This window comes from Lithobates pipiens, unplaced genomic scaffold (genome assembly GCF_037356315.1).
Source record: "Lithobates pipiens isolate NorthernLeopardFrog02 unplaced genomic scaffold, aLitPip1_a1.2 Scaffold_30, whole genome shotgun sequence".
Taxonomy (NCBI): domain Eukaryota; kingdom Metazoa; phylum Chordata; class Amphibia; order Anura; family Ranidae; genus Lithobates; species Lithobates pipiens.
Genome location: NW_027507791.1, coordinates 54,782,701 through 55,066,639, shown reverse-complemented (window position 1 = coordinate 55,066,639; position 283,939 = coordinate 54,782,701). Strand labels below are relative to the sequence as shown.

Here is a 283,939-nt window from a genome sequence, read left to right as displayed (position 1 = left end):
CCGTAAAAGGTCAAAGTAAGGATTGACTCTCAGTTCACACGTTGAAACGCGTTGGTTTTCACCTGTCTGGTTGGCAGTTGGTTTGGGCTTCTTCCATATTTTTATGCTGTAACTTCATGTGTTTTTCAATGTCACTATGTGTTTTCGCTTCCCTTTTGATATGATCTTAACCACTTCCCGACCGGCGCACACAGATGTACGTCGGCAGAATGGCACGGACAGGCAAATGGGCGTACAGGTACGTCCCTTTATATTTTCCGCCGCGCCATCGCCTGCATTCTGCCTAGCAACAGTGTCACTGATCTCTGCTCCCTATGATTGGAGCACAGATCAGTGACCTACCTACGCCCCCCACAGTTAGCAACACGCCCCTAGGACACACTTAACCCCTACACTGCCACCTAGTGGTTAACCCCTAAACTGCCAGTGTCATTTACACAGGAATCAGTGCATTTGTATAGCACTGATTGCTGTATAAATGACAATGGTCCCAAAAATGTGTCAAAATGTCCGATGTGTCCGCCATAATGTCGCAGTCACAATAAAAATGACCGCCATTACTAGTAAAAAAAAAAAAAAATATTTATTATAGCAAAAAGTAAACAATAATGCGTTTAGTTTTTTTCAAAATTGTCGCATTTTTTTGTTTATAGCGCAAAAAATAAAAACCGCAGAGGTGATCAAGTACCACCAAAAGAAAGCTCTATTTGTGGGAAAAAAAGGGACGTCAATTTTGTTTGGGAGCCACGGTGCACGACTGCGCAATTGTCAGTTAAAGCGACGCAGTGCTGAATCGCAAAAAGTGCTCTGGTCTTTGGCCAGCAAAATGGTCCGGTCTGAAAGTGGTTAATGAATAAAAACTTTATTTTTTACTACACTTTTTTTTTTCTGAGTGTTCAAAGTCCCGTTTTTCATTCCCAGGTGCAATCCATAAAGGCGATATATAGCATTCCAATAAGAAAGCAGGTGCGCTCCATAAGACTTGCCCCAATAGGAAGGTTTATTATGCTCAGTGTTTTGTTAGAGCATAACTATCTTTTTGCAAGACTGTTTGTCTTAAGGGCCAGTTCACGCCATATTCGCACAGGTACACAGTCTGCAGTCCTGTGAGATACCTGTGCTTTCCCCTGCAGTGCGATTTTTGCATCCCATTCATTTGAATGGGCTGCAAAACGCACAAAGCAAAGTGCTGCATCAAATCGCATGACACTGTGATACCAATATGATCTGATGCTGGAAATACATTGCATGGGGTGCTGTTAACAATGTGTTGACACCCGCAGCAGGTCGCAGAGACAGTGCGTTTTCAATGCAGTGTGGGAAACGCACACGGGACGTGCCTCTACCGCTCTGCGTTCTGGTGTGAATTGGTCCTAAGAAAGATGGGCGGCACCCACAGAGTCTTTTGCGCATTTGTGAGTTGCAGTGCCATTAGTAACCCCAATGCACTTTGCTAATGAACATGTACTGCAGTGCACCACAAGGCACACTAAGACCCCTTTCACACTGAGACGCTTTAGCGCTAAAAATAGCGCCTGAAAAGTGCCTCCCAAGCCACCCCAGCGTGAAAGCCCGAGTGCTTTCACACTAGGGCGGTGTACTTGCAGGACAGGGGGAAAAAAAGTCCTGCGAGAAGCATCTTTGGGGCAGTGCAGTAGCGGTGTATACACTGCTCCTCCACCACCCCGCCCATTGAAATGAATGGCCAGCGCTGCTGAAGTGCCTGCAAAGCGTTTCAGCTGTGCCGCAACACGGGTGCTATTAACCCCTTCTTCGGCCGCTAGCGGGTCGCTTTTAGCGGGGGTTAAAAGCGTCCCGCTAGCGGCCGAAAAGCGCCGCTATAACAGCAGTAAAGCGCCGCTAAAACTAGCATTGCTTTACCGCTAACGCCTGCACCGCTCCAGTTTGAAAGGGGTCTTACACACACTACCATGCGTTGTGGTGCTGCATTACAAAAAATAGTACATGCATTTTTAAAAAAACATTTTTTTTGTGTGTAATTTTGGTATATTAGGCAGTTCCTTAAAGTTGTTAAGCTAGCAAAGGGCAATGCACATGCATTATTGCAGTGCACAGATCTCAACTACGACTCTGCAGTCTCCTCTTCTCTAAAGTCATTCGAAATCCAGAATTTGGAAAGCTTGTCTGAGCTGTCAGAAAACAGGGTGAAGAGCTGAAGTTACATTCGGCAGAGCTCAATGAGGAGAGCCCTGAGAGCTGATTGGAGAGAAGAGACACCACTCCTCCCCCCCCCCTACACATTACAGCAGCAGAAACAGAGCTGATTGGAGGGAAGAGACCCCCCTCTACATAGCACAGCAGCAGGAACAGAGCTGAGGCTGTCAATCACAGACTGTGCTAGAGGTCCCTCCCCTGTCACCTTTTTTTCTCTTGGTGTTAGGAAAACTTGTCAGAATTGACTCATTCTGATAGTAGAGGAATGATGCAGCAGACAGAAATGACACTTAGTGCACTGGATTGAGACAAGTACACGCTTTAGAGGGATATGCTTTGTTCATATTTCATGTCTGAGTTTTACAACCATTTTAAAATGCGTTGCTGTAAAGCTCTTAATTTTATTTTGTTTCCAGCAGTGGCACCGAGGACAGAGAAAGGAACCAACACACAGTCGGGGACACCGCCAGAGCTGAAGAGTCTCATGGAGGCCGCAGAGCTGGAAGGAGGGGAGGTAAAGAAATGCGCTGGAGGACAGGAGAGTATAAAATGTCTTCTATTGCTGGGAATTAAGAGATTTTAACCTTTCAACACCTGACAAGGTCTCTTTAAGCAATTATTCAGATCGCAGCGTCAATTCTGATTGGCTGCTCTGGGCACCTCACCCACATTCTTACAGTGCTCTTTGTTGACATATATACACAATAACCGACTAGTTTTATGGAAACCTTTCGCTGCAAAGTTCAAACCGCATCAACATTTAATTTCTTAAAATGCGATCAGATAGCGGCCTCTAAGAGTCATAAATGACACCTTCGCTCCGTTTCCTGTTGTGGTAGCCGGCAGCATTTTCATGACTCAACACCAAACCGTCTTTATCGCAATATTCAGTGTTCATTCAAAGAGCTTCTGTATTACCCTCTGCAGGTGGATCTGTGGCCTTAAAACTTAAAAATTGCAAGCAGGAAGGGTTATTTTTTTATTTTTATTTTTTTTACGGGCTATATCTGAAAAAAAAAGGCTTCTCTAGATGTAAACTTGCTGTGACTGACTGTCAGGGAAGAGATCACTCCGGCATAGTTGCAGTACTGGGGTATGGAGTGCAAAAATGTTCCAGCACTCGGCACAGGAAACTGCAGAGGAATCGTTCAAGCTTAATAGATGATCCCAAAACGTTGGGTGATTCCTGAGTTTTTACCATGTCTGTGTGAATGAGACTTGTAATGTGTATGCTGCACACCCAGCAGTTTTGTCAAAAAGTGGTTGTAAACCTCAGACATGAAATATGAACAAAGCATATCCCTCTATAGCGTGTACTTGTCTCTATCCAGAGCACTAAGTATCATTTCTGTCCGTTGCCTCCTTCCTCTGCAATCAGTGTGAATCACTTCTGACAAGTTTTCCTGACACCAAGGGAAAAAAAGGTGACAGGGGAGGGACCTAATTGACAGCCTCAGCTCTGTTCCTGTGTGCTATGTGAAGAGGGGTGTGTCCCTTCCCTCCAATCTGTGTTCATTTTGGCAACGAATTTCGATTTAGTTTAAGGCTGGGTTCACACTGCTGCGATGCGGGAACGCTGCAAATCCACTGCGGGTTCCCGCATCGCATGTCTCCCGGCGGCAGTTCACACTGCCCTATGAGAACTGCTGGGAGTGTCAATTAAAAGTTAATGACACCTCCAAATCAGTTCGCATATCGCAGTGCGATCTGCAAACTCGGGCAGGAATCGGATCGCATGGTGTGAACACCCATGCGATTTGATGCTGCTGCGGACCAAAAAAAGGTCCTGTACGAGTTTGTACCTAATGCGATGCGAATTCAGCCATACTATCTGTATGGCTGAAATCGCATCGCACAGAGATCGGATGTGATTTGCGGTGCCAATCACATCCAATCTCGGACATCGCAGCAGTGTGAACCGAGCCTCAGTCTTATGCCTTCTACACACGGTCGGACATCCCGACAACAAAATCCGTCTGATTTTTTTCCGACGGATTTCGTCCTAAACTGGTGTTGCATACACACGGTCGGACAAAGTTGTTGGAAAAATCCGATTGTTCGGAACGTGATGACATTCATTCATTATGACTAGGTTGAGGCTAGTAGCCAATAGCTTTGGTCTCGTAATTTGATCTGAGCATGCGTGTCCGATCGGAATTCTCTACAAACGATCGGAAAAAGTCTGATCAGTTTTTTTTTGTCTGAAAATTTGAGATCCTGCTCTCAATTTTTCTTCCATCGGAATTTCCGACGGAAAAGGTCCGATAGAGCCCACACACGATCGGATTTTCCGACAATATAATCCGATCGGACCTTTTCCGTCGGAATTTCCGATTGTGTGTACAGGGCATTTGACCCTATACACACTATCAGATTTTCTGCAGATTTTTGTCTTCAGATTTACCAAAACCATGTAGTGGAAGGGCCTGCCTGATTGCAAACAAATTGAAACTTCTAAGATTTGACCTCATATTATATGGTTTTGGTAAAGCTGAAGACAAAAAATCTGCAGACAATCCAATAGTGTGTATGGGGCTTTTTAGTCTTAGGAGTAAAATGGCATTTTATGCCATTTTAGTCTTCTGCAATTGTGCTAGTTTTAGTTGTATTTAGTCGACTAAAATCTTCAGTACATTTTAGTCGTCTAAAATCGAATGAGTGTAATTAAAGCGGAGGTCCACCCTAAAGTGGACCTTCCGCTCATCGGAACCCTCCTCCCCCCCTCCGGCGCCACAATTGGCACCTTTCAGGGGGGAGGGGGGTGCAGGTACCTGTACAGTACAGGTATCTGCACCCACTTCTGGGATAGCTCTCTGCGGAAAGGGGCGTAGATTACGCCCCTTTCCGAAAGTCCCCCGCTGCCTGCTGGGAAACACACAGATCCCAGAGGCAGCGGGTCCATCCTTATTGCGCAGCACGACTCGCGCATGCGCAATAGGGAACCGGGAAATGAAGCCGAAAGGCTCCACTTCCTGATTCCCATACCCAAGATGGCGGCGGCAGCACCTGAGAGACGATCGAGAGATCGGCTTCGGGTGCCGACATCGCGGGCGCGCTGGACAGGTAAGTGTCACTATTTTAAAAGTCAGCAGCTGCAGTATTTGTATCTGCTGGCTTTTTAAAAAAACGCGGAGTCCCGGCGGACTCCCGCTTTAAATTGTAATGCATTAGTTAACATTTCTCTACAATTTTCAACCTCATTATATACTGCTGGAGTGAAAAATCTCATATGTTATTATTTAAAGCAGAGGTCCACCCTAAAAAAAAAATGACCTAAAAATGTTCCTAAAAAAAAAAAATGTACTTACCAGAAAAGGCTCCACTGCCTGTTTCCCTTAGTTGGAATGGTGGCACCGGGACCCAATCCAATGGACGGATCGGCCTCGGGCGGCCGACGTTTCGAGCACCCTGGACAGGTAAGTGTGCTTATTAAAAGTCAGCAGCTACAGTGTTTGTAGCTGCTGACTTTAAAAAATAAAATAAAAAAATGTCTGCTGGAGCTCTGCTTTAATGCATTGAGGTATGAACATGCACTACAGACCAGTGTTAATTTTGAAGTCAAATTTCAATTTAGTTTTAGTCTAATGCCGCGTACACACGATCGGAATGTCCGACAGAAAAAGTCAGACGGAAGCTTTTCATCGGATATTCCGATCGTGTTTGGGCCTTTATCTCACTTTTTTTTTTTCTTCTCGAAAATTCTGACGGACCTAGAAATAGAACATGTTTTAAATCTTTCCGATGGAACCAATTCCTATTGGGAAATACTCTCGTCTTTATGCTGATCCGACAGACCAAAAAGGTCCAAGTACGAGATGGAAGCTATTGGCTACTGGCTATTGAGCTTCCTTTTTCTAGTCCCGTCGTACGTGTTGTACGTCAACAATCGTACGCACGACAGTTTCAGCGGAACTCTGTCGGAACTCCGTCGGGGAAAAACCTTGGGTGCTTATGGCGATGGGAAAACCGGTCGTGTGTACGTGCCATTAGTCTTTTGATTAAAATGCCATTTTAGTTTTAGTCGTATTTTAGTCATATCAGTTGTTTTTTTAGTCATCTCAATTGTTTTAGTCATATTTTAGTTGACTAAAATAGTATTCATTTAGACGATTTTAAAATGTTTTAGTCGACAACACTCCAATCAGCTCTCAGAGCTCCCCTCACTGATGTAACTTCAGCTCTCCGCCTCCTCCCCTGCTTTTCAGGGCTGAGAGATCCTGTGTACATTCTGCACTTTGAATGTAGGGGGAAGACGGTTGCAGGTAAACAGGTACAACTTCTGTCGGAGGATTCGTTTTAATCTCTGTGTATCACCTGAAGCCAGACACTTCACTGAGTCACTGAGTACATGGAAAGGGTTTACATCCGCTTTAAGGGCTTGGTCACATCACGTATGAGCACACACTGCATCAGTACCCTTGGCCATACATTATCAGAAGCTCTGTGATTTTTGGATGACCCCCCCCCCCCCAAATAGAAAAACTCAGTTCAGATATTTAAGAAGAGATATGAGAAGATTTGGATTGCAGCAGGAAGTTGATATTTCTACAGAATGCGGAGGTTGAGTCGGGGTGCGGGTTAATCTAATTATCTGAACGTTTACTGCAGGGCTTCCTGTCTGTACTCACCCGGCAGGCAGTTGAGGGTGACGCTCTGCGCTGTGCGGTCACTTATTTTTGGAGACTTTGAGCTTCTGACCTGCAAGATAAACACGGCACGGGTTACCAATCGCTGATAACGGATATAAATAGCACCGGCTCCAGATGTTCTACAGAGCAGTGCTTCTAGGCATTGTGAACGCCAGGCCAGGAAATTAGGGCAAATCTTGCTAACAGGGACATAGGCAAACACATATAAATATAGGGGGGGGGGTTTAGAGGCAAAAAAAAAAAAAAAAAAAAAACCTTATCGCCTATGTGCTCAGGAGAGAAGCTTGCATTAGAGATTCTGAAAAGCGCCTAGATGTGCATTGTGTGAATGGAGAAATCTGGTAGATTTATTTTGTTCAGTCCTGCAGGCTTAAGCCCGCACACACAATCAGAAAATCGTATGAAAAATACGGAGCGATCGTACTAGGGCTGAAACAACTAATCAATTCATTGATTATGAAATGAATCGATTACTATTTTCATAATCGATTAATCGGCCAGTGACATAATGGGGTTAAAAAAAAAAAAATTAGCCCTTAAAGGGATTGTAAAGTGAATTTTTTTTTTTCTTTTTTAATAACAAACATGTTATACTTACCTCCACTGTGCGGCTCGTTTTGCACAGAGTGGCCTCGAACCTGCTCTTCTGGGGTCCCTCGGCAGCTGTCTCGGCCTTCTCCCTCAGGTGCTTCTCACGTTCATGCAAGCTCCCTCGCATGGTGAGAAGCATCTGCGGGCGCGCTCCCGTGATACAGCCGGTGGCTATAGCCGCTCGCTGTATCACGCGGCCCCCCGGCGCTCCGCGTCAGTGGATGTGATTGACAGCAGCGCGAGCCAATGGCTGCGCTGCTTTCCATCCATCCACTCCAGCCAATCAGCGGCCAGGCTGAACGGTGGAAAGGACATCGGGGGACGAGCGCGGGACTTTCGAGGGGTGAGGTTAGTAAAACGGGGGGGCTGAGGGCGCAGGCACTGTCAGATGTTTTTTCACCTTAATGCATAGAATGCATTAAGGTGAAAAAACATTTACCTTTACAACCCCTTTACAGCACAAAAATAGCAAATAATCGCTACTGTAAATATGACTTTCACAATTCAACAGTAAAAAAAAAATGAACCTCTTACAATAGTGATTATCTGCTTTTTTTTTTTTTTTTGTACTATAAAGGGCTAATTATTTATATATTATTTATAACCCTATTATGTTAGGTGTGAACCAGGCCTAAGACATTTACCGTATATACTCGAGTATAGGCCGACCCGAATATAAGCCGAGGCCCCCAATTTACCCCCAAAAGAACTGGCAAACTTATTGACTCGTGTATAAGCCGAGGGTGAGACATGCCTGTCCATCCCTGTGTGTGTGTCCGTCCATCCCTGTGTGTCCGTCCATCCCTGTGTGTCCGTCCATCCCTGTGTGTCCGTCCATCCCTGTGTGTCCGTCCATCCATCCCTGTGTGTGTGTGTGTCCATCCATCCATCCATCCCTGTGTGTGTGTGTCTCCATCCATCCATCCATCCATCCCTGTGTGTGTGTGTGTCTCCATCCATCCATCCCTGTGTGTGTCTCCATCCGTGTGTGTGTGTGTGTGTGTGTGTGTCCAGCCTACCTTTGTCCCGAGCCTCCGTCCCGTGCCTTGCCTCCTTGCCTCCGTCCCGTGCCGTGACTTGCCTCCTTGCATCCGTCCCGTGTCGTGCCGTGCCTTGCCGCCCCCGTCCCGTCCCGTGCCGTGCCTTCCCTTGCCTCCGTCCCGTGCCCTCTTCGTCGGCGGCCATTGTAAAGTTCAAAAGCTGCGCCGCCGCCTTCGCCTGTGATAGGCGGAACACTGAATTTCCCAGCAGCCTGTGTTCCGCCTATCACAGACGTCGTATCATCCTCGTCCGTAGTACGAGGATGATACGATGTCCGTGATAGGCGGAACACAGGCTGCTGGGAAATTCAGTGTTCCGCCTATCACAGGCGAAGGCGGAGCCGGAGGCGCGGCTTTTGAATAGAATGGCCGCTGTCTGTCTGCTCGACACGCTGATCGAGCGGGCAGACAGCGATGACTCGAGTATAAGCCGAGGGGGGCACTTTCAGCCTCAAAAAAGAGGCTGAAAATCTCGGCTTATACTCGAGTATATACGGTACTAACATAATGGGGTTAAAAGAAAACTAAAATTAGCCTTTTATAGTACAAAAAAAAGCAAATAATCACTACTGTAAGGGGTTCATTTTTTTTTTACCGTAGAACCGGGAAAGTCATATTTACAGTAGTGATTATTTGATTTGTTTGTACTATAAAGGGCTCATTTTATTTTTTTGTTTTTTAACCTCATTACTAAATGTTTAAGCCCTTGTACACACGGTCAGACATTCCGACGGAAAATGTCCGATCGGACCGTGTTGTCGGATAATCTGACCGTGTGTGGGCTCTATCGGACTGTTTCCGTCGGTATATCCGACGGATCAAGTTTTCCAGCTTGGCTATAAAATTTTCCGACAACATGATTCCGATCGGACTTTGTCCGATTGTGTGTAGAGAATTCCGATTGGATAGAGTGCCACGCATGCTCAGATCAAATTCCTACACCAAAGCTATTGGCTACTAGCCTGAACGTAGTCCCTTCGTAATGAAATAACGTCATCACGTTCTGAACGATGGGATTTTCCGACAACTTTGTCCGACCGCGTGCATGCAACAGTTTCGGACAAAATCCGACGGATTTGGCTGTCGGAATGTCCGACCGTGTGTACAAGGGCTTAGGCCCCATTCACACCTGAGCGTTTTTGTAGCTTGAAGCCTGAAGCTACAAAACGCTGGAGGGGAAAAAAAAAATCTATTATTCTCAATGGAGATGGTTCACATCTCCACTCCATGTCTCCTGAAGCTTAGCGCCTGAAGCTCAAACAAGTTCTGGCCCCTTTTTTGTCGCTCTAATCGGACAGATTTGGGCGTTTTTCTTCTTTTACGTTGGTGACCTTTTGCCCTGCACAAAATCACGGCAAAAAGTGGTAAAAAAAACGCTGCAAAATCGCGGTACAACCGCCGTAAAATCGTGCGTTTTTTATTATTTTTTTTTTTCTTTTTCTGCCTGAAAACGCTACGTTCAGGTGTGAATGTTGCCTAAGGCTGGATTCACATCTATGCATTTTTAGTGCCTCTTTCATTTTGCAGATTTTCACTACAGTCCATTTATCATGGTTTCCTATGGAACAGTTTCTGTAGAGCAAATCTGCAAAATGCAAAAAGCACTAAAAATGCCATAGGTGTGAATCCAGCCTTAAAGGGCATAGGTGTGAATCCAGTCTTAGGCCAGGTTCACACCTAACATAATGGGTTTAAAAAAAGAAAAACTAAAATTAGCCCTTTAGGCTGGATTCACACCTATGCATTTTTAGTGTTTTTTGCATTTTGCAGATTTGGACTACAGTCCACTTATCATGGTTTCCTATGGAACATGATCTGTGGTGCAAATCTGCAAAATGCAAAAAGCGCCAAAAATGCCATAGGTGTGAATCCAGCCTTATAGTAGTAGGGCTTTTGCAGAAACACTCTACAGTTCATTTACATGGTTTCCTATGGGACACGTTTACATCTCTGCTTTTTTTTTTTTTCATCCGCTGCGTATTTGGAAAAGGATCAGGGACCTTTTTTTTAGCACAAAATGGTGCTCTTTTTGGTTCAATATATTTCAATGGAGAAGCTGCAGAAAAGCATGTAGTGCGTTTTTGCAGCAATTTGTGTTTTTAATCTGCCCAACAACAAATTGGGCAAAAAAAAGCAAAAAAAAAAGAAGCAAATTGCAGCAAAAATCACATGTGCAAAAATCAAAACGCACAGCAAAAAGCACTGCTGAAACAGATCACACGCAAACTGCATAGGTGTGTACTGAGCCTTATGCCGGCCACACAGATCAATTTTCAGATGAGAATATTCAGACGAAAAATCTTTGTACATTCGCTGAATGAAAGAATGTTTGACATTTTCTCTTGTTTTTAATATTCTGTTTTTAAAATGAATGTAATTTCTGAAAAGAAAACCACATCCACTGTCTGAGAATTCCTTTCACCAAAAAGTTTTCTATTATTTCCAAATGTTTCCATCACTGTGGTTGGAAATGAACGTTGATTTGACCCCACTAACCATTAGAAAATTGAATGAACGTTCTTGAAATTACATTTTTTTGAAGAAAGACATTGTGTTTTTTTTTTTTTTTTTTTTTTTCAATAAGAACATTTGATCTCTGAGTCTGATGATCTGATGATATTTACCATATTCACCCTTTAATAGTTTATACAGTATATCTCTCCTCTAATAGCATATACAGTATATATCACCTCTTATAGTATATACAGTATATCTCTCCTCTTATAGTATATACAGTATATCTCTCCTCTTATAGTATATACAGTATATCTCTCCTCTAATAGTATATACAGTATATCTCCTCTTATAGTATATACAGTATATCTCTCCTCTTATAGTATATACAGTATATCTCTCCTCTTATAGTATATACAGTATATCTCCTCTTATAGTATATACAGTATATCTCTCCTCTTATAGTATATACAGTATATCTCTCCTCTAATAGTATATACAGTATATCTCCTCTTATAGTATATACAGTATATCTCTCCTCTTATAGTGTATATATAGTATATCTCTTCTAAGAGCCCTTTCAACCTGCGTCACCTATATTTAGCGCCGCTTTACCGTCGTTTTAGCGCCACTATTCAGCCACTAGCGGGGTGGTTTTAACCCCCCCCCCCCAGTGGCCGAAAGGGGGTTAAATCCACCTGCGGTATCGCAGCGCTGCCTCATTGATTTCAATGGGGAGCAGCAGTGAGTTCACCGCTCCAAAGAAACTGCTGGCAGAACTTTTTCTGACGCCCTGCCAGCGTAACGCACCAGTGTGAAAGCCCTCGGGGAGTGCATTGAGCAGCTGTTTTAGGGCGTTTTGCAGGCGCTATTTTTAACGCTATAGCACCTGCAAAACGCCCTCGGTGTGAAAGTGGTCTAATAGTATATACAGTATATCTCCTCTAATATTATATACAATATATCTCCTCTAATAGTATGTACAGCATATCTCCTCTCATAGTATATACAATATATCTCTTCTAATAGTATATACAGTATATCTCTTCTAATAGTATATTCAGTATATCTCTCCTCTAATAGTATATACAGTATATCTCTCCTCTAATAGTATATACGGTATATCTCTCCTCTAATAGTATATTTCTTCTAATAGTATATATCTCCTCTAATAGTATAAACAGTATATCTTGCTTCTAATAGTATATACAGTATATCTTGCCTCTAATAGTATATAAAGTATATCTCCTCTAATAGTATATCTCGTCTAATAGTATATACAGTATATCTCGTCTAATAGTATATACCAGGCATGTCCAAAGTCCGGCCCCCAGGCCAATCGCGGCCCGCGGCCCGGTTTTGAACGGCCCGCCTGGTTATTTAAATATATACATCTTTTGTGGCCCCCGGCGATCTCCCTGCACCGGGGTCACAAGTGATATACAGTCCGGCTGCCTCGGAGGGAGGAGGTGGGACGGGTGCCGTGCGTGCACACAGGAGGAGAATTCCTGTTTACACGGCAGCTGTAATAGGAAGTCCCATCTCTGCCATTGGACGAATGTTCTGTCCATCAGAGGAGGCGGGACTTTCTCTTAAAGGGGCCATTGTGTAAACAGGAAATTCTCCTGTAGGATGTCTTTGGCGCTCGTCCTGCCCTCCATGGCTGCACTGATGGTAATGGTGGCTGCATTCCTGGCAATTGCAATTGTGGGGCTGCATTCCTGGCAATGGTGAGTGAATTCCTGACAATGGTGGCTGCATTCCTAGCAATGGTGGCTGCATTCCTGGAAATGGTGGGGCTGCGTTCCTGGCAATGGTGGGGCTGCGTTCCTGGCAATGGTGGGGCTGCATTCCTGGCAATGGTGGGGCTGCATTCCTGGCAATGGTGAGTACATTCCTAGCAATGGTGGCTGCTGCGTTCCTGGCAATTGTGGGTCTGCAGATGGGCACTGACCCTTATTTTGCTTCACAGTTCTTTATTTAAATTTCTTTTTTTCTTTTCCTGAAGCTTCCCTCTTAAAGTGAAGGTGTGTGTTATACGCCAAATAATACACTTGAGTTCATCTCTTCACCACACACAGCCACCAAGGCAAGAGAATTCTTGTTGGGTAGTGTATTAGTGCTCGGACAAACACACTTAGACCGAATTTTAATGGTTCAAAGAATGTCAAGCAAAATGGTCGGCCCTCACGCATGTTCAGTTCATCAAATCTGGCCCTCTTTGAAAAAAGTTTGGACATCCCTGATATATACAGTATATCTCTCCTCTAATAGTATATACAGTATATCTCTCCTCTAATAGTATATACAGTATATCTCTCCTCTAATAGTATATACAGTATATCTCCTCTGTTATTCTCAGAGTGGATTAGATATTTTACTCCCTAACCATGTTGTTGGTTATTTATATTTACCACTGCATAAAGAGATTTAGGAATAAATTGCCTTTTTTTAAAACGATATTATTCCATATTAACTAAATTTATATACCACACTTATTTTTAAACGTTATTAACCGATTAATCAAAACAATAATCGGCCAACTAATCGATTATAATCGTTGCAGCCCTAGATCGTACAATAATCTCATGGTTGGTACAGAGTTTTCGAAAGCCGATCAGGACAATTCATCCAATATTATTTCGATCAGGCATACACAATATATATATATATATATATATATATATATATATATATATATATATATATATATATATATATATATATATATATATATATATATATATATATATATATATATATATATATATATATAATATATATTTTTTTTTTTTTTTTTTTTTTTTTTTTTTATTGTACGATGCCAGATGGTACAATTTTTGTTTAATCCATACAATTGTCATTAAAAAATGCAATACAAATACACTACAACACATGACATTACTTCCGAATTTTTTATTCTATCGTACGAGAATTTTTGTGACTTTTAGTAAACTCTTCAGGATCAATTTGAAATTAGCATGCAAAAAAATAAAAATAAAAAAACAGATGATTGTTCGTCCGAAAATCTCCCAGTTTTACTCCTCCATATGACAAGTCACATGACTCGTCTCAGGCCCAGACATTGGCCAGACCTCCACACATCAATCAGTCTAAGCAGTTGTACTCATTAAAATGTCAGCGCAGTGTAAATAAACTTCCTATTATCCTGTCCTGTATATTCATTGCTGAGCCTCTTCTATAAAGCAGACAGAGATAAATAAATGCACATGGAGGATCTGGGGGATGGGGATCAGTGGAGGGAATCCGGAAACTCTGGCTTTGCTCACTCAGCTGCATAAGCAAAATTTGCTATTTTTTTTTAAAAGAGGAACTTCACCCGGCCTTAGCTGAAATCGAAATCCCTAATAATTATTTATAAATATATAAAAAAAGGTAGAAGCAGCCAATCCGGTATTTTGCATTGCAATGAGCATTCCGATAAGAGGAGAGAGAGCAGAGAGAAATGAGCTCCTGGGTGTGCTGCTTCTCCTTTCACTGTCCAGTCACAGGATGGGGTGGGGAGAAAAACCTGTACGTTTTACAGAAAGCAAAGAAAAATCCGCCCTCCTGACCTGCCAGACAGGGCTTTGCTGTGTAAAACTCAGGACTGGATGGACACTTTTTTTTTTTTTACCAGGTAAAACAAATCTCTTGTATGTGTTCCACCTCTGTGTTCAGCTGGAGTTCAGCTTTTTTAGGCCCTTGTTCACACCTGGGCGTCTGCAATTGCGGGCAGAATCACCACGATTCTGCCCAGGATTCCCAGAGCGCTCTGCAAAAGTGATAGAATTCGCATTATGCTTGTGAAGGTGCCGTTCATTTTCAATGGCACCTAAACGCGGGTGCGGTTCTGCCACGATTGTCGCACGATAAAAGCTCCTGCTCCGTTTTGAACATCGAGCTTAGCGAGATGCGGTTTCGCTCCATTGCAGTGCAATTTATCGTGCGACAATTGCAGCAGAACCGCACCCACGTTTAGGGGCCATAAAAAAAATGAATGGTACCTGAACCAGCTTGGTGCGAGTTGGCAGTTTTCTAGAGCATTTTGGGATTGCGGGAAGAATCGTTGGTGATTCTGCCTGGATCACAATTGCCTGAGAAAAAAAAATAGGCACGCTAAGGGAAAAAACACACTAACACACGCACGTACACGCGAACGGAATTTCCGACAGAAAAAGTCAGACGGGAGCTTTTCATTGTATATTCCGACCATTTCGGTTGTTGGCCCCATCTGACTTTTTACGTCAAATTCTGATGGACCTGGAAGTAGAACATGTTCTAAATATTTCCAACAGAACCAATCCCTATTGGGAAAACTGCTCATCTGTATGCTGTTCCGACATGCCAGAAACGACGCATGCTCTGAAGCAAGTACAAGACGGCAGCTATTGGCTACTGGCTATTGAACTTCCTTTTTCTAGTCCCGTTGTACGTCACCGCGTTCTAGACGGTCGGACTTTGGTGTGATCGCGTGTACGCATGACAGCTTCAGCGGAATTCAGTCGGAAAAACCTTCAGAGTTTATTCCGACGGGGAACCGATCGTGTGTACAGGGCATTAGGAAAAAAAAAACACGCTAATGAAAAAAGCACGCTAAGGAAAAAAACATGCTAAGAAAAATCATGCTAAGGGGAAAAAAATGCTAAAAACATGCTAAGGAAAAGCACACTAATGGGAATAAACACGCTAAGAAAGAAAAAACACGCTATGGAAAAAAAACATGCTGAGGTAGAAAAAGCTGAAAAAAACACGCTAAAAACCTGCTAAGGAAAAACATGCTATATGCACGCTAAGGAAAAAATGCAAAAAAAACGCTAAGGGGCTAAAAACACACTAATGGGAAAAAAGCACTAATGCCCCGTACACGCGAGCGGAATTTCCATCCGAAAAATCTTGGTTTTTCCCAACGGAATTCCACTCAAGCTTGGCTTGCATACACACGGTCACACAAAAGTTCTCGGAACTTTCGACCAGCAGGAGCGCGGTGACGTACAACAGTACGTCGAGCAGAGAAATTAAGTTCAGTGTTTCCGAGCATGCGTCAAATTCTTTCCGAGCATGCGTAGGAATTTTGAGTGTCGGAATTTGTACAGACTATCGGAATTTCCGATCTGAACTTTTTCTGATCGAAAGTAGAGAACCTGCTCTCAATCTTTTGCTGGCCGAAATTCCGCCAGCAAAAGTCTGATGGAGCGTACACACGGTCGAATTTTCCAACCAAAAGCTCACATCCAACTTTTGCTGGCCGAATTTCTGATCGTGTGTACGGGGCATAAGGAAAAAAACACGCTAAGAGAGAGAGCACACTAAGAAAGGGAAAAAACGCACTAAGGGGCTAAAAACACGTGACCGAAAAAAACACAGCTGATCATGGAAATAAACACAAGCCAGTTATTCTTTCCTCGCACTGACAGCATGGGGAGAGAAGAAGAAAGCTGATAACCGGCTTGTGTTAAAGGGACATTGGCACTAATTAACAGTGCAGCCCCAACAGTGACCACCAGCACTGCCAATCAATGCCTCCTCATCAGCACATCCTCATCAGTGCCCGTCAGTATAGCCTCATCAGTACATCCTCATCAGTGTTGCCTCAGCAGTGCTGCCTCATCAGTACATCCTCATCAGTGCTGCCTCATCAGTACATCCTCATCAGTGCCCGTCAGTATAGCCTTATCAGTGCCGCCTATCAGTGCTCATCAGTGGTCTCCATGGCTGCACTCTGCGTTGGTTTGAATCTTACCCATCTCATCACACCTTCAGTGTCACTTACAACTCCACTTCCTCTTCTCCAACTCCCCTTTCCGTTGGGGTCCCCCAAGGTTCTGTCCTTGGACCTTTACTATTCTCAATCTACACGTCCTCCCTGGGTCAGCTGATAGCCTCCCGTGGCTTTCACTACCATTTATATGCTGATGACACCCAAATCTATCTCTCTGCCCCTCAGCTCACCCCATCAATCTCCTCACGCATCACTGATCTACTAACAGACATATCAGCCTGGATGTCACACCACTTCCTCAAACTTAATCTATCTAAAACTGAGCTCTTAATATTTCCTCCCCCACGTACCCCTTCCCCTGACTTCTCTGTGAAGATCAATGGCACATCTATCAGTCTGTCCCCACATGCCAGGGTGCTAGGGGTAACCTTAGACTCCGAACTGTCCTTTCAGGCCCACATACAATCCCTGTACAAATCATGCCGCCTTAGCCTCCTCAACATTTCCAGAATACGCCCCTTTTTAACTAATGACACCACCAAGCTTCTAATTCACTCCCTGGTCATCTCTCGCCTCGACTACTGCAACTCCCTCCTCATTGGACTTACCTTTACATAGACTATCCCCCCTCCAGTCCATAATGAATGCCGCTGCCAGACTCATCCACCTTACCAACCATTCAGTGTCCTCCACCCCTCTCTGCCAATCCCTCCACTGGCTTCCACTCACCCAACAAATAAAATTCAAAGTACTAACAATAATTTACAAAACTTTCCATAACTCTGCCCCCAGCTACATCATAACCTAGTCCCAACATACCAACCAAGCCACTCTAGTCGGTCTTCCCAAGACCTCCTGCTCTCTAGCTCCATTGTCACCTCCTCCCATGCTCACCTCCAGGATTTCTCCAGAGCTTCTCCCATCCTTTAGAACTCCCTACCCCAATCTGTCCGACTGTCCCCTAATCTATCCATCTTCAGACGATCCCTGAAAACCCTTCTCTTCAAAGCAGCCTATCCTGCTTCTAACTAACACTGTTCTACTTCCTCCATCAGTTCATCTCCCCACAGCTATTACCTTTTGTATCAATTGCCCCTTCCTTTTTAGATTGTAAGCTCTAACGAGCAGGGCCCTCTGATTCCTCTTGTACCAAATTGTAATGTAACTGTAATGTCTGCCCTCATGTTGTAAAGCGCTGAGCAAACTTTTGGCGCTATATAAAACCTGTATAATAATAATAATCCTCATCAGTGCCGCCTCATCAGTACATCCTCATTAGTGCTGCCTCAGTGCCAACTCATCAGTGCCTCCTCCTCAGTACAGCCTCATTGCACATCAGTAAAGGAGAAAAATTACCTGTTTGCAAAATTTCATAACAAACTATGAAAAATCTTGTTTTTTTTTTCAAAACGTTTGGTCTTTTTTTTCCATTTGTTTAGCAACAAATAAAAACCCAGCAGTAATTAAATACCACTAAAAGAAAACTCTATTTATGTAAAAAAAAAAAGATAAATATTTCATATGGGTACAGTGCTGCATGACCGCGCAATCGTCATTCAAAGTGTGACAGCGCCGAGAGCTGGCCTAGGCAGGAAGGGGGTAAAAGTGCCTAGTAAGCAAACGGTTAAAGAAAGCTGTAGATTTTATAAAAACTGACCTTTGAAATGACATTAACACTTTCCCTGTAAATCTGACAAGCCGGCTGTCGGCGCCCCCTCCCCCCCCGTGCTTCCTAGGATCCACCTTCCAACCCAAGGGCCCCGGTACTCACCGTTGGTAGGTACTGCTGGGTAGAAGGGAGGGAGACCAGAGATATCTTGGGGCAGGATTTCTTATGATAACAACAGTGTTAAAATAGCAACCTGCAGCCTCCATCAGAAACCCCTGTGACAGTGTGACTACACAGCAACATAACTGGTAGCTAGGGACAGAGCGTTGTCACCCCAGAACATGAAGTGACCTTCATTGCAGCATCGTCTGGTCCTCCTTTTAAGGCTCCATTTACATTTATATGACTCCAAAGTCCTGCGGGGTTTGGAGTGCAACTTTGATGCAACTTTTGGATGTGACTTGTTGTCCCTCTACAAAGTAGGACCCACTGTTGCATGGAAAACATTCACAACTTTTTGAGGGACCCCATTCACACTTGTGGGACTTGTCATGCGACTTTGGACTCAAGGCAAATTGTAGCCCCCATGTTTTTCAGTGATGACCATTCATATATCTGCGACTTAAAGTCACAGCTACAGTCAAAGCAGTTGATGCACTACTTTGGTCTGACTTTTCATGCAGCCAGAGGACCATAGACTTCTGTGTTAACCTTCAAAAGTTGCATGAGCCCCCCGTTCACACTGCCACGGCTTTGAAATCACTCTACTGCAGAGCAACTTCAAAGCCGCACATCAGTGCAATTTGCACTGCCAATTTCATTGCAGACAACAGAAGTTGCAATGAAATCTGCAAAAAAAAAAAAGTAGTGCAGAACCTTTTTCAAGGTCGCTGCGACGTGAGTCGTGGCAGTTTGAACGGTTCCATTGCCGACAATGGGGCGCGACTTGTCATGCGATTTGGAACTGTCAAATCGCACCGGTGTGAACGGGGGGGCTTAAAGTCTTTGCAGAGGGACAACAAATCACCTGCAAGTTGCATCAGCGTTGTACTCTAAAGTCGCTCTGACAAGTGTGAACGGAGCAACAAAAGCTGCAGATTGAATGCTTTTGAAACATGTTATAAAATCCGTAGACAATGGTGGTGTTTGGGTTATGTCTGCTTTCATTTCCCATCACTCCAGATTTCTCATCTGGTAAGACGATCGAATGGACGGACGTCCAAGCGTTGGCTGAACATGGGCCGGACAGTCTGTGTACGAGTTCTTTCCAGAAGTACGCGGCGCGTGACTCACAGCGGCCTCCCATTCTGAGCGTTGTTTTTACAGAGGTGTGACTGTAGAGACAGGGGAGAGCTGCCAACCTTTCCTCTGTTACTGCCAGACTTCCCACCTGACACCGTGTTGTGTACAGCTGTGCGTGCCAACGGTAGCGGAATTCTCTGCCACCTCAGCTGCCACCGTGCCAGTACATGGGATAAACTATAATGAACTCTACAGCTGAGCTCTGATCCTCCCTTGTATGGGCTCATTTTCTGGGCTGCTTACTCTCATTTCCCTGCATACTGTGGGCTTCCCACAGTGTGCATTAGAAGCTGCTGCAAGTTAGAGCCCACCACATTTCCTGGCTGGAGGACATCCAGCATCTCCTAGCCCTTTCCTCCCTAGTTTGCCTCTGATCCGCCCCTTTCATTCATTGGATTTCAGTTCTTACAATCATGGAGGATCAGCGTCTCATGTACGTGTTACCTATGCAAAAGCCGCCTGCCTAGGAACGCCCACTCCTCCAGACTGATACACGCCCATCAAGGCATTTTGATAATTGCATAACTCCTCCCTCCGATTACATCAGAGCTGAGGGATCTTAAGAAAATTGACAATGATTTGCATAACCCCTCCCACTGAATGCATCACAGCTGAGGGCTCTTGAGAACATTGACACACGTCCATCAAGACATTTTTATATTTGCATAACTCCTCCCATTGATTACATCACAGCCGAGGGCTCTTAAGAAGATTAACGCACGCCCATCGACATTTTGATATTTCCATAATTCCTCCCACTGTTTTTTATTTTTTTGAAAAATTCTGTTTATTGGTTTCAAGGTCAAACATACAAACATTGGGTGTGTCAGCTGGACACATCCATTGGCCACACGGCCGAATCCTATCTAACAAAAACAACCTAACTAGTGCAACGCCGCCCCCTCATCCCCCCCCCCCCATCCATCCCAGATTCCTCCCACTGTTTACAACATAGCAGAGGGCTCTTAAGAAGATTGACACACGCCCATCAGGACATTTTGATATTTGCATAACTCCTACTAATTACATCGCAGCTGAGGGCTCTTAAAAAGATTGCCGTACACCCATCATAACATTTTAATATTTGCATAACCCTGCCCACCGATTATATCAGAGCTGAGGGCTCCTGGGAAGATTGACACCCAGCCATCAAAGCATTTTTACATTTACAAAACTCCTCCCACCGATTACATCAGAGCAGAGGGCACTTGAGAAGATTGACACACACCTATCAAAACAATGTGATATTTGAATAACTCCTCCCACCGATTACATCACCGCTGAGGGTTCTTGAGAACATTGACACAATCTCATCAGGACATTTGATATTTGCATAACTCCTCCCACTGATTACATCACAGCGGAGGGCTCTTAAGATTAACACACGTCCATCAAGACATTTTGATATTTGTATAACTCCTCCCACCGTCTACATCAGCTGCGAGGGCTTCTGGGAAGATTGACACCCACCCATCAAAGCATTTTGACATTTACATAACTACTCCCACCGATTACATCACAGCTGAGGGTTCTTGAGAACATCGACACGCCCTCCAGGACATTTTGATATTTGCATAACTCCTCCCGCTTATTACAGCACAGCTGAGGGCTCTTAAAGAGGAAGTAAACCCTGATGAGTTTACTTCCTCTTTCATTCCCTGCAAAGGCAAAGCATAATGGACTACTATACATCGCATACTACCCCATTATGTGTCACTTACCTGACACAGGAGCCAGCAAAGTCACCGCTGTCCCCTGTAGTCCGCCGCATCCATCTTGTTGGTGGGGTCTCGCAGCTCCGCCGCTGTCATTCGGCGAAGCCACGATGACGTCACTCCCGCGCATGCGCACGGGAGCCGTCGCTGAGAATTTTTTATTTTTTTTTTAAAAGCCCATGGCGTGCAAAACACACCCAAAAAAATTCCACCAGGTGCATAAAAAAAGTGCACACACATAAAAAGTGAAACACTAAAAAGTGCAGACGGGTGTCTGATGTCCTCCACAAGGAAGGACCATACCCTGATCCCCCGGGCGTTAGGCTCCAGACAGGGACTGAGGTACCAGACTCATCAGTGGTCGTCTAGCCGAAGCCAGACAACCTCCTTTCCCCGGGAGGACTGCCGAAACAGAACCTCCTAGGTACTTGGTACTATGGGGGCTTCCCCGAAGGTAGGCCCCCCAATGGAGGTTGGACCAAGCCAAAAGGCCTATGTCCGCCCTCCCAAAGACTTTCAGGATTGGTCCGAGGACCGACACCCTACTCATCACACGTGCAGTGACAAAACACACACAAATAAAATAAATAAAAAGAGGAAAGGGATAGTGAAGAGGAGAGTGAAAAAGGTGACCATTGTGCAATACAATGGCCAGGCTACGTCGCTGAGAATGCCGCGCTCAGTGCGCCAGCGGTGCCTGTTTTCGGGCAAATATCTCCTAAACCATATAGGTTTAGGAGATATTGCTTGGACCTACAGGTAAGCCTTAATCTAGGCTTACCTGTAGGTCAAAGTGGTTTGTAAGGGTTTACAACCACTTTAAGAAGATTAACACACGCCCACCAGGACATTTTGATATTTGCATAACTCCTCCCACTGATTACATCACAGCTGAGGGCTCTTAAAGCGGAGGTCCACCCTAAAATGGACCTCCGCTCATCGGAATCCCCCCCCCCTCCGGCGCCACAATCGGCACCTTTCAGGGGGGAGGGGGGTGCAGTTACCTGGATAATCCAGGTAACTGCACCCACTTCCGGGCTAGCTCTCTGCGGAACGGGCGTACGTTACGCCCCCGTTCCGCAAGCGCCCGCCCCCTTCAGCAAGTGCCCCGCTGCCTGCTGGGAAACACACAGCTCCCAGAGGCAGCGGGGACCGTCCGGATTGCGCCGCGCGGCTCGCGCATGCGCAGTAGGGAACCGGGAAATGAAGCCGAAAGGCTCCATTTCCTGATTCCCATACCCAAGATGGCGGCGGGACCCGGCAGCCGAGCGAGCGATCGGCTTCGGGTGCCGACATCGCGGGCGCGCTGGACAGGTAAGTGTCACTATTTAAAAGTCAGCAGCTGCAGTATTTGTAGCTGCTGGCTTTTAAAAAAAAAAAAAAACGCGGAGTCCCGGTGGACTCCCGCTTTAAAGTGGTTGTATACCCACATTTTTAACTTTTACCTACAGGAAAGCCTATAATAAGGCTTACCTGTAGGTAAAAAAAATATCTCCTAAACCTGTACGGTTTAGGAGATATTCCCCTCGGTATGCACCGCTGACTGCAGCGGCGCATGCGCACAAGGGGTTTCTCGCCGTCAAAATCCGGCAGCAGCCGAGCGGCCGGACTGACTGACTAACTGACTGGCGCGGGAGTGACGATATCACGGCTCCGGCCACTCACAGCGCCGGAGCCGCGATACCCGGAAGAAACACCGAGGGAGCATGTCAGCTCCCTCGGCGTGGATCGGGCCGGATGTCGGGGCCTCGTTCTAAGGTAAGTATTTTATAATGAGCTAGTATGCGGTGCATACTAGCTCATTATGCCTTTTGCTTTGCAGGTTTAAAAAATAAATAAAAAATGTGCGGGTTTACTACCGCTTTAAGAAGATTAACACACGCCCATCGGGACATTTTGATTACATCACAGCTGAGGGCTCTTAAGATTGACACACACCTATCAAAACATTTTGATATTTGCATAACTCCTCCCGCCGGTTACATCACAGCTTGACAGATTTGAGAGCACTGAGGCAGGGTGCTTTGATGTTTTCAGGAAGCTAGGTATAGAACCTCCCACCAGCCATGATCTGCTTGCATTGCATAGAGAAGCACAGGGACCAAGTGATGACATCACTGGGTCTAAAATAAGACATGTAAGTAAAACGCATTTTGTTTAAAAATGTCATTAGCATGTTGATGAGGTGAGAGGGAGGAGCCATGGATAACATATAAGCAAATTAAAGTGATAGTAAAGATTTGTTTTTTTTAAAATAACAAACATGTCATACTTACCTCCTCCGTGTGCAAGAGTTTTGCCTAGAACAGCCCCGATCCTCCTCTTCTGGGGTCCCCCAACGGCGCTCCTGGCTCCTTCTCTTCTCGAGTGCCCCCACGGAGAGCCATTTTCCCTGGGCGCACTCGTGTGGGTGCGCTCTTGAGTCCTGCTGCTGCATCCATTGACACAGACAGAAGAACTCAGCCCCGCTCTCCCCCAGCTCCCGTGTCACTGGATTTGATTGACAGCAGCGGGAGTCAATGGTTCCCGCTGCTATCAGTCTATCCAATGAGGACCCGAGACAGCGGCTGCTGTGCTCGTTCCCGTCACTGGAAAGACCGAATTCAGGTAAGTAAAAGGGGGGCTCTGGGGGGGGGGGGGATTGCTGTACCATAGAATGCATTCAGGTGAAAAACACTGCAGCTTTACAACCCCTGTAAAGTTTTGCTTCCCAAACTAGAATCTCCTTAAAGTGGAACTTTCATCAGATATGTTTTTTATTTTCAGTGTATGCCTGCTAATAACGTGTCAGTGTCACTTCCAGATATTTATTACCCTTCACCCACCCTGGCAATGCCTTTCATCTGCCTTATGCTCCAGAATGATGGAGCCATCTTTGTGCGGGTATCATTCAGGGTCACCACCTACTTCCTGCACTGAGATGTCAGCTCAGGGGCGACACAGTCATGGAAATCCTGGTGCATCTGCAATTCTTGGGTGACACAGATCAGCCCCTGACCTTCTGACTTGCTTCAAAGGTACAGTATCCAGTATGAGTGATCCATTGGGGGGGGAACGACGACGACTGAGGAAATGTTTTTTCCTGCCTGCAGCAGACTGGTGACTTCTCAGAATAGGCAAAGGCATTGATTAGAATTCAAGGATTGCTTTTTAGTGGTAAAAGGTGGAGCTTCTCTGAAAAAAGTAGTATACTGTGACTTCATGTGAGGAATTTATTCATGCAGTTATAGCCGAGTCCACTTTAAGCTTTTCTTTTCTTTTTATAAGACATACCCATAAAAAGAATCAGCTTAAAGCAAATAATCTTATCAATGTGTGTTACTAATTTATGGCTTAGTCCACCCAAAACTGATATTTCAGGTTTTACAGTTTTACTGGATGCTGGAGAGTTCCCACCATCCCTGTGTTGAGTTCCCGGGTCTGTACACCTCCTGTGCCCATTATGAGGAGTTCCCATCATCCCTATGCTGAGTTCCCAGGTCTGTACACCCACTGTGCCCATTATGAGGGGTTTCCACTATCCCTCTGCTGAGTTCCCAGGTCTGTACACCTGCTGTGGCCATTATGAGGAGAGCCCACATGCCCACCATCCCTGTGCTGAGTTCCCAGGTCGGTACACCTGCGGTGCCCATTATGAGGGGTTCCCACCATCCCTGTGCTGAGTTCCCAGGTCTGTACACCAGCTGTGCCCATTATGAAGAGCGCCCACATGCCCACCATCCCTGTGCTGAGTTCCCAGGTCTGTACACCTGCGGTGCCCATTATGAGGAGTTCCCACCATCCCTGTGTTGAGTTCCCAGGTCTGTACACCTGCTGTGCCCATTATGAGGAGCACCCACCATCCCTGTGCTGAGTTCCCAGGTCTGTACACCCGCTGTGCCCATTATGAGGAGCGCCCACATGCCCACCATCCCTGTGTTGAGTTCCCAGGTCTGTACACCTGCTGTGCCCATTATGAGGAGCACCCACATGCCCACCATCCCTGTGCTGAGTTCCCAGGTCTGTACACCTGCGGTGCCCATTATGAGGGGTTCCCACCATCCCTGTGCTGAGTTCCCAGGTCTGTACACCCGCTGTGCCCATTATGAGGAGCGCCCACACGCCCACCATCCCTGTGCTGAGTTCCCAGGTCTGTACACCTGCAGTGCCCATTATGAGGGGTTCCCACCATCCATGTGCTTAGTTCTCAGGTCTGTACACCTGCTGTGCCCACTATGAGGGGTTCCCACCATCCCTGTGCTGAGTTCTCAGGTCTGTACACCCGCTGTGCCCATTATGAGGGACAACTGGAATCTCGCTAGGTGCTGAAGAGGACCTATCTTGTTGATCAAAGACTTTCAGTGTTTTAGTAGAAGCAATACACAGCACCACAGAGAAAACCTGCTGACATGGGTGCCCCCTCTGTTATCAACTGCCAACCTGCAGCAGTTACAGAATGGAAAGGAAAACGGGGTTTCTCGTAAACTGTGACTCCACATAAACACAGAGCCACCTCCTAGTGCCAAGCCCTTCCTAGAATGAGCCATTCAAGTCTTCAACTGTCACAGATCTGACATTGATATTGAGGGTCACATGAACATGAAAGAATCGCGGTCTGACTTTGGGGAGGCGGGGGAAGGGTTGTTTTCTCATTTTTGGAAACAACTCTTTTTTTTTTTTTTTTGAGCCACGCCAAAACAAGAACCGAGAAAGTGAACAACATCATAAGAAAGAGGAAGCGGTATTGTTCTGGAGTTCGCAGTACATATGAAAGCAGACAGAAGGGATGATTGTGGTTGAGGGTTTTGAAAGCTGAAGTTTAATCGGCTTATATTTGGTCTTCCCTTGTTCCTCTTTTTTTTTTCCCTTCAAATAAAATTTTTCAACAATCCTTTCCCATTTTCATTGCATACTCTATTTTAGAACTAGGCCCCGTACACACGATTGGAATTTTCGTCGGAAAAAGCTCTGATGGTTTTCCCGACAGAATTCGGCTCAAGCTGTCTTGCCTACACACGGTCACATCAAATTCCGATCGTTTATAACGCGGTGACGTACAACACGTACGACGGGACTAGAAAAAGGAAGGCCAGTAGCCAATAGCTTCCGTCTCCTAGTTGAATCTGAGCATGCGTGATTTTTGGCGTGTCGGAATTGTATACACACGATCGGAATTTCCGGAGTTTTTCCGTCGGGAAAATTGAGAACACGCTATAAAATTTTGGCTGGCGGAAATTCGGACAGCTAAATTCCGATGGAGCATTTTCAGATGAAAAGCTCTCATCGGTCTTTTTCTGGCCAGAATTCCGATCGTGTGTACGCGGCATTAGAGGAGTCACTGCTGGGCCTCTATGCTTCTCTATACCAGTGTTTCTCAACTCCAGTCCTCAAGGCGCCCCAACAGGTCAGGTTTTCAAGATTTCCCTTAGATGAAACGGCTGTGGTAATTACTGAGGAAGTGAAGCTGATCAAATCACCTGTGCAAACTAATGGAAATCCTGAAAACCTGGCCTGTTGGGGGCGCCTTGAGGACTGGAGTTGAGAAACAATGCTCTATGCAATGCAGACAGAACGCGTCTGGTGGGAGGAGCCGGCGGGGGGCTGTACAGAGCTTCCTGATAACATCACAGCACCCTTTCTCCATGATCTTCCCAAGAGCCCAAATGCAAGCAGTGGGAGGAGTTATGCAAATATCAAAACATGTTGATGATGGGATGTCATTTATGATCATTGTTTAAAGTGAACCTGTCGCCCTGCACAGTCCGACTTCTCCTGATAAGACCCCCTTCCCCTCACTCATACCTTCCCCACCATGTGGCCATATTAGGTCACTGACATCATCAGCATCCCTGCCTATGTGTAGTTTGGGGGGCGGGAAATGTCCTGGCCATGGCTGATTGGCTCAGAATTGACAGCTGGCGAACCTAAGCTCCTTGCTGCTGCTGACTATTTTCTGACTTTCCTGACCTGCACACTCTCACAGGTCAGTGATGGGAAAGTACAGGCACCAGGAAGTCAGCACAAAAGCCAGGCAATCTGTATTTTCCAAACGCAAAGGCACCCGCCATGTTTTGCTCTAGTTGAAAGGTGCATTACGGATGAGTGACAGTTCAGGAGAGGTGGCTCGGTGGCAATGTACAGTTTATAGATCTGAAGGTGTGTTCAATGGGTGTGTGTGTGTGTGCTGGTTGCATACCTGAAAGGCAAGGAGGCGTGCGCCCGTGTTTACACTTCGAGCACATGATTACTTTCTCTGTGTCCTCTGTAGAAGTCACATTGTTGTCACAGAGATGACAGGTAGCATGAAGTGATCTCTACCGTAAAGTCAGCATTCAGAGTGTGTCCCCTTTAATTGTTAAGGCGCTACACTAAAGGGCAAAAGCCGCCCTGATGGGTGATGTCATATGTGGGTGTGGTCTGGGAATAAAAGGAAAGGACGAGTATTAGGAAACCTTTCTATAGTCGGGTGGCCATTAATGGCCAAAACCTTTCCTGTCTCAATGAATAGAGGGAAGGAGGTTTTAGGCTATAAGAACACGAGCATGCTGAGCTTTACTTTAGCAGCAAGATCCTGCATTTAAGTTGTCCAGATGATGTAACGTGTATATGCCTACAAGCATACTTCGACAAAGCAGCCTTTTGGTTGCCGCCCAGCGTCTTTGGTTGCTAGGATGCAGGCAGATCTTGCTGCCTAGAGTCCTATGTTGTTAGGGCATAGATGGCTCCTGCTGCCTAGCATTTTTCATTGCTAGGATGTAAGTGACCATGGCCACCTAGCGTGCATCATTTCTCAGACGCAGGTGACTATTGGATGGAGCCCACACACAATCGGATTTACTGACAAGATCCGATCGCACAGTCTGACCGTGTGTACAGGGCATAAGGCCACTTACACACGATCGGACACTCCGACAACAAAATCCTGAGATTTATTTCTGACAGGTGTTGGCTCAAACTTGTCTTGCATACACACGGTCGCACAAATTTTTTGTCGCAAATTTCGATCGTCAAGAACGCCCTGGCGTACAACACGTACGACGAGCTGAGCAAAAATTAAGTTCAATAGCCAGTGCGGCTCTTCTGCTTGATTAAGAGCATGCGTGGAATTTTGTGCGTTGGAATTGCGTACACACGATCGGAATTTCCGACATCAGATTTTGTTGTCTGAAAATTTGACAACCAGCTCTCAAATTTCTGTCGTCGGAAATTCCAACAAAAAATGTCCGATTGAGCTTACACACGGTCGGAATTTCCGACAACAAGCTCCCATTGAACATTTGTTGTTGGAATGTCCGATCGAATGTATGCGGCATTAGTGTCTTTAGTTAAAATGCAGGTAGATCCTGCAGCCTCGTGTTCTTTGTTGCTAGGAAGCAGGCAGATCCTGTCACCTAGCATCCTCTTCACGGCTGTTGCCACCCAGTGTCTTTTGTTGCTGAGACGCAAGCAGATGTTGCAGTCTAGCGTCCTTCGTTGCTAGGACATGCACGACTATTGCGGCGCAGCATCCTTAGTGTCTTTTGTTAAGATACAGGCAGATTTTGCTGCCTAGCATCCTTCGTTGCTAGGGAACAAGCGGATTTTGCCACCTACCATCTTTTATTGCTGGGAAGCAGGAGACTATTGCCATCCAGTGTCCTTTGTTGCTAGAACGCAAGCGGCTATTGAAAACCCAGCGTCCTTTATTGATGGTATGCAGGTGGATGTTGCCGCCTAGCATCCTTAATTGCTAGGACACAGGTGACAATCGCCACCCAGCATCCTTAGTTGCTAGGATGCAGATAGATCTCGCTGCCTAGAATCCATCATTGCTAGGGTGCAGGTAGATCTCGCTGCCTAGAATCCATCATTGCTAGGATGCAGATAGATCTCGCCGCCTAGAATCCATCATTGCTAGGATGCAGGTAGATCTCGCTGCCAAAATCCATCATTGCTAGGATGCAGATAGATCTCGCTGCCTAGAATCCATCATTGCTAGGATGCAGGTAGATCTCGCTGCCTAGAATCGATCATTGCTAGGATGCAGGTGGCTCCTGCTGTCCAGCATCTTCCGTTGATAGAGGTCAAGTAGCTATTGCCGTCTGGCATCTCTCAATGCTAAGATGCAGGTAGCTCCTTCGACATAATCATAGAGTTACAGATAAACCAGTATGCTGGGAGGTCACACACTTTACACACAAGCTACTTTAGCTTCTGTCTTGGTGAAATGAAAATTGCTCCCTCCTAATCCCGCAATCTGCGCTCTACACTTAACCCCTTCTCCACCAGCCCAGCCCAGCCGCACCATTACAAGCCAAAAGGAAGGGCAAAGTAAAGGGTTAATCAGGAGCCCCTGTAGACATTCCCCGCTGAGGATTACAAGGGGGGGATTCCGGCCCCAAATGGCGTCTGCAACAAACCATTTCTTAATGAGGGATTACACAAAAACATATCATCTAATGACCCCTCCCTGCAACACCCGCCCCATCCGCTGGGAACTCGGCTCATACACAACTAGGGTTGTCACACTTTTTTCCATCGCGTTGATTTTTTGTATCATCAAAAAAATATTTTAAAAGCATCCACTACCAAAACATTTTTTTTGTTGTTTTAGATACATTGGCGATGAGTAAGAAACTCTGTCGGGCTTCTATAGCTGTCACCCTCTCTATTTTTAGTTTACACAATAGTGTTGCAAAACACTCTTATGCCCTGTACACATGGTCGGACTTTCCGACTACAAAATCCGTCTGGATTTTTTCAGACGGATTTTGGCCCAAACTTGTCTTGCATACACACGGTCGCACAAAGTTGTCGGAAAATCCGATTGCTCCGAATGCGGTGACGTAGAACACGTACGACGGGACTATAAACGGGCCAGTAGCCAATAGCTTTCATCTTGTAATCTTATTCTGAGCATGCGTGGCACTTTGTCCGTTGCAATTGTCTACACACGATCGGATTTTGTTGTCGGAAAATTTTAGATCCAGCTCTCAATCTTTGTGTGTCGGAAATTCCGCCGGAAAAAGTCTGATGGAGCCCACACGCGATCGGATTTTCCGACAACGCGATCCGATCGCACATTTTCCGGCGGAAAGTCCGACCCTGTGTACAGGGCAATACTGTTTTGTATCCAAATATCCAAGTAGCTCAATAATCTTGTTATGAGCGATACAGTATATCAACAGCAAAATAAAGTGGTAACAATGTATCAAACCTCTGATCCGTGCATTATTGCTATCCCCAGGCTTGTAACCGACCCTCCAGCCTCTAGCCCACCAGGCAGTATTAAGGCTTATGAATACGTGCTTATGATTTCACGTCGGATCTTGCTGACAGCTCCTGCCACCTATCATCCTCTGCTGTTAGGATGCAGGTGGCCCTTGCTGCCTAGCGTCCTTTGTTGGTAGGATGCAGGCAGCTTCTGGTGCCCAGTGTCCTTTGTTGCTGGGAAGCAGGTGCCTCTTGTTGCCTAGTATCCTTCATTTTTAGGAAGTAGGTGATTTCTTCCACCATGCATCCTGTATTGCTAACATGCAGGCAACTCCTGCCACCTATTTTCCTTTGTTGCTAGGATGCAGGCGGCCTCTAGTGCCTAGCGTCCTTTGTTGCTAAGAAGCAGGTGACTCTTGTTGCCTAGCGTCCTTCATTTTTAGGAAGTAGGTGGTTACTTGCACCCAGAATCATGTATTGCTAAGACGCAGACAAATTCTGCCACCTACTTACCTTTTTTGCTAGTATTTAGGGGGCTCTGGGTGCCTAGCGTCCTTTGTTGCTAGGAAGCAGGTGGCTCTTGTTGCCTAGCGTCCTTAATTTTTAGGAAGTAGGTGGTTACTTCCAGGAACACTGCAAATGGAAACAGAGGTGCCACTCTAAGTGCAGTATTAAAAGAGTGCTTTAATAAAAGCTTATAATTTCGTACCCATAAAAGTACACTAACAATAGGCGTGTAAACAAGAAACTGCCAAACATCCATGGAGTGGATTCATTCTGTGAACTGGAGGACGGTGGTATTCAGTAGAGCAAACTGGAACATACACTGCTGATACTTCCAGTTGGTGGATCGCACGCCGACAACCAGGGGAATGAGGTCACTTCTGGGTGCTGGAGCGGATGGACGAATAGGCGACGCGTTTGCAGGTGGCCTCAGGGCCTAGCATCCTTTGTTGCTAAGAAGCAGGTGACTCTTGTTGCCTAGCGTCCTTAATTTTTAGGAAGCAGGTGGCTCTTGTTGCTTAGCGTCCTTCATTTTTAGGAAGTAGGGAATTACTTCCACCCAGCATCCTGTATTGCTAAGACGCAGGCAATTCCTGCCACCTATTTACCTTTTTTGCTAGGATGCAGGCGGCTTCTGGTGCCTAGCGTCCTTTGTTGCTAAGAAGTAGGTGACTCTTGTTGCCTAGCGTCTTTCATTTTTAGGAAGTAGGTGGATACTTCCACCCAGCATCCTGTGTTGCTAAGACGCAGGCAACTCCTGCCACCTATTTTCCTTTGTTGCTAGGATGCAGGCGGCCTCTGGTGCCTAGCATCCTTTTGTTGCTAAGGAGCAGATGACTCTTGTTGCCTAGCATCCTTTATTTTTAGGAAGCAGGTGACTCTTGTTACCTAGCGTCCTTTATTTTTAGGAAGCAGGTGGCTCTTGTTGCCTAGCGTCCTTCATTTTTAGGAAGTAAGGCATTACTTTCACCCAGCATCCTGTATTGCTAAGACGCAGGCAATTTCTGACACCTATTTTCCTTTGTTACTAGGATGCAGGCGGCTTCTGGTACTCCTTTGTTGCTAATAAGCAGGTGACTCTTGTTGCCTAGCGTCCTTTATTTTTAGGAAGCAGGTAGCTCTTGTTTCCTAGCATCCTTCATTTGTAGGAAGTAGGTGGTTACTTCCACACAGCATCCTGTGTTGCTAAGACGCAGGCAACTCTTTCCACCTATTTTCCTTTGTTGCTAGGATGCAGGCGGCCTCTGGTGCCTAGCATTCTTTGTTGCTAAGAAGCAGGTGGCTTTTGTTGCCTAGTGTCCTTCGTTTTTAGAAAGTAGGTGGTTACTTCCACTCAGAATCCTGTGTTTCTAAGACACAGGTGCCTCTTGCCGCCTATTCTCCTTTTTCTGTTGCCTGTTGCCCTTTGCTGTGAGGAAGCAGGCAGCATATGAGCAATTTAGCTTATTTTTGTTAAGGTCCTACGGTAATTGTTATCCTGCTGCATCAATTTTGTAATGCCCCATGTGTGTCTTTGCTACCTAACAGCCGTCCAAGTTCTCAGAAAGAGTGTGGAGTGTTAAATCCATGCAGATGAAAAACGTGTTGCCTATAGTTCAGTTCTACTTTAAGTCTCGGTCCGAGCAAATAGCACAGCACAACGCGCGGTAAAAACTGCGTAAAGCTTGTCGTCCGGAAAGGAGCAGGAGTTACTTCAGGGTGGCAAACGCACATAGGGCAGCCCATTCACTTCAATAGGCTACCCTATGTGGGACACGTATTTCTGTATGTATATTGCGCTCTAAAAATCACGAGGTTTGAACAGGACCAGATGGGCCATACGGGCCCACACATACTGCAGCTTAAAAAACGCCTGCTTTACAGGTGTTGGAACTTTCTTTTTCTGCCTCTAAATGCCCCTCTGTGTTAGCCTAGGTGTCCATACACACATAGACCTTTACAGGAGTTTAGAGGCAGAAAAAGAAGACCCACCAAAGTCGTGTTCAGGAGAAGAGCTTTTGAGCATAAAAAGAAACACACATAAACGTGCTTTAGCGCTGGCACGTTTATACGCGTTCATGCTAATGGCCAGAATAAATTAACATTCTGTCCAATAGAATTTATTAACACCGAACGCTTGAACGTGCATAAATGACCGTGCATGGAAAAACGGGGCTTTTTAATGCATTTTTTTCTGCTGCTAAACTCTTGTAGAAGAAAAGGCGCTGGAGAGAATACAACGGGGCTATTTACTAAAGGAAAATCCACTTTGCACTGAAAGTGCACTTGGAAGTAAAGTCGCTGTAGATCCGAGGGGGACATGCAAGGAAAATAAAGAACAGCATTTTAGCTTGCACATGATTGGATTATAAAATCAGCAGAGCTTCCCCTCATTTCCGATCTACCCCTCAGATTGAGAGCGACTGCACTTCCAAGTGTACTTGCAGTGCAACATGGATTTGCCTTTCGTAAATAACCCCCATTGAGTTATTTGTATGTGTTCATAAAGTCCTCTTCATTTTGACACACTCAGCCAAACCAAAATTAAGAGGGCGACTTCACAGAGGGGATTGTGGAAGTCATATTATTCCATAGCCAATGTGATGAATGTAGACGAATCACATGAAACTCAGCAAGTCCAGCCAAAGAAAACATTTCCCCCAAATCACTGCATTACATAATACAAGTTATATAACATTCTATATATATACATATTAATATACAGCTCTCTCTATGCCTGCTGTTCCAAGTGTGTGTCTCTTTCTCTCTCTCTTCCTCTCTCCCCTCTCTTCCACTCCCTCCCTCTCTCTCATTTGTTATTTCTTACCCCCCCATCTGTCTCTCTTCCTCTTCCCCCCCTCTCTGTCCTCTCTATCGCCCCCCCCCCCCCTTCTACCTCTCTCCTCCTCTCTCTACCTTCTCTCTTCCTATTTCTCTCTCCCCCTCTCTCTTCCTTTCTATCCCCCCTCTTCTCGCTCTCTCTCTTCCTATCTATCCCCCTTCTTCTCGCTCTCTTCCTATCTATCCCCCCTCTTCTCGCTCTCTTCCTATCTATCCCCCCTCTTCTCGCTCTCTCTCTTCCTATCTATCCCCCCTCTTCTCGCTCTCTTCCTATCTCTCCCCCTCTTCTCGCTCTCTCTCTTCCTATCTATCCCCCCTCTTCTTGAGCTCTCTCTCTCTCTCTATCTATATATCTCCCCTCTCTTCCTATCTCTATCTCTTTCTCCCCCCTCTCTTTCTCTCTTCCTCTCACCCCCTATTCCTCTCTCTCTCCCTCTTTCCCCCTCTTCCTTTCTCTCCATCTCTCTTGCTCTTTCTTTCTCTCCCCCCTCCGTTTCTCTCTCTCTTCCTCTCTTGCCCATTCCTCCTAACCCCTCTCTCCCCCCTTTCTCCCCCCCTTCCCTCTCTCTTCCCCTCTCTCTCCTCTCTTCCTAACCCTCTCTTTCTCCTCTCTGCTTAACCCTCTCTTTTTCTCTCTTCCTCTCTCTCCCCCTCCTCCTCTCTTTCTCTCCCTCTCTCTCTTTTCCTCTGTTCTCCTCTTACTTTCTCTCCATCTCTTTCGCTCTCGCGCTCTCTCTCTTCCTCTTCCTCTCTCTCTCTCTCTTCCTCTCTCTCTCTTCCTCCCCCTCTCTCTTCCTCCCTCTCTCTCTCTCTCTCTCTCTATTGCTCCCTTTCTCTCTCTCTCTCTATTGCTCCCTCTCTCTCTCTTCCTCCCCCTCTCTCTCTTCCTCCCCCTCTCTCTCTCTTCCTCCCCCCTCTCTCTTCCTCCCTCCCTCTCTCTCTCTCTCTCTCTCTCTCTCTCTCTCTCTCTCTCTCTCTCTCTCTCCCCCTCCCTCTCTCTCCCTCTCTCTCTTCTTCCTCCTCTCTCTCTCCCTCTCTCTCTTCTTCCTCCTCTCTCTCTCCCTCTCTCTCTTCTTCCTCCTCCCTCTCTCTCTTCTTCCTCCTCTCTCTCTCTCTCCCGCTCTCTCTTCCTCCTCTCTCTCTCTCTCCCTCTCTCTCTTCCTCCTCTCTCTCTTCCTCCTCTCTCTCTCTCTCTCTTCCTCCTCTCTCTCTCTCTCTTCCTCCTCTCTCTCTCTCTCTTCCTCCTCTCTCTCTCTCTCTCTCTCTCTTCCTCCTCTCTCTCCCCCTCTGTCCCCCTCTTACTTTCTCTGCATCTCTTTTGCTCTTCTCTCTCTCTCTCTCTCGTCTCTTCTCCTCTCTCTATCTCTCTTCTCTCCTCTCATCTTTTCTTCTCTCCTTCTCTCTCCTCTTATCCTTCTCTTTTCTCTCTCTCTCTCTCTCTACACGTTTTCTTCTCACTGAAACTTTTTATATCACATCCCACCAAAACTCCCCTATGTGATACAATTTTGTTGTGACAGGTTCTCTTTATTAAAACATCAGGGGGTCTATGAGACCCCTGATGTCTCACCTGCCCTCCATAGAAGGTGTAGAAGTGCACAGCCAACCCGGAAGTGATGTAATACATGTTGTTTCTGGGTTCTTACTGGTTAGGAGAGATCAGCAAATGGAAATTCACTGATCTCCCTCCTGTCTTCCCAGCATCACTGAGGTATAACAAAGGATGAGAAAAAGCAAAATGTATTTTTAATAATGCATTCGTTTAGGATTTGCAGACAACAAGATCTTCTCCTAAAGATTCTTTAGGGAATAATTACAAAAAAAAAAAGGCTTATTTAATCATCAGCCAAAAGTTGGTAAAACATTATACAACTTGATTACTGAGGATATCATGGATATTGTAAACGAGTTATCAATTACTACATAAGACGTTTTAGATTACTCCCTACAAATAGGATTGATGAAGGTGTCAGGCCACATTCACACGGCTGTAAGAATGTTACTAATGTTAATACATGTGTTTTCTAGGAGAAAAGTTCCGTGCGTGATGATCAGTAAAATACTTGCATATAGATGTGTTAAAACGCGTAAAGACGCGTATGCTTACATAAATTTATATGCTTAAGCATGTAAAGCGCATGTTCTTAGATGGAGATTTTTGGATTCTGTGTTACACGCAAACCTTTTTTATTTTAGATATAGACAGAGTAGGGGAGGAATAGAACCCCTGTCAGGATTTTACTGCTATCAAAGGATGTATATTTGACCAAGGCCTCATTCACACATTCGCTTATACAGGTGTTTTTCAATTACGGATCTGGATGCAGCTGCATTGTTTTCATTGGAGCCAATTGCACAGGTGCGTAAACATGAGCTGCTTTCAGGCCAGTAACACGGAATGCAAAAATCTGCGTCTAAGAACATGTGCTGTACACTTTACGCACAAGTTTGTAAGCGCATATATTAAGTCACAACAAAGGGGAAAAGTAAAGTATCAAAAAAATCTAATTATGTAAAGTACACAGGGCTGCCATCGGGGGGGGGGGGGGGGGGGCAGCCCATACACAAGTAGGGGGGCCCGGGCATCCCAAGGGGCCCGGCTTCCAACCAGCAGTTGTTGCTGGGTCCAAACCCCCCCCCCCTTTCGTGCGCTGTGCCCAAAAACCCAGTCAGTGCCCCCTGATGCCACAGCCGTGCCGGTCAGCAGCAGCACAGGCTGTGCAACAATCAGCTGTCCCTGAATGTACGGCGACTGACAGCATCCACTGCCGCCGCCCGCTGTTTCTCCTCCAAGCCTATCTGGTTCAAGTGCCCAGCCTTTCAGCTTCCACCTGTTCTGTAGTCGAGTGCTGCAATGAGAAGCAACAGATTCTGCTGTAAGCTGGGGTCTTCACAATACTCCCTTCTCCCCTTCCACTACCCCAACTATTCTCTTAAACCTCTCCACTGTCCTTAACCCACTCTGCTCTTCCCTTCTAACACTGGGAAAGGAACTATTGAAAGGTAATGGACTATAGGGACTCTTTTATATAAGGTTTTTTTTTTTGGAGACCCTGATGTAAGGTTGCTTTAGGGACTCTAATGTAAGTGGGCTTTAGGGACTCTAATTTAAGGGGACCTTTAGGATCCTAATGTAAAGGGAGACTTTGAGGACCCTAATGAAAGTGGGGTCTCTGATGTAAGGGCGAACTCTGGGGACCCCGATCTAAGGAGAGGGAACTCTGGGGACCTTGATCTAGGGAGAGGGGATTCTGGGGACCCTGATCTAAGGAGAGGGACTTCTGGGGACTCTGATCTAAGGAGAGGGAACTCTGGGGACCCTGATCTAAGGAGAGGGAACTCTGGGGACCCCAATCTAAGGAGAGGGAACTCTGGGGATCCCAATCTAAGGAGAGGGAACTCTGGGGACCCCAATCTAAGGAGAGGGAACTCTGGGGACCCCAATCTAAGGAGAGGGAATTCTGGGGACTCTGATCTAAGGAGAGGGAATTCTGGGGACTCTGATCTAAGGAGAGGGAACTCTGGGGACACCAATCTAAGGAGAGGGAACTCTGGGGACACCAATCTATGGGGAGGGAACTCTGGGGAGCCCAATCTAAGGAGAGGGAACTCGGTGGATCCTGATCTAAGGAGAGGGAATTCTGGGGACTCTGATCTAAGGAGAGGGAACTCTGGGGACACCAATCTAAGGAGAGGGAACTCTGGGGACACCAATCTAAGGAGAGGGAACTCTGGGGACACCAATCTAAGGAGAGGGAACTCTGGGGAGCCCAATCTAAGGAGAGGGAACTCTGTGGATCCTGATCTAAGGAGAGGGAATTCTGGGGACACTGATCTAAGGAGAGGGAACTCTGGGGACCCTGATCTAAGAAGAGGGAACTCTGGGGACCCCGATCTAAGGAGAGGGAACTCTGGGGACCCCGATCTAAGGAGAGGGAATTCTGGGGACTCTGATCTAAGGAGAGGGAACTCTGGGGACCCCTATCTAAGGAGAGGGAATTCTGGGGACCCTGATCTAAGAGGAGGGAATTCTGGGGACCCCGATCTAAGGAGAGGGAAATCTGGGGACATTAATGAAAGGAGGGGGGAACCTGGGGACCGTGATGTAAGGGGGAGAAACTTTTGAAACCCTAATGAAAGGGGTAAACTCTGATGTAAGGGGGTCAGGCCCAGGGGCCCAGGCCTAAAGCTGTGTAAGGGGCCCCAACATTTCTGGTGACTGCCTGTATGTACATAAATGCATCTTTACACGTTTAAATGCATCTAGTATGTTACTGATCAATTTGCCGGAGCTTTTCTCATAGAAAACACATGTAATAACATCAGTAACATGTTTACAGCCACGTGATTAGGGCCTAAAGCTGGCCATAGATGGTTTTGCAAATCGCTTAAAGCGGTAGTAAACCCGCTAATTTTTATTTTTTATTTTTTTTACCACCTGCAAAGCAAAAGGCATAATGAGCTAGTATGCACCGCATACTAGCTCATTATGAAATACTTACCTTAGAACGAAGCCCCGATATCTGGCCCGATCCACGCCGAGGGAGCTGACATGTTCCCTCTGCGTTTCTTCCGGGTATCGCGTCTCCGGCGTTGTGAGTGGCCGGAGCCGCGATATCGTCACTCCCGTGCATGCGCGCGGTAGATTTCATCCCGGGCCGGCCGGCCACTGCCGGATTTTCAGCCGAGAATCCCCTTGTGCACATGCGCCGCTGCAGTCAGCGGCGCATACCGAGGGGATTATCTCCTAAATCGTACAGGTTTAGGAGATATTTTTTTTACCTACAGGTAAGCCTTATTATAGGCTTTCCTGTAGGTAAAAGTAAAAAAAATCAGTATACAACCACTTTAATTCCCCTCTATAAAAACACTCCCCTGCCGAGAGAATACAATGATTATTGCTGACTATAACTGCTGGCAATAATTGCATGGAAAATCTGACAGGCTGGTTGCACCCAAGTCGTTTTATAGATCAACTTGGGTGCATTCACCCTGACCATACACGGTTCAAATTTAGGCCAGTCCCTGCTGAACCGTCCGAGAATTAAACCAACTCTGACTGGTTTTAGTCTCCACTGTTGTTTGCTAAAATGATAATATACTGATAGATCTTTATCCCGTATATATGGAGTCATATATGTACATACTTTAAATGCAGTAAAATCCTGACAGGGGTTCTAGTCCTTCCCCACTCTATCCATATCTAAAATATAAAAAGGTTTGGATATTTAGATATATTTTATACACACTAGTATGTCCAAAGGCATGTTGTTGGGGGTTTAAAACATGTTTTTAGCTCCCCCAACTGCCCCCTTCATTCTTACGCTGCAATGGCAGCGAATGGAGGTGTTCATATGCCAACATGTTGCGGGTGGTGAAACCAATTCAAGTAAATCTGGAAGTGCAGCCAACACTCTGCAGTGCATATGGTTGCGCCACAATTGTATGCCAAAAAGGACTTTAAAACAGGGGGGGGGGTCATATCACCTCCTCACCACCTGTCAATCACCTCAGAAAAACTGCTGACCGCCCATCACAACCCAGCTCAAACATTTGACCAATCCCTATGGGAAATGGTATTTAAGGCTCACCATATACGGTACTATCTAACAGTACGATCTCTGTACAATCTCCTTAAGGCTGGGTTCACACTGCTGCGGGGGGAGATCCGGATGTGATTCGCACCGCAAATCACATCCGATCTCCGTAGCGATGCGAGTACAGCCATACAGATAGTATGGCTGAATTCGCATCGGTCCCGCAGCAAACTCGCACGGGACCCTTTTTTTGGTCCGCAACAGAATCGGATCGCATGGGGGTTCACACCATGCGATCCGATTCCTGTGCGAGTCGGCAGATCGCACTGCGATATGCGGACGGATCTGGGGGTGTCATTAACATATCATTGACACTCCCAGCCGTCTGCATAGGGCAGTGTGAACTGCCGGCGGGAGTAATGCGATGCGGGAAAACGCCGCGGATTCGCGGCGTTCCCGCATCGCAGCGGTGTGAACCCGGCCTAAGGGTCCATTTACATCTAAGCATTCCATGAACACACGCGAAAACACTTGTTGCACTTATTGCAATTTATTGTTAACGGCGCCCTAGTTTTGTGCTACTCTTTTTAGAACTTTTTTTTTAAATGTCACAAGTGGCATCTCATTCAGTTCTTTTGGTCACAGCGCCGTGTGAGGTGGTGGATTGCGTCGCAGCACACTTGTTCTGCATGCTATGCTTTTTTTCATGATCACACCACTACAACTTGGTGGAATGAACTGGGCTCATGGCGAACAAGGCTTCCTGCCATGTCTTGTGTTGGAATTGCGATGGTTGCCTTTTCTTATGTTGGGGCTGTGCTGGGGGGGGGGACCTTGTCTTACTTTGGCATGCACCGGGCATCTTGTCTGAAGTTGAGACTGCACGGGGCACCTTGCTGTACATTAGGACTGCACTGAGCACCTTGTTCTATGTTAGGAGTGCTTTGCGCACCCTATCTTACGTTGGGACTGTGATGGGCACCTTGTCTTATGTTGGAACTGCAGTGGCACCTTGTTCTACAATGGGACTGCAATTGTCTTACATTAGGACTTTGCTGGGAGCTTTGTCTTATGTCGGGACTGCGCTTGGGCACCTTGTCTTGCATTGGGTGCCATGTCTTATGTCAGGATTGAACTGGGAACCTTATGTTAGGATTGCGCTGGTCACCTTGTCTTTTACATTGGGATTGCACTGGGCACCTCATCTTATACTGGGATTGCGCTGGGCGCCTTGTCTCCCACTGAGACTGAGCTGGTGCGCTTTGTCCTACACTGGAACTGGGTTTACGCCCCTTATATATTGGGACTATGTTGGGCACCTTGTCTTGTGTTGAGATGGCACTGTGCGCCTTATCTCATATTGGGATTGTGCTAGGCACCTTGTCCTAAGCTGGGACTACTCTGGGCACCTTGTCTATGCCTTGTTCTACATTGGGACTACACTGGGCACCTTGTCTTACATTAGGATTGTGCTGGGCACCTTTTTTTTACCCTGGGACTGCGCTGGGCATCTTGTCCTACACTGGGACTGCACTGGGCACCTTGTGTTTGCCTTACCTTTACATTGGGACTACACTGGGTGACTTATCTTACATCGGCATTGTGCTGGGCACCTTGTCCTATGCTGGGACTGCTCTGGGCACCTTGTCTATGCCTTGTTCTACATTGGGACTACACTGGGCACCTTGTCTTACGTTAGGACTGCGCCGAGCACCTTTTCTTACCCTGGGACTGCGCTGGGCATCTTGTCCTACACTGGGACTGCACTGGGCACCTTGTGTTTGCCTTACCTTGCTTTACATTGGGGCTGCACTGGGCGACTTATCTTACATCGGCATTGTGCTGGGCACCTTGTCCTATGCTGGCACTGCTCTGGGCACCTTGTTTATGCCTTGTTCTACATTGGGACTGCTCTGGGCACCTTTTGTTTGCCTTGTCTTACGATTGGACTACATCGGGCACCTTGTCGTACGTTAGGACTGTGCTGGGCACCTTGTCCTTGCCTCGTCTTGTGTTAAGACTGTGCCAAGTGCCTTGTCTTACATTGGGACTGCTCTGGACACCTTAACTTTTGCCTTGTCTTATGACTGATCTAGGCACCTTGTCTTGTTTTGGGACTGCTCTAACCACCTTGTCCTGCGTCGGGACCGCCCTGGGCAATACCAATGCAAGTGGTGTGAAGGAGCCCCCAAAATTTGCAGACAAGCAACACAATCTTTTACTAGACGGACTTGAACTTAGAGCTAAGAATAACATAGGCGTACAGTGAGCAGTAGATTTTGTTAGGCGTCTGTACACATCGGACCCGAAAGGGGGGCAGCTGCTATGGTAGAGAAGGAGGGGGGGGGGGTTGCCTCCAATTTATTTCGGAATGTGATCAGCAGCTCTTTTACATAATAGAGCTTCTCTTTCGGCCTCGGTGAGCCCTTACGCAAACTGTCCCAGATCACAAACCAAGGAAGAGAGATATATAAGAAAGGGACTTACCATGATCTCTCGGGGGTCCTGCTTGAGGGTGAAGGTGGTCTTGGGTCTGGGCAGCATGGTGCCAGCTTTGGAGCTCTGTAGGCAGGAGAGAGCTGTATAAACAGGCAGAGTCAGCCTCTTTCTGCTGTTGCAGCTTCCATGGTGACAGTATAAAGAGGACTTTGTTCTGCTGCTGTGCGGAGGAGAATAGTCCTGGGAAGGGGCCGGGGACAGTTAGTCACCCCAAACAGCACTGAGAAGCCTACAGCAGGCAGTGCCGAGTGTTGTGTTGCTGGGATTCCCGTTGATAGAAAAGGGGGGGGGGGGGAGGTTACAGCCTCCCTCCCCTGCGTCTGCTTTTCAGTCTCATTGCCATAGTGAAACTGACACTGTAACTATGCGCTCCAAACTCTTAAAGGGGAACTTTCTGTGCTTTCCGTTGCTTAAAATGGAACTTAGCCCTAAGCTAAAAAAACGGAAAAAAAAAACTTGCGAACAGGAAGGATTTTTATTGCAAAAGAGATGTATTATGTATTGTTTGCAATAAAGGCTTATTACAAGACGCTTCAAGCTGGCCGTACGTGGTTTCGATTTTAATTCCAACGTTCGTAAGGAAATGTAAAAAAAACTTTTTTCGTCCAAACTATTGTCGAGTTAACTAATTCAGTTCAAAATCCCTTAACATTTCTGCCAGACCTGCCGTTTGAATAAAATCCTAGGCGTAGTACACATAGTTTATTGCAATAGGTGCGACTCTTTCCGAACGAAAACCACATTCACAGTTAGGGCTCATTCACATGGGTAGCCTGGGGGCGGTCAGAAGTAGGTGGTTGAGACCTGGTTTTACCCCCCCAGCTACTTCTGATCCGGGCCAATTCTGACATTCCTCTCCTATATGTAAACAACGTAACTTTTTTTTTTGCTAGAAAACAACTTATGCCGCATACACACGACTGGACTTTTTGACAGCAAAGATCCGATGGAACGAGTCCGTCGGACAATTTGATCATGTGTGGGCTCCAAAAATCCGGTGCACTTTAGAAATAGAACATGTTTAAAATTTTCCCATTGGACCGAGAAATCCGTTCGTGTGCATGCTAATCGGACGGACAAAAAACGACACTAGGGCAGCTATTGGCTACTGGCTATGAACTTCCTTATTCTAGTCCGGTCGTACGTTATCGCATTCAAATCCGTCGGACTTTGGAGTGATTGTGTGTGGCCAAGTCCGTCGAAAGTCCATCGGGAAGACTGTCGGACCCAGTCCCTCAAAGTCCGGTCGTGTGTACACGGCATTAAAATCCACAAACCTTATACTTTTTTTTTCTTTAACAGGGGCCCTACAGAATAAAATGGTGGGTGCTACTTATTTTTATGTTACACGATATTTGCGCAGCGTTTTTTCGAATGTAAATTTTTTTGGAACAAATACATTTGAGTTTGAAAGCGGTAGTAAACCGCATAAAAAAAAATGTGTGGTTTAGGTCATAATGTGCTAGTATGCATCGCATGCTAGCATTTTATGGCAGACTTACCTGAAAACAAAGCCCTGAAGCAGCGGACAGTCACCGCTGAAGGCGCTGCCATCTTCACCCGATCTTCCTTCTGGGTTTGTGGGCTTTGGCGATATTTATGACTGACTATCGCTGTTTATGACAAAGCTCTAAAGGAATGGGATGGGTATGTCGTTCCTTCAGTGCGTAAATATTTCCTAAATGGGGCACATTTAGGGGATATTTACTATACTTATAGGTAAGCCTAGGCTAGGCAGCTTATAGGTTTACCTATAGGTGAAAATCATACAAGGGCGTTTACTCCCACTTTAATGGAAAAAACACAATATATAACCTAATTTTTGGATAAAATATAAAAGATGAAGTTATGTTGAGCAAATAGATACCAAACATGTCGCTCTTTAAATTGCGTATGGCCGTGGAAAGGGCAAAAAAAACGACGGTACCTAAAAATCTCCATAGGCGACGCTTTCAAAGCCTTTACAGGAGTGATACAGGACACAGGAGGTCTGCAGCTAGAATTGTTGCTCTCTCTGTGACATTCCAGGCGATACCTCACATGTGTGGTGCAATTGCTATTTACATATGTGTGCAAGACTAACGCACGCATTCGCATTTGCGCACAAGCACGGGGGGGGGGGGGGGATGGAGGTACTTTCATAATTTTTTTACAAAAATGTATTATTGATTCTATTTACGTTTTTTTTTATGCTGTCTCTTTAATTTTTTTTAATCACTTTTATGGCCATCCCAAGGAATGAGCAACATCCCCTGCAATAGCATGGGCTGTGACAGGTCCTCTTTTATGGAGCGTTCTGGGGTCTATTAGACCCCCAGATCTCTCATCTGCTCTCGAAAACATCTGATCAAACTGATGGTTTAACCGCTTCAGCCCCAGGAGATTTTACCCCCTTCCTGACCAGAGCACTTTTTTGAGATTTGGCACTGCGACGATTTAACTGACAATTACGCAGTCAGGCAACACTGCACCCAAACAAAATTGACGTCCTTTTTTTCCCCACAAATAGAGCTTGATTTTGGTGGTATTGGATCACCTCTGCGGTTTTTGTTTTTTGTGCTATAAACAAAGAAAGAACGACAATTTAGAAAAAAAAAAAAGCAACATTTTTTACTTTTTGCTATAATAAATATCCCCCAAAAACATATAAAAAAAACATTTTTTTTCCTCAGTTTAGGCCGATGTGTATCCTTCTACATATTTTTGGTAAAAAAAAACCTGCAATAAGCGTATATTGATTGGCTTGCCCAAAAGTTATAGCATCTACAAAATAGGGGATAGTTTTATGGCATTTTTATTATTCATTTTTTTTTATTAGTAAGGGGGGCAATCTGCGATTTTTATTGTGACCGCAACATTATGACGGACAAATCAGACACGTTTGACACTATTTTGGGACCATTGTCATTTATACAGTGATCAGTGCTATAAAAATGCACTGATTACTGTGTAAATGACACTGGCAGGGAAGGGGTTAAACACTAGGGGGCGATCGGGGGTTAAGCATGTCCAGGGAGTGATTCTAACTGTGGGGGGGGGTGGGCTTCCACTCACATGACAGCGATCACCACTCCCGATGACAGGGAGCAGTGATCTCTGTCATGTCACTAGGCAGAACAGGGAAATGCTTTGTTTACATAGGCATATCCCCGTTCTGCAGCTCCGTGACACGATCACCGGGACACCGGCGGACATTGAGTCCATAGGTCCTGCGGGCACGGTCACACTGTACGCGTGTACTATATGTAAACAAGAAACCCAAACTGGAAGTGGGTGAATCCTAGGCGCTTCCAGTTTCTGACATCACACCGTGGGAGGAACAACATTAGTTCCCCTCGCTGTGTCCCAGGAACCATATGCCGCTGGTCGCATCCTTGCCAATCACTCAAGAGAGCCTGATAAAGGTGGCGGTAGGAGGGGTGTGGGACCCACTTCCACCACCTGTTAAAGTAATCCAGTGGCTGTATAGCTGCTAGGATTACTTATACAGTGAAGGGAATCTAAATTTAAATAGTCCCCAAAATGTATCCAGGTGAATTATACCTTGCTAGGACCTTAGGCCTTCCTGTGGGGGTAAATGTTAGTGGATATCTTTTGTCTTTGTTTCTTAAAGCATGCGCCGTAGACAGCGGTGCCCATTTTCGGGCAAATATCTCCTAAACCATATAGGTTTAGGAGATATTGCTTGGACCTACAGGTAAGCCTTAATCTAGGCTTACCTATAGGTCCAAGTTGTTTGGAAGGGTTTACTTCCTCTTTAAAGGAAAATCACCCAAATTATAATCTTTTTTTAAACCTCTGAAAATTTTAGCTATCCATTTCTATCCATTGCTCAGCACCAAAAAACAAAAACAAAATACATTTTCCTGATGTATATGTGGATACCAACTATGTGTGTTGCATCCATGTTGGGGCCCAGAAACAGTGGTGCACATTTTGCCTTCAGAGAGGTCAATCAATCTTGTGATCACTGTGATTGATTGTCGCAGTGATGATATGATTGGGTGCCCATCCTACTGCCTCCCGATCGCCACTCTGATCCGTGGCAATTAGTGACAGTGCGGTCACTGTGCTGGCGGCATGTTCCCAACACAAACAGCGACGCATTTATGTGGCAGCACAGAATAAAGCTTACCTCTATGCTGCCACATATATGCTGATGGCTAATGGGAACTGGTTTAATATGCCATTCAATTTTGGTCTTCAGGTCGCAAAAAGGAAACTGGAACTGGATAGAGCATAGAGAAGGACAACTAAATGAATAAGGGTTATGGAGGACCTCAGATATGAGGACAGAATAAAGGCTTGTTCCCATTATAACGTGACCTATTACTCGTGTTATGCCTTGTACACACGGCCGGACTTTTTGACAGCAAAGGTCAGAGGGAACGAATCCCGCGGACAATTCGATCGTGTGTGGGCTTCATCGGACCTTTGCTGTTGAAAAATCAGATGGACTTGAGATTTAGAACACGTTTCCACTTTTTCCGACAGACTCGAGTCCAGTCGAAAAATCCGTTCGTCTGTATGCTAGTCCGACGGACGAAAACCGATGCTAGGGCAGCTATTGGCTACTGGCTATGAACCTCCTTATTCTAGTCCGGTCGTACGTCATCACGGTCGAATCCGTCAGACTTTGGTGTGCTTGTGTGTGGCCCAAGTCCTTTCGTTCGAAAAGTCAGTCAGGAAGACTGTCGGACCTAGTCTGTCGAAAATGTCCGCTCGCATTAGAACGTGTGTTAATCCAATGCACAGTAGCTCACTGTAGATGAGTAGTTTTTGTTGTTGCAATGCAAAATTAATTGCAACCCAATGCACGTCCAGATAGATATGCTCTGTGCGTTTTGTTACCCCGGACTAAAAAAAAGTCATGAAGAGCCTATTTTTCCATGAGCCTTTTAGTTTGAGTGGGCTGAAGTTCAGGTTTCTCAGAATGCAAGAGCCTTTATTTTTTTATTTTTTTTATTAATTAGTTTTGTTTTTTTGGCGGAACTCAAAGAACATGTGTATTCTTTCAACTCAACTAATCGCGTAACTATGCAAGATTAGTGTTGTGATATTTAAAGTCCTTTTCATGTGGTCGGCACATTTTTTTTTCTTTCATATGTTGCCTGTTTAATGACCATGTTTTGGAGATTTGTAGACTGTCCCGGTCTAGTGGCTATCTGTAGACCAGGGAAAGTGATTGGCTTCCTGGTTAAAGGACTGGCGGAGGTGAGAACAATGAGGCACATAAAGAGGCCTTTGTTTTCACTCTGTCTGAGCAGATGAATTAGATGGGCATTTAGAGGAAGGTCGAAGGACTGTGCAAGATGTGGATCTCTGAAGATGCCTTTCGGTCAAGTTTTGTGTTTACGCATAAGTTCTCAGATGAGATGAGTATTTAGATGCTGAGGAATGAGGAGAAAGAATGTCCATGGGGACATCTAGGTACATCTAGATTCTTCTTGCCACTCTTCCATAAAGGCCAGATTTGTGCAGTGTACGACTGATTGTTGTCCTATGGACAGACTCTCCCACCTCAGCTGTAGTTCTCTGCAGTTCATCCAGAGTGATCATGGGCCTCTTGGCTGCATCTCTGATCAGTCTTCTCCTTGTCTGAACTGAAAGTATAGAGGGACGGCCAGGTCTTGGTAGATTTGCAGTGGTCTGCTACTCCTTCCATTTCAAAATGATCGCTTGCACAGTGCTCCTTGGGTTGCTGCTAGGTGAAAGTGCTAACCACTACACTACTATGCTACTCTGAAATGAAGATAAAGGAGGTCAATGGTGACACCTCGGTCTATGCTGTGGAATGAAGAGAAAGGAAATAAATGGGGACATCTAGCGCTGGTGATTGGATAATTGGATTGGATAAGGGTTTCCAACCTGTCCAGTTGCGTTTGCAAATGCTAACAGATCAATATCTTGGACAACCAGCTGGATTTGGTGATGATCACCTGTAGACTTGCTCTCTAAAAAAAAAACTTACAGTAGATTGGAGTGCAGAAATGACATGGGCAACAAACTGCTCTATATTCTCAGGGAAAGGACCAGGCTTTTATAAGATATCCCTGGACATGTTTGTCTCTTCCCCCTGGTCTGATAACCCATGTGGTCACTTTTCCTGCATGTGAGAGTGACTATATATGGTGTGATCTGGTGTTCCTGACTGGACAATCAGGTAGCGTAGGGTTTACCTACGAGGCGATACTGACCCACTTCCAAATAGCTGGAAGCTGGCCCTTCTCTTTTCTTTGAAGGAAAGAAAACAAGTATAGGTGGCTTTTGGTGAAGTGAGCTAGCCTCTGGCTTCTAAGCCCTTGTACACACGGTCGGAGAATCTGTCGGAATGAGTCTTATCGGACCGTGTCGTCAGATAATCCGACTGTGTGTGGTATGCATCGGACTGATTCCGTCCGAATCTCCGTCCGACCCAATTTTCCAACATGTTGGAAATATTTCCCGACCAACTGGGCTGGACGGACCTAATCCGATCATGTGTAGAGCATTTTGATCGGACCAAGTGCCACGCATGCTCAGATCAAATTCCTACATCAAAGCTATTGGCTACTAGCCTGAATGTAGTCCCATCGTAACGAAATTACGTCATCACGTTCTGAAAGATCTGATTTTTCGACAACTTGGCCCGACCGTGTGTATGCAACAGTTTCGGACACAATCCGTCGGACTAAATCCGAAGGGCAAAATCCGACGGATTTGGTTGGCAAAATCTCCGACCGTGTGTACGTGGGCTTATACTGGATGTCTCGGATGCTCCAACCATGAGATCTCCTGGCCATAATTCCTGACTCAGCTCCTGGCCACCTGGGAGTTTTGGACGTCCTTGCATTACTTTAAATGTGTTCCAGCTCCTTCTGTTACATTCTCCATTGTGTGGAATAAAAACAAGATCCATAAGGGATGATTTGAGCCTCTCATAATGGAGGCAACAGATGCGTTGAGCTGGAAACTCTGAGATCTCCCCAGAAGTTATAAGAGACTGCAAGGGAGGTAACTCCAGTAGGGAATGGGCTTGGGTTTGGCCCAAACCCAGAGGTTAGCTGTCATTGTTGGGCCAATGAGCTGAACACAGGGTCTTATTAGATCAGTGATATTGATCCAATGTGTGTCCAAATAAGGTTGATGTTGTGTACGTCAGCTGCAGGACATGGAACCTCTCGCCCACAGCTGATTGGCCCAGCAATGACAGATAACTTTTGGGTTTGGAGAATGCCCAAGTTCATCCCTACTATACGGCACCCACTAAACATTGAAATATGGGTTTTAGGTGGACTGACCTTTTTAGTGGTTAATGCTCTTGCAGCACTGGGACTTGGGTTCAAATCCTACCAGAGACCACCTTTGTGTAGAGCTTGTGTAGAGCACGGTATAGATGCGTACATGCAGTAACATGTGTTTTTTATTGCAGAAAATCAGCTAGGTGTGACAAGCCCTCTAGTTAATAGGAAATCGGCAGAATGCTGAGTTTGCTCTCTGACATTAGTGTGAGCTGGTCATTACAAGAACTTTGAGTTCCCGACTCTTCACAATATTTCCAGAACAAGCAGCCAATCCAATCTGATGTAAATTCCAGCTTGAGAAGTCCAGTTTGCCTCTTGAGTCATGGCATGGGCAGAACTGAAGCCCCTTATTTAGAGATCTTGAAGATTTAGATAAATTATAAATCAGTTCACATTTATTCCATCTGATTTTTTTTTTTTTTTTTTTTAATAAGACCCACTGAGGTCATCTTCCAGGCAAGGACACCTTTACAACAATATAATTATTTTAGATAAAGCACAACCTATTGTCATTAAAGTGGACCTTTCCCCAATACACTAAAAATCCCAGTGTGCATGCACCTCTACAACACTGGTGACATAGCGGGGGGGCCTCACAGATGCCCCCCCCTGGGAAGGCTACACCACCAGTGCCCTACAGGGACAGTTCAGCTGTATATTGCAAGATCTCAAGGGAAAGGGCTTTTTCCTTTTTTGTCAGATCAATGTCTGCAACCGGGGTTTACGCTTGTGCATGCAAGTTTATGCAAATACGGCCATCTGCTTGCATACAGCCGTACATGCTTTTTTTATGGGCAGTTCTATGCAGCAACAGATGCTTTTCTGCAGGTTCTGTACACTCTTGCACCCTGTACAGCCACCATGGGGCTATGTGCAGGAGCCCTTTCAGTTCTCAGTTTACACACTGTGGGGAAGTGATTCCTAATAATGGACTATTATCCTTCCTCAAGCATAGAAGGAAATTATATTGAGAGACTGCATTACTGGTCAATATCCAGTAAGTTCCCAGCTATGAATTTTCCAAAGTGAGTTAAATCCCCTCTTAGCCCCTGTACACACGGTCGGAGATTTCCACAACCAAATTCGTCGGATTTTGTCCGTCGGATCTTGTCCGAAACTGTTGCATACACACGGTCGGACAAAGTTGGCGAAAAATCCGATCTTTCAGAACGTGATGACGTAATTTCGTTACGATGGGACTACATTCAGGCTAGTAGCCAATAGCTTTGATGTAGGAATTTGAATGTGAGCATGCGTGGCACTTTGTCTGATCAAAATTCTCTACACATGATCGGAGTATGTCCGACCGGCCCAGTTGGTCGGGAAATATTTCCAACATGTTGGAAAATTGGGTCCGACGGATATTCAGACGGAATCAGTCCAATGCATACCACACACCGTCGGATTATCCGACAACACGGTCCGATAGGACACATTCCGGCGGATTCTCCGACCGTGTGTACAAGGGCTTAGACAGCTGTCATTGGAACAAGTGGTGTCCCCACTGGAAGGTTTACCCTCTATTCCTGTTCTGGCGGCATTGGATTTACCCTGTGACATTAGTGATCTAGAACTGGGGTCTCCAAACTTTTTAAATAAAAGGCCAGTTTTTTGACCTTCAGACTTTAAGGGGGTGGGGGTGGCTGGGCTGTGGCCAGTGGGAGTAGAAAATGACCTGGCATCAGTGGGAGAAGACAATACAGTATATCGGGTTTGGTGGTCAGTGTGAGTAAATGTCATACAGCCTGGGGTTAGTAGTAATAGGAATAGTGCTCCATGAACTGTATTAATTGGAGGAATAGTGCCCCATCGTTGGTATTAGTGGGAGGAATAGTGCCCAATCATTGGTGTCAGTTTGAGGGATAGTGTCCCATTATCAGTGTCAGTGGGAGGAATAGTGCCCCATTATTGGTGTCAGTGGGAGGAATAGTGCCCCGTCATTGGTGTCAGTGGGAGGAATAGTGCCCCGTCATTGGTGTCAGTGGGAGGAATAGTCCCCCATCATTGGTGTCAGTGGGAGGAATAGTGCCCCATCATTGGTGTCAGTGGGAGGAATAGTGCCCCGTCACTGGTGTCAGTGGGAGGAATAGTGCCTGTCATTGGTGTCAGTGGGAGGAATAGTGCCCTATCATTCATGTCAGTGGGAGGAATAGTGCCCCATCATTGTTGTCAGTGGGAGGAATAGTGCCCCATCATTGGTGTCTGTGGGAGGAATAGGGCCCCATTATTGATCTCAGTCAGAGGAATAGTGCCCCATCATTGGGAGGAACAGTGCCCCATCATTGGTGTAATGGAAGGGATAGTACCTCATCGTTTCTTTCAGTGAAAAGAATAGAAGCCCTATCTTTGGTGTCAGTGGGAAAAATAGTGTTTAATCCTTTATATTCACGGGGGGAATTATGCCCTATAATTGGTGTCAGTGGGAGGAATAGTGCCCCACCATTGGTGTTAGTGTAAGAAATAGGGCCCCATCATTGGTGTCAGTGGGAGGAATAGTGCCCCATCATTGGTGTTCGTGTAAGAAATAGGGCCCCATCATTGGTGTCAGTGGGAGGAATAGTGCCCCATCATTGGTGTTAGTGTAAGAAATAGGGCCCCATCATTGGTGTCAGTGGAAGAAACGGTGCCCCATTGTTGGTTTCAGTAAAAAGAATAGAAGCCCCATCTTTGGTGTCAGTGGGAAGAATAGTGGTCAGTCCTTTATATCGATGGGAGGAATGGTGCCCCATCTTTGGTGTCATTGGGATGAACTATTGACCTGGCAATAGTGCCCCATCATTGGTGTCTGTGGGAGGAATAGTACCCCATCATTGGTATCAGTGGGAAGAATAGTGCCCCATCATTGGTGTCTGTGGGAGGAATAGTGCCCCATTATTGATCTCAGTGGGGGGAATAGTGCCCCATAATTGGTGTAATGGAAGGCATAGTGCCTTGTCGTTGGTTTCAGTGAAAAGAATAGAAGCCCTATCTGTGGTGTCAGTGGGAAGAATAGTGTTCAATCCTTTATATTCATGGGGGGAATTATGCCCCATTATTGGTGTGAGTGGGAGGAATAGTGCCCCATCATTGGTGTGAGTGGGAGGAATAGTGCCCCATCATTGGTGTGAGTGGGAGAAATAGTGCCCCATCATTGGTGTCATGGGAGAAATAGTGCCCCATCATTGGTGTGAGTGGGAGGAATAATGCCCCATCATTGGTGTCAGTGGAAGAAATAGTGCCCCATTGTTGGTTTTAGTAAAAATAATAGAAGCCCCATCTTTGGTGTCAGTGGGAAGAATAGTGCTCAATCCTTTATATCGATGGGAGGAATGGTGCCCCATCTTTGGTGTCATTGGGAGGAACTATTCCCCATCATTAGTGTCAGCAGTAATAATATTGCCCCATTGTTGGTATCATTAGGAGGAATTATGCCCCATATTTGGTGTCAGCAGGAGGACAAGTGCTTGATTATTGGGGTCAGTGGAAGGAATAGTGCCCCATTATTGGTTTCACGGGAGAAATATTGCCCCATCATTGGTGTCATTGGAAGGAATCGTGCCCCATGGTGTTTGTCAATAGGATAAATACTGCAGTTGGAGGAATGATATTCTATCTTTGGTGTCAGTGGGAGGAATAGTGCCCCATCATTGGTGTCTGAAGGGGGAAGGGGTACAATTAAAGCCAAGCACCTTCATTATTGACTCTAGTGCATGTTTCCAAATGGGCACACGTTTGCTGAGTTCTGCCGACCTTCACTTAAATCGAGTCAGTTCTGCTGATTCCTAGTAAACATGAATGACCAGCCTTGCCTGGGCATCTGTGTTTGGGAGCGCAGCGCACATTCGGAGTGCCTGAGCGCAGTTTGGAACATATACGCCAGCCGGATGCCCCATGTAGACGAATCAGTGATTAAAAATACATTTATTTCCAGCTATTACAGACCTCAAAAGGAAGTCTATTTTCAGAATCGGATGTCTTTAAAATGGTAATAAAGTTGCGCTGCTTTAGAAAAAAAATGCAGTCTTGTGCCAGTTCATGAATATTTAGAGGAGCTGTAAATAGTCAATGGAGGATTTTTATCAAGGAGGAAAACAGAGTTGTGTGTGTGAGCTGACAGCACCGCGATTATATAACAAAGGAAAGAATGTAACAAAGGAAAGAATTTGGATGTGTTTCATGTGCCAAGTATAAGCCGATCGAGTGACCGAACCTTAAACTGGCGCTGACACACCCTGAATAGACAGGTGTCCGGAACCCGACACTGCGAGACACCCCGGATCCCATTACTCTATGGATCGCCGCAATAAACAAATCCTTATTCATTATTAAAGAGCAGTGACAACCCCGCCGGGTCATCGCCTATTATGTGACCTGAAAGGGAACTCGGAAAAAAAAAATCAACTTTTTTAGAATTCCGATTTTTTTTTTGTTACAGTTAAAGTACACATCAGTCAAGAACGATTTCAATTTAAAGGGCCAGTACAGACAAAATTGGGTATTTTAGCTGCAGGTGGGGCCTGGCGGGCGTAGTCGGTCTTTGGATACACCACTAGTTGCCATATTTCCTGACTAAGTCCCTGCCTACCTCAGAGTTTTGGGTTTCCCAGTGCCGGGACAGGTTGGCCCAGCGCTGAGGGTAATGAAGCAGAACTGCATCCTTATGCCATGACCTAAATGGGCTTACTACCCTGTGTACTCCAAAAAAACAATTCTCCCCCTCCCCTGCTCCGGCTAGCCATAGTTGGTGAGGAGGGTGCACTGCACATGTGTGGCCATTTGCTTGCTTTCTAGCAGTTGGGGGTAGGTGGGAAGTTGGGGACGCGTGGTGTTTTTCACGTCAGCTTTGAGCAGAATGTGGAGTAGTCGTCGGAGCACACAGACATTTTCTGCCCTGTAGAAGGGAGGCTGTGATCCCGTAAAGGGCAGGCTGTGGTCCAGTTGTAAGGAGGACTTACGATTTGGCTAGCTTTTGGCACCAAGGGTAAAAGTCCCTGCCCTGCTCCTCTCCTTCTAGAACAGTGGCCCTCCTGCCGAAGCACTAACCCTCTGCCGTCAATACCAGAGGCCTCCTCCCGACATTCCCAACTATTAACCTTTATATCCCCAAAGGGAGGAATGTCCACACTCAAATAGGGTTGCTGCACTACTGCTAGTATTTGGAAGATGGTGCAAACAAGCAGTCAGCTCACATCGACATACCATCGGGGGTCACTTGACAGCATATTGTCAATCACATTTAGTGGACGGGCCGCAGTAGTCACATGTGAAAGCATTATGCAACACTGTCAGTAGGCCATCTTCCCTTAGTCTCTCCCCACCTGGGGTCATTAGTACTCACTGAGATGGGATCTCCTCCATGGGTACACCTCTTCCGGGACCCTCCAGGCAAATAGCCTCTCTCCAGGGAAGGCTTGGCCTGGCCTAAAAGGCCTTATGCAACCCACCCTAGCCCCCACCTCCATAGAGGTTAGGAACTCTACAGGGCACAAGGTGCAGGTCTACCTCTCCCCGGTGTCCAGCCTTGTCTAGGGCCTCCATTGCTGGCTACATCTGCTTAATGAAGGGGTCTCTGGCTCCCATGCCCCAGCTGCACTAGGGCTTCTCCCAACCTAGCTTCCAAGGCCTCCACTTGCTGGCTACATCTACCTGATGGTGGGGTCTCTGGCTCCCATGGCCCGACTACCCTAGGGCTCCTCCCAACCTGGCTTCTAACTGGGCCCTGACTCACCCAATACATCACTACAGGAGGGCTATAACTAAAAGAGGCCAAACACCCGATGACACATCTCTCAGTAACCATATGCTATTCTGGAACAGAGCCTCCTAGTGGCAGATTAGCTAACTGCACCTGCTTATACGTTAGTTGCCCACCACCATTCTGGAGTGTGCATTCGGCACGGCGCATCAGACCCTTCACATGAATACATTAGACCCCCCCGTCTCAGCAAAGAAGCCTGCAATTATGTATATGTTTCTGTTTGTAGGTTGTCATTAATGTTGGGCTTATTCCTATCTGTGCCAGCCCTCTACCGGGGATTGCTTTTTAGAGATGCTTGACAGGCAGTAAGGAGGCAATATGTCGCCTCCTGACCGCCTTTTTCTACTCTGTAAATGTCGACCCACGCCACTGCAACCAGGTGAATTACACATGGGTGCAGAATGGTGTTGGCTTGGCCCCATTCAATTGAATAGGTTGCATTCTGTGGTGGCATCACTTGCTGAATGTGAAATGCCTTTTCTCTTTTACCGTGGCCTGTAAAGCAAAGGTCACTCTCAGCACATACAAATCGGCCACCCAGCGACACACATGTGCAGCATGCAGGCATTAAAGCCCACCCTTTGCCGCTGCAAATATGTGTTGAGTGGTCGGAAAGGGGTCAAGTGGTTAGCTCTCTTGCCTTGCCGTACTGATTACCTGCAGTCCTCAAATCCTTAGCTGCAGAGGGCTCTAAAACCGAGCCGCCTGTAGTACTATCCGTACTATCCGTTTGCGTTAAATTCCCATCATCATTCGTTACACAGCAGCTGAAATTTCACATCTCAAGTGATAGTAGCTGTATCTTCAAGTCGATAAATAAAAATCATTTTTGTAGAGAGAAAAAACGCTGCCGGTAAGATTTAAAATACACAATGTTTTGTGCTTTTACCTGCATTATTTGAATCCAGTGACGGGGTCTCTTTAAATATAAAGATTTATCAATCAGCCACTAGAGGGAGCTCTCGGTGGCTCAGTCCCATTACCCTGTCAGCTGCTGAAACTTGATATCAGCCACACTGGAAGTGCATTTTTTATAATGGATCAGCTGACTAATTTTTTTATTATATAAAGTGCTGTGTAAATTGACAGCGCTATACAAGTACCTGTGTAGCACCCTGATGTTTAGGAAGGGTTTCTAGTAAATTTATTTGCCGAGTGATAGTTGCCCAATTGTTAGGAGATCAATTGATTTTGCCCTAATTCTGGAATTGCTGCACTTCTCTCTTCTGTCACTAGATTGCCGGGTATCTGGTGGCAACAGATAAGACAAGTGCATTGCAAGGACAGATTAGGAATGAGTGGGGTGGCTCAGCCAATGGGCAGGGATTTTCTTGGGTCCCTTGGCCTACTGGGAGAACCTATTTGGGTGGAATCGGGTGATCGGGGGTTCTGTGCCACCTGGATGATTGTCTGGGTAGACGTGTGTTGTGCTGCTCCGGGCTGCTAGGCTGAAAGCCTGAGGCCTATCCCGGGCACATGCTTGGCTGTCTGATGGCCCATCCAGAAGCAAGAGAGAGCAGTGTAGGGTTGGGACTGTGGCTTGCAGTCCAACCAGTAATGACGGTTCTGCCGGCTGGAGAACCAGTTGTGGTCGGAGGTGGAGGGAAAGCTGTCACCACTAAGGGTCCAGCCATCTTGTTACCGGGGACCACAGTGAATAGCTGAGGCAAGTACCGGAGCAGTATTCTCACCACCCGGGGACAGTGAAGAATTGGGAAACTTCAGCAAGTGCCAAGCCAGGGACCCAGTCAGTGGAGGTGACGCTTGCAGAGCATTATTGTGTGCCAAGCCAGGGACCCAGCAAGCCAGCGGGGTAATGCTTGATGAGTATCTGTGAGTGCCAAGCCAGGGACCCAGCAGGGACGCGAGGGTGAAGCTTGAGGAAGATAGTGGGTGAGAAGATTGGAAGAGCTCAGGAGATCCAGTGGCGAGTGGATCTGTTAGTCTAGTGAAAGACTGGGAGCCCAGCTGAGTGACGTTCTACAATAGGAGGTTGTAGAAGAAGTGAAGGAGTTCATCGCAACCTTTGTTAGAAACTGATTGTTGCCTTAGGAGACAGCAGTCCTACTCATGCAGATGTGGTGTCGAGCTGGGTGCCTTTCCCTGCGTGGCTGTCTGCCTATCGAAGTCTTGTAATCTGCCAATTTACATTGCAACTACTAAAGGGTGTCCTGGCCCTAACCCTCTCTCCCGCAGTTCTATTCAAGAGACAATAAATCTCTTTGCATTCAAGAAGTGTCTGGCACCCATCAGTCCACCTTGCATTACGCCCACCATGCCTTGTAACCCAGCTGTCAGCTGTCCCTAACTCTGGAGGTCACCATTTGGCCTCTGGAGGCCCGGGACCTTGCTACACCCATAACATAATATATATATATATATATATATATATATATATATATATATATATATATATATATATATATATATATACAGTTCCATTTTATATATAAAATGTATGTACATACACACATATATATATATATATATATGTATGTGTATATGTATGTGTGTTTATATATATATATATATATATATATAAACGGTTCCATTTTATATATAACATTTATAAAAAAAAATTGTGGATTTGAAAATATTTTTGGAATTTAATTCAACTGGAAAAATGTTTGAATCCTAGGAGAAAGTTGAGTGAGAAAACTTCATAAATAGTCTCCCCCCCAGGCTTTACCTTGTGAGAAGGAACAGTAAAGCACAACCTTGGTGTAACGCTGCAAACCAGGAAGCAGATTCTGTGTAATGAGCCAAAATGCTTCAAGCCAGGAGCAAATATGGCTGCCCCCCCCCCCCCCCCCCATACACATAAATCATGATAAATGATACATGGAAAGAAGGATTTGTAAACATTAAAAGACATTAATAGGATTTATTGAGGTGGGATAACTTTTTTTTTTTTTAAATGTGGTTTTGGAAATATAAAAATGTGAGGACAATCCCTTTAAGGAAGCGCCATGACAATATTGCGGTCACCTCAGAGCTGGAATAGCTGTGAGAGGGCTCAGTACGGGGAGGGGGGGAGGGGGGGGGGCACGGGCCTGTCTGTACAGAAGTCCATCTGGAAGAAATCAGCACACAGGCCTCACTCTCCTTCTCGCCTAAAAACCGTTCATTTCTTCCACATCATGTAATCCTCGCAGACAAATTTAGCCTGGAAACGTGCGCCGGAGCCCCTTGATGTGTGACGGCATCACGTGGACTCCTCTGGCTGTACCCGCAGAAAGAACTGGCCTGAGTTCAGTCACGGCTCGCCACTATGTAATCCCGTGTCCTGGCAGCCATTTTTGTCCTGCTGGGGGAAACACGGAAACCAAGGGCCCATAGGGCCCGATTACAACTGCAGCGCTATAAACGGCTCCGTTTTAGCCCGCGGGCTGGTGTCTGTTTTGCCAAGTGGTGTTTTATTTAAAAAAGAAAAAAAAAAAAAAAAACTTTATTTAACCGCTTCAGCTTTCACCCCCTTCCTGACCAGAGCACTTTTTGCGATTTGGCACTGTGTCGATTTAACTGACAATTGCGCGGTCGTGCGACGTTGCACCCAAACAAAATTGACATCCTTTTTGTCCCACAAATAGAGCTTTCTTTTGGTGGTATTTGATCACCTCTGCGGTTTTTATTTTTTGCTCTATAAACATAAAAAGAGCGACAATTTTGAAAAAAAAAAACACATTATTTTTTTAACTTTTTGCTATAATAAATATCCCCCAAAAATATATAAAAAAAATATTTTTTTCCTCAGTTTAGGTCGATATGTATTCTTCTACATATGTTTGGTAAAAAAACAAAAAAAAAATCGCAATAAGCGTATATTGATTGGTTTGAGCAAAAGTTATAGCTTCTACAAAATAGGGGATAGATTTATTTAGATTTATAATTTTTGTTATTATTATTATTTTTTTTAGTAATGGCGGCGATCTGCGTTTTTTATCGTGTCTGCGACATTATGGCGGACACATCTGACACTTTTGACACTAATTTGGGACCATTGACATTTATACAGCAATCAGTGCTATAAAAACGCACTGATTACCGTGTAAATGACACTGACAGAGAAGGAGTTAAACACTAGGGGGCGGTGAAGGGGATAAGTGTGTCCTAGGGAGTGATTCTAACTGCGAGGGGGAGGGGCTTCCACTCACATGCCAACGATCACTACTCCCGATGACAGAGTCATCTCACATGCGCGGGAGTGACGCTATCGCTGCTCCGGCAAATCACAGCGCCAGAGCAGCGAGACCCACGGAGACCCACCAAGAAAATGGACGCTCGGAACTACAGGGGACAGCGGTGACTTCGCTGGCTCCTGTGTCAGGTAAGTGACACATAATGGACTACTATGCGATGCCTTTTTTAACAGCACAATCGGCCGATGCCGATTAATTAAAAAACGCCAAATATCGGCCGATATATCGGTCGACCTCTAGACTCTTCAGGAGAAGGCTATGCACAAGGTTGGCTTCTCTGAAGGAGTCTGGAGGCTCAGTTGAAGGACACTTCATGGATCCACACTCATACGGTATCGCCGGACCGGCTGAGAGATACTGGTACCGTATGATAGCTCTATAAATGTGTCTATGTCCCTCAGTTACACTCAAGTCTGTGGCAGAGACATTACTTTACTTAACACCCTACAGGGCTGCTAAGCCTAGTGAGAGGAGGTCTATCCGGGGGCTGTGAAAATCCAGCTGTGAAACGGTTATTCTCTGGATTCCTTCTATAAAGACTTTCCATTTTTGACAGTACAAAGTGCCTGAACTTCCTCCTAACCCTCTACCCTAAACTGAGAGATCTTGTTTTTATTTCAAGGTTTCTGCTTTTCTTTGGGCCACCTACCATGGGATACCCTAGACAGAGACAAGGTCAAGAAGGTAACGGTAAGCCCAATAAAACCAGCAGCTCCTTCGGGGGTCGGTCACACATAAATATAGATACATAGAAAGAAGGACCTATAAACATTAAAACACATCAATAAAATTTATTGTGGTGGGATGACCTTTTTTTAAGTGGTTTTTGAAATATAAAATCAAGTGGACAATCCCTTAAAGTAAGAAGCACCATGACATCACGTCAGTGTTGTAGTTTAAACTGAGGACATAAGTAGCGGTACCCCCATAGGGGCTTCTAAGTGATGTGGCCCACCTGTCACCCTGCCCAGCCTGGCATTCACCTCTTATGCCACGTACACACGATCGGAATTTCAGCCAGCAAATGACCGATGAGAGCTTTTCATTGGAAAATGTGACCGTGTGCATGCTCCATCGGAGTTTAACTGTCCGAATTTCCGCCAGCCAAAAATTGATAGCATGTTCTCAATTTTCCCGACGGAAAAACTTTCTATCGGAAATTCCGATCATGTGTATGCAGTTCCGACACGCAAAAACTCACGCATGCTCAAATTCAACTACGAGACAGAAGCTATTGGCTACTGGGTATTGAACTTCCTTTTTGTATTTCCGTCGTTCGTGTTGTACGTCACCGTGTTCTTGACGGTCGGAATTTGGTGTGACCGTGTGTAGGCAAGACAGTTTGAGCGAAATCCCATCGGGAAAACCATCAGAGCTTTTTTCGACCAAAATTCAGATCGTGTGTACACAGCATCAGACACACCAAGGCAATGACCAGTCCATCCACTTTGTTTTTGTATTTTATTGAGGGGAGTGAACTTGGATGGGGTTTAGGAAGTATGGGACGCCTAGTGAAATTAGCAGAAATACTTGGGACAATTTATATACACTCCAGTATATACACTTCTCCCTTCCTCAAGCACAACTCTTGCTGCAGACTATCACTCCACAACTCCTCCAGCACAACTCTTGCTTGCGCTTCCAGGCACAGCTCGCAATGCGTGGTTAGGCCTAACACTGACTCAGCTAGACCCTAGCAGCGGCCTCTTACACTTAGTGTAGCAAAAGTTCTTGGTGCTAGCTGCCCTATCTTCGGCTACTGAGCCCAGTATCCCATCTTCAGGTCCTGCCAGCCCTCCTGGCTGCAGCTGCCTTCCTCCACTGCCCATGATACCACAGTCCACTTTGCTGGCTCTGCACCCATCCCAGACTGCCTGCTCCCAGTCCTCTCAGGTGTGCCTCCCCAGCCCTCCTGACTGTGCTTGTCACTCACCAGCCCTCCTGGCTACCACCAGTTGTTCCTCTCTCTCTGGAGCAGTGGCGGCTGGTGCCCAAAATTGTTGGGAGGGTGCAAACGAACTGAAAAATTCTGAAAAATACTGAAACAAAAACATCAATTGCAGCCTCACTGTGCCATCAGTTGCAGCCACTGCGCCCATCATATGCAGCCACTGCACCCATCATATGCAGACCCTGTGCCCAGCAAATGTAGCCAACTGTGCCCATCATATGCAGCCACCTGTGCCCATCCTATGCAGTTTCTGAGCCTACCCTATGCAGTTTCTGAGCCCATCATATGCAGCCACTTGTGCCCATCATATGCAGCCACTTGTGCCCATCATATGCAGCCACCTGTGCCCATCATATGCAGGCAACTGTGACCATCATATGCAGACTCTGTGCAAATCATATGCAGACTCTTTTTCCATCATATGCAGCCAACTGTGCCCATAATATGGAGCCTCTGTGCTCATCATATGCAGCCAACTGTGCCCATCATATGCAGGCTTTGTGCCCCCCTTTCTGCCTGCCTGCTGTCTGCCGGGCACTTACCCCATCGTGATGGTGGGTCAAGCAGTGGGACAGGGGGCGAGCTGTGGGATGGTAGCACGGCGATGGCTCCTGTGTGTCCTCTGACTCCTCTGTGCATGTCTTCTTCCTGTATACCTTGCCGCCAATGGGAGCGCCTGTGCCTTCAGCCAATCGGGTGCCCAGTATTACATCCGGGACTCCTGATTGGCTGTGAGGTGGTTCTGGGTTAACAAACCAAATATTCATTTGCTTTGCTAACACACCTGGGTGCACTGCGAGCGCAATGGATTGGTTTGCAGGTCACCTTTTTTGATGCCTATTAGAGCCTATGGCTTTAATCAGGTGCTTCAAAAACACCCCATCAGGTGCTTCAAAAAAGGGGCCAGACTCATGAATAGGGGGTGCATGAATCTATCCATAGTACACAGTCAATGCTCTCTCCTGCTGTACTCTCTTGCTCCTCCTGTGCCTCCTGTCCAGGACACCTCTATGATTTATTGAAGGGCTCCATCGACACCTGAGCCCAGGCCCAAGGTCACCCCACCGAATGGGAAGCTCCTTTAAAGGCCCCCCGACAGCCTAGCATTCCATCCCCAAAGCTCTGAACAACTCCTACCTCTCCCCAGCTGGGTTGACCCTGGGTATTATAGGAGGCCTGCCCCCTGCCAATCCAAGTTGAGGATTGGCCAGGGCTCCTCAGAATACCCCAGGCAGCTCCACCTCTCTCCTCCTTTCTTCCTAGAACATTCTAGGTAGAAGAGGGAGGTCTCAGTGATGTTGCTTGTGAGTCACCAGCTGCTAACCTGAGCCACTACCAGCCCAAATTAGATCAAAACAAACAGGCTTGACTGCCTAAATTTACCTAACCTACACACAAATCCTACCTCTAGCACCTACTATAGGGTGCTACACATAGAAAACAATTGCCAGCAGCCATTTTGTCCTGTTGAGGTAAGCACAGAACCTAAGGGCCCTCAAGGCCCATTCACTGGTGTCTGTTTGACTGAGCGGTGAGGGAGCGGTGAAATGCTCTGGTCCTGTGCATCACGCTGTTTACATTTATATTCTAACTTTATTGAGACGGTACAAGATTGCAGGTCAGGTCTTCACAATGCAGCCCATGTTATGGTGACCTGTTATGGTGACCTGTGGTGCCATCTGATGCGCATTTGCATCTGCATTTTTGACACAGCAACAGGACACTAGAGCGTGCCAGCATGAATCCCCTGGAGGGAGAACGACTCTCCAACGGTGCACTCGAGAAGAGTGGGAGCCAAGAACGCTGCTGAGGGACCCCAGAAGAGGAGGATCAAGGCCATTCTGTGCAAAACCAACTGCACAGAGGACGTATGACATGTTTGTTTTAAAAAATAAAATAAAACAAAGCTTTAGATATCCTTTTAATAGACTCAAGATGGCCATCAAAATCACATGGGACACCGGCTTCCACTCGGGTGCTGGCTCTCTCCGTGACATAGATCATAGAGGAACTAGTTTCCTCTCGACTTCTTCCTCCACCTACATTGGCACTGTGGATGAGCGCCACCTGTAGTGAAGAAAAGAGACTGCACCTCCCTACTCCCCGATAACATCAATCTTCTGCCTGATAACACTGGTCTTCTCGGGCAGGGAGAGAAGAAAGTAGAGTAACAAACTCTCCCTATAATTACTGTGATTGGCTCGTTCTGTAAGCCCCTCCCCTTGGCCTGCACACATGGCTGCTCTAGTCTCTGGGTCACATGTAAACAAGGCAGTTTTGCTAGAACAGCGACCGGTTTAAGGATAAGCCAATGGTCTCAGTGAGACTTCAACCTAGGGTGGAGCATACTTGGCCTGAGAGCAGCAATTTTATTGGGTAGGGAGAGAAGAAAGTAGAGTAATAAAGTAACAAACTCTCCCAAGATCACCATGATTGGCTCATTTCCATCTTGCTCTGTAAGCCCCAAAGTCGCTTATAAACAAGAAAGTCCTCTTACAGAAGAGTCCAGTTTAAGGTTGTCAATGGCCTAAATAAGACTTTAACCTGCTTTTTCCGAAAATTAAGGTGGCCCATACATTCCATGATGGCTCCAATCTTCTCAGGCAAGGAGAAAATAAAGAAAAGTAAGTAGAAAAAGTACAAATTCTCCTCATTGGCTTACTTCTGACTTGTTCTATACACCCCCCCCCCCCATTGCCTGCACACGTGGCTCTAGCCCCTGAGTCACATATAAACAAGGCAGCCCAGGTCTCCAGGACACAAGCGGTTAAGGTGCTGATGAAACGGAATCCCCTGCATGGATATAACAGGAGGATTACGCAATGTCACATCTGGCCGGCTTTACCGTGTTTGTGTCTGGCGTTCAAATTCTTCACCAGAGGATCCGGGATTAATTACCGCACAGTCCGCTTTTTGCACAGCATGCTTATATACAGTACAAGCAAATTAAAGGTCCAGCTAACTGAGAAAATATAGAGTTCCAGGATAATGAAAAACTCTTTTTAGGCCCTATACACCGATCAGCCATAATATTATGACCGCCCACCGTGACCCATCGAGGTATGGGCTCCAGTAGACCTCTGAAGGTATGCTGTAATATCTAGCAGCAAGCTGTCAGTAGCAGATCCTTTAAAACGGTTGTAAACCCGCTGATGTGTTTTTTTTGTTTGTTTTTTACTCACCTGCAAAGGAAAAGGCATAATGAGCTAGTATGCACCGCATACTAGCTCATTATGAAATACTTACCTTAGAACGAGGCCCCGACATCTGGCCCGTTCCACGCCGAGGGAGATGACATGTTTCCTCTGCGTTTCTTCCGGGTATCGCGGCTCTGGCGCTGGGAGTGGCCGGAGCCGTGAAAGATTTCTTCCCGGAAGGGTCCGGCGTCTGCCGGGCTTTCAGCCGAGAATCCCCTGTGCACATGCGCCACTGCAGTCAGCGGCGCATTGCGAGGGGGACATTGCATACAGGTTTAGGAGATATTTTTTTTTTACCTACAGGTAAGCCTTATTATAGACTTTCCTGTAGGTAAAAGTCCCAAAAATGACTATACAACCACTTTAAGTCCTGCAAGTTAACACCTCAAGCTTGTTATTGTGTTCCTCAAACCATTCTTGAATTCACCAGACCGGGCCACCTTCTTCCATTGCTCTGTAGTCCAGTTCTGCTCATGTGCCCATTGTAGGTGCGTTTGACTGTGGACTCGGGTTAGCATGAGAAGCCTGACCGGTCTGCGGCTACACCACCCCATGCACTGTGTGCTGTACATCCTTTTCAGCAAACAATGCAATGAAAAACAGAGATTTTTAGTTCACACATGTTGCAATACATGTTTAAACTGTTAACATAATCCCTCTTATGGCCTGTCCTGCTCTACCACTGCAAATGCTATGGTGGACATAGGCTGCAGACATACTACAGGAGGTGGACAAAGGCTGTAGACATACTACAGGAGGTGGACAGAGGCTGCGGGCATACTGCAGGAGGTGGACAGAGGCTGCGGGCATACTGCAGGAGGTGGACAGAGGCTGCGGGCATACTGCAGGAGGTGGACAGAGGCTGCGGGCATACTGCAGGAGGTGGACAGAGGCTGCGGGCATACTGCAGGAGGTGGACAGAGACTGCGGGCATGACACAGGAGGTGGACAGAGGCTGCGGGCATGACATGGGAGGATTGCCTTGCCTGTCCTCTCCTCTTCCTTGGCTGTGGCTGTGTGTGTGACGACTGGCACTGGTCATAATGTTATGGCTCCCCATAGGAAGGTACAAGTGCTGTCCATCCTGTACTCATCACTCCCACCCTCTGCAGCAGGCATGCCCTGTGATAAATAAACAAAGTATCATTACCAGGAGCTCACAATCCATGCCGTGTGTAAGCCGCCTGCCCCATCCTGATGCTCTATACACTCTGAGACACCCCAATGTCTAGAACGCATGCCGCAGCATCATTGCGTTACTGCGCATGCACCGCCCGGTCGAGTGTGTACGAGCTTTCCCAAGCCCGCCCGGCTTCGGAGCGGCGCATGCGCCGTTGAAGGGTCGGCTTGCGGCCATCTTTTTTACGGGCACCGTTGCCCGTAACGGACATTTACGGGCACCCCAAAAATGGACTTTAATTTACGGGCTGTCTGTAAATCTACGAGCAGTTGGCAACACTGAACGAGATAATCCAGTATTACTCACGTTACCCATCAGTGGACATAATGTTATGGCTGATTGGTGTATATTAACCACATCCTGCCCGGCCTATAGTAAAATGACAGCCGGGCGGTGGCTTTCCCGTCCTGACTGGATGCCATGATGTCCGTCACAACAATGCCGTTCGTGCACGCCCCAGGGGGAGCACAGCGCAGCGATTGGTGGTGTGTGTCGCTCGGACATAGACTCTTTAGTATGTGATCAGCTGTGTCCAATCACAGCTGATCACAGTGTAACCAGAAAGTGCCGGTTATCGGCATTCCTCTGCTCACGCTAACAGCATGTGAGTAGAGGAGAGCCGATGAGCGGCTTTCCTGACAGGGGGGTCTGCAGCCACATCAGCAATGTCCACCAGTGCCCATCAGTGCTGCCTTTCAGTGCCTCCTCATTGGTGATGCCTATCAGTGCCCATCAGTACTGCATATCAGTGCCGCCTCATCAGTTCCCATCAGTTAATTACTGCTCTGACCAAGAAGATAAGGGAAAAGAAGAAGAAATTAAATGTAATAAAGCCCTTATTAACCCCTAAAAATGTGTTGACAGGTCCATAAAACCATAAATTGTAACAATATTTTTACCTCTAAGGTTCGATTCACACTAGTGCGACTCCCAAGTTGTGCGATTTCCAGTGTTACTTTCATTAAACTTACAGTAATACTCTCTATGGCACAAAAGTCGCATCAAAGTAGTGCAGGAACCTTTTTTTAAAGATGATGTGACTTTAGTTGCATAGATTGGAATGGGTGCCATTGAAATAAATGGGTATCTGCTTGTCTTTATGTTTATCGCAAGTCGCACTAGTGTGAACTGAGCCTTAAAGCCAAACTAAAGGCCCCTTTCACACGGCAAGCCCGCTCGGATCCACCTGTCCGTTTTCCAGGCGAATCCGAGCGGGCCATCCATTGACTCCTATGGGGAGACAGTCGCACAGCTGACATGAATAACTACCCCGTAATGTGTCTAATACAGGAATCTTCAAACTACGGCCCTCCAGCTGTTGTGGAACTACACATCCCATGAGGCATTGTAAAACTGACATTCACAGACATGACTAGGCATGATGGGAATTGTAGTTCGTGAACACGTCCACACATACCTGTGCGTGCTAATACGCACGTGCGTGCGCGATGGGTTGTGTGCACGTGCGGACGTCCGCACACCTGTGCACGCTTATGCGCACGTGCATGCGCAACGGGTTGCGTGCACGAGCGGGGGTGCGCCCATGGCGCAAATTAGCGCCGGAAGGCCTATTTAAAGGAGTGCTCTGACCCCAGATGGTTGCTGACTGATCTTCAACTGTTCCTGTTACCCTGCACCCGCTATTCTTCTACATGATGCCTCCTGATGTACCCGGCTTGCTTTGACCCTGCTTCTGGATCCTGTTCTGGCTCTGACTTCCGTCTCCTGACCCTGGCTATTCTTGTGACCTCGCCTCTGCCTGCTGACCTGTACCACGTTGCCCGCCTGCTGCCGGACCTGGCTTCCTACAAGACCCTGCTTCCGCTGCTGCTTGTCCTGCCGGTGCCTGCTACCTTGATCCAGCGATCTTCTGCGGTAAGCCTATCAATGGACCTAACCACACCGCACGTTTCAGTTCCACTGTTCCTGCAGAGTTCCCCTTTAAGTCTGGCTGATCCTGGGTACCAGACGATCCATCCAGCCCTGACGGCTCACCTGCCTATCCAAGTTTGCTTCCTCTGCTGCAAAGCTCCGGGTCCACAGTTGTAGGCATTTGTGTTCCTTCTGTACCACTTCCAGTGGGGCCTGGGCGGAAGATACAAGAGAGGCCGACCTTGTCAATTCAGTCTCCTCCAAGGTACGTGGCAGGTATTTTTCTGAAATACCTCAAACAGGACATTCCTGCATTATGACCACTAGATGGAGCTGATGATCACGGGAAATAAACATATTAGACACTTTATCCAGACAGCTAGGCAAACAGTGTGAGCTTCATACAGCATATAAAAATAAAAAATAGACCCTATAATGTCCACAGGATGCTTTACTGTTCCTCACTTTTCACGCAAGTCTACCAGTCACATCTGAACTGACTGAAAACAAAGGACTGAGGTTTTATCTCAGCAGAAAGGATGCGGATTGCTCATCTGACATGCACAGTAAGGGCCGGTTCACACTGCGACGCGAGGCGAGGCGACACGGCTCGCCTCGCCTCGCTCCCGCAAGTCGCCCCCATTCAGTGCTATGGAACCGTTCTGAGAGGAGCGACTCGAGTCGCTCCGACTCAGAAAAAAGGTTCCTGTACTACTTCGGGGCGACTTCGGGGGCGACTTGCATTGACTTCTATGCAGAAGTCCTCTGCAAGTCGCCGCTGACCCCCCCTGCAAGTCGCGGCGAGGAAGTCGGAGACGCCTCGCTGCGGCTCGCAGTGTGAACCGGCCCTTAAGGGGAGATAAACAGATCTCCAGATGAAACACAATCAGTAAAGATTTGGCACACCCTGGGTGTGAAAATTGTGAGTCACGAAATATAGAAGACACTATTTCTTCTGTGGAACTGTCTGTAGATTTGGTGTGAGGACTGATCACAGGATTTATTATATATATTTATTATATCTGATCTGCCTGTAGCTCTATCCCGGGAGAAGGTTCCTTATCCAGTTAACCTCTTACTTACTGGGCACCTAAACCCCCCTTCTGCCCAAATCAATTTTCTGCTTTTAGCGCTGTCACTCTTTGAACGACAATTGCGTGGTCATACAACACTGTACCCAGATGAGATTTTTATCATTTTTTTCCCACAAATAGAGCTTTCTTTTGGTGGTATTTGATCACCTTTGTGTTTTTTTCTTTTTTGTTAAAAGTTTTTAAAAAAGACCGAAAATTAAAAAAAAAATACAAAACCGTTTTATATTTTGTTAATAAATTTTGCAAACAGGTAATATTTCTCCTTCATTGATGTTCGTTGATGAGGCTGCACTGATGGCCACCGATGGGCTGCATTGATGGGCACTGATATGGCGGCTCTGATAGGTGGCACTGGTGAGCACTGAGAGGTGGCACAGATGGGCGGCACTGAAGGGCATTGATAGGGGGGCACTGAATGGCACTAATAGGTGGCACTGATAGCTGGCACCGATGGGCACTGATTGGTGGCAGTGATGGGCACTGATCGGCACTGGCTGGTAGGTGACACTGATAGGCAGCATTGCTAGGTGGCACTGGTGGGCACTGAGAGGTGGCACAGATGGGCAGCATTGAAGGGCATTGATAGGGGGCACTGAAGGGCACCGATGGGCACTGATCGGCACTGGTAGGTGATACTGATAGGCAGCACTGCTAGTTGGCACCGATGAGGCACTGATTGGCACCACTGGTGGGCATTGATAGGTGGCACTGACTGCTGGCACTTATGCACTAATTCGTAGCACTGTGGACACTGGCAGGCAGTACTGGTGGGCACAGATGAGGCGGCTTCACCTCTTCCTCTTCGGGACCGATGTCACTTGCAGAGAAGCCGGCGATCAGCTTTTTTTTCTTCTCACGCCGTAAACGCAAGGAAGAAAAGAAAAAAACGATTACCGATCACCTGTTTACATCACGTGATCTGCTGTCATTGGCTGACAGCTGATCACGTAGTAAGGGGCCCGGGATCGACTCCTTACTCCGATTCGACTCAGTGATCACAGCGAGCGCCCTGCAGGGGGTGTGCGGAGAGCGTGCAAAGGGGATGGCTTCCCGGCAATAGCCATCATTCGGCTATAGCGCGGCTGTGAAGGAGTTAAATAATTACTGGCATGTCAGTGTGATCAGCACTGACTTGGAACAATCGTTATCCCGCACTTCCTGTCTGCAGCCACTAAAGTAGAATATTCCACCCTGACTATAATCCTTCCATCCCCCGCCGTCCATTGTATAGTATACTCATTAGAGGAGAAATCTAAAAAGATATTAATACTTTAAATCCTTTATAATATCTATCTATCCCTAAATTATCTATCTATCTACAGTGAGGGGAAAAAGTATTTGATCCCCTGCTGATTTTGTACATTTGCCCACCGACAAAGAAATGATCAGTCTATAATTTTAGTGGTCAGTTTATTTTAACAGTGAGAGACAGAATAACAACAAAAATATCCAGAAAACCGCATTTAAAGCGGAGGTTCACCCTAAAGTGGAGCTTCCGCTTATTGGAACCCTCCCCCCCTCCGGCGCCACAATTGGCACCTTTCAGGGGGGAGGGGGGTGCAGGTACCTGTACAGTACAGGTATCTGCACCCACTTCTGGCATAGATTCTGCAGAAGCTACGCCCCTTTCCGAAGGTCCCCCGCTGCCTGCTGGGAAACACACGGATCCCAGAGACAGCGGGGACCATCCTTATTGCGCAGCGCGACTCGCGCATGCGCAGTAGGGAACCGGGAAATGAAGCCGCAAGGCGCCACTTCCTGATTCCCATACCCAAGATGGCGGCGGCAGCACCCAAGAGACGATCGAGAGATCGGCTTCGGGTGCCGACATCGCGGGCGCGCTGGGCGGGTAAGTGTCATTATTTTAAAAGTCAGCAGCTGCAGTATTTGTAGCTGCTGGCTTTAAAAGGAAGCTTTACAACCCATTTAAGGTTTTGAGGCTGACATTTGGTAACTCAAACCTTAAGCTCCCACCACATATTTTCTATAGGATTAAGGTCTGGAGACTTGATAGGCCACTCCGGGATCTTATTGTGCTTTTTCTTGAGCCACTCCTTTTGTTGCCTTGGCCATGTGTTTTGGGTCACTGTCATGCTGGAATACCCATCCACCACCCATTTTCAATGCCCTGGCTGAGTGAAGGAGGTTCTCACCCAAGATTTGAGGGTGCATGGCCCCATCCATCGTCCCCTTTGATGCAGTGAATTTTTCCTCTCCCCTTAGCAGAAAAACACCCCCCAAGCATAATGTTTCCACCCCCACGTTTAATGGTGGGGATGGTGTACTTGGGGTCATAGGTAGCATTCCTCCTCCAAACACGGGGAGTTGAGTTGATGCCAAGGAGCTTGATTTTGGTCTCATCTGACCACAAAAACTTTCACCCAGTTCTCCTCTGAATCATTCAGATGTTCATTAGCAAAATTCAGATGGACCTGTACATGTGATTTCTTGAGCAGGGGGACATTGCGGGTGCTGCAGGATTTCACTCCTTTATGGTGTAGTGTGTTAGTAATTGTCTCCTAAACGGTGCACATTTAGGAGATATTCATTTTACCTACAGGTAAACCTGATTATAAGGAAGTACAGAAAGCTGCGCCAACATACAAAAATTGTTAATACACCCACTACCCAAAATATAAAAAAAAAATAAAAAATTATAATGAAATTATAAATAATTAATATATTTCAAAACTTATGAAAAATAATAACAGTCAATATGAATCCATATTCAATGAGTTCATGAAAAAAAAGGTCCATAGATAATCAACACTTGCGATCCTATGTAAGAACACCACGGTGGTTACACACACTTGAAAATGTGCACACGTGCCCGTCACCTTATAGTGAGTGCGCTTACCAGATTAAGGCTTAATGGGAGCGTTGTAAATATGTCCTTAATGGCCTCAGGATACTCCTCCTCTTAATGGATCAGTACACGGTAATTAAGAGCAGTATTCGCATGCACACATCTTAATCCATGATCCCACAAATTGTTATCAATGGCTCAAAGGAAGAAGAGGGAACCAACATAGTGTAATACTGATTGGAAGTTTAATAAAGACAAAAAAAGGTAGCACACTTACAAGAATATCGAGTCAGTACAGCATGTACGATAGAACATGCATTCGGGAGCCCGTCCTCCCCTTCTGCAACGTGATGGCGTCACTGCGTGCCTTCCCAGACGCGTTTCTTATGACGAAACGCATCTGGGAAGGCACGCAGTGACGCCATCACGTTGCAGAAGGGGAGGACGGGCTCCCGAATGCCGGCCGGCTTTTTTATGTTCTATTGTACATGCTGTACTGACTCGATATTCTTGTAAGTGTGCTACCTTTTTTTGTCTTTATTAAACTTCCAATCAGTATTACACTATGTTGGTTCCCTCTTCTTCCTTTGAGCCATTGATAACAATTTGTGGGATCATGGATTAAGATGTGTGCATGCGAATACTGCTCTTAATTACCGTGTACTGATCCATTAAGAGGAGGAGTATCCTGAGGCCATTAAGGACATATTTACAACGCTCCCATTAAGCCTTAATCTGGTAAGCGCACTCACTATAAGGTGACGGGCACGTGTGCGCATTTTCAAGTGTGTGTAACCACCGTGGTGTTCTTACATAGGATCGCAAGTGTTGATTATCTATGGACCTTTTTTTTCATGAACTCATTGAATATGGATTCATATTGACTGTTATTATTTTTCATAAGTTTTGAAATATATTAATTATTTATAATTTCATTATAATTTTTTATTTTATATTTTGGGTAGTGGGTGTATTAACAATTTTTGTATGTTGGCGCAGCTTTCTGTACTTCCTTATTGCTGTTAGGTGTGTGTATCCCACTTATTGCTGCTGCCTTCTTTATAGATTAATTTTATTTTATTTTTTATGTTTTTTGTTTTTTGTCTAGCGCAATTTATTTTCCTTTAAACCTGATTATAGACTTACCTGTAGGTAAAAATCACAAAGTGAGGCATACAACTACTTTAAGACCCCTTTCACACCAGGGCGTTTTGCAGGGGCTATAGCGTTAGAAATAGAGCCTGCAATCCGCCCTAAAGAAGCTGCACCATTGTGTGTAGTGTGAAAGCCCCGAGGGCTTTCACACTACAGCGGTGCGCTGGCAGGACGTCAGGGGAAAGTCCTGCCAGCAGCTTCTTTAGAGCGGTGTGTTTACCGCTCCTCCACTGCTGCTCCCCATTGAAATCAATGGGGCAGCGCTGTAATGCCGCCAGCAAAACGCCGCTATTGCGGCATATTGCCGGCGGTTTTAACCCTTTCGCGGCCGTTAGCGGGGGGTAAAAGTGCCCCGCTAGTGGCCGAAATGCGCCGCAAATCCGGCGGTAAAACGCCGCTAAAAATAGCGGCGTTTTACCGCCGACGCTATCAGCGGTGTGGTGTGAAAGGGGTCTAAGAGAGTGCTCCCAATCTCAGCTTGTTACCTGTAGAGAAGACACCTGGGATTCAGAAATCTTGATGATTGATAGGAGATCACATACTTATTTCACTCATTAATGCAAATCAATCTATAACTTTTTTGAAATGTGTTTTTTCTGGATATTTTTGTTGTTATTTTGTCTCTCACTGTTAAAATGAACCGACCATTAAAATTATAGACTGATCATTTCTTTGTCAGTGGGCAAACGTACAAAATCAGGAGGGGATCAAATACTTTTTTTCCCTCACTGTATCTATCTAACATCCATCCATACATTAGTCTATCTATCTATTTATCTATCGTGCATCCAGAAAGTTTTTTTTATCGTACAGCCTTATTTCCAAAATGGATTAACCACTTAAGCCCCAGACCATTTTGCGGGCCAAAGACCAGAGCACTTTTTGCTATTCGAACTGCGTCGCTTTCACTGACAATTGCGTAGTCGTACGACTTGGCTCCCAAACAAAATTTACATCTTTTTTTTCCCCCACAAATAGAGATTTCTTTTGGTGGTATTTGATCACCTCTGCGGTTTTTATTTTTTGCGCTATAAACAAAAAAAGAGCGACAATTTTGTAAAAAAAAGCTATATTTTGTTTGCTATAATAAATATCCCCCAAAAAAATATTTTTTTCCTCAGTTTAGGCCAATATGTATTCTTCTACCATGTTTCCCCTAAAATAAGACCTAGCGTGATTGTCGACGATGGCTGCAATATAAGCCCTACCCCCCAAATAAGCCCTAGTTAAAGTCCTTCTATGTCTTATTCTCAGGGTAGGGCTTATTTTTGGGGAAAGAGGATGGGGTTTATTTGGGGGGTAGGGCTTATATTGCAGCCATCACCGACACTCATGCTAGGTCTTATTTTAGGGGAAACAGGGTACATATTTTTGGTTAAAAAAAAAATCGCAATAAGCGCTTATTGATCGGTTTGTGCAAAAGTTGTAGCGTCTACAAAATAGGGGATAGTTTTATGGCATTTTATTATTATTATTTTTTCTACTAGTAATGGCAGCGATCAGCGATTTTTTTATTGCGACTGCAACATTATGGCGGACACGTCGGACAATTTTGGCGCGATTTTGGAACCATTCACATTTATACAGCGATCAGTGCGATTAAAATTGCATTGATTACTGTGTAAATGTGACTGGCAGTGAAGGGGTTAACACTAGGTGGCGCTGTAGGGGTTAAGTGTGTCCTAGGGATATGCCCGCGATGGCACAGCGGCAAATTCAAAGGTACGCCCATTTGCGCAGCCGTGCCATTCTGCCGATGTACATCGGCGTGCGCCGGTCGGGAACCGGTTAAATGATTTTCCTCAGAATTCTACAAACAATATCACATAGTGACAACATGAAAGAAGCTTTTTGAAATCTTTGTAAATGTATTAAAAATAAAAATGAAAAAAATCCAATGTACAGAAGTACTCACAGCCTTTGCTCAATATATAATATATAGTATGATACTATACTAGTATTGAGCAAAGGCTGTTAAAAAATTTAGAAAGATTTCAAACAAAATTCTTTAACGTTGTCATTATGGGGGATTGTTTGTAGAATTTTGAGGAAAAAAATTAATTGAATCCATTTTGGAATAAGGCTGTAACATAACAAAATGTGGAAGAAGTGAAGCACTGTGAATACTTTCTGGATGCACATCTATCTCTCTATCTATCTATCTATCTATCTATCTATCTATCTATCTATCTATCTATCTATCTATCTATCTATCTACCCATCTATTGCAAGGTATTGGGCTACAGCAATATGGAGAAGGAGACAATTGGGGGTTATTTACGAAAAGCAAATCCACTTTGCACTGCAAGTGCACTTGGAAGTGCAGTCGCTCTAAATCTAAGGGGTAGATCTGAAATGAGGGGAAGCTCTGCTGATTTTATCATCCAATCATGTGCAAGCTAAAATGCTGTTTTTTATTTTCCTTGCATGTCCCCCTTGGATCTACAGCGACTTTACTTCCAAGTGTACTTTCAGTGCAAAGTGGATTTTCCTTTAGTAAATAACCCCCAATGCCTCTCTCCCTCTACTGAGATACTTCCTCAGTCTCCTGTGGCCAGCAGGGAGAAGGCTAAAGCCAAGCAAAGGCCATAGACTTCTATGCAGAGCACTGAGAATCCTGGGAGTTGTAGTTTAAAACAGCAGCCATATAATGGGACAAATAGACTTTGCAGTAGGAGTGGAGAGATGATTTTTAAAAAACTGGGAAAGTTCTTCCTCTTGGCACGGAGGGAGTCAGAGAGAGCGCCTCTGTCTTAATATATTCCTGCCAGCTTGAGACCATACCAGTGGAGATCCGAGCCTGAGACTGGGAGTGCGGAAACTCGGGGGCCATCACAGTGCAGGACCATCCACATCACAGCACCTGCAACGCTGCAGCAGGGAGACCGGAGCATCCACTTTACACTCTGCTTCTGTCAGGGCTGGCTTAGCCCTTCCTCCTCTGGGCTGGCCGCTCTGCTGTCGGCTAATTGCCAGCTCTCTTCTCTTTCCACAGTTACCAGCTTTTCCCGATGATGCTCGTCTGACCTGCCTATTTAAAGCCTTCCTGCTCACTTTTTAATTTGCCTTTGTGTTGGTCACATCACAGGGAACCATCTCCTGCTGTTTGTTTCAAGACTGGTTTGCTGACATCCCTCCTGGCTTTTTATGCCGCTTGCGGTAGCTCTCCTTGGATCCCTGACTTCCGGCCTGGCTGATTACCCAATCTGGTTAATGAACTTTGGACTGGCTGACTACCCCATTTGGCTACTGGACTCTGGCTATGGTTGACTACGCTTTTTTCTATTTACCTTTTTATTTTTATTAATAAACAAGTGTGATTTGATTGTACTTCTGTCTCAGTCTGTTTCATGGTTTCTGACTTTTCCACTGCTGACCACTGGAGGCCTTTGGGGACAGACCCTCCGAAGCATCCCGGGGACTGGTGAGAAGGCTATTCATGTATTGCTGATACTGCTAGCAGGGACTGAGCCCCTGAGAACAGGACACCAAGTGTACCCAATCCATTGCACCGCACCTATTCCAAACCTAGACTGTCCCAATACCAACCTTATACAGCATTATGTCGAACCTTTATTGCATCTGAACCACATCTACTTTGCACCTGTGCTGAGACTATAATGAACCTATTCTGTATCTATACTGCATGCAGGTTAACTGGGACTGTTGCTAAGTGCACCCATGCTCTTAAAGGGCCACGACGATAGCCGACAGATGAACATCTCGAAGGACTGTCCCTCCCGTAATAATTCTGTAAGCCTTCTTTGTTCCCCTGCCCCCTCCGCTACTATCCTCCTTTTCTTTTGGACATTGCATACCCATTCGGTCTAGGACTAGGATCGCCGTAGTATAGTTCCAGCACTCGGTAGATTAAACTTTACTACTGCTCACTGCTGCATTTGAGCTTCGCCTTGCTACTGTTTATACTGATCCGGATGCCAAATGTCATTTTATGCCTAGTCCTTACTGGTAATCCCTTTGTTTGCTAAATTGTGTTATTACCATTGTTAATCCATTTTATGCTTGCCTTGTTACCAACCAAATTGGATGAAAATATATAAGGTTTACCTTTACTACCTTGGTTGTTGGCTGTTTTCTTTGATATAGCGCTACTATTGGGTACGATCACTTTCAGTGATTTTCTGTGATATTATATGTTTGTACACTCAACCTGGTGTGTCAGAGGGGCTGAGGTTCTGGAGAAGGTTGGGGCAAAGAACAGAGGGCCCATCCTATCCGGTGGCCCCTATGAGGGTAGCGCTACATCTATCTATCACTTTTCCTGGATGAAATTAGCAGCTTTTGACTTGTTGGGAATTTGAGAACTTTCCTTCAGATTGATATTGGTGAGAGGCGAGGAAAAAGTTCTTTCTAATTAGTTGTTCAAAGATTGAATCTGAGTGTATTGAAGTGCCTGTCACAACACTTACCTGACGTCTCGGTTCACTTGCAGTTCACATCAACACTAAGAAAGCGTTGTGACAAGCGAGAATTGTTCTGCCGAAAGCCCAAACTCTGAGAGCCAATTAAATCTGAGATGGTGGCATCGGGGAGGTTAGTTTTGTATAGAGAGAAATCTGCTTTATTCAAAGAGGAAAGTATTACATCTGAACACCAGGCAGGAAGAAAGAAACCATTTATACATCATTCAATGTATTGTATAGAGGCTAGCAGCGTAAGTACTGATTTTTTATTTTTTTTGTTTGCTTTATCTCTGAATATTTTGGATAAGAGCTCATGCACACAGTGGCAGCAAAAGAGGGGGCTGGCCACCCCTGCCTCTTAGAGTCATTGGATGCTAAGCCGTAGGTGGCTCCTGCTGCCTAGGGTACTCATTTGCTAGGATGTAGGCGACTAAATCTGCCCAGCATCCTTAGTTGCTAGGATGCAGGCACAGTGGCAGTTGCTAGGATGCAGTTGGCTCCTGGCACCCAGGGTCCTAGTTTGCTAGGGCACAGGTGGCTTGGTCGCCTGGATGTAGTTGGCTCCTGCTACCTAGTGTCCTCTGTTGCTAGGGTGCAGGTGGCTCCTGCCGCCTATTGTCCTCAGTTGCAAGGTCACAGATGGCTCCTGCCGCATAGTGTCCTTGGTTTCTAAGATGTAGGTGGCTTCTGCCACCTAATCTCTAGGACACAGGCGGTGTGGTTGTCTAGCTGTAGGTGTCTCCTGCTACCTAGTAACCTCTGTTGCTAGCACACAGGTGGCTCCGGCCGCCTAGCGTCCTCAGTTTCTAAGATGTAAGTGGCATCTGCGACCTAATTGCTATGATACAGGTGGCATGGTTGCCTAGATGTAGGTGGTTCCTGCTACCTAGTGTCCTCTGTTGCTAGGATGCAGGTGGCTCCTGCTACCTAGCATTCTTGGTTGCTAGCACACAGGTGGCTCCTGCCGCCTAGCGTTCTTGGTTGCTAGGTTGCAGGCAGTTCCTGCTGCCTAACATCCTTGGTTTCTAAAACACATGCAGCTTCTACCAATTAGTATATAGGGCCAATAGTGTACATTTAATGCTATATGCATGTAGCTAATAGCACAAAGGTTTTCATGAGTACAGTGTTAAATAGGGTCCATACACAGGACCGCAGATTTTCCAAGTTTTTTCCTATGCAGCTGAATGAAGCACAGGATGAAGCAGCTATGCACAGTGGTGTGAGCGGGCCTATAGTTTAACGTATCCATAAAAAATGACTGCCAAACCCAAGCTCATGGGTACGGGCCGTATGGGCACAGCCCTTCCTACAATACGGAGCCTGAGTGACCTATCACCAGACTCAATATGGGAAGAAAACAAACTCAATGCTGATGGTCAGGAATCCTGGGGGGGGCATTAAGGGGAACCTCCACTGAAATATACATTTGGACTGACTTTGGAACGAGGAGCAGCCGGTGAATTGATTGTGAAGTTATAACTCCTGCCCCGCACTGAACTGAAGCCAGAGGTATGGTATGGAAGCCGGGCAGCTAACATTTCTAGAAGCAGGAGGGAAATATTAAAGTCTGACCACATTATTTGCAGCACAGATAATAATAAGGAAAACCAGGCGCAAAAATTCCAGGGGCACCTGTTCCTTTAGGAAGGGAAGTGTTTTTGGCCTTATAAGGGAGATTTTACAGTACACCAGAATTAATGTGAAATCTCTGGTGCCTTCTCCATCCAGGTGACAACCACATCCCCCATTTCTTCTAGACTAGCTACAGACCTTGAAGGATGGTTCGGCATGCTGACAGAACTCAACCATCTGAGGATGTCTTTAGCTCAAGCTTCAGGCATTAACCTAATCACTTAGATTAGGTGAACCTCCACATTTATCCACAAAGCAACGTATTCACTCCTTGATTATTTCCCACCTTGACTACTGCAACTCTCTCCTTAATGGCCTACCCTTAAGCAGGCTATACCCCCTTCAGTCTAATATGAATTCTGCTGCTAGACTCATACACCTCACTAACCAATCCGTGACTTCCGCTCCTCTCTGTCAATGGCTTCCCCTACCCCACCGTATAAAATTCAAAATACTAATCACAACATACAAGGCCATCCACACCATCGCCCCCAGCTACATCACCAACCTCATCTGCAGATATCACCCAAATCATCCCCTCCGCTCCTCCCAGGACCTCCTGCTCTCTAGCTCCCTTGGTACCTCCTCCCATGCTCGCCTTCAGGACTTCTCCAGAGCCTCTCCCATCCTCTGGAACTCCCTGGCCCCGTATATACGATCAGCCCCTAACCTGTCCACCTTTTAGGAGATCCCTGAAAACTCACTTATTCAGGGAAGCCTATCCCACACCCACCTAACAACTGTCCCTGTGCCACCCCCATGCAATCATTCCCCTGCATCTATTACCTTTTGTACCACCCCCTCCCTTTAGAATGTAAGTTCTACGATCAGGGCCCTTCTGTATTGAACTTTACTGTAATTGTGCTGTCCCCCCCCCCCCCCCTACATTGTAAAGCTCCAGTTGGTGCTATATAAATTATGTATAATAATAATAATAATCTATCCTCTGGCATGGGGAGGATGTAACTGCACAAAGGTACCTCCTAACTTTCTTCTTTTTTTGGATAGAATTGAGTCTTTAAAAACCTTGGATTTTTATTTGTCGGCCCGCACATTGATGAAATTTCCTTTTGCATCCTGTACTGGTGACCATACAGGAAATAAGGAGAAATCTTCCCGAAAGGGACACAACAATAAAAATGGCACAAGATCTAAACCGTTATCGTTTTAAAACTGTACTGGCTGGAGAATCACTTTAAACCCTGTGGTTTGGGATTACTGTGCGATCAGGAATTTCTGGCTGCGGAGAACCGGCTGTGGAAGCCACTTGAATATCTAAGCAGCATAAAAAGGGGGGTGTTTTCCACGTAAAGGAGAAGCAGCTGGAACATGGCAGGGTGAGGTCATCGTCATCCCCGTTAAAATATTTAGGCCACTCAAGATCTAAAGAAGACCAGCCAAATCTGGAAATACTGCACGGAGATAAAGTCTGCAGACTGTGAGGAATCTCTCACTAATGACGCGTCCCTGGCAGCGACAGAACTGGAGGAGAATGGAACCGACCCTTAGACTTGACAAGCTGGCAGTCCTTCTGCTGCAATTACTGTATATACGAGCTAATGTCGCTTCTTGGCCTTTTGGCTAAGATCAAGTGTAGTATCTGTTCTTATCAGTTACCAGGAGGTGGCGCTTGCTTCCGTCCCTGTTCTACGGCGAGGTGGAGCAGGGGTGGCGGTTGCTATGCAAAACCTGCTAGTGTGAAGGTAACCCGGAGCGGTTCGTACACGAAAGGGAAGCCTTCTGATGATGGAGAACCACTGGTCGGCACCAGGGGAGGGGACCCTGGCCTTCTGGCCTGGATTGGGGCAGCTTTAGCTCCGGTCAGTTTTTTCGGGAGGGAACGTTGGTTCCCCTTTCTCCCACCGGGGGAACGGCCTGTACTTCCCGAATGTAATTAGGTAGGAGTGATGGGAGCGAGGGTGAGGCCTGATGGCAAAGGGCTCTCACTAAGCTCCTGGATCTACATGCCTTTATGGTTGGGGTGAGGGCTGCTGTGGTCTGGGCTGGGGGTTCGGGGATGCTTTTATTGAAAAGCCTATGGTGATGTGCCCCTGAAGTGGCAGTTCAGGGGTGCCTTACTTTCACTGTGCTTTGTCACACTGATGTTTGGCACCTTGGTCACGTCAATGTAAACATGCTTTTTCACACCTGCCTCTAGGGCTGGCCTTTTGGCAAGGACCAGAGGAGTTTTGGATTCCTGGCTGGAGGGCCTGGTCATTGTATTCACAATGGCCACTTTTTCACTCTCCCTCTTCACTATCCCTTCCCCACTTTATTTATATATTTAATTTTTTGTGTGTGTTTGTCGCGTTTTGTGTCGTCACTTGCACGTTTGACGAGTAGGGTGTCGGTCCTCGGGCCAACCCTGAAAGTTGTGTGGGAGGGTGGACATAGGCCTTCTGGCTTGGTTTGCCCTCTCTTTGGGGGGTCTCCCTTCGGGGGAGCCCCTACTCTAGTATCTGGTGGGTCTGTTTCGGCAGACCTTCCGGAGAAAGGCGGTCGTCTGGCTTCGGCTAGATGGGCCATGTATTGGTACCTCAGTCCCAGTCTGGATCCTAACGCCCCGGGGGATCAGGGTAAGGTCCTTCCTTGTGGAGGATAGCAGACACCCGTGGCACGTTTTTGTGTTTCACTCTTGATGTGTGTGCACTTTTTTTGGCACCGGGTGGAAGTTTTTGGGTGTGTTTTGCACGCCATAGGCTTAAAAAATATACGAGCAAATGTCCTAATTACTGTCTATTCCAGGGTTCCTCCAGAGGTTGGTAGGAGGTTCCTTGAGCAATGAACAATGTCTGCCTCTCAGATAAGTTCCCACTGACACCATTGATCTTTTTAGCTATCTGTAAGGGGGTATTCTCAAAGACCACAAATGTAACCAGCATTCTTGTGACCATCACACTAATATATCATGAGTTATAGATATAGTAATGCCTGGGGTTCCCAGAGCCTGGAAAGGTTTTTCAAGGGTTCCTTTGTGTTGAAAAGGTTTGAGAAAGGCTGGTCTATTCTAAGGATGGTTGGATCCACCATTGAGTTCAGTGACCGCAGATGAGTACAAAATCCCAGTTCAAGGCTCATAGTATTGAGGTAAATCCTAAGGCCGCGTACACACGGGCGGACTGTCTGTCCAACTTAGTCCGCTGAAACACATTTCAGCGGACAGTCCGCTCGTGTGTGGGCTTCAGCTGACTTTTTCAGCGTGCAGTCTGGCGGACTAAGTCTTTCGGAATTTCCGTAATATTGTCCGTCCAACTTTGGTTTCAGCGGACAGTCCGCTCGTGAGTAGGCAAGTTGGACGGACTAAGTATGGCGCATGCTCAGAAAGGATTTACACGACCGAAGGTTGCATTGCAGTGTATTGGACGTCGTATTTCTAGTCCCGTCGTACGTGCTGTACACGTCATCGCGCAAGCTTTCAACGGACTGTCTGTTCATCGTGTGTGGTCAAGTCCGTTCATTCAAAAGTATGACGGACTGTCTGTCGGATTGTTTGACTGACTTAGTTGGCCAGACAGTCCGCCCGTGTGTACGCGGCTTAAGACCCTTCAAAGGTTAGATCCATCAAAAGCTGGCATCTCATGTATGGTTGCTGTTATGGACAAAGGATTGTGGACACCAGACCATCATGCCTATCTATATGGCCAATCGTAGGTGGAGGCTGCTCTAAATGATGGTGTCTCCAGTAAGGTACTGGAATTGCTACAACAAAGGCATTTTAAACAATTTTGCGCATTCAACATTTTGGAAACAGTTTGATGAAGGCCCTTTTCTGTTCCGGCATAACTGTGTCCCTGTGCACAAAGCCAGCAACCTTTGGCCATATAGTGTGATGTGTGTGAAAAAGTTTCCCAAACCGTGTGGTTTTTCTTATGACATTAGCACAGTTATAGAGATATCGGTGGAAAACTGCCGTTTTTCTTCATTGTTGACCAGAGTAGAGTTTCTTCTTAAGTAGAAATAGACTTTAGAGGCAAGTGTTGGGCAGATGTGCTGCTGATAGCCCCCTAATATGACCTACAGTGTCCCCAGCACTGCTCGTACGATGCAGGAATGTCCCCCCTCCCCCCCCCACCACATGCTACAGGAACGTCCCCCACACCCCCATCACATGACACCAAAACGTCCCCACGCCCCTCGTCTGACACTGAAACATCCCCAGCACCCCCTGTATGACACAGGAATGTCCCCAGCGCCCCTTGTACGACACAGTAACTTCCCCAACACCCCTGTACAACACAGGAACGTCCCCAGCACCCCCTGTACGACACAGGAACGTCCCCAGCACCCCCTGTATGACACAGAAACTTCCCCAGCACCCCCTGTACGACACAGGAACATCCCCAGCACCCCCTGTACGACACAGGAACATCCCCAGCACCCCCTGTACGACACAGGAACTTCCCCAGCACCCCCTGTACGACACAGGAAGGTCCCCAGCACCCCCTGTACAACACAGGAACGTCCCCAGCACCCCCTGTACGACACAGGAAGGTCCCCAGCACCCCCTGTACGACACAGGAAGGTCCCCAGCACCCCCTGTACGACACAGGAACGTCCCCAGCACCCCCTGTATGACACAGGAACTTCCCCAGCACCCCCTGTACGACACAGGAACATCCCCAGCACCCCCTGTACGACACAGGAACTTCCCCAGCACCCCCTGTACGACACAGGAACATCCCCAGCACCCCCTGTACAACACAGGAACGTCCCCAGCACCCTTTGTACAACGCAGGAACGTCCCCAGCGCCCCTTGTGTGACACAGGAACTTCCCCAACACCCCTGTACGACACAGGAACGTCCCCAGCACCCCTTGTACGACACAGGAATGTCCCCAGCACCCCTTGTACGACACAGGAATGTCCCCAGCACCCCTTGTACGACACAGGAACTTCCCCAGCACCCCTTGTGTGGCGCAGGAACGTCCCCAGCACCCTTTGTACGACACAGGAACGTCCCCAGCGCCCCTTGTGTGACACAGGAATGTCCCCAGCGCCCCTTGTGTGACACAGGAACATCCCCAGCAACCCTTGTACGAAACAGGAACGTCCCCAACACCCCTTGTGTGGCGCAGGAACGTCCCCAGCACCCTTTGTACGACACAGGAACGTCGCCAGCGCCCCTTGTGTGACACAGGAACGTCCCCAGCACCCCTTGTGTGACACAGGAACGTCCCCAGCAACCCTTGTACGAAACAGGAACGTCCCCAACACCCCTTGTGTGGCGCAGGAACGTCCCCAGCACCCTTTGTACGACACAGAAACGTCCCCAGCGCCCTTGTGTGACACAGGAACGTCCCCAGCACCCCTTGTGTGACACAGGAACGTCCCCAGCACCCCTTGTGTGACACAGGAATGTCCCCAGCACCCCTTGTACGACACAGGAACGTCCCCAGCACCCCTTGTACGATACAGGAACGTCCCCAGCACCCCTTGTGTGGCGCAGGAAGGTCCCCAGCAACCCTTGTACGACACAAGAACGTCGCCAGCTTCCCCTCGCATGACACAGGAACGTCCCCAGCCCTTCTCATATGGCACAGGAATGTCCTCAGGCCCCCTCATCTGACAGCATGAATGACACAGGAACATCTTGAAAAGCGACATGTGGCACAAAGATGTGAAGAACTTGTGGAATTCCATGACAAGTGTCCACATTCATGGAGATGAATTTTATATCTGTCGAGAATTTCAGAGGATTTTTTTATTTTATTTTCCATCTGCGGAGGTTTTCCCTCAATGTTGACCAGAGTAAAGTTTCTTTTTAAGCAGAAATACACTTTAGAATCAAATGTTGGGCAGATGTGGTGCTGAGGATAGCGCCCCCCCCCCCCCATATGACACAAAGATGTCCCCAACACTCCTTGTATGATGCAGGAACGTACCCAAGCCCCCCCCCCCCCCTCTTTGTACGATACAAGAATGACCCCAGACCCCCCCCCCCCTCGCATGGTACCAGAACACCCCCAGGCCCCCTTGTATGACAAAGGAACATCTCCAGCTCACCTTGTCTGACAGAGGAAGGTCCCCAGACCCACTGGAATGATACAGGAATGTCCTGAACACTGACATGTGCCACAAAGATGTGGAGAGCTTGTGGAATTCCTTGTCAAGTGTCCACATTCACGGCCAAGCATTTTATTTCTGTTAATTGTGAAGAATTTTTTATTCTCAGTCTGTGGCCATGAGGAATCTCACCATAAGTATCCTGTAGATAGATAGATAGATAGATCCATCACACACACTATATTGCCAAAAGTATTGGAACACCTGCCTTTACTCACATAAACTTTAATGGCACCCCAGTCTGTAGGGTTCAATATTGAGTTGGCCCACCCTTTTCAGCTATAACAGCTTCAACTCTTCTGGGAAGGCCGTCCACAAGGTTTAGGAGTGTGTCTATTGGAATGTTTGATCATTCTTCCAGAAGAGCATTTGTGAGGTCAGGCACTGATGTCGGATGAGAAGGCCTGGCTCGCAGTCTCTGCTCTAATTCATCCCAAAGGTGTTCTGTCAGGTTGAGGTCAGGACACTGCACAGGCTAAGCAAGTTCCTCCACCCCAAACTTGCTCATCCATGTCTTTATGGACCTTGCTTTGTGCACTGGTCCAAATCATTTGGTGGAGGGGGGATTATGGTGTGGGGGTTGTTTTTCAGGGGTTGGGCTTGGCCCCTTAGTTCCAGTGAAGGGAACTCTTAAGACTTCAGCATAAAAATACATTTTGGACAATTTCATGCTCCCAACTTTGTGGGAATGGTTTGGGGATGGCCCCTTCCTGTTCCAACAAGACTGCACACCAGTGCACAAAGCAAGGACCATAAAGACATGGATGAGCGAGTTTGGGATGGAGGACCGTGTCTGGCATGCACAGAGTCCTGACCTCAACCCAATAGAACACCTTTGGAATGAATTATAGCAGACTGCGAGCCAGGCCTTCTCGTCCACATATGTGCCTGACCTCACAAATGCACTTCTGGAAGAATGGCCAAACATTCCCATAGACACACTCCTAAACCTTGTGGACAACCTTCCCAGAAGAGTTGCAGCTGTTATAGAGCTGTAAAGGGTGGGCCAACTCAATATTGAACCCTACGGACTAAGACTGGGATGCCATTAAAGTTCATATGCATGTGAAGGCAGGCGTCCCAATACTACTGGATAGTGTGTGATAGGGTTGGAACCCCTGTCTGTTTTTTGCTGAAGTCCATGTCCCGCAGGGAAGATTTACTCCTCCATTTGTCAATGAGGCAGAAAAAGACAGGCATACGCACAAACTAAATCTGGAAGCAGGAAGGGACACATGCGTAAGGTCGTTTTGCCTGCACAGGCTGTCTGTCTGCAGTACATTGACAGGTAAAACTGCTCCCATATATGGTTAGCACCCCCCTTGTACGTGTGTGTGTATATATATATGTATATATATATATATATATATATATATAATTGGGATTAGTTAGGCAAATTTAGTTGGACTTCACTTTACCTGGGATCAAGTAAAGTTCAGTGTAGGTAGTAGGCAGGCTCTACATGGGCCGAGACTGTGTCACCTCCCCCTGGCTTCTGGAAGCTTCTAGTAAGTTCCAGAACTTATTGGTTGGGAGTATGGAGATGAGAGCCCGAATAATCAAGAAATATCTGCCAATCCCTTGGTCAGGACAACCCAGAAGGTGGGGAGATGGCCCTTAAATATTGTGGAGTCTGGCCATGTGGGAGACAATCTAGGACCCAGAGGTATGGAGGGGACCCCTACAATTCTAAAACAAGGGTAAAAGCTCAGGCTCCCTTCACTTTGATCAGGACACACGGACCTGGCTGTTGACATGGCTCCAAAACAAAAAAAATATCTTGCCAATTGTTTTTTTTTTGTTTTTCATTTCTAAAAGGAAAATATCGCATCGCATTTTGAATAAAAATTCAGATGTTTTAGCTGTAACCCTGTCCACTTTAATTAGTGTATGCTGGGAGTTGTAGTTGTAGTTCCAGCTCTCCTGCCTCCCGTAGTAATGCTCTCTATATGTACACCAGGCTTCCCATCTGTTGGCCAGCTTCTCTCGGCTTTCCTGTTCTTAGAATGTTCTTGCTTTTCTAGGTATTTTCAGAAACCCCCCCCCCCCCCCCCATCAGCTGCGAAGCAATATAAAGCAGAAATATACCAAATGTGCATGGCGGTAGCTAGTGACGCCCCCTGGTGTTGATACTGTGAACTGACCTCCAATTACATTACATACACACACACACACACACACACACTAAATAAAAAAAATAAAAAAAAAAAAAAATAATATATATATATATATATATATACATATATATATACATATATATATATATACATACACACATACATACATACATACATATACACACACCACACCCTATACAGTGCCTTGAAAAAGTATTCGTACCCCTTGAAACTTTCCACATTTTGTTATGTTACAACCAAAAACGTAAATGTATTTTATTGGGATTTTATGTGATAGATCAACACAAAGTGGCACATAATTGTGAAGTGTAAGGAAAATGATAAATATTTGTAAAAAAAAAAAAAAAAAAAACTTAAAAATGTAAAACCATCTAAAAAGAGTGTGGTGTGCATTTGTATTCAGCCCCCTTTACTCCGATACCCCTAACTAAAATCTAGTGGAAGCAATTGCCTTCAGAAGTCAGCTAATTAGTAAATAGCAACTGTGTTTAATTTAATCTCAGTATAAATACAGCTGTTGTGTGAAGCCCTCAGAGGTTTGTTGGACAACCTTAGTGAACAAACAGCATCATGAAGGCCAAGGGACACACCAGACAGGTCAGGGATAAAGTTGTGGAGAAGTTTAAAGCAGGGTTAGGTTATAAAACAAAATCTCAAGCTTTGAACATCTCACTGAGCTCTGTTCAATGCATCATCTGGAAATGGAAAGAGTATGGCACAAATGCAAACTTACCAAGAGACATGGCTGTCCACCTAAACTGACTGGCCGGGCAAGGAGAGCATTCATCAGAGAAGCAGCCAAGAGGCCCATGGTAACTCTGGAGCAAACATGTGGAAGAAGGTGCTCTGGTCAGATGAGACCAAAATTGAACTTTTTGGCCTAAAGGCAAAACGCTATGTGTGGCAAAAAACTAACACTGCACATCACCCTGAACACACCATCCCCACCGTGAAACATGGTGGTGGCAGCATCATGTTCCAAGAAAGCTTTTCTTTAGCAGGGACAGGGAAGCTGGTCAGAGTTGATGGAAAGATGGATGTAGACAAATACAGGGCAATCTTAGAAGAAAACCTGTTCGAGTCTGCAAAAGGCTTGAGACTGGGGTGGAGGTTCACCTTCCAGCAGGACAACGACCCTAAACATACAGCCAGAGCTACAATGGAATGAATGAGATCAAAGCATATTCATGTATTAGAATAGCCCAAAGTCCAGACCTAAATCCAATTGAGAATCTGTGGAAAGACTTGACAATTGCTGTTCACAGACGCTCTCCATCCAATCTGACAGAGCTTGAGCTATTTTGCAAAGAATGGGCAAAAATGTCACTCTCTAGATGTGCAAAGCTGGTAGAGACATCCCCAAAAACACTTGCAGCAGTAATTGCAGTGAAAGGGGGTTCTACAAAGTATTGACTCGGGGGGGGGGGGGGGGGCGCCATACAAATGTACCCCACAGTTTTCACATATTTATTGTAAAACATTTTTAAAACCATTTATAATTTTCCTTCCACTTCACAATTCTGTGCCACTGTGTTGGTCTATCACATAAAATCCCAATAAAATACATTTACGTTTTTTGGTTGCAACATGACAAAATGTGGGAAATTTCAAGGGGTATGAATACTTTTTCAAGGCACTGTCAATTATAAAATAAGTATGCCTATGCTCTATCTAGGCATTTGTCAATTATTGATTTATTTCTGCAGTCAAAGAAAAAAAGTAATAAGGCAGGCTCTCTCACGCAGAGGCTGCTGGGGATTTCTTGAGCAATGGGCATTTTCTGGCTCTGATTATTTTTATTAAGTTCTCTGTAAAGGGGGACATTCTTCCCACTGGCCACCAACGTAAGGGACATTCTTCCTCCCACTGAGCAACGTAAGGAGCATTCTTCCTCCCATTGACCACCAACATAAGGGACATTCTTCCCACTGACCACCAACATAAGGGACATTCTTCCCACTGATCACCAACATAAGTGACATTCTTCCCACTGACCACCAACATAAGTGACATTCTTCCCACTGACCAACGTAAGGAGCATTCTTCCTCCCATTGACCACCAACATAAGGGACATTCTTCCCACTGACCACCAACATAAGGGACATTCTTCCCACTGACCACCAACATAAGTGACATTCTTCCCACTGACCAACGTAAAAGACATTCTTCCCACTGACCACCAACATAAGTGACATTCTTCCCACTGACCAACGTAAGGGACATTCTTCCTCCCATTGACCACTAACGTAAGGGACATTCTTCCCACTGACCAACGTAAGGGACATTCTTCCTCCCACTGAGCAACGTAAGGAGCATTCTTCCTCCCATTGACCACCAACATAAGGGACATTCTTCCCACTGACCACCAACATAAGTGACATTCTTCCCACTGACCAACGTAAGGGACATTCTTCCTCCCATTGACCACTAACGTAAGGGACATTCTTCCTCCCATTGACCACTAACGTAAGGGACATTCTTCCTCCCATTGGCCACTAACGTAAGGGACATTCTTCCCACTGACCAACGTAAGGAGCATTCTTCCTCCCATTGACCACCAACGTAAGGGACATTCTTCCCACTGACCAATGTAAGGCGCATTCTTCCTCCCATTGACCACCAACGTAAGGGACATTCTTCCCACTGACCAATGTAAGGCGCATTCTTCCTCCCATTGACCACCAACGTAAGGGACATTCTTCCCACTGACCAATGTAAGGCGCATTCTTCCTCCCATTGACCACCAACGTAAGGAGCATTCTTCCTCCCATTGACCACCAACGTAAGGGACATTCTTCCTCCCACTGACCACCAACATAAGGGACATTCTTTCCACTGATCAATGTGCTGTATAGAGCTGTCCCGGGTCCCGAATGCACTAAATTATTTTTATTTCCCTATATCTCACCTTACTTTGCACACCAACATACTGTAAGCTGTAGTACAATAATATGTAGAGATTCCCTAGAACCTGAACGTTATTTCAAGGATTCCTCCATGTTAAAATGGCCAAGAAAGGCTACTTTAAAAAGGGAAATGATTAAAGAAATAGGAATCCACACGCAAACACATAAAACTATTTTTATTGAAAGAAAAAAAAAATCCATCCCATAATTTACGGTAAAATTAACTCTTTACTTTTCTACGATGCAAAATATTTTATACACTTTTTTTTTTTAATTCAAGGCACTTAGAACCAACTTACAGACAATTCCATTTGATCCCTTGCCGCTGGGTCAGCATATAAAACAAAAACACGTGAAACCAATAAAAATCTAAAATGTTGCTAATACATTTTTTTTTTGAATTATTGTTTTTATTGCAATCCATTTTAAGTGGCACTGCTGCTTGAAACACAAAAGAGTTTGTTATTAAAGCTTTTGTTGAAAAAGGAAGAAAAAAAAAAAAAAGAAAGAAAAAAAAAAAACAAGTTGAAAACACACTTGTTACAGTACACCACACACACACCCACCCATCCTCCGCCTTAATGATCAAAGTGTCTGGAGGTTGCCAATAGCATTCCCTAAGGCTGGTCACACACGTGACACTATCTGATTGTACAATCGGTTAGGTTTCAGTTCAACAGCACAAATGTAAAAACTTTAGAAATAAAATTGAAGGTAATTAAAAAACAAGTGTGTATATTATAATATATATATATGATTATACATATATTTTATATATATATATATATATATATATATATATATATATATATATATATATATGATTATACATATATTTTATATATATATATATATATATATATATATATATATATATATATATAAAAATTATATATAATATCTATATATGAATTAATCTCTGTTGCAGATTTTTCCAGGACCACAATTTTTTCTTATATACATTTTTCTCTGTGTGTAATATAAATATATTACACACACACACAGAGAAAAATGTATTTATATAAGAAAATAAATATATATCTGTATAGAGAGATATACAAAAAAAAAATATTATAATATATATATATATATATAAAAAAAATATTTTTTAATTCATATTACACACCCACACATACTTATTTAATGGGTCCCTGTTGTAGATCTCCCTTCATTTCTTGACTCGGCCAATTACGTCACCAGGACTGGAAATTAGGAAAATCTCCAATGGGGACACAGAGCAATAATAAAACACTGACGTGGGTTCTATCATTACCCTAATACGCTAAAGAAAAAAAAAATGATTTTATATAAACCTGGACTGGTAATTAATAAACTCTCCAATAGGGTGCAAAAAAAAAAGCTGAAGGGTTCTAGCATTCCCCTAAATTGCTTAAGATAGTATAATACATATTATATATACACAAATGTACATATATTGTTTATGGTGTCCCTTTTGTGGATTTCCCCCATTACTTCCTGTCCTGGTGTCAACAGAACAGGAAGTGAGGGAAACTTCAGTGGAGAGAGCAGAAAAAAAAAAAAGTGGCTCTACCCCTTTCCTGCTTTATCCAAAAACAATAAAAAAAAATAATAAAAGTTTTCTGTAAATACGCAGATCGACTTAATTAGGATTCAGTTGAAAATTTTCAGTTGCCTTTGGGGTAATTTTCATGATGCACCCCCTCCCCCTCCTCTTCTATACACACATAATTCAGGCCAAATCACAATTATATAATTTCCATTTTTTGCATGCTTTAAAAATAAAATGTCACACATGCTAAAATCTCAAAGCAACTGAAATGTTTCTCACCGTCCAGTTTTTTTTTTTTTTTTATTGGAAGAAAAATATTGACAATTATTTTTTCATTGATCGGTTTGTTGGTGCCGTACAGGAGAATAACAGAACATTTCTGGTTTGCTATGGCAACTGGATCTCCTTCTAAACACTTTGATCATTAAGGACCAATTGTGCTCTACAGTTCAGAGATATGTGCAAATACTGCGGAAAGTTCACCTCGGACACGGGCGACTCTGCGCATGACGCGGTCAGTTCGGGGGAAGGGGGGGGGGGGGGGAACCTAGAGATTTTCATAGACACACAAGCTTTACATTAGCGGAAATACAGTTTTCGTCAAAAACGTGCAAATGGCCGCATTTGCATATTACAAGTTACAAAATGCAGTACGAGATGCGCGATTAATGCGGTTAATCAAGATTACATCCCGTCACTGAAGGCGGAGCATTATGGAACCCAACCATGAAGAAATGAAAATGGTCACAAATTGAAGAAGTGGACCTGTCACATTGACACAGTGGTGGGAGCGGATTCGTGGACAGAAAGACGATGTGGCGTTGGCTAAAAAGGGATAGAAATTTTACTAGTTCTTGGTGAATTATGAAAAAAAAAAAAAAAGGTTGCTCTCTTGGGCAGAAAACGCCTGGCCCCGTTAGGGAACAATTTAGAGGTCAAAATAGAGATAGTAAATTTACTTGGGGATCTACTGGTGGCATCGCTGGCAGCAGCATCACTAGCGCCCTCTTGTGTGACAAAATGGTAACACATTTGCCGACACCAGTGCAAGTGGAGCTGCGTTGATCTTCACAGAATGCACGCTCGACACCGCGGCACGCAGAATATACAATTGTTTTCTATGTGCCCCGTTCACACCACAACGCTGCCTTTGAGGTGGGTTGGAGAAAAACGCAAACTGTTTTTCTGCAACGCACTGGAGATCGCCTGAAGTCGAAATGAATGTCATGTCATTATGACATTTCAATAAAGTTTAAAAAGAAAAAAAAAAGGTAAAACAGTGCTTTGCGTTGTAACAGCACAAGGTCACCACCTGCCCTCACCATCTGGACTCCGGCTTGCACACTAATAGGGATCGGATTAGCGTTCGGGCTGTTGTGAATATGAGCTAAAATAACATTATGGCAACATGTTAGTGCTCATGCTGGCACAAAAAAAATCCAGTTAAAGTTTCCATGCTCAGTATGGATTATAAAATTTGTACTAATGTTAACAGACCTCCATAGACCCTACGGGCTCTTGCTGCTGCTCAGGGCTGTTGTGTAAATACTGATAATGTGTAGGCAGTGGCAGAGCCGCTGATTACACACCATCGATTTTTTCATTAATAAGTCACAACAGCCAAACACTAAAACAATCCAATTTAATGTCCAATGTGTATGGGCGGCAAGGAGAGGGCGTGGCCTGTGCTGTTACAACTCAAGGCATTGTTTACTTTTTTTTTTACTTTATTGAAATGTCAAAATGGCATACAATACTCCCAGTACATTGTCCCATAACATCCATAACACATGGGCCCATAGCAGTGAGATCACAAAGTATCTCTGCGATGTCAGCTGGCAGTAGAAGTGACTCTATGCATCTTCATACATTGCTGCATACAGATCTGAACAGAAAAGTATTGTATCCTATGGGCTCACGCAAATGGAATCTAAAAGGTGCGTTAAAGGGAAGGGGTCAGGAGAGACACACCCAGGCTGTGTACTTTCTTCTGAAAATACTAGTTGCCTGGCTGCTATGCTATATATGCAGATTAGAGATAAAGCTGAGCTCCGGGTGTAATCATTCCAATAGCCTTCGCGTCCCGTCCTGCCCCCCGACACCAAATCCTACTTTGAAATTGTGCAAATTTACTTGAAATTGCGCAATTTCAAACCTGCAGGTCAGTGCGACTTCAGGTGCAATTTCATGCACAGATGTCTATGAAATCACACCTGAAATCAGCAGTGCGGCCCCCGATTTGAACAGTTCCATGGCTAACAATAGCGTGGACTTGTCAGTTGCATGACAAGTTGCACCAATGTGAATGGGGGCTTAGATGGATTGAAATTCGATTTGTTTTCCTGCCATCTATGGGCAGGCTGATTGCAGTACAACCAGCACGCAATCACTGCCGGCGGTTATAGCCGCCAGCAGTGATCATTGCATTCTGACAGGGGCGGAATCTCCCACCTGTCAGAATACAATAGCACAGAGGGAGGGAAGGAGAGAGGGAGCGAGACAGGGGGGAAGAGAGAGGGAGAGGATCCCCCCACCCCCTATCAACACTGACTGTGTTAATGGGGAAAATCAAGCAATTTTCTTTCCTTAAACCATAACCTATGTGGCTTGCTTTAGTGGATTTAGTAGCAGTTTACCTCTGTCATGTAGTAATGTGGTGTTAGGCTTAAAAGACGGCTTTTATCTGCACTGAATATTTATAGCTGCCCTCTTCTGGCATCAGTGCTACAGGCCTGAGACATCAGAGATAGTGCCGTCTCTCCTTCCCCCCACCCGTGTACACGCGGTTTACACAGTGCAGCCCGAGAAATCGCTTGGGCAGCGTGCTTTGTGAATGGCCACTGTAATCAGATCAGGTGGCGAGGCGCCAGCACTGGTGGCCATACCAGCAGCACCGATATCGGCTGGGGGAGGGGCAGCTCCCACTGTGATGACACTGTGGCAGTGCATTTTGTGAATGGCCAATCAAAACCAGGGGTGGACAGATGGCCCCAGTGCTGGTGTCAATCATATATGGCCATCAAGGGGGAAGGTGAAGGAAGTACAGCAGGAGTGGTCAGTGCAACCAAAAGCCCACTTTTTGGGTAATACGGCACGACCAAACCACTACTAACCCCCATAAATGTGCCCAATGTTCTGCTTCAAAGTGGTTGTAAACCTCAGACATGAACGAAGCATATCCCTCTATAGTGTGTGCTTGGCTTCATCCAGAACACTCAGGCTGGGGTCCCACATGCTGCGGCTGCGGTTCACAGCATGGGGTCCGGTGCGTCCCTGTTCACCAATTCAGGTGTGAATCAAGTCCGATTTTTTTGCCTGAATTTGCATCTGAATCGGAACCAAAGAAGCACAGGACCCTTTTTTAAATGCAGGCTGTGGCTGCCCATGAGATGTGTAAACCGGCTCCATAACGAGGCAGTCACACTATCCTATCATGTAAATTGGATGTGGTAAAATCCACATCCAATTCTGAATAGCGTGAACCCAGCCTAAGTGTAATTTCTGTCTGCTGTCTCCTTCCTTTGCTATGAGCGTGATCCCCTTCAGATGAGTTTTCCTGACACCAAGAGAAAAATGGTGACAGGGGAGGGAGCTCCAGCACACATCCTGTGATTGACAGCCTCAGCTCTGTTCCTGTGTGCTGAGTGGGGGGGCGGGTATCCCCCCCTTCCCTCCAATCACCTCTCCTCACAGAGCTCTGCAGAGTTTAATTTAATCTCTCTGATGAGTAACATTTCGGTCTGCTGCCCCATTCATCTGCTATCAGTATGAGTCACTTCTGACAAGTTTTCCTGACACCAAGAAAACAAAAAAAGGTGACGGGAGGGAGCTCCAGCTGACTGACAGCCTCAGCCCTGTGAAGGGGTTGTATCCCTTCCCTCCAATAAGCTCTCAGAGCTCTCCTCACTGAGCTCTGCAGTGTAACTTCAGCTCCCTGCCCCCTGTTTTCTGACAGCTCAGACAAACTTTATAAATTATGGACTTTGAATGATGTAGAGAACAGAAGACTGCAGATAAACAGGTAAACTTATGTAGGAGGATTTGTTTAGTCTCTATGTATGACCTAAAGCAAGCCACTGCACTGGGTATATGGAAGGGTTTACAACTACTTTAAAGCTGAACCCTGGGAACAAAAACTTTAATCAGGATATAATCCTCATAAGCCACAAAAACCAATTTGTGTGCACTTTGCAAACCCAGATATTACCATATAAACATTGCAGTGACATCCCTGTGTGGGAATAGCCTGTTCAGAGTAGAGATGTGGGAGGGGCCCCCAGCAGGCTCCACCCACTACATGCAGTTTGCAGAAACCTGCAGGAGGGGGCGGAAACCAGACTAGTCACCCTGCACAAGGAGAGAGCGCTGAGCTGTGGGAGGGGCCCAGCAGGCTCCACCCACTACATGCTATTTGCAGAAACCTGCAGGAGGGGGCGGAGACCAGACCAGTCACCCTGCACAAGGAGAGAGCGCTGGGCTGTGGGAGGGGCCCAGCAGGCTCCACCCACTACATGCCATTTGCAGAAACCTGCAGGAGGGGGCGGAGACAAGACCAGTCACCCTGCACAAGGAGAGAGCGCTGAGCTGTGGGAGGGGACCAGCAGGCCCCACCCACTACATGCCATTTGCAGAAACCTGCAGGAGGGGGCGGAGACAAGACCAGTCACCCTGCACAAGGAGAGAGAGTGACCAGTGGCACTGGATTACTGCACAGATCTGGAAGTAACATGTAGACAATATTGGATTATCCCGGAGTTCAGCTTTAAGACCTAATGGCTGCGTGCTTATTATAGGTCATGTGACCTAATACCAGCCTGAAGCATAGCAGCCAGGTTAATTGGAATGGCAGCCGCCATGCTTTGGGTGCCTATAACAGACATCGGTGTCCAATATTGACATTTCCACCACCACAGTGCTCATTGTGACAAACACTTCAAACAGAACATTGACAGTTACACAACAGAAAAAAACAAAAAAAAAGTGCCTAAAAAGATTAATACCCTTACATTTAATTAATTCAGGCAAGAGTAAACAATTCAACTTTTTTGAAAAAAAAAAAAAAAGAATGACAAAACTGTTAACAATCATGATAGTGTTATCGAGGGCTAAACCCACAAACAGAAGTCTTAAAATGGACAAAATGAGTCGGAAAATAGACGGCAGTTGATAAAATCCTGAGATGACACTACTATCCATGAGATGAAAAATGTTGAAACGCGTAAATTAGAAATGAAAGCTATTTTAGTGGATTCTCATATATAATTTTTTTTTTTTTTTTTTACATTTTGTATCCCTCTTCCCCCTCCCCCACCCCCATATCAAAAAATAGCATTCTCCCGCTCTCCCCCAAGGTCAGATACAGAATTGTAAGCTCTCCAAAACAGAGCCAAAGACTATAATTATATATATAATATTTTATATATATATTGTAATAAAAAAATTTTACATTTTCGGCCAGAAAAGAGGTAGTGTGGAAAATAAAAATGCAGGCTGAAAGCTGGAATAGCAGCATTGCAACGATAACCAGAGAATGCGGCTTATCTTTTTTTTTTCCTGGCAGCGGGATGCTGGTTAGGTTTAGCGGTGTCTACGACAGTTAAAAGACATATTTTAAAAAATGGTTAGCGGGATAAACGGGTTATTGCTGTGTGATGTGGGTTTCTATGAGGGGTTATGAAGACAAAAATCTAAAAAGAAGATCAGGCAATTGATGGGGGTCAAGGGAACCAGAGATGGGCGTTTCACTCATCAGAGCCCCCCCCCCCACCCTTTTTTTTTGCGCGGCTCTCCATAGCCTAAAATATGAGTGCTCAACCTGTGGCCCTCCAGCTGTTGCGGAACTACAATTCCCATCATGCCTCAGCCTTTGGGAGTCATGCTTGTAACTGTCAGCCTTGCAATGCCTAATGGGGTTTGTAGTTCTGCAACTCCTGGAGAGGCGCGGGTTGAGCACTCATGAACCCCCACCCACTAATACTCCGTCTCCAGTTCCACAACGCCACCCCCCCTCCGTACACCTGTGGAACCCCCTTTAAGTAGTAGCCAGTGCTTCCAGGTATGGGGGGAGCATGCGACCTCCTCTTCCACCCAGGATGTGCTGCTCAGGTTTGGGCAGCCAATGGGGGGGGGGTCACAAACCCTCCATTGCTGAGCTCACATATGTTTGGACTCCCAGAAGAAAGGCGCGCGGGGAAAGAAAGCGATCAGGGTTTGATCACTTGTTCTTCTAAGACAGTGATGGCGAACCTTGGCACCCCAGGGGTTTTGGAACTACATTTCCCACAATGCTCCACTTCACTGCAGTGTCGTGGAGCATCATGGGAAATGTAGTTTCGAAAACATCTGGGTTGAAAAAGTTGGCCATCACTGCTCTAAGAGAACCTGTCACTTTGCCCATCGATATCCTTTACGCAGTTGACTGCAGTAAAGGAAGAAGTTTGTCAGGTAGTAGGTGGCAGCGATCTGCTGGAGACCAAATTACATGCAGGCTTGTTCATTTTGAGTTTGTCTCTCTTACCCCGTTTCCCCTAAAATAAGACCTAGTGTGATTGTCGGTGATGGCTGCAATAAAAGCCCTACCCCCCAAATAAGCTCTAGTTAAAGTCCTTGTAGGTCTTCTTTTCAGGGTAGGGCTTATTTTTGAGGAAACAGAGTAGGGCTTATTTGGGGGGTAGGGCTTATATTGCAGCCATCACCGACAATCACGCTAGGTCTTATTTTAGGGGAAACAGGGTAGTACAATTCATCTACAATATAAAAAAAAAAAGCATGTTAAGTCCTATTTTTGGCAGAGGTCCCAGACGAGTCTTGTTTTCTCTCCGCAGAATACAGACATCACTGTCAGATCAAATACTTTTAAAAAAAACGATGCGGCCTATATCAACCAGAGGGGCATGACCCGATGGGCTGGGATCTGAAGCCTGGCTTTCATTTACCTTACATTGGAGCTGAATACGGTGTGTGGCGGGACCCGCATGCCATATTACATACTGGAGCGAGGTGTGCCCCATTTCTGTCAGCACCTGAATACAGAGTGTGGGCCCGGGAAACTTGGAACGGCTCAGATTCTATATGGCAGTGACGGCGAACCTTGGCGCCCCAGACGTTTTGGAACTACATTTCCCATGATGCTTCACCTACAGAATACATGAGCATCATGGGAAATGTAGTTCCAAAACATCTGGGGCGCCAAGGGTCAGCATCACTGCCTTATGGTATGAGAAAGAACAGGGAGTGGCATGCTCCTCTATACCTGAAGTACTGGCTATTTTCTTTGCTCCCAAGGGCTGAATGGAGTGGAGGAGGTATGTGATGCTGAGGGGGGGGAGGGGGAGGGGTTGACTCTGCAGGAGACCATCTCTAATCATCTCTATAACAGGAGGAGGATTACGGAACAATAGACGTGTTCCTTTCTAGACTTAAAAGATGTCACATTTGAAATAGTGAATGCGGTTTGAAATTATGAAATGGAAGACAAGTTGTGAAATGTTCTTATAATACTTTATTTGCCTTTCCTGACCCCGACTTTACCTAGAAACGTTGGCTAGACTCTTGGCTGAGGATTCACATTGGCCATTCTCTTCGGCATTCCAACCTCCCCCATTCCTTCTACCAAAGCCACCTTCTCCGTTCTAAGAACTTAAGCGCCCAATAAGTCAGCGCTTCTCAGCCCCGTCCTCAAGTACCCCCAACAGGCCATGTTTGCAGGTTTTCCTTTATCTTGCACAGGTGCTCTAAATCAATGTAATCAATCTAAGTCAATGGCTTTATATTTTGGACAGCTATTTTATCTAAGAGAAATTCCCAAAACATGGCCTGTTGGGGGTACTTGAGGACAGGGTTGAGAACCACTGCTGTAGATCATGCAATTTTCTTTCCTTCCAATACAGGTGTTGATGGGGGAATCCCTCTTGCAGAGCTTTTGTGTTTTGCTGGCAGAGAGCCTTCCCTGCCAGCAGAACACAATCATTTAGCCGCCAGCAGCGATCCCATGGGGAAAAAAAAAAAAAAAACAGACAGGCAGGTTTAATGATCGACGTCAGTACAACCAGCCCACCCATAGATGGATCAACGACATCAGCCGGTCCCTGCTGAACTGGCAGCAATTCCATCCATCGATGGCCAGCCATGTGTTTCAAGGGGGATTGGAGAAGATGTCTATGGAAGAGGAGATGAGAGAGGATGGAGCGAAGGTAAAAGGGAGGTCATTCTTAAAAAAGCCCCCCCCCCCCATGCTAAATCCTCAGCAAAGTGTCAGGCCAATAGTGTCTAGAAAGCTCAGAATATGGCTATTTGTAAAAAAAGATCAAGAACCTTTCATAACTCATTCATGAGAGGGGTACTGCTATTCTCCTTAGAAGCTGATGGAAAGAGGAAAAAAAACTGCGGAGAGAGACTGAGAAAAGAACATAGGAGACAAATGAGGGAAAAACATTCTCCAGCAGTTCTCTGTAGACCAGTCCCAGTCATTAGCTTTGCTAAAGCCGGCCATAGATGGATCACATTTTTGCTGGTTCAGCAGGGGTCAGCTGAAATTCCATCAATCTATAAGCAGACCCATGGTTGCAGGAAAGAAAGTTACCCCATCTACGGCCTTCCTAATCCTGATGACCTACAACAGTGGTCCTCAAACTGCAGCCCTTTGCTTAGCTTTATTCAGCCCTTGAGACATCATTCCTCCCGCTGACACCAACAATGGGTCACTACTCCTCCCGCTGACACCAACAATGGGTCACTACTCCTCCCGCTGACACCAACAATGGGTCACTACTCCTCCCGCTGACACCAACAATGGGTCACTACTCCTCCCGCTGACACCAACAATGGGTCACTACTCCTCCCGCTGACACCAACAATGGGTCACTACTCCTCCCGCTGACACCAACAATGGGTCACTACTCCTCCCGCTGATACCAACAATGGGTCACTACTCCTCCCGCTGACACCAACAATGGGTCACTACTCCTCCCGCTGACACCAACAATGGGTCACTACTCCTCCCACTGACAACAATGGGTCACTATCCCAGACACTGACACCAACAATGGGTCACTATTCCAGCCACTGAAACCAATGGGTCACTATGCCTCCCACTGACAACAATGGGTCACTATTCCTCCCACTGACACCAACAATGGGTCACTATTCCTCCAACTGACAACAATGGGTCACTATCCCAGACACTGACACCAACAATGGGTCACTATTCCAGCCACTGAAACCAACGGGTCACTATGCCTCCCACTGACACCAACAATGGGTCACTATTCCTCCCACTGACACCAACAATGGGTCACTATTCCTCCAACTGACAACAATGGGTCACTATTCCAGCCACTGAAACCAATGGGTCACTATGCCTCCCACTGACACCAACAATGGGTCACTATTCCTCCCATTGACGTCAACCATTTCTTCCCCTATAACCAAAGTTCAGGCTTCCAGGCTGGCCCTCCTAAAGTCTGAAGACCGTAAACTGGCCCTTTCTTTAGAAAGTTTGGAGGCCCCTGATCTACAAGAAGAAACTGGAGGAAGAAAGGGTTTGTTGAAGGTTAGTCTTCTGCTCTGTCCAGCTTATTAAACAGCAGCGCCATTCAGCCCCAGAACCTGCATGCACCCTAGCCCATGGCAAAGTATACAAGTGGGATAGGATGTTAAAGAGCTTCTCCAGAAAATAATTCAACTTCGTACACCTTTCACAAATGCAGCTATCCAGTGGTTTATATTTCTCAGCTCAGAGGGAACCTGTAGTGTAGCAAATATCGGCTGTTCTCTCATAGCGCTAGAATCAAAGATCACTGCTCTTATACATGTATGCAGAAAAGGACTCGGAATTACATCTTTCCATCTGAGGACCTACAGATTTATTTTTTTATTTTGCTTTTACCTTCTATGAAAAATAAAGGCTGTGTGAAATCTGAATCCTCATCGGAAAGCAAACATGACATGACTGGTTGGGAGGCCGCCATAAATAGCATAAGGAGTATAAATATGGCAGCACATCCCAGTGTAACCCGTCCATCTCAGCAAGATTTCAGATAAAGAATACAGACTATAGTAGAACTATAGGCAATTTTTTTTTTTCTTTTCATTTTGGATAGAGTAACACGGAGGGTTATATCTAGTGATGAAGTTTCGGCCGCCGACAACTATTGGCCAAAAATAGTAGGTCATGCGACTCGACTCGAAAAAACGCATCAAAAATACTAGATGAGTGCATATTTTTTTATGCATTCTTGCTGCATTTTCAATGCATTTCAATGGGGAGATGCTGACCAAATATGCACCAAGCAGGATCGTTAACATCGCTTCAAAAAAGGTGCCGATAATGGCCTACAATAAATTCATATTCATTTAAATTCATGATATGAATCAAAAAGTTGAATTTAATTATTTATAAAAAAATATATATATATATATATATATATATATATATATATATATATATATTTAAAAAAAAAAAAAAAACGTAAATTTTCGGCTTCGTTTTTGGCCAAGCGCATCCTAAATTTTTCGATTTTGGAAATTTGATTTCAGTGCACCACTAGTTCTAACCTCCGTCGATTTTTTTTTTTGCCATCTATGTCCCATTAGGGAGATTTACCTTCACTTCCTGTCCCACAGCCAAAAACAGGAAGTGAGAGGAAATCCCTGCAAATTAAGGGAATATCTTGGGCTCACCAGAACTAGTGTCCCCATTGTTACTTTTTATTTTATTACTTTTCTGGGGACAACCCGAATATTGTGATGTTCTTTTACTTTCATTTTCACTGATAATAAGCAGGACAAACAGAGAGGGTGAATCTCCTTAACGGGGACACAGACAGCAATAAAAATCCTGACAGGGGTTCTAATCCCTCTCCACTCTATCGAAAACAAAAATAATAATAATAATAAAGTTTTGCCTATAGTTATACTTAAACAACAGATTCCCCCGGCTTTCTAACGGAAATAAGTGAGCCGAGTATTGCGAAGCACCGAACAGTCTCCACTTCTGGGGTGAGAAGAGCTCCTTTCCTGAAGATCCTCAAACAGACCAAATCCTCCTAAAGGGCAAACTACAACATGGGGAGTGTGGTTCACATTCCAGCAATAGGATTGGTCAGACTGATCACTGGATTTATTTTGTATGTAGAAAGTAGCCAAATTCGGAATTACGCCCTTTTTTTGGGGGGGGGAGGGGGGAGGAATAGGATAAACTTTTAAAACCAGATTAAGCATGACAGCTGTGGTTTTAAATAAAACAAAAAAAAAAAAACAAATGTCAGTATATTTATACTTTTACCTAAAGTGCTAAAAGACAATCAAAAATTAGGTTGTCACATAAAAATATCAAATTGCATTTTTTTTTTTAAGTCCTGATTTTTTTTTTTCTCTCTATTTTGCTCCTGGGAACCAAATCGGTGCTCGTCCCGGAACGCCCTCCAAAAGTTTCATCGGCTGGTTTGAACGTACTCTAGACGGAGATCTAAGCACCCAGGCAACACATGAAGGAGAAGTCCGATCAACACTATTGCATCCTCCCCTTTGCTGCCCCCTGCTGGAACACTTTGTGGAATACAAGTCAAAACACACTACATATGTTAGCTCGTCAGAACCTGTGAATTAAAGCCTCTTTCTCCCTCTCTTTCCGCCTTATTTCCTCCTTGTAACAGCACGAGCAGTAGTTCCCCGTTTCGGGACGTCCATAAAAAGTGCAATGGACTTGCTTACACTTGGTCTGCTGGACATTATAGTGTGTCCGGGTTTTGCTGCTGTCAGAGTTCACGGATCTGGACAGGGGGGTGGGCTCTGTGTATTCTCTGTACCCGTTGCTGTGCGTGATGCAGACCGTCTGGTCAGTGACTTCGGGGTAAACCGGAGGAAGCTCAGTCTCTGAGGGAGAAATGCCGCCCGCTTGTAGCGGGCTGGGCTGGTAGGCGTTAAGCCGACCCTGTACAGGTTGCCGGGGGAGAGTGACGTAAGAGGGCATGCTGTTACAAGGCCCACCTGCGACTTGCCTTCTACTGTCCTGGTAGCTATGGGCACCATCCGCGTTCACTATGGAAGGTCTCGGGATGGTAAACCCTCCGGAGTAGCTGGAAGGTAGTGCTCCTTTCACACCCACACCATAGTCCATGCCCGCCATGCCATAGTTACCAGTCGCCTGGGCATAGGTGGGCAAAGGAAGCATATCGTCTCCTTTAGTTTGCAACATGTCCTGCTCCAACCGCTTGGCTGTGCCGCAGTTTATCAGAGTCTTTTTCTCTGCCTCCCTCTGCTTCTGCTCCACTACAAACCTCTCCTGGGCATCGGCCAGATACCGCTGGATCATCTGCTTTTGGTACGGCTGTCGGTCGCTAGTTTTTAACAGGCAGGCGAAAATAAACTTGCGTTCACCTTGCATGGCCGCCCGTAAGATGCTGAGACTCAGCTTGACATCATTACTGTACTTGTAAGGGTCGCAGTGGCTTTTGTCACTTGTGGATTTGACTGAAGATTTCTCAGACGATGTAGACAAGTCCCCTTGGGAGGAATCATCCTTGCTCCCTTTACGACCCTTGAGGGAGCCCTTCTTTTTCTTTTCAAGCGTGTCACCCTGTCCGTTGGTTATGCCGGACTTGCCACCCTTGCTATGCATCAGTCCTCCCATGTTCTTCTTCAGCTTACTCCCCAAGCTCTTGCCAAAGCTGCCCAACTTGTTGGCCACCGAATCGGCTCTCTTCTTCTCCTTCTCTTTATCCTTCTCCTTTTTGGACTTGTCCTTTTCCTTCTCCTTCCCGCTCTTGCTGCCTCCATTGCTTGCCGAGCTGCTGCACACAGACTCTTTGTCAGACTCTCCAGATTCTGCGGCCGACCTTGCATCGTCCCCAGCAGATGCCGTTGGCGACTCTGGCTGGGCGAGAGGAGCCTGTTTTACAGAAAAAGAAAAAAAAAAAAGCATCAGCTTTTTGTATATACAAAAAAAAAAGTCCAAAGTTAGTTTGACAATAACCAAAGCAGCCCACAGATGAAAATCACTTGATTCCCCCATCAACACAATCACTAGTGCTTCAGGAAGCATTCCCACATGAACACTATATTCTGCCGGGGGGTGGAGGCCAGCCAGCAGAGCACAATTACTGCTAGCTGCTATACCCACTGTCAGTAATCGAATGTAGAAAAATCCGACAGGCTGGTTGTACCCAAGTCAAATCGATGGGTGTACAATCAGCCGTTCCCTGCTGAACCCACTGAATTTCAATCAATGTATGGCCGGTTTAATGTAACTAACTGGCCCCTGAAGGCGGCACCTTACTTCAAGCACATTCAATTCTGTGCAGTTTCACATAAGATCACTAATTAGAGATATAGATATAGATATATATATCTATATCGAGAGAGAGAGATGATTTTATATATATATATATATATATATATATATATATCTCTATATACACACACATATACATACACACACTCACACTAATATATATATATATATATATATATATATATATATATATATATATATATATATATTTTTTTTTTTTTTACACACACACTAATATATATACACATACATACATACATATATATATATATATATATATATATATATACACACACACACACACACACATATATATATATATATATATATATACACACACACACATACATACATATACATACAATAAAAAATGTTGCCACACCTATATATATTACTTTGTACAATAGATTTCAGAAAGTCACTATTAATTGTGGTACCAGTTTTTAATTTATAGCCTTAAATGCCCCTGTGGTCTGTTTATGTCAGGCGTAGTTTCAAGACCATGTGCGCCAGATCTGGAGAACATGGAAGGTTCATCGCACAAGGTAGTGTGGACTACACAGTGTACCCCCGACATTTTTCATCCCATCATAACAAGGACATGAGAGGCCTGCAGATGGAGGTGACCCCATTGGACCTCAAAAAAGCTGAACATTCCCTATCCCCCAAGAGCACCATACTGGATCTTTGTCTTAAATAACCTAACCCCAGAAGCCATAAAGTAATTCCCATCAAATTCTAAAATCTACACTCAGCCCCATGCTAAAGGCCCGTACACACGATCCAAAAAGCAAATGGATACCGCTTCTGGAGCGATCGTATGATAATCGGATCGTTAGTACAGAGCTTTTGAGAGCCGACCACGACAGTTCATCCGATCAGACAAACATGAACATTTTTCTCATACCATACCAGATCGTATGATTTTCATTTAAATCAGTACAGTTGTGGTCCGAAAATACAATATTAGTAAACCACAACACATGACATCACTTCCGAATTTTTATTCTGTCGTATGAGAATTGGTCACTTTAGTAACCTCTCCATTTTCACTATGCGACTAGCATGCAAAAATAATTAAAAAAAAATAAAAGACTGACAATCTGTCATCCGATTTTTGAATAGCGTGTATGGGCCATAAGATGATCAGCTCCCAGCACCGCTTGACATCACCCATAGGCTTACTATCCCACACATAGGTATAATCTATATTATATAGATATAATCATACACATAGGTTGGACTTGATGGACTGGTGTCTTTTTTCAACCTCACCTTCTATGTAACTGTGTAACTATGGGGGCAGCCGTTGTCGACTGGCCCTCCTCTACACAGAAACCGGACATGTGACCGGACCGGAGTGGCTCCAGAAAAAGGCAAGTATACACGTTTTCTTTTACAGTTAGCTAGAATAGTCTTAAAATGGGGGTGGGGGGTAGATTTATATTTTGTTATAATTTGACTGGAATTGCACTTTAAGGCTCGATTCGCACTGCTGTGATCTGATTTTCAGTGCGATTATGCAGCGCAACATGGATTTGGTTTGCATATTCCATGACACTGAAATTGCACCAAAGTAGTGCAGGAACCTTTCCCATGGCTCATCGATGTGAACAGGCACCATTGAAAGCAATGTGATTTCCATTGGCATGCGACTCGAGTCGCATCTGAAATCACCCCAGTATGAACAAAGCCTAAATAAAGGGGCGGAAAAAAAAGAAAAACATGATCAGTACTATCATTTAGGTTTCTGCCTTTGCAAGAAATTTACTTTTTCCTGTAGAAATGGAATTGTATGTGAAAGTGTTTCAGGAAAACAATAGCCAACACTCTGCTGACACCTAGAGGCCGCTACATAAATGAACATTTTTAGCCTAATGCAAGAAAAGCATTAAGGTAAAAATGTTTAGATTTTAGAACCACTTTTATTAAAAAAAAAAATAATATATAATATATATAATATATATATATATATATATATATATATATATATATATATATATATATTTTACATCTGCTGTCAGTGGAGCGCCCTAGTAGATTCTGACTGGACTGGCACAGGCATGTGCCATTTTGCCCGGCCCAACAGCTGGTGGACGACGGCCACCTTTACACCTCACTACACATTGGTCCTGGGGGTGGTATTCTTCCCTCTAGCGTGGCCCTGTACAAGGCACCCTTCCTATTTGGACACAAGTATATAAACGGTTTATTTGACTAAAGTGATTTTACTGCTCTAGATGGACGCACTTTCACTTTTCTATGCTTTGTCATATCCTTGTGCTGACTTAGGGAAGCTGGAAGTAATCTTGGCGGTTTGAGCCATTTCTAAGGATGACAAATTTCCAGGGACATCAAAGTGGTTCTAAACCCTTCAAGTTTTTTTTTACCCTAATGCATTCCCGTATACTTACCGGAGCCCGATCTCGATCCAGCACTGTGATAAGAGCAGGGGCTCTCTCCCTCCTTACTGGGCAGAATGATAGCAGAAGGAGCCATTGGCTCACACTCCTGACAATCAAATCCTAAGATGGGGGCGGGGCTGAGCCCCCACTGTGTGTGTGTGTCCATAGACAGCGAACCCACATGAATACCCTCATAAAAAGCTGCTTTCTATGGGGGCACGAGCCAGGAGTGATGTTGGGGGAACTGAAAATTGGAGGCTCTGGGCCTGCTCAGTGCAAAACCAGTACAGAGCAGGCAAGTATAAAATATTATCTTCCTCTAGTTTTATTCATCTAATGAAACTGCAGATAATAAAATTGTTCAATTACTCACTTATCCTTTTCACGTATGTAAATGTGCACACATGACAGACGTGCTAACAATCCATTCAAAGGTTATAAACTGTAAATCCACAAAGCTGTATAACTTCATGCAGCAGGTATCGTAAACAAGCAGTAAAACTTCCAAAGATGTGCATTTGTGCAGCTCTGCAACTAATAATGTTGTGCGTTTCCAGGTAATGCACCCCTGTGGTGACGTCACTTACAGCGTTACTTCTGACACATCTCAACAGAAATCTTCTTTCAAAGGATAGCCAAGCAGGGATGTGTGCTATTGTAATGAATGGATTATCTGTCTTCATTAAAGCCACTTACTGACCCGCCTTATAGCAGTTTCACTGCTACATGGCAACAGCTCTGCGCAGGATCTCATAATATATATATATATATATATATATATATATATATATATATATATATATATATATATATATACATACACACACACACACATACATAGGTGGTCCTGTACTCCTGCCTGCAGGGGGCTCGTGCCCGGTGGGCCGCTTCTGCTTCAGCAGAAGCAGATCTGCGGGTGGCACTCGTCTGATCTGTTCTCTGATCTGCACCCGCTGGTTTACGAGTAAAAAAGGAAATAAAAAATTCCCTTAGGAAATTATCAGCAGCACAGCTGTACTCAATGGAAGATTTCCCCTCTATTACTGTTCCGGTGACAGCTGAAAAAGTCTGGATTGCTCACCGCTCTGTCCGGGTGTTTACCAGGACAAAGAGAGTGAGCAAATCACACCTAGGAGAAGGTCTATGGATGCAGGCAGGGTGGCTCTGGATTGATCCTGCACGAGTGCCCCCATAGTGAGCAACTTGCTATGGGGGAGGGTGGAGGAGCCAGGGGGTGCTGGCGGGGGACCTGAGAAGAGGAGGTTTGAGGCTGTTCTGTACAATTGAATTGCACAGAGCAAGTAAAAATAAAAGCAAAACAACACTTTACAAATCACTTTAAAGCCCACTGTATAAAATATATGTAGCCTCAGCTACATACAGTATACAGTGCTGTGTTCCAGCAGCGAGATGGAGACTTGTCTTGTCTCACTTCCAGAACAAAATCAAGTAGGGCTGAGTGCGGCTCAGCCATTCACAGGAAGCTTTGTATTCTATGAATGAAAACAAAGCTTCCTCTAATTGGTGGGGAATCTGTGACATCTTCCATCCGCCTAAGCCAATCAGGGGAAGCTTTGTATTCATTCATAGAATACAAAGCGCTCTACGAATGGCTGAGCAGTGCTCAGCCAGATTCCTTTTTTTTTTGTTTTTTTTGAGATGTTCCCATCCAGGCTACATAAAGTTTAAAAAAAAACAAACAGAATCTTGCGAGCTACCATGTGAAAATCCAAATGATAATTAGAGATGATTAAAGGACAGCTGCTAGCATTGATCACATCCCATATGCTCATGCCAAAAAGTTATACCAATATAATGCTGCGCTATCCAAATGTAATCATACGGTAACGGTACTAAATCATAATATTACTGGCTGCAGTTAAATAGTGGTGGTGAGATATTCTATTCCCATATAAATATATATAGGGATAGAATATCTCACCACCACTATTTAACTGCATCCAGTAATATTATGATTTAGTACGGTTACCGTATGATTACATTTGGATAGCGCAGCATTATATTGGTGCATAAAGTTTATACATCTAGTAGTGAAGGTAATCAGTTGGTTGGATAAGCTTGGGCCAAACAAACTATTTAACCTTCACTAAGACCTGGAGATCCGCTCTATGATACAAGACAGGTAGACCTTATAAAGTTGCTGTTCAGGTTTTAATCAGACAAACATTTTATACATGCATGTATGTGTACCTGTTAGCACTGCATATTTAATACAAGCATAATAAACAGTAAAAATGGTAATATACCCAGAGACAGATCATCTGTAAGGCAACCTAAGCAGAGGCCTAGTGCCTGGGGGGATTGTCCAGGGGGCCCAGCCACTAGATTCATGTGGTAAACCAATGAGATTATACAATTGGTCAAAGCTGTGCTCATGGTGGTCACCTCTCCAAGGAGGATGTATTGGAAGGCAGTTGGTGTCTGAAGGATCACTGCCAGTGCAGACAAAGCAAACGGGGTGGCATTTTTGTGCCTGTTGCAACGCATCTCAATGTCAAGGCAGGGCCAAAGCCGCTACCTTGTCTAGGGCCACGTTCTACCTTGATCTGTCTCTGGATTATACCCCACTTAATCCTTTTATAGTGTCTGACCCTCCCCAAACATACCTGCGTCTCGCATGGCAGAGAAAGCCAGGTGACTGTCATGTAATTATGCAAAAAATTTAACTTGGCTTCCAGAGATAATGTGACGCTGCAAGAAAAAAAAAGAAATAATGTTTTAGTTAATACATTTGTATTTTCAAGCTGCAATTTTGGCTGCCTTGCCACCAGTTTAGCTTCAAAGTTATGCGACTTTACACTTTCTGGCACTCAAAGTAACGTGGGAACCTTTTCTAAGTTGCTGCAATTTTAACTCACATACATTTTGGAAAGGGTGCCATTGAAATCAATGGGTGGCGACAAGCGACTGCATGTGTCCAGTGTCACATGACAAGTCACACTACTGGGAACGGAGCCATAGTGAACTTGTAATTAACAGCCAAAACAGAGCTGGATTCTGATTCTGCTTGGCATGTTTCTTGGGACTGCCGGTTGCAAGAGACAGCAGCAGCCGGTAGATCTGCTTGTAAACAAACACGATTGGCTGTAAACAAGATTTGCGATCATGATTGGCTGCCAGGGTGATCATGTTATCAAGAGCTATGTTGACTAGTTCCCAGCCAGTAGTCTGAGACTGGTAGCTATAAGTGTAGTTTCAGAACTACCAGTGTGCAGGGGTGCAAAGGCACGATCTCTGAGAACATTCATCTAGACCAGGGATATGCAATTAGCGGACCTCCAGCTGTTCCAGAGCTACAAGTCCCATGAGGCATAGCAAGACTGACAGCTACAAGCATGACACCCAGAGGCAGAGGCATGATGGCACTTGGTAGTTTTGCAACAGCTGGAGGTCCGCCAATTGCATATCCCTGATCTATAGGCTGCAGTCAGGACGGGGTGGGGAGATTTCCCTTCTCTCCCTGTTCTGACACCTGTAACCTGCTGAACAGGAAGTGAGGAGAAATCTCTCAAATGGGGACACAGACTTCAATAAAAAAAAAAAAAACCTGACAAAGGTAGTAACCCTTCCTTACTCTCTTTCCTCTATACCAGGGGTAGGCAAACACCACTACAGCTAGGGTGAAACTACAAATCCCATCATGCTTCTGCCTCTAGGAATCATGCCTGTGGCTCTCAGGTTTTGCAATGCCTCATGGGACTTTTATTTCTGCAACAGCTAAAGTGCCTAGGCTGCCTAACCCTACTCTATGGCCACAAACGGTGGCATTAACAGGCTTTGCCAGCTTTTAATACAAGATGCCTGAGGGATGCCGATTACGGTCTACTGGCATTTGGTGCCAACACGTTAAATGCTCTGTAAAAGGACGGCTGTTATTGAAGGCCAAGAGAAGCAACAAAACTGAGATCCTATTACATCCTGGGAATAGGAGCTGAAAGGCCGGGCAAGAGATGCCTCATAAAATATTCATAGGGTGGGCTGGGCAGCTCTGAGATGACATAACAGAGCACAATAAGAGGACGCAGTGTCCTATGACATGGCCGGCCAAGGCCGCCATATTTACAAAGCTAAGGGTAATGATGATGTACAAATTTCCGAAACCGACCAGGAAAGTCATACTACTAAAAGATATATTGTGAATGCCACGGGTTACTACAGTAGTAAACCTCAACATAAGGACGTGACATACAGTAATTCCTGTCTCTTGAAACAAGAGAAGCTTAAACTTAAAGCTGAACTACCCTTGCAGTGGGGCTCCCGCTGCAATGCAAGGGTTAATGCTCATTTTTGTCTAGGTCTCCTTTATACTCTTCCCTCACTCCTGCAGGCTTCCTACTCTCCATGCAACTGGCCCCTGAAGCATCTTCTCAGCTCTCCTTCTGTCATTCTCACTCTGTAATCACGTACAATGTAGGGCCAGCAGTCCTGCATTGTAGGTGTGAAAGCCAAGGGTCCAGCAACAACCTGGAGCATCAGAAAGAAAAGCACTGCACCCACTGCCGGGGAAGTTAGAGATCACGTAAAGCTGCTTTTTGAATAGTAACCCATCATTGTGTCAGTAGGAGGAATAGTGCCCCATCAATGGTATCAGTGGGAAGAATAGTGCCCCATCATTGGCATCAGTGGGAAGAATGGTGCCCCATCATTGATATCAGTGGGAAGAATGGTGCCCCATCATTGATATCAGTGGGAAGAATGGTGCCCCATCATTGGCATCAGTGGGAAGAATGGTGCCCCATCATTGGCATCAGTGGGAAGAATGGTGCCCCATCATTGGCATCAGTGGGAAGAATGGTGCCCCATCATTGATATCAGTGGGAAGAATGGTGTCCCATCATTGATATCAGTAGGAAGAATGGTGTCCCATCATTGGAATCAGTAGGAAGAATGGTGTCCCATCATTGGAATCAGTAGGAAGAATGGTGTCCCATCATTGGAATCAGTAGGAAGAATGGTGCCCAATCATTGGAATAAGTAGGAAGAATGGTGCCCCATCATTGGAATAAGTAGGAAGAATGGTGCCCCATCATTGGAATAAGTAGGAAGAATGGTGCCCCATCATTGGAATAAGTAGGAAGAATGGTGTCCCATCATTGGAATAAGTAGGAAGAATGGTGTCCCATCATTGGAATAAGTAGGAAGAATGGTGTCCCATCATTGGAATCAGTAGGAAGAATGGTGCCCCATCATTGGAATCAGTAGGAAGAATGGTGCCCCATCATTGGAATCAGTAGGAAGAATGGTGCCCCATCATTGGAATCAGTAGGAAGAATGGTGCCCCATCATTGGAATCAGTAGGAAGAATAGTGGTCCCTTTTTGGGCACCGGGCGCATGAATTATAGCGGTGAGGGGTATTTTTGAAGCACCTGATTAGAGCTGTAATAGGCGTAAAAAAATGAATATTCGCTTTCCTAACACTGAACCTCCTTTCCGCCATTCGGATGCTTGGGTCCAATACCTGTCACCTGATTGGCTGAAACTACAAGCGCTGCGATAGGATGATTATCAGGCATCCAATCATAGGAAAGGATGGGAGAAGACATCGAGATCAGGACACCACCCGCCGCCCTCACCAACTGCGGGTTGGGGGGGGGGGGGGGGCACAGTAGCAGCATTCGATGGGCACAGTGAGGCTGAAATTGATGGTTTCTATTTCAGAATTATGTCAGTTTGTTTGCAACCCTCCCCCCCAAAAAAAATTTGCGCACCAGCCGCCACTGGTAGGAAGAATGGTGCCCCATCATTGGTGTCAGTAGGAAGAATGGTGCCCCATCATTGGTGTCAGTAGGAAGAATGGTGCCCCATCATTGGGGTCAGTAGGAAGAATGGTGCCCCATCATTGGGGTCAGTAGGAAGAATGGTGCCCCATCATTGGGGTCAGTGGTGGAAGTGCCCCAAGGGTTGGATAAAGGGAAGCAAAGAGCCACAGTCTGGAGACCACCGCTCTGGATCAGTGGTTCTCAACCCCGTCCTCAAGCACCCCCAACAGGCCATGTTTGCAGGTTTTCCTTTATCTTGCACAGGTGCTTTAAATCAGAGTCAATGGACTGGTATTTTGGACAGCTATTTTATCTATGGGAAATTCCCAAAACACGGCCTGTTGGGGGTATTTGGGGACTGAGGTTGAGAACTACTGCTGTAGACCATTGGAGCGTGGGGGGTGCAGGCACTGCGGGGACCGGTCTTTCCACAGCGAGGAGTGGAGACTCAGGGAAATACATTTCTTTCATTGCTCCCCGAGGCATAAATGACAAATTAACCGTTGCGATACAGACACAGCCCCACTGCATGGAATAACTTTTTATTTGTTCAGAGTTTAATGAAATGCATATTACTGCTCAAAAAACAAAAAATTTGCACACATAAAAGTCATTTAGGTGAGATCACACGGGTGGATGTAATGTACCTTGCCAGTCGGACATTATCGGAGTCGTACTTGCCCCATTCCCAGTCCTTGCCGGGATCCACTGCAAAGTGCACAGGAAGTAACTTGTGCTCCGAGTCGGTCAGGGGGATGAAAGGCGCTATAGAGAGAAACCAAAACATACAGAGAATGAAAAGCTGCCTTTGTTCAACTCAAATCCTTTATATAAAAATGAATGAGGTCCTCCAAACATAACATGGAATGATTGTAGCCAGGTATGGGAAGCGTGTACAGAAATGTACAGAAATGGAAAACTATAGACCTACATTGACCCAAAGAACGGGATAGAAACTTTATATATTACCTACATTAAAAGTGATATTACAACCATTTCCACCTCAGACTGGGACTCGCACTCTATGCTCCTTACTCTTTTCCTCCTGAAGACGCCGATCCCCCGTTTTGCAGGCGACTCCTTCCCCTAGCGGGGTCCTCTGGAGCCACCCTTAATTGCGCGCCCCCTGGGAGGACTGCAGGACGCAACTGTCCCCACATTGACAGTAAATTTTAATGCTATGCAGGATAGGACTTGTAGTCCCAATGAATGAATGTGATGAATAGAACTCATGTAATTGGTGCATGAACTGAAAAAGAAACGCTCCACTATTTGGATGTAAGTGATGAATAAAAATGTAATTAGTGCTTGTTCCATGACAGGAAGATTGGGGAAGCAGCGCACAGGAGAGGGGGAGGGGGAGGAGGATATGGTGCATAATGTTAAATACGATGGAACAGATTACTGCACTGTGAAAACTAAGCATTTCTGATAAGTTGCTTTTAAAGCGTTTGTTACACAACACTTTCTGACATTTGCCCGTTGTACCATGTACTGGTATGAGAAAGCATCCTGTTCTCTTTGTATTGCTTCCTTTATGTGAAATTCCTGGTGTTCCTGCTAGTCCATCTGCTTTCCTATTTAAAACTGACCACACTAAGCAGGAGAGCACAGCATGGTCAGTTCTCTAGCTATGCTGGGAGCTCAGTGTGCTCACTTACATGATCAGACTTGTCCTAAAATGCCCCCACTGCACAGCCATGCTCAGTGTTAAAAGGAAAACATTTGGTTATAATGATCTATCTATATATCTAGATATAGGGTGGGCTTTAAAGCCAAGCGGCCGCATATATGCATGTATAAGTAAACAATTTAACTGTCACAGAAAGCTCCCAATGCATACTTGCAGCTGGGAGCTTTTGATCATATGACCTCTGACAGCCAATCACAGCGGTCACATGATAGGAATGCACACCTCCGTTTCAAGGCATTTCATTCCCTTTAACCACTTGCCGACCAGCCGCCGCACATATACTGTGGCGGGGCTGCTCTACCGGTACGGCACTCCATGCAATAGCTACAGCAGGTGCCCGCGTCGTAGGAACCGATGACCGAGGCCGCAATGTCTGCTGCCCACACGCGATCGCTCCACAGAGAGCCAGAACGGGGATCTGCCTGTGTAAACAAAGCAGATCCCCATTCTGACATGAGTAGAGAGAGAGCGCATCTGTTCCTAGTGATCAGCTTCTTCTATTTTTGTAAATATTTTATTTTTCTCCACAATACTACTACTCCGCCACTAGATGTCCTCCGTGGCTGAATGACAGCTGGCTTCATTCAACCCAACTCTTCACATAAGCTGGGCTCACAGTTCTCAGTGATCAGACATCATTGCAAGAGGTGAAAGGGCCACCCACCATTACAGAAGAGGACAGACCTGTAAAGTCACTGGACCAACTTTTAAGACCGCATGAAAAAAAAAAAAAAAAGTAGGCAAAAGGTGTTTTTTTTTTTTGTTTGTTTTAAAGAATAGAACCGACGGAAGGGCTTCAAGAAGGACTGGCATCATCAGTGATACTAATACAGTGATCAGTGCTAATAATATGAACTGTCACTGTACTAATGACACTGGGCAGGAAGGGATTAACATCTAGGGTGATCAGGGGGTATGCATGTGCCCAAGCACGCGGATGATATAGTAGGTACATGATCCCACGCAGGGAGGCTGCTTTGCCGCCGTACATTCTCGTCATGTGGTCACAAAATTTTTATATATATATATATTTTTTTTTTCTTATCGATTTCCAAAGCTGGTTGTGCAGGTATCTATCCTTGGAAACCTACTAATATGCAACAACAAAACTTGTGTGTGTGTGAGATTTTATATATATATATACACACACACACACACACACACACACACATATATACATATGACATGAGAATATAGGCGGGTCCACTAATAACTGAACACACACAGAAAATACACAACATATTATACATTTGTTATACATTTGCAGGCGCTCTCTTTCTCCCACCACTAGTACTGCGGTACTGGACCATGTTAGAAATTTACCTTGATCCTTGCTTTGCTCATTTTGTTCCATGGACACCAGAGCAGAGAAGTGGGCTTGGTCATAGGCCAGCACAAGCGGGGAGCTGTGGCACTTGGTGGGTGGGACCTCCAGGGGAAGGTAGATGCCCCCAAAGGGTATCGGAGCGAAGGCTGCACATACAGAAAGATCAGTGTCAACTCTAAGAGCACCAAACCTGTACAATATCAGGACATCAGAGAAACATTATACAAAGTAAAAAAAACAAAAATGCACATCGATAAGAAAAGTAACCACATGTGGCCACCCAGGCTACAGATTTAACAATTTACCAAACTTGAAGCATAGATCTAATATACATGTAAACTGATCCGGTTCAAAAAATTGGATAAGAAAAGCCAAGAAACTGCAAACTGAGAAGAGAAAATTTTTATTGGACTCAAACATACCCTTATCCTCCTCTTCTGGGGTCCCCTGTCAGCACTCCCAGTTCCGGTGTCACCCCCCCCCCCCCCCCCACCTAAACCCCTACTGCCCGCTTGCTGAGAGGGGTACTTTGGCACTGTGTCCATAGACATAGGATTTGTCCAGCCCCCGTGCAATAGGATTTGATTTACAGCAGCAGCCAATGGTTGCGGAATGAGTGCGGAACAGGAAGAGATAGGTGTCACGGTCCCTACTGTGTCTTTTAGACGGCTAGGCGTGGTCACGCCACAAGTGGCTCTGGGTGGTATTGAACTAATGACTGTTTGTTCTTGCCGTTTCTGTTTCTTTACCTCTGAGCCACACCTCAGTTCTATTCTGCCTGCTTTCCAGCTATGCCTAGTTTTGCATAAAGTACTGTGGGCAATTCTGTTTGTACCTGTCACTCTTGGATCAGCTGTGGCAGGTTACCTAATTAGCTGGGTATAAAGCACTGCTTCACTCTAAGACCCCTTTCACACTACACCACCCATAGCGTGGGCGGTAAAACACTGCTATTTTTAGCGGCGTTTTACCGCCGGATTTGCGGCGCATTTCGCCCGCTTTTACCCCCGCTAACGGGTGAGAAAGGGTTAAAACTGCTGGCAATACGCAGCAATGGGGAGCAGCGGTAAACACACCGCTCCAAAGAAGCTGCTGGCAGGACATTTCCCTGATGTCCTGCCAGCGCACCGCTGTAGTGTGAAAGCCCTCGGGCTTTCACACTACAGGCAATGGTGCAGCTTTTTTAGGGCGGATTGCAGGTACTATTTCTAACGCTATAGCGCCTGCTAAACACCCTGGTGTGAAAGGGGTCTAAAGGCTGGGTCAGCTCATTGTCTCTTGTCACCAAAGGTACCTGTGTTCAAAGTTACAGTGTTCCAAGACTAACCCCGGCTTCTGACCCTGGCTTGTATTTCGTTTATGCCGACTTCTGGAATCCCGGACAAAGGTTTTCTTCGACAATCCCTTGGCTTTTCCTGTCAAGCCCCCGTGCACAGATTCACAGCCCAGGTAGCTTATCTGTTTGTTACTGTGGGCTGTGTCTATTTGCAAGGGTGAGCGTACATCTCCGCACCATGGACTCCAACCTAGGTAAGACCTCACAATAGGGCTCTTTCACACGGATGTGTTCGTTTACGGAGCCCGCTCTGCTCAGCGGGAGATCACTCCGTCGATCCCCGCTGAGCAGGAAGATGACGGGTCCATCTCTGCACACTGTACAGGGATGGACCTGTCAGAGCGCCGCTCTATCCTATGGGGGATCAGATGAGGACGGACGGACGGACGGACCGTAGAGTCTGTCGTCACCCGATCCGATGACGGATGGAAAAGTAGGTTTTTCCTCAGTCATACTTTTTCGGATCAGATGTCAGCAGACAGGTCACCGCTGACATCCAACACTCCATAGAGGTCTATGTAGCGTCCGTTCAGGCCCACCTAAAAAACTGACAGGTGGACCTGAATGGACAGTCCGTGTAAAAGAGGCCTAAATCTGTAACAGGATCTGAACATCCTAAAGAATATATAAAGCTGAAGACAGCAGATATGCAAGTAAAACTTATTTAGGGAGATTTGTTTAATCTCTGTGTATCATCTGAGGCTGTTCACTGGGTATATGTGGGGGGTCTACATCCATTTTAAGGAACCAGGCAACACCCGGCATCAAAATTCAACAAATATTGCCTCACTTCCACGGATCGGTTTGGTTTGGTACACTATTTTGAGCGTTTCCATTATGAAAGCGGCCCATACAACCAAACCATACCACACCATTCAGGGTACTGCTTTAGATGTGGGGCCATAAAAAAATGGTACAGTACTGTTAGGGCGGAGCTACTGGCATCACACAATACATTCCACTGATTGGTGGACAGAAAAAACGTCAATGCTCACGTTAACAGGATTTTTTCAAAATCCTGTATGGCCCCTGGTGGTCCGACTTGCAGTGGAAACGCTCACCTGAATAGAATGGACCATTCTAACGCTTCCAAACTGTACCGACCCGAAACGTTCTGCTCAGTGGAAACGAGGCATTAGACAGCCAAAAATGGTTGAACTTTAGGCAAGAAAACCCAAGGCAAGCAGATATAAAACTAGAGAGGCATAAACACCAGGGATCCTCAATGAGTTGGGAAATGGAAAGTGGGCAACAACCGGGCACCAAGATTCAACAGACAATAATGGGGGGGGGAATCAAGCAAGCAAACAAACCCAAGGCAAGCAGTTTTAACTCGAGAACCTCAAAGAGCAAGGCAAGCAGGTATAACTCGAGAACCTCAAAGAGCAAGGCAAGCAGGTATAACTCGAGAACCTCAAAGAGCAAGGCAAGCAGGTATAACTCGAGAACCTCAAAGAGCAAGGCAAGCAGGTATAACTCGAGAACCTCAAAGAGCAAGGCAAGCAGGTATAACTCGAGAACCTCAAAGAGCCAGGAATGCAGTTATAAAACGCGGGAATCTCAAAGAGCCAATCAACACCAGGGATCCTCATTGAGCCGGGCAAGCAGGCAAAACTAGAAAACAACAAGCAAACCCAGGGCTCCAAGACAAACCTGGAGGAACATCATGCGGGCGAGCAAACCCAGAGCAAGCAGCAGAAGTATAGAATCTTTAGCTGTAGAAAGAACAGCCCATGCTCAGAACTTCAAGGATAACAAAGGTGAAACAAGGAGGACAAGCAGCAATTCTAGAGAACCCCCTAAAGGGCAAATCATAAAACCTTGAGGTATAGCACAAGAAATAAGATAATGAAAAGCCTTGCAACACAAACTGACATGGCACCTATCACAAATCTATAAACTAAATAAGCGTGACAGAACTTCCTTGGCCTACGGGGAAAATAGAAGTCATAGGTTTAAAAAAAAAAAAAAACACCACAGCGTTGCCTGCAGGCAGTGTATACGGATATAGAGCAGGTAGGCAGAGGGCAGGGGGAAGTATGTCCGTCAGTCACCACTTTCTATTCATAGCATGTGGAAAGAATTTCACTATCAGATATAGCAGGACAAGAATAATCAACACAAAGGCGTTTTGAGGGTGGTGGTGATGTGTGTTGCATATATCATTGGAATTGGGTTAAATTTATAGTCATCACAAAGCAACACTGACATTACGAGAGTTGGCATAGTGGGCACAATGTCACAATTTTAAATCACTGTCAAAGCGTGCGAACCACAATGGCACCTGAAACACAGTGCAATTCTGTGTTTGTCGTGAAGCAAAACATGTATTTAAAAATCACTCTTAGCATTTCCCCCCCCCAAAAAAGGAGCAGGAGCTTCTTTTGGGCAACAGACGCCCATAGGGCACGTTCGTCATACAAAAACACAAAAATGGCACAAAAAAAAATTGTGAGTGGGAACACTTGTCTGCTACGCGATACGTGAACAGGGCCTGAATTTGGATGAACTGGTTAACTTGCTGGTATCCTCCTTTCCCAACAGCATACTAACAGCTACTGCCTGGTTTAGGTTGAATCTATTGCAGTGTATTGAAAAAGTATTCACACCGCCCCTTGAAATTTTCCACGTGTTGTTATGTTACAACCAAAAACGCAAACGTATTTTATTGGGATTTTATGCGATAGATCAACACAAAGTGGCACATAAATTGTGATGTGGAAGGAAAACGATAAAGGATTTTCAAAATTTGAAAAGTGTGGGGTAGATTTGTATTCACCCCCCAGAGTCAATACTTTGTAGAACCACCTTTCGCTGCAATTACAGCTGCAAGTCTTTTTGGGGATGTCTCTACCAGCTTTGCACATCTAGAGACGGACATTTTTGCCCATTCTTTGTAAAATATCTCACGCTCTGTCAGATTGGATGGAGTGTCTCAACAGCAATTTTCAAGTCTTGCCACAGATTCTCAATTGGATTTAGGTCTGGACTTTGACTGGGCTATTCTAACACATGAATATGCTTTGATCTAAACCATTCCATTGTAACTCTTGCTGTATGTTTAGGGTCGTTTTTCCTGCAGGAAAAAGGTGACTCTGTATACTGCGGTCCTATTTTTGAGAATCTCCAAATTGGAACACATAGCAGTGGATAAAATTAAGGGCAGGTTTGTCTGGAGGGAGCCCACTCCTTCCATGTGCACCTTACTGCAAAGGTTAGTTAAAAATTGGGGTGGTTAATATGTATTGGCATAGTCGCTTGAAATCCCTACCACAGATGTACGTGACAGGGTGATAACGCAGGAGTCCAATAAGGACATTCTAAAAAGTCTTCCCACAAGAATTCGGAGTGGTGGAATTTGCACTTAGCCAGTCAAAAGATTATTATTTTTTTTTAAGTCAGGCATTGTTGGAAGGGAAGACTTGGTTCTCAGCATTCCAATTCACCATAAAGGTGTTCAGTAGGGTTGAGGTCAGGGCTTTCTGCAGGCCACTCAAGTTCCTCCACCCCAGGGGTCTCCAAACTTTCAGCACAAAAGGTCCAATGGCCTTCAGACTTTAGGTGGGCCAGACTGTGGCCATTGGGAGTAGAAATTGTCCTGGAGTCAGTGGGAGTATACAATGCATTTTTGGTATTGGGTGAGGGAAAGGGGCCCCATCATTGGCGCCAGTGGAAGGATTATGGGCCCCATCCTTGGTGCCAGTGGAAGGATTAGGGGCCCCATCCTTGGTGCCAGTGGAAGGATTAGGGGCCCCATCCTTGGTGCCAGTGGAAGGATTAGGGGCCCCATCCTTGGTGCCAGTGGAAGGATTAGGGGCCCCATCCTTGGTGCCAGTGGAAGGATTAGGGGCCCCATCCTTGGTGCCAGTGGAAGGATTAGGGGCCCCATCTTCGACGCCAGTGGAAGGAATAGCACCCCATTGTTGGTGTCAGTAAGAGGAATACTGTCTTAACGGGGGAGGAAAACTGCCCCAAGGGTGAGATAAAGGCAAGGAAGCGGTCCCTGGGTCGCAGTTTGGAGACCACTGCTCCACACCAAGCTACGTCTTTATGGAGCTGGCTTTGTGGCTAGGGGCACAGTCATGCTGGAACAGAAAAGGTACGAATCACACAATAGTCTAACTGTGTTTGTATGGTGTAGAATCAACAGTGCCCTTCATTGGAAACACCTGAGCTCAATATGGTAGGTGTGATGGTAGGCCATGTGTCCTCAAACCTTTGGTTATATAGTTTATTTGAAATGGAGCATTACATAGAAGAAAAACAAAAAAAAAAAACAATTACCTTCTCCACCAGAATCTCTCAGCATGGTGTCTGCCACCACCACTATGGGTCTCTTAAGGACATGTGCAAGTACAAAGACGTGAAACTCCTCCAGGCTCTCGTACACCGGCTCCTCTACGCTGTCAATCCTGTCACATAGAGAGAGTTTATTACTTTCACAGCACTATCTATGAACAACTTCCCAAAAACAATTATCTCCATGTCCTCCCTGCAGCTGAATCAAATTCATAGACACTGGAGGGAAGAATGTGTTGATATCTCCAGTAACTATTCAGTTTTTTTTTTTGTTTTTTTTTTACTTGTGCAAGCTGGTAAATACAAAGCAGGAATCCGAATCAAAGCAGTCAATTCTAGTTCTTTTGATTAGCTCATACCAAGCACAATGACTTCATTGAAAAGGAATAGAAGTGGACCAATAGATATATAACCTATAAAAAAATAAATAAAAAAAAGGAAGCCATTTGCATCCAGGGCTGATCACGCACATGTGATCGCCGCTTAAGCAGTTACAGGCAAGAGCCGACAGCCTTCCATTGCATTTAATAGGGTGGCCTACTTGCAGCTAATAGTGGGTACCCCCCTGAGCTGGGGCATTCGCAAGTGTAAATGCACCCTAAAAAGTAAAACCGATGGCACCATTTACTGCTGAATTCCAAGAATTCAGAAACTTTGCAAAAAATGCAGGCACACTATGAGTTAAGTCCAATTAGGTGCATGTCACCTTCTGGACTGATCTTTACTACTTATACGTGACAGGTTTATTGCACTCCCCAAGGATACATGACACTGGTGGCTGTGAGAGAGGAGAGAAGCACACAGAGCAGCTATGCCCGCCCCTTCCCTCTGCTACCCATTTACAGAAGCCTTTGTAATTTGTGAATGAGTTCAGATAATACAAAGCCTTCTGTGAATGGGCAAAATGAGGGGAGGGGTGGGCATAAAAGTTCCAGTGACTGTGCTCGAAGAAACTTAGGCCCTAAAGTGAGCAGCATTGGAGCTCAAGAAGTTATCTTCCTGGAGCACAATAAACCGGTCAGATGTGAATAATAGAGATAAGTCTAGGTGATGGCAGGCACCTCGTTCCATGTAACTCATTGTATGCCTGCAGTTTTCACAGAGTGATTGAATTCCTGGAATTCAGCTTTAATACAGTTATCAGAAAATATATCCTTTTGTATCCTGAATACAAGTCACTCACCCTCCACCGTTTCCACCGTTGGTGCCATAATGCATCCGTGGCTCACTGGAGGCAAGCTTTATTAAATCATTCCACTCTTTCTGCCACTCCTCTTCTGTGTAGACCAGGCCAGACTGACAAGAGCAAAAACAAAAAGTTGATTAAAACTCCAGTTTCATACAAAAAAAATAACCCAGTATGTGGCAAAAATCTAAAAAACAGGTTTCGCTGCAATACTCACTTCCACTTCAGTGCTGTCCAAAGCAAATCCCCCTACCTCCTCCTCAAGAACAAGATGAGGAATATCTGAGGATGTCATGTGACCAAAATAACTGGAGTTCTGCTTCAAGGAAACAATGGCACCCCCATTCTGACCCTCGTATTTTCACCTTACCTGCACCTCCCTAGCAGCCAATGAGATTACCTGGGACTTACAGTTATGGGAGACAATGTTATCTGCTCCCCTGTTGCAGCATTTAGGTCTAGCCCAAGCCTAGTCATACAACCAGAAGGCTAACACCACTCCCCTGAGTCACCAACACAGCCAATCTATACACCAGCTGAAGGGGAGCAAGGAGGTGTGAGGGGGCACAGGTACGTTGAGTATATAAGGGGGATACAGTTATGGAAAAGGGGACAGTAAGTTGGTCTTTTTGTATTTTCCAGATTCAGGTCATGTAGCACACAGGAAGGAGCCAACAGGGCCAAAATATGCGATTTTATGTAAAACCTTTTGCGCCTTATGCATGACGTGTGCACTGAATTATTGTTGCCCCAAAACATCCAGTTCAAAATTGTAATTTTAACAATGAAGGTTTAAAAATAAAGACATTATTCCTTTAGCAGACTTGTCAAACATCAGGCCCTTTGTCACCAGTGCAGACAGTGGCTCTTTGTTTCAATGGTGGTCAGACTTTCAGATTCCCTGCCAAAAGCAGCGGTGCTGGTCAGAAGTACAATAACATTTTATCCCCCCCTCAGCAGCCAGTCTCATACAGCACTGGGAAGAATCATCCAAAGTGTAAAAGAAGCCAAACGGACCAGCTAAACTCCAGAGACAATTTCACATTTTCGCTACGGGCCTATTAAACAAACACAATATCTTTTTGGGGCAAACAAGGTTTTCTTTTTTGGTGGTTTGGTTCTTCAAGAATGACTTCTTTTTATTTATATTCTACAGTCTAAAAGAAGAAGAAGAAGAAGAAAAAAAAAAAAAAAAAAAAACACTTCCTGCAGTCTGACCAGTGCCAATTTTAAAACTACGAATTGTGTTACAGATATAAAAGTTTTATTTTAGTCAGCAACTTATCCCTTTCTTAACACTAAAATGATGCTTCTCATCAAAAACTTGGCAGGATATTTTCAAATCAAAATAAAGACTGTTAAAAAAAAAAAAAAAAAAAAAAGAAAAGTGTAGAATTTTATATTGTTTTTAACTCTTAGTATATATATATATATATATATATATATATATATATATATATATATATATATATATATATATATATAGATATATAGAGAGAGATTATAATATATAATTTTTTATATATATCTTCTGGGTTTCGGGGTGCGTGATGAAGTCACAAACCTTGGCTTCACCGTATGCGTTTTGTCGCCAAATCGTGTGCGTATGTGATATTACACACTATTTAGGGACAAAACGCGTACGGTGAAGCCAAGGTTTGTGACTTCATCACGCACCCCGAAACCCAGAAGTGGCCCGCCTCAATCCTGGGACGGACTGTTTGAAGTTATATGCGCATTAATTTGGTTAGTATTTCTTAATTTGATTAAACTTTGACTTTTATGTATTTACACCATGTGGTTGTTTGGCTTTCCTTTGATATGATCCATGACTTCGGAGTGACAGGAGCATTCAAAGGAGGAGGTCAACCACATACTGAGCAGCGAGTCTCGTGTACAGGCACATTTTGACTTATAATATGGAAGTCAAATTGTTCTGGTAAGTGTGTATTGGATCTAAGGGTGAAGGTGCAGTTAGGTGTTGTTCCTGTTCAGCCCATCTTTCTGGGTTGCAGCAGAAGATTTCTTATTAGTCTTTAACCACTCCCCACTTGTAGAATGTCATAGGACATCCTGGAATTTGAGTGGACATCTGAATGATTCCTGCAGCTGCAGGCATTATTCAGATATCTTTCCTTTCAGTGAAAGCCACCATGCTTTTACAGGCGGTGGGAGATGACGCAAAACCACCCAACCCTCCCGCCACCCTGCAGTGCTTCTACCGGGTCCCCCATGCGATTGGCGAGCCGGAGAAGTCACATGCTGACCGCAGACCAGATAGTCCCCGGCCATCTCTGACCTTGGGAGGCTGGAAGTGACGTCATGTCAATTCCGGCGCCTTCAGACGTAAACACTGCCCTTTTTTTGCTGGGAAGCCTCAGATTTTTTTTATCTCAGGCTTTCCAGCATAGAGAAGAGATGTGGGCACTTTTAGAACCCCAGATCTTTCCATAAAGAGGACCTGCCATGTCCTATTACAAGGGACAGGTAAAAGGAATACAAGTGAGCAAAAACATTTTTAAAAGGGAAAGTATGAAAAAAAAAAAAAAAAGAAGGAGGGTAATCTCTTTATATATCGGCCAAACTGGAAATACGCCACCAATAGAAAGTGCTCATCCATACCTCCTTATTCTGCATAGTTTGGTGAAACCGCCATCTCCGCTTCAGCGCCTCTTTCTCTACACCCTTGTCCATCAAAGTATAGAGGGATTTGCGGAGCATGAGGTCTCTGTCGTGAAAGCCCCACATCCCTAAAACAAGAAAGGCAATCACAGTCAGGGATTTTGTGAAATCTTTGAATTCCGATTAACAGTTCTATAAACACACGGACTTACCAAGAGAGGCAGCATGCAGCAAGCAGTTCCCATCGCCTGTGGTTGCCAAAGGGAGGAGCCTCTGGTATGAGGGGTCCACCTGTGTCCACCAGTTGAGGCGACCTGTGAAGACAGGAAGTTCACTTTAGTTATGTTGTCTTAAAGGATGTAAGCTCTGGAGGCTGTACACAAGAAATATGCAGATGAGACAGGACTGGTTAACAATATTTTAGGCTCCCTGCAGCTGATCTTTTCCCCATTACCGATCTACCATGCTTTGTGTTCCGCCCTACGTCCCCGTGTGGGGGCGGCTATCTTGACAGAGGAGCAGGGCTTTGCTTTCCTATCAGAGCTGCCCCCCTAGTGACCAGTGGGGGAATATATTTAAGAAGAAACGAGAGGTGCGGAAAGCACAGATTTGCAGAATGAGTGAAGTAGAAGCTGCAGGTCTTCAGGTACGGCTTCCTCTCCGGCAAGGAGCAGCACAATAGTGATCTTACCAAATCAGGGGTTCCCACTTTTTCCCTACTATAACCAAAAGAAGATTGAATGTTTTGGCCATACATATACTTTTTATAGCTGAACTCGATCAATAGGAATACCACCTTATAGAGAAGGTACTTTCTTACCTTGTGCCAAAACAATCTCCCTTTCATTTTACAGTCTTCTTTTCACACTGTTTTTGCTCCCCCGTAGAGGTCCCTCCTCCCCAGTTTTTTGTATCCTTTGGCTCTGGTATCCCTTGTAGTTTTAAAATGGAAAGTGGGCACGATTCCCACAGCGTCGGGCTGCACTGATGCTGGTTATTTTATCAGCGAGTAAGAGTACTGATACTTTCGGGGCAAGTACTTGTCAATGCCGAGTACCGATACTTGTTTGTGGTGTGATTTGCGTTGAAAAAAAAAACTGGCTCAAATAGCACTGCAAAGTATCACCTGCAATTAGAACAGGAATGCAGTGCGATTGCTGTCTGAATCTAATGTGATCTGATGTGTGCGCAAGCAGTGCGTGCGATATGTGTGTGCGCGTGCAGTGCGTGCGATATGTGTGTGCGCGTGCAGTGCGTGCGATATGTGTGTGCGCGTGCAGTGCGTGCGATATGTGTGTGCGCGTGCAGTGCGTGCGATATGTGTGTGCGCGTGCAGTGCGTGCGATATGTGTGTGCGCGTGCAGTGCGTGCGATATGTGTGTGCGCGTGCAGTGCGTGCGATATGTGTGTGCGCGTGCAGCGCGTGCGATATGTGTGTGCGCGTGCGATATGTGCGTGCGATATGTGCGTACGCCATCTCTAAACACCACTTGACCCTGTGTAATCCATGGCAGCGAGAATGGCAGAATGTTGGCATCGAAGGCCTGAAATTCTATTGGCTATTTGAATGGAAATAGCGAAGTGGGCGGGCGACAATTAAATTATGGGTTATGTTGCAAAAATGCACTTACCCTTTAAATAAAGGTCCTAAAATAAATGGCCTTCGTTTCCCATTTATCCTTACGGTCAGTTCCTTCTTTTTACTACACGTTCTCACCCTGATTGTCGTTTGTAGAAAATAGTTTTAAATAATGTTTAGAAAATGTTTTTAAAAATGTCTTTGAAAATGATTTTAAGAACAGACTCCCTCACAACATACTCCTTTTATCTCACTTGTAATTACCCTCCTGATTTGTATTACAGGGAAGTGCAGACATAAAAGTATACATATGTACACATACACTCATATTTCCAGTTTGTTCCATTTACCTATTTTTCCCTTCCCTTTTTTTCCTCTATTTTATTTTATCTCAATATTTTTCTTTCCCCCTGGAGTATATTCATATACCAGGGAAGTGATTATACAATTTGTTTCTCAGCAACTACAACCATGATCCACATTTCAAAAATACAGATAAAAACCCTGTATTTTGATAGGTTAGCAAGGGTCATAGGTGGTTAGAAAAAATTATTATTGTTTTTATCAATATAGTTTTATGTACACATAAATAAATGTCTTTTATTTTTTCTATTTTTTCTATTTTATATAAAAAGATCTTTTTACGATAATTTTTTATATATATTTTTTATATACATTTTATTAATTATAGTCATGTATAGCTGTCAATAGTTTTTTATAACATACCGGAATGTGATATGCAGGTTGCGGTGCTCTATAGCTTAATAATTTGTCATGCCCTGAGTCCGCAATAATATGCACAAAGAAACGTTTTCATTTGGATTGACATAAGTGAACACACCACAGAACATAACATATCCTGTGTCCACAGTAATAAAACAGTCTTTCCATATTTGTGCTGTCACAAGACGAGCACACAGTATGTAATAGATACATAGCGGCTCGTATAGGGCATTCCCATAGTAAAGATGGCGCTGATACACTCGCGCAAGCGCAGAAGAGCACTGCACCCTACATAAACGTGAGGGTGCACCAATATGGCCGCTCCAGATGACGTCGCTCTGACGAAACGCGTAGGGCGTGGCCTAGAACGTGCACCTTACACTGGCATACAAGCAGTAACGCCGGCGCGGCTAATTTGAAAGCGATTTTGTCTCTTTGGATATTGTGAGTAACCTGACTTCTTAATAAACAAAAAAACGTTCAAACAACAGTATTGCACTATGTTTGTACTTCTGTTTCCCTTCATGCATAATTGCTAAACGGACTACTTGTGGAAGGAAAAGTGTAAAGCATCTCCCCAGCATAGCAGAAGCAGAGCCCAAAGAAAGCTGCACAGTGGCTCATACTGTGGCTGCTCGATTAACCCATTGAGGGTTTTTTGTCTGGTGAGCACATATACATACCTTTTGCCTAACACAGAGTGGCGCACCGGAGAGGAATGTATTTAACCCTTCTGCACTAGTCACTTTACTCTACCTTCCTCATTTGATGAAAGTTCCATGCGTTTTTCCAGCAACTGGTTGATGCGACTTTGAAAATTTCCGTTGGACATTATAAGATTTTTTGTCACTATTATTATTATTTTTTCTGGGTACTTTCACAAAACGTTATCACTTAGAACATATTTGCATATGATTTTTCAGATATTGGTTTATGTATGTTTATCGAGCACAGTAGAATTGTTTTTATGTGATTGATTCACCACTTTTCCAATACATATGTGCATTTTTTGAGGTGTAAATCAACAGACATACATCCTCTTTTCTTTTTTCACGCATTTTAATATCACGTCTACAGTGGTTTTAAGAGGTTTCCACCGCAATTTGTTTTAATATTCTCCAGAGCACCAGCAGAGATAATAGATCATCTTACACTTATATATGATTTTAGTATTCACAGTGCACAAAAAGGTTTTAGCGCCAAAGCTTAATTTATATTTTAGTATTCTAAAATAAATGTGATCGTCAAAACAAAATCAGCAGAATAGAAGTAGAACGGGTCCATAAATATTGATTGAAAAGAGACCTCCAACTCCCGGCCTAAAGTGTTTACTGGCACTACTAGAAAAATATGTTTATTCAGCTCAGCTGAAGCAGAATGTTAGCATTATTAAAATGTCACAGTACTTCCGACACAGCAGCTGATTTGCATTCCTGCGAGCGCTACGGCCTCCGGAACAGTTTTCTAATAAAAAAAATAAAAAAATAAAAAACTTTAGAGCTGCGGTCCCAACCGCAAACCAGGAGGAGATAAAAAAAAAAAACCCCGGCAGATATCAGGGCAAGGAATCTGCTTCACCCGTCTGGTAAAACGGCTCCTGGGGACAATACGGCCACAAAGAGCCACCGGGGGGCATTTTCCCCTCCGTACATCTGCAGCCAAATGGATGAGTTCCAGGAGAGAGAGAGGTGGATAGTAACACAGCTCTGCCAGGCAGGCCGAGGCTGCAGTGCAACCCTGGGATTAACCCTTTGCCACACTTCAACCAATCCCTTAACCCGCATACCTGAAAATATTCACAAACAGACCTAACAAGTTTAAAAGAAGAATTCCAGGTATGGACATTTTATACATTGTTTCATGGGTCCAACTTAGATCAATGTAACCATGCATATACCATACCTGTGGGATCCCTCTAGAACAGTGGTCTCCAAACTGTGGCCCGGGGGCCAGATGGGGCCCTTTGCTTGTCTTCATCTGGCCCTTGGGGCACCATTCCTCCTACTGACACCACCAGAGGGGCACCACCCCTCCTACTGACACCACCAGAGGGGCACCACCCCTCCTACTGACACCACCAGAGGGGCACCACCCCTCCTACTGACACCACCAAAGGGGCACCACCCCTCCTACTGACACCACCAAAGGGGCACCACCCCTCCTACTGACACCACCAGAGGGGCACCACCCCTCCTACTGACACCACCAGAGGGGCACCACCCCTCCTACTGACACCACCAAAGGGGCACCGCCCCTCCTACTGACACCACCAAAGGGGCACCGCCCCTCCTACTGACACCACCAAAGGGGCACCGCCCCTCCTACTGCCACCAAAGGGGCGCCGCCCCTCCTACTGCCACCAAAGGGGCGCCGCCCCTCCTACTGCCACCAAAGGGGCACCGCCCCTCCTACTGCCACCAAAGGGGCACCACCCCTCCTACTGCCACCAAAGGGGCACCACCCCTCCTACTGCCACCAAAGGGGCACCACTCCTCCTACTGCCAAAGGGGCACTAGTGTTCTAACTAATCTCAACAATGGGACACCATTTCTTCCATTGAAACATGGGTACATAGCCTCCTCTTAACTTTATATACCATATTATGGAGATGATGGGCGGCATCGGATTCAGGAAAGGAAGAGGCTTTCTTGGAATTAAAGAAAAAAAAAAAAAAAAAAAGGTTGGAGTTCCTTAACCACCTATTGGCGTTTTAGGTCTGCTTTCTCCTTTAAGAAATGGGCTCTTCAGCATGTAGCGAAGACCTCAGTGGGATTGAGTGATCAGTGCTGGCTTGGCTCTTCCTGACATGGCAGCTTCTTAATTGTTGTGGCAATAATGCCAACACAGTACTAGCAGCCAAGCCAAATACCAAGGGGGAACCACAAGCAACTGTTTGTGTAACTGACTCCCAGTACACTGCGGATTCTGTCCCTGCAGCTCCATGAGGTTAGATAGAAATGCTGAGTGTCAGAGGGGATATGAAACCGCAAGGGAGCCATCACATGGAACACTTCAGACCGCACGGAACCAACAACGGCTCATGATGCAAGTTGGAAGTTGGCCAAAGGGGCTCCAGGTTGTGTCACTAAAATAAAAAAATTTATATTGATCTCCGTCTTCATCTCTTGCTTTCTCCATAGATTTCAGGTCATTCTTTCCCTTTGGGCTCATTCACATGGTCACCAAGGCCCGAGGCATGCAAGAGTCATGTCTTTTGGAGCCCCATGCAGGCAACCTATATTAGGCAAGGGAGACACCGTGGCTCTACAGACTCACCATTAACAAGCGTGCAGGGATTTTTTTCACAATTTTTTTTTAGGAGTTCGTTGGGGGGCTTTTGTGAGATATCAGGGGTCTAAAACAGACATCTGATGTTTCACTTTTGAGACCGAGAAAGGAGATTGAGGACACAGCCCTCAATCTCCATCTCTGCAACCTCAGCTGTACAGAACAAAAAATGGACAGGAATAGCGCTGTACAGAGCTTCCCGTTCATTCACAAACTGAAGCATAGTAAACACAGTTCACCATGTTTCAGTTATGAATGAACAGAGTCATCGATCAGTACAGATCACTGAATATTTAGACAAGGAAGGGGCAGGTAAATGAAACATTTACCCGCCCCTTCCCTTCTCTCCACCCCGACAGAGATGGAGAGGGGAGGAGGGAACCTGGCAGAGCTGCGGGGGATGAAAGGGAGGACAGTGGCCCGGGGGAAATTAAGAAGCTGGATAGGAGGGCGGCGGGCATTTAGAGGAACTGATCCCCTCCCTCTTGCAGCTGCTGAATGCCTGTGGGAGGGAGAGGAGGAGGAGGCGGCACTCTGCAGCTGTAGGAGGGTGGGTATCAGCTCCTCTATATGCCGCTGTCCCACCTATCCAGGTGTACAGGGGGCTGCATGGGCCCCCCTGGAGCATTGGGGCAGGGTTGCAATTGCGACCTCTGTAGGCATGCCCTAGAATTATGCTTATGTTGGTTAACGAGTAACGCGGTTAATGAGTTTTTTGAAAGACAAGCAACTTTTTTTTTTGTTAATCCTGACTCGGTTTACAAGTGTTGTCTCGCAAAACGAGAAGAATTCAAGCTAATGGGGTGTGTAGTACCGCATTTGGCCCGAGGTGCGGGGGTGCCGCTGACACTCGGAGCGGTTCGGAGCCGTTCAGAAATACTCCGTTCCCCAGCGTTTCCGAATTCAGCCGAGCTGTCCCAAGTATTCCCGAGGCTCTCCAGCGCCCCACCCCTGGCCACATGCGATGTTGCATGTAATAGAAGTCAATGCGGAACGAGTTATCGTCGTTTCCATTGACTTCTATGGAGAAACTCAATTTGATATGTGAGTGCTCTGGATTACAAGCATTCTCCTGGAACGGATTATGCTTGTAATCCAAGGTTCCACTGTAACCCGTATGTGTAATATAGATTAGAGCAGTGATGGCAAACGTTGGCACCCCAGATGTTTTGGAACTACATTTCCCCATGATGTTCAACTACAATGCAGAGTGCATGAACATTATGGGAAATGCAGTTCCAAAACATCTAGGGTGCCAAGGTTCGCCGTCACAGGATTAGACTATAGATCTACTATTATACAGTTCAAATAAATTATAACTATAGTGCAAAATTGGACCCAACAGGTAATAGGAACAGGATTGGTCAAAAAGGTAAAGATGGCCATACACCTATAGATTATCTGCAGATTTTCTATGGTTAGAAGGAAAAAGTGCAACAGATTTCTCCATGTTTGCTAAACTGCGTGGATGGAGTAATCTCCCACTTTTTATATCTAACCATAGAAAAACTGCAGATAATCTATAGGTGTATGGCCAGCTTAAAACATGAAAAGTTCTGGGTGTAAATAAACCTAGTAAAAATCGCCCAAAACGCTATTTGATGGTTGCAGCACCTCAGTTCCAAAGTCTTGCATATGACCAAGTGCACAAAATTATAAAGAGAGGACGCCACTACCTAAGTGTAGCCAATACCTGGCCGCTTCCTGGACAAACTCTGCATGCATGCCTACCCCTGAATAGATGTAGTGAGCGCATATAGTTTTTTTAGTTTTATGCATACTAATAAATGGCTGCACTTAGGTGGTGGTGCCCTCATCAGTTTGAATCTTGCTCCTGACACTACCTGCATGGAGTTTGCATGTAGTCCCTGTACTTTCGTGGAATTCCCCGAGTACTCTGATTGCCTCCTACACTCGGGAGACATGCTGGTAAGTTAATTGGCTCCTATCCAAATTGGCCCTAGTATGTTGTGTGAGATAGGAACCTTACATTATAAGCTCCTTTAGGGCGGGGACCGATATGCGTGTACAATATATGTAAAGTGCTGCTTAAAAAGTGCCTGCACTATACAAATACCTGTAATAAAACAAAAAAAATGTAGATTTGTGTGTGGTGTGATCACTTGACTTTAATTTTGGTGGGCTCCAACTACTCACTGGAAAACATCAAGCTTGGCTATGGCTCTCTCCGAACCAGGATTCCCCCCCATTAGTGAATGCTCATGCATTTGGTCATCAAAGTGGTTTTCCGAGGGGATCACCCCTTGAAATGCGTAAGCCTTCCCAAAAAAAGACGTTTTGCTGCGTGATAGGACAATGGTTGGCTGATCTGTTGACAGCTCATCTTCTCCCTCGATATGCTTATTTGCCTATATATTGTTTGGGAGTAGAATATTTGCTTTTATTCATCAATAAATCGTGTATTTCGGTAATGCACAAGGCTGGTGCGCTCTGCTCTTTGTTGTTTCTTTAGTGCTGGTCATCAAAGTGGATCTGGTTTCATTGGGGAAAGTATTGAGGCATTCAGAATAGGCAGCAAAATCGTTTACTGAAGGCTTCTTTGGCTGTCCATTTTACACAGTCCAGCGGTGAGGGTTCCCCTCAGGATCCAGAAGAGGACCGACACCAGCAGAGGGGAGGAACTGGCGGTGTCAGGAACTATGGCAGTCCCCAGCACCAGCTAAGGACCTGGTCGGGGGACTCAGGTGAGTATAGCTGGCTGGCATCACCAGGTAAGAGGAAAAAAAAAAGCCTGGCAGGATGGGTCAGAGGCGTTTGGGAGGGAGGGGTGGTATAGAGATCGCTTTTGCTCAGAGTGGTACTTTAAAGCCAATCCAAGACAAACTTTTGCAAAGGGTCTTCAATAAAAGAATTTAAGATTTAGAAAAAATAAAGAAAACTGAACGGAGGTTTCATTAGCTTGTATGTGCCCAATGACTCCGGAGCCTGACTGATTAGCCAGTAGCAGTGGTTGCTCCGCTTTGGTCACAAAAGAAGTGACATCATCCTTCAAGAATCTGCCATCTGCCCAAAAGCAGGTTGAACAACAGTGGGTGTCGCTCCCTCCCCAGAGAAGGAGGATTTGTTTATCAAATGAAATATCTGAAATTCCTCTCCCACTATCAATGGCTACTTGTGGAGCACCCAATTATAAACCATTATGATGACTGATTTACATAGGCACCATCGTGTTCTGTACAAAGGGAACAGAAACAAGCGTGACTAATACTGGTAAACACATACCAAAAAAAAAAAACTATGTACAGCAACAAGACAAGGTAACAGAATGTAAAGAGCTTCTGACAAATACTCATTAAAACAATTGCCTAAAGTAGTATAAACTTTGATATGTTAAGCACTAAACAACATCCTTAATCCCCAAACATAATCCACACACATCCACTACTTACCACCTGCCTACCGGGCACTTTCACCCCTTTCCTGCCCAGGTCTATTTTCAGCGCCGTCACACTTTGAATGACAATTTAGCGGTCATGCTACACTGTACCCATATGACATTTTTATCTTTTTTTTTTTTTTTAACACAAATAGAGTTTTCTTTCTGTGGTATTTGATCACCACTGGGTTTATTTTTTTTGTTTGCTAAACAAAAAAAAAGACCAAACATTTTCAAAAAAACAAAAACATTTTTTTATAGTTTGTTATAAATTTTGAAAACTGGTAATTTTTCTCCTTCGCTGATGGGCACTAATAAGCACTGAGGCCGCGGCACCGATGGGCACTGAGGCCGCGGCACCGATGGCCACTGAGAGGACTGATATCCCTGTAACAGAAGCCGGTTAACAGATTTATTTTTTTGCTGATAGCGTGAGGGGGAAAAAATTAAATAAAAAAAAAAAAAAAAAAAAAAAAAAGAGAGAGAAGCAGATAACCAGCTTCTGTTTACTGTTGTGATCAGCTGTCATTGGCTGACAGCTGATCACGTGGTAAAGGGCTACTGTGATTGGCCCTTTACCCCAATCTGATCAGCCAGGTCCCAAGGACTCTGATCACAGAGCGCACCGCTTGGGGCAAGCGCAAGCATGGGAGGCCTATTATAGGTCTATTTTCAGCGCCGTCACACTTTGAATGACAATTACGCGGTCATGCAACACTGTACCCATATGAAATTTTTCTAATTTTGTTCACACAAATAGAGCTTTTTTCAGTATTATTTGATCACCACAGGATTTTTTTGTTTGCTAAACAAAAAAAGACCAAACATTTTGCGAAAAAACAAAAATTTTTTTTTTATAGTTTGTTATAAAGAAATTTTGAAAACTGGTAATTTTCCTCCTTCGCTGATGGGCACTAATAAGCACCGAGGCGGTGGTACCGATGGGCACTGAGGAGGTGGCACCGAAGGGCACTGAGAGGACTTATGTCCCTGTAACAGAAGCTGTGATTGGCCCTTTACCCCAATCTGATCAGCCGGGTCCCAAGGACTTGGTGATCAGAGCGTGCTGCTTGGGGCAAGCGCAAGCATGGGATGCCGCCCATGGACACCCTCCCGGCATTTTAAGCCCACGCTGTAGCCATCTTTTGGCTACAGTGCAGGCAGGAAAGGGTAAAGTGGTTGTAAACCTCAGACGTGAAATATGAACAAAGCATATCCCTCTATAGTGTGTACTGGTCTCAATCCATAACACCGAGTGTCATTTTGGTATGCTGCCTCTTTCCCCTGTTATCTGCATGAGTCACTTATGACAAGTTCTCTTGACACCAAGAAAGGGGATGGACCTCCAGCACACAGCCTGTGATCGACAGCCTCAGCTCTGTTCCTGTGTGTAGGGAGTGTGTCCCTTGCCTCCAATCAGCTCTCTGCGCTGAGCTCTGCAGAGTGTAACTTCAGCTCCCCGCCACCCTTCTTTTTAAAAGCTCAGACAAGCTGTATACTTTCTGCACTTTGAACGGATGTAGAGAAGAAACGACTGCAGATAAATAGGTACAACCTATGTAGGATTTGTTTTAATCGCTGTGTGTCACCTGAAGCCAGTCACTTCACTGGGTATATGGAAGTGTTTGCAACCAGTTTAACCTCTTCACACCTAAAAAGGGTAAAACAAATCTTAATGCCCAAGCATGATTTAGGCAAAGATATCTGCGGATACTGCCTGGAAGTGGGAGTAAATACCTGGATTATACAGGTATCTGCTCTCCCCTCCCCTCTGAAAGGTGCCAAATGTGACACCGGAGGGGAGGAAGGGGGGGGGGATCCGAAAAGCGGAAGTTCCATTTTTGGGTGGAACTCCGCTTTAAGGGCCCTGCAATCCACTTTTCCTCAAACATTTTTTCTTACTGTGTTTATCTGCCTCATTGTTATGTTCCTCCGTGAGCTCCCCAACCTCTCCTTTTCCTTTTTGTTTGTAATGATCAGTGCACATTAGCTGAGATCACGTGTACTGCTTTATGTACACTACAAATCCCATAGTCCATCTCTGGAGCAAGCAAGAGAGGGTGGCCACGTTCCTACATAGAGTGGGACCATGGAGAATGAACACCTAACAGGAAGTCAGAACACATGAGCAGAAAAAAAAAAAAGAAGAGGAATTTGGCATATGGGAGAGTCTACAGCAGGGATATGCAATTAGCGGACCTCCAGCTGTTGCAAAACTACAAGTCCCATCATGCCTCTGCCTCTGGGTGTCATGCTTGTGGCTGTCAGCCTTGCAATGCCTCATGGGACTTGTAGTTCTGCAACAGCTGGAGGTCCGCTAATTGCATATCCCTGGTCTACAGTATATCATCTGTGTATTTAGCTCTTTGTTCAGCTTTAACACGTACTGTATACCAGACATCACATTACACAAGGAAAAACAAACTGCATAGATCCATCTGCCCTATAGATGATCAGGAAATAACTCACCGGCATGCTCCAAGGCCACCAGCATGGACTGTTCAATGAGATCCCGCTCGATGAAGCTGCGGAAGTCATCGCTGTACACCGTCAGGTCTGGCAGCTGGAAGGTGCACACCGGTGTTTCCAGTGGGTGCTCATTACTGCCGTTGCTGGAGACATGCGATCGAGCCAAGGAAACGATGGACGAGCTGGCGTGGGATATGCCCCGGGACAGGCGTTTCTCTGCAGGACAGAAGGGGAAAAAAATATGTAAAAATGACTGCAGACATGGAGGAGGAAGGCAGCCATATTATAAAGAGAATATTATGGTTTTTGGTACATTTTGGGACAAAGATAAAAGTTAACTGATCTTCTACATCATGCTGTTATGACCTAAATAAAACATTTATTCACAGACATTTAAATGCGGGGTGCCTCAGTTACATAAAAGGCCAACTCAGGGCTCAGCCCCCTGACCCCCAATAACCCCTTCAATATATATATATATATATATATATATATATATATATATATATATATATATATATATATATATATATATATATATATATACACACACACACTTAAAAGGAGTTGCAAACGCCTCGTTTTTCACCTTAATACATTCTATGCATTAAGGTGAAAAACCTTTGCTGCAGCGCCCCCGAGCCCCCCTTATACTTACCTGAGCCCCGTCATTTCCGCAATGGGAATGAGCACACCAGCCGGTGTCTCGTGTCCTGATTGGATAAACTGATAAGAGCGCAAGCCATTGGCTCCCGCTGCTGTCAATCAAATCCAAATGACGCAGACCCCGAGGGGGGCAGGTGGGGGGTTTCAGCCGCGCAGGTGTCCTGACGGAGAGCGCTTCTTCGATGGGGCCCTCAAGTAGAGGAGGAGCCAGCAGCGCTGTGGAGGGACCTCAGAAGAGGAGGATAGGGCCACTCTATGCAAAACCAAATGCACAGCGGAGGCAAGTATGACAGGTTTGTTTTATAAAAAAAAAAAAAAAAAAAAAAAAAAAAAAACGGAACCTTTACGATCACTTTAACATTTTCAGATATCTTCAAACCAGTCACAAGATTTCGGCTTCCTTCCTCTTTCACTCCTCTCTGGCCCAGAGTGGTCCTCTGATGATATGCCAACATCAGCGCCGCTCTCTGCTTTAACCACTTAAGCCCCGGACCAATTTGCAGCCAAAGGACCAGGCCTCCCCTTTTTGCGATTCGGCACTGCGCCCCTTTAACTGACAATTGCGCGGCTGTCCAAACAAAATTGGAGTCCTTTTTTTCCCCACAAATAGAGCTTTCTTTTGGTGGTATTTGATCACCTCTGCGGTTTAAATTTTTTGCGCTATAAACAAAAAGAGCGACAATTTTGAAAAAAAATTCAATATTTTTTACTTTTTGCTATAATAAATATCCCCAAAAAATATATATAAAAAAAAACATTTTCCTCAGTTTAGGCCGATACGTATTCTTCTACATATTTTTGGAAAAAATAAATAAATAAATCGCAATTAGCGATCACTGATTGGTTTGCGCAAAAGTTATAGCGTTTACAAAATAGGGGATAGTTTTATAGCATTTTTATAAATTTTTTTTTTTTTTTTTTACTAGTAATGGCGGCGATCAGTGATTTTTATTGTGACTGTGACGCTATGGAGGACACATCGGACATTTTTGACACATTTTTGGGACCATTGTCATTTATACAGCAATCAGTGCTATTTAAATGCACTGATTCCTGTGTAACAGACACTGGCAGTGAAGGCGTTAACCACTAGGGGGGGTAGTGTAGGGGTTGTGTTTTTTTTTATTGCAGGGGGCGTGGCCTGGCATGTGACGTCACTGATAGTCTTCCCTATAACAGGGCACAGACGATCGGTGACAGCCACAGTAGGAAGCACGGGGATAGGTTTGTTTGCACAAATCTCTCCTCGTTCTTCAGTTCTGACCCAATCGGGGGACACCAGCGGCGATCACGATCGCCGCTGGTCCCACGGAGCTCAGGACCAGCGGCGCGCTCCCAACCCTGCTTAAGGACCACCTCACGCCGATATATGTCGGCAGAATGGCACGGCTGGGCACAATCGCGTACCTGTACATGGCTCTTTAAGTGCCCAGCCGTGCCATTCTGCCGACATATATCGGCGTGAGGTGGTCCTTAAGCAGTTAATACAGTATGAATGAAGGGGCCCCTTGTGATGGCCCCTGATGTGGCAGGGCTATGATGCCCATTCATTATATGTCCTTAAAGTGGAACTTCACTCAGTCAACCTTAACTATTTTAATCCTTGTGCTGCTAGCATTAGTAAATAATTAGCGAAGTATATTATATTTACTTGCTTGCGTACCGCTTACTACATTTACTGTGGCCGCTCTGCACCAGATCACATACCTAGTCTAGTACATGATCTGACACTTCCGGGTCTGAGGCGCACACCATTGATGATCCGCTCCCGCTATGATGCCACAGCGGACAAAGCGAGAGCCCAGCGGCGGGTACCGCGGACTTGATATCCACTGCCAGCTGGCGATTACACAGACAGAACGACAATCTACCTTTGTAAACAAGGCAGATTGTTGCTCTGTCAGTAGGGAAGGTACTGATCCTGTGTTTCTGCAAAGTAGGAACACGGATCTTTGCCTTCTCCTGGTAAAAGCACCTCCCCAATAGTGAGTAAGCACATCCTAGGCACAAAGTTAAGCCTTTGATCGCCCCTGATGTTAACCCCTTCCCTGCATTATTATTTTATTTTTTTAGCACCGATTACTGTATTCGTGTCACTGGTCCCCAAAAGAGTGTCTGTTAGGTGTCCAATGTGTTCGCCGCAATATCGCAGTCCCATTATAAATTGCCAATTGCTGCCGTTACAAGTGAAGACAAAAAAATAAATAAAAATATCCCAGTTTGTAGACTAAAACTTTTGCACAAACAAATCAATATTCGCTTATAGGGGATTTTTTCTACCAAAAATATGTAGCAGAATACATACTTGCCTAAATTTATGAAGAAATTCGATTTTTTACTTTTTTTTTTGAATATGTGTTTAAGCAGAATGTAAAAAGTATTGTTTTGCTTTTCGAAATTGTTGGTGGTTCTTTTTGTTTAAAAAGGGCAAAATATTAAAAAAAAACGCAGGGGTGATCAAATAACACCAAAAGAAAGCTCTATTTGTGGGGGAAAGATGAACATCAAATTTTATTTGAGTACAGTGTCGCACGACTGCGCAGTTGTCAGTTGAAATAACGCAGTGCCGTATCGCAAAAAATGGCCTGGGGGGGGGGGGGGTAAATCTTCTGGAGATGAAGTGGTTAAAGCCCAAAATAGATGGCATTCTTGCTACTATTGCACTGTATCATTGAGACAAGGGCAAGAGCTCTTAGGGCTAGTTTACACTTGCTTCAAAACAAGGCTTCGGACAGGCCTTGTCAACGCTCTGAAAGCAAGTCAAAGCTCCTGTCACTAAATAAAATGGTTCGTTTACAATGAGGCTTCCGTGGTGGGGTGGCTCCCCCGAGGCGGCTTCCGTGGTGGGGTGGCTCCCCCGAGGCGGCTTCCGTGGTGGGGTGGCTCCCCCGAGGCGGCTTCCGTGGTGGGGTGGCTCCCCCGAGGCGGCTTCCGTGGTGGGGTGGCTCCCCCGAGGCGGCTTCCGTGGTGGGGTGGCTCCCCCGAGGCGGCTTCCGTGGTGGGGGGGGTCTTCCCTGAGGCGGCTTCCGTGGTGGGGGGGGTCTTCCCTGAGGCGGCTTCCGTGGTGGGGGGGGGGGGGTCTTCCCTGAGGCTTTGAGTGTGCTTTGCCATAGACTTCTATGGAAGCTTTGAAGAACCACTGTAGCTACATGGGGTATACTTTTTGAAGCAAAGCCGAAGCAAAGCAAAAGCAAGGTGTAAACAGGACTGTAAGCTAACCATTTTATTTAGTGACAGGGGCTTTGACTGGCATTCAGAGAGATTTAACAAAGCATGTCTGAAGCCTTGTTGAAGCCGAAGCAAGCGTAAAAGCCCTTAAAGCAGAAGTAAACCTATCTAGAAAAGCATTGTGCTCTCAACCAAACTGTCAAACCATCCAATGGCTGGTGTCATAACTGATCACATGTGCAGCATCATGGCAGTTGTCGATTAAAGAGAGACAAAGATGGCAGCTTCCTTGGCTGAAAACGATGGGGGAGGGGGAGGTTTACTTGCACTTTAAATCCCTGTGATTACATAATACCTTTTATCGCGGGATATAAACCTGGAATGTCGTTATCTACCCAATGCTATACACGTCTTCAATCATAAATGATCATTGCAGGGACTGGAATTCTTGTCATATTTTAAATGCTCTGGATTACAGCACCAGAGAAAGTTGCAGGCTTTATGCGATGGACCTTTCAAAGGGACACAAGTGTCAGAGCGCCGTAAAAACTGTTATTAGAGGAGCTTTATGAACTGACATTTCTTGTCCTCACCTGCCGTCAGTGGCCTCTCTGTGTATTCTATACCTTCTATTTGTTCCTTACTCCAAGTTTACACAGCGCTCAAAACAAACAAAGCTGTAAAATGTTTTTCACTCGTGCCGTTCATTCGTAAAAAGAGAACCAATCACAGCAGGGCTTATTCAGAGACTGAAATTCATTCTTCAAGGGTTACAAGTTAAGCACCCTTATGAAAAATTAATACTGGTTGTATTTTTTTTTTTTTTTTTTTTAATACAAATAAACTAAAAAGGAGAAATAACGTGCTTTGTACTGAATATATCTGAATTCTGCTTTTTTGTATTGAATTCGGCATTAAATTGTCTTTAATATGACATTTTCATTTTGTGCAAAACCTCCTTCCCAGTACAGTTGAGGCTGTTATAGTTGCAAAGGGTGGGCCGACTCAATATTAAACCCTACGGACTAAGACTGGGATGTCATTAAAGTGGAGTTGCACCCAAAAAAATTAATAAAAAAAAATTCATGAATGTTCCTAAAAAAATAAAATAATTTTTTTTTTTAACTCACCTCTAAATAGCTGTTGCTAGGGGGTCCCTCGTAGTCTGCCTCCTTCAGTGCCTGGGATCGTGACATCACCCCTCGGCGCAGGAAGGGCTCAGCTCTGCCCCCTCCCTCTTGTCAATCATCTGGGACACGCGGCAGGTCCCAGATGATTGCGCGGCCAATCACAGCGCGTGGTGCCGCTCGCGCATGCGCAGTGGGTGCCCGGCTGTGAAGCCACAGTCGGGCGCCCACAGTTAGAATGCCGGCGCCACCGAACGGAGGGGGAGAGGAGCGAGGCTTCGATCCCCCGCAGTGCTGGACAGGTAAGTGCCAGATTTTTAAAAAAGTCAGCAGCTGCAGTATTTTTTAAATGGCAACACCACTTTAATGTGCGTGTAAAGGCAGGTGTCCCAATACTTTTGGTAATATAGAATATATTATATATATATATATATATATATATATATATATATATATATATATATATATATATATACACACATACATACATACATATATACACCCACATACATATATATATATATATATATATATATATATATATATATACATACATATATACATACACACACACACACAAAGTAGATCCAAGTGGCAACATGCACAGTGCCATATGCACCTCTCCTGCTCGGGAATGACATATTGGCATCAGCCACCCCCTGCCACTGGTTTGTACAGGCTGAGTAGCGGGCGAAGACTGTCCAGACATACTGTATGCTATACAGCCATGTGCATGAAACCTTGAGGGGCACTGTGTAAGGCCGCTAATTTAAAAATTAGAATTTAGTGCCTGCTGCCTTTTTTTCTGCTGTGTTGTGTAGATGCGTTGGGGTGCCCGCCCCAGGGGTTCGTAGCACAGGAGTAGGTGCCACTATAAACCCTATGACCAAGAAACAGGAGAGCTGTGTCAGTCAAAAAAAAACAAAGAAAAATAAATTCTAGGTAAAAATAAAATAAAAATGTACCTTGTATATCATCTTGCCGCTGCAGCGCTGGCCTCATGGGTCGGGCTGCGTCTTGGAGTTTGTAGCTTCGCGGGTCGTTGAAGTTTTGGGCTGGGCCGCCAGCATGCGGCTGCCGTAGCTGATCGTAGTCATTGACTGCTGCGCTGAAGTCCCATTTCTTACCTAAAATGAGAGAAAATAAAATAAAATGTATAAATCATTAGAATCTAGGATTTTTATATCTTTGCCAACTATGTCCCCTCTACATACATCTGGGAAGCCATTTTGTTGGTGGGTTTATATTCTAAAACATTTGGCCCAACTATTAAAAAAAAAAAAAAGTGCATTCCTAATGTGGATTCTGTTTTAATACGGGGGGGGGGGGGACAAACAATGACGTCACCACTCAACATTCATAGAACCTACTAGGAGGATAATACAAAACCAATGGCCATCGGCCTCCAATACTGGAGACAGTCCCCGATCACCGACTCCGCTGGCTTTACTCTAGAACAGAGCTCTCCAAACTTTGGCCCTTCCCTTGCCTTGCCTTTATCCTGCCCTTGGGGCATCATTCCTCCCACCGACACCAACGATGGGGCACTATCCCTCCCACCGACACCAACGATGGCTCCCACCGACACCAACGATGGGGCACTATCCCTCCCACCGACACCAACGATGGGGCACTATCCCTCCCACCGACACCAACGATGGGGCACTATCCCTCCCACCAACAGCAACGATGGGGCACTATCCCTCCCACCGACACCAACGATGGGGCCCCTCTGCCACCCCCCCATCGACCCCAACGATGGGGCCCCTCTGCCACCCCCCCACCAATACCAATCATAGAGCACTGTTTGATCTCACCGATGCCAGGACATTTTCTCCTCCCTCTGGCCACAGTCGGCCCCCCTAAAGTCTAAAGGACATTAAACTGGCCCTTTGCTTAGACCGTTTGGAGACCCCTGATCTATAACACAACAGGAACATTTATGCACGAAGGTAACAAATACAATACATAATAATATTTCTGCCCGCAGTTCTACTTTACAGCTAAAAGTTTGTTTTTGTTTTTTTTTTTTAGCTACAAACATTCTGCTGCATTGGGATCTATTAAAGTGGCGTCGGCTTTTTGCCAGCGATTCTCCTTAAAAACCTGAACTCACATTTATATCTAAAAACGAAGGCGGCGAGGACTTTGCATTTATAGAATCCACTCCCCATGGTGTCACCTACAGCCTTGCCTTCTGTTCTGGCACTTCAGTCGCCCGGGTTTTATCATCAGTACATGAAAGAATCGCTCCGGGGATTACATCTCACAGCAATGACACCGCCTGATTAATATGGTCAGAAAACAAACTCATTTGCAGCTCTTGTCAGAACGGAGGAAGACGGAGCCTGTCAGTGACAGCCGACTATTGTTACCTGCGGTGCTGTGCCACACACTGCCAGAAAACCAATACCGCTTCTAAACCCTTCCATGTACCCAGTGAAGGCACTGGCTTCAGGTGATATACAGATGAAACAAATCCTCCTATATAAAAGTTGTACCCGTTTATCTGCAGTTCTCTCTTCTCTACAGCCATTCAAAGTCCAGAATTTATAAAGCTCGTCTGGCTGTCAGAATAAAAAAGGGGGCGAAGAGATGAAGTTGTGACATGGTTCTAATGCCGGCCATAGATGGATTGAATGAAAAAATATTTTTTTCAAAAATAAAATTGAGAGAAAATATTTTAACATGTTCTGGGTCCAGTCATCTACTTTGTACGTTTTCTAAGCCGCGTTTAAATTTGATCCATTTCTGAATACCCAGATGTGATTGAAATTCATATTATACAAAATCTTTTTTTTATTGAATAATTTACACACAATTAGAAAAAAAAATAAAATCTATGAAAACATTTTTCAACATAACCATTCAGGGTTTTTTTCCCCACTCACGAAGTGAAAATTGATGAAAACAAAAAGACATTAATTATAAAATATTGAATAATTGTACAGACAACTAAAAAAAACACGTGCTCGATTTCCTATCCTGATACATGCTGTACCATGTACTTGTATGAGAAAGTATGCCGTTTGCTTTGTATTGTTTCCTTCATGTGAAATCCCCTGTGTTCCTACTAGTCTTCTGCTTTCCTATTAAAAACTGACCACACTAAGCAGCAGTACACAGCATGGTCAGTTCTCTCTGGCTATGCTGGGCACTCAGCCTGCTCTTCTCCAATGATCAGAATTGTCCTGACACCCCACTCTTTACTTTTTTTTTTTTTTTACATAATATACAGTGAGTCCTTGTGTATCTACGCGTTTCACCATTGGGCTTCTTCAGGATCGAATCAAGGTTCTACAGATAGCAAATAGAAAGAAAGGATCTCACGGTCTTACAGAGAGATTCGACTTAAATAAGCATAACCACGCAATAGCTAAAAAAATACCATCCTAATAGAGACCAGCACAAGACTGTTTCCCAGGGTCCATGCTTTATTGCTTCACTCTCCAAAGCTTGCTATATATAATGTGGACAATTCAGTGACATCACCAGCACAAGTGCTTTGAAGGAACGGACACCTGTGCAGTAAACGGTGAGCGGGAGTGACGTCATCGCAGCACCACCCACTCACACAGCCGGAGTCCGCAAACCCTGGAGGAAAACCAGGTGAAGATGGAAGCCTTGTCAGCGGTGACAGCTCATCGCTGGAGAGCTTCGTTCTAAGTTTTTTTTTTTTCAAATAATGTGCTAGTATGTGATGCATACTAGCACATTATGGCTTTACCTTGCAGGTTCCAAAAAATAAAATTAAAAAAAAAATCAGCGGTTTGCTACCGCTTTAGGGACAGCCATTAATATACAACCAACAAGGAGGACTCATTCACACCATGCATTTTATGTGCATTGATGCATTCACACAATTTCACAGTAACTGTGAGATAAAACAAAGTTCAAGAATATTACTTTATCCCATTGTTTTGCAAATCCATGTACACTACAAACTGTGTGATTGAATCGGTTCTGATATCGCTGTTTTACTAACCTGACTGCTTCTTATTCTAAATGGGAAACCTTAATTTTGTCTGCAAATATTAAAAATTCTAATGGCCAGTAAGAGTCCTTAGATTTAAAGAGTACCAGTCATTGCAGATCCATCATGGCATCCGCTCACCCGGTGCCGCCACATCCCTCACCTTGTTGTGTCACTGCCGCATCACCAGCCGTCCCATTAAAGTGAATGAGACTGTCGGTGAGCCAACAGCGGGGTCAGAGGAGGAGCCAACAGCGGGGTCAGAGGAGGAGCCAACAGCGGGGTCAGAGGAGGAGCCAACAGCGGGGTCAGAGGAGGAGCCAACAGCGGGGTCAGAGGAGGAGCCAACTGCCAACAGCGGGTCAGAGGAGAAGCCAACAGCGGGTCGGAGGAGAAGCCAACAGCGAGTCGGAGGAGGAGCCAACAGCGGGTCGGAGGAGGAGCCAACAGCGGGTCGGAGGAGGAGCCAACAGCGGGTCGGAGGAGGAGCCAACAGCGGGTCGGAGGAGGAGCCAACAGCGGGTCAGAGAAGACAGTTGCGCTTATGATTTAAATAGACTCGATTCAAAATGTTGCATTTTTTACAAATCCCGCTTGCTGCATCTTTTATGCATTTTTGCAATAAGGTGCCATTATATACAATGGCAACGCATGGACAATGCACAGAAACACGCACAAAAAATATAAAAATATATTCTAACAAGAGCGTTTTCCAAGTAGCCTGTCCACATTTCAAACAAAAATGGGGACAACCCAGAAAACAGACACAGGAAACACCTAAAGGGATAAAGCACCTTATTCTAGGGTCCGTATGATGCACTAAAAACGCATGATAGGGTCCTAAATGGTGGTCTATTAGCTGGCTGATGTCAGGTCCAAGCCGGAAACCCTGACCAATCAGCTGCATGGGACACCTTCTCTATAATGGGGAATGCCTTCAACTGGAGGGTTTCCCTGTACAATGCGGCTGCAATGTGAATCCCTCGGGCAGCCGGTGGAAGAAATATGTACAGTAGCTGTGACTGCAGAGCCAGTCTGCCATGGCATCTTCTTGGGTTACCAGGCTACATGCCTCGCTCCTTACACTGCCTCTTTATTTAGTCTCACCTCCCATCTGGACTTGTTGGAAAGTCCCAACGTGTTCGCTGCTCGCCAAGTGATGAGGTCACCGCTCAGCACAACAAGCACATCAATAAAAGGAACACTAATGAGGTCTGCTGTAGGGCAGATAAGCTGCTCACATACAAAGGACGGTGGTGAAGGTCCCACATCATGGACAGGAAAAGTTAGGGGGCCACAGCTAGGCCAGCAATGGGGACAAACCGGGGCTGTTATATTACCGACCATCACAACACCTTTACTTGCAGTGAGCTGTTACAGCCGTCATAAAACCTAAACTGTATTATATTGCAGCTTACCAATCATTAGATGTGGCGGCTGCATTCTTTTTTCCTTCCCCCCTTTATTTTCACCTGGTGATCTGTCCAGTTAAAGTGTTACTAAACCCCGCACCCTGCATTCATTATATCTGGTCTCCCACAGTACACAGAACATGGAAATGCAAATCTTTTAGTAAATATAAACGGCTAAATACCTTTTCTCATCAGCAGTATATAGCAGTCTTGTGACTTTTATCAGTGTCTGGTTAGAGTTTGTGGGAAGAGTTTTCATTCTACTCCGACTGTCCCATGAGGCTGCATGGCCCCTGACCCTCTGTCTGGACAGTGCTGATTGGCCCTGTGCTGATCACGTGCACATTCCCCCAAAAAAAAAAAAAAAAAGTCTCTAGCAATACACACCAAACTGAGCATATGCAGAGTGCCCCCAGGCTCTGTACTATCAGCAGATGAATTGGGGACAGTGGAAGAAAGGGAGGATCAGAGAAGACAGGGTCAATCAACTTTTTTTTTTACACAATATAGAGGATTAACCCCTGAGGTTCCACAGCGAGTATAATAAGCAATGCTTTACTGCATAGACTGACCGATTTTACTGTTGTGGGTTTAGTAGCACTTTAACACACCTTCTGCATTAGAGCGTTTTGGTGGCATTTCATCACCTCTGTGGATTATTTTTTGCGCAATAAAAAAAAATAAAAAAGACCAACAATAAAATAAAATAAAAATAAATAAATAAAAAAAAAAAAACACAATTTTTTCCTTACTGCTATAAAACATTTCCAATTAAAATAAATGTAAAAAAATCTATTTCTTCATCAGTTCAGTCCAATATGTATTCTGCTACATATTTTTGGTAAAAAAAATAAAAAAATCCCAAGCGTATATTGATTGGTTTGCGCAAAAGTTATAACGTCTACAAAATAGGGGATAGATTTATGGCTTGATTTTAATTTTTTTTACTAGTAATGGCGGTGATCAGAAATTAACACCTGCAGCGACGCCGGAAAAGTGCTCAGGTCTGAACGCAGATTGGAAGCTGGGAGCAGAAAAAAAAAAAAAAAAAGAAAAAAAAAAGGGACCTAGCTGAATTTCTTACCTGTAGCAGAAAAATAAAAAAAAACAAGTCAGGTCATCACAGGCAGCCTGCGCTGTGACAAAGCTATGTAAAACGCAGGACTGGATGGACAGGAAAAACGACATGCATAATTATATATGTAAATTTCATATGTGTGCGTTTAGCTGTGTGCCCAGAGGTTGGCATTCAGCCAATCACACAGCGATATATAAAATAACTCCCACAGACACGGAGGATTCCACGCTTCCAGCAGTAAAGTGAACCTTCTCCATAGACAAATATGTTTACAGAAACAATCGCTGCCAAAAACGCACAGCGCTCTCCCTGCCGCTCCACCCTACGCACAAAAACCCAAACACTTGCGGTCCCACAAGCATATGCTGTTAATTACACGGTCCGTACGCCTCACGCCGACATCCAGAGTCATTTTCTTCATTCCTCATCCAGTGCCAGATCCAAGGATGTGGCGGGAGTCCAGCGCTATCTGTCCGCTCTGGAATGCAGAATAGAAGAGAACGCTTCTGTACTCCTCTAAAGCTGGCCATACACATCCAGCACATCGATGGATTCCTTCAGCCCAGGAAATATTTGAATAGGTTCCTCCATCCATGATATACAGTGCGGATGGACGACTCTCCCGCTAGATTTACTGTATTCCGACAGTCGGTGTCCGCTGCCCATCAAAGAACCCGAGCAGCAGCTGTATGTGATTGGATGCAGACGCTGCTTGGCCATCATTTTTCTGCCCAGCTCCTTGGCTTTACTAGGATATCTAAAGACTTGGGATGGGGGTGGGGACATTCCTTCCCAGTGTTTGTAATACTAATCGAGCGGCTAGTGTGCCACTCGATTGCTAGTACAAGAGTCAACCGCCGGCACCAAAATCGATACCGAGGCGATTATCCCGGAACAATCACCAAAAGTCCAGGACGGGACATGGTTAAAGTGGTTGTTAACCCACCAATGTATCTTTACATAATCCTCTGTTTTTTAATGTAATGGCCCCCTGTGACTGTGCTTTATAAAGATAATGCTTTATGTACCTTGTTTACAGAGGGCTGATCTGCGCTCATTGACCCGCCTTTCTCTCAGCCCCACAGATGCAGTGGGCAGCGCCAGGGATCCCCTACTGATGTCAGTCAGGGGAGGAGAAAGAAAGAAAGAAAGAAAGAACGAAAGAACGAAAGAACGAAAGAACGAAAGAACGAAAGAAAGAGGAGAGGGAGAAGGCGGAGGAGAAAGAAGATAGGTGGGGAGGAGGAGGAGGACAACAAGGAGGAGGAGAAAGAGAAGGAGGAGAAAGAGAAGGAGGAGAAAGAGAAGGAGGAGAAAGAGAAGGAGGAGAGAGTTGGCCCCGCCTGCTGCATCTGTCAGGCCAAGAGAGGACAGAGAGGAAGGTCAATGAGCGCAGATTAGCGCTCTGTAAACACATTTTTTCATAAAGCACAATCACAGGGGGCCATTACGTTAAAAAACAGAGGATCATATTAAAAAGAAACAGTAAGTTGAGCAGCAAGACGGGAAGGGACAGCACAGACATGGAGCCGACAGGCAAGGAGGGGAGGGGGGAAAGGATGGAGGAGAGGAGACAGAGCAGGCTGCGAATGACGTGTACGTTGACAACGGTGTCAGGGCTCAGCAGCCCTGATATATCAAGGTCAGCATGGGGGGGGGGGACTAGAAACTAGCAGGATCAGTCAGGTATTTCAGGTGATACAGGGGGCCAAATGACACAGCATAAGCACTGTGCTCTATAACATGCTTTAAACTAGCAGAATCTTTCGTTTTATTTTTCTGGGTTAACACTTTAATGATTGGTTGACATTTTTGGGTTTAATACCGCTCTTTCCAGTTAAAGTGGGTTTAGCTGTGCTTTCATTTCTAAAATCGGAACCTGAATGCACAATTATTTACAGTTTTCTCTAAACGCAGCTAAATTGACTGCATAGCACTGAAAAATCATTACATGCATTTATAAGCATCCTTTAAAAACGCATAGAGACTCCGATTTTATATTGACAGTGTGAATAAGGCCCGGCGTACTTGTTTATTTGCTACGTAGCACTAAAGGGAAACTCCAACAAAAGGAAAACATCTGAGCTGCCAAAGGTCTGTGCAGTACTGTAGGGACTCTCGTGCCCCACTGCAGAGCTTTATCGCTGCACAGTATAAAAAAGGAGAAAGTCAACACTATTCATCGGCCGTACTTCTACCGAATGCTCACCTTCTGGTGACTTTTCCGCGCTGGTGATGCCTCCTCTGTGCTTCCTGTGATCACATCTAGATTCCTCCGCCTCCAGCTTATCAACAAGTAACTTCATTTAACAAACTGCCAACACCTAATAAAGTCACCCGCCCCGAGAGAGATACAAGGGCAGCCACTCCAGGGAGAAGTCACATAACAGAGCCTGCAGCAAAAGGAATGTCATCAGGCCTGTAGTAGTCCTCTGGGATCAGTGCCCCGGATCACTGCAAAGAGCGCAATGACGTCCATTTGTATCCTTATAAAGGATTTTATTTAGTGCACAAGACAGCTGCACCCGTTGTCCCCAATTTTATCTTTGCACAATTTAGGACTCCAGAAGTCCATTGTCCGCGATCCCGTGTGCTCCTGTCTTTGGATTGTTTTAGTTCCCCCAAAAGCAAACACTAAAGAGCGAGTTATTTGTTGGTTCTATGAAAGCAGCCTCTATCCGAAAGCATTAGATGTCATGCTGATCCTTGGACTTCAGTCACTAATCAGGAACAAGAAACTCCCCCAAGTCTGAACTTTCTATTCAAAAGAGGCAACAAGATGAAAAAAGGGTGGGGCTGCCGCTGCATACACTTATCAGACACTTTATTAGGTTCAGGTTGTTCAATTGCTTGGTAACAAAAATTGATAAGCAGCCAAGGCACTTCGGCATCTAGGACGTGGTGAAGACAACATGCTGAAGTTTAAATACAGATTCTGAATGGGGAAGAAAGGCATGAATGTGGAATGGTTGTTGGTGCCAGATGGGCTAGTCTGGGTATTTCAACAAACTGCTGATCTACTGGGATTTTCACGCACAACCATCTCTCGGGTTTACAGAGAATGGTGCGAAAAAGAAAAAATATCCAGTGAGCGGCACTTGTGTGGATGAAAATGCCTTGTTGAGGTCAGAGGAATATGGGCAGACTGGTTGGAGATGATAGAAAGGCAACGGTAACTTAAATAACCACTCGTGGGGCGTGGCCTGACGCGAATGGCGGCGGACGTGTAGTTGAGGAGCTCCCGCCGGTCACGGAGCAATCCGTCGCCATCCACCTGCCAACGAGCACAATCTGCCCAGAAAATTGTTGCGCCCGGTCCGCGCTGTGCCGCCACGGGGTCCTGGACGATTTTCCCTCGGAATTGAGGCCTCCAGCCGCCCGGACCTGCCACTAGTTTCTCCGCCGGCCGCCGCCATCTTGGGCCTCCGGGATCGCCTGAAGCCATCGGAGCCACGCCGGCGGGTGAGGTAAGGGGCTGTCATCGGTCCCCTCCAGTTGTCTCCCCCCCCCGCCCGGATCCTATTTGGGGTGGTTTCGAGCTTCCGCGGCCCTCGGGGGGCCCGCGGCCGGCCCCGGCCTAATGCGGCCTACTGAGGCCTGAGGATCCCCAGGGTTTCCTGCAACTGCTGCCCAGAAACGTGCTCCGCGGATGTTTTGGCTCGCATCTGCGGTCTGCCTGCTTGAAAACCCCCCCTCACGGAGGATTGCTTTAGTAGACTTATCTCTCTGCTTGTGGTCCCCCATCCACCTTTGATTGTGACCCCAGCCTGCTCTCCTGGTCCACTACTCCAGGCATCCCCTGCAGCCCTCTGCACACAGACTCTGCTCTGGCTCCCTTGTCTATTCATTTACTCTACTGCAGCAGGGGACTGACCACTTTACATTCCTTCTACCTGGATGATCCTTTAATCCTCTCAGATACTCAGCCACTATACCCCACAGAATTGCTACGGCGGGGGTCACCTTGATCTATCTCAAGATTGTACCTATAGAACCACGTTCTGCTTTATATGCAAGCCCCCCTGAATGATCTGGACTTTCACCTCTAAAGACCTGCCCCCACGTATGGAGAGGTAGGTCGGGCCTATACTCAGCTCCTGGCTCCCCCGGCCCTTCTTTCGGACAGTAAACCGGACTATACACAGCACCATGGGGAAAGACAAGCCCAAAGCACACAAGAGTGGCAATAACCGTCACCCGGGAGGGGATCTCGATGATTATTTTGGCCATGGACGGTCGTCCTCTCAGCACCGACCGGCATCCAAAGGGACGCCGGCCCCTCCATCCCCGGCACGCTCTGAATCAGCTCTGCAGTCTCAGGTGCGTCCCCACAGCCTGCTCTCACACTCTGAGGACACTGCCCTCTCCCCCAGGCTTACCAGAAGCCGCTCTAATGCCTCCCTAGGATCGGGGGATGGATGGGACATGGAATCGCAGATTAGATCTCTGCACAGCTACATGAGGTCTCTACCCACCAAAGCTGACTTTGAACACTGTGTACTCCGGATCGAGGAAACATACCGCAAGGAAATCTCTGACTTGAGAAAAGATGTGGGGGTGCGCTTTGATGATGTGGATAGCACAGTAGATAGCCTGCGGGACACTGTACAATCACATGATCGGATCCTCAATACCCACACTGTCCTGCTTCAGCAGCTCTCATACCAACAGGACGACCTCGAAAATCGCAGTCGCCGCAACAACATCCGTATACGGGGGATACCCGAGTCGGTTGACCCCAAAAACCTGCCTGCAGCTGTGACGACTATCTTCAACCAACTGCTCCAACGACCCAAGGATGACCCGATCGAATTGGACCGGGTGCACCGTACATCGGGTCCCCGTACCCCTGACCCCTCCTTCATTCGTGACACGTTGTGCCGTGTCCATTTCTACAAAATAAAGGAGAACATTATGAGGGCCGCCAGCACGCAGCAGTCGATCCTCTTTAATGACGCACCCATCATGCTCCTTCCTGATCTCTCTCGCCAAACACTGGCTTTGCGGAAATCCCTACGACCCCTCACGCAACTCCTGCAAGCAAGACAGATCAAATACCAATGGCGTTTCCCGTTCCATCTTCGAGTGCACCACGCGGGTAAAACCGCTGTATTTCGTACGTTGGGGGACCTGCCTACATTTCTTAGTACGCTTGAACTGCCCCAAGTTGCCCTGCCTGACTGGCCGTTTGCACCGACCACTCCAGGTCTACCCTACACCCCGCAATGGCAGAAGCAAGGACGCAAGCGCACCACTCGGTCCCCGCAGCTTCAGGATCCCAACGACTGACCCGATCCAGTGGGCCCCCCGGGCCTGTTTTCTCCTCCCGCCGCTGGGGCCTTCCCCTGTGATGGCCTTGGACCCGTATGGGTCGAATATCTCACATGTTGATTAACCCTTTTGTTTACAGGTTTTTTGCATATCTTTTACAACCCCCGTTGCTGTGTTCCCCTCCCCCCTTTCCCTATAGTTGGGGTTATCCGTTGTGCTGATAGTTCCTGGACTGATCTCAAGACTTGTCTTTGCAACCCACTGTATACAACGGTCCCCTCCGTGTTGCCCTTGACATACTTTATGATTATTGTTTTGTTTAATCTGATCCCTTTGTTGGGCCTATTGCATGTTCTTCCCCCTATGACTCATAGATGTTCTCTATTTTATGCCGGTTTACAATTGCATTTATTGATGACCACTAAGATGTTTATGCTTACTATGTTCTTTAGTTTACTCTTTAGGTCGCAACTGATACTGGTTTACCCATGGGGCCGGGGTGCTGGGAGCTGCCCGACTCTGTGTTTTTATCCCACACTCCCCCCCCCCCCCCCCTTTACGGGGTTTTTTTTTTTTTTTTTTTTTTGTGCGCCCCACGGTGATCCTATGATCACTGTGCGATGCACTGATTTGTGCCTTTATGACAGGCTTCTTTTCTTTGTAATGTTTGCCTTTTGGAGCCACCTAGTGGCCTTTTTTATTTTTATTTTTATTTTACTTTTCTTGCCTACTCCTCTTTTCTGCCTGACCTACTGGGCCCGTCTCCTATCACTGATGTTTCTAAATGCCCTGTTTCATGTCCCCCTGCTTATTGTGCTGGGAACGGGTTACCATACCTGCCACTGTTGTTACTACTTATGCAAGGTTGTCATACTGTTCTTTCTCTCTATTCTTTCTTTTCTTCTCCCCTTCACCTTCTCTCTGCCTTTACCCTCCCACCCCTCCCCCCCTCCCTTACCTCCCCTGTACATCCTCTATTCCTGTTCCTTACCCCAATGGGGTTTGCCCATAGTGTCACTTATCCTATTGATCCCGAGCTCCACCCTAATGATCCCCCATGGCTAGTGACGATTCGATAACTTTTGCTTCCTTTAATTGTAGGGGTTTCAACACTCCCGAGAAGCGGAGCCAGACACTTTACCATTTTCACAAAAAGCACGCGAAAATTCTGTTGCTCCAGGAAACACATTTTCGAGCTGGAGCTATTCCGGCACTGCGCAATAGGTACTACCCTCAATGGTTCCACAGTGTTAATCCGCAGGCCAAATCCAAGGGGGTGTCTGTTGCCTTTCATAAATCTTTTAACCCGGAGGTCCTGGACTCTCTCATAGACGATTCAGGCCGCTATGTATTTTTGAAATTGAAACTAAACGATTTTCTCTTTACAGTAGCTAACGTTTACGTGCCGAACGTGGGCCAGGCTCGGTTCCTCTCTTCAGTCCTCACCAGACTATCCTCCTTTGGAGGGTCGGCTTTTATTGTTGGAGGTGATCTCAATGTTGCCCTCTCCCCATCCGCAGACACATCCTCGGGTAAGTCTTCTGTACCTTGCTCCACCTTGACACGTATTAAATCACTCCTCCATTCCTCCCATCTGGTGGATGCCTGGCGAGTCCAGCATCCCACGGAAAGGGATTACAGTTATTTTTCAGTCTCACACAACTCCTACAGTAGATTGGACCACTTTCTCATATCGCAATCACTTCTAGACACGCCTCTCCAAACGGCGATCGGTAACCTCCTATGGTCCGATCATGCCCCCGTCTATCTGACTCTAGTCCGCCCCCCTGTTGCCCGCCGGGGGGCGAGCTGGAGGCTTAATGACAATCTGCTGCGGGACACCGTGTGCGTGGCGGATGTCTCCAAAGTCATTAAAAATTTCATAGGTGACCACTCCGCGGACACAACCTCCCCTTTGAACCAGTGGGACACACTCAAATGTGTGATCCGGGGTACCCTCATACAACACGGCTCCCGCCTTAAGAAGGCCCGCGCTCATGATATACGCAAACTCCTTTCTACCATAGCGGACCTTGAATCCCTTCATAAAAAAGACCTGGACCCTACGGTTTTTGTCCGGCTTTCCAACGCCCGCAGAGACTTGCTACAGCTCTTAGACGCGCACTCCCTCATTGCCCGGGATAAAGCGCGGAATCACTTCTACTCCCTGGCGAATAAATGTGGTAAACACCTGGCCAGAACTATTCACCCTAGACCCCCACGACATTCTATCCCCTTTATCGTCCAATCGGACCTTAGGAAAACGTTTAACACCTCCGGGATATCTGAATCCTTCCGGCAATATTATTCACAGCTTTATAACCTCCCGCGTGCAAACCCCTCCGATCGGTCCCCCCCCTCTCCCGACCCCACACAGGATTATATTATGGAAACTGCTCTACCCACTATTGATGATGCAGACGCGACATCCCTAGATGAGCCCCTAACTACTTCTGAATTTCTGCAGGCCATCAAAGCCCTTAAAGTGGGCAAATGCCCGGGTCCTGACGGCTTTACACCCCGGTTCTACAAGACATTTGCCCCACAACTTGCACCCCTTCTGACAAAGACCTTTAATTCGGTAGACAGTCTTAACCTCCCCTCCAAGGAATCTTTATCTGCCAACATCTCTATTATCCCTAAACCAGGCAAGGACCCATCCCAATGCAGCAGCTATCGACCCATATCCCTGCTCAACATAGATATTAAGCTATTTGCGAAAGTTCTGGCTACCCGTCTGTCCCCTTTATTGCCTAAAATTATTCACAACGATCAAGTGGGTTTTGTCCCTGGCAGAGAAGCGAGGGACAACACCTCCAAGACGATACATCTTATCTCCCTGATCCAACGTAAAGGCCTGAAAGCTTGCCTTTTATCTTTTGACGCTGAAAAGGCCTTCGATAGGGTCAGCTGGAGGTTCCTACAGCTGTCTCTACAACAACTTGGCATCGGAACTCCCTTCATCTCTAAAGTTATGTCCCTATATTCACGACCCTCGGCTACGGTCCTAGTCAACGGTACCACATCAGCCCCCTTTGACATTGCAAACGGTACCCGCCAGGGCTGCCCCCTGTCCCCCCTCCTCTTTGTCATTGTTATTGAACATTTAGCCTGTGCCATACGACAAAACCCCTCCATTCTAGGTATCCACACTCCGTCTGCGCATCACAAACTTTCCCTGTATGCTGATGACCTCCTTGTGTACCTTCAGAATCCGCACACCTCCCTACCATCCCTACTCAGAGAATTTAAACGTTTTGGTACCCATAGTAACTTCAAGATCAACATTACTAAGACTGAAGCCCTTAACATATCCCTCACCCCCTCCACACTGTCCCTTCTAAAATCCAATTTCTCATTTAAATGGCAGACCAAGGGGATTTCTTATCTAGGGGTTATTATACCCTCCAACCTAGCTAACCTGTTTTCCCTGAACTATATTCCCCTGCTTAACCGTATACGGAAGGACCTTGAGGAATGGGGGGGTCTCCCTTGCCCTGGTTCGGAAGGATTAATATCCTAAAGATGGACATCCTGCCCAAGCTCCTGTATTTATTTCAAACCATCCCCATCCAAGTCCCCAAATCATTTTTCATCTCCCTGCGTTCGATAGCCATCAGATTCATGTGGAACAGGGGCCTCCCCAGAGTTAAATTTAAACTGCTTACACTCCCGAAGACTATGGGGGGAACAGGCCTCCCTGACTTTGAGACTTACCATGCAGCTGCTCATATGACTCGCATCATAGAATGGTTCCCCCGTCCTCCTTGCAAGGCCTCGGTGGCCGTTGAACAGGACCTTTCTCCTGTGGATCTCCGAGCTCTTCTATGGGGATACAATCAGGACTACTCTAGTATGACATCCTTATCCCCATTGACCTTGGCCTCCTTGAAATTATGGTATAAGACAGGGCTAAACACCACCCTTTCCTCTGATCCGGGCCCCCTGACGTCCCTCTTTGACCATCCTGCTTTACCACAAAGTACAGGGGCAGCCTCCCTAGGACCCTTTAGGCGTGCGGAGTGGCCGCAAGCTCACACATTTGTGCATCCCTCTCAGGGGACCCCGGTCCCCCTGGCAGACTCTGGAGATTGGCTCACGGCCCTACAGGTGTCCGCATTTACCAAACGCCTACACTCCTCCTCTCAAATACACCGCAAGCTTACCGACTTTGAGGTGTTGTGCTCGCTCCCAGAAGCCCCCAAACACCTGCTATCCTCCTTATATAACTTACTACAGACTTTAGCGCATGATCAGCTCCCACCTTATACTAGGCTGTGGTCTGCGGATTTGGGTGAAGACATCACTGTGCCGGACTGGCAAACTTCTTTCCACTTCACACACAAGTCGACCATCTCCTGCTACTCTCAAGAGAAGAACTATAAGCTGCTGTCCAGATGGTACAGAGACCCTGCTACTTTACACAAAATCTTCCCGTCTACGCCAGCCACCTGCTGGCGCTGTGAAGCCTCAGTCGGAACCTATCTACATGTCTGGTGGGACTGTGAGAGGATCCGCCCCTTCTGGACACAGGTTTTTGAATGTTATAATCTTCTAGCTGATACTCCAGTTCCTATCTCTCCGAAAATTGCATTACTCTCAATATTGCCCGGGTCTATTAAATCGCAGAGACAAAGATTGCTTCGTTTTTTTATGTCCTCTGCTAGGCAGCTGATACCTGCTTATTGGAAGACGACGACTACCCCCCCATTGTCACGGTGGGTATCCATTATGAATGACACCATGAGAATGGAGGAGATGTTGGCACTGGACAATGACACTTACACCAAGTTTATATCTCAATGGTCGATCTGGCTCCGCTTCTCTTCCTCTGACACCTTAATGGAACAAATTTTGAATGCATGAGGACGCTGTGGGCTCTCTCCTACCCTTCCCCCCCCTACCCGTATCCCTTCCCCTTCCCCCCTTTTCCCTCTCCTCTCATCTTGATATTCATTTTTCCCTGTATCACTCTGTTCCTCTTTCTTTTGCTCCTCTCTTCCCTTTCTTTTCTCTCTTTCTTTCTGTCTTCTTCGTAATGCTAATTACACGTTGTCTCATGTAGTAACCCATGAGTATTTTGTCCCTACTGTGGCCTTGTGGATCGGGAACAGGCTGTTTTCCCTGTTTTCCAAACTTTCCGACGGGGCCGACTGTGGTTGATAGTCGTTAGCCGTCCATTCATAAATGTAGTCCTGTTACTGTTCCTGCTTGTATTTGCTTCATGAAGGTTACTGTCTATTATTGTTTTTACTTGAAATGTTCAATAAATATATTTTCAACACTAAATAACCACTCGTTACACCCAAGGTAGGCAGAATACAATCTCTGAACACACAACACATCAAACCTTTAAGTAGATGGGCTACAGTAGCAGAAGACCAAACCGGATGTCACTCCTGTCGGTTATTACCAGGAAACTGAGGCTAAAATTCACACAGGCTCACCAAAATTAGACAATAAAAGAAACGGAAAAACGTTGCCTGATCTGAGAAGTCAATTTCAGCTGCGACGTTCAGATGGTAGGGTCAGAATTTGGTGTAAACAACAACATGTATAGATCCATCCTGCCTTGTATCAATGGTTCAGGCTGGTGGTGGTGTCATGGTGTGGGGGATATTTTCTTGGCACACTTTGGGCTCCTTACTACCAGCTGAGCATCGTTTAAACCCCACAGCCTACCTGAGTATTGTTGCTGACCATGTCTATCCCTTTATGAATACAGTGTACCCATCTACTGATGGCTCCTTCCAGCAGGACAATGCATCATGTCACAAAGCTCCGATCATCTCACCACTGGACAATGAGGTCACTGTACTCCAATGGCCTCCACACTCACCAGATCTCAATCCAATGGCCTCCACACTCACCAGATCTCAATCCAATGGCCTCCACACTCACCAGATCTCAATCCAATGGCCTCCACACTCACCAGATCTCAATCCAATAGAGCACCTTTGGGATGTGTTGGAATGGGAGATTCGCATCATGGATGTGCATCCGAGAAATCTGCAGGAACTGTGTGATGCTATCATGTCACTATGGACCAAAATCTCTGAGGAATGTTTCCAATACCTTGTAGAATCTATGCCACCAAGAATAAGGGAAGTTCTAAAGGCAAAAAGGGGGTTCAACCCGGTACTAGCAAAGTGTACCTAATAAAAGAGGCCGGTGAGTGTTTATGGAGGTGCGGGATGTAGGACCATCATTCCAATCCTCACTTCCTTATTTAGTGAACCACCTGAAACAAACAAGAAGATAGGAGCTGGGACTTTTCATACCTCACTGGCTACATGCTTGTTCCAGGCTCTGAAAGCAGGATCAGGATGACGCCCTCTGCAACTCTAAAAACAAATCAGTAATAGAAGCTCCCACATTTCTACACTCCAGGTTCCATTAATAACGTCCATTAAGGTTTCATTGTTCTGTCTCCACAAGTCAAATTGTCCCTCTCCTGCCCCACTGACCAACCAAGAAGTGCGAGGAACTCTTCCAGAGCGGGACAAAGCCAGCAATAATAACCGGACAGGGTTCTAAATCTTCTCCACTTCATCCAAAACTAAAAAAGCTGTCTGGAGCCATCACTTGCTGCATGCTTGTTACGATTCACTGACTCAATAGAAACAGCCAGGAAATCGGTATTTCCAAGAGGAGGCCAGGGATGATCAACTTCCTTTAAAGTGTTCACCTTTACAGAGACACTAAATAGGTCACCTAACACCAGACCCCAATCCCCTGGTCTCTGCTACACTTCCCTCAGAAAATGCTGAGCTATCAGTACCCCTGCAGTTTTTCCACAGGTACGGGGGGGATTTGAAATCCCCGCTGCCGTCTCTGCTCCATCCTGCACCGCCAGGATAGACCATAAGGATTCTGACTGGTCAGCACACTCCGTGTAACAGCGCAAGGCAATCACAATTCATCTGGGTCTGCTTTGGCAGCACAGGGTGGAGGAGGGAGAAAAGTGGAAATTTCATAGAGGAGCCAACAGCGGGTCAGATGAGAAGGAGGAGGAGGAGGAGGAGAAGAAGAAGCCAACAGCGGGTCAGAGGAGGAGGAGGAGAAGCCAACAGCGGGTCAGAGGAGGAGGAGGAGGAGGAGGAGAAGCCAACAGCGGGTCAGATGAGGACGAGGAGAAGCCAACAGCGGGTCAGAGGAGGAGGAGGAGGAGGAGGAAAAGCCAACAGCGGGTCAGAGGAGGAGGAGGAGGAGGAAAAGCCAACAGCGGGTCAGAGGAGGAGGAGGAGGAGGAAAAGCCAACAGCGGGTCAGAGGAGGAGGAGGAGGAAAAGCCAACAGCGGGTCAGAGGAGGAGGAGGAGGAAAAGCCAACAGCGGGTCAGAGGAGGAGGAGGAGGAAAAGCCAACAGCGGGTCAGAGGAGGAGGAGGAGAAGCCAACAGCGGGTCAGAGGAGGAGGAGGAGAAGCCAACAGCGGGTCAGAGGAGGAGGAGGAGAAGCCAACAGCGGGTCAGAGGAGGAGGAGGAGAAGCCAACAGCGGGTCAGAGGAGGAGGAGAAGCCAACAGCGGGTCAGAGGAGGAGGAGGAGAAGCCAATAGTGGGTTAGAGGAGGAACAGTTGCTCTTTAAAAATCATGATTAAATCAAGCCTTTTTACTAGTGGATTTAAATCAAATCCACCCCAATCCAAAAAAAAAAAAAAAATGGCTTTGCATACACTTGAACTTGAATGAAGAAGAAATAGCAGTGACTACCTACTGTGATTGGCAGGCGATGCAAACTCTGTTCTGTACACAGACAGCGGGCCCATTACGGGTGACAAAGGCCCGCATTATTCTGCAGTCAATTGCCCGTTCATCTCTTTACGAGGACGATCTGATCCTGGCCGGCATGCAAAAAGGACAGAAAGTGACAAACAAGTTTGCAGAATCCTGAAGCGATGAGCCTCCCTGTAATCTGAAAGGTTTCCTCTTCCTCACAATGAGTCTTTGTGTTTACAACACAACTTTCCTCTGTTATCAGGCGCTCGCTGAAGGTGTGGCCTGACATTCCTCCCTGGGAAGATAGTGCGGCCCCTCGCACAGCACTCTGGACTGCCCCAGGTGCCAGGCATGCAGAAGGAAGACCCCGGGCACTGACTCCAGAGCCCGGACTAAGGTGCCCACAGCACAGCCTGTACAATATAGAGGATGGAATATTCCGGCCATTGAAAGGAAATACCAAGGGAGGAGAACATGCCAACTGCCGATTCTGCAAGCTCTAGGGCAGTCACCCTGATCCATGCTGAACTATGCAATGGAGGTTATTTACTAAAACTGGAGAGTGCAAAATCTGGTGCAGCTCTGCACAGAAACCAATCCGCTTCCAGGTTTTGTTGTCAAAGCTGCTTTGAACAAACTGAAAGGAGTTGTAAAGGCAGAATTTTTTTTTTTATCTTAAGGCCTTCCGATAAAAAAAAAAAAAACTTTGTGTGTAGCAGCCCCCCCAGCACCCCCTAATACTTACCTGAGCCCCATCTCTCTCCATCAATGTCCACGAGTCTCTTAGCTGTCCAGAACACTCCTCTTGATTGGCTGAGAGACAGTACTGTCAAAGGCAGCTAGCTAATCAGGGGAGAGAGGGGGTGGGGTCGAGGCTCAGTGTCTGAATGGACACAAGGAGCTGCGACTTGGCTCGCAAACTGCATGCTGAGGGGGCACTCGACAGGAGGGAAGGGCCAGGAGGAGCGAAGAGGGACCAGAGAAAAGGAGTAACAGAGCAGGTTTGTTATTAAAGAAAAAAAACGGAGAGACTTTACAATCACTTGAATTTAGAAGCTGATTGGCCAACATGCACATCTGTACCAGATTCCGAGTGCTCCAGTTTTAAATCTCCCGGGCGAGTCGCAGAGCGGAGAAAGCCAGCCAGTAAAGTCTGCACTTGCAACTGTACGCAGGTTCCAGGCTGGGAACGCACCCCGGAGTGATGTCAGGATCGCAGCAGTGATGGCCTCCCCACCACGCGGCCATCACCACGGGTTCCCTCCGAACTGAGCTTCTCACAGATATTAAAGTGTTACTAAACCCCGGACTCTGCATTCACTATATCTGGTCTCCCACAGTACACAGAAGATGGAAATTCAATTATTGTAGTATATATAAAATGCTAAATACCTTTTCTCAACAGCAGTATAGAGCAGTCTTGTGAGAATTCTATCAGTGTCTGGTTAAAGCATGTGGGAGGAGTTTTCATTCTCCAGTGACTGTCCTATGAGGCTGCAGGACCCCTGACTCTGTCTGGACAGTGCTGATTGGCCCTGTGCTGATCACATGCACCCTCCCAAAAAAAAAAAAAACTGTCTAGCAATACACAGCAAACTGAGCATGTGCAGCTTGCCCCCAAGGAGCGGTTCTATCAGGAGATGGATTGGGGACAGTGGAAGGGGACAGGATCAATCAGCCTTTATACACAATGCAGAGGATTAACCCCTTGGCGAGTATAACAAACACGCTTTAGTGTATATACAGACCAGGCTTTACAAAGAACGACAATATTTTAAGCTGTAGAATTTCCAGTATGTGTAGAATCAGGAAATATGTAATAACCCCCCCTCCCTCTCCCCCTCCCCCTCCAGCAGAAGCATTTAAAGACAAATCTTAATCCATTTCCCACACACAAGCAGATCTGAGTTGTCTGCGATCAGCGACATTACCAGCAACACAAACAGATTAGCATGAAAACGCCCCTCGCGGCTCGCCATGTCTGCACGTTGCATCTTCAGTACAAAGTGTAAAGCTCACAGCCGAAGATTTATTGGCTCCAAAAGATCAGAAAAACATGAAGCATTTATACACGATTTTCTTTTGTCCCGCGGCCACGTATTTTCCAGGAGACAATACGAGTTATACCCGCAAGGTTCATCTTAAGAGCTCTTTCATTGGAGCGTCAGTCTTCATCACCCCACTATAAAGTGACCCCCTGATCCACAGTGGATCACTTTTCAGGAGGGTGGCAGAGCAGCGGCTGCCAGACATCCATTGAGGTGATATCCTGCTTGCCTCCTAAATGCCACCCTCCCCCACTTCTCGGGGGGGGGAGGGGTGAGGGGGGGGGGGGGTTATATCAAAATACCACGCTACAACTGCCTGGTTCACAGGTGCAGCGCGGCCCCACAGGCAAAGCATGTGTACTACACCAACTGACTGCAGATGTGGCATTAAAGGCCCGTGCACCTTGAAATCTTGAATACAGTAGATGCCCATTAAAAAACCGCCTATTGCATTTACAGATGCATTTTTGCACGTGCTTTGGATGCATTTGCACTGCGTTAAGTAACGCTTTCAAGCGCTTCCTCTGTGTTGGTTTTCTATAATATGGATTCTTGCACTATCATCTCATCTAGTACCACTTTCTGTGGTCAGCTTGGGTGGTATAAACTAAAATCAACCGCATCTTTTTATCACCCCTTTGCCATTTGTGTAGAATGGGTGCCAAGGCCGATGGCACATGGTCAACTTTCCCATTACCGATCCTGCCCATTGCCCGTTTCTCCCTATGGAATCGCTCCCTTTGTATGCGGTGCATACTAGCAATTGTATTTATTTATTCATTTATTTTTAAATACCAAACATGTTATACTAACCTGCTCTGTGTAAGGCCTTGTACACACGGTCGGAGATTCCGACAACCAAATCCGTCAAGTTTTGTCCGACGGATCTTGCCCGAAGCTGTTGTATACACACGGTCGGACAAAGTTGTCGGAAAATCCGATCTTTCAGAACGTGATGACGAAATTTCGTTACGATGGGACTACGTTCAGGCTAGTAGCCAATAGCTTTGATGTAGGAATTTGATCTGAGCATGCGTGGCACTTTGTCCGATCGGAAATTCTCTACACATGATCGGAGTATGTCCGATCGAACCAGTTTGTCGGAAAATATTTCCAGTAAGTTGGAAAATTGGGTCCGACGGATATTCCGATGCATACCACACACAGTCGGATTATCCGACAAAACGGTCCGATAGGACACATTCCGACGGATTCTCCGACCGTGTGTACAAGGGCTAATGGTTTTGCACAGAGCAGCCCCAAATTTGCTACTTCCTGGGTCCCCTCGGGTGCATTTCTTTTATAAAAAGTTGAAGCTTTAGTATCACTTTAAATAAAAAGAATGACAAAAAATAAAATAAAAAATATGCCACAGGTAGGGTTTAGGCTCCTTATCTTACCTTCCAGGCGATCTCTAGCCAATCCTGGCTCTGCACCAGTCGGGCGCACAAAAATTGTGACAGGACCAGATCCATTTCCACAGGTCATGTGATCAGAGTCCTCTGAGACTGGGGACCGGTGGGACAGAGAGGTCAAGGTGCTTGTTCTTCAGTGTAAAAGGGTACAATAATATACACAGCGTGTAATACGGGCAACACACACACACGATACAATGAAGATTATCAGACCCAATCGTGGGCTGCTTCTGCTACAGAGAAAAAAAAAAAAAAAACGCACACACTTGGAGAGATAAAAATAAACTCTCTCCGCTCTCTCGTTCACGTTCGGCCTGGGTGAAGATGGTCTCTGGTTTCCTTTTGTTTGCGATTTTTCACAAAAGCGTTTGGCGGCCCCGCCTCGCCGCTCAGAAGAGGACATTGTTCCGACTCCTACAGGTGCTGCTTTTCACATAACAAAATGGAGACAGCGGCTGCAGCCTGCTTCCCTCCGTTCCTTAAAGGAAAACTCCGGCTTTGCAGGAAAAAAAAAAAAGGGATATACCCTAAAGAACTGCTGGTGGCCACTGATGACCGTCTCTCTGTAATTCTAACTTCCTGGCTGTCCTATGCGGATCTTGCGGGTTCAATACTTTGCGCCAAGGCCCAAAACACAACTTCATAGCAAGCGAATCTCATGCTCCAGGTCACAAGTCAGAAACGAGTGAAGATAGAGGACAAGCATGACACCCCGACAGAGAGCAAAGCTGCAAAGATACAAGTATGGTGCTGAAAAAAAAAAATGACACCAACTAAAGGACCTGGCATCTGCCTGCTCAGTAGGGATCAACAGAAAGATCACCCGCTGAGCAGGCGGATCCACTTGGACTGTCTGAAAGGGGCCCAATACATCTCAGCACTGTAGATTTCCTACAGCCTCTTCACAGCAACTTCTAATCTACACACTTCAATGGCTGCATGTTATTTCTCAAGGTGGGTTTCTCGACGGTGGCAACAGTGCACTATAACTGGGGTATAGTGGATTAAAATGGCCGCTTGTAGTCACCATCAAAAGCCCGTGCGACAGCGTGACAACACAGGAGCCCACTTGGGGGATAAAGGACAGAGCGTTGTCACCCACTAACAGGATCACCACTTATGAAATAAAACCTGTAGATTTAAAAAAAAAAAGGAGACGTTCACCTTTTCCAACATGTTAGACCCATACTTAGGGTGTAACATGCACCAGCCCCCCCCCCCCCCTTTCCGCAGGATCTTCTTACCACCAAAATGCTTTTGGAGTAAAAATGTATCCAAAAGATAGTTTTCTATTTAAAGATACAATAATAATTTTGTTTATTCAGAATGAAATGTAGCTTAGTTATGCATGAGGCTGTATATTATGCAATATTTACATTTTTGGTAAACTCATTCAATGAATCCAAACTCTGCAAGCTGAGATAATATGCACTGCAATGCATTCACGAAATCTCACAGTAACCACAAGATAAAAGAAAGTTCTGGAATAATCCTTTATCCCCCATTGTTTTGCAATTCCATGTACACTACAAACTGTGTGACTGAATCAGTTCTGATATTTTTACTAACTTGTTATTATAAATTTCATTTAGTTTGCAAATATTAAAGATTCTAAAGACCAGCAAGGAGGAGTCCTTATATTTAACCACTTAAGCCCCGGACCAATTTGCAGCCAAAGGACCAGGCCCCTTTTTGCGATTCGGCACTGTGTCGCTTTAACTGGCAATTGCGCGGTCGTGCGACATGGCTCCCAAACAAAATTGGCGTCCTTTTTTCCCCACAAATAGAGCTTTCTTTTGGTGGTATTTGATCACCTCTGCGATTTTTTTTTGCGCTATAAACAAAAATAGAGCGACAATTTTGAAAAAAAAATGCAATATTTTTTTACTTTTTGCTATAATAAATATCCCCCCATAAAAATAAAAACCGCAATTAGCAATTATTGATTGGTTTGCGCAAAAGTTATAGCATTTACAAAATAGGGGATAGTTTTATAGCATTTGTATTAATATATATATTTTTTTTACCAGTAATGGCGGCGATCAGCGATTTTTATTGTTACTGCGACATTATGGCGGACACATCAGACATTTTTGACACATTTTTGGGACCATTGTCATTTATACAGCAATCAGTGCTATACAAATGCACCGATTCCTGTGTAAATGACACTGGCAGTGAAGGAGTTAACCACTAGGGGGCAGTGTAGGGGGTATGACGTGGTGTTTTTTTTATTGTAGGGGCGTGGCCTGGCATGTGACATCACTGATCGTCCCTAGCCACACTAGGAAGCACGGGGAGAGGTTTGTTTACACAGACCTCTCCTCGTTCTTCAGCTCTGTGACCCGATCGCGGGACACCAGCGGCGATCGGGTCCACTGGTCCCACGGCCACGGAGCTCAGGACCAGGTCGGGAGCATGCTCCCGACCCACGGCTGGGCACTTAAAGAGCAACGTACAGGTACATGATTGTGCCCATCCATGCCATTCTGCCAACGTATATCGGCGTGAGGCGGTCCTTAAGTGGTTTAAAGAGCACCGGTCAATTTCAGATCCATCGTGGCAGCGCCTCTTAGTGGGCATCCACTCACCTGCTGCCAACAATTTTCTTGTCTATATAATAGAACTGCACGATTCTGGCCAAAGGAGAATCGCGAGATTAAAAAGATCACCATTCTTTAACAATTCTGCCAACGTAAAATCCTTCATATTATACAAAATAAAATTGGGCTAACTTTACTGGTTAGTTTTTTTTTGTTTTGTTTTTTCATTAAAGTAATTTTTTCCAAAAAATTGCATTTGAAAGACCGCTGCGCAAATAGTCTGACATAAAATATTGCAACAACCACCATTTTATTCTCTAGGGTCTCTACTAAAAAAAAATATAACATTTGGAGGTTCTAAGTAATTTTCTTGCAAAAAAAAAAAAATATATATATATATTTTAACTTGAAAACAAGAAAAAGGTTTAGTGTTTAAGTGGTTAAACTTCCCTCGTTCACACACTAAGAGACGGTTCACACAGGGGCAGCACGACTCACAGAAGCGACTTGCACGCGACGTCAGCGGCGGCTTGCAAAATGACTTCTGTATAGAAGTCAATGCAAGTCTCCTGAAGTCGCCCCAAAAGTAGTACAGGAACCTTTTTTCTAAGTCGGAGTGATTGAGTCGCTCCTATTAGAACGGTTCCATAGTACAGAATGGAGTGCGACTTGTCAGGCGGCTAAGTCGCCCCTGTGTGAACCCGATCGAAGTCTATTCCTTTGACAAATTGTTACAATGTTTATACTTAAGTTCCACTGCTAAAGAATGTTGTGATTCTTGGCAGACTTGTCAAGATCTCAATGGGAAAAAAAAAACTGTGATAACAATTCTTGACGATTAATCGTGCAACTCTAATATATAACAGAACAAAAGGGAACAAATAAAAGTTTACAATTAGAGCTTACACATACGCTTTAAAGTAGAATTCCGGGCTCTAAGCCTAAAACTGCTCCCATCCCCCTACCAACTCCTATACTACCTACCCTGTAGAAGTAAAATGCTTACACTCTCCCTTTTGTCAGGGCACTGTGGCCCAGTCACTTGATTTCCCCAGCAGCGGCTGCAGGGGAGAGGAAAGCTAGACTGGATGGCGACGTCACCCATAGGCTATGGGGCATGCGTTGTCAGCTGTCCCTCCTCTCCCCTGAAGCTGCCTCATGGAGCCGATCATGTGACAGGGCTGGAGCACCTTAAGGATAGGCAAGTATAAGCATCTTCCTGCTATAGGGAAGTTGGAATAAGAGTTTGGAGGTGGGTGAGAGCCATTTTAAGCTTATTTATAGCCTGGAGTTCCACTTTAGGGCAAACATGGGGACCGCTGTTGCCTGAAAATGCCAGCTGCCTGGTTGCCTCCTAAACCAAACTAGATTACGAGTTCAGAATATGCTTGCATGCCCTTTTCAGTGACTTCGATCTGAAGCTGGGGATGAAAATGACAAATGGTTATCAGGAGCTAGTCTGCAACCATTTTTTCATGACAGGTGCCCTTCGAGTTGCATATTAGAAGGACTCGGAATGCTCTCATCGGCAATACACAAGTAATTTTACTTTGAGGAGGGAGACAAAGCTCTATTCGCACAGCCCACACGCCATCACGCTGGCATACTCAGCTGCTGGATGCCTCCCTCTCACCAAACAATGCTCAGGGTCTCCGACATGAAATAGAATATTGTGGATGACAGTGCTGAGGCTGCAGGCTGGACTCTTCCCCCCCTTTACAACCAGTGTTTACAAGGGCTCAGGCCACGCCCCCCACCACCCCGCACCAGCCAACCACCGCCGGGCATCTCTTTATCATGGCACATGACTGCTATTGTACTAGGCACACGCTGCACGTCTCCAACAAGACCTTTGTCAAGAGTCACAACACTGGGAGCTTCATTGTTCTGCTGCCACAGTATTCAATGCATGATGTCTTAGAGGTTAAGTCCACTTAAAGATTTTATTATAGGTAGAGCCGGGTTGGCTGACTCCGCTCCTTAGGTTCTTGTACACTTATCGGCCACTTTATTAGGTACACCTTGCTAGTACCAGGTTGGACCCCCTTTTGCCCTCAGAACTTCCTTCATTCTTCGTGGCACAGACGCAGCAAGGTGTTGGAAGCATTCCACAGAGATTTTGGTCCATAGTGACATGATAGCATCACACAGTTCCTGCAGATTTCTCGGATGCACATCCATGATGCAAATCTCACGTTCCAACACATCCCAAAGGTGCTCTATTGGATGAGATCTGGTGAGTGTGGAGGCCATTGGATTGAGATCTGGTGAGTGTGGAGGCCATTGGATTGAGATCTGGTGAGTGTGGAGGCCATTGGATTGAGATCTGGTGAGTGTGGAGGCCATTGGAGTACAGTGACCTCATTGTCCAGTGGCGAGATGATTGGAGCTTTGTGACATGGTGCATTATCCGAGAGAGGTGGTAGATCAATCAGGGTGAAGGGACTCCTTTTCGGCAGTGAATGTCTGGAGTGTTCACCCGAGAGCTGGTAGCTCAATCAGGGTGAAGGGACTCGGCAGTGAATGTCTGGAGTTTTCACCCGAGAGAGGTGGTAGATCAATCAGGGTGAAGGGACTCCTTTTCGGCAGAGAATGTCTGGAGTGTTCACCCGAGAGAGGTGGTAGATCAATCAGGGTGAAGGGACTCCTTTTCGGCAGAGAATGTCTGGAGTGTTCACCCGAGAGAGGTGGTAGATCAATCAGGGTGAAGGGACTCCTTTTCGGCAGAGAATGTCTGGAGTGTTCACCCGAGAGCTGGTAGCTCAATCAGGGTGAAGGGACTCCTTTTCGGCAATAAATGTCTGGAGTGTTCACCCGAAAGCTGGTCATCAGAAGATGGGTACACTGTAGTCATAAAGGGATGCACATGGTCAGCAATACTCAGGTAGGTCATGGTGTTTAAACAATGCTCAGCTGGTAGTAAGGAGCCCAAAGTGTGCCAAGAAAATATCCCCCACACCATGACACCACCACCAGCCTGAACTGTTGATATAAGGCAGGATGGATCCATGCTTTCATGTTGTTTACACCAAATTCTGACCCCACCATCTGAATGTTGCAGCTGAAATGGAGACTCATCAGACCAAACAATGTTCTTCCAAACTTCTGTTCAATTTTGGTGATCCTGTGCGAATTGTAGCCTCAGTTTCCTGTTCTTAGCTGACAGGAGTGGCACCCGGTGTGGGAGGGTTTATAAGTGTAGCGGTTGATCCTGCTAGGGGTCACCTGATGGACTTACTGTGCCCTTTGCCCCTGCTGTCGGTATTTGTAGTTCTCTCTGTGGGCTATTCTTCCACCCATGCTATAAAGATATGGAAAGCCTAAAGGTGACAACGTGCTCCTCAATAAAAGAAACGCTTTGTGTGTTGTCACTCTAGAGCAGGAAGTGCGCTACAAGCAAGATCCCAAAGTTAAAGTAAAAGGGAAAAACATAAACCTGAAGAAAGATAGAGAATGCAGCCACCACATCCAAGCACTTGCAGGCTGCAATGATTTTTTTTGTCGTTCTGTTTAAATACACTTGACAATAACTGATAGTTGAACCTACAGAAAAATACACAATCGTCTTCCTGTGAGACTAAAAATATAAATACAATTCTCCTTATCTGTATTCTGAGAAATATCCTGATTCCTTGCTTTTCTCTGAATGCATTTCCTTACGAAAGCAAAATGCAAAGAGAAAACGCTTAGCAGTATCCCCTACGGTGGTTTAATGTCTGCACAGACATCTTGCTGCTGGCAAGAAGATTCTGGGGACAAGCTGACGGCCGGGTGACATTTGCCCACAGGCGGCTGGGAATATGACAAGTCAGACACATTGGTGGGTGAAGAGCAATCATTCCGAAACTGCTGGATAATGTACACACTTATTTCAGCACAGCATTCCAAATTGACAAATTTTAGAAAGTAAATCCAAGCCTTCTAGTACAGGGACGTCACAAATCCTAGGAGGCATCAGGGCCACCTCTCCCCAGCAACTACGCATGCTCCGGGGCCCGCCTCCCCCCAGCACTGCGCATGCCCTGGGGGCCCGCCTCCCCCCAGCACTGCGCATGCCCTGGGGGCCCGCCTCCCCCCAGCACTGCGCATGCCCTGGGGGCCCGCCTCCCCCCAGCACTGCGCATGCCCCGGGGGTCACCTCCCCCCAGCACCATGCATGCTCCAGAGGCACGCCTCCCCCCCAGCACTGCTCATGCTCTGGGGGGCCCGGTAAAAGGTAAGGGGGTCAATTTTTCTTTAAGCATTGCCTCTCCAGGCAAAATCTAAAGTGACTTGCAAGGTCTTCATCCCTTAACCTCTTGCCGACCACAAAGCATATGTGGAGCTTCAGGGATTATGGGCCACAATGCCCACATGCCCTCTTGGGGGCCGAGGTCTCTGTCCTAGAACAGTAACCAAGTTGTCACAGACAGCTCCCGATCACATCACCACTAGGACAGTCAATTACAGCGGTCACGTGATTGGAAGTCCATCCCCCTTCCAGACCTACTTGAGGTCTGCTAGGAGGGGGTGAGAAGGGGTTAACATTGATATTATGCCAACATTTATATGTGCTTTAGTAGCTTAAGACCCTGCGTTTTCCTTTAGGCTTGGTTCACACTTATGCAGGTGCAACCAAGCGTAGGTGTGCTACGTGAAGGTCAGCCCTTTCTAGGGGTGCACGGAATGGACATTTTGGTGCCGAAACTGAAGGATGCACTAAAAATATTAATATTTTTATATTTATATCATATTCAACTTTTTAATTAATATCAATTTAAATCAATATGAATTTATTGTTGGCCATCACCTTTAGCGCAGAAAAGGTCAAGAAAAATGCAGCCTGTGGTCTCTGTCCATCTCTTGTATCGTGTCCTCAGTCTCTCTGACCATCTCTTGTATCGTGTCCGCAGTCTCTGACCATCTCTTGTATCGTGTCCTCAGTCTCTGACCATCTCTTGTATCGTGTCCTCAGTCTCTGACCATCTCTTGTATCGTGTCCTCAGTCTCTGACCATCTCTTGTATCAGGTCTGCTATCTCTTAAAAACTTAAGCACACTGCTAATAGTATTAGCAAAGTTGCCATTTGGTGCACCTCTAGCACACGTGATACAGGTAACGGTCCGAGACTGCAGACATGATTATAAGAGATCAATGCAGCCTACCAGTGCCCATCAGATGCAGCCTACCTGTGCCCAGCAGCCTCACCAGTGCCAGTCAGATGCAGCCTGCCTGTGCCCAGCAGTCTCACCAGTGTCCGTCATATGCAGCCTACCTGTGCTCAAATGCATTTTACCTGTGCCCATCAGCCTAACCAGTGCCAATCATATGCAGCCTGCCTGTGCCAGTATGATCAGTGATCTATGTGTGTTACAGAGTTGGCTTTGAATTGCCCGGGCCGCAGTAACAATGTCCCGCCTCCTGTGATCACGTCACACCGATTCAATGTCCCGGCATTGGATCAGTGTGCCGTCTGTGACAGGAGGCGGGACATTGTGACCACAGCCCGGGCAATTCAGCACCATGACACACGAAGATCGTGGTGAGGAGGGAGGGGAGGACTGGGGGCCCCATTGATGACACTCAACTACACGCAATGGGCGGCACCTGGGACGGACCACGCCCTCTTTCATTATCAGCTGTTTGTTTCTTTCGGCCAAAAGAGAAAAGAAAAAAAAAGTTTTGGGGACGAAATTTCGGTGCACCTCTAGCCCTTTCATTTAAACGGGCCTGTCCTAACACAAAATAAATCCCTGACATTTTCCCAAAAACACGTCACACCAAGCCGTATCACCATTCGGCTTGGCATGCACAAAAATGCCTGCTTGCTGATGTGAAAGGATGCCACTGACAATTACAAGGCCCTGTCACACCTCTCCTAGATGGCAGCACGTTTCTCTTCGAGTCGAGAAAGTGGGCGATTTTGCCCGCATTCCCATCACACAGATATAAATCTAGCCTTACTTTTACCTGGTTTCCTGTGCTGGCCCAACAACGCTCCTCAGCAGCTATACTCAGAGCATCGGTCGGGGACTAGAAGTATCAACTCTTCATTACGGATTCATCATCTCTCTGCCCATCGGATTTTATCTCTACTGCGCATTTTGTCTTTATCTTTACTCAGTGATCACAAACACATCTACTGCACAGGCGTCTTATTCACATAGGCCGCTTACAGCTCAGTGGCAACCGTTTTCATGTCAAGCCAGAGAGAAAGCTCCACCTGCCACTTCCTCTGCAAACCACTTAGGTGGAAGAGTAGTGGTCATGTGACCGCTTGAAAGCAAATGAAAGCAAGTATTTAAAAGACAATTTCTAAAAAAATGTAACATGGTCAAGCCATGAAGCTAGGAAGGAGGGACCGTTCTGGATGGCTCCTCGAGGGCAGGGACTTGAGGGTGCTATAAAAATATAGCCATACAGCATCTCACAAAAGTGAGTACACCCCTCATATTTTTGTAAATATTTTATTCTATCTTTTCATGTGACAACACTGAAGAAATGACACTTGTCTACAATGTAAAGTAGTGAGTGTACAGCTTGTATAACAGTGTAAATTTGCTGTCCCCTCAAAATAACTCAACACACAGCTATTGAGGTCTAAACCGCTGGCAAAAAAAGTGAGTACACCCCTAAGTGAAGATGTCCAAATTGGGCCCAATTAGCCATTTTCTCTCCCCGGGTTCATGTAGCTTGTTAGTGTTACAAGGTCTCAGGTGTGAGTGGGGAGCAGATGTGTTAAATTTGGTGTTAACTATCTCACTCTCTCATACTGGTCACAGGAAGTTCAAAATGGAAAAAAACTGAGGATCTGAAAAAAAATTATTGTTGCTCGACATAAAGGTGACCTAGGCCAGTGTTTCTGAACTCCAGTCCTCAAGGCGCCCTACCAGGTCAGGTTTTCAGGATTTCCCTCAGATGAAGTGGCTGTGGTAATTACTAAGGCAGTGAAACTGATTAAATCACCTGTGCAAAATAATGAAAAGCCTGAAAACGTGACCTGTTGGGGCACCTTGAGCACTGGAGTGGAGAAACACTGGCCTAGGCTATAAGAAGATTGCCAAGACCCTAAAACTAAGCTGCAGCATGGTGGCCAAGACCATATAGCGGTTTAACAGGACAGGTTCCACTCAGAACAGGCCTCACCATGGTCCAAAGAAGTTGAGGTCACGTCCTCAGCGTCATATCCAGAGGTTGTCTTTGGGAAATAGACGTACGAGTGCTGCCAGCATTGCTGCACATGTTGAAGGGGTGTGGGGGTCAGCCTGATAGTGCTCAGACCATACGCCGCAAACACTGCATCAAATTGGTCTGCATGGCTGTCGTCCCAGAAGGAAGCCTCTTCTAAAGATGATGCACAAGAAAGCCTGCAAACAGTTTGCTGAAGACAAGTAGATTACTGGAACCATGTCCTGTGGTCTGATGAGACCAAGATAAACCTATTTGGTTCAGATGGTGTCAGGCGTGTGTGGCGGCAACCAGGTGAGGAGTACAAAGACAAGTGTGTCTTGTCTACAGTCAAGCATGGTGGTGGGAGTGTCATGGTCTGGGGCTGCATGAGTGCTGCCAGCACTGGGGAGCTACAGTTCATTGAGGGAACCATGAATGCCAACATGTACTGTGACATACTGAAGCAGAGCATAATCCCCTCCCTTCGGAGACTGGGTCGCAGGGCAGTATTCCAACATGATAATGACCCCAAACACACCTCCAAGGCGACCACTGCCTTGCTAAAGAAGCTGAGGGTAAAGGTGATGGACTGGCCAAGCATGTCTCCAGACCTAAACCCTATGGAGCATCTGTGGGACATCCTCAAATGGAAGGTGGAGGAGTGCAAGATCTCCAACATCCACCATCTCCATGATGTCATCATGGAGGAGTGGAAGACGACTCCAGCGGCAACCTGTGAAGCTCTGGTGACCTCCATGCCCAAGAGGGTGAAGGCAGTGCTGGAAAATAATGGCGGCCACACAAAATATTGACACTTTGGGACCAATTTGGACATTTTCACTTAAGGGTGTACTCACTTTTGTTGCCAGCAGTTTATACATTAATGGCTGTGTGTTGAGTTATTTTGAGAGGACGGCAAATGTACACTGTTATACAAGCTGTACACTCACTACTTTACATTGTAGCAAAGGGTCATTTCTTCAGGGTTGTTCAATGTCCAATCATTATCACTGTTAGGAAAAGGTAATCTAAGGAAAATGTATATTGTGTACTCAAGTTATATCTTAGGTTACACAGTCCTAACATGTACTTCAGGCTTCAACTCCAGTGTTTTATTTTCTGTGTCCTAATCATCTACTATAGGTTTAATTATTTTTGTATGCTTTGTTTCAAAACCCTATAAAAAAAAAAAAAAAAAAAAAATGTAGAGGCATAAAAATAAAAAAAATGATAAAAAAAAAAAAATTGATTTAACATCATTAGATTCCAAACTGCGAGCACATACAAACCTTCAGACAGGAGTCACCTGACAGCCATTCTAGGCTGCAGCTGAAATTCTTAGCAAAAAAAAAAATCAAAACAAACCTGTCATGCGATCGCGGCTTCTCAGCAAGAGCCGGTGTACGCGGAGGCTTTGGCCCGAGGGCTGGGAAATCAGCTTAGCCTGTGAGTGACCAGAGCTGGCCTGCCTGCAGCAGATGGCACGCTGCTATGCAACAACCCGGAAATGTAACGTATTGCCTGCCGCATGCTGAACACCTTGTTCTCTACAGCACAGATGGATGGGACCCCCCCCATTGTGAAGTGACAGGAGATGGGGGGGGGGGGGGCATCCAAACCATTAGGAAACATTCAGGAGGAGTGAAAAAGGAGGAAGATCTCCCCAAAAAAGGGCACAGACAGCGATATAAAACAGAACTTTTTATCTACATTACATACTCTGGACTGCAGCACTTGATACGCTATACATAAATATGACCTCTGCACTCCATATAAAGTTATACATTAAAGTAGAACTCTAGGCAAAGATTGTTTTTTTTTCATTTTGAATAGTGTAAGGGAGGGTTGTTATAACATCGTAATTTTTTTTTTTTTTTTTTCCGCCATCTGTGTCCCATTGCAGAGCTTTCCCTTCACTTCCTGTCCCATAGCCAAACAGGAAGTGAGGGGACATCCCTGCTATTTTATAAAATTGTAAACGCTGCAAGGAAAAAAAAAATAAAAAAAAAACCCTGCAAGACAAAAAAGGCATAACGAGTTGGTATGCATCGCATAGCTCATTATGAAATACTCAGCTTAGAACGCAGCTGTTACAGCGGCGCCCGCACACCGCAGACACTTTTCCTGGCGTTCCTTCCGAGTTCACGGGCTCCGGCGCTGTGATTGACATCACGGGTTTGGAAGGTATGGCACCCGTGGCCGTTTCCTTCAGAGGGCTAAACAGTACACATTCAGGAGAGATTTTCACTACCTATAGGTAAATGTCTGCAGAGGAAATTTACGTCATATTTAAAAGTGATTGTAAACGTTTTTTTATTTTTTCTATTTTTTTTTAAACAAACATGTCATAATGACCTGCTCTGTGCAAGGGCTTTGCACAGAGCAGCCCTGATGCTCCTTTTATGGGGTCCCACAGCGGTGCTCCTCCTCTTCGAGTGCCCCCAAAGAGATTTCATCAAAGATTGTTCGATGACCCCACAGAGAGCAGCTTTCCATGGGGGCACCCATGCGGGCACACTCCCAAGTCCTGCTGCTGCGTCCATAGACACAGACAGCACAACTCTGCCCCGCCCATGCGTCACTGGATTTGATTTACAGCAGTAGGAGCCATTGGATCCCGCTGCTATCAATCTGTCCAGTGAGGACCCAAGACTGGAGCTGCTGTGCTGGAACGATCAGGTTCAGGTTAGTAAAGGGGGCGGAGGGGGGGGTGCTGCACTACAGGAGGCATCTTAATGCATAGACTGTACTAAGGTGAAAAAACATGAGTTAACAACCCCTTTAATACTCCGGATTGCACACTAAGCAACACACTGTACATGAAACATACTCCAGACCATTGCACTCAATACAGCATGCTGTGCATGGCATACTACAGACCCCTGCACTATATACAACATGCTGTGCACAGCATACTACAGACCACAGTACTATATACTGTTGTATATAGTGCAGTGGTCTGTGGTGCTGTACATGGGCATACTACAGCCCTCTGCACATTACATACTACAGACCACTGCACTCAATACAGCATGCTGTACATGATATACTACAGACCTGCACATTAACTGCTCTAGGCCACTGCACTATATACAACATTCTGTACATGGCATACTACAGACCATGGCGCTATACACACACACACACACACACACACACACACCATGCTGTACATGGCAAACTACAGACTACGGCGCTATATACAACATGCCGTACATGGCATACTACAGACCTCTGCACATTACATACTCCAGGCCACTGCATTATATACTACAGAGCTCTGCACATCACATACTACAGACCACTGCACTCAATACAGCATGCTTTACATAATATACAACAGACCCCTGCACATTACATACTACAGACCATGGCACTATATACAACAACATGCTGTACATGGCATACTACAGACCTCCGCACTATATACAAACATGCTGTACATGATCTACTCCAGACCACTGCACTTAATATAGCATGCTGTATATGTCATACTACAGAGCTCTGCACATTACATGCTCCAGGCCACTGCACTATATACTACATGATATACTACAAACCCCTGCTTTTCTACAAAACATGCTTTACATTACATACTACAGACCACTGCACTGTAAATGACATTCTGTGTATTATATTGCCCAGAGGACTGATCTCTATACACAGGACTGCTGCACTATGTACATTACACTCTGGTCCTTTGCACTCACAGCTTGATGTTTGGATTTGTGGGCAGATTTTGCCCAGGATTTCAAAGCGCCGAGATGTGAATGACAAATCTCAGAACGCACATTTGGGATGCCATCCATTTGAATGGCACCTAAAACATTGGTGCAGTTCTGCCGCAATTGTCACGCGATAAATCGCGGCAAACCCCGTCATGTGAAGCATATCACTCCAAAAAAATAAAAAAAAGCCCAGGAGCTACATTTGGGTGACATGCTTCACGTGCTGCGAGTTGCCGCGATTGATCGCAAGTCAATCACGGCAGAACCACACTGCAAGTTTAGGTGCCATTCAAACGTATGGCATGTCAAAATGTGCGTTTCTGCAATTTGTCATTCGCACCTCAGCGCTTTGAAAATCGTGGGGAGAACCGCGGCAAACGCCGAGGCGTGAATGCAGTCTTTACAACGTGCTCCACGCTGCAAGCCCCGGAACACCAGGTTCAGTATAATAATCTGCACATTACAAACATTGGAACGCCGCGTTTTGTACAACACATAAAAATATTTCGGATTGTTTTATTCTGAACACCACGTTCTACATCGCATACTGCAGATCTCTGCATACTGTAAAACAATTGTACATGCCACATATCGTGTACCACATCATTCTGTAAGCTGTACGGTTTGCTCCATACGGTAAAGGAAATGTGTAAGTTCTGGATATAATTGTATTCTATTTTGTATGCATTGCACACACGGCACTACTAATGTTTTCATTACAATGATTAGAATTAGCCTGCCTATGTTACGCCCCTTGTTACCATAAACGTACAATTGTAATGTTAATGTGATGCCTACGTAATCCAGGTGTATAAAACCCTTCAATTGCGTCATAATAAAGGCAGAACAGTTATTTGGAAAGATGTCGGGCGTATCTTTGTGTCCGTTCCCTACTGCAGCAGTTATTATTGATTTGGAACCACTAATCAAGATGAGGATAGGAGTCGCCCATCTACAAAAAATTCCATGTCAATACCATGGAACACATTTTGCATGCTTTACACTATACAAAGCAAGCTGCACTTTGTACACTCAGCTCTACATTACATTCCTCAGATTGCTGAACTCTCTGCACTTTGCTGTACAGTACATTTAAAATCACTAGGATTTTTTTCCTGAGAACGCCGGATTTCATCCTGCTCTCACTTCTGCTAGTCTACCATGCACATAAAGCCAAATTGTAAGATATCCACAGATCAGTGAATGCCATCCCAAAAAAAAAAAAAAAAAAAAAAAAAAAAGAAGGACAGATAAACGTCCGGCTTTAGTCTCTGGGTCCAGGACCCACTGCCGCTTTTCCATGGGTCCTGCCAAATGGAAGGCGGCACACGAGGTTAACGGGCACAATCCTCTCCTCAGTATTGTAATTGGGCCCTTTCTACAGACAGCTATCGTCAGTGAGATCCGATCTGACGCCGATTTAACGAGGGCGATTTCATCGACAACTAATCGATTATGAAATTAATCGATTACTATTTTCATAAATCGATTAATCAGCCAGTAACATAATGGGGTTTAAAAATAAATAAAATGAGCTTTTTTCTGCAAAAAGCACCAAAAAACACACAGATGTGATCCAGGTCTAAGATGTCTAGTAACAATAGGGGGTTAAAAAAACTAAAACTAAAATGAGCCCTTTATAGTGCAAAAAGAGCAAATAATCGCCACTGTAAATTTTACTTTAACAGTTCTACATGAAAAAAAAATTAACCCCTTACAGTAGTGATTATCTGCTTTTTTTTGTACTATAAAGGGCTAATTTTACTTTTTGTTTAACCCTGTTATGTTACTACACGTCTTAGGCCTGGTTCACACCTGTGTTTTTTTGGTGCTTTTTGCAGAAACGCTCTACAGTTCATTTACATGGTTTCCTATGGGACACGTTCACATCTATGCTTTTTTCAGCCGCTGCGTATTTGGAAAAGGGACGGGGACTTTAAAAAAAAAACAAAAAAAAAAAAAACACACAAAACTGTGCTTTTTCAGTTCAATTTACTTCAATGGAGAAGCTGCAGAAAAGCATGCAATGCGTTCTTGCAGTAATTTGTGTTTTTTAATCTGCCCAACAAACTGGCCAAAAAAATTTCAAAAACTGAAAATCGCAGCAAAATCAGAACGCACAGCAAAAAGCATTGCAGAAACAGGTCAAAAGCAAACTGCATAGGTGTACACAGAGCTTTATGCTGGCCACACAGAACAATTTCCAGACAAGAATATTCAGATGAAAAGTCTTTGTACATTCGCTGAATGCAAGAATGTTGTATGAAATGTTAATTCATTTCTGAATGCAAACCACATACACTGTCTGAAAATTGCTTTGACCAAGAAGTTTTACTATTTCCAAATTTTCCCATCACTGTGGTTGAAAATGAACGTCTATTTGACCCCACTAACGATTAGAAAATTGAAGAAACGTTCTTAACCACTTAAGGACCGCCGTATTGCCATTATACGTCATCAGAATGGCACAGGCAGGCACAAGCACGTACATGTACGTGCCTGCCTTCCAGCGGGTGGGGGGTCCGATCGGACCCCCTCCCGCTGGATACGACGGTCCGTTTCCCTCCGGGAGCGATCCGTGATGAGGGGATGGCCGTTGGTTTCTGGCCACCCCCTCTCGATCGCTCCTGGCCAATGACGAACTTCCTCCCACTGTGTATTGTTTACACAGGAAGGAGGAAGTGGTCATTCTCCTCGGGGCGGTCTTTTTGACCGGACTACGAGGAGAAGACTAAAAGTAAGTCCACCAAAACACTACACTGACACATAGGTACACAAACCCCCCCCCCCCCCCGATCCCCCCCCCAGTCACAGTGTCACTGATTGCATTGATCATTTCTTTACTGATCAATGCATTCAGTGTCAGTTGTAAAAGTAAAAACTGTCAGGGCAGTTAGTGTTAGGTCCAGGGTAGCCCCCTATCACCCCCCAATAAAGATTTAACCCCCTGATTGCCCCCTAGAGTTAACCCTTTCACCCCCTTTTGCCAGTGTCACTAAGCGATCATTTTTCTGATCGCTGCATCAGTGTCGCTACTGTCGCTAGGTAGCTAGTTATTTTTTTAGGTTCACCGCCAGGTTTTTATATCGCTAGGTACCCCGATATACTACCCAATAATGGTTTTAACATCCTGATTGCCCCTAGTTAACCCTTTCACCCCCTTTTGCCACTGTCACTAAGCGATCATTTTTCTGATCGCTACATCAGTGTCGCTACTGTCGCTAGGTAGCTAGTTATTTTTTTAGGTTCACCGCCAGGTTTTTATAGCGCTAGGTACCCCGATATACTACCCAATAATTGTTTTAACCCCCTGATTGCTGCTAGTTAACCCTTTCACCCCCTTTCACCAGCGATCACAGTATAAGTGTCACTGGTGACGCTGGTTAGCCAGTTAGTTATTTAGGTTCCCCGTCAGGTTTTTATATAGCGCCAGGGACCCCCATATACTACCTAATAAAAATTTGAACCCCCTGATTGACCCTAGTTAACCCTTTCACCACTGATCACCGTATAAGTGTTACGGGTGACTCTGGTTAGTTTGCTTTTTATAGCATCAGGGCACCCACCATTTATTACCCAATAAAGGTTTAACCCCCTGATCACCCGGCGGATGATATCAATTATGTTTTAGGGTCAGGGTCTGCGTCGCCCCAGGCAGCGCTAGGTTAGTGCCAGTACCGCTAACACCTTCGCGCAAAGCATACACCTCCCGTAGTGGTATAGAATCTGAACAGATCAATATCTGATCTGATCTATATTAGCGTCCCCAGCAGTTCAGGGTTCCAAAAAAACGCATTGTTAGCGGGATCAGCCCAGATACCTGCTAGCACCTGCGTTTTGCCCCTCTGCCCAGCCCACCCAAGTGCAGTATCGATCGATCACTGTCACTTACAAAACACTAAACACATAACTGCAGCGATCGCAGAGTCAGGCCTGATCCCTGCGATCGCTAACAGTTTTTTTGGTAGCATTTTATATTTAAATCCGGAAGGCAGTGCTTGGTTTTCGGGGTCCCGTACGTGGCTAGGCTCCCAAAAAGTCCCCCACATGTGGTACTCGGGAGAAGCAGCAGAATTTATTTTGGGGTGTAATTTGACTTATGCCCATAGCATGTGTGAGCAATATATCATTTAGTGACAACTTTGTGCAAAAAAAAAAAAGTTTGTAATATTCCCGCAACTTGTGGCAAAATATTAAATATTCCATGGACTCAACATGCCTCTCAGTAAATAGCTTGGGGTGTCTTTTCAAAATGGGGTCATTTTGGGGGGTTTTGTGCTATTTTGGCATTTTATGGCCTTCGAAACTGTGATAGGTAGTGAGGAGTTAAATCAAAAATTTGCACCCTTAGAAATCCTGAAGGTGGTGATTGGTTTTCGGGGTGCCGTGCGCGACTAGACTCCCAAAAAGTCCCACACATGTGGTATCCCCATACTCGGGAGAAGTAGCGGAATATATTTTGGGGTGCAATTCCACATATAACCATGGCATGTGTGAGCAATATATCATTTAGTGACAACTTTTTGTAAAAAAAAAATTTTTATTTTTTTTGTCTTTATTCAATCCCTTAGGACAAAAAAAAAAAAATATTCAATGGGCTCAACATACCCATCAGCAATTTCCTTGGGGTGTCTACTTTCCAAAATGGGGTCATTTGGGGGGGGGGGGGGGGGGGTTTGTACTGCCCTGCCATTTTAGCACCTCAAGAAATGAGATTGGCAGTCATAAATTAAAAGCTGTGTAAATTCCAGAAAATGTACTCTAGTTTGTAGACGCTATAACTTTTGCGCAAACCAAAAAATATACGCTTATTGACATTTTTTTTACTAAAGACATGTGGCTGAATAAATTTTGCCCTCAATGTATGACTAAAATTTAGTTTATTCGATTTTTCTTATAACAAAAAGAAGAAAATATCTTTTTTTTTTTTCAAAATTTTCGCTCTTTTTCCATTTATATCGCAAAAAATAAAAATCGCAGAGGCAATCAAATACCATCAAAAGAAAGCTCTATTTGTGGGAAGAAAAGGACGCAAATTTCGTTTGGGTGCAATATTGCATGACCGCGCAATTACCAGTTAAAGCAGCGCAGTGCGAAATTGGAAAAAGACCTCTGGTCCTTAAGGTGTTTATTGGTCCGGAGCTGAAGTGGTTAAAATTAATTTTTTTTTTTTTTTTTTGAAGGAAGACATTGTTTTTTAAATAAAAATAGAAAAATTGACCCAAGTCTGATGATATTTACCAGATTCACCCTTTAATAGTATAAACAGTATTTTTCCTCTAATAGTCTATCTCTCCTCTAATAGTATATACACTACATCTCTCTCTCCTCATAGTACACTACATCTCTCTCTCCTCATAGTACACTACATCTCTCTCTCCTCATAGTACACTACATCTCTCTCTCCTCATAGTATATACACTACATCTCTCTCTCCTCATAGTATATACACTATATCTCTCTCCTCATAGTATATACACTACATCTCTCTCCTCATAGTATATACACTACATCTCTCTCCTCATAGTATATACACTACATCTCTCTCCTCATAGTATATACACTACATCTCTCTCCTCATAGTATATACACTACATCTCTCTCCTCATAGTATATACACTACATCTCTCTCCTCATAGTATATACACTACATCTCTCTCCTCATAGTATATACACTACATCTCTCTCCTCATAGTATATACACTACATCTCTCTCCTCATAGTATATACACTACATCTCTCTCCTCATAGTATATACACTACATCTCTCTCCTCATAGTATATACACTACATCTCTCTCCTCATAGTATATACACTACATCTCTCTCCTCATAGTATATACACTACATCTCTCTCCTCATAGTATATACACTATATCTCTCTCCTCATAGTATATACACTATATCTCTCCTCTAATAGTATATCTCTCCTCATAGTATTAATAGTATATCCCCCCTCATAGTATATACAGTATCTCTCCTCATAGTATAAACAGTATATCTCTCTCCTCATAGTATATACACTATATCTCCTCTAATAGTATATCTCCTCCTCTAATAGTATATACAGTATATCTCCTCCTCTAATAGTATATACAGTATATCTCCTCCTCTAATAGTATATACAGTATATCTCCTCCTCTAATAGTATATACAGTATATCTCCTCCTCTAATAGTATATACAGTATATCTCCTCTAATAGTATATACAGTATATCTCCTCTAATAGTATATACAGTATATCTCCTCTAATAGTATATACAGTATATCTCCTCTAATAGTATATACAGTATATCTCCTCTAATAGTATATACAGTATATCTCCTCTAATAGTATATACAGTATATCTCTTCTGTCTGTTATTCTCAGAGTGGATTCGATATTTTGCTCCCTAACCATATAGTTGGTTATTTATATTTACCACTGCATAGCGAGATTTAAAGAATAAATTGGCTTTTTTTAAACTTTACATATTAACTAAATTATACCTCCACAGATGGCTGGAATTTTGGCCGATCCCCAATTCAAGCTGAGGATGGCCCTGTGAGCACCACCCACGGAAAAAAAAAAACTAAATTGGAGATGTGTATGGGGGCCTTCCCACAGACTGAGGACGAGTCATTGTGCAGCATTACCAAAGTTGGCTATAGATGAATTTAAATGTTGATCTGTGTGTGGCCATTCCTGTTCAACAGAAGTCAAACTATCTGTCAGCCGGGAATGTTGGAAAACTTTTGTTGATCAGCAGCTGCAGCCGCTGATCAGTGTATTCTGAGAGCTGAGAGCGCCACTGTCAGAATACAATTCCTTCATCCACCATATTAGAGATTGTTAACTGTTATGAGCAGGGCCCTCTTAATCCTCTTGTATTTTATCTGTATGGTCTCCTTTTTATATTGTAAAAGTGCTGCGTAAATTGCTAGCGCTATATAAATCCTGAATAATAATACTGCTAGCTGAAGAAAAACAAAATCTATGGCCCCCCTAAAAAGGGAATACAGCCTAGAAATGTAATGAGCAAATATGGCTGCTCTCATATACCTTCTGCAGCTATCACATGGTGATCACGCCGTTTTGTTAGTAAACAGCTGTTAGAGTAAATCTTTCTTTGTTTACTCTGTACATAAAAGAGACAGCAGAGTGTATATATATATATATATATATATATATATATATATATATATATAGTTTTTTTTTTTTACAAAGAATATTTTAATATATAACTTTGCACTCCAAATTCTTATGCTCTGGGAGCTCTGAGAACCGTGCAATCAGCGGTGTTTGATCACTCGGTTCTCAGCATTAGAGCCGGCAGGGGACAGATGCAACATTGGACTGATGCTGCATCCAGCTAGGCAAGTATGATTCTGGAAAAAAAAACCGAACCTCATATTTCTCTTAAGAGAACCCAGCAAAACAGGTAAAGGGGGTGGGGGGGGGGGGGGGGGTCGGGCAGAGGGAAAATGAAGTTCCTCTCCCAGCCCTAGCACAGGAACTACAACGCTCATGATGCCCGGATAGCACCATGGGATTTGCCGTTGCCGAGTAGTTGGAACAGTGTGGACTCTTGTATTAGGGTTGTTTATGGGGGATGACTGTGCAGAAATGCCATTAGCCTGAGACAATTTCGTGTGCGCCTCCAGTCCTCATAGGCATACTTGGGTGCTGATATCATAGAACTGAGGAGGTGGTGTTGACCTTTCCAGAATTCCTGGACGCTTAGAACTTATGACCGGCGTTATATCTACCGCCAAAATAAAAAAAAGAAAGAAAAATGCGCTTTGGGTCACTGGATATTATTCTCTTACATTATTAAAAAATAAATAAAAATATTAACTCCACTATTCAGGATTTGTACCTAGAACGTTTGGAAAAATAAATAAAAATGCAGCTCTTTCTAGGAACACATTGGGGTTGATTAACTAAAGCTGGAGAGTGCAAAATCTGGTACAGCTGTGCATAGAAACCAGCTAAGGGAGTAAGGGAGGGTTATAACCAGTCAGTTTTTTTTGTTTTGTTTTTTTGGCATTTATGTCCCACTGGGGAGATTTTCCTTCACTTCCTGTCCCATAGCCAAACAGGAAGTGAGAGGTAATCCCTGCAAAGGGAATTCCTTGGGGGTCTTCCCCTGATCACCAGAACTAGTGTCCCCCATGGGAAGATTCCCTATTACTTTTCTGATGGCAACCCAAAATTTGTGATTTTCTTTTACTTTCAATGATAAATCTCCCTAAACGATCACCCTTTAAAACGACCCAGGTTAAAATAGAAAAAAATAAAAATAAAAAAAAATTATATATATATATATATATATATATATATATATATATATATATATATATATATATATATATATATATATATATATATATATATATATATATATATATATATATATATATACACACATATATATACACACATATATATACACACATACACACACATTTGTTTTTTATATATAAGAAATCGCATCTCCTCTGTTCTCAGCTGCATCGGAGCTGGTGGGAGGAGAAACAGCAGCACACCGAGCTTGCCGGTGAATGGCTGTGCAGTGGGAGGGGGGGGGGTGTCAGGACAAGCCTGATCATTGGAGGAGAGTACACCCAGATCCCACCGTAGATAGAGAACTGACCACATTGTGCTCTCCTGCTTACTGTGGTCAGTTTTTAATAGGAAAGCAGGGGGATTATCAGGGATTTCACATAAAGGAAGCAATACAAAGAGAACAGGATACTTTCCCATACAAGTACATGGTACAGCAGCCATGCATCAGGAATATGAAGTGTTGGGGTAACAAGCGCTTTAAACCTTCATGCTTTTTCACCTTAATGCCCCGTTCAGGAGATATTCACTGTAAACTATGCCGATGATGTGATCGGCCCATGCGCTCTGAAGGAATGGCCGCCCGTGCCGTTTCTTCAGGAGCGAGTGCCGTGACTGGCAGGTCCCGCACGCATGCAAAGAAGTGACGTCACGCAGGTCCGGCCACACAGCCAGAGTCCGTGGCCACGTAAGGAACACCGACAAAGATGGATGTGGCTTGCGGCAGGGAACATGCAGGCTTTGTTTGTAGGCAAGAGTCACATAATCTGCTAGTATGCGATGCATACTAGTACATTATGCCTTTACTTTGCAGGGGGGGGGGGGGGGGGGAGTTTACCTCCTCTTTAAGAATAGATACTTCAAAGGATTTGTTTAAACCAGAATTTAGTGTACTATAACATTTTCTTAAAGCCCCCCCTCTAATTAATTTTCCTGCGTAGCTTGCAGTATTTGTAGTGACGGCCTGTTCTACATTCAGCCACACGGCCCCCCTGCTCTCCAGTAACTTAACACTTGGACCTTGTGGATTCTCAGCTATGTGAGCCTGTGGCACTTGTGTTTAGGGAAAGTGGAAAAAAAAACTAAATCAGCATTCCCATCTCAGGCCTGCTCACAATATTGACAAGCGAGCGCCTTCTGCACGTGTGCGAAACAGCCGTGACATGAAATATTTGCTCTTCATTGAGAGAGACACGTCCCTAGAGGTAGTCTGGAGACGGGCCTCTATTCTGGGAAACTGAGCACAACATGCGCGGGAGTGCGCGCTACAGGCAGCCGACACCCGAGAGAGCCGGCCGGATAATCGCAATGAAAGAGAACCTGTCACAAGAAGCAGCAACAAAAACCCTGCGATGCCCAGGAATAGGTACATACCAGTACAGGGATTTTCATTCTTATCTGGATCTTAAAGCGGAGTTCCACCCAAAAATGGAACTTGCATTTTTCGGATTCCTCCGGTGTCACATTTGTCACCTTTCAGGGGGGGGGGGGGGGGGGGGGGGGGGAGATACCTATATAATCCAGGTATTTGCTCCCACTTCCGGGCATAGATCACAGCAGGCCTTGCCGTGATCTACACCATGTCCAGTCCCTCCTCCGTCCCCCCCCGCTGTCTTCTGGGAGACACACAGGTCCTAGAAGACAGCAGGGACCAGCGAGGATGTGCAGCACGACGTGCGCATGCGCAGTAGAGAACCAGGCTGTGAAGCCGCAAGACTTCACTTCCTGATTCCCTTACCAAAGATGGCGGCGCCTCCACCCGAGAGCTGAGGAATGGATCCACTTCGGGTGAGGTCACCGCAGGCACCCTGGACAGGTAAGTGTCCTCATTTTAAAAGTCAGCAGCTGCAGTATTTGTAGCTGCCGACTTTAAAAAAAAAAAAGTTACATTTCAGTGAACGTCTGTATGTGGATTAATCTTGTAATAAAAACCATTGAAACAAAAAAAATAAAATTGAAATTTCAATGGAATTCTGCTTTAACCAGTCCAGTACCCGGGCCTTTCGTTTCAGCAATGTCTCAGATCCACGCATTATGCAGCGTACACACAACCGAACTTTCCCGACGGACTAGGTCCGCCGGTCTTCCCGATTGACTTTTGGCGGAGTTCCGACAGACTTTCCAAACGAACGGACTTGGCCACACACAATCACACCAAAGTCCGACGGATTCGAACGTGATGGCGTACGACCGGACTAGAATAAGGAAGTTCATAGCCAGTAGCCAATAGCTGCCCTCACGTCGGTTTTCATCTGTCGGACTAGCACACAGACAAACTGATTTCTCAATAGGAACTGGGTCCGGCGGAGTTCCGGCCAAAGTTTTTTTAAAACATGTTCTATTTCTAAAGTCTGTCAGATTTTTGGACAGCAAAGGTCCAATGGAGCCCCACACACGATCGAATTGTCCAACGGATTCGTTCCGTCGGACCTTTGCTGTCATAAAGTCCAGTCCTGTGTATGCGGAATAATACGTCATCTTTTTTCCAGTATAGAAAGAGTGAGACGTGTCTGTAAAGTGTAAACTCCTTATATACACCCAATGACGTGTATCGCCTGAGGCCAGTCACAGGTGCTGAAGCAAATCATCCTACAAGTTGTACCTGTTTATTTGCAGCCTTTTCTACATCTGTTCAAAGTGCTGAATTTATAAAGCTCATCTGAGTGGTCAGAAAAACAGCACACAGGGGACAGAGCTGAGGCTGTCAATCACAGCCTGTGTGCTGGAGCTCCTTACCCCATCATGTTTCTCTGGTCAGAAGTGATACATGATAGATATAGATATAGATATATACATACACATACACACAGGTAACATTTAATCGCGCATTTAGGTTGTAACATGTTCCATTACCTACAGCGCTGCACCCACCCAGTAAAAGCTGGCAAGGGATCCTCTCCCCACATGCACTGTCACTATTCACAGCCATGTCATTCATAGGAATCTGTGAATGAAGAAACTACAAATTCCGTATGCTACCGCAGCTTGTAGTCTCCAATGCACTGCGAGGGCGCTGATGAGCATCTTTGTAGTTCATTGACACTTCTTGCAACTCTGAAACAGAGCCCGCACCCCCTGACATTCGCACCAGCGATCCACCGATTCCCCGGGTGCAATGCTCTGCAGGCTCCTGTGAAGAAAAAAATAAAATGCAAAATCATGTGCATTTATAATTTTTTTCACAAAGGTTTCCTTTCGAAAGGTGGACTGTGGTGGTCTTTCATACTTTGTCCGCAACAATGAAATCAATTTAGGGGGTAGGACTGCTCTTTTAATACAACATTTCTGACCTCTAACATAAGTGGCCCCTTAATTAACGGGCACAATGGAGAGGATAACAGTCCAAGCCGATGCTCAGGCATATGAGCGCTGCAGCCGTTCCCGACTAGACAGGAAGAGATCCAGGACTAGGCCATAAATAGATGTATTATAAATAGACACCTAATGTATTGATTAAATTATCCAACGTTCAGTGACACCTCGGTGCCTGTGTCACACAGCGCCCCCCCCCGCGCCCCTTTATAGGGAGCATTAAGTCTGTCCGTGGGCTGCTGTGATTTTATCCGGATGGAAAAAAAAAAAAAAAATGAGAGGAACAAAGCACTTAACCCGCTTGTCAACACTACAGTGTAGGCAACCAGAATATATTTTTATTATGGCAACAGGAGAATGGAGAACCTGAACCACCTCTGCTTTATAGGATCACAGGGTTTATGGCTCTTATAAAGCAAACACCAGGAATTGTTTTTAATTTTAGTGCGTTTTAATACAGAACTCCATTCTTCCTGAACTAAGTGGCACTCACATGACCATTCCTTCCGGATGACGCAAGCCCTAGTGGGGCATGTAAAAACGTCAGGCTGGGCTCATTGGAGAAAGGCCACAGCCAGGAAAAGTCTGACTACCAAAACCATCCTCTATGCACCCCCTGAAACTAGTAACCAGGGACCGCCAATTCCGACTCCGGGGCCCAGCCATGCCAATTCCGACTCCGGGGCCCAGCCACGCCAATTCCGACTCCGGGGCCCAGCCACGCCAATTCCGACTCCGGGGCCCAGCCACGCCAATTCCGACTCCGGGGCCCAGCCACGCCAATTCCGACTCCGGGGCCCAGCCACGCCAATTCCGACTCCGGGGCCCAGCCACGCCAATTCCGACTCCGGGGCCCAGCCACGCCAATTCCGACTCCGGGGCCCAGCCACGCCAATTCCGACTCCGGGGCCCAGCCACGCCAATTCCGACTCCGGGGCCCAGCCACGCCAATTCCGACTCCGGGGCCCAGCCACGCCAATTCCGACTCCGGGGCCCAGCCACGCCAATTCCGACTCCGGGGCCCAGCCACGCCAATTCCGACTCCGGGGCCCAGCCACGCCAATTCCGACTCCGGGGCCCAGCCACGCCAATTCCGACTCCGGGGCCCAGCCACGCCAATTCCGACTCCGGGGCCCAGCCACGCCAATTCCGACTCCGGGGCCCAGCCACGCCAATTCCGACTCCGGGGCCCAGCCACGCCAATTCTGACTCCGGGGCCCAGCCACCCAATTCTGACTCCGGGGCTCAGCCACGCTAACCACGACCCCCCCCCCCCCGTCCAAAAAGGAGATGGAGCTTTTTTCTTTTTTTTGCTGTATAGTTACAAATCAGTGAGGTTTCCCATTAGTTCCTAATATTTAAAGTGAGGGGGAAAACCTCTCTCAACCACTTCAGCCGTGGAAGATTTTACCCCCTTCCTGACCAGAGCACTTTTTGCGATTCGGCACTGCTTCTCTTTAACTGACAATTGCGCAGTCGTGTGACATTGCACCCAAACAAAATTAATGTACTTTTTTGCCCATAGAGCTTTCTTCTGGTGGTATTTGTTCACCTCTGCCGTTTTTATTTTTTGCACAAGAAAAAAAATAAAATGTGAGACAATTTTGGAAGAAAAAAAAAAAAATTTTTTTTTATTCATATATAATAAAAACATTTATAATATATATATATATATATATATATATATATATATATATATATATATATATATATATATATATATATATATATATATTTTTTTTAGTTTAGGCCGATATGTATTCTACATATTTCTGGTAAAACAAAAATAAATAAAATCGCAAAAAGCGTATATTGTGTATATTATATTTGCGCAAAAGTTATAGCGTCTACAAAATAGGGGATAGTTTTATGGCATTTATCTTATTCATTTTTCATTATTTTCTATTAGTAATGGCAGCGATCTGCGATTTTTATCGTGACTGCGACATTATGGCGGACACATCTGACACTTTTGACACTATTTTGGGACCATTGTCATTTATACAGCGATCAGTGCTATAAAAATGCACTAATTACTGTGTAAATGACAATGGCAGGGGATGGGTTAAACACTAGGGGGCAATCAAGGGGTTAAGTGTGTCCTAGGGAGTGATTCTAACTGTGGGGGGGAGGGGATTCAACTCACATGACAACGATCGCTGCTCCCGATGACAGGGAGCAGTGATCTCTGTCATGTCACAAAGCAGAACAGGGAAATGCCTTGTTTACACAGGCATCTCCCCGTTCTGCGACTCCGTGACATGATTGCCGGGAGACAGACAAAAAATTAACAATATTAATGCTATTTTTATTTATTTTTAGGGTGGCCCTCCATTTTAAGCAGGCTATATTCTGTACAATATGATTGTACAATCTCCTTTAAAGCAGTTGTACAGTCAATTATATAACTTTTACCTACAGGTAAGCCTATAATAGGGCTTACTGTAGGTAAAAAGAATATCTCCTAAACCTGGACGGTTTAGGAGACATTCCCCCCTGCAATGAGCGGCGCATACGCACAGGGGATTCTCGGCTGAAAGATCGGCAGGCGCCGGACTTTGCCGGAAAGGAGTCTCCCTCACGCATGCATGGGGAGTGACGACATCGCAGCTCCAGCCACTCACAGCGCCGGAGCCGTGATACCTGGAAGACACGCCGAGGGAGCTGACATGTTGGACCAGGTGAGTTAGCGACGCCTCGTTCTAAGGTAACTATTTCATAATGAGCTAGTATGCCGTGCATACTAGCTCATTATGCCTTTTGCCTTACAGGTGTAGGAAAAAAAATAAAAATAAATTAAAAAAAACACACATTTGGGGGGGGGGGTATACAACCGCTTTAATTTTACCACAACTACACACCTAAACAATACATTCAATTTATTTAGTTAACCTGAGCATTAAAAATGACCGGTATTTGTGGTGTTCAGAGATGAAGCTCCCCTTTAGACTGGTATTACACGGGCAGCCCCATCAGGTCAGCCGGTAGAGCTGCACGATTCTGGGAAAAATGAGAATCACGATTCTTTTGCTTAGAATGAAGATCACGATTCTCAAAAAACTGTTTTATTTGAAAAATGTACAGGCATGGTATCGCTGAGTATTGGCAGGATATTGCTAGGGTATTGCCAGGGTAAGGAGGGCTGGCTGCTTCCATCTCTGGATCTCTCCCCTCCACTGTACAGATTAGTACAGAGGGGGACAGAGGAACCGGCGACATGACATGACGCCGGTTTGTTTACAAGTCATCGCTCCCGTCTGAGCGATCAAAGTGTAAACAGCGTGCTGTTTCTCGGCCACTGTACCCGCCCACAACCAGGCAGCGGCACGCCACATCGCACGCTCCAATGACCGACGTCAGTTCCAATATCCGCCATTTGCATTCCACGCTGGTTACGTGGAACCGGCGGCAAAAATCACCCAGAACTTAGATCGCGTGGGGGGGGTGAATCGAGATTGCGATCGTTTCGCGATTAATCGCACACCTCTATCAGCCGGACGTTTTTTTTTTTTTTTTTTTTAGGCAGACCTGATCGGACCACCAGCCATTGTTCTCCATGGAGTGGCGGCTGCCCAGACATGGAAACCTGAGAGAGCAGCCAGTCATGAAAGACGTGTGTATGGGCACCCTCTCCCTAAATTCTTAGTAAATACCAGCTGAACAAGGAGCTCTTCAGACAAAGCGATTGTACAAATGAAAATAAAAACGCCCCTCTTTGTGCCTTCAGCTGAGGATCTTCACATGAATCACAAACCGGATCAACAATGCCAAGCATGGCAGCAGTAAGACCTTTGGTAGTTAAGCACCGAGCAGCCCAGATGATGTTTAAACTTTACATTTCATCACCAACTTCACACACAAAGTCTGGCTGGAGGGTAAAAATATAAAAATCGGTGAAATCCCTTCACGTCAGGACCAGGAGGGTCACCAGAAGAACCCCCCGGGGGTTACATGCAGTCCTCCGGCCTCCAGCAGGAACACTAATCGGCGTTTTCTTTATTACCCTGTAAACCCGACAGACACAGGCAAAAGTGAAAGCAAGCTCTACTTGTAAAATAAAGGATGTTAACAAGCCCTGCATGTTATGATGTGACCTACTTCTCGTTAAATAAAAGGAAACAGACCACGTAGGTCGTAGGGTAATGACCACCAATGACAAGCCTTTACCTTCCCTCCTATAGAGGATAACCAGCAGCAAGCTGTGTAAAGAGGAAGACTACCCGTGCCTAAAGGGGGGACTACAGTCCCTTGCAGTTACTTGGATTTAGTGAGTTAATTATAGGCTTGTATATCCTTTAAGCTAATCCCCCCCCCCACCACACAAAATTTCACAGTCACCTGTTCACGTTGTGTGGCCCACAACAAAAACTTTGCCCCTTCTGTGTATGGCAGGAGAAAACTCATTCATTCTTATGCCCTGTACACACGGTCTGACTTTCCGATGGAAAACGATCGCGTTGACGGGAAATCCGATCGTGTGTGTGGGCTCCATTGGACTTTTTCCCAGTCGGAAATTTCCGACACACAAAGTTTAAAGAGGAAGTAAACCCTGATGAGTTTACTTCCTCTTTGATTCCCTACAAAGGTAAAGCATAATGGACTACTATGCATCGCACAGTAGTCCATTATGTGTCACTTACCTGACACAGGAGCCAGCGAAGTCGCCGCTGTCCCCTGTAGTCCGGCGCATCCATCTTCTCGGTGGGTCTCGATGTTCCGCCGCTGTCATTCGGCGAAGCCGCGATGACTTCACTACCACGCATGCAAACAGGAGCCACCACTCGCGGCAGATCACAACACGCTCAGTGCGCCGCTGTCTATGGCGCATGCGCCGCAGACAGCGGTGCCTGTCTTTCAGCAAATATCTCCTAAACCGTGTAGGTTTAGGAGATATTTCTTGGACCTACAGGTAAGCCTTAATCTAGGCTTACCTGTAGGTCAAAGTGTGTTGTAAGGGTTTACAACCACTTTAAGAGCTGGATCTAAAATCTTCCGACAACAAAATACAATCATTTAAAATTCTGACAGACAAAGTGGCACGCATGCTCAGAAGAAAATTACGAGACGAAAACTATTGGCTACTGGCCCGTTTATAGTCCCATCGTACGTGTTGTACGTCACCGCGTTCTGAACGACAACTTTGTGCGACCGTGTGTATGCACGACAGGTTTGGGCCAAAATCTGTCGGGAGAAAATACAAATAAAACAGACGGATTTTGTTGTCGGAAAGTCCAACCGTGTGTATGGGGCATTTGAGGCAATCCATCACTCCAACGCACGATGATCACTTCATAAGAATGAATGGGATGGTTTCAGGTACGCACAGGAAAAAAAAAGTGACATACCTGCCGAGAGACGGCGGGGGCTACTTAGCGTGGATCAGGCAGATAATAAAAATTCAAAAGCTAAAACTTCCTGTGTATTCCCAAGGAGTCTAATTAGCCCTCCTAGGTTTTAGCCTGAGTTCACATTTCCAAGACTATGTCATATGACAAGTCGTGCCCCATTAACTGCAATGGAACCCTTCTAATTGGTGCAACTCGAGACGATCCGACTTAGAAAAAGATTCCTACAATACTTTTGGTGCGACTTCAATACGACTTGCACCGACTTCTGTTAAAGAAGGCTTATGCAAGGCACACGGGGATGTCACACTGGAAGCCTCGGCAGTGTGAACCCAGGATTGAAAAGTGGAACTTTTTGGATGTACTGCTTGTTCACCCATCAGATACGTAAATCCACGAGATGTACACTTACACTGACTTGTTCCTAATGCTTGTACATTCTGTAATTTTCATGTTCAATCTCAATAAAAAAACGATTGTAAACGAAAAAGTGGAACTTCTCTCCCAGCCAACATAAATTTTTAATCCTTATGCTCCTAGCATTAGCAAATACATGGGAAAGTATAGATTTACCAGTTCTATTTTTTTTTACATTTCTTCAGTTACTTCCTGGTTTGTGGCCTCGGCATATGATGTCATACATCCCAGGAGTGTTCAGGAGGGGCGGAGGGATTTTTTTTCAGCTAACCATACTTTCCTGCCTGTGTTCTGTTAGATTAGGCGACCCGTCAGATTTTGTAACGAAAGTGACGTTCCGTCACGGCCATCTTGGTACACCCAGCACTTGGCCGCATTAAAGCTACAATCAGAAGGTGGCAAGCGGACATTTTTTTTTTTTAACCCACCCAGAGTCTTGCATTCCACACTTATTTTTACCACTAAGCTCAGCTTATATAGTGAAATACAGTATTTAGAAATATTTCTCAAGGGTTTGATGTTGAACTTTAACCACTTACGGACCGCCACGCGCCGATATACATCCTTATTTGAAGAGGAATATCATTGTTATGGCAGCAGCTAGCTGCCATAATCCTATCCTCCTCTTTAGCCGGCGGTCCACTTTCCAATAAGAGTGGTCTCTGCGGCAGAATCGCCGGGAAGATCACTTTTTAAATCGGTAGCCGGAGTGGGACCCCCACACTCCGCCGCTTACAGTAGTTATCGGCAGCTGCAGAGGCGATCGTATGTTACCCCTTGCTGGGTATGGAGACGAGTGAGGGGGAAGGGCCCCCACTCATCTCCATAACATTGCAGGGTGGACGCGACGTTAAAAGGGCCTTTTTTTATTATTGCATTTTAGTGCAAATATGAGATCTGGGGGGTTTTTTTTGACCACACATCTCATATTTAAGAGACCCTGTCATGCTTTTTTTCTATTAAAAGTGATGTTTATATTTTTCGTAATAGGAATTACAGTGACACTTTTTTTTTTTTTTAAATATAATGTAAAAATAATTAAGGTTAAAAAAAAAAAAAATGTAAAATAATTTTCTTATTTAACATGTCCCATCCTGCCGAGCTCACGTGCAGAAGCGAACGCATACGTGAGCAGCGCCCGCATATGAAAACGGCGTTTAAACCACACATGTGAGGTTTCACTGTGATCGGAAGAGCAATAATTCTAGCCCTAGACCTCCTCTGTAACTCAAAACATGCAACCTGTAGAATTTTTTTTTAAATATCGCCTATGGAGATTAAGGGTAAAAGTTTGTCGCCATTGGGCAATTTTGAAGCGTGACATGTTGAGTATCAGTTCTCGGTGTAACATTATCTTTCACAAAATAAAAAAAAATAAAAAAAATTGGGCTAACTTTTGTCTTTTAATAAAAAAAAAAGTGTATTTCCCCCCCCCCAAAAAAAAAGTGCGCTTGTAAGACCGCTGCGCAAATACGGTGCGACAGAAATCATTGCAACGACCGCCATTTTATTCTCTAGGGTGTTAGAAAAAAATATATAATGTTTGGGGTTTCTAAGTAAATTTTCTAGCAAAAAAAAAAAAAACGTTTTTTAACTTGTAAACACATCTCAAAAAGAGGCTCGGTCCTTAAGTGGTTAAATTGTGTGAACTGTTCAAGGAGCACCCCCCCCCCCCCCCCCCCTTAACTACACAAAGGGCAGAGATAGAGAATACACCCAGACTGGCACTGGCAGATCACAAGCTGGGCCATGTGCTTGCCTGACCTGTTCAAACGCCGGGACTACAAGTCAGATTTTGCCCAGAGAAAAGGATGAGGTCATCGTATGTGGAAGAATACTCCATAGGAAAACTATTTCATCAAAAGGTGATTCAATGTTACAGCCGGCCGCCTATTTACTCCCAAAACTGCCTTATAATTATTTTGCAATTACTTTAGCAGAGCAATAACAAGTCTGACTTCAGATAAGCATGAAATACAGAGAACACAATGGGGGACGTTTAGAACATTCCCACGGGTTTAAAATGAGAAAACTCTCTGCAATTTAATCACAACATTTAATTTTTGCAAATTATTTACACTGCTGAAAAAAATTAAAATAAATAAATAAATAAATAAAGCAAAAAAGCCGGCAAGCCTTCATTATAAATCATACACAATTCAGAGAGAAAAAAAAAAAAAAAGAAGTGCCACTTTCCTGGTATGATTTCCTCCCTGGCTTCAATTCCCAACACAGCTGACCTGAAACAAGCATGTGGCCAGTGAAGACAAAATTCCAGATATGACGAGAGAGAAACCCCACCCAAGCTCTACCGCTGTATAGTGCAGAGAAGTCGGTGGTCTGGCTATTCAATTCAACTGGACAGATTCCTCATTGAAAAACATTTAAAGGGGTTGTAAACCCTTGTGCATCCTATGTATCAAGGTGAGAGAGGAGAAAAAATAAATAAAAAAACACCTGCCAGTGACCCCCCCCCCCCGTTTTACTTACACGAGCCCCTCCATCTCCTCGGCGGGGACGTGCTCTCCCTCTCTCCACAGGGCCCCAGCTCTTGGATAGATTGCCTTGGATAGAGCCATTGGCTCCCGCTGCTGTCAAATCAAATGACGTGGGCGCCGGGGCCGAGTCCACCATACGTGTCTGTGGACGCAAATGCTGGACTCGGGAGCGCGCCCGCAAGGTAGAACTTAAAGTGGTGTTGCCACCAAAAAATAAAAAAATTTTTAAATTCTTAAAAAAAACAAACAAAAAATAATTGGGAATTACTCACCTCTAAATACCTGTTGCTAGGGGGTCCCTTGCAGTCTGCCTTCTTCCTTGCCCGGGCTGGTGACATCACTTCCGCTCGCGCCACACAGTCACCAGGGACCTGTCACGTGTCCCGGGTGACTGTGCGGCGTATCACGGCGCCCTGTGCCGCTCGCGCATGCACAGTGGGAGCCCGGCTGCGAAGCCACAGGCGGGTGCCCACAGTACGAATTACGGCGCCGCGAGCAGACCGGGGAACGGGGGGGGGGGCTTCATTCCCTCCGCATCGCTGGACCCTGTGACAGGTAAGTGTCCGATTATTAAAAGTCAGCAGCTGCAGTATTTGTAGCTGTTGACTTTTAATTATTTATTTATTTTTTGGGGGCACCCCACTTTAAGAGGGTAATCGTCAAGAAAATCGCGATTTTTTTCCCCACTGCAATCGTGACAAAAAAGTTTTTCAGGTGTCTGTCTATGCAAAGAATTCTGAAGCCACAGCCATCAAAAGAAAGGAAAAACTGGGCAGTCTGCCAAGAATCAAAAGTGGAACTGAAGTATAAACATTGTAACAATTTCAATGTCAAAAGCAATAGGCTCCATGCACACTGAAGCTCAAAAAAGCTATTTCTGGACGCCAGATTGCTGGCAGAAAACGCTGGTTGAAAAACCTGCTTTTAACAGCGTTTTATACTAGCGTTAATGAGCGTTAATGAGCGTTTTACAGCGTTAGCGTTAATGGGCGTTTTTTATAAAAATACACAGAGGACACTCCAAAAATCCCACAATGCATTGAAAAATAGAATGCCGAACACTAATGAACGAGCGTTAATGAGCGTTAGTCGTTTTTTGCCGCTGAAAAACGGCACTTTGAACGCGAATTTCTGGCGTTCAGAAAAAAGCCCATAAACTCCACTGCTCATTAAAGCTGAAAAACGTCCATGTGTGCATGGACACATAGGCTAACATAGAGTGGAGTTTATGGGCTTTTACAAAAAACGCCCAAACGCCAATAAACTGCAGTTTATCAGCTTCAGTGTGCATGGAGCCATAGACTTCTGTGTGTAAATGAGGAACGTTTAACCACTTAAACACTAAACCTTTTTCTGACATTTGGTCGTTTCAAGTTAAAAATCTTTTTTTTCCCTAGAAGGTTACTTAGAATCCTCAAACATTATATACATTTTTTTAGTGGAGACCCTAGAGAAGTGATGGCGAACCTTGGCACCCCAGATGTTTTGTAGTTGAGCTTCATGGGAAATGTAGTTCCAAAACATCTGGGGTGCCAAGGTTCGCCATCACTGCCCTAGAGAATAAAATGGTGGTTGTTGCAATATATTTTACGTCACACTGTATTTGCGCAGCGGTCTTTCCAATGCAATTTTTGGGGAAAAAAATTACTTTAATGAATAAAAAAAAAAAAATCCCAATTTTTTTGTATAATGTGAAAGATTTTATGTCGCGAGAATCATGAGAGAATTGTGATCTTTTTATTCGAAGCCTAAAAAAAATTGTGATTCTTATTTTGGCCAGAACCGCGCAGCTCTACCGCAAGGTAACCCCCTCGGGAGAGCGTTTCACCTTGGGGATTATCTGATATGGGGAGGAGCCGCGAGAGCCGCCGGGGGACCCCAGAAGACCAGGTTCGGGGCCACTCTGAAAAAGGTGCTGCACAGTGGAGGCAAGTATGATTTGTTACTAAAAAAAAAAACAAAACAATCCTTTACAATCAATTTAAGCATCATAGCAGTAACATCATCCAAAATACTGACGCGCCTCAGTCTGAGCATTCAATCAATTTAAGCATCATAGCAGTATCATCCAAAAACTGACGCGTTTCGGCCTTTGCATTCAGCATAAGTACATAGCATTAAAAACCAAGTACGATAGAAGTACAACCCTCCTGAAAAAAGGGGGATGGTGTTTAAAAAAAAAAAAATAAAAAAAAAAAATCACCACTTAATTAAATTAAAATTAAATTAATTAGTTACATTAATTAGTTACAACTGGGAGATGGTCAAACCAGGGTCAGAAGATGCCAGGGAACAGAGGGCTAAACAGGAGGCACAGAACATTAAAATGGAAGTAAACCCTTCCAAACAACTTTGACCTACAGGTAAGCCTAGATTAAGGCTTACCTGTAGGTCCAAGTAATATCTCCTAAACCTATATGGTTTAGGAGATATTTGCCCGAAAATGGGCACCGCTGTCTACGGCGCATGCGCCGTAGACAGCGGCGCGCATGCGCACTAAATGCGGCAAGTCCAAGAATGGATTTGCCAAATTTGTCGACTCCCGTGCGCATGCGCGGGAGTGACGTCATCGCGGCCTCGCCGTATGACAGCGGCGGAGCTGCGAGGCGCGACTCCCGTGCGCATGCGCGGGAGTGACGTCATCGCGGCTTCGCCGCTGTCATTGGTCGGAGCTGCGAGACGCCACCAGCAAGATGGACGCGGCGGACTACAGGGATCAGCGGCGACTTCGCTGGCTCCTGTGTCAGGTAAGTGACACATAATGAGCTACTATGCGATGCATAGTAGTCCATTATGCTTTACCTTTGCAGGGAAAAAAAGAGGAAGTAAACCCATCAGGGTTTACTTCCTCTTTAAAGTGGTTGTAAACCCTTACAAACCACTTTGACCTACAGGTAAGCCTAGGTAGGTCCAAGAAATATCTCCTAAACCTATATGGTTTAGGAGATATTTGCCCGAAAACAGGCACTGCTGTCTACGGCGCATGCGCCGTAGATAGCGGCGCGCAGACGCACTGAGCGCGGCATTCTCAACGACGGAGCTGCCGCGCGTGTCAGCTCCCGTGCACATGCGCGGGGGTGACGTCATTGCGGCTTCGCCAAATGACAGCGGCGGAGCTGCGAGACCCCACCAAGAAGATGGATGCGGCGGACTACAGGGGACAGCGGTGACTTCGCTGGCTCCTGTGTCAGGTAAGTGACACATAATGGACTACTATGCGATGCATAGTAGTCCATTATGCTTTGCCTTTGCAGGGAATGAAAGGGGAAGTAAACTCATCAGGGTTTACTTCCTCTTTAAGGTCTTACTGATGCAACAGTAGAACATTGTCATTCCCAAACACAAAACAATTTCAAAGAATTTGTTAAAAAAAAAAAAAAAAGGTCCAGATATGCATTTTCGCCATGTACTGCAAGAGGAGCTCCAGGCCAGGTGACGTACCCCACAACCTTTCTTCCAGGTTTCAGGGCACGTGCACGATTGGACACAGCACGAGTTTGGCCAATGATCAGTTGCATACAAGCCCATTATGAGAAACTTTTCTATATTTTTAAGTTTTTTTGCTTATAGAACAAAAAAATTTAAAAATAATTGGGCGGGGGGCGTAGGTGCGGGGGGAATCAAATGCCACCAAAAGAAAAAAAAAAAATTTGTGTACTATATTCCATGACCACGCAATTGCCAGTTAAAGAAGCGCAGTGCTGAATAGCAAAAAAATGCCCTAGTCAGGGGGGGTAAAACCTTCCGGAGGTCAAGTGGTTAAAGCATAAATCCAGGCATTAGCTTTTTCCATCACCCAAAATAATTTAAATAAAGCAAAGAGCCCCCTTTACTCACTTAATTGTGGTCTCCAATCTCCTTCAAAATAGAGGAGGGAGGCCCTTTGTTGCGGTGTCCATATTGCTGCCTGGGTAATGGGAGATACTTCCTATTGGCTGCCCAGTGGTTGGGTCCTCTCAGGCTCCAGTTGGCGTTGGCACAGACTGCAGTGCTGAATCACCAGGCGAAGGTACGAGGACAGCAGACTTATGTGAGTGAATGAAAACACTACGAAGCTATTTGAGTGGGTGGGGGAGTTGGAGGAGCTTTGCTTAGATATGAGCTTTAAAGTGTTTTGTGTAGGATAGAGCTGGGAAGGGTTAGAACTTGTCATATTTTAAACAATGCATTTTTTTTCACTGTTGAAATCCTTCTGCAGGAATAGAAATACTGTTCGTGTCCCTATAAAGACTTCCCTTCGCTTCCTGTCACATGGAATGGAAATTAAAATAAAGTCGTCATCGTCTTTTTTTACTGGTAACCTGCTGAGGAACCCCACTGGGAGTGTAGCCTTGTCTGTCGTGAGCAGCCTAACCCGAGTCAGTGGGCTCTTCAAAGGTTTTTTGGCCCTCTCACTACTTTGTATAAACTCATATCAAAATTTCCTAGCGCCTCATGGATGCTTGCATTCATTAGAGTCTGCACCCATGGCAAGCCAGAGGCCCAACATAAATGTACCGCTTGTTCGAGCGGTTACATGCAAACAGCAGCGGTGCCGGGCATTGATGTGTTAAGGGTACAAAACTGGCCACTGGTGACTGTTTGCACATATGGCGCGCGGAACTGAAGTTTTTCCGCCAGTAAATATTGCAGAGAAACCATTCATCTGTCTAAAAGAGGCCTCAGGGACAGATCCCATCACATTTTTCGTTTCATCTACCTCCTCCCCTTATCTAGTCCCATAACACACTATCTGTTCCCTGGGGTGACAATACTGCTCCTCCATCTGGTCAAAGGACTTTCTAAGCTTCTGCGTCTCAATGGAGTAATCAGGGAATATAAGCAGCTTGCCATTTTGGTACCAAACTTCTCCCTGTATCCTATCGGCACTAAGTACCTCATATCTCTGTCGCGGAAATTCAAAAAGCCGCAGGATGAAGGTGCGAGGTGGGCCCACCGGGATATTCGGTTATGGTGGGACACTGTGTGCTCTCTCCACCGAAAAGTAGGGAGAGAATTGTGCATTAGGCAGCAAGCTGCGCAGTAGCTCCTCTGAAAACACAGCCGCATTAGTGTCGCTGCTTCAGCTAAGCCCACTATACAGAGATTGTTTCTCCTGTTGCGGTTCTCCGCGTCATCCGCCTTGTACTCCAGTGCCTTCATCTTTGTTTGCAGGTTGGAGTGCAGTCGAGTGTTCCGCGATCGTGTCTCTTGTGTGGCTTATCCGCTGCTGAGTCTTCAAGACACGGGACGGGAGGGGGAGGGGAGGCATCCGGCTCCTGAGACTCTGGAGGTTCCATCTGAGACGCCATGTTGGATTGCCTCCTGGCGCGGCGCACCACATATGCGGGGGTGGGGGGGGGGGGGAAATCGGGACTTCACCTCCTCTGTCTGCGGGAATCAGAGCTTCTTCCTCTTACCCACGGCTGCCCTGGATGAGCGGCGTCTCATCCAGGTGTAGTCTCCACTGCTGCTCCGTTCAAAGCGCCCAGGAGCAACAGGATTTTAGGCAGTGCCAGAAGAGCTCTCGAATATGCGACCGCTCAGGTGGCCATCTTGGACATCAACACTGCTTCACCATAGATACAGTATAGGGCTGGCTGGGGTGTCAAACTCAACCGCACTGTGAGCCACAAAAGCATTATGGCTGCACTAAAAATAAAAAGTTGCTGGTTGTATCTGTACTGTCCAGGAGATGCTTCCCCCCCATAAGTCAAGAGATACCCCACCATCAGAAGTCACCCTCCAATACATCCAATACATCACAGTGCATCCCCCCCTTTCTCTGTGCAGGGAAGCAGAAAGTGTAGGGTCTGGAGGAGGACCAGGAGGGCTGGAGTCAGCTGAATGCTGAGACAAGAGGGTGCTGCAGCTGCACAGAGGTGCAGGATCTGTAGGAGGCATTCTGACCTCATTTTTGCTGCCTACTGCTGAGACAGGAGGGTGCAGAGATGAGCCTCTCCACAGCTATACAAATGAGCACAGGATCTGTAGAAGTACTTCTGTCCATGTCTTTACTGTCAACTGCTGAAACAAGGGGATTTGCCACAGCTGAATGAAAAGGTGCTAAAGCCACATGAAATGGCCCGACGGGCCAGATTTGGCCCAAGGGCCTTGTGTTTGACACATGTGATAGGTAGGTATTGAACATTGTCATCCTAGGACAGTAAAGCCCCATACACACCATCAGTTTTTCTGCTGAGTTTTTCCTTTAGATTTACCAAAATCATATAATATGAGGTCAAACCTTAGGCGTTTAAATTTGTATGCAATCAGGCAGGCCCCTGCACTACATGATTTTAGTAAACCTGAAGGAAAAAAAAATCAGCAGGAAATCTGATAGTGTGTATGGGGCATTAGTGTATTACTGGCAGGAATTAAAACGAATGCAGCCAAATCTAAGGACCGGTAAGCTGCAATATTAGAATTTTTTTTTTCATTCTTTGGGTTTAGATATATTGCAACCCTTTGCTGGCTTTGGCCCAGTGTTGCGTATAGAAACATAGATTATAATTCTGCAGGGGCCCAGAGACACAAACTGGACAGCAGGAGAGCGAGTGGAAGCCGAGTATACGTTTACTATCTCCGCTCTATATTAAAACTTGAGACTTTGCCCTGAATGGGCGCACATCTAAAAAAAACAGCGAATGTCTTCAGTTGAGATAAGAAGAGCATTAAACAATCCAGAGTCCAAGTCAGCTCTCGGCAAAGGAAGAGGTGTGGCAGGAGCTGAACTTTGGGGCAGGGAAACCTCTGAGATTCGGAGTCAGAAAATAAAATTGCAGGGCAGGGAGGTCAGAGGACGCACCCATGCAAGGAGCATGAGAGGAATGTGACAAGATCACCTCTTCCAGGTTTTCTATCGCACTTCCTGTGCAGGGAGTTATTGTTCCCTTTTTTTTTATTTAAAGAACATCTCCTGACTAATAATAACCCAAAACCATCTCACCACTTCACCCTGGGAACCCGGCTTATCCTCATCCAGAAAATGCTGATCGTTCTGGGCCAGCGATGGGCGCAACTTGCCACCCCAGATGTTTTGGAACTACATTTCCCATGATGCTCATGCCCTCTGCAGTGTAGTTGAGCATCATGGGAAATGTAGTTCCAAAACATCTGGGGCGCCATCACTGCTGGGCCGTATCAGGTCACACGATAGGTGCCAAAAGCAAAAGGGAGCCAGCCAATCAGATTTTTAGAAAAGCTACGAACCCAGTGCCTTGGAGTGGGGTACATCTGTGCAAGGGAAGGCAAATGAAGAATCTTCCCCTGTAGTGGGGCTGCCACTGCAGAAGTTTAGGCAAATGGGCTTTACCTCCTCAATCCACCATTCCCCAACCATCTCTCCTCTTCCTCCCTATACTGTGGCCATGGACTGTCCCTCAAGGTCCTCATGTGCAATGCTGGGCTATGGGGTCAGCACTGGACTTGATGACAACCGAGAATCTGTGAAGTATTTAACTGGGTGGCTGAGCGGTGGTTTTACTGCCTCCTGACCACCTAGCTAAACACTGGCATACAGTCAGCTGGTCAGGGCTGTGCTTCGTGGCTGTGGCAAAGATTAAAATGTTATATCCGGCTGAAATTGGCCCATGCATGTCTATGCCCACCCCATGAAACTGACATTTGCGATTGTGGTAGCAGTGGGGCAGCATTTACAGTGTTAAACCAGGCAGTGAGGAGGCGACATACCACCTACTCAATTGCCTGTCAAATACCTCTGAAAAAGCAATCCCATGCAGTTCGCTTTTCAGAGGAGCGGCAAGAACTGACGTGAACGAGCCCCTACAGCCTGTTCTACTCATTACATGCGATATGCATTCACTGTACATGTAAAAGATCCTGCTTGGTATGTATGCATGCAAAAGGTCTTTTAGGGTCATTGTCGCCACTATGAGTGTGTTTTGCAGTGAATCGCTTTTCAGAGGCATTTGACAGACAGCTAAGAGGCAATAGGTCTTTTCAGGTTTTAATCCTTGATCGGCTGCAACGCCGCGCCACAACTGTGTACATAGAATGTGGCTGTGACGCTGCCCCATTCACTGCAAAAAAAGTGCATATGGTGGCGATACCACCGAGTGCAATCCATGGTATAAAACTTTGCAGCACCATAGGAACTAAAAAAACAACCATGTTGACTTGCAGCTGGGCAATCAGGAGGTGGCGAAAGTGCGGCATAACAACCTATTTTTATTGTCGCCTGTGTAAACGAGGCCTTAATACACTTTGAAGTGTCTGACAGCTCAGACATGCTTTATAAATTCTGGACTTTGAACAGATGACGACTGCAGATAAACAGGTACAACTTATGTAGGAGGATTTGTTTCACCTCTGTTTATCACCTGAGGCCAGTCACTTCACTGGGTATATGGAAGGGTTTACAACCACTTTCACACAGACAACCAGGGGCTGGTAAAACAAAACAAGCAGCCGAGCCAGGTTTACTGTCTCCCCCCACCCCACCAACCTTCCAACTAAAATGTAACATGCAGCCAGAGGGGACTACATAGGCACCTGCCTGTCAAACCTGCCTGCTGTCAAACTGGCCCCCGGGGGCCACTCCACAGCTTGGAGAGAAATGTTTACCTTACAGTTGTGTTGCAACGTTTTCTTGCAAAATCCCCGTAAAACAAAAAACAAAACAAAGGATCGTGTCCTGTCCTCACACCTCGAAGCCATTACTCTGCCCCCTAAAAAGCGATCCAACACAGATCACTTTACAGAGAGGTAGAAACTGCAGTCTATGCGGAAAAGGCCCAACATTGATATAGTACTATGACCATGTTCTGTATCACAACATAGAACTCGTCTTTTTTCCCCCCCATTTCTCCACCTATGAAGTGGGATAATATAAATTCTCTCCCAGTGATGGGAGGACGAGGAAATAAAGCGCCATTTGAATACAAACCTTCGCCTCTCCCTTTCCAAAAGGATAACCGTGTTCTAAGTAAACCATCTCCTCCAGCTTATATTTATCCAGGAAATCTTCTGACCCACCACACCCCGCCATTAATTACCACAAACGTCAGATTTATTTACCATCAACTTTCCATTTCTCAATTTACGTCTAGCGACCGTTCGCTATCCGATGACCCAACATTTTAAAAGCAATTTGCGTGAACGATTGCTGCATTATATTCCCGGGGCTTTGGTGTATGTAAACGTCTGTCGCCTATAGATCAGCATTTACCCGGATCGCTGGGATGCAATCTGATGGACGCTCGACTTCCCTGAAAAAGCAGCCAATCAGCTGCTTGCTTTCATTATCCAACTTGCACTAAAATCTAAATCTGAACACAAAACACTGTAGAGATCCATCTGTCTCTCCTATAATCCTGTACTATAAATTCTGACTCTCCAAGAACAGAAATTAATTCTGGGTATTTATTTTATTTTTTATGGAAAAGCATGGCTGCCCTCATATTTCTCCCATGACAGGTTCATTTCCCCACTCACTGGGTGTTTAATGCTTAAGTTTTCTCTATTTATAAATGGTCCTCCCTGGTTTTCTAAATCCACCCCTTTTCTGTGCCCCTCCTCCATTCATCCATCAGTGAAAAGCAATCTATGAAAGGAGGAGGTGGCCCATCTTCCGATCTTAGATTGAGTTTATGTATGGACCTTATAGCACAGCTTCTCTGTATGGAAGAGGGGGCAGAAAAGGCGGGCATAGTTGGTGAGCCCTCTCACACCGCGCCGCCTAGGGTGTCAGCGGTAAAGCCGAGTTATTTTTAGAGTCACTTTAACATTTTAGCGGCGCTATTCGGCAGTTTTAACCCCCCCGCTTAGTGGCCGAAAAGGGGTTAAATTGGTATCGCAGCGCTGCCCCATTGGATTTCAATGTGGAGCATCGGTGGAGGAGCGGAAGCCAAAGAAGCTGCCGGCGCGACTTTTTCTGATGCCCTGCCAGCGCACCGCTCCACGGGCACCGCTCCCGAAGGGCTTTCACAATGGAGTGCATGGAGCAGCTGTTTTAAGGCGTTTTGCAGGCGCTATCTTTAACGCGATAGCGCCTACAAAAACGCCCCTCAGTGTGAAAGTGGTCTCAACGTTACAGGTCCAGTGCTGGTATTCACCACTTAACCAATTCTGCCACTTCTCTCCTACATGTAAAAAAGTCAGAATTTTCTTTTCTAGAAAAATTACTCGGAACCCCCAAAACAGTAAAATATTTTTTTTTTAGCAGACACCCTAGGGCAGTGGTCCCCAACCTTTCTGGCACCGGGGACCGGCGCTGTTTAAGAAAATTGTGCCAAGGCCCGGGGGTGTATGCGGCTTTTCGCTGATAATTTATCGGGTCAATGGCTGGCGATGGCGCTTCAATCATCCTGGCACCATCATTGATATGATGTCAGGATGATTGAAGCGCATTATTTCTATTATTACATTGTAATATATAATGAAATAGTTCAGCTCACCATAATGCAGAATGTGTCAGAGTGTCACTTTCCACATTGCCTGTCACCAGATGCAGATTGTCACTTTCGACATCGCCTGCCTTCAGATGCAGCTTGTCACGTCGCTTGTCACCAGATGCATTTTGTCCTTTGCCACGTCATCTGCCACCAGATGTGGATTGTCACTTGCCACGTCGCTTGTCACCAGATGCAGTTTGTCCCTTGCCACATCACCTACCACCAGATGCGGCTTTTCACTTACCACATCTCCTGTCTTCATATGCAGCTTGTCACTTGCAACGTCACCTGCCACCAGATGCATTCTGTCCCTTGCCACGTCACCTGCCACCAGATTTGGATTGTCACTTGCCACGTCACCTGCCATTAAATGCAGCTTGTCATTTGCCACGTCGCCTGCCACCTGCCAGTGGTGGCAGCACAGGTGTGTGCATTAGTTCAGAGGCAAGCCTGGAGTAGTGGGTAGTAAGGGAGAACAGTGGTAATGGGGGGGGCGGGGGGGCGCCGGTAGTGAGAGATTATCTCATCTCTCTGCTCCTTTGCCTCACCTCCAGCATTATAGAGCCAAGCTGTGAGCGTGGAAGAGCGGCGATGCAGGCAGGCGGTGAGAGATGATATCATCTCTCTGCTCGCTTGCCTCAGTATAGCGGCCCCGCTTTGAGGACGGAACAGCGGTGATGCGGTCGGGCGGTGAGAGATGATGTCATCTCTCTGCTCGCTCCGCCGCCACTTGTCAGAAAGTGCAGCCTTCGCGGCCCGGCTGCATACAGGCTACGGCCCGGCAGTGGGCCGCGGACCGGGGGTTGATGACCCCTGCCCTAGGGAATAAAATGACGGTCGTTGCAACTTTTTATGTCACACGGTATTTGTGCAGCAATTGCTTTTTAAAAAAAAAATAAAAATAAAAAACTGTTTCATTCACTTAAAAAACAAAAAAGTACAGATTTTGAAAATATAGTAAAATGACCTTAACAATATATAATAATTTGTATAGTACTTTAATTAACCCCTTGCCATCCAGGCCAATTCTGACACTTCCCATCTACATGTAGTAATCAGAACCCCCAAACATTTATAAATTATATACACACATACATACAGTGTGTGTGTGTGCGCGCGCATACATACTCGTGAAATGGCGCCAAACTTCGGTACTTAAAAATAAAACCCCACATCTCTCCTCCAGGCGGAGAAGAAGGAGAAAGGAGAAGAAGGAGAAGAAGGAGAAGAAGGGAGAAGGGAGAAGGGAGAAGGGAGAAGGGAGAAGGGAGAAGGGAGAAGGGAGAAGGGAGAAGGGAGAAGGGAGAAGGGAGAAGGGAGAAGGGAGAAGGGAGAAGGGAGAAGGGAGAAGGGAGAAGGGAGAAGGGAGAAGGGAGAAGGGAGAAGGGAGAAGGGAGAAGGGAGAAGGGAGAAGGGAGAAGGGAGAAGGGAGAAGGGAGAAGGGAGAAGGGAGAAGGGAGAAGGGAGAAGGGAGAAGGGAGAAGGGAGAAGGGAGAAGGGAGAAGGGAGAAGGGAGAAGGGAGAAGGGAGAAGGGAGAAGGGAGAAGGGAGAAGGGAGAAGGGAGAAGGGAGAAGGGAGAAGGGAGAAGGGAGAAGGGAGAAGGGAGAAGGGAGAAGGGAGAAGGGAGAAGGGAGAAGGGAGAAGGGAGAAGGGAGAAGGGAGAAGGGAGAAGGGAGAAGGGAGAAGGGAGAAGGGAGAAGGGAGAAGGGAGAAGGGAGAAGGGAGAAGGGAGAAGGGAGAAGGGAGAAGGGAGAAGGGAGAAGGGAGAAGGGAGAAGGGAGAAGGGAGAAGGGAGAAGGGAGAAGGGAGAAGGGAGAAGGGAGAAGGGAGAAGGGAGAAGGGAGAAGGGAGAAGGGAGAAGGGAGAAGGGAGAAGGGAGAAGGGAGAAGGGAGAAGGGAGAAGGGAGAAGGGAGAAGGGAGAAGGGAGAAGGGAGAAGGGAGAAGGGAGAAGGGAGAAGGGAGAAGGGAGAAGGGAGAAGGGAGAAGGGAGAAGGGAGAAGGGAGAAGGGAGAAGGGAGAAGGGAGAAGGGAGAAGGGAGAAGGGAGAAGGGAGAAGGGAGAAGGGAGAAGGGAGAAGGGAGAAGGGAGAAGGGAGAAGGGAGAAGGGAGAAGGGAGAAGGGAGAAGGGAGAAGGGAGAAGGGAGAAGGGAGAAGGGAGAAGGGAGAAGGGAGAAGGGAGAAGGGAGAAGGGAGAAGGGAGAAGGGAGAAGGGAGAAGGGAGAAGGGAGAAGGGAGAAGGGAGAAGGGAGAAGGGAGAAGGGAGAAGGGAGAAGGGAGAAGGGAGAAGGGAGAAGGGAGAAGGGAGAAGGGAGAAGGGAGAAGGGAGAAGGGAGAAGGGAGAAGGGAGAAGGGAGAAGGGAGAAGGGAGAAGGGAGAAGGGAGAAGGGAGAAGGGAGAAGGGAGAAGGGAGAAGGGAGAAGGGAGAAGGGAGAAGGGAGAAGGGAGAAGGGAGAAGGGAGAAGGGAGAAGGGAGAAGGGAGAAGGGAGAAGGGAGAAGGGAGAAGGGAGAAGGGAGAAGGGAGAAGGGAGAAGGGAGAAGGGAGAAGGGAGAAGGGAGAAGGGAGAAGGGAGAAGGGAGAAGGGAGAAGGGAGAAGGGAGAAGGGAGAAGGGAGAAGGGAGAAGGGAGAAGGGAGAAGGGAGAAGGGAGAAGGGAGAAGGGAGAAGGGAGAAGGGAGAAGGGAGAAGGGAAGAAGGGAGAAGGGAGAAGGGAGAAGGGAGAAGGGAGAAGGGAGAAGGGAGAAGGGAGAAGGGAGAAGGGAGAAGGGAGAAGGGAGAAGGGAGAAGGGAGAAGGGAGAAGGGAGAAGGGAGAAGGGAGAAGGGAGAAGGGAGAAGGGAGAAGGGAGAAGGGAGAAGGGAGAAGGGAGAAGGGAGGAGGAGGAGGAGGAGGAGGAGGAGGAGGAGGAGGAGGAGGAGGAGGAGGAGGAGGATTCAGCTGAACTCGCATGATTTAAAACCTGCCTTCAGCGTGAACCTTAATCTTCTAGATTAAAATTGGGTTAATTGTTTTGTTACATTAAAAAAATATATTATATATATAATTATTATTACACATACACACAGTATGCATGTGATATAATGATCATTACCTCTTGTCACATATTCTAACCCCTTTATTTTATCTTTCTCTTTTTTTTTTTATAAAATTCTTTATTTTCTTTTCACAAGGATCGTTTCACAATTCTATCACATATTCTAACATCTAAGCTTTTCATCATTTACATCCTCCAATGGGTGGCTCTGCTACGCAAACAAACGCTGGGTTCCTTTACGAACGTTGTCGAAAAGTGGGCGCAGACCATTCTGATCACACCAGATATACATTAACAGATGCCGCCCTAATATGAACCAAAATTTCCATGATTTACAAAATATCTTTGGCTTGTCTGCCGTCACACACCCCGGTTGAATCACCGTATTCATTCGCATTCCTGAAGCCACCACTCTTGCCCAATAGATGACTTAACTCCCCGCCTGCTGCAAAGGGATACGCGTGAAATACAACTATATCCGTTAAGAAAACAATTCTACCACAATGCAGTGTAATCTGCCAGAAGATCAGCAATGGCTTAAAAAAAAAAAAAAAAAAAAAAAAAAAGAAAATTCTGCTAGAAATCATGCACACCTAAAGTAAGAAAATAATCCCTCTATAATTGCATAAAGCATACAATTACTGTTCATGGAGCCCGGTGTCTGAACAGTCAGGAACATGCGGAAGGTTTAAGATAGTATCAAACTCTCACATTCTTCCAAAGGATCAGGTATGTATGTATGTATGTATGGCAAAGCTGAGCAGAGGAAAAAATACATGTTTTAGTACAGAAAATTGTAGAAAGACTTAGTCAGATCTGCTTACTAGCTTCCTCTATGCTCTGTGCCGCTTCCTCAAATTTCTAGTCATACTAAGTGCATAATAAAAAAAAAAAATAAAAAAAAAAAGAAGAAGTATAGCACACATCCCCCCACCCCTCCTCGGGACCACATGTCCCACAATTCCACGCACTACCAAGCCCTGTCTAGCCCTTTCTTGTTGCCTGTGCATGCTGACTTAGCTAGTGTCCTAAAGCTGCCTTGTGGCCTCTCCCGTGAATCCAAACACTTAAAATAGAACTTTAGCCATAACAACTTGATTTAAAAAAAAAAAAAATTATAATTATACTACCAAAATGAGTGTGTGCTGTAAACTGCCTCCAGCATTGCTCTGGTTTCTTCTTGCCCGAGGCTGACATTTTGCTGAAGCCCGGAGCACCAGTAAATCTGTAGGACCAGGCATATGCAATTATCGGACTTCCAGCTGTTGCAAAACTACAAGTCCCATCATGCCTCTGGGCGTCATGCCTGTGGCTGTCAGAGTCTTCCTATGCCTCGTGGGACTTGTAGTTCTGCAACAGCTGGAGGTCCGGAAACAGACTGTCAGCAGATTGGCCTCTAGTGGCTCTTGTTTTGGGAACAACGTCAAAAATAGAGAGCAACTGAGCATGTGCAGAGCAGGGTGATACAGTATTACTGGATATAAAACAGTATTGGCACTTATTTTTTATGTTGTACATAACTATACCTGCAAAAGGGGCCAACCTGATCTATCAGGACTTTGTTTTTTGAATAAAGTTCCACTTTAAAGCAGAGCTACCCTTGCTGGTATCTTCTGCCGTCCTCATTGGCTCACTTTAAAGCAGAGCTACTTACCTTTTCTTCTATGGTCCCCATCCCTTGCTGGTATTTTCCGCCATCCCCATTGGCTAGAGCATGATTAAGTCATCTCGGTGTTCTGCCGAGAAAGTTCTCCTCCTGGCGGATAACGACCCTCCTTGTACTGCGCAGGCACAGCGCTTGTGCAGTACGAACCACAACAGAGCCGCCGAAAATAGCCAAAGCTGAATATCTGTGAGTCAGCTGTACACGGCGCCCCTCGCAGGGTTGCTTCGCTCGGTATGTTAATATTCTAACTCTATGTCCACTTGGATGGTGGGGCTTGAACCTGGACATAGGGCGGAATGTAGCGCGCAGGCGCCGCGTAGAGCCGATGATCAGCTGTTCATCTTCGGAGACTTTCGGCGGCTCCATAGTCGTTCATACTGCGCATGCGCAGTACAGTGTGGTCCTCATCTGCCGAGGGAACATTCTCAGCAAGACACCGGCACACAGAGACCATGTTGGCGATGAAAGCCGAGCTGCACATAAGAAGTCAGCAAGCAGGCAGGTAGGTGTATTTTGTTGCAGAAGAGACACTGAATGTCTTTTCTGTAATAATGAGCCTGCTCACAGTTTTTGACAGCGGGACTTTAGCTCTGCTTTAAAGTGGAACCTCACCCTCCCAAATCAATGATCATTTGTAATCCTCATACTGCTAGCATTAGTGGATATATAAGAAGATATATTATATTTACTTGTTTTAAACTTTTTTATTTTTTTTCTTCAGTTACTTCCTGGTTTCCTGCCTAGGCAAATAATGGCATACATCCCAGGAGTCTTCAGGTAAATAACGGCATACATCCCAGGAGTCTTCAGGTAAATAATGGCATACATCCCAGGAGTCTTCAGGTAAATAATGGCATACATCCCAGGAGTCTTCAGGTAAATAATGGCATACATCCCAGGAGTCTTCAGGTGGGCAGGAGAGGAGAAGGAGGAGGAGGAGGGGTAGTCTCAGCTAAGCACACTCTCCTGTATGTGTACGTGAGATAAGGGCAGGAAGTAAATGCAACATGAATCATCTGCCCTTACTTAAGATAGCCACAGCCAGAAGCCATAGGTCTCTAGGGGTTGTTTTTCAAAGAGATTTATCACCAAAATAAAAGTACAGAGACATGGATGAATGGGGTAGATTGCTTTGAATAATAAAAATGTATTTAAATGGCATTTTCGGTTTGTGGTGCACAGATGCAGTGAAGATCTGCTTTAAAGTGGTTGTAAACCTCAGACATGAAATACGAACAAAGCATATTACGCAATAATGGTCTGGATTGAAGTATACACTAATAGGGGGTTATTTATGAAAAGGCAAATCTACTTTGCACTGCAAGTGCACTTGGAAGTGCAGTCGGTCTAAATCTAAGGGGTACATCTGAAATGAGTGGAAACTCTGCTGATTTTATCATCCAATCATGTGCAAGCTAAATGCAGTCGGTCTAAATCTAAGGGGTAGATCTGAAATGAGGGGAAGCTCTGCTGATTTTATAATCCAATCATGTGCAAGCTAAAATGCGTTTTTTTTCTTTTCTTTGCATGTCCCCCTCGGATCTACAGCAACTTTACTTCCAAGTGCACTTGCAGTGCAAAGTGGATTTTCCTTTAGTAAATAACCCCCTAAGTGTAATTTCTGTCTGCTGCCTCCTTCCTCTGCTATCAGCATGAATCACTTTTCTTGACACCAAGAGAGAAAAAGGTGACAGGGGAGGAACGTCCAGCTGATTACCAACCTCAGCTCTGTTCCGGTTTGCAGGGGGTGTGGCTCTCCTCACTGAGCTCTGCAGTATCCAACTTCATCTCTCTGCCCCCTTTTTTTCTGAAATCTCAAAACAGGTTTTATAATTTCAGAAAAGGATAAGCTCAGACGTGTTCGCAACTTCACGTGCCCGCTCCCGCCAGGAAGCTGACACTCTGCAGCGCTAATCACAGGTAGTGAGACATTTACCAATCTGTGCAGCCGTGGATCAGCAAATGTCTCCCTGTCTGAAGTGTCAGCTTCTTGGCAGATGCAGGCATGTGAAGTTGCAAACACACCTGAGCTCATCCTTAAAGGGGTTGTAAAGGTAAATGTTTTTTCACCTTTCACTGCCGGCGCCCCCAGTCCCCCCGTTTTACTTACCTGACCCCTCGAAAATCCCGCGCTCGCCCCCGCCGTCCTCTTCGCCGCTCAGCCTGGCCGCTGATTGGCTGGAGTGGATGGATTGAAAGAAGCGCAGCCATTGGCTCGCGCTGCTGTCAATCACATCCAATGACGCAGCGCGCGGGGGCAGGGCCTTGTGATACAGCGAGCGGCTATAGCCGCCGGCTGTATCACGGGAGCGCGCCCGCAGTGCTTCTCACCAATGCGAGGGAGCTCGCATTAACGTGAGAAGCACCTGCGGGAGGAAGCTGAGACAGCCGCCGAGGGACCCCAGAAGAGCAGGTTCGGGGCCACTCTGTGCAAAACGAGCTGCACAGTGGAGGTAAGTATGACATGTTTGTTATTTTAAAAAAATAAAAAAATTTTACTTTACGATTGTAAGGCTTTTTTTTTCTTTTTTTTTTTTAAACATGTCATACTTACCTCCACTGTGCAGTTCGTTTTGCACAGAGTGGCTCCAAACCTCATCTACTGGGGTCACCCGGCGGCTCTCAGGGCTCCTCCCCACATCGTATAACCCCCTAGGACACAGGTGTCACACTGGCCGCCCCCCAGCAGAACTACAAGTCCCATGAGGCATTGCAAGGCTGTAAGTTACAAGCATGACTCCCACAGGCAGAGGCATGATGGGACTTGTAGTTCCGCAACAGCTGGAGGGTCACCAGTTTGACACCCCAGCACTAGGAGAAGCGCTCTCCCGGGTGGGTTACCTTGCGGGCGCGCTTCCGAGTCCAGAATTCATCATCTATGGATTTGATTGACAGCAGCTGGAGCCAATGACCTTGCTGCTATCAATCTATCCAACCAGGACACGAGACACCGGGGGTGCTCGTTCCCGTCGTGTGAATTCCGGGGCTCAGATAAGTATTAAGGGGGGCTCTGGGGCGCTACTGCAGTAAAGAGGGTTTTTCAACTTAAAGCGGAGGTCCACCCTAAAGTGGACCTTCCGCTCATCGGAAACCCTCCCCCCCTCCGGCGCCACAATTGGCACCTTTCAGGGGGGAGGGGGGGTGCAGGTACCTGTACAGTACAGGTATCTGCACCCACTTCCGGGATAGCTCTCTGCGGAAAGGGGCGTAGATTACGCCCCTTTCCGAAAGTCCCCACCTGCCTGCTGGGAAACACACAGATCCCAGAGGCAGCGAGTCCATCCTTATTGCGCAGCGCGACTCGCGCATGCGCAGTAGGGAACCGGGAAATGAAGCCGAAAGGCTCCACTTCCTGATTCCCATACCCAAGATGGCGGCGGCAGCACCCGAGAAACGATCGAGAGATCGGCTTCGGGTGCCGACATCGCGGGCGCGCTGGACAGGTAAGTGTCACTATTTTAAAAGTCAGCAGCTGCAGTATTTGTAGCTGCTGGCTTTTAAAAAAAAAAAAAAAACGCGGAGTCCCGGCGGACTCCCGCTTTAATGCATTAAAGGTGAAAAACGACAAGTGCTTACAACCCCTTTAAAATCCATCACTTTGAGCAGATGTAAAGAAAGCAGATAAACAGGTACAACTTATGTAGGAGGATTTGTTTCATCTCTGTCTATCATCTGAGGATAGTCCCTTCACTGGGTATACGGAAGGGTTTACAACCAACTTTAAGGGTGGCTCCATAGGAGCCCAAAAGGCAATGAAGCCAGTCTAGGGGAGGGCACCTGCAGCAGGGATCTTTGGACCCGCTCAATGGAGATGAAAGGCAGATTTTTAAAAAGGCACAGACGCAGCAAGTGCACAAGTAAACTGCTTGTAAAATGTTAGCGTTGAATAACAATTTTACCACCAAGTGCAAAGCCACTCCTCAGCACAATGCTATTCCCATTAAGAAACTTTTGAACTTTGTGGTTAATCAATAAGTGTCCTGTCCTAAAGTGCAGATCAGTCTTCTAGAAGAGAGATAGCCGATCGTTTTGTTTTTATTCAAGATTTTCAATAATATCTCAAATCAAAAAGGCAGTCTCGGTCGCATAGCAAAATACCTGTAGCATTTGATGCCTCAGATGAAATCTAGGAGCGTGCCAGCTAGTACTGGGGCAGAGACATCCACCACAAAGCTGCAATGACTCAACCTTCACTGTACTCTTACTACAAGATCCTACTCTTCTATCAGAGTTTCTCAACCACCGTTCCATGGATCCCCAGAGGTTGCTAAGAGTTCTTTGAGCAATTTCTCTCAGATAAGTTCCCACTGACACCGTTGATCTTTACAGATCAATGACCAAAAGTGTAAGGAGCATTCTTCTTCCCACTGACCATCACACTCATGTTTGAGGAGTTGTAGATACAGTGGATTTCTAGCAGGGGTTCCCTGAGACCGGAAAGTTATTTCAAGGGTTCCTCTGTGTTGAAAAGGTTGAGAAAGGCCGGCCTGGGGTGTCCAGAGAGTAGCAATACCTTTTTTTTTGAAAATACGCATCAACGTCCATGTTATAAGCCAGGTGCAAGTCCATCGAGACGACACGAAAGGAGTCCCTGCATGTCTTGCAAGCCAGTGGATGGAAGGGCATGCTGGATCATAAAAAAACCGAAAGAACTGACCGATCCCATGAACCAGCTCCTTACACAAAATTACAAATTTGCTTTTAATTTTTGCAGCATTTCTACTTCTGGCAGCTGAGACCCATCTTGCTTTATTCCAAAAAGTTCCTCTAGGCTACTCAATTGGTTCCTGAATTGTACAAAAGACATGCCCACCTTGCAGTTAGAGGGCAGCATGTTGCCCGTGCATTGTTTAGCAATGACATAATCCATTGAAGGGACACAAATTATCGTGAGCAAATGTTCAGTTATCGGGACTCCAAGCCACACTAAAAAATGCAAAAGGTCCAAGCCAAAGCTCCTCTTTTGCAGCTTGCATGACACAGACCCTCTCGCCAGGAATCTCAGGCTACAATGCACTTGCAGAGAAGGCCTCATTAGCATTCCTTCAAGTGACAATGCATCAACACCAACCAACACACAAAAGAAACCATCAAGCTTGGCACAATTTACAATCATTCCCTCCATACTTTAATCTGTCAACCCCATCTTAAGACCACTTGATGATGACGCTCTTAAAGAGTAACTTTGCCTAAAATATGAAGTTCTGCTCATCCTCAAGCCTCCCCCTTTATTATACTGAATTTGTATTTTTCGGAGGAGTGGGTACCCACTTCTGACAGCAACCCACTCCCACTTACTGCCTCCTTGTCTGGAACGTCAGCCGCCCACCTCCCCACATGTCCCAGGAGATTGCAGGACTATCCAAAGCACAGGGCACCTCACGCATGTGCAGTGGAAAGCCAGCTGTGGAAACACCAGGAAGTCGCAGCCAGCTTCCCACATCCAAGATGGCGGCTCCTGGGATCCGAAGACTAGCAAAGAACCGGCCAGGGTGAGGACAGAGCTTCTATTAAAAAAGTCAAAAGCTACACGGTATTCATAGCTGCTTTTTTTTTCCCCCAGAAATGACCGACGTTCCTCTTTACATTTCAGGTCAAGCTACAGAGATCCTCCAACTGCCCAAAGCCACTCCACATCAGTACCAGTTTACACCTGTGGCCAACTACAGACAAACCACATTCTGAGCATCTTCTGAAGGAGACCCTACAAAGATCCCCAAAAAAACTTAGACCAAGTTTAGTTAAAATTAATAAATATAATTTATTCAGCACAAGGGATGTTACTTGCATTCAACTAGAAGCGTCACTTGTGCTGGTGGCTGTTTCAGTTGAAATCTTCTGCCCAAGTCTTTCAGGGTTGCTGAACCTGTGAGAGGCACTCGTAAAAAGAGTGCCAACTACACCCAGCCTATCCACCCCACTTCCAGTCATAGAAGCTGTACTAGATCATCAATGAAAGCCTTCTATGAATGGAGGATGAAGATCCACCTCCTCAACTTATACAGCACTTTCATTGATGGTAGCTCTAGTACGGCTTCTATGAATGGAGAAGAGGGGTGGAAAGGCTGGGGGTAGTCCGCACTCTTGACGAGTGCTTTTTACTGGTTCAGCAAACCTGGGAGATTACCGCCTCAGAGGTAAGGGGCAAAGGACAGAACACGTCAACTGAAACAAAAGCCACCAGCACAAGTGAAAACTACAGAACGTCTTCCTAGAGCACAGTACAACCTACAAAGAGTTCCCCTAGAATAACCCATTGCACAGAGTGCGCAAGTACGACATGACTTTACAATCAAATTTATGTAACCAACAATTGAGGAGCCTCAAAAATTGATGCTACAAAGAAGTACCATCAGATACTGGTACAACCTACAAAACATTCCTATGAAAAAATGCCCCAAGTACCAGAAACCAGCAAAAATGCCCACTGCGGCTTCCACAAAGAGCCCCCCTACAATAGGGCCCAACCTATGACAAGTCCTCCTACAATAGAGGGCAACCTACGATGAGTCCCCCTAGAAGAGGGAGCAACCTACGATGAGTCCCCCTAGAAGAGGGAGCAACCTACGATGAGTCCCCCTAGAAGAGGGAGCAACCTACGATGAGTCCCCCTAGAAGAGGGAGCAACCTACGACGAGGCCTTCTAGATCAGAGTGCAGCCTACAAAGAGTTCTCCTAGAATAGGGTTAAACCTACATAGAGTCCTAGAATAGAATGCAACCTCCGACGAGCCCCCCTAGATCGGAGAGCAACCTCCGACGAGCCCTCCTAGATCGGAGAGCAACCCCCGACGAGCCCTCCTAGATCGGAGAGCAACCCCCGACGAGCCCTCCTAGATCGGAGAGCAACCCCCGACGAGCCCTCCTAGATCGGAGAGCAACCCCCGACGAGCCCTCCTAGATCGGAGAGCAACCCCCGACGAGCCCTCCTAGATCGGAGAGCAACCTCCGACGAGCCCTCCTAGATCGGAGAGCAACCTCCGACGAGCCCCCCTAGATCGGAGAGCAACCTCCGACGAGCCCCCCTAGATCGGAGAGCAACCCCCGACGAGCCCTCCTAGATCGGAGAGCAACCCCCGACGAGCCCTCCTAGATCGGAGAGCAACCCCCGACGAGCCCTCCTAGATCGGAGAGCAACCCCCGACGAGCCCTCCTAGATCGGAGAGCAACCCCCGACGAGCCCTCCTAGATCGGAGAGCAACCCCCGACGAGCCCTCCTAGATCGGAGAGCAACCTCCGACGAGCCCTCCTAGATCGGAGAGCAACCTCCGACGAGCCCTCCTAGATCGGAGAGCAACCTCCGACGAGCCCTCCTAGATCGGAGAGCAACCTCCGACGAGCCCTCCTAGATCGGAGAGCAACCTCCGACGAGCCCTCCTAGATCGGAGAGCAACCTCCGACGAGCCCTCCTAGATCGGAGAGCAACCTCCGACGAGCCCTCCTAGATCGGAGAGCAACCTCCGACGAGCCCTCCTAGATCGGAGAGCAACCTCCGACGAGCCCTCCTAGATCGGAGAGCAACCTCCGACGAGCCCTCCTAGATCGGAGAGCAACCTCCGACGAGCCCTCCTAGATCGGAGAGCAACCTCCGACGAGCCCTCCTAGATCGGAGAGCAACCTCCGACGAGCCCTCCTAGATCGGAGAGCAACCACCGACGAGCCCTCCTAGATCGGAGAGCAACCACCGACGAGCCCTCCTAGATCGGAGAGCAACCACCGACGAGCCCTCCTAGATCGGAGAGCAACCACCGACGAGCCCTCCTAGATCGGAGAGCAACCACCGACGAGCCCTCCTAGATTGGAGAGCAACCTCCGACGAGCCCTCCTAGATCAGAGAGCAACCTCCGACGAGCCCTCCTAGATCAGAGAGCAACCTCTGGAGTGCTCCTAGAATAGAGTACACCCATATAAAAAGCCCCCCCACCCTCCCCCCAAGACAGGTGCCAGACTGGGTGCAACCCACAAAGCGTTCCCCTTCAAGCAAGGTTTCAAACACTCATCCTCTGGAAAAGATCCCACATATCTGATGAAACCACCGATCCCTGAAACGAGTGCAACTTACAATACGACCCCCCCCCCCCCACACCAACCCCCATACTTGTTCTCACCCAAAAAAAAAAAAAAAAGCTACAGAACGTCCCCCTAGAGCACAGTACAACGTACAAAGAGTTCCCCTAGAATAACCCATTGCACCGAGTGGGCAAGTACGACATGACTTTACAATCAAATTTATGTAAACAACAATGGAGGAGCCTCAAAAATTGACGCTAAAAAGAACTACCATCAGATACTGGTACAACCTACAAAACATTCCTATGAAAAAATGCCCCAAGACAAGTACCAGAAACCAGCAAAAATGCCCACTGCGGCTTCCACAAAGAGCCCCCCTACAATAGGGCCCAACCTGCGACGAGTCCCCTTAGAAGAGGGAGCAACCTACATAGAGTCCTAGAATAGAAAGCAGCCTGCAAACAGTCCTCCTAGATCAGAGTGCAACCTAAAAAGCATTAACCTAGAATAGAGAACAACCCCCCGACGAGCCCCCCTAGACCGGAGAACAACCCCCCGACGAGCCCCCCTAGACCGGAGAACAACCCCCCGACGAGCCCCCCTAGACCGGAGAACAACCCCCCGACGAGCCCCCCTAGACCGGAGAACAACCCCCGACGAGCCCCCCTAGACCGGAGAACAACCCCCGACGAGCCCCCCTAGACCGGAGAACAACCCCCGACGAGCCCCCCTAGACCGGAGAACAACCCCCGACGAGCCCCCCTAGACCGGAGAACAACCCCCGACGAGCCCCCCTAGACCGGAGAACAACCCCCGACGAGCCCCCCTAGACCGGAGAACAACCCACGACGAGCCCCCCTAGATCGGAGAACAACCCACGACGAGCCCCCCTAGATCAGAGAACAACCCACGACGAGCCCCCCTAGATCAGAGAACAACCCACGACGAGCCCCCCTAGATCGGAGAACAACCCACGACGAGCCCCCCTAGATCGGAGAACAACCCACGACGAGCCCCCCTAGATCGGAGAACAACCCACGACGAGCCCCCCTAGATCGGAGAACAACCCACGACGAGCCCCCCTAGATCGGAGAACAACCCACGACGAGCCCCCCTAGATCGGAGAACAACCCACGACGAGCCCCCCTAGATCGGAGAACAACCCACGACGAGCCCCCCTAGATCGGAGAACAACCCACGACGAGCCCCCCTAGATCGGAGAACAACCTACGACGAGCCCTCCTAGGATTAGAGAACAACCTCTGGAGAGCTCCTAGAATAGAGTGCGCCCATATAAAAAGCCCCCCCCTCCCACAAGACAGGTGCCAGACTGGGTGCAACCCACAAAGCGTTCCCCTTCAAGCAAGGTTTCAAACACATCCTCTGCAAAAGATCCCACATATCTGATGAAACCACCGATACCTCCCTGAAACGAGTGCTACTTACAATACGATCCCCACACCCCCAATACTTGTTCTCACCCAAAACATTGGATTTGGATCTCCTGGGGCCACCGGGACAACCCCAGATTCCCTGACCCAGGAGAACCTCCCATACTTAGTGCAACCAGGAAAAGCATCCCCATGAACTTGGCGCAACCCGGAAAAGTTTCCCCCAACCCACAGAGACATCACAACAAAGTAGATTGTCTTAGAGTCCCCAGTGTCAGAGGAGATGCCAGCTGTAGGTAGCCCCCCCCATCCTATGACCAAACTAAAGACCCCCTCAATGTGTTCCTCCTCCACAGAAGTTACCCAGGACCTCTCAGCATCAGTACCAGCCACCAGGACCTCCCCCACCCCTCACACCAGTCACAGACAGAGCCCCCCACCCCCCACATAAGCCCTCACAGGGGCCCCTCACTCACCCTTGGAGGTCATGGTGTCCCCGGGGGTGTCACACAGCGCTCCTCTCCACTCTCAGGCCTCTCGCTCATGTCCTTTCCTCTCCCCCAGGCCGGGCCGGGGCACAGCGCTCACCAGCCAGCCAGCCAGCCAAGCTCCCCTCACTCTGACCTCCCTCTGGCGGAGCTCAGCCCAGCCGCTGCGCAAGGCTTCACGGGACGTGTAGTCCACCGAGTCGTCACGTGACGTCGTGAAGGGAGGAGTAGGAGGAGCCTGCGTGGGGAGCTCTACGAGAGCCGCTACGGCCCGCCCCGTGGGCGCGGCCTGGCATGATCGCTGAGTGAGAGGATTCAGCGGCGGGTCACGCAGAGTGAGAGGAGTGAGAGGAGTCTGCAGGCACGCTGGGAGTAGTGGGAGGAGCCCTGCGGGCAAGTGTTGAGGCTCATGTGTGAGAAGCGTGCTGAGGAAGATTCCCCGGTTGCTAATGGCAACAAACTCTAAATTGTTCTTATAATGAAATAAAAATACACTTTGATATGCAGCTGAGCTGTGTAACGTGAAACCTTCATGAGACATTATCATTTTGGCGCTTCTTTATTACATCAGCTCCTCACAGCATCAATCTAGGGTTGCCATGACTACCTTGTTCCTTTAGGGCCTGCTGGTACTTGTAGTGCCACCTGACAGCCAGGGGCTCAGCCTTCTGGTCTTACGCTATACCAGGCTGGGTTTAACCACTTTAATACCAGGCACTTCTACCTCCCTTCTGCCCAGGCCAAGTTTCAGCTTTCAGCGCTCTTACACTTAGAATGACAATTATGCGGTCATACAACACTGTACACAAATTGTGTCTGTTCAATTTTTTTGTAAATAAGTACATTTTCTCCTTCACTGACGAGCACTGATGAGGTAGCACTGACAGGCACTGATGAGGCTGCACTGACGGGCATTGATGTGGTGGCACTGATGAGGCGGCACTGACAGGCACTGATATGGCGGGCACTGATGAGGTGGCACTGACAGGCACTGATGAGGCTGCACTGATGGGCACTGATGAGGCGGCACTGACAGGCACTGATGAGGCTGCACTGATGAGCACTGATGAGGCGGCACTGACAGGCACTGAGGAGGCTGCACTGATTAGCACTGATGAGGCAGCACTGACGGGCACTGATGAGGCTGCACTGATGAGCACTGATGAGGCGGCACGGACAGGCACTGATGAGGTAGCACTGATGGGCACTGATGAGGTAGCACTGACGGGCACTGATGAGGTAGCAATGATGGTCACTGATGAGGCAGCAGTGATGGACACTGAGGCTGCACTGATGAGGCTACACTGACGGGCACTAATGAGGCTGCACTGATGAGGCTACACTGATGGGCACTAACGAGGCTGCACTGATGAGGCTAAACTGACGGGCACTAATGAGGCTGCACTGATGAGGATACACTGACGGGCACTAATGAGGCTGCACTGATGAGGCTACACTGATGGGCACTAATGAGGCTGCACTGATGAGGCTACACTGACGGGCACTAATGAGGCTGCACTACATCAGAGCAGGATAATAGAGCCATCCTGCGAACGTCATTTTGCATACAGCGGGCGGGAAGTGGTTAAAGCATTCACATTGTATACATGGCCAGAAAAATACCCCCTCCCCTCCTTGTTCATTGTATAAGACTTTAGAAACCCCTTTCGCACTGGGGGCGCCCTCCATTCCAGCTGGATGTAAACGTATGTGTGTCCGTTTATATAAGTTTACATCTATTCGGGTCCACAAAAGCAGACTTGTGTTCCTTTCACGCGGCCATGTCCTCTGTTCCAGCTGGATGTACAGTGCATCCATAAAGTATTCACAGCGCTTCACTTTTTCCACAATTTGTTGTGTTACAGCCTTATTCCAAACTTGGACCCCTTTTACACAGACACCCTCCATTCCAGCTGGATGTAAATGTATGTGCGTTCATTTATCTCTCTTTACATCTATTCGGGTCCACAAAAGCAGACTTGGACAAAAACATGGACCCTTTTTCACATGGGTGCCCTCCGTTCCAGCTGGATGTAAACGTATGTGCATTTCTTTATATCAATTTACATCCATCCGGGTCCAGAAAAGCAGAATTGGGCACAAACTTAGGCTCCTTGCACAAAGATGCCCTCTGTTCCAGCTAGATTTACATTTCCGCATTTGTTTATATCCGTTTGCATTCAATTGGGTCCACAAAAGCAGACTTGGATACAGACTTGGGCTCCTTTCCCTCTGTCCCAGATGGATGTACACATATGTTGTGCATTTGTTTACATCTGTTTACATCCATTTAGGTCCACAAAAGCAGACATGGATACAGACTTGGGCTCCTTTCCCTCTGTCCCAGATGGATGTACACATATGTGCATTCGTTTACATCCGTTTACATCCATTTAGGTCCACAAAAGCAGACACGGATACAGACTTGGGCTCCTTTCCCTCCATTCCAGCTGGATTTACACATTTTTGCGTTCGTTTATATCCGTTTGCATTGCATCGGGTCCACAAAAGCAGACTACGATGCAAACTTTGGTTCCTTTCGCACCATTGCCCTCCGCCCCAGCTGGATATAAACGTATATGTGTTTGTTTATATCCTTTTACATCCATTTAGGTCCACAAAAGCAGACTTGGATACAGACTTGGGCTCCTTTCCCTCTGTCCCAGTTGGATGTACACATATATGCATTTGTTTACATCCGTTTACATCCATTCAGGTCCACAAAAGCAGACACGGATACAGACTTGGGCTCCTTTCCCTCCATTCCAGCTGGATTTACACATTTTTGCGTTTGTTTATATCCGTTTGCATTGCATTGGGCCCACAAAAGCAGACTAGGATGCAAACTTTGGTTCCTTTCTCACCATTGCCCTCCGCCCCAGCTGGATGTAAACGTATGTGTGTTTGTTTATATCCTTTTACATCCACTCAGGTCCACAAAAGCAGACTTGGACGAAAACTTGGACCCCTTTTCACATCTGTGCCCTCCGTTCCAGCTGGATGTAAACGTATATGCATTTATTTATATCTATTTCGGGTCCAGAAAAGAAGAATTGGGCACAAACTTAGGCTCCTTGCACAAAGATGCCCTCCATTCCAGCTGGATTTACATTTCCGCATTTGTTTATATCCGTTTGCATTCAATTGGGTCCACAAAAGCAGACTTAGACTCAGATGTGGGCTCCTTTCCCTCTACCCCAGATGGATGTACACATATGTGCATTCGTTTATATCCGTTTACATCCATTCAGGTGCACAAAAGCAGACACGGATACAGACTTGGGCTCCTTTCCCTCCATTCCAGCTGGATTTACACATTTTTGCGTTTGTTTATATCTGTTTGCATTGCATTGGGTCCACAAAAGCAGACTAGGATGCAAACTTTGGTTCTTTTCTCACCATTGCCCTCTGCCCCAGCTTGATATAAACGTATATGTGTTTGTTTATATCCTTTTACATCCATTCAGGTCCACAAAAGCAGACATGGATACAGACTTGGGCTCCTTTCCCTCTGTCCCAGCTCGATGTACACATATTTGCATTCATTTATATCCATTTGGGTCAACAAAAGCAGACTAGGGAGCTTCTTTCACACAGATGCCCTCCGTTCCAACTGGATGTAAACATGTGTACGTTCGTTTATATCCATTTACAACTATTCAGGTCCACAGAAGCAGACTTGGACACAGGCTTGGGCTTCTTTCACAAGGGTGCCCTCCGCCATCCATAGAGGGCATGTAGAGTCAGTCTAGAACGGAAAGAGATGTCATGTGACCTTTGCGTCCGCTCCTATTCCTGTATCTTGTGATAGAGCAAAAATAAATCGATGAACATTCTTGGACACAAACTTAAGCGCTTTCAAGTGGTGCCGTCCAGTCAGGTCAGTTTTTCAGATGGACCTAATCAGAAGCTCCATGCCTCTTCCTCTCTCCTCTTCGTGACGTCACTGTTTGCCAGATGCCAGACGGGCCGTGGCTAGCAACCAGTTTGGTCAGTGAGCCAGGGGCCAGAGAATAACGTAAAAGGGGTCTTTGCCAGCCAGGGGTCCACCACAGTGGGTGACAGCGGTGATGCAAGGGCTATTTTACGGGGGGGCATCAGATCGGCCCAGGGCCAGGAGACAGATCTAGGACACTGTATTGTCCCGGGAATGAAGGTGCCCAGGACAGAGCTGCCAATTACGGGACTGTCCCAGGCTATCCGGGACTGTTGGGAGGGATGGGGGGACGGTCACTGCATAATGCATTAAGGTGAAAAAACACGAAGGTTTACAACCCCTTTAAATAATCCAATCGGGTAAATACAATAATATGGCCACTAGATGGAGCTGGCGATCACAGGAAATACACATATTAGACAAAATACAGGGATTACTCCTGACAGCTGTCTGACTGCTGTGTAAGGAAGGAAAGGGGTCACTGGGCAAGGCTAACAGGGGGCTGATATTGGTAAAAGCCTACATTATACCTAAGGGTAGGGTTGCCACCTTTTCTTCAAGCCAAACCCAAACTCTTTAGCTGGACACAGCAATTTTTTTTTTTTTTTTTACGGGGGAACGCTGTGGATTGTGGTATAAAATGGAACTCTGATGTAAGGTGGTTTCTGCTTACCAAAGCCCCCACTAACATAAGAATTCCCAGCATTCCCCATTAAATCAGGGTTCCCAAAGTCCCCCCTTACATCAGAGTCCACAGAGCACTCCTTACATCCGAGTCCCCCTCTTACCTTAGTCTACTCACTTGCTGAGGGGCAGGACAGAGAAGGGAGGGAGGGAGCCTATGCACTGGGTGGTTGTGGTACTTTGGTTAATGGGGAGCATAGGTGTGTGCAACCCGGGCGAAATGGGGAATTGCACGGGGTGGACAGGGTTTTTTGCAGTCCCGTCTGAATAATGTGTCCAGGTTTCAGACAGTCTGAGAACCTGGACACATGATTCAAACCCGGACTGTCCGGGTGAATCCCAGACAGTTGGCAACCCTACCTAAAGGGGTACCTGAGGAGGGGAATGCCAGGTAGGCTGGACAGGCCCCTATCAGTTTGCCTGTATGGGGACCCCATGATTCATAATGGCCGACCTGGTTGACATCACAGTATCGTATTATGCAAGAAAGAGAAGGCTGGGAGTTATATAACATTTGTCAATGCAAACTATTTGTCCTGTCTGTTGATGCAACACATGTCATTGTAATATCATTGCTACCTACACGCTTGTAAATAAATGTTTTTTTTTTGTCATAGTGCAATAATTTCCAGGTATGTGTGCCTTGTCGCTAGAGCAGTAAAGCCGTTAATCATATGTTATTCCTTGAAGACGTTTCCGAGAGTGACTGACAGGCCAGGTAATGGTATGCATACACTGTAGTAAATCATTTGCAGGGAGAGTAGAGGAGGCATGTGCGGAATGTGACATATTTAGAAGTAAACAAATAGGCAATCCCCATGCTGTGCGGTCACTGTGCAGCTGTCTGTGTAGCATTAAATTACTGGAGTGGGTTAGGAAGGAATTGTAAGGTTACATAAGTGGTAAAAATTGAATCAAAGTTTTACCGCCCCCTGATCTGATCTCAGGCAACATTTATATAAGTAATACGACAGGCAGGGCCATCTTAATGCAAGGGCACTCCTAGGCACTGCCCAGGGGCCCCAGGTACATGGGGGCCCCACAATAATCTTGTATTACATCATACTTGATAACTGCCCCGGATTTGCTCGGACAGTCATGCTTTTTACTAAACTGTCCCGAATCTGATATGGTTGTGTCCCGAGAAGTGTCCTAAAACCTATGCTGTGCCCTCCTGACCTCCCCGTACTGTACCCTTCTGCACCCCCCCCTGTGCTGTGCCCTTCTGCATCCCCCCCCGTACTGTGCCCTTCTGCATCCCCCCGTGCTGTACCCTTCTGCATGCCCCCCTGTGCTGTGCCCTTCTGCATCCCCCTCTGTGCTGTGCCCTTCTGCATCCCCCCCTGTGCTGTGCCTTTCTGCATCCCCCCTGTGCTGTGCCCTTCTGCATCCCCCTCTGTGCTGTGCCCTTCTGCATCCCCCTCTGTGCTGTGCCCTTCTGCATCCCCCCCCCTTGCTGTGCCCTTCTGCACCCCCCCCTGTACTGTGCCCTTCTGCATCCCCCCCCTGTGCTGTGCCCTTCTGCATCCCCCCGTGCTGTACCCTTCTGCATGCCCCCCTGTGCTGTGCCCTTCTGCATCCCCCTCTGTGCTGTGCCCTTCTGCATCCCCCCCTTGCTGTGCCCTTCTGCATCCCCCCCTGTACTGTGCCCTTCTGCATCCCCCCCCTGTGCTGTGCCCTTTAGCATCCCCCCTGTGCTGTGCCCTTTGTGTTGACTAGTCTTTGATTTATGGAATGTTTTCCTTTTGTAAAATCAATTTTAATGAAAGTACTAATGAATATATGTTTAATTCTATTAACTATTTTTACTTTATTTCTTTGAAAGTAGGTGTGTATATTGGGGCAAGTTGGTAGGGGCCCCAGTGCATTACTTTGCCCATGGGCCCATGATGCTATAAAGACGGCCCTGACAACAGGGCACGCTATATGTGACCCATTCCAATAAATGGGGCTGCACCACACCTGTAACATAGGTTGCAACGTGGTGTTCCTATTCAAAATCCCTGTTCAGCTGCAAAAAAAAAAAAAAAATTGGTAAGGTGGCATAATTTAAATGCTTGGCAACCACTGCTGTACCACCCTCAGAAACGTGAACCGCCGCTCGTGTAAATGCGCCCTGGCCATGTTGTCATATATTAAAATCCCAACTGTCACTTTTTTTTATTTCAAATCCCCCTGTCTCTCCTTCCTCTCCACTTGTCCCTCTTTTTTGGTCTGATGAATAGATCTGTCTTTGCCCACAGATACACTATATTGTCAAAAGTATTGGGATGTCTGCCTTTACACGCACATGAACCTTAAGCTGGCCATACACCTATAGATAATCTGCAGATTTTCTATGGTTAGATGGAAAAAGTGCAACAGATTTCTCCATATTCACTAAACTGTGTGGATGGAGGAATCTCCCACTTTTTCCATCTAACCATAGAAAATCTGCAGATAATCTATAGGTGTATGGCCAGCTTTAGGCTCCATTCACACCTGAGCGACCTGAATTGCAGGAGGAATCGTCATGCTATTCCACCCCTCCCAAATTTCTGAGATCGGAATGAGGGACGCCTATCAGTAAAATTATGCAGGCATAGGTCACACCCCTTGCCACGCCCCCTTAAAGGAAAATTGTACAAAAAAACAAAATTGTTTAAACCCACAGGTGCTTTTTTTACTACTACTAACACTCAAAGTGCCATTTAACGTCCAATTTGTGCCCCATACTATCACAGTCCCCCTTTAAGTTGCCGATCACCACCATTACTAGTATAAAAAGAAAAATTCCAGTATATATATATATATATATATATATATATATATATATATAGCAAAGACAGCACACTGTAAATGCACCAAGCACTGTTAGGCACTCATTTAACCTCTTGATCACCCTAGATATTAACCCCTTCCCAGCCAGTGTCATTAGTACAGTGAGAGTGTATATTTTTAGCACTGATCATTGTATTAATGTCACTGGTTCCCACAAAGTGTCAGTTATGCAGCGTACACATGACCGGACTTTTCGACGGACTAGGTCCGACAGTCTTCCCGACGGACTTTCAGAGGAGGTCCGACAGACTTTCCGAACGAACGGACTTGGCCACATACGAACGTTCGAAAGTCCGTTCGGTTTGAACGTGATGATGTAAGATGGGGCTAGACAAGGAAGTTCAATAGCCAGTAGCCAATAGCTGTCCCTGCGTCGTATTTGGTCCATCAGACTAGCATACAGACAAACTGGTTTTTCCACCGGACTCGAGTCCGTTGGAAAGATTTGAAACATGTTTCATTTCTAGGTCCGTCTGATTTTTTTCCCGAAAAACGGTCGGATTAGCCCACACACGATCGAATTATCCGACGGACTGATCCCGTCGGACCTAGTCTGCTGGAAAGTCCAGTTGTGTGTATGCGGCATTAGTGTCCGATTTGTCCCCCATACTATCACAGTCCCACTTTAAGTCGCCACCATTACTAGTATAAAAAAATCAAATAAAAAATAAATGGCAGTATATATATCTATATCTATATCTATATCTGTATATATATATATATATATATATATATATATATATATATATATATCTATATATATAGATATTTCTATATATAGATATTTCTATATATAGATATATATATATATATATATATATATATATATATATATGTGTATAGATAGATAGATAGATATATCATAGTTTGTAGATGTAGTAACTTTCACGCAAACCATTCAATATACGCTTATTGGGATTTTTTTTACCAAAAATATGTAGCAGAATATATAATGATCTAAATTTATGAAGAAATGTGATTTTTCTAAAACAAATTATTTGGATATGTTTTATAGCAGAAAACAAAAAAAATTTTTTTCACAATTTTTAGTTTAGAGCGCAAAAAATAAAAAACCCAGTGGTGATCAAATGCCACCAAAAGAAAGCTTAATTTGTGTGAAAAAATATAAATGTAATTTGGGTACAGCATCGCATGAGCGTGCAATTACCAGTTTTTTTTTCTTGACCATCTCTTATATTGTATCCACAGTCTCTGACCACCTCTTGTATCATGTTCGCAGTCTCTGATCATCTCTTGTATCATGTCTACAGTCTCTGACCATCTCTTACATTGTATTAACAGTCTCTGACCACCTCTTGTATCATGTCCGTAGTCTCTGACCATCTCTTTTATTGCATCCACAGTCTCTGACCACCTCTTGTATCAAGTCCACAGTCTCTGGTCATCTCTTATATTGTATCCACAGTCTCTGACCATCTTGTATCCACAGTCTCCGACAATCTCTCTCTTGTATTATGTCCACAGTCTCTGACCATCTTTTATATTGTATCCACAGTCTCTGACATTCTCTTGTATCATGCCTACAGTCTCTTATCATCTCTTATATTGTATCCACAGTCTCTGACTATCTCTTGTATCATGTCCACAGTCTCTGGCCATCTCTTGTATCATGTCCACAGACTCTGACCGTCTCTTGTATCATGTCCACAACCTCTGACCATCTCTTGTATTATGTCCGCAGTCTCTGACCATCTCTTGTATTATGTCCACAACCTCTGACCATCTCTTGTATTATGTCTACAGTCTCTGACCATCTCTTGTATTATGTCCGCAGTCTCTGACCATCTCTTGTATCATGTCCACAGCCTCTGACCATCTCTTGTATCATGTCCACAGCCTCTGACCATCTCTTGTATCATGTCCGCAGTCTCTGACCATCTCTTGTATCATGCCCATAGTCTTTCACTATAAACTATAAACTGTTGTGTAGCTGCTGTCCTCTGAATTTTATCTGCGGCCCGGTGATGTTGAGGGCCACACTGAGAGCCCCCCCTCCCCCAATCAAGAAGTTGGACCACCACTGCACTGGTGGATTTCTGAACAAACATTCTTACAAAAATTTGCACATAAGACGAATCGACAAATGTTATTTGAAATTACTTTAAAATGTTACCTTTTTTAAAAAAAATTTTAAACCTTTAACATTTGATTTTGGCATGAGCGCAATTTCCTGAAAAAAAAAATCACATACACTCCCCCTTCTTTCGGGAAAAAAATTACATTCTGCTCCTTCTAATTTTGGTCACTGTGGTGGAAAACGAAAATCAAACTAATGTTCTTAAAATAAAACATTTTCCAACAACATTCTATGAGTTTATGCCAGCCTCTGCCAGCAGAATTCTGCGTGGATATTAGAAAATTAATAATGACCATGTACATTAGTCCTAAATTATAAAGGCGCCTATACAAAATAGGTTGTAGGTCATAGGTTATATCCGAATTGCTCTTGTTTTTTTTAATGGAAGCCAAGTTTTCCATAAAGGTCTGTAAAAGAAGCCCTCAGGATCTATAGAAAAAAACTGTGAAAGCATACAGGAAAGCCGCCACTTAGAAGCGAAACATACCATAAGGAGAGAGCAGGAATCATGCATCTAATTCAGCGTATTAGGAGCTACTTACGTGTCCTACCCTGGGCTATAGTGCCGTGAAGAATATTAAATAAGGCTCCCATCAATAATACAGTATCCTCACAAATAGTCAGGTTGCTTCTAGTACTCTCGAGTCGAATGACTGAGTGTTGGGCTCGCTGGTTTTATGAAAGCGCTCATTACATAATGCAATAAACACAACCAGTGTCTGATACATATATACAGGCCCTACGGGGAGCCAGGAGCCTGTGAATGCCATATGATTCATGTGTGAAGTGTGTTACCTGTAATTCTAGTCCCATGATATCAGGCACATGCACAACACAGAGTGAAGTATTTCACGAACATTCCTGTACATGGTGTACTGTTACATACTATCCATGTTCTTCAATGGGATTTATTTACTAAAGAGAAAGGATAAACTGTTAGGGTACACCTGGATGGTGGACCAGAATATTCACGTACATAACAATCAATAATCTACTATGGCAATGGTTCACAGGCCCAGATGTTCTCATGCATAGCCATCAAAACGATCATAGCTGGATGAGCTTGGGTTTGGTTCTGGGTTTGGTCAAACCCAGAGGCCAGCTGTCAGTGCCAGGTCAATGATCTGCAGGCCTGAGATTCCAATATTAGGTCAGTGACATTGACCTAATATTGTCATGTATCGTGGATTCAGACGTTCACGTACATAGCAGTCATAGTCAGCTGTCAGTGCCAGGCCAATGAGCTGCAGGCGTGGTATTACTATATTAGGTCAATGTCGTTGACCTAATATGGCCATGGATTGCTGGCTCAGACATTCATGTGCATAAAAAGTTATAGGGATCATTGAACTGATTCAGCTATCTGTGCATCGGGATGAGCTCAAGTTCGGGTTCTGGGTTCAGTCTGAACCCATGTTCAGCCAAACCTAATGCCCCATTCACACCTGAGCGTTTTGTAGCTTGAAGCCTGAAACTACAAAACGCTTGAGGGGAAAAAATCCATTATTCTCAATGGAAATAGTTCAGATCTCCACTCCAAGTCGCCTGAAGCTCAAACAAGTTCTGGACCCTTTTTTGTCACTCGAATCGGGCAGATTTTGGCGTATTTTGGAGCATATTCACCCACGAAGCAGATGACAACACAGCAACAAATTATGAAACAGATGATCATTTTTCCTATTGGCTAGTAAAAAAACAAAAACGCCAAAGCTCAAAAACGCTGGAAAACGCTGCATGGAAACGTGCAAATACGCACGAGAAAACGCCTGAAAAACATTACGCTCAGGTGTGAATGGGGCCTAAAAGTCGGCTATCAGTATTGGGTTAATGGGCTGCAGGCAGGAAATTCCCATATTAGGTCAAAGTCATTGAACTATTATGGCCCAGGATTGTGGACTTGTGGACTTGTGTCTTGCTGATTCTATATAGAGAAGAGCTCTGGTTCGGTCTGAACTCAGAGGACACCTGTCAGTGCCTGACCAATGAGCTGCAGGTGTGAGATTCAAATATTATTTCAATGTCATTAAAGTGGTTGTAAACCCTTACAAACCACTTTGACCTACAGGTAAGCCTAGATTAAGGCTTACCTGTAGGTCCAATAAATATCTCCTAAACCTACACGTTTAGGAGATATTTACCTGAAGACAGCCACCGTCTACAGCGGTAAGCCGCAGATCGCGGTGATATGCCGCGAGTGTCGGCTCCCGTGCGCATGCCCGGGAGTGATGTCATTGCTGCTCCGGCGAATCACAGCGCTGGAGCAGCGAGACCCACGGAGACCCACCAAGAAGATGGACGCTCGGAACTACAGGGGACAGCGGTGACTTCGCTGGCTCTTGTGTCAGGTAAGTGACACATAATGGACTACTATGCGATGCATAGTAGTCCGTTATGCTTTACCTTTGCAGGGAATCAAAGAGGAAGTAACACCCATCATGGTTTACTTCCTCTTTAAGTCAATGGCATTGACCTAATATGACCAAGGATCACAGGCGCAGACATTATTGTGCATTGCAGTCAAAGAGATCACTGAACCTACTGTATATAGCTGATTGTACATCACAAGGATGAGTTTGAGTCTGGCTCTGGATTTGGCCTAAACCCATGTTCAGAGGAACCTAGAAGTCAGCTGTCAGTGCAGGGTCAATGAGCTGCAGGCAGGGAACTACTATATTTGGTCAATGTCATTGACCTAGTATGGTCATGGATTACGGACCTAGATGTTCACATGCATAGCAGTCAGGGTGACTAGTAGGAAGAATGATCCTTACATTGGTGATCAGTGGGAAGAATGATCCTGACATTGTTGATCAGTGGGAAGAATGTTGCTTACATTAGTGATTAGTGGGAAGAATGATCCTTACATTGGTGATCAGTAGGAAGAATGTCCTGTACATTGGCGATCATTAGGAAGAATGTCCCTTACATTGGTGATCAGTGGGAAGAATGTTTCTTACATTGGTGGTCAGTGGGAAGAATGCTCCTTACATTGGTGGTCAGTGGGAAGAATGTTCCTTACATTGGTGGTCAGTGGGAAGAATGCTCCTTACATTGGTGATCAGTGGGAAGAATGCTCCTTACATTGGTGATCAGTGGGAAGAATGCTCCTTACATTGGTGATCAGTGAGAAGAATGTTCCTTACATTGGTGATCAGTGGGAAGAATGCTCCTTACATTGGTGGTCAGTGGGAAGAATGCTCCTTACATTGGTGGTCAGTGGGAAGGATGCTCCTTACATTGGTGGTCAGTGGGAAGAATGCTCCTTACATTGGTGGTCAGTGGGAAGAATGCTCCTTACATTGGTGGTCAGTGGGAAGGATGCTCCTTACATTGGTGGTCAGTGGGAAGGATGCTCATGCCCACTAATAATGGCATTTCAAACGTAATTTTCAACATTTTTAAAATCTGCAACTCTGTAATAAATTCAAATCCTGTTCAGCCACTTCCTGCTATAGGGTGACAACACTTTGTCCTCGTCTACACATTCCACTCCTACATTGTTACCCTGTCACATAGGCTTCTGATGGCAACTACAATTGGCCATTTCAACACACATTACGCAGTCATGGGCACCATAAATATGTACGTTTATAGAAAGGAGAGATAGTTGGGACTTTGAGTGAGGCCCGCCATGTCAAAAGGGAGACAAAATCAAAACTTGAATGAAGTTACAGTACATGATTTATTATTGAAAAATTTATATCAGATTCCTGAGAAAAACATTGTATCAAATATATAGGTAGTCACATGACTTACACTAAAATATTCTGCTTATGGCAATGCAATACAATTGATGAATAGATATAAAATATACATGAAACGATAAAAATACATAATGAGACCAGGTATCTTTTGATACCTAGTAGCACTCAACGCGTTTCTTGGCATTTCAGCCATTCATCAGGAGTGTAATTATGTAATATACTAGAAAGTGAAATAAATATTGGTTGTTAGAGATGCCCTCTAGTGAAAGGGAAGTAAAAAGATATAGATTCCAACAAAATGGGAACAATTGGATAACTTACTGCACGGTGTCTGCACAGGTGATTGGGGATACAGGCATAGTGTCTCCTCCCCGTGGTTGAGACGGGAAGACCCCCCCCCCAAAGACTGAGGAGAGCACCCAAAGGACGGCAGGTTGGTCATAGCATGATCCAGTGTGGTATGTGTGCACATGACGTGCATAGTGTCCTATGGGGAATATGTGGTAAATAAAAAATAAATTAGTGAAAATGTGAAAGTGTGAAAATATCTCTTATGCCCTGTACACACGATAGGATTTTCGTGATAGGACCTTGTTGTTGGACATTCCGACCGTGTGTAGGCTCCATCACACATTTTTCATAGGAATTTCCATCACACAAAATTTGAGATCTGGTTCTCAAATTTTCCGACATCAAAATCCGTTGTCAGAAATTCCGATCGTGTGTACATGTCAGGGCTGGCTTAACCCTTCCTCCTCTGGGCTGACCGCTCAGCTGTCGGCTAATTGCCAGCTCTCTTCTCTTTCCACAGCTACCAGCTGTTCCCGATGATGCTCGCCTGACCTGCCTATTTAAAGCCTTCCAGCTCACTCTTTCCTTTGCCTTCGCGTGGTCACATCACTAGGAACCATCTCCTGCTGTTTGTTTCAAGACTGGCTTGCTGACAGTAAAATGTGAATAGGGAAATTAATTGGCCCGAGTGTTGATCTGTGAATGGTAAGTGTGAACCGGCTCGTATCTACGTGTCCTTCCAGGTGATTGAATCAAGCAGATGAACCACCAGTCGTCCCAGGTCGCTTTGTATTCCCCGTCCTGAGTGGGGCCCCGTCAACTTCATGCTCGATTGGCCAAGCAGCACAAGGGAGGCGTGGAGAGAGATCCCACCTGCGCATGGCTAGGCCATCAGCAGTGTGTCCTCGCCCAACCCGTCTGCGGTCAAAGGTGGAAAGGCACATCAAGACGTCTGTGACGCCTCGTGCGTGGCATCGATGCATGACGCCAGTGTGCTGGAAGCAGGACTCCGCCCCCACTGAAGATACGTAGTGCAATTCACCATCAATGACACCCAACACACATGCGTTGCAGTGCTGGGGGTGGGACAGGCAGTGGAGTTAATAATGGCAAAGAACAGAGCCTGTTATCCTGTAGCCTAAGTGAAAATGTAGTATCCCGGGTGAAAACCGGCAAGTATGGTGATCGGTTGCAGTGAGCTACGGGCTTTCCACATCATCCCTGCCGCATGCACTACCTGTAAAATACCCCCCTTATTTTTTATCCAAGGGCCTGTTTATTACCAGGCCGTGAATGTATACACAGTCACTTGGCTGTATCCTATGGGCTGCCTGGGCTTAGCGTAAGATACAGTTTCAGTCTTTTGTTATTGGCTGGCTGGTCGCCATTGTTATCCTAGCCTGGCAGTAGAACATTAGGACACTGAATACACACAACGCTCTTACATCACGTCTCTATGTACAGTTTGTGCTTTCAGGAAACCGCTCAGCTGGAGTTCACTGCCTTGTACACACAGGTTAGGAACTGCATAAAGTGATGTAACAGCATGGCCGCAGCAGTGTATGCAATAAATGGCAATGTCATGACATCACAGCCTGGCTCTGCTAACAATAGAGCTTCCAGTACAACTATTACTCATTCTTCCATTGGCATGAGATCATGTGCCAATGTGTGCAGCATTCAGTCCCTGCTGGGACTGTCTTTTCTTTCTTAAATCGGTGCAGCTTTTTTGAGCACCAGTTAGGTAGGGAGTTTCAACAAAATTTTCAACATAATAATTTTGTCGTTTCTGTTTTCACTGCCGATGTGTCTTTGGTGCTAAAAAGATCTGTCTACCCCAATGTAATATTTATAGGTGGAGACTGGTCAGCTGAGTCATCTTCTGCCGTCTTATATGTCCTGGAGACTCCAATTATGAGACCTTCCTGACAAATTTTCAGATCTTGTACCTGGGAGATTCAAAAGTGTCTTCTCTCATTTGTGTGCTCCTGTTGCACGCAAGAAAATACATGAACAACGTAATAGGTGTAGGTGGGTGAACCAGCCCCTTTTTCATTTAAATTTGTTTGCATTTCTTAAAATATTTGATATATTATAAAACATAATATAACATTTGTAGCACTTACCTCCGAAGGAGCTGCTGGTTATTGTTGGGCTAATGCCGCGTACACACGATCGGACTTTTCGAGGGACTAGGTCCGACGGACTTTCGGCGGAGTTCTAATGCCGCGTACACACGACCTGACTTTTCGAGGGACTAGGTCCGACGAACTTTCGGCGGAGTTCTGACAGAGTTCTGACGGACTTTCCGAATGAACGGACTTTGTCACACACAATCACACCAAAGTCCGACGGATTTGAACGTGATGACGTACGACCGGACTAGAATAAGGAAGTTCATAGCCAGTAGCCAATAGCTGCCCTCGCGTCAGTTTTTGTCCGTCGGACTAGCATACACACGAGCGGATTTCTCGGTATTAACTGGGTCCGGCGGAGTTCCGGCGGAAAAATTTGAAACATGTTCCATTTCTAAAGTCTGACGAATTTTTGCAAATCAAAAGTCCGCTGCAGCCCACACGCGATCGAATGGTCTGTCGGAATCGTTCCGTCGAACCTTTGATGTCGAAAAGTCCGGTCGTGTGTACACGGCATTACCGTTACCCTACGCTCTACTTGTTGGACGTCTAGGTGATGCCCCGTGGTAGATGACCCAGTAACTTGAGACTGACAATAGATCCACTTGATTAGATTTTATTTGCAAAACTCAGACAATTGAACAGTCTTTCAACTTGGGTTCAGAGGGTTGGAAAAGGAAGTTCAGGTACTCTTAATGTCAAAGTCCAAAAACGTTAAAGAACTTGCTTACTTTGACTGCATCCAGAGAATAGCCATTTGCAGCTGGATGATCACTCGTGTTGGACAGTCCCTCTCTCACAACGCCTAGCAGCCAACTTGGTGCTTACTCAGGAACAAAGTCTTTGTCACAGATGTTACTGCAGAACGTGTAGGGAAACTAAGCTTTAGAACACTTGTAGGATACCTGGATCTTTCAGCCCGCTTGGCGATAGCCAGAAGACCGGATTCTCTCGGTTACTTCAGCCCTTCCAGGATCTTGTTAAGAAAACCAACCTGTACGTGGTGTTCTTCTAAAGAGTCCTCCCCTGGAATGCTTGAAGTACACTGGGTCTCTCCCGAACCGGAGACGGCACCCAACCACCTCAGAAGCCTCCTTTCGTTTCCTTGCCTTGGGCTAGCCAGCCCCAAGACATTAAAGTCGGCTGGATCCGCACCCCATGCCATAGCCTTCCTGGGGCTGGTCAGGAGGACCATGACCATGTAATCAGCACATCATACTGGACCGGAACCCCGAAGCACGTGACGTCCACATCTTAAGTACCCTCTCCCAGAGGGCACAGCGAGAGGGCCACTCCCACTAACCTGGCTCCGAAAGAGAGTAACTTAAGCACCTATGCAGACTATAGTTCCCACCTGCCCAAAGAGACAGTGCCCCCTGTGGCCAGGCTGAACATCTCACAGTCCAGTCAGACTGATGCAGAGGTCCAATTTAGACAAATATACCCAAACCAAACTGCAGTTTAGACAACTTTAATTTTAGAAAAACGCATAGCGCGTGCTCATCAGGAGCCGCCGCTACACATTTTATATATAGCTACAGTATAAACAGATATATATATATATATATATATATATATATATATATATATATATATATATATATATATATATATATATATATATATATATATATATATATATATATACAGTGGTGTGAAAAAGTGTTTGCCCCCTTCCTCATTTCCTATTCCTTTGCATGTTTGTCACACTTAAGTGTTTCGGAACATCAAACCAATTTAAACAATAGTCAAGGACAACACAAGTAAACACAAAATGCAATTTGTAAATGAAGGTGTTTATTATTAAAGGTGAAAAAAAATCCAAACCATCATGGCCCTGTGTGAAAAAGTGATTGCCCCCTAAACCTAATAACTGGTTGGGCCACCCTTAGCAGCAACAACTGCAACCAAGCGTTTGCGATAACGTGCAATGAGGCTTTTACAGCGTCCTGGAGGAATTTTGGCCCACTCATCTTTGCAGAATTGTTCTAATTCAGTTACATTAGAGGGTTTACGAGCATGAACAGCCTTTTTAAGGTCATACCACAACATCTCAATAGGATTCAGGTCAGGACTTTGGCTAGGCCACTCCAAAGTCTTCATTTTGTTTTTCTTCAGCCATTCGGTGGTGGACTTGCTGGTGTGTTTAGGATCATTGTCCTGCTGCAGAACCCAAGTTCGTTTCAGCTTGAGTACACGAACAGATGGTCGGACATTCTCCTTCAGGATCTCTTGGTAGACAGCAGAATTCATAGTTCCTTTTATCACGGCAAGTCTTCCAGGTCCTGAAGCAGCAAAACAGCCCCAGACCATCACACTACCACCACCATATTTTACTGTTGGTATAATGTTCTTTTTATGAAATGCAGTGTTCCTTCTACGCCAGATATACTTGGACACACACCTTCCAAAGAGTTCCACTTTTGTCTCATCGGTCCACAGAATGTTGTCCCAAAAGTCTTGGGGATCATCAAGATGTGTTGTGGAGAAATTGAGACGAGCTTTGATGTTCTATTTGCTCAGCAGTGGTTTTCTCCTTGGAACTCTGCCATGCAGGCCATTTTTGCCCAGTCTTTTCCTGATGGTGGAGGCATGAACGCTGACCTTAACTGAGGCAAGTGAGGCCTGCAGTTCCTTGGACGTTGTTGTGGGGTCTTTTGTGACCTCTTGGATGAGTCGTCGCTGTGCTCTTGGGGTAATTTTGGGCGGCCGGCCACTCCTGGGAAGGTTCACCACTGTTCCATGTCTTCGCCATTTGTGGATAATGGCTCTCACTGTGGTTCGCTGGATTCCCAAAGCTTTGGAAATGGCTTTATAACCCTTTCCAGACTGATAGATCTCAATTACTTTCTTTCTCAATTGTTCCTGAATTTCTTTGGGTCTCGGCATGATGTGTAGCTTTTAAGGATCTTCTGGTGGACCTTACTGTGTCAAGCAGCTCCTATTTAAGTGATGCCTTGATTGTGAACAGGTGTGGCAATAATCAGGCCTGGGTGTGGCTAGAGAAATTGAACTCAGGTGTGGACAACCACAGTTATAGTATGTTTTAACACGGGGGGCAATCACTTTTTCACACAGGGCCATGATGGTTTGGATTTTTTTTCACCTTTAATAATAAACACCTTCATTTACAAATTGCATTTTGTGTTTACTTGTGTTGTCCTTGACTATTGTTTAAATTGGTTTGATGTTCCGAAACACTTAAGTGTGACAAACATGCAAAGGAACAGGAAATGAGGAAGGGGGCAAACACTTTTTCACACCACTGTATATATATATATATATATATATATATATATATATATATATATATATATATATATATGTATATGTATATGTATATATGTATATGTGTGTGTGTGTGTGTGTGCATAAGGTATATGCTATATACACTGATCAGACATAAACTTTATGACTATCCACCTAATATTGGGTGGAAACCCTTTTGCAGCCGAAACAAACCCTTTGCTGCCAAATCAGCCCTGACCCGTTGAGGCATGAAAGCCACTAGACCTCTGAATTTATACTGGGGTATCTGGTACCAAACCATCAGTAGCAGATCCTGTGAGTTGCAAGGTGGAGCCCCCATGGATCAGTCTTGTTTTCCCAGCGTTCCCTAGGTACATGACTAAGGGGGTGCCAGGAGGAACATAAAGTACCTCTATGGCCAGCCATTTGCAAAAATATTTCAACCTGAGAAAGTTGACTTGGTGGTGTGTGCAGCGTTGCCTAAGTGACTATATGACTTGAATACAATGGCATTTGTTTTCATCAAAACAAATCAAAGCAGCTCAGAAACAGACCAGAAACAGCCTAGAAGGAACTCAGAGACGCCAAAAAATCTCCATCTGTCCCTTATGTCAAGGTCCCCATCAGAGTCATACACTTACATCAGTGTCCCTCTTGTTTGGGTCCCCATCCAAGGTCCCCTCTTATATCTAGCTCCCCATGAGAGTCCCCCAATACATCAGGGTCCCCTTCAGAGTCTCTCCTTATATCAAGGTCCCCATCAGAGACCCCCCTACATCAGTGTCCCTCTTGTATCAGGGTCCCCATCCATCAGTGTCCCTATCAGAGCACCTCCTTACACCAGTGTCCCCATTAGAGTTCCTCCCTTACATTAGTGACCCCATCAGAGTTCCCCCTTACATCAGTGTCCCCATCAGAGCCCCCCTCTTACATCAGTGTCCCCATCAGAGTCTCCCCTTACATAAGTGACCCCATCAGAGTTCCCCCTTACATCAGTGTCCCCATCAGAGCCCCCCTCTTACATCAGTGTCCCCATCAGAGTCCCCCCTTACATAAGTGACCCCATCAGAGTTCCCCATTACATCAGTGTCCCCATCAGAGTTTCTCCTTACATCAGTGTCCCCATCAGAGTTTCTTATTACATAAGTGTCCCCATCAGTGACCCCCCTCCCACATCAGCGTTCCCATCGGAGTTCTTCCTTACATCAGTGTCCCTATCAGAGCACCTCCTTACACCAGTATCCCCATTAGAGTTCCTCCTTTACATCAGTGACCCCATCAGAGTTCCCCCTTACATTAGTGTCCCCCCATACATCAGTGTCCCCATCAGAGTTTCTCATTACATCAGTGTCCCCATCAGAGTTCCCATTACAGCAGTGTCCCCATCAGTGCCCATCCCCCAAACCCCCACATCAGCATCCCCATCAGAGTTCCTTACATCAATGTCCCCATTAGCATTCCCCATTACATCAGTGACCCCATTAGAGTTCCCCCCTTATATCAGTGTCCCCATCAGCATTCCCCATTACATCAGTGTCCCCATTAGAGTTCCCCCTTACATCAGTGTCCCCATCGGAGTCCCCTCTTACATCAGTGTCCCCATCAGAGTTCCTCCTTACATCAGTGTCCCCATCAGTTCCTCCTTACATCAGTGTCCCCATCAGAGTTCCTCCTTACATCAGTGTCCCCATCAGCATTACCCCTTACATCAGTGTCCCATCAGAATTCCCCCTTACATCAGTATCCCCATCAGAGTCCCCCCCCCTTACATCAGTGTTCCCATCAGAGTCCCCCATTACATCAGTGTCCCCATCTGAGTCCCCCCTTACATCAGTAAGACCCTTGATATATAGGTACAGTTGTCTCCCAGCCGATCTACAAATAACCAGATTGGACAACTGTCATTGCTTGGCTGTAGCAAGGCAGGGCTTCCCAATATCTTGTAGCTTCATTCAGTCTATTTTCTACCATTTTTTAATTTCTATTTAAAAATATGTTGTTCTCAGCAAGAGAGACAAACATGAGGATGACCTAAGTGTGATATGGTTTAATGACTAATTCAGAAAATATATACTGTATACATAAACAACAAGCTTTCTGAACCCTGTGATCCTTCTTGAGCCTGACGATTGATGCTGACAATACAGAAAAAATAAGAAATTGCTCAAACAATGATCAAATACATTTTGTTATATTTGATACTTTTATTTAGTTTAAGAAAACTTAAAAAAAAAACAGTATTGAGACAAGACATACAACATAAAATTAGGAAATCACAGGCTCCGTTTTTAGTACATGTCATGCTATTCGAACAGAGAGTTTTGTTCTAAACTATTACTTTTTCTAATTACAAAAGGGGGTCGAAGGAACTGGGAAAATGCTACCTACCTAATGCCCCTTAAAAACGCACATGATCAACAACAATATTACTAATAATGTGGGAATCTTCCCATGTGGGCACTTGGTCCAGTGACAACTGTCAAAGTCTTTTGTGGTATTTGTGGATGAGGCCGTTTATCTTGGTAAAGATGGTAAAGCTGGCCATTCCTCTTGGCAAAAAGTCTCCAGTTCCTGAAAATTCTTGGGCTGTCTTGCATGAATGGCACATTTGAAATCTCACCAGAGGAGCTCAATGACATTGAGGTCAGCAAACTGAGATGGCCACTCCAGAACCTTCATTTTATTCTGCTGTAGCCAATGACATGTCGACTTGGCCTTGTGTTTTGGATTATTGTCATGTTGGAATGTCCAAGTACGTCCCATGCGCAGCTTCCTGGCTGATGAATGCAAATGTTCCTCCAGTATTTTTGATAACATACGGCATTCATCTTCACATCAATTTTGACCACATTTCCTGTGCCTTTGTAGCTCACACATCCCCAAAAAACAGCGATCCACCTCCGTGTTTCACAGTAGGAATGGTGTACCTTTCATCATAGGCCTTGTTGACTCCTCTCTGAAGCGTTTATGGTTGTGGCCAAAAAGCAAAATTTTGGTCTCTTTACTCCAAATGACTTTGTGCCAGAAGGTTTGAGGCTTGTCTTTGTGCTGTTTGGCATCTTGTAAGCGGGATACTTTGTGGCATTTGCATAGTAATGGCTTTCTTCTAGCGACTCGACCATGCAGCCCATCTTTCTTCAAGTGCCTCCTTATTGGGCATCTTGAAACAGCCACACAACATGTTTTCGGAGAGTCCTGTATTGAAGTTATTTGTGGGGTTTTCTTTGCATCCTGAACAATTTTTCTTGCAGTTGTGGCTGAAATTTAAGTTGGTCTACCTGACCGTGGTTTGGTTTCAACAGAACCCCTCATTTTCCATTTCTTGGTTAGAGTTTGAACACTACTGATTGGCATTTTCAATTCCTTGGATATCTTTTTATATCCCTTTCCTGTTTTATACAGTTCAACCACCTTTTCCCGCAGATCCTTTGACAATTCTTTTGCTTTCCCCATGACTCAGAATCCAGAAACGTCAGTGCAGCAATGGATGTAGGATGCAAGGGTCTGTCAGGAGTCCAGAAACTCATTGATCTTTTATACACACACACACTAATTATAAGCAAACAGATCACAGGTGAGGATGGTTACCTTTAATAGCCATTCAAACCCCTTTGTGTCAACTTGTGTGCATATTTTCAGACCAAAATCAATAGGGTATGTAACCTTTTGATCAGGATCATTTGGGTAGTTTCTGTTGTGATTATGATTTAAAAAGAGTAAACACAGTTGATTGATAATAAATGGCTTCAGCCAAACACTAACCATGAGTTATCATGTTCATTGCCCCCTTAGTCAAAGTGTAGTCCTGTAACATTGACCCACGTCTATAGTATGTATCTGTTGGGGCTGATCATTTTGACAGAAAGGAAAAACGATCACTTGACTCAGGTGAAATTATGATGACCCCTTGGACCAAAAGCTTCTATGCCCCGATTTCTCAAACCCTGCGAATAAGAAGGCTGTCTTAAGCATTACATTCCAAAGACTACAGTCTTTCCTTGGTAATTTATCACTAAAGGGAAGTCTATTTTGGAAATAAAGGCCCCTTCGGAGCTCTCATTTATCTAACTGCTTGGGTGAATTGACAGATAAGTCTATGTGATGCCCACTGGAAGCCCGTAAAGGCTGACAAGGTCGAAATCATTACTTTTATTGATGCCAGGAGTAGAACCTTGTCCAGGCTTAATTGAAGGAATTCCGATACATCTGAAACCTTGGGTCTCGCTGATCGATTTCAATTTCCAATGCCCAAGAGGGAACTGTTTTTCCTGATTCTATTGTACACCTTATTACTATTCACCTTCCTTGCACTTAGGAACATTTTCACCACGTTGCAGGAGCAGCCCAACATACTTAGTCTTTCAATTTCAGCATTAACATCATCAGTCAGAGCCGTGTTGGGCAAGATTGATTTACTGCTCCTTGGTACAGGAGATTGCAATGTAGAAGAAGAGGCAGAGTCTATTGGCAGCTGATGTTCCCCAGAAGGGAAAACCAGGTTTATCTCAGCAAAAAAGGGAACTGTTTTGCTGAGATAAATCTGATGAATCTGAACATTCGCATGGCACAGCTTCCTTAAGAATCTGAGGATTAAGAATACTGGTTGAAAGGAGCATGCTAAATTGCTCATGTGCTGATAGGGCATCCACCCCCTCACTTTTGGACAAGGATGCCTGATGAAGAATGTACCAGTTTTGTGTTGTCTAACAAGGCGAAGAGGGTCACCTGTGGTGGAACCATTTGTTGGTTATCCACTAAATAGTATCAGCGAGGCAACCTCCTTCTTTATAGTTTACCATGACCCTCAGTAGAGCATCTTGTCAGAGCTGGCTTAGCCCTTCCTCCTCTGGGCTGGCCGCTCAGCTGTCAGCTAATTGCCAGCTCTCTTCTCTTTCCACAGTTACCAGCTGTTCCCGATGATGCTCGTCTGACCTGCCTATTTAAAGCCTTCCAGCTCATTTCTCCTTTGCCTTCACGTTGGTCACATCACAAGGAACCATTTCCTGCTGTTTGTTTCAAGACTGGCTTGCTGACATCCCTCCTGGCTTCTATCCTGCTTGCAGTTGCTCTGCTTGGATCCCTGACTTCTGGCCTGGCTGATTACCTGATCCGGTTAATGAACTTTGGACTGGCTGACTACCCGATCTGGCTACTGGACTCTGGCTATGCTTGACTATGTTTTTTTCTATTTACCTTTTTATTTTTTATTAATAAAGAAGTGTGATTTGATTGTAATTCTGTCTCAGTCTGATTCATGGTTCCTGACACATCTGCCTTAATATTCTGCTCCCCCAAGATTAAGATCTTGCAGATGGGCTTGTGCCCACTCATTCTCTAAGAAGGATAGCACTCCTTGTACTGCCCTGTCTCTGCACAAAGGTCATTGGCCAAAGAGCAGACAGGAACGCTGCAGATGCTGGTCTATTACTGTGAAGTTCAGGAAAGCGGTGATAATCATTCTGCACTGCTAATTTTAGATATCTTAGATACGTCTTTAAACTTAGTCTTTTTAATTTTAATTTAATTTGATAAATTTATTTTTATTGCTTTTGTAAAATAAAATACAAAAGGAAATACATAAAAATTAAACATAGACCTAGACAAGGTACAATAGAATACCAGACCAGAGTATTTCTATGGCTAGAGTAGGATAGACATTCAGGATCCTTAAATTATAAGGTAAGAGTATAAAGGACATTTCAAAGCTTTATGGCAAGAGCATGTTGGCTCAAAATTGGGCAATGTCTCACTAGGTCAATGTAAAAATTGTGGAGATATCTAGGGACCATAAACCATTGTATAGATAAATAAGACTGAAGTAATAAGGAATATCGTTATTAGTGGGCGGGATATGCTGCAAAGATGCTTACGCATTGGTGGAGGATTTGGTCAGCCAGGGCTGCCAAACCTTGCCAAATGTTTTGGGGCATCCTTTGCTTAGATACGTGGCCTTATAATATGGCATAATTTTATTAATTAGACCTTCCCAGTAGAGAATAGTTCAGTGCCAGGGGTTGTTTCCAATGGAGAATGCTAGCTTTACAGGCGTTAAACAGGAGGATACTCAAAAGGCTTTGTTGCGCTCTTGTCAGAGCCACTCCCTCCACCAGGCCCAGGAGACATACCGATACAATTATTGGAACAGGAAGATATGTCTTTAAAAAGTCAATCAAGAGCAAATAATCTCCTGCTTGTATTAACTGAGCAATTGTTTGTGATGACTCTATTCAAAAGAGTCTTCCACATACAGTAGGGTTGTAAACAGAAAGAATGTTCTTATGCCCCATACACACTATCAGATTTTCTGCAGATTTTTTCCTTCAGGTTTACCAAAACCATGTAGTGCAGGGGCCTGCCTGATTGCATACAAATTGAAACTCCTAAGGTTTGACCTCATATTACATAAGGTTTTGGTAAATCTGAAGGAAAAACTCAGCAGAAAAACTGATAGCGTGTATGGGGCTTAAGGCCACTAAAACTTTCCAATTCAGCAAAGTGGGAGGACTGAGCTGAGAAGATAGAGAAGAGGCGCACCCCTGAGAGCATCTTTTGGTTTATAATGGATTCAAAGTAAGCACTATATGCTCACCTCCATATGTGACCGCCGGAATCTCATCACAGTATTCAATCTTTACAATAGCAAAGTACATCATAAAAGATAAAATTCCATACTAATCTTCCAACAAATTATCTAGCAACATGGGGAAGAAAAAGGTCTTCTCTACGTGTCACCACTCACTCACAAGGAAATACTCACCTTAAGATAACGAATGTTTTAGTCCGAAGCAAATAGACCACAAATAATACTAAACAAAGAGATTTCTTATGCCGCGTACACACGACCGAATTGTCCGGCATTACGCTGGACAATTTGATTGCGTGTGGGCTCCAGCGGACTTTTTCAGCGATCAAATACCACCAAAAGATCTATTTGTGGGAAAAAAGGACATTCATTTTATTTTGGTACAGCGTCGCACGACCACGCAATTGTCAGTTAAAGCGGACTTAGAAAGTAGTTTTGACTCAAAATTTGTCCGCCGGACTTGGCTTTCAGCGGACAATCCGTTCGTCGGTGTGCTAGTCCGGACTAAGAATGACGCATGCTCAGAAGCAAGTACGAGAAGGAAGCTATTGGCTACTGGCTATTGAATTTCCTTTTTCTAGTCCCGTCGTACGTGCTGTACGTCATCGCGCTAGAAATCGCCGGACTTTCGGAGTGTCCGTGTGTGGCCAATTTCTTTCGTTAGAAAGTCCGGCGGACTGTTTGCCAGATTGTTTGCCGGACTAAGTCCACTGGATAATTTGGTCGTGTGTGCACGGCATTAGAGAAAGTTCAATAATCCAGTTGATAAAATGTTACAGCCTCTATACTCCATACTCAATGCGTTTCGGAGCAGAGGAGTACAGCATGAAAACTAACAAGGTATCTCCTGGTGTAGAGACAAACCCGCTATTTAATTGGCTTAAAGTCACAGGTGTCACAATTAACCCAAGTATTGTACAAAATGAAACAAAAAAAAAAAACTTTGCAGCCCCCCCTTCCCCCCCCCCCGCCCTACACACACACTTAATCTATTCCCTATTCCAGTGGGCTCCAGGGCTGTCCTCCTCTCTTTGAAGCTCTGGCCTTTGGGCAGTTCCTTGGCATCGTGTACAATGCAGGGCAATTAAAGTGGTAGTAAACTCAGTTTTTAAACTTGTACCTATAGTTAAGCCAATAAAAAGGCTTACCTGTAGGTACAATGAATATCTCCTAAACCTCCACTGTTCAGGAGATGTTCATGCTGCATGCAGCAAGTGACGTCACAGGCGCATGCGCTCTGAAGGACCGGCATGCACGAGAGTGCCGCCATTGCAGCCCCGGCCACTAATGTAGCTGGAGGCTGTGAACCCGGAAGGAAGACCGAGGGAACATGGAAGCCCTGTCAGTGGGGATAGTGCGCCACTGGAGGGCTTTGTTTTAAGGTACATGTCATATAATGTACTACTGCATACTACATACATACTAGCACATTATGATATTTCTGTGCATTTGTTCCTATTATAAATAATTGAAACACGTGGCGCTAAACCAAGTAACTGTTACACCACTAAATATTATACTACAAAGTGCATCAGATATAGCTAAAAAAAAATTGTATACATAAATAAAAAATAAAAAATAAATTTTGTTATAGTAAATAAACATTAAATAAAAATAAATAAACCAGTGAATAAGTGATAGTTCACACTATAGATTTAAACACTCCTCAGGGAGTATTGCAGAGCATATGCAGTGTTCATACAATGTTGCAAAAGTCCATGAGTCTCCAAAACATATTTAATTTCACTTGACTTAATCAATGATTAAGTCAAATGACTGACGAAACATGTCGGGGCGTAGCTACTAGGTAACTGAGAGTGAGAGGAACCATCGGATGGCTAACGTCTATCTTCACCAAGGTGCTGGCGAGGTGTGTTAAAGTGTGCTGTGGCTTGACTGTCGGTGAGTTAATTTACATAAGGGGGAGAGGAATCACATTTCACAGCGGTGTGGTGAAGGAAAGGCTGTTTGAGTGAGGAAAAAACACTCATCAATATTGCTTGTTAAAGTGAAATATGTTTTGGAGACTCACGGACTTTTGCAACATTGTATGAACACTGCATATGCTCTGCAATACTCCCTGAGGAGTGTTTAAATGTATAGTGTGAACTATCACTTATTCACTGGGTTATTTATTTTTATTTAATGTTTATTTACTATTAATAATTTTTTATTTTTTTATTTATGTTTACAATTTTTTTTGAGCTATATCTGATGCACTTTGTAGTATAATATTTAGTGGTGTAACAGTTACTTTGTTTAGCGCCACATGTTTCAATTATTTATAATAGAAACAAATACACAGAAATTGCACATTATTTTAAGTGGCTGCTTAGTGGGGAAGGGTTCTTTTGCTGGAAGCGCAGTGGTAAATACACAGGTGAAAGGGCATTAGTGAGTGTATTATTGATTTGCACACATTATGATATTGCCTTGCAATGCTTTAACCGCTTCCGGACCGCCCCACATATATTTACTGCGGAAGTGAGGCCCGGCTACGCAAAATCACATACCTGTAAGTGATTTCGTGCACACAGTTTAGGGGGCGCGTGCGCGCCGCCGCTTGCGCTATGATTGGACACAGTGGTTCATTCCCAGGAGAGCTGGATAAGCCGTCTGCCTGTGTAAACAAGGCAAGCGGCGGATCTGTCAGGTAGGGAAAGAGAGATCTTGTGATTCATCTAAGCTGAATCACGGATCTCTCTTTTCCTTCAGTGTGAAACTGCCCCACACAGTTAGTAAGCACCTCCCTAGGGAACATTTAACCTTTTGATCGCCCCTGGTGTTAGCTTTTTCCCTGCCAGTGCCATTTATACAGTAATCAGTGCATTTTTACAGCACTGATCACTGTATTGGTGTCACTGTTCCCCAAAAGGTGTCTCTCAGTGTCAGATTTGTCTGCCGCAATGTCTCAGTCCCGCCTAAAATTGCAGATCACCGCCATTACCAGTAAAATAAATAAATAAAAAATAAAAGTCCCTAAATCTATCCCATAATTTGTAAACTCTATATCTTTTGTGTAAACCAATCAATATACGCTTTTTGGGATTTTTTTCACCAAAAATATGAATCAGAATACATGTTTGCCTAAATTGATAAATTATTATTTAATTATTATGTAATATAGAGAAAGTAAAATATATATATATTTTTTTTATTGAATATTTTTTTTTGTTTATATTGCAAAATATAAAAAGCCCAGAGGCGATCAAATACAACCAAAAGATCTATTTGTGGGAAAAAAAGGACATTCATTTTATTTGGGTACAGCGTCGCACGACCACGCAATTGTCAGTTAAAGCGGCACAGTGCCGTATCTCAAAAAATGCCCTGGTCAGGAAGTGGGTAAAACCTTACAGAACTGAAGTGGTTAACCCAGCAATGTATATGGGGGGGGGGGGGGGAGGGGGGGGCGACCTTGCCCATGAGCAGCCTAGAGAGGAGGTTGCAGTGACCCAGTCAAACAGACAGAGGGAGCCTGCTGGAGAATGTAACAAAATAAGTATTTCTCCTTATTACAGCACCCTTAGACATAGTGAGCATTTAACATTTGCAGGTCAATTTCCTTATTTCTGTAGGTAAGGGGGTTTGATTGCAGATAGCCCTATAGCAGTGAGGAAAAAAGAAAATAAGGGGTGATCCAGGTAGGCTCAGATTTATAAAGTCACGGCCCTTTGGACATAAGCGGGGTGGAATCTTCTCAAAAATGTTTGTTTTAAGAATTTTTTTAATGGTTCAAATCAATTTTAATTTTTGGCGAAAGTACCTAGTAAGATCGAAACAGCAGAATGGAAAAATTTTCTGAATTGAGCAAATTTCTAACAGCAGGCTCCGCCCTATGCGTTTTCTCATTTTTGGCAAATGTGGAGTGTGAAGAGCGCCACTTTCAGGGCGCTTTGCAGGTGCTATTTTTCAGGCACTATTTTTCGTAGGAAGTGAGGTGAACACTCCCCGTCAGGAGCATTAGTTAAAGGGTAACTCCAATTTTGTGTTAAAAAAAAAATTCTAATAGAGCATACACAGTTGCCACACAAGTTATAATGTAATTAAATGTTATTAAAAATTACCTTTTTTTCAGTGCTGTAATTATCTGTAAAATGCAATGCAACGTGGCCACCTGGAGGCGCCCTGCACACAGCTGGTGTACAGAAGGCCCCACCAAAATGTAATTTTCTGCTTGTGTGATTGGCTTACTGATTTTCCCAGAAGTCTACACTAAGATACAAGTCAGATTTTAGGCATCCTCTGCAAAAGAAATTTTAAATTTTTGCTGAGATATTCCCAGTGGTGAATCACATCTAAAGGGATGCAGACCCTTCTACTTTCCTCATTAGAGCCCTGTAAGTGCAGCAGCTGATTGCTAATTATAGAATCACTCCCATTAGATTCATTTTGCAAACAAAAAACTATTTATTCAGAATAACAAAAGGATGGAATCTGCAACAAAGTTTGTTAAAATCCTCGCATTGTACATAGATCACCCAGGGGGGAATGCTTTTTTCTCAACAAAAGTTGAGTTCTGTGTACGAAACGCTTCTGTGCTGCATTACTGCAGTGCATTTTACAGAGGACTGCAGATTGAAAAAAGAAAGGTAATTTTTAATAATGTATTACAATATGATTTGTGTCGCAACTGTATATGCTATATTATTATTATTTTTTATTTGCGATATTTTTTTCCCCACAAAAGGTGGAGTTACCCTTTAATGATTCAAAAGCTAAAGTTCTTAAATAATGGGAACGATATGTCACTTATGCCCTTAAATCTCTGAATCCTTTGACCCTTCATATACGTTGATATTCTTAACCCCGGGTTATTTTTGCTGTCATTGTCTTGCTGGGGTTAGGGTCCTCTACTTCGAATCCTAGGGACACAACAGGAATTAAGAGGAAATCTCCCAAAGTAAGGGGACTTTTCAATCTTAGACGGTTGTCACCAGAACATTTATCCCCATTGGATCCTTTTTGCTTACAGAATTGGTCCCTCCCATACAAATCATAGGGAATGCAAAAGCAGCATGAAGCAGGTCGATGCAGCTTGAAGCAGGCTAATGTTGCTTAAAGGAGCTTGAAGCAGGTTGAGGCAGAATAAAGCAGGAGGTTTATATAGCTTGAAGCAGGTTGATGTAGCTTGAAGCAGCTTGACGCAGGTTTATATAGCTTGAAGCAGGTTGATGCAACTTGAAGCAGGTTGATGTAGCTTGAAGAATGTTGATGCAGCTTGAAGCAGGTTGATGTAGCTTGAAGCAGATTGATGTAGCTTGAAGCAGATTGATATAGCTCAAAACAGGTTGATGCAGCTTGAAGCATGGGGTGGATTCAGCTTGAAGAATGTTGATGCAGCTTGAAGCAGGTGGATTCAGCTTGAAGCAGCTTTAAGCAGGTGGAGGCAGCTTGAAGCAGGTTTATGTAGCTTGAAGCAGGATGTTATAGCTTGAAGCAAGTTGATGCTGTTTGAAGCAGGTGAATGCACCTTAAAACAGGTTGATGTAGCTCGAAGCAGGTTGATGCAGCTTGAAGTAAATTGATGCAGGTTGAAGCAGGTGAATGCAGCTTGAAGCAGGTTAATATAGCTCGAAGCAGGTTGAGACAGCATGAAGCATGTGGATTCAGCTTGAAGCAACTTGATGTAGCTTGAAGTAGGTTGATGCCGCTTGAAGCAGGTGGATGCAGCTTGAAGCAGGTTGATGTAGCTTGAAGAAGGTGAATGCAACTTGAAGCAGGTTGATGTAGGCTGAAGCAGGTTAATATAGCTCGAAGCAAGTTGACGCAGCTTGAAGCAGGTGGATTCAGCTTGAAGCAGCTTTAAGCAGGTAGATGCAGCTTGAAACAGGTTGATATAGCTTGAAGCAAGTTGAATCAGGTGGATTCAGCTTGAAGCAGGTGGATGCAGCTTGAAACAGGTGGATGCAACTTAAAGCAGGTTGATGTAGCTCGAAGCAGGTTGATGCAGCATGAAGGAGGTGGATGTAGCTTGAAGCAGGTTGATGCAGCATGAAGGAGGTGGATGTAGCTTGAAGCAGGTTGATGCAGCATGAAGGAGGTGGATGTAGCTTGAAGCAAGTTGAAGCAGGTGGATTTTGCTTGAAGAAGCTTAAAGCAAGTGGTTCCAGCTTGAAACAGGTTGATGTAGTTTCGAAGCAGGTTGATGCAGCATGAAGCAGGTTGATATAGCTTGAAGCAAGTTGAAGCAGGTGGATTCAGCTTGAAGCAGCTTGAAGAAGGTGGATGCAGCTTGAAGCAGGTTGATGTAGCTCGAAGCAGGTGGATGCAGCTTGAAGCAGGTGGATGCAGCTTGAAGCAAGTTGATGCACCTTGAAGCATGTGGATGCACCTTGAAGCAGGTTGATGCACCTTGAAGCAGGTGGATGCAGCTTGAAGCAAGTTGATGCACCTTGAAGCAGGTGGATGCACCTTGAAGCAGGTTGATGCACCTTGAAGCAGGTGGATGCAGCTTGAAGCAGGTTGATGCACCTTGAAGCAGGTGGATGCACCTTGAAGCAGGTTGATGCACCTTGAAGCAGGTGGATGCCGCTTGAAGCAGGTTGATGCAGCTTGAAGCAGCTTTAACCACTTGCTGACCAGCTACCGCCATTATATTGCGGTACATCAGCTCCTTTAAGCGGTATAGCAGGCGTGACGCACCCACTGCACTGCATGTGCCGATGCTCAGGACCAGTGGTCTTGAAGAGCATTGGCCATGTGCGATCGTGGGCACGAGAGGCAGAACAGGGACATGTGTGTTTATAGTCAGTCCCCTCCCCCTACAGTTAGAACACCTCCAGTCGAATTAAAAAAATTGATGGCTGAGTTCACTCTTTACTTAGCTGAAGGCGATGGCGAGTTTTTTGTTTTAACCCTTTCATTGCCATTCCATGCGAAACACGTCACTGGCAGTCAAAGGGTTCATCTGCAGAAAAGCATGAACGCAATAATAGTGATGTTCTGAAAGATGATGTTTACATTTTTGAAAATTCTCATTTTCCGTCATTTACCCTTAGCGGGTATCGTCTGACATGGGAATAAAAGGCTCCGTAGCTGACTGTGGCATTCTTTCAGTTTGCGGTTAGGTAGGTAGGTGGCTGTAAGGACAGAATGTTCGCTGTACACGGCTTCACTTTCATCAGGTGCTGGTGAGTAAGCCACTTCTGGTGACTCAGGTATCTGGAGCGGAGGAAGCTGTGTGAGTAATCAGCTCAGTTAACCCTTCCCACATGTGAGAAAGAGGAACACTACCTACCCATCAGGCACCAGTGAACATAAAGTGCTTATGCCGCGTACGCGCGACCGGACTTTTCGACGGACTAGTTCCAAGGGTCTTCCGGACAGACTTTCGGCGGAGTTCCGACGGACTTTCCGATGAACAAACTTGGCCACACACAATCGCACCAAAGTCCAACGGATTTGAATGCGATGACGTACGACCGGACTAGAATAAGGAAGTTCATAGCCAGTAGCCAATAGCTGCCCTAGCGTCGGTTTTCATCCGTTGGACTAGCATACACACTAACGGATTTTTCGACTGGACTCGAGTCCGTCGGAAAAAGATTTGAAACATGTTTTATTTCTAGGTCCGTCTGACTTTTGGGGGAAAAAAAGCCCATACACGATCGTAATATCCGAAGGATTCATTCCGTCGGACCTAGTTCGGTCCGTTGAAAAGTCCGGTCGTGTGTATGCGGCATTACTGGGATATCACTGAATGCACAGCACTGTATTACTATAGTGTTTAGCTATGTGTAAGGATAAGAACGCTTGCCAGACTTGGGGCCAGTCTGTATCGGTTGCACAGAGCAGGAAAAGCATCGCCATTTTTTCAGAAGGAATTGCAGAAAAAAAGGTAAATTTTTCACGTTGGTGCCTAGGCAAACTTACCTTTCCAGATGTTTCCTAGAAGATACTAGACATGTGCACAACAGAAAAGTTAGTTTAGTTTTGTTTAGTTTCTGTTCATTTCCATTGATACGTAACGATTCGTAATTTCGTAAGACGCGGGTTTTCGTATTCGGACTCGTTCGTATTTTCATAAGAGTTATTTTTCCGTTGATTCGTATTTCCGTGAGTCTAATTTTCATTGATTCGAAATTCGTATTTTCGTTATATTTCATATTCGGACACGTTCGTATTTTCGTAAGAGCTATATTTACATTGATTTGAAATGATTCGGATTTCCGTGAGTCTAATTTTCGTTGATTCGAAATTCGTATTTTCGTAGATTTAATTACATTTGTATTTTCGTGAAATTTACTGCCTCGTTTATTCGTACTTTCGTAAAAAAAAAATTTGTAGATTCATAATCAGAGCATAATTCTTAATTTTACATAATGTGTATGCTATCATATGTTTAATCACTTCCCACCGCGATCGCTGACACTGCTACACCGATCTCCGTAAAGAGCCTTCAACGGAGACTTTTTACCATGTGATCAGCCGTGTCCAATCACGGCTGATCACAGTGTAAACAGGAAGAGACGGTGATGCGAGCAGAGGAGAGCCGATCGGTGGCTCTCCTGACGGGAGGAGGGGGGGTCTGCATTGATTGTTTATCAGCACAGCCCCCCCACGGATGCCAACCCAGGACCACCATCAAGCCGCCCAGGACAACCAGGGAAGGGGGCAACATGTGGGTGGCCAGGTATGTACACCATGGCCATCCACATATGAAAAAAATAATACATGCCAATCAGTGCCCACAAATGGGCACTGACTGGCAACATTATGGTCCAGATAAAAAAAGTGATGGCCAGCAGTGCCACCCATCAGTGTCATCAGTGCCACCTCTCAGTGCCCATCTATTCCCATCAGTGACCATCAGTGCCCAACTGTGCCACCTATCAGTACCACACGTAAGTACCTATCAGTGCCACACATAAGAACCCATCAGTGCCACCTATGAGTGCCCATCAGTGCCACCTATGAGTGCCCATCAGTGCTGCCTATGAGTGCCCATCAGTGGCACATATCAGTTCTGCCTATGAGTGCCCATCAGTGCCGCCAATGAGTGCCCATCAGTGCTGCCTTTGAGTGTCCATCAGTGCCGCATATCAGTTCCGCCTATCAGTGCCGCCTATTAGTGCCCATCAGTGCTGCCTATCAGTGGCCATCATCAGGTCTCATCAGTGCCACCTCGTCAGTGCCAATTGGTGCCGCCTTATCAGTGCCTATCAGTGCAGCCATATCAGTGCCCATCATTAAAGAAGAAATCTTACTGATTTACAAAAAAAATTGAAACAAAGAAAAGCCAAATTTTTTTCAAAATTTTCGATCTTTTTTTATTTGTTGCGCAAAAAGTTAAAATTGCAGAGGTGATCAAATACCACCAAAAGAAAGCTCTATTTGTGGGAACAAAATGACAAAAAATTTTTTGGATACAGTGTTGCATGACCGCGCAATTGTCATTCAAATTGCGACAGCGCTGAAAGCTGAAAATTGGCCTGGGCAGGAAGGTGCGCAAGTGCCTGGTAGTAGTTGAATGAAGTAGTTAAGAAACAAAGAATTTCTCTCTCACAAGTTACAACTTAAAGTGGTGTTCCACCCTAATAAAATGAAAAAAAAAATCATGAATGTGCCTAAAAAAATAAAAAATAAAAAATACATTTGTAATTTTTTTCTTTTTTTTACTCACCTCTAAATGGCTGTTGCTAGGGGGTCCCTTGTAGTCTGCCTCCTTCAGTGTCTGGGCTCTCGACGTCACTTCCTCTCGGCGCAGGAAGGACTCAGCTCTGGCCCATCCATTGTCAATCATCTGGGACACGTGACAGGTCCCAGGTGATTGCGCAGCCAATCACAGCGCGCGGCACTGGTCGAGCATGCGCAGTGGGGGCCTGGCTGTGAAGCCACAGCTGGACACCCACAGTTACAATGCCGGCGCCGCCGAACGGAGGGGGAAGACGAGTGGGGCTTCGATCCTCCGTATCTCTGGACCCTGGACAGGTAAGTGTCCGATTATTAAAAGTCAGCAGCTGCAGTATTTGTAGCTGCTGACTTTTATTTTTAAATGGGAACCCCTTTTTAACTCACAAATCCACCAAAATAGTGCCACCGACCCAACCACACCCTATCTAGATGGAATGCACTGCAGTCTAACACAGAAAAACACACAAGGGAATAAGAAACAAGCTCATTGGGGGAAGGGACAACCTCTTCAGGGGAAGGGACAAGCTTATTGGGCAACGTCCAGAAATATTTCAGAATCAGAACTAACAAATTTGTTCTTCTGAATTCTGGATCAGCAGAATTTTCGTTAATTCGCATTTTCGATGTTTTGATTTCCGTTTTCCGAATATTCTTAATTTAAATTTTTCGTTCATTTTGATTTTCATTATTTTGAATCTTTCTTCGGTATTTTCATTTCTGTTTTAGTTTTTTTCGGATTTTCATTCTTTCGTATTTTCGCTGTTTCTAATTTAATTATTTCATATTTTCATTGTTTTCCATATTCGTTCTTTTCAATAATTCATTTTTCGTTCGAATTTTTAGTAAACCGTTCGTTCAGTCATATGTTTACTAATGAACAAATATAACGAATTTTGACGAATAACGAATTTGTAACTAAACGAATTGCACATGTCTAGAAGATACTAGATCTAGGGCAATTAGCGGCGCCCAGCAATTTTTTTTATAGTATAAACTATACATTTATTTTGCAATTAAATAACATTTCTAATCATAAAAAGTTAATCACAAGAAGTCCCCCTTTACATCTGAATCCGCAGAGTTCCCCTTTTACATATGAATCCGCAGAGTTCCCCTTTTACATATGAATCCGCAGAGTTCCCCTTTTACATATGAATCCGCAGAGTTCCCCTTTTACATATGAATCCGCAGAGTTCCCCTTTTACATATGAATCCGCAGAGTTCCCCTTTTACATATGAATCCGCAGAGTTCCCCTTTTACATCTGAATCCGCAGAGTTCCCCTTTTACCTCTGAATCCGCAGTGTTCCCTTACACTGTAAGGCGGGACTCTGCAGATGAAAGGGAGAACTCTGGGGACTCTGACATAAGGGATGCTCTGGGAACCCTGATTTAAGGGGGAACACTGAGTACTCTGATGCACAGTGATGACTCTGATGTAAGGGGGAATACTGCGGCCTCTGGTGTAAAGGGGAACTGTGATATAAGGGGTGCTCTGAGAACCCCGATTTACCTTAGTGTACTCACTTAAATGCAGGAGAGAGAAGGGGGAAGACTTCAGGCACAGATAGGGTTGGATGGTGAGCTCATTCACCCCTTGGCATTCAGCACTTCTCATCCAGTTGTATCTGAGGCTGCTGGACTTAAAATTTCCCACCCCACTTTCCTTTTCTGAGGCATGGTGCCAGGGATTGGAGAGTGGGCAGACACAGAGGGGTAGAGGAGGGAAGAAGAGGAGCAGATTGAACCCTCTCTCCTCTCCTGTCTGTATGTGGGGGGAACTTTTAGTGCTGGCTTTGGGCAGCATGAAAGACAGTGTAATAGACACTCTCAGCTTAGACCACTGCAGCCAGCAACCCTGCTGGGAGGCCATGGTCTAGTCTGAATAATGTGTCCGCGTTTCAGGCAGTCTGAAACCCTGATGCATGATTCCAAACCTGAACTGTCCGGGTGAATGCTGGACAGGTGGCAAACCTAACTAGATCTTCATTTTTTGAGTTCTGGTTTACTATGAGGTCTCATGCACACAAACAGATGAATGAAATGCTCTAAAATACTGGAGTGCAATTTTAAAGCATAACATGTTAGGCATCTATTTACTCAGCGTAACACCATCTTTTAGATTTTACCAAAATATTGGGCTACATATTATGTTTTTTTTTTTAATTAAAATTCATTAAAAGTCAAATTTTTCCCCAAAAATTGTGTTTGAAAACCTACTGCTCAAATTCTGTGTGCGACATACAAAATTTCAGCAACTGCCATTTTATTCTCTAGGGTCATGGCTAAAAAATATATATATAAGAAGGCCAGTATGGTGGCCTGAATTTATGGGAGGAGCCCGGAGGGTATTTAACCACCTCGCGCCTGCCCTATAGCCGAATGACGGCCGTAGAGCAGGCGCTTTCATCCGGGAGGCCGTCCCTGGACGTCCTAATGTTTACTTCCGCAATGCGCACCACCGCGGGCACGCATCGGGGAAATTCTGTGTTTGCCGTGTCCCCCGGGGACAGGCAAACACAGATCGCTGTAAATGGCCAATCACAGCGGCCGTTTACAGTGCGATCGGCGTGTCCAATGGGAGATGATCTCATATGTAAACATATGAGATCATCTCTCAGCGCCGCTCTCCCTCCTCACACAGACAGAGTGTGAGAGGGGAGAGATGAACGGCTGCAGCAGCAGCCGTTCTGCTTTGCTTTGTTTTGATTAAAAAAAAAAAAGTAAAAAAAAGTGCCATCCTCCCCCAGCAGTGCTATCCTCCCCCAGCAGTGCCATCCTGCCCCAGCAGTGCCATCCGCCCCAGTGCCATCCGCCCCAGTGCCATCCACCCCAGTGCCATCCACCCCAGTGCTACCTGCCCCCAGTGCCATCCACCCCAGTGCTACCTGCCCCCAGTGCCACCTGCCCCCAGTGCTACCTGTTGTCAGTGCCATTTGTCCCCAGTGCCATCTTTCATCAGTGCCACGTATAAGTGCCATCTGTCATCAGTGCCACGTGTCATCAGTGCCACATAGTGCCATCTGTCATCAGTGTCACGTATCAGTGCCATTTGTCATCAGTGCCACCTGTCAGTGTCACGTGCCATCTGTTGTCAGTGTCACGTGTCATCAATGCCACTTATCAGTGCCATCTGTCATCAGTGTCACGCGTCATCGGTGCCATGTATTAGTGCCATCTGTCATCGGTGGCACGTATTAGTGCCACGTATTAGTGCCATCTGTCATCAGTACCACGTATTAGTGCCACGTGTCTTCAGTGCCATGTATTAGTGCCACGTGTCATCAGTGCCACGTATAAGTGCCACGTGTCATCAGTGCCACATATTAGTGCCATCTGTCATCAGTGCCACATATTAGTGCCATCTGTCATCAGTGCCACATATTAGTGCCATCTGTCATCAGTGCCACGTGTCATCAGTGCCACGTATAAGTGTCATCATTGCCACGTATCAGTGCCTTCTGTCATCAGTGTCACGTGTCATTGTCCTGGTGCTTCAAAAGTGTAATAAATAGTCAACAAGTTAGATGTGTAATTTATGCTCCTAGAACACATGATGGCGCTACCTGCATGTTGGGCCTCTCTATGTGGCCAGGCTGTGAAAAAGTCCCACACATGTGGTATTGTAATACTCAGGAGGAGTAGCAGAATTTTTTGGGGGGTGTCATTTGTGGTATACACATGCCATGTGAGAGAAATAACCTATTACAATGACAATTTTGTGGAGAAAAAAAAAATGAAAAATCTTAATTTTGCAAAGAATTGTGGGAAAAAATGACATCAAAAAGCTCACTATGCCTCTTACTAAATACCTTGGAATGTCTACTTTCCAAAAAGGGGTCATTTGGGGGGTATTTGTACTTTCCTGACTTGTTCGGGTCACAAGAAGCGAGTCCACCAGTACATCAGATGTGATCAATTTTGTGCGATTCGCACCTCAGCTTGTAGACTCTCTAACTTTCACAAAGACCAAATAATATCCACTAATTTGGGTTATTTTTACCAAAGATATGTAGCAGTATAAATTGTGGCCAAAATTTATGAAGAAAAATTAATAATTTGCATAATTCTGTCACAGAAACAAAGAAATATGCGTTTTTTTTCAAAATTTTCGGTCTTTTTTCATTTATAGCGCAAAAAATAAAACCCCCAGAGGTGATCAAATACCACCAAAAGAAAGCTCTATTTGTGGGAAAAAAAGGACAAAAAATTCATTTGGGTACAGTGTTGCATGACTGAGTAATTGTCATTCAAAGTGTGAGAGCACCGAAAGCTGAAAATTGGTCTGGGCAGGAAGGGTGTTTAAGTGCCCAGTAAGCTAGTGGTTAAGCAGCCTGCTCGCCCCTACTCATTGTCGGTTCCAGTCATGGGCGTCCGCAGCAGGGGGCAAGGGGGGTCAAGTGCCCCCCCCTGGAATCCCCAATGTGCTGCATTTTTTTTACTGAGTCCGCCGGCGGCTGCATCCTCCGCTCTCTCCTCTGGACCACAGAGCGGGCTGCCTCTGTGTTCGGCGGCCGCTCTGTAACATGGTCCCACCCCCCCCCAGACCTGCTTGTGTGATAGTAGAGAGAATCAACATTCCGCCTATCACACGAGCCGGTCTGGGGGGGTGGGGCCATGTTACAGAGCGACCGCCGCCGTACACAGACAGCCAGCACTTTTATCCATAGGAGGAGATGCTGCAGGTACAGCCCCCCTGTGTGCCACAGTGCCTGGATAGGAGGATCGGGGGGGGGCTGCAGGGGGTCTCCTATCCAACTTATTTTACTGTCCCCAGTTCACCTTGTGCTCCCTGCCACACTCTCCTGCCCCCCCCCCCAGTGCTCTCCTCCACCACACTCTCCTGCCCCCCCCAGTGCTCTCCTCTACCACCACACTCTCCTGCCCCCCCCAGTGCTCTCCTCCACCACCACACTCTCCTGCCCCCCCCCAGTGCTCTCCTCCTCCACCACACTCTCCTGCCCCCCCAGTGCTCTCCTCCACCACACTCTCCTGCCCACCCCCAGTGCTCTCCTCCACCACCACACTCTCCTGCCCCCCCCCAGTGCTCTCCTCCACCACACTCTACTGCCCCCCCAGTGCTCTCCTCTACCACCACACTCTCCTGCCCCCCCAGTGCTCTCCTTCACCACCAGACTCTCCTGCCCCCCCCCCCAGTGCTCTCTTCCACCACCACACTCTCCTGCCCCCCCCCAGTGCTCTCCTCCACCACACTCTCCTGCCCCCCAGTGCTCTCCTCCACCACCACACTCTCCTGCCCCCCCCCAGTGCTCTCCTCCACCACCACACTCTCCTGCCCCCCCCCCAGTGCTCTCCTCCACCACACTCTCCTGCCCCCCCCCCCCAGTGCTCTCCTCTACCACCACACTCTCCTGCCACCCCTCAGTGCTCTCCTCCACCACCACTCTCCTGCCCCCCCCCCCAGTGCTCTCCTCCTCCACCACACTCTCCTGCCCCCCCAGTGCTCTCCTCCACCACACTCTCCTGCCCCCCCAGTGCTCTCCTCCACCACCACACTCTCCTTTCCCCCCCCCCCAGTGCTCCCCTCCACCACCGCACTCTCCTGCCCCCCCCCAGTGCTCTTCTCCACCACCACACTCCCCTGCCCCCCAGTGCTCTCCTCCACCACCACACTCTACTGCCCCCCCAGTGCTCTCCTCCACCACACTCTCCTGCCCCCCCCCCAGTGCTCTCCTCCACCACCACACTCTACTTCCCCCCAGTGCTCTCTTCCACCACCACACTCTCCTGCCCCCCCCCCCCCCAGTGCTCTCCTCCTCCACCACACTCTCCTGCCCCCCCCCCCCAGTGCTCTCCTCCACCACCACACTCTCCTGCCCCCCCCAGTGCTCTCCTCCACCACCACACTCTCCTGCCCCCCCCAGTGCTCTCCTCCACCACCACACTCTCCTGCCCCCCCCCCCCAGTGCTCTCCTCCACCACTGCACTCTCCTGCCCCCCCAGTGCTCTCCTCCACCACCACACTCTCCTGCCCCCCTCAGTGCTCTCCTCCACCACCACACTCTCCTGCCCCCCCCAGTTCTCTCCTCCCCTGTTCTTGCTGCCCCCCTGCTCTCCCCCTCCTTCTCTAGCCACCATCCTAAGGCTCTCCACTCCCCCGTTCAACCCCCAGTGCCCCCCCCCCACAGTGCTCTCCACTCCCCCCAGTGCTCTCCCCCTTGTCCCCCCCCCCCCAGTACTCTCCTCCACCACACTCTCCTGCCCCCCCCCCCACAGTTTTCTCCTCCCCTGTTCTTGCTGCCCTCCCTGCTCTCCAGCTTTCCCCATCCTTCTCTAGCCACCATCCCAGTGCTCTCCCCCCTGCCCCCCCAGTGCTCTCCCCTCCTGTTCCCCCAAGTGCTCTCCACTCCGCCCAGTGTTCCCCCCCGTTCCCCCCCCCCACAGTGCTCTCCACTCCCCCCACAGTGCTCTCCCCTCCGTGCTCTCCCCCTGTTCTCCTCCCCAGTGCTCTTCCCCCTGTTCTTTCCCCCCCTGTGCTCTCCACTCCCTCCAGTGCTCTCCCCCCTGTTCTCCCCCCACTGCTCTCCCCCACTGCTCTCCCCCACTGCTCTCCCCAGTGCTCTTCCCCCCAGTGCTCTCCTCTTCCCCCCCAGTGCTCTCCCCCTGTTCTTTTCCCCCCAGTGCTCTCCGCCCAGTGCTCTCCACTCCCCCCAGTGATCTCCCCCCTGTTCTTTCTCCCCCCCAGTGCTCTTCAGCTCTCCCCATCACTCTCCAGCCCCCACCCCAGTGCTCTCCAGCCCCCCATTCTCCCCACCCCTGTTCTTTCTGCCCTCCTGGTGTTCTCCAGCCCCCCCCCAGTGCTCTCTACCCTCCGTGCTCTCCACCCCTGTTCTTTTTGGCTCCCCCAGCACTCTCCACTCCCCACCCCTGTACTTTCCACTCCCCCTGCATTTTGCCCCCACCCATGTGCTCTCCAACCCTACCAGTGCTCTCCACCCCCCATAGTGCTCTCCAGTCCCCCGTGCTTTCCACCCCTGTTCTTTCTTGCCCCCACTGGTGCTCTCAAGCTCCCCCCCCATTGCTCTCCACTCCCCCTGCTCTTTGTACCCCCCCCAGTACTCTCCAGCCCCCGTGCTCTCCACCCCTGTTTTTCTCCCCCCCCCAGTGCTCTTCACCACCCCACACTCTTAGCCCCCCCAGTGCTCTCAGCCTACCGTGCTCTCTACCCCTGTTCTTATTCTCCCCCCCCCAGTGCTCTCAAGTTCCCCCCAGCACTCTCTGCTCCCCACCCCTGTGATCTCCACTCCCCCTCGCTCTTTGCCCCCACCCATGTGTTCTCCAACCCCGCCAGTACTCTGTGCCCCCCCTTCTCTCCAACTCCCACCCAGTGCTCTCCACTTCCCCAGGACCAGAGGACAGGCTGACTGGGGCTGGAAAATGAGGACAGCTGAAGGTCCAGGTGGCCAGGGACCACTCCATCTCACAGCAGACAGATCCTCTGGAAGGAGCACAGTCCCCATCCAAAACGAGAACAGACCCTGCCTGCTGCTGGCCATCATGGATATCCTGCTGGCATGCAAGGTACCATACCAAACATCAACAACACACCTTCCCACAGACAGGGACTGTAGACTGGGACATGGGGCACAGGAGGGGCTGCAATGATGGACACAGTGAGGCTGCATTCACGGCACAGTAAAGCTGCATTTGATGGACACAGTGAGGCTGCATTTGATGGACACAGTGAGGCTGCATTGGTGGGCACACTGAGGCTGCATTGGTGGGCACAGTGAGGCTGCATTGGTGGGCACAGTGAGGCTGCATTTGATGGGCACTGGTGAGGCTGCATTGAGCTCTTGCATCAAGTTTGCAGTCTCTGACCATCTCCTGTAGCATGTCTGCAGTCTCTGAGGGAGTCTGGAAAGGAGTCAAGAGTGGGAGCACTGCCAGGATGGGGGTCATGGGAGAAGTCAGACTTGTGTGGACTGTGGACAGGAGACTATAGGATAAAACCAGAGCCACCAAGCTGGAGCCGACTGACTGAGCCCTGCACAGTGCACCTGAGAGGAGGTCAGTGAAAGCACCGCCAGGCCAGTCGGGGGGGGGGGGGTCACTGATGTAAGGGGGGAGTGAATACGATAATGTAAGGGGCACTTATATAAAGGGTTTCCTCCTTATATTAGTAACCCACCCCCCTTACCTTCGAGTATTCTTTCTGCAGAAGGTGCCCCCCCCACGTCCTGAGTTCCTGGGGTCCCCCTTGAAGATTGATCACTTACCACTATTAACTGGTAAAATGTATGGTTTTCCCTTTCATGAACAAGAAAATAATGACGTTATGCTGTTGGGCTGCTTGAGGCTGGTATGAAATTTTTTCCAGGGCTGGTTTTTGAAAGCATGGGCGTCCGCAAGGTTACTCAGGTGGCTGCGTACCATGCCCATATAGCCTAGAGAATGTACATCTTTTTTACATTGTAATACATCTGTTTTTGCCATATTTTTATCTTGATGAAAACAACCTATACAGTGACAGTATGAGATCAAAATATGGCCACAACAGATGTATTGCAATGTAAAAAGATGTACATTCTCTAGGCTATATGGGCATGGTACGCAGCCACCAGAGTAACTTCCAATACAAAGTGAAGATGAATTATCTGTTATATAACACATATGTATTACCAGTGGAAAGATTTTCATGAGATTGTCGAAAAGGGGTGGAGCATGAGTGGCCTTAAAATGATGCCCCCCCTTGGAAAAAGTTCTGTGGACGCCCATGGTTCCAGTGCGCAATTCGTTACGTCACCAGGCCGACCTGTTCAGCTCACTGCGTGTTTGTGAGTCTGTTGTTCCGAGTAGTACGTTGCGGTTGCTAATTCATGGTTTGGCGATCAAGTCTTGCTCGCTGTCACAGTTAGGAATCGCTACATTGCATTCGCATCTTGTCTGAAATCGTTACCATTTGTTGTATCCCCCATACTATGTTCAGTTCTCGCTGCGGAACTTACGTATTGTTTGTACGCGGTGCTCCCCCCGTTATTTGCCAAAAAATCAAGTCATGCTGTGAGCGTCATACACGGCGCCACACCACACTATTCGGATATGTCGCATACCTGCTTCAGACCGATGCGGACCCAGTCGCACTGCCACTGTTGCACGTAGGTTTTGTAACCATATTTTCTCATTTCAATTTGTAGACACTCGGAGCGTCACCCATACCATGTGTTCGGATCCGGCAGTGCAACTTACGAATCATTTGTACCCACTTCTCTCATTTTTTACACCCAACTTGTTCTTGCCTTGGGCACAGCACCATGCCACACCTTCATGATACGTTGCACCCCCGCCACAAAGCGATCGCATGGCTCACTGTCGTAGATAGAGATTCGTTACCACTCTCTTTATGTCGTACCTATTCCTTACCATTCATTGTCCCCCAGATCATTCATTAGTTCCCCCCTATGGAACCTATGAATTGGTGAGATGTTGTCCTTATTCCTTGTACTACCCGCTTAGGGGTGAAACCGTTAAACAAGGTGTTTCTATCATTTTCTCACCAAACCAGCTCCCATTCGCATCCTCACAAAATCCTATCAACAGCCTGTCACTCTTGTTGAGACCCTTGCAAAATGCAATATCGTCTCAGCTACCCCACACAAAAAGAAAAAAAAAAGAAAAAGAAAATTTAATATATAAACCCCCTTTGCTACCACACAGTCTAGGCCCAACAATCTGACACTCGCACGAGACCCTTGCAAACACAATAGCGTTTTAGTAGCCCGACACTCGCAGAGACCCTTGCAACCATGCAATATCATCTCCAAACAAACCTCATACTCATTTGGACCCTTGCGATCACACAATATCGTCTCAGCAACAAGACACTCACTGGGACCCTTGTGACCACACAATATCGTCTCAGCAAACCAGACTGAGACCCTTGCAATCACGCAATTTCGTCGCAGAACCCTAAAAACAATCATAGTGACCTTTGCAACCACGCAACATCAGCTCATCTCCAGTAGCGTCAAAACATCCTGGGCACAAACCAGATTACAAACACACCATGGGGCACCCAATCAACCTTGCATACACGCAGCGACATCCAGTTATACATTTATCTTCAGTGTTGCGTACCAGCTACTCATCATCCTCTCTATATTTTCCTCAGGTCAGTTGAGTTCAGGTTTTTCATCCTACACCAGGTTGGTCGTTTCTTCTCAGTTAAGAAAAAAATTAATAATATAGACCCAGTGCCCCTCAGTCATCCTTGCAGTCCATATCCGGGGCCATCTCCCAGCTGCACTCCATGGTTTCCTCACTGTCTGCAACAGTTACTGACATGCAGACCAGAGTCAAAGCCCTGGAGGCTCGCCCTCCAACAACCCACCCTGACCCAGTCGTGGTCACAGTACTGGCATCCCCTCCTGCAGGTACGCCTGATTCCTCTTCTACCGTCCTCCCTGCTCACCTTGTCCCTGCCAGCCTCAGGAAGGACATCTTGGAGGGCAAGGATGTAAATTTAGTAGACTTGTGCACAACAGAAAAATTTGTTTAGTTTCGGTTCCTTGTCATTCGTAAAATACATAATTTCATTCTGTTATATTCGTTATGTTACGTTAATACGTTTTTGGATAATTCGTTATTATTCGTAGAGTGTCAATATTCGTTATACTGAATCTCGAATCATGTCGAATTCATTTGTTATATGCGCTATAATTTCGTTCGTATTCCTTGAAATTCGCTATTCATACAACACCCTTCTCACTCAGTTCTCAGGAATGCACTTTGCCAGTAATCCAACCTCCGGCACAAAATTAATCAGCTGATTGGCCTATAAGATTACTTTGAGCTGACCTTTTGTTTCATTAGATCTTGAAAGAATTACGGAATCATGTCAAATTCATTCAATATATCCGCTATAATTTCTTTCCTATTCGTTGAAATTCGTTAATCTTTTATTCGGACATTCGGATGCATCCAAATGTCGGAAAGATGCAAAATTCGGCCGAATTTCGATTTGTTACGAAAGGAATTGCACAAGCCTAAAATTTAGCATCTCTGCTGATTTCGGTGCACGATGTGGCCAACAGAACATATGCCTGGGGGGGGGGGGGGGGGGCCGTCTCGGTGGTCATTAAGTAGAAAGACCCCAGGCTCACCTGCAAACTTACAGTCACCAAATTCGTTTTGGTTTTTCATGATGTTCAGGGATGTTGTTCGCTCAGCCGCCTCCAACAGGAGCGAAGAGCTGGACATATATCTCCATTCAATCACAGACCTAGGGTACCAGTATGGCGGGCAGGCCATTTATGACTACCACAGCACATTTTCGGCCAAGGCAGCTGCCAAGCTCAGCCAGTTCCAGGTCAAGACAGACTGGAGCCTTTCTGACACAGAGCTATTCTGCCGCCATTTCACAGGCCTCCACTCACTGCTATGCCAGTCCACTACCCACATGGCGAATTGGTGCACTGAAGCGACTACAAGATGCCCCTTCTACCCTCCTTCCTCTTCCGGCACCAGTCAGGGCCCCCTGGCCCACGGTCAATCACGACCAGTGGATAGACTTATCTTTTCTCTAGGAGGAGCTCCCATTTGCAACAATTTTAATCACGGTGGATGCTTCCATAGCGGGTGCAGGCTACTCCATATTTGCACAACATGCCATAAAGCTCATCTGAGCACCACCTGTCAAGTCAAACAGGAGGGACAGTCATGACTAGGCCACATAGATGTCAGCTAGTTGGGGTTCTACCTCTCTACACACCCCACTCTCTCACTGGCCATCTTCTTGGTGCACGGCTTCACAGAAGTGTTCTACACCGGCCTCAACACTTTACCCCTCACTAAACATGAGTGCATGAACCTCCAGTCAGCAGCCATCGACACACAAGCAATGACTCCTTACTGCAGTCAGAAGTGGATAAAGGCTTTATTATCTGCCTTTTCCCACAGTCACCTTTCCCAGTCTGGAGAATCAGCCCTATTGGGCTTGTCAAGGGCAAGTTCAGTAATAAAATCCACTTAGTGTATGACTTGACTGCTCCTCATTCTTCCCACATCCCCAGCCTGAACTCCCTGGTTCCCTCCGAGGAGTTTTCCCTCAAGTATGCCTCAGTTGACTTGGCCATTTAAGTCATCATTGGGATAGGTCCCAGCGCCTGGCTATCCAAAGCATATATATATGATGCATTCAAGCTCCTCCCTATCGAATTGTCCCTCTGGCTGTAGCACAGTATTAAATTGAGGGAGTCCTACTACTTCGCCACCAAGTTGACCTTCGGGTCCCAGATCAGCCTGGTGGCTGTTCAATGTTTTCGCTCAGGCCCTCACATGGATTCTGTCTCACCAGGCCCGCTGTCAATTGGTCATCCACTACCTTGATGACTTCCTGCTTATCCAGCAACCAGGCACACCCCCGGCAGATCTAGACAAGTTAAGAATAGTTTTCAACAACCTCAACGTGCCCATAGCCAAGCACAAAGTAGAAGGACCGGCACATTCCATTACCTTTTTAGGTGTCACTCTCGACACTCAAGCTATGCAAGCTAGCCTGCCTCTTGACAAATTAGCTTGTATCAGGGCAACTATCCACAACTTCACCCAGTCGCATTGGTGCAGCAGGAGGCAATTGCAGTCCTTACTAGGGATGATGAACTTTGCGATGAGGATTATTCCTCAAGGATGGTCCTTCATATCACAGCTTTTAGTCTTTCTCACACCAGTACAAGACCCAGACCGAATTCTCAAACTAGATCAAGCAGCAGTAGCAGACTTGGCTATGTGGGACGAGTTCCTCACCAGCTAGAACGGCATCAATGTTCATTCTGGCAGTGTCAGAAGAGTGGTCACCAATGCCGCAGCGTCCACCATATTTGGCCACCACTGGTTCGCTGAATCTTGGCCCCCAGAAATTCTCTTAATCCCTTGTTTTACCCAGTCCTCATCTCTCTTCGAGCTATATCCCTTTGTCGCAGCTGCCCAGGTCTGGGACCACACGTGGACAAAACAGATGGTGCTTTTCACCACGGATAATCAGGCCACGGCAAAGGTAGATCCAAGTCACTTCCCATCATGTCCTTCCTGCGCAGGCTCGTGCAGCTGTCACTACTTAAATTTTCTCTGTAGACATACATATTCCAGGCAAATACAATATCGCTGCTGATGTGCTGTCCCATTCCAACCTTACCTTGTTTTTCCAGCAGGAGCCTGGGGCCGGCCCAATGACTACTCCTGTCCCACCCTGGTCGTTGCTGAGGATGGATTAAAATAGCACCTCACCAACGCAACCCAGCTCATCAACCAATCCTTGGCACATTGAAGGCCTATCGCACTGCTTGGAACACTTACTGCAAGTTTTTGGCCTCTTGCCCAGGAGCAGCAATAGGTGACGTTAGACATGTCCTAGCCTTCATATCATATTGACATACCCAGCTAGCCCTTGCTTACACCACCATCAGGCTATACCTAGCTGGCGTCCAGCATTTTTTATCGTTACAGGACCCCAGTAAACCATCAATATTCTCGGTCCACGCAGTCAATTCACTCCTATGAGGCCTGCAGAAGCACTAACCTGCGGCCAGTGGCAAACGCCTACCTATCCCAAGTGCCATCTTCAGGGACATGTCTGTCTTTGCCCAGCCTAGTCATCTGAGCGGCCATCTACTTGGCCTTCTATGGTTTCCTATGACCCAGCAAATTTACCGTCAGCTGCTCAGTCAGTCTCTGCTCCGACGTCACCTGACTCACTTTCCGAACCATTACACCCTTCATCTCACAGTCAGCAAAAAATGCAGCAAACCTGCCCAGGGGTTGACATCAACCTATTTCACACTTACAACTCCTGGTGCCCAGTGACAGTCCTCGACCGACTACTGTCCCGGCTACCCAACCAATCTGAAAATAGCTCATTGCTACCCTTTCTAACCAGCCCCCTCAGTGGCAGCCAGTTTGTCAAGCATGTCAGGATCCTCCTAAGCAACTTGGGAATCAACCCCACTCAGTTCTCTGGATATTCCTTCCTGGATTGAAGCTGCCTCAGCTGCCTCCCAACATGGAGTACCAGACCACGTAAGGACTAGGCAGATGGAAGTTGGTTTGCTTTGCCACCTACATCCCAAATCCTCAGGAAGAAATGGCACAAGCCTTCACCAAGCTGGCTCAATAACCACAAGAAATCAATAAAGAGCTATTTCTCTATTTTAGTCTTTTGACCCCTTTTCTTGGCATACCAACCAGACCATCAAGGCACACTTCATGTCTATTTATGTTGTAAGTCTTGTTGTGTGTTTATGTGATTCACATCTCTCTTGGTCATAGGACAACGACCATAAATCTAAAATGTTTGGGGGGTTTTATGTAATTCTCTAGTAAAAAATGTTGATGTTGACTTGTAAACAAAAAATGTCAGGAAAGGCCTGGACTTGATATGATCTCATTGGTAATTGTCCCCTTAGTGATAAATACTATTACAGTGTATCCAGCACCGATAATGTGAGGGCAACCTGTGAGAGCTTTATTTATATATGCGTTATTTTAATCCATTTATTGGCTCTTGTTATACAATCGTAGGTGCCCTCATTTTATTTTGGTAGAATTTACTTACCAACCTGGTCTCTATATGTCCTCTGTGGTCGCATGGTGCCTTCCCTTCACACATGGCTTTGACGGTAATAGTGGTCTCTTTGGTGTCTGGTTGGTTCAATTTTTAATGATGGTCCAAAACCCCCTGAGGAAGACAATTTTGGCAAAACAGATTTGGATAACATACTACTTCTTGAACACCTACTCAACAAACCTTTCTGATCACTGAATGGAGATGTGTGAATATTTTTTTATCGGTCTAATTTTATCTAAGTATAAATAAACTTTATATGTTTTATATTTAGTGTTTATATTATTTAGTGGCACCACAATAATCCCATAAAAAATTGTGGTCTGTATATACTATTTCAGGGATGAGGTGCCGGATATAACACTGTTACCTAGCTACCTTATTGTACGAATGTGAAAACTGAATGCGTTCAAGATATGTACAATGCCTTGAAAAAGTATTCATACTTCGTGAAATTTTCCACATTTTGTCATGTTACAACCAAAAACGTAAAATGTATTTTATTGACATTTTATGTGATAGACCAACACAGTTTTAAGCTTTTTTTTACAAATAAACATGTGAAAAATGTGGCGTGCATTTGTATTCAGCCTCCTTTACTCTGATACCCCTAAGGGCCGGTTCACACAGCGAGGCGCGGCGAGGCGTCTCCGACTTGCCTCGCCGCGACCTGCGGGGAGCTCAGCGGCGACTTGCAGAGGACTTCTGTATAGAAGTCAATGCAAGTCGCCCCCGAAGTCGCCCCGAAGTAGTACAGGAACCTTTTTTCTGAGTCGGAGCGACTCGAGTCGCTCCTCTCAGAACGGTTCCATTGTACAGAACGGGGGCGACTTGCGGGAGCGAGGCGAGGCGAGCCGTGTCGCCTCGCCTCGCCTCGCTGTGTGAACCGGCCCTAACTAAAATCTAGTGAAATCAATTGCCTTCAGAAGTCACCTAATTAGTAAATAGAGTTTACCTGTGTATAATTTAATCTTAATACAAATACAGCTGTTCTGAAAAGCCCCCAGAGGTTTGCTAGAGAACCTTAGTGAACATAGAGTATCATGAAGGCCAAGGAAAACACCAGACAGGTCAGAGATAAAGTTGTGGAGAAGTTTAAAGCAGGGTTAAGTTACAAAAAAATATCCCAACCTTTGAACATCTCATGGAGCTCTGTTCAATCCATCATCCAAAAATGGAAAGAGTATGGCACAACTGCAAACCTACCAAGACATGGCCATCCACCTAAAATTACAGGCCGGGCAAGGAGAGCATTAATCAGGGAAGCAGTCAAGAGGCCCATAGTAACTCTGGAGGAGCTGCAGAGATCCACAGCTCAGTTGGGAGAATCTGTCCACAGGACAACTATTAGTCGTGCACTCCACAAATCTGCCCTTTATGGAAGAGTGGAAGCAAGAAAGCCATTGTTGAAAGAAAGCAATAAGAAGTCCCATTTGTAGTTTATGAGAAACATGTGGGGGACACAACAAACATGTGGACGAAGTTGGTCAGATGAGACCAAAATTGAATTTTTTTGGCCTCAAAGCAAAACGCTATGTGTGGTGGAAAACTAACACTGCACATCACCCTGAACACACCATCCGCACCATAAAACATGGTGGTGGCAGCATCATGTTGTGAGAATGCTTTTCTTCAGCAGGGACAAGGAAGATGGATGATTCCAAATATAGGGCAATCTTAGAAGAAAACCTGTTATGCCGTGTACACGCGGTCAGATTCTCCGACGGAAATTGTTCAATGGGAGCTTTTTGTCGGAAATTCTGACCGTGTGTAGGCTCCATTTTCCATCGGAATTTCCGACACACAAAATTTGAAATCTGGATCTCAAATTTTCTAACAACAAAATCCGTTGTCGGAAATTCCGATCGTGTGTACACAATTCCGACGCACAAAGTTCTACACATACTCGGAATCAGGCAGAAGAGCCGCACTGGCTATTGAACTTAAATTTTCTCAGCTCGTCGTATGGCACTGTGTTTTTGACGTTTGGAATTTCCGACAACATTGTGTGACCGTGTGTATGCAAGACAAATTTGAGCCAACATCCGACAGAAAAAATACCATGGATTTTGTTGTCGGAATGTCCGATCGTGTGTACAGGGCATTAGGGTCTGCAAAAGACTTAAGACTGGGGCTGAGGTTCACCTTCCAGCAGGACAACGACCCTAAACATACAGCCAGAGCTACAATGGGATGGTTTAGATCAAAGCATATTCATGTGTTGGAATGGCCCAGTCACAGTCCAGACCTAAATCCAATTGAGAATCTGCGGCAAGACTTGAAAATGATTGTTCACAGACTTGCAGCTGTAATTGCAGTGAAAGGGTTTCTACAAAGTATTCACTCCGGGGGGCTGAATACAAATGCACGCCACACTTTTCACATATATTAATTTTTTCAAAATTTGGAAAACCATTTATTATTTTCCTTCTACTTCACAATTATGTGCCACTTTGTGTTGGTCTATCACATAAAATCCCAATAAAATACATTTACAATTTTGGTTGTAAGATGACAAAATGTGGAAAATTTCAAGAGGTATGAATACTTTTTCAAGGCACTGTACGTTCTGTAAGTTCTGAAAAACAAAAATGTTGGCAATGGCATCAAAGGCGTCACATTATCAGTGCAGAAAAGCCCCCTCCTCGCTCTTTGTGTTAAGCCAACAATTTATTCCATATAGCCCGGCTCTGAGATTATTTACACTATGATGCCATCTGCTGTCACTATATAGGTAAAGCATGCTCTCTACACAACTGCAGTAGGAATTACTGAAAGTCATGAAAACCGAACTCCCAGGAAAATAAAAGCTCTCCCTTAAAGCGAGACTGCGCCTGCACTGCAGGGGTTGATGGTTTGTTTGTGTCTAAGGCCGCTTACACATGGGCGGATTGTCTGCCCAACTAAGTTCGTCAGACAATCCGACAGACAGTCGGTCCAACATTTGAATGAACGGACTTGACCACACACGATGAACAGACAGTCCGCTGAAAGCTTGCGCGATGACGTGTACAGCATGTACGACGGGACTAGAAAAACGACGTCCAATACACTGCAATGCAACCTTCGGCCGTGTAAATCCTTTCTGAGCATGCGCCATACTTAGTCCGTCCAACTTGCCTACACACGAGCGGACTGTCCGCTGAAACCAAGTTTGGACGGACAAAACCAAGTTTGGACGGACAAAATTACGGAAATTCCGAAAGACTTAGTCCGCCAGACTGTCCGCTGAAAAAGTCAGCTGAAGCCCACACACGAGCGGACTGTCCGCTGAAACACGGTTCAGCGGACTAAGTTGGGCAGACAATCCGCCCGTGTGTACGCGGCCTAAGGGACCATGAATTTTTACTTATAAAATCCCCTGCTCCCTTGTGCTGCAAGCCTGACCCTGCAGCCTCTTCTATTCTGTGCTCTGACGTCCAGATGCTCCTGACAACATCAAGACCGATGCATGGCCCATGGCCATGCAATACATATGAGAATGCAGACAGGCAGTCCAGGCCCAAAACATAAGGGTGCACCGTCTGCCAGGGGAGCGAAGGATCAGGCATATTAAAGTGCTTTTCCCATCCACTAGCGCTTAAAGTTATATTAACCACTTGCCGCCCACCCCATAGCAAAATGACGGTGGCAAAGTGGTTTCAAAATCCTGACCGGGTGTCATATGACGTCCTCAGTATTTTGAGCCGCTGCGCGACCCCGGGGGCACGCATCGCGGCGATCGTTCTTGCGGAGTATCAGTCTGACACACCGCAACTACGATCTTGGTAAAGAGTCTCCGACGGAGACTCTTTATCACGTGATCAGCCGTGTCCAATCACGGCTGATCACAGTGTAAATAGGAAGAGGCGGTGATCGGCTTTTCCTCACTCGCGTCTGTCAGACGTGAGTAGAGGAGAGCCGATCGGCTGCTCCTCTGACAGGGAGGGTCTGTGCTGATGGGATGGGAAAGATGCTCAGATCACCAGTTATTTATGTTATACTTTTACTTTTTTCTTTTTTTTTGCAAATATAAATTTTATTCAAGAAGATTTTTTTCACACTGACAGGATAGAACCCCCAAGCCAAAAGAAATACAACATAAACAGTGAAGGTCGCAGCCTCCTGAATGTGCATTACAGTAACAGGTAGTACGACCATAAGCTGTGTATCTCATTTTGAATAGAAAGTTGACCCCACCAATAGTACCCTCTCGTCCGGAGCCGGCAAGAGGGTCAGGAACACACCAAGTCCAGTTAACATCCAAAAGGTCTGGGCCAGCGATCACAGGTCACAATCGTTATGAGCAGGCCAAGGGTCGTAATTACAAGAAGAGGTAGGAAGTGAATGCACAGGCAAGAGAAAGAAAGAGGGGGGGGGGAGGAAAGGCGCAGGAGAGGGAGGGGGATAGAATAGAGAGGCAGAGAGGAGAGAGGAGGGGAGTATAGGGAAGAGATGGGTGAGGGAAGGAGGGACGGAGAATGGGGAAGGGGAGGGGAGTGGTGGTGATTCGGTGTTCCCTGTACGAACTCCGTTTGCTGACTCATCCCCACTCATCTCCCGAGAAGGGTCCTGCCCTCCGTCGAGTACACAAACTCATTCCAGAGGGACCAGGTTTTTCGGTAGTTTTCCTGTCGATCCTGGGCAGTCATGATCAAGTCCTCCATTTTGTTAATATCCTCCACCCGCTGCAACCACATCGCCACGGTAGGCGGAGCTCGTTGCTTCCAGAGCAGAGGGATACAGGATTTGGCTGCATTAGTGAGATGGCGCAATAGCGACCGCGCATATCGCCTAGAGGGCAGCTTTGACATATGTAATAGGAAGAACGCCGGGTCATTCGGGATTTGCCACTCCGTGAACTTTTGGGAAATGTTCCGGACTGCCGTCCAAAAGTCCGTGAGCTTGGGGCAGGACCAAAAAATATGTAGAATCGTACCTCTATCCTCTCCACAACGCCAGCAATGTGCAGGTGTGTCTGGGAAGATAAGGTGAAGGCGGCTAGGTGTTAGATACCACCTCGTGAGAATTTTATAATTCATCTCCTGCGTTTTGGTGCATAGGGAGGATTTCAGGGCGAATCGCAGAATCTGAGCAATCTGTGTAGGTGTGAAGGTGCAACCCAGATCCTCCTCCCATTTTGCGAGACTCGAGATACGGTGCGGCTGTGGCGGGGTATTCAGTAGTACATACATTTTAGAAAGAAGTCGGGGGACGGGTTCCGTGTCCGAGAAGTATTCCTCAAACACGGTCAGCGGTCTGGAGCAATCCGAGGGGTTCGGGATGGACTGAAGAAAGTGATGTAGACGCGCGGCGTTCCAAAAGTCTAGACCATAGGGACCCATGGGGTCCATAAGGTCACAAATAGAAACCCAGCTGTCCCCTGCTACAAACTGAGAGGCCCTAGTAAGGTTGGAGTCTCGCAATTGTCTGAACTGCATAGTTGGAAGACCCGGCAGAAATCTCGGGTTACCACGGATCGGTGTCAGCGGTGACGTCGCGGTCGTCAGCGAATGTTGTAATGCCGCCTTCTCACCCTGGTAGAGGGTGTTGCCTATAAGCGGGTGAGTTTTCACTTCTTTTGGTAATGCTTCCCTGCACCATAGGGCAGACCTCAATGGGACTGAACTCTGGTGTTGCTCAATTTGGGCCCATAATTTGGTGGTTAGGTTGCGACCCCAATCAACTATCCTACTCAAATGAGAGGCGCGGTAATACTGTTTAATATCCGGTAACGCCACACCCCCGTACTGTTTCGGTAGGGATAGTTGGGAGCGTGGTAGTCGAGGCTGCTTCTGTGCCCAAACAAAACGGGTAAACAGTGCCTGGACCTGCTTAAAATATACAGGTGGGATTTTAATCGGTAGAGCCTGAAAGAGATACAAAAATTTGGGTAGGATGCACATTTTCAATAAATTACATCTACCGAACCAGGAATGCGTCCCCCTGTGCCATGAGTCCAGAAGCAGCCGCGTCTTAGTGAGCAAGGGGGGGAAATTGCATGTATATAAGTCCGACAGGTCTGGAGGGACGTTAGTACCTAGGTAGGACAGAGCGGTCGTCGTCCATTTGAAGTGGAAGTTGGACTGCAGACTGGGGAGCAATCGTGGCGGTATCAGTATCCCCATGGCTTCTGATTTGGCGAAGTTGATCTTTAAGTTAGACAACTTCCCGTATGTCTCAAACTCTCGGAGCAGGTTAGGTAATGAGATGCTGGGGTTAGTCAACGTGAAGAGCATATCGTCAGCATATGCCGAAAGTTTGTGTTGCGAGCCCCCCACGGTCACACCCTGTATGTCTGGGTTCAGTCTAATCGTGGCTAAGAATGGTTCTAGAGATAACGCAAACAGGAGAGGGGACAGTGGGCAACCCTGTCGCGTCCCGTTGGTTATCGGGAAGGGAGTCGATAGTGTCCCATTGACCTTAACTTGGGCTGTCGGCTTGGAATATATCCCCGATATACGAGCAATCATCCGGTCTCCCAATCCCACGTGTCTGAGCACTGCAAACATAAACGGCCAGTTCACACGGTCGAAAGCTTTTTCGGCGTCGGTGTTTAACAGGACACATGGAGTACCCGCTTTTCTCACCACATGAATCAGATTAAGCACCTTCGTGGTACTATCTCGGGCTTCACGGGAGGGAATAAATCCAACCTGATCCAAATGGATCAGCTGCTGGAGATGGCCTGCTAACCTGGTAGCTAAGATCTTGGTGTAGATTTTGAGGTCTATATTCAGGAGAGAGATCGGTCGGTAGCTACCGCAGGATGCCGGGTCTTTCCCCTCTTTATGAATCACCGAGATGTGAGCGGCCAAAGAATCTCTAGCGAACTCCCCGCCCGACCCTATTGCATTGAATAATGTAAGCATGGGCCGTCCCAAAAGGTCTATCAGCCTCCTATAGTATTGCAGCGTAAGACCGTCCGGTCCCGGCGCTTTCCCCGGCTTCATCGTCCCTATAGCTCCATGAATTTCCGTCAGAGTAATGGGGGACTCCAGCTCCTCTCTCACCGCCGGTGATAGGGAGGGCATTTGGGATTTCTCAATGTAGTCGGACAATGTCGTTTGAGATGGGGGGTGCGTCCGGAGACCGTACAGTTCCGAATAGAAATTCCTGAACTCCCGCGTAATGTGCATGGGCAAGTGGATTTTCCGTCCCCCTGGCGCCACGACATGGGGGATATATGTCAGAGGTCTACGTTCCCGGACCAGTCTCGCCAAGAGTTTCCCGCATTTGTCACCCGACTCGTAAGTCATCCTGCGACAAAATTGAATGGCAGCTTTAGCTCTATAATAGAGTATATCTGTGATTTGTGTCCTGAGGGTCAGTAGGTCGTTTTCAGATGATTGTGTGGGTGCGTGTTTGTGTCTGGCCTCTAATGCATGCAGCTGTGTCAGGAGCTGGTCGAGCTGTTTGGTGCGTTCTCGTTTGATCCTCGCCCCATGCTTAATAAGAACCCCCCGGATTACTGCCTTGTGAGCTTCCCACAGTACACCCGGAGTACAGTCCGGGAGGTCGTTTTCCCGAAAATAGCAACGCAATGTCTTGGTGACATCCTCCAGAACTTCCGGAGTTTGTAAGAGACTTTCGTTTAGCCGCCAAAATCTATGCGTCAGGGAGGATGCGTCAGACAGTCTGTAAGTGAGAAATATCGGCGCATGGTCCGACCATGTCCTGTCCCCAATGGAAGAGCATTCAACCGCATGTAGTTGGGAGTGGGGGATCAAAAAGTAATCAATTCTGGTATACAGTTTGTGCATGGGGGAGTAAAATGTGTAGTCTCGTTCACCAGAATGTTGGAGCCTCCAAACATCTATAAGTTGTGAGGCGTGCAGGGTCTTCGCGATGCGTTTAAGCTGAGCGATCGGCATGGAAGTCGTACCAGTCGAGGTGTCTACAGAGGGGATCAGCGGGATGTTAAAGTCTCCCCCGAGCAATAATTGCCCAATTTTAAATTCCTGTAGTTTTTCCATGGTCCTCTCCAGAAAAGTGGCTTGAAGTTCGTTAGGGGCGTATATAGCTGCCAAGGTCACTTGTACGTGGCCAAGAAGCCCCTTAAGGAAAACATACCGACCCGAAGGATCCAACAGGGATCCCTGGCATCGCCACGGGAGTTTGCCAGAGAGGAGTATGGAGACCCCTTTGGATTTAGCTAGCGGATTGGTCGAATGATAAGTCCATGGATAGTGTCTATTGCGCAGGTATGGTAATGCAGTTGGTTTGAAATGAGTCTCCTGTATAAAGGCAATATCGGCACGTAATCTTTTTAGATCAGCTAGAAGGATGCGACGCTTTTCAGGTGTATTAAGGCCCTTCGCGTTAAGTGACAATATGTTCACATGAGATACAGACATAGTCAGATCGGAAAGACCACCAAATCCCAAAGAGGGGGGAGGGCGGGGGGGAACACAGGGGTGGGCAGACGGGGTCGGTTAAGAGGGAAGGAGGGTTCAGGAGGGTTTGAAAAGAAGTGGGGGTGGGGAGGGGAAAGATCCAGAAGAAGGGCGTAGCAAAAGGAGGGAAAAGAGAGAAATAAGAGACGGAGACAGTAAACCCGAAGGCCGGTGCAAACGGAGAAGGAGAGGAGAGAGAAGAAAAAAGGGGGGGCAAAAGAGAGGGGGGGAAGAGAAACAAGAAACCGTAACACGGGAGTGGGCCTACTGCCCTTAGCTCCCTATAAAACAAATAAGAGCATATAATGCCCCAGGGGGAGCAAACCGCACCCTCCCGGAGAAATATGCCAGCCTATTGGTGGGGGTGGGATAGACAGGAAACCAGGTAACCAACTCCACGGGCCCGTCTCCCACCTCTTATAGGTCACAGATGCACCATAAACATCACCTCATCAATATTAAACATAAACATATAAAATAAATAACAAAAACAAGAACAGTACAAGAAGATCATGTATAAAGAGCAGAGAGGAACTGTAATGAACATCAACCCAAATTATACAGTCAGTAGATCATACCGCATCCGGGACGGACAGGCAGAGCCCGCCCCGCCCAGATACAGCTAACAGCACCCCCGAGCCCCACAACCCCCCCACCCCCCGAACACCCCCCACCACCCGCAAACAGCAGGCGCCACCCGGCAAAACACATGGCCAGATGTGCCCCTCCAAGTGTACCAATTGTAGAACATAAAACTAAAGCACGGTAAAATAGTATAGGATAAAGTGAGAGGCATCCCACCACTCTCTGCACAGAAACCAGTTTATCCAGGACCCGGAGCAGCCCATCCCACTCAAAAGCTGGTACACGTGCAAACTCCGGGGTGATGAGTGCCGGTCGTGCAAACAAACCTCTCCAGAGCCGGACACAATCACAGTCCGGCCGGTGCATCATCTCTGCGGCGTTCCCCCACAGCATCCAGACGCTTTCGCCACAGGTTGAGAAAGAGATGGTCGGCCGAGTAGTGGGGGGTCAGTCCGCTCGGTAGAAAACATTGTCACAGCAACTACGGCTCTGCAGGGTGCCTCCCCCAGCAGTGTTCCTCAGAACAGCAAAAGTCAACGTCTCCTGTAGAGGGGCCTGTAGCAGTGCAGGCGGTGGCAAACCGGGACTACAAAACCCAGCGCGTATACCGCGGTGAATCATCCGAGGAGATCATGAAGCCGTTTGCACAAAAGCAGCGGCTCGCGTCCCAGTACATGTCCCGGTATAGGAAGAGAAGCCAACTCACGGAGCGCAATCCATCGCATAGGCAGACCCTATAACGGCTCCATAAAACGTCCCCATGACTAGGAGTAGAGGCAGAGCATCAGCAGGAAGGCACCGAAAGGGACGGGATCCGCGCGGGCCCTAACCGAGGTCGGCGGGAGGACATCAAGGAGGGTGGCAGGGACGGTGAAGGTAACTGCAGCGGCGAGAGGGGGGGGGAGGGGGGGGGGAGCAGGAGGCAAGGGAGCGAAGACTCAGAAAAGTACCTTACAGCTCGCGGGGTTCCTCTCCCGAGGGCGCTCCGGGTCTGCGGCGGTTTCTCTGTTGCCTAGGCGGCAGGACTTCACGTCGCCCACGGCCCGGTTCCCGTCCCTGCGGGCGGGGCAGAGGTGCTAGCCAGTCCGGGACTGTAACAGGTGCCACTTCCAGAAAGATGAAAAGTGCTGGTAGGGAGTCCATGTCCCGAAGGGTGAAGAATCTCTGGTCTTTCCGAAATGTCACTGACAATGGATAGCCCCATCGGTAGGTAGCACCAGCACGGCGTGCAAGGTCTAGCAAAGGTTTCAACAAAGCACGCCGCTGGAGAGTGGCACGGGAGATGTCCGGGAGGATCCGAACGTCCGCGCCATCAAAGTCCATGGTGGAGGCCTCCCAGGCCTTCCGCAAAACCTCCTCCTTGTGGCCATAATGATGAAGCCGACAGACAACGTCCCGCGGTCTAGCTAAATCCGCGGATTTGGGGCCCAGAGCACGGTGCACCCTGTCGAACTCCAGGCGGGACGGTAGCTCTACCCCCGGAATACGGCGGAATATCGCGTCGACAGTAGCCGCCAGATCCTCAGCGCCTGTGGCTTCCGGCAACCCCCGCAGCCGCAGATTATTTCTACGGCTGCGGTCCTCCATCTCTTCTAAACGTAATTGTTGGGAGCGTAGCATCTCCACATAGGTCGCTTGTGAGGTCTCCATTGCTGCCACACGCTGCTCCAAGGCCGTCAGGGAGTGCTCACCACCAGAGACCCTAGTTGCCAGGTCCTTCACCTCCTCCCTGACGAGAGCCATCTCCCTACGATGAGTCTCTTCCACCTTGTCTATTAGGGCGGTGATGTCGGTTTTCGTAGGGAGCGCTCGTAACAGCTGGTGGAGTTCCGCGTCCACCTGCATCGCTTGCCGGGGGGTCTCCATACCGGTCAGGGCAGCACTGTGGGTCGCCAGGGGTGTTCCCAGGTACGGAGCAGACAAGGAGGCCTGTGAAGTTTCCTGATCAATGTCTGGCGAAGAGCAGACGGCCCGGTCAGTGTCCGCGTGGTCTCGTGCTGCCGCCATATTGGGGCCCGGTGAGCGGTGCCGAGAGACCTGAAAAAGCCTCCCGATATCAGCGGAATGCTAGGCAGGAGTCGGTGGTCGGGTAGATTTACGTTGTCTCTGCGTGGTCTTCTTTTTTGAGGTGGGCATAGTGCGGTCTAACTGTTTATTCCATCCGAAAAGGTGAGAGACGGCCGGGAGCTCGAGCAGTGCACGTCTCTATCCCTCCATGTCCAGGCCACGCCCCCCACTTTTACTTTTTTCTGTCTAGCTGAAAGAAATGTTTATGCCATTTGCTGCTTTATATTATATGCTGTAAAATGGTTACTTTATATGTTTATTTTGGTCTGATTACCGATATAAGACACAACATTTACAATTTCCGGGGGTGGATAGAGAGGTCTGGGAGCTCGCTTCCCAGGACTGTCTATCCACCAACCCATATAGGACCGCACTCAATACCCAGAGACTACCTGGAGAGCGCCTTATGCCTTGTACACACGATCAAACAATCCGGTGGAAAAGTCCGGCGGACTCAAGTCCGCCGGACAATCCCCCCGTGTGTAGGCTCCGGCGGACTTTTTTTACCCAAAAGTCCGGCGGACTTAGAAAGTATTTTTGCACTCCAATCTGTCATCTGGACTCGCATTTCGGCGGACAATCCGGCCATGTGTGTGCCAGTCCGCCGTACTTTTGAAATGTACAGACTTTTCCCGCCCGGAGAAAAGTCCGCTCATTTTGAGCGCGTCT

The 283,939-nt window shown here is 46.0% G+C and overlaps 2 protein-coding genes, 1 long non-coding RNA gene and 1 pseudogene across 6 annotated transcripts in view; 1 reads left to right on the top strand and 3 right to left on the bottom strand.

Moving 5' to 3' along the window:
- The window catches only part of MTMR11 (myotubularin related protein 11), a 129,703-nt gene extending 87,606 nt beyond the window's left edge, over nt 1–42,097 (bottom strand). The window contains exons 1-2 of the mRNA XM_077464249.1: nt 41,777–42,097; nt 6,804–6,873 (exon numbers count right to left, since the gene is read on the bottom strand). Coding sequence (XP_077320375.1) covers nt 6,804–6,873; nt 41,777–41,833 — 127 coding nt within the window. The 5' untranslated portion in view covers nt 41,834–42,097. The remainder of the gene's footprint in view (nt 1–6,803; nt 6,874–41,776) is intronic.
- Nucleotides 42,098–79,882: 37,785 nt separating this feature from the next.
- Nucleotides 79,883–80,062, top strand: LOC143950442 (U2 spliceosomal RNA; annotated as a pseudogene).
- Nucleotides 80,063–90,500: 10,438 nt separating this feature from the next.
- On the bottom strand, nt 90,501–101,376 carry LOC143942846 (uncharacterized). Its single transcript, XR_013264851.1, has 2 exons — nt 100,320–101,376; nt 90,501–100,261 (listed from the first exon to the last, which is right to left on the bottom strand). It is a non-coding gene; the product is annotated as an uncharacterized LOC143942846 (long non-coding RNA).
- Nucleotides 101,377–102,217: 841 nt separating this feature from the next.
- On the bottom strand, nt 102,218–222,737 carry OTUD7B (OTU deubiquitinase 7B). 4 transcript variants are annotated; one of them, XM_077464247.1, is made up of 11 exons: nt 222,518–222,737; nt 142,283–142,444; nt 136,357–136,572; nt 125,113–125,214; nt 124,901–125,028; nt 122,276–122,388; nt 121,078–121,205; nt 115,454–115,603; nt 113,085–113,202; nt 109,284–109,368; nt 102,218–103,849 (listed from the first exon to the last, which is right to left on the bottom strand). In XM_077464247.1, exons 1-11 carry the CDS (start codon nt 222,528–222,530, stop codon nt 102,551–102,553), a joined length of 2,514 nt encoding a protein of 837 aa, XP_077320373.1. In that variant the 5' UTR covers nt 222,531–222,737; the 3' UTR covers nt 102,218–102,550. The 4 variants fall into 4 exon arrangements, with proteins under 4 accessions (XP_077320373.1, XP_077320372.1, XP_077320374.1 ...); XM_077464246.1 differs by lacking the exon at nt 222,518–222,737 and adding an exon at nt 160,768–161,032; XM_077464248.1 differs by lacking the exon at nt 222,518–222,737 and adding an exon at nt 160,764–161,031.
- Between the last annotated feature and the right edge of the window lie 61,202 nt (nt 222,738–283,939).

What these genes read in the sequence shown, in the direction of transcription:
- OTUD7B (XM_077464245.1), bottom strand. Translation starts at nt 150,086, where the DNA reads ATGAAGTTACTTGTTGATAAGCTGGAGGCGGAGGAATCTAGATGTGAT. An exon ending in GGTGGCCTTGGAGCATGCCG is followed by an intron (nt 125,215 to 136,356) that starts GTGAGTTATTTC and finishes CTGTCTTCACAG; the next exon opens with GTCGCCTCAACTGGTGGACA. An exon ending in CTCTGCCATGCGAGACGCAG is followed by an intron (nt 103,850 to 109,283) that starts GTATGTTTGGGG and finishes TCTGTAAAACAG; the next exon opens with GCTCCTCTCGCCCAGCCAGA.